This window comes from Mauremys reevesii, linkage group 10, assembly GCF_016161935.1.
Source record: "Mauremys reevesii isolate NIE-2019 linkage group 10, ASM1616193v1, whole genome shotgun sequence".
NCBI classification, from domain to species: Eukaryota; Metazoa; Chordata; order Testudines; family Geoemydidae; genus Mauremys; species Mauremys reevesii.
The window spans coordinates 62,271,394-62,559,751 of record NC_052632.1 but is presented as its reverse complement, the minus strand read 5'-3'; the positions used below and the strand labels follow the sequence as shown (position 1 = coordinate 62,559,751).

Here is a 288,358-nt window from a genome sequence, read left to right as displayed (position 1 = left end):
AAGGTCTCACCTCTTCTTTAAGAAAAAAGAAGTGGCCTTTTCCTTAAGATTGCACATTTTGCCATAGAGACCCTCCATTACCTTCAGTTACTCCTTGCTTTTTATTTATTCCTTCAGAAGCTTCAGGGAATGTCTACACTACAACAAAATACAGGCAGCTGACCTGTGTCAGCTGACTCAGGCTCATGGGGCTTCGGATGCAGTACAATTAAATTACAGTGTAGATGTTTGGACTCGGACTGGTGCCTGGGCTCTGGGATCCCTCAAGGGGGGAGGGTCTGCACTGTAGCACTTCAGTGTAGACACTACCTAGACTGATGGGAGGGTTTCCCTGTTGGTGTAGTTAATCCACCTCCCTGAGAAATGGTAGCTAGGTCAATGGAAGAATTCTTCTGTCGACCTAGCGCTGTCTACACTGGGGATTAGGTCATCCTACCCACACCACTTAGGGGTGTGGATTTTTTACACCCCTGAGCGACGTTGTTGGGTTGACCTAACTTTGTAGGGTTGACCACACCTATGACTGGATCTAGCTCCCGCTGGAGCGTATCAACACCCTTCACTCATCTGGCAGAGGGGAGATTAAATATTTACCAGTAATAGGCCACACCACCAGGTTTTGCTGGCAAGGCTCCTTTGAAAGCAGAGGTGGCCCAATGAGGAGCTGAATCCCTTTTACCTTCAGCCCTGTCTCCACATATTTGAAACGCTTTGTTTCTTTTTAAAGAGCATTATTTGAACAAGTAATGGTCATGAAAGTCTGGTCAACATTATTCTTGGAGACGTGTGGGAAGTTGGTCATCTCTGGTGCCTGTACATAACTTAGCCTGTAGCCAGCTTTATCTTCCAGCTAGAATGCTCCTTTAAAGCCATGGGAACCTTCGCAGGGATTCATGCAGATTTCCCCCCACTGTTTGATTCATAAATATTTGCATCCTTCAATTAAAAAAACAAACAAAATCAAAGTAAAATTTTGCTGTAACTGCAAAGTGCGATGTGATTTGGGTCAAAACCATGCAAACACACACGAAGCTTTGTACTACAAGTTTCCATAAAATAGCCCAGGGTTACTTGAGAATTAGGTCTATGGGCTTGTCAAATTTTTTTAAAACTTTCCATTACACTGGTAACATTGAAAAAGTTTGGCATAGCTCTACCTTTACTGTCTGGATTTAGATTTTCAAAAGCTAATAAAAAAACAAACAAACCCTGGCACTAGCCAGTTAATGAGAAAAAAACTGATGACTGACGAGAATCTGTCCTGAGGGTAGCCTTGGATGTAATCGAGAGACCTACATCTGGCTTAAAAATGACAGGAATAAAATAACTTCATGCAACAGAGGGCAGTGTTTGTTGTGCTAAAGGCATGTTAGCTGCCTGGTAGAGATCAATTTGCAATGCAGCATTACTTGTGGTTCTGAGTCTACTTCATACATACGAATGATAGGTAGCACTACCTGCTGATGTCTGCTCATGGAGGAAGAAGCAAGGTGGGTGAGATAATATCTTGCACTGGACCAACTTCTGTTGGTGAGAGAGTCTATTTATTGAAATAGTCCTTTTTATAAGGGATCACACTTACTACTGAAATGCAACAGGGCCGCCCAGAGGATTCCGGGGGCCGGGGGTCTTCGGCGGCGGGGGGCCCTTCCGTTCCGGGACCCGCCGCCGAAGTGCCCCGAAGACCCGCGGCGGGAGCCCCCCGCCGCCGAATTACCGCCGAAGCGGGACCCGCTGCTGAAGTGCAGCCCGGTCTTCGGCGGTAATTCGGCGGGGGGAGGGGGGGTCCCCGCCGCGGGTCTTCGGGGCACTTCGGCGGCGGGTCCCGGAACGGAAGGGCCCCCCCGCCGCCGAAGACCGGGCTGCGCTTCGGCGGCGGGTCCCGCTTCCCCCCCGCCCCGGCCCCAGCCTCTTACCCCCGGCTCCCTCCTCACCCGGAGCCTCAGCGCCTCGCCGAAACAGCCGCAGCGTGTGGCCGGCGGGGCCTGAGCTCCGTCCCGCTCAGAGCCGCGTGGTGAGGGGGCGGGGCTCAGGGGCCCCGGCGGAGACTCGGCGCTTGGTGCGCTGAGGCTCCAGGAGAGGGGCGGAGGCGGGAGCCTCCGCTGTTCTCTTGGGGGCCCCTGCGGAGCCCGGGGCCCGGGGCAAATTGTCCCCTTTGCCCCCCCCTCTGGGCGGCCCTGAAATGCAAGCATCTCTGGGCTGGAACTTGGCAATCACTCCACTGGCTCTAGCGACATGACATATGCTGGGAACTGGAAGTGAATAAGAATATGCTAGCTAACTGAGGTAAAAACAGTTCAATGGGTAAGTTTTATACTCTTGTTACCATATAGCCATTTTCCTCTTATGCCCCCATGTTATCCACAGCAATGCCATTTTCCATTAACATGTGATTTCAATTCAGGAGCATAGCAGGTGTGTTCTATCTGGACCATTCAGCACAGACCACCAGATAAATTATAGGCTGGGGAAATAGTGTTATCAACCAGTTAAGATACTCAGTCAAGAATGAGACCTTCTAGGCAAGTTGTTTTTATGATAATTCCATCAGAGCACAAAAGAGGAGAAAGTGCACAGAGATGATCCAGACTAGTAGCTGCAGGCAGGGTTGGCTCAAACAAGCATGGTGTTTAACCTATAAACTCATGCATCTAGCATGCTGATTTATGCATGATACTGTGATGTCATATTGAGTGATAGAAGCTTTTCAGGGCAACTGCCTAAATGAAGGTGTGGCATTTGGGTGGTTTAGTTTTCAGTGAAAAGAGCTGCCAGGTCCCCTGGCTTTGTACATTTATTATTTCAGATCTGAGAGAGAAACCCCAAGGAAAACCATAAAATATCCATTGAGAAAACAAAAATTGACAGGATAATCTCCCCCCGCCCACCTTCAGCAGTTAATATTTAGCCCCAGTTTTCAGCTAAAACATTAAAGAAAAAATATAAGACTGGAACTCTAGCAATAGTGAATAGTTCTTTAAGTGATTAGATTCAGACATGTCTTTAGAGGGAAGCCTGGGTTAGAGGAAGGTAGATCTGAACTCAAACGGAAGCTTGACTTGGCACTTCAGTTTAGTCATGAAGATTTTTGTTCATTTTTGTTTTGATGGAGACAAGATCATGTAGGCTCCACAGTGCATTACATACATGGATTAAACTAATTCAAAGGAAGGCAGTGGTGTAGTTCCCCTTTGGAGGGTGTGTCCTTTGTAATGCTGCCACATCCAGGCTAGCTTTCCGTGTTTACCTTTCCATAATAGCCTTCAACATTTGCAGTTGCACTCTTAGTAGTTAGCAGGAAGAGTTGTAACTGTGCAGCCACGTTAGCTCTTCAACTTCCCAGCTTTTTGCCTTGTGGGTGATTTATTTTCCTTGTTGGATTATCTTTAATTAAGCTAACTGTGATTTTCCACAAAAGGATCTAGCTGCCTCATTCCAATCACCCTGTAACTGCAAGGGATTCTTAACAATTTTCATTTGAATCATTGTCATATTTCAGGGGAAGCCAGAGGAAGGAGGTGCAACTAATCCCCTTGCTGAGAAGCTAATGCTGAAAACACATGAGAGCAGAAAAGTAACGGTGTGTGAGAGAGAACTGGTTGACATGGCTCCTAACACACATTTACAGTGGGGGTAGAGGGAGGTCACAATCCAAATGAAGGGGAGAGCTTGTTGAAAATCCACATCTGCAGGGTATAGGAGGTTTGGATACTGAAAGTCAACCTACTATCTTGTTCTGACTTCTCCCTCACACACGTATGGTTTTTGGTGGGAAGCCATGCCAGTATCTAGGCACATCATCTGGACACAACCTCCCACCAATTCTAAATACACCTGTTTGCAGCTATATCTGGTCAGAGAAACTCAGCTGGAACTGTATTCTGTTGGATTATGTGGTTCTGACAACATACAAACACTTTGTGAATGCTGGTCAATTTAGTCATAATTTAATTTCTGCAGAAAACCTGGAGAAAAAGAATTCCAACAATGTTGAAATGTCCTATATTGACATCTCAGAATTAAACATTTCAGTCTTTCATTTAAAAATATTTCACTTCACATTTTAAAATTTTGTATTATATTATAATCAATACAAAATAAAAATGAATGAAACATTTTAATAGTTTTGAAATGAGGTTTTGATCAACCTGAAACTAATTTTCATGGGGAATTTTCCTTCATGGAGAATTTTGAAATTTTCAGGTTTTGTGCCTATTTGGAACTACATCAAATTTCAAAATCTCATATCCTTTCTGAGGAGAGAACTTCTGTCCTCCACACAGCTCTATTTGCAGCACACAGAGCTTGGGAAGGACTCAGACTGCAAATTCAGATCCAGATCCACACATACTCAGAGTTTAATGATGTCTGAATCTGGGATTTTGGTTCACACTGTGAAGATACAAACCAGCTGTGAAATTTTGACATGAAACCAAACCTCCCTAAAGTTTGGGCATGTACAGTACACTGCAAAAGGAATGTTAATGGATGCCTGAACTTTGGCTCTAAGTAGCCCCATCTACACTTCCACCCAACCTATTTACCGGCTTTTCTCTGGCAGTCACTGTATTATCCAAGGGCCTCACAAATATTACCAAATTTTTCCTCAGCACCCTTGTGAGTTAGGCAAGTGGTGATCTCGAATCGGGCTTGTCAGCCAGAAGTGGATTCCACAGGCACCTAAGCAGAAGTCCTATGTGTACATATACCATGATGTAGTTTGAATTGAGGGTTGCCAAGAATTGAGGCACGGGGGAATTAAGTGAGTTGCCCAAGACCACACAGAAAGTCTGGGGCAGAGGTAGGAATTGGATCCAGTTCTGAATCCCAGTTTAGGGCCTTAAGCACAATACTCTTGTTCCTCCTCCAACTCCAGTCTGGGTATAGCAATTGCAGACTAGCACAGGCATTGGAAGCATGTAGGGTGCCCTACAGCAGGGGTTCTCAAACTGGGGGTCAGGACCTCTCAGGGGGGTTGTGAGGTTATTACATGGGGGGGGGGTTTGCTAGCTGTCAATCTCCACCCCAAACTCTGCTTTGCCTCCAGCATTTATAATGGTGTTAAATATACAAAAAATGTTTTTAATTTATAAGGGGGGGGTGTCGCACTCAGAGGCTTGCTATGTGAAAGGGGTCACCAGTACAAAAGTTTGAGAACCACTGCCCTACAGGAATACAACCATACAGTCATTCACTTCTCTGTCCTTTCCAACAACTCATCAACACCCCTGAATCATATGTTAAGCGGAGTCAGGTAATGCCTGACTCCTGCATCCAAACATGACCTAGAATCCATTGCACTAGTTGCATCAGTGCTTCAGGGGTGGTGCTGCACTAGTCAGCACAAGGACTCAGGGACCTGAGGTGAGAGATCAGAAACACTGTTAAAGAGGGAGCTAAGTCAGCAGAAACTCCATGACTGGAGAAGAAGTTGGAGGCTACCCTATTGTTGCATAACCAGTGCTATTCCAGGAGCAAAGTCTCTTAGATGTGGTGCCTCGGGAAGGGGAGGGGCACCTTCACCTATGCATCTCACCAACTCCTCCTACAGGCATCCAAAAAAAGACTGAAATACAAAAGGTCACAGAACCAGTTGTTTCACTAAAATGTAGTCTTCAAATCTGTCCCTCCTAAAATAATTACCAAGGGAGGAAAAGACCCTATACTTTGTCACTATTCTGAGATACTTTAATGGCATGTTGGGTGGGGGAAACAAAGATTCTTTGTGTTGGACAAAATGTGCCAAGTGCCAACTCAGATACACCAGGCATGAACTCAGCTCGCTCTATACACTTGTTAAAGAGCAGGATAAACGTATAATGTTGACATACGTGCCTGATGTTGAAAAATTGTAATTTTGTGCTTAAGTATATGGAAGAAATTATGTAAGAACAGGTCATTCTTTAAAAAGTAAAACAAAAACAAACTTAGCCGGGTAACGAAGCCAAGTGCAATGAGACCGTAGGTTGCCTGTCTCACAAGTGTTGGCTGGAAAAGGAAGATTTGTCTGTGGGATTAATGTAAAACACTTAATTTCCTGAAAGTTGGATAAATTTTCCATTCCTCCTCCTCCTGCTGCCTGAACTAGCTTAACATCCTTCTTTCCCTTTATTCTGACCTGTTTCAAATTGTACATCTCTGCTGGTGCACTCAATGAGTATATCTCCTTTGTAAGTCAGCCACTTTCATACACATTTATACTTTTACAAGACAATTCATCTCTAAAGCTTGTCCTTTGGCGCTAAGGTACATCAGACAATGGATAATTGTCATTGGCTTGAGAATCTTAAAAAAAAAAAAATGCACAGCCGTTTTGTAACTGATATCTACTACCAAATCCAAGAAAGCTATAGGAACACTGTAGAAGCAGTAGCTCTTCTGAAAGTTTGTTCAAAGTTGAAAACATTTTTTGTTCTTCCTGCACAAACTGGTTTTGATGTGGAACAATATGATAATGGAATATCCCCTCCCATGTTAGCTCATGGATTTAAGTGTTTAATTCATTTGTGCTTTGCAGTTGTGGTAACTGAATGAAAGCTTCATTTTGGCTGAGGACTTCATTCTTTTCCTCTCAGTTCAAATTGTTTTCTTCCAGAGTTTCAGTTCCTGAGACATGGGCAAAGTTCAGTGATGACAATATTAGGCACTCTCAGAATGCACGGGCCAACTCCATCAAGCTTCGTGAAGAAACAGAAAACACACTGGAGAATGTATCTGAGGAAATGTGGAAGCAATTTACTGATACCAACTTGGCCTTTACCAATCGCATTGCTGAAACAGCTGATACAAAGAACAAACTACAAACACACCTGGCTAAGGTAAGAAAATGACTGCGGAAGTAATAGGTATGATTCAGGACAGAAAGAACCAGAGTTTTCACTGGTGAGTTAAATACTCAACTAAAAGCACCTTTGTTGGCACATTACCAAATAGCTTTACTAATGTTCTCCAAATGGGATCACAAGTTGCATTTAAAGCCATAAGAAGAGCTGTTAGCATAGCAGCAAAATAAGATTTTACTGCACCTCAAAGCCATAATGCAAAACGTGCCTCAGGAGGTGCACTTACGATGCTGCTTGAAGCTGGAATGTCAGAGGAAGGAGGAGGAGTAAGAAGGTGACTTAAGTACTGCCTCTTTTTGCTAATTGACATTAATTAAAAAACACAAGCAAATGCAAGGTATTTTAGGACCTTAACGATTTCAAGGCCTTGGCAGAGTACATTTTTTGAATGGCTTTTGTTTGGTTAATCTTTTCCTTTGTTCTTTGTTAATGGTGCGTTAACCTTGGAGACAAATCAAACAGAAAGTACTAAAAATCCTACAAGCTGCAGCATGCCTCAATTTTGGAAGAAGGGGAAGATTTTAATACACCTCTACTTCGATATAACGCGACCCGATATAACACGAATTCGGATATAACGCGGGGGGAGGCTGCACACGCCAGTGGATCAAAGCAAGTTCAACATAACGCGGTTTCACGCAGTAAGATTTTTTGGCTCCTGAAGACAGTGTTATATCGGGGTAGAGCTGTCTTGTATGTTTATTTAAAGCAACAAGGGGAGAGCCCACACAGAACATTTATTTTAACTGAAGTATTTTTTAATTTTAATTAAGAATTTTCATTCATCTAGTTCAGGGAAAACTGAGAATTCTGTACAGGCAAAACCAGTGCCCACGTGGGCTTTTTAACTTTGTAGATTTCCTTCATTTTATACCTGGGACTAGTAGAACAAATGGAAGAAGATTATGGATGACAGACCAAGGTTAGCCCACTAACCACATACTTCCCTTATCCCAAAGACCTTTCTGCACCCATAATTCCCATTGCCTGGTGGCCTGTGTAATGACTGTGAGATCAACCCATTTCTATTTTCTTCTGCAAGTCAAGTCACCCTTGACTTGCAGAAGCTCGCCCAAGGCCTTTGTGCTATCTCATTTAGCTCCAGACTCTCCCAGCTCTTGCATTGACCTGAATTATTTAATCCTTCACTCTTCCATTAATAATTTAGCACCCCAAGTGAATAATTTAAGTGAGCAATAAATCCTCATTAAAAGAGACTTCTCCTTGAATTTTTGCAAAAGAAAAACCGATGATGGAATAGCTAGCAGAGAAGTTTCATTTGTCTGTGCAGGAATCTTTTTTGGTTGTTTTGTTGACAACTATAACAAAATCTGCATTATTGTTTAGGGTCAAGCTTTCAAGGGGCCTTAAGGGGTTTGTAAATTGTAGCTGCAAAAACACAAACTTGCAGCACATATGCCAAACAAACTGGGTAGAGACTTTCCTCAATTTTCTCACCCAAATCAAAAGCCGGCTTGAGGCCTTTCTAGGTTTTGGAGAATAAAAATATTACATTTCTCTTACTTGAAGACTGCCCTCTCATTTAATAGGATTATAAAATGCCACTGCAGTCTTCAGCGATTCATGCTCAAAGTTGTTTCATCCCCTTTGATATAAATATCTCCCACATCCTTAACCTAAGTTACACCTTGGGTATGCTCAAGAAAAACAGTCTACTGTTCTTTGGTGAATCAGACAATCTGACTTTTCAAACATACATTACACCTCTCTTCTTCACACTTATACAAACCATGGATGGTACTTAAATAGCCAGTTTTATATTTAAATTCCACCTTTGTTAGCTTTGCAGTAATTCTTTCACTGAAGTTCAAGAAGAGACCCGACAGTATTAGTTGCTTAGCTAAAACATGTAGAACAAAGTCAACAAGAGATATTCCCTCTGTACTGATAGATACATGTTGACTGGAATCTCGTTAAATTGTCTAGACTCACTGGGGTCCTTTCATCTGACTTCAGTTAGACTAGCTAGGTTCCCCATGAAAAGCTTCTTTTTCTTCCAAAGACAAGAAGTTTGCTTCAACGTGCATTTGGAAACAATAGGGCTTTTCCTGCCATCCCGTTTGCCTGAAGTCGTATAAATTATTAGTATTAAAGTAGAGTAAAGAGTATCCATAGGAGTATAAAGTGCCGTGTATGATATCAGCAATCTGAACAGGAAATATGTCCCATGGTGATAGGGATATTATCAAATAATCTCCTACATTTGAAATACACCTGAAACATTCAGTACAGTCTAGATAAAAAACTTAACACTGAAATGCTTTTTTAAAATCAAGTTTAGCTGTGATTTATGTCCCTGTAACAGTACAGTTCTTTTCAGTAACTTGCTATGTGAAATGGGAAGAAAGCAACATTCAGTTTACATACGGAAGTCATTATTTTGTATGTTCCATGTTGGTAAGCAAAGTCTGCAGAGCTCCTTAGAAAACTGCAGTTTTCTCTTTCTTTAAAGAATACCCCTGGTGTAAGTACTGCATTACCAGGAGTTGGTGAGATGTAGTGCTAATAATTAACGCGTACATAGCACCAATAGATTAGTCATCCCATAATCTCCCAGGCTTGCTGAAGGTAATTACAAGAGAATACAAGAGAAAAGTACATGTGCTTGGGATATATCAAAGAAAACTGGTAGTTGGTGCCAGATTTGGGTTCAAGGTTATGTTTCTGTTTTTCTTTAGCTTGACATTTTCATATGCTTATTTTGTTAAGCCACTCACAGTTTCAATGTATCTTTCCAATTTGTCATTACATATTTCAGGACAACACACCAGAGCTTCAGAGGGTCTCTGGCCTAGTGGTAATTCACTGCACTGCCATTTAAGAACTCTAGCTTTGATTCCTGACCCTAGTGCGTTGCTCCAAAGACAGCACTTATGGAAAGGGAAAGTGCCTGGGTCACTCAACAAGTCCTTTGGTAAAGATGGTTGATAGAATTTGATGGGGATCCCGTCCATGCTCTATGTCCTTAAGGATGGTAGCTTTGACAATAACAGATTGGTATATTTTAGCAGCAGCTAAGGCTAGCAGACGGCTTGAGAGTTCATGCCCCTTCTCCTGAACCCAGAGAATGTGTCATAGAACAATGACGTAAGAATTGGACCTAGGGGGTACCAGTCATTTGACAAGCTAACAAAGGGGGGCAGGCACTAAGCAACAGCTGCCAAAACCTATGAATGACCAAGCTTCATCATTGCCTTTGTTCTGACTTTGGTCTACGATTCTTCTGAAAAGCAGTTATTCATGATTCTGTTTAAATCTACTAGTCATTAGACAATGGGTCGCAGAGACCCCCCCATGTTAAAAACCTTTCTCCTTTCAGTTTGTTTTTGCATTCATTTCTCAAGAAATGAATACAACCATAAAGCCCTTTGCTTGTGTGCCAAATTATTTCCCCAGCTAAGCAGGCTACCGTTATGAAATGGGGAGGAGAGTGTTCTTTGAAAAGATTTGCTATCTTGGAACCAGTAAGAGTTATTTATTTAATGAGGCTTGGAACCCATTTCTAAATCCCAAATATTTTTCGTCTTTGCAAAATGTCAGAATCTCTTCCAGACAAACACAACCAATCTCTCAGTGTTTTTTCTAAAACCGCTACCTTGACAGAGGAAACGACCAAAAATTATCTGAAAGGGCCAATACCATGGGTGTGGGGATGATAATCCATGCAATTGATCTTCTGATGCATTGTTGCATTTGTGTTCTGTTTTGTATCACTTGTGTAAAAAAACAAACAAAAAAAAAGTCAGTGAAAATTCAGACCCATAAAGAATTTTAATCTCTCAACCCCTGGTTCATTGGGTGTGTTTTAAACACACAGTCCTGGATGAATAGCTTATATCTTACTCTGTGAACTTAACGTAATGCCTCTGAAAACTTACTTGGTTTCCTTTGGAATTAGGCTTGTAAAAACTGATCTAATTAGACGCATACAATCTTGGATTAATACATTCCACTGGCATAGGGCTGTCTGTAATTGATACTGTAGTGGTGACTATGTTGTGTGCTGTGATTAGTACATACAGTGTCTACCTTCAAAATGTTTCTACTGGTCTGAAAGCTTTTACTTGTTTGATATTCGTTAAATAATGGGGAATACCAGTTGAACTGATATTCTAAGACGTCTTCATTTCCAATGTCGGTGATTCCGTGTGATGTTTAGTTCCTGACTCATCCTGAGCAACCTGCAATGTCAGTGGCTAGAGCATGGCAGGTATGCTTAAGGTCACAAGACTGAGTCAAAGCCTCATACCTCCCTTGGCCAGGTACAGAGTCTCCCTGACAGGAGGACTTGGAGAGGAGAACAAGAGGGCCAATTCTTTTGCAATGCAAGTAGGCTATTAAATCCCGTAACAGGTTATTTTAATATGTAAAGAGGCCAGAATATGCAATAAAAACTCCACACCCCCCAGTGTCACAACAATTGCTTTTCTGCATACAAAAGCCAGGGCCGACATTAGGGGATTTTGTTGTCCAGTCACTCAGGTTTGTGAGATCCCCCAGTAATCTTTGCAGTCAGCTTTGGACTTAACTATCTTGAATAATTTTGGTCATCTGCAAACTTTGCCACTTCACTATTCCTCCCCTTTTCCAGATCATTAATGAATATGTTAAACAGCACAGGTCCCAATACAGATACTTGGGAGACCCCAATGTTTACCTTTCTCCATTGTGAAAACTGGCTATTTATTCCTGCTCTTTGTTTCTTACCTATTAACCAGTTACTGATAGATGAGAGGACCTTCCCTGTTATCCCATCACTACTTAATTTCCTTAAGAGCCTTTGGTGAGGACCCTGTCAAAGGCTTTCCAAAAATCCAATTACATTATATCACCTGGATCATCCTTGTTCACATGCTTGTTGACTCCCTCAAAGAATTCAAATAGATTGGTGAGGTATGACTTCCCATTACAAAGGCCATGTTGTCTCTTTCCCAACAAATTGTATTCATCTATGTGTCTGATAATTCTGTTCTTTACTATAGTTTTTACCAATTTTCCTACTGAAGTTAGGCTTACCAGCCTGTAATTGCCATGATCACCTCTGGGGCCCTTTTAAAAACCTGGCATTACATTAGCTACCTTTCAGTCATATGGTACAGAGGCTTGTTTCAATGATAGGTTACATACTACAGTTAGGAGTTCTGCAGTATGGGTGAATACCATCTGGTCCTGGTGACTTATTACCATTTAATTCATGAATTTGTTCTAAACCCTCTTCTACTGACACACCAATGTGGGGCATTAATGCAGATCTGTCCAAGTTAATAGCAGTTCTGCTACTGAACTCAGCAGCTGCAGACTGAGCCTTCTGACTCCTTCCAAAAGAATACTGAGTTTGTGTTTTTAAAATATAAAGTGTGGAGACAAACTGGGCTCCTCTAGTATTCCGTTTAGCTTCCCTGTTCTAGAATATCCTTTTCTACAAAAACCAGACCTGCGCACACTATTGCAAAGGAGACTTCATTTACTCTAGTTCCTTACACGCTAAAGGTACATTTAATGTATCTATGCAATGAAGATTTTTTCCTCCAGTTTTTCTTATGTCAAGCACAGCACCAAAAGTTTTGCCAGGAATTTGCCCAACAATGACAACATCTCCAACTCTGGCATCCATAAGGTAACAAACTACACAAGACTCAGGGTAATGACTACACAGTAACCCATCTGTATATGAAAGTATTTGGTCTCCTACCAGCACTGCTGGTGTGTTACCAGGCATGCCAGTCTCTTATCAAAGTTGAGTGCTCTGTACAATCTGTTCCCTATTAGGAAGTGAGAAAATGATCATGTAGTACAATTAAAAGATGGCCAATTAAATTGCACTCCTTCTCCTGTGGGACTTTTGTCATCGTCAACCCAGGTAGGATCACATCACGGGAGCGTAGCTACTAGCCCTCTTCATTCAGATGTAGCTCAGTTAAACTCAGCTGTTCCCAACAGACTTCACAAAGTTTATCTTAAATCAACTTCAAAACCCTTAAGGTTGCAACATCAAGGAACGCATCTAAGAAGTTATTATTGTGGGTTTTGGAAAACAGATTTTGTGGATTTGATACGGTTATATAAAGAGCACAAAGGGGGAAAAATCCCCACCAAATCTACTGGCACAGCCCTTGCCTCTTTGCTGCATTACATTAGAAACTGAAAGCACTTGATCCTGCTGAACTAGTCATCAGACACCACACAGGATGAAGATAATCCAGGCTGTATCATTTTACAGGATATATCAATTGTTCCACCACATTTTTGACTGTAAAAACTGAACTAATTTGCATTCAGTCAGAGGAACAAGAGAGGAATTTGCAGACATCTTGTCTTAGCAAAGATCAGCTTTGTACTTACCCTTTATGCTGTTGTAGACTTCACCTGGGACTCTCCCTCATCACTGACTTACTCTGGAAGTGAGCAATAGGTTCCCATCCATGGGATTTTCAGTGGGTGCCAACTAGCTGCTTCTTCCCAGTACTTCTTTTGGGGAAGCTGCCAGGTGAGGCTAACACACTCAGAGTCCAACAGGAGTCTTTCAGGAGCTGATTTGCATGGGGAAATAGTACAGACTCACTAAGTTGCTTTTTTACAGCATGGAACAGAAAACTATTAGGACAAGAAAAATGGTCCCTTGACAGCCAGTCAGTCTCCTTCTGGTTCATTGTGGAGCTTCTGCGTAGAACAGTCCCCTGACCCCCTCCAGCCTGGTTTTCTGTTACAGTTCTAAGACATTTTACAAATCATATAGTGGTAAGGGACCTGGCTCCTTCCTTACTCATGGGGGAATGGGGAGAGGCACAGGCCACTTTTCAAAGATGCTAAGGGGTGACTTGGACAGTCTATAAGCATCTACAGGGGGAACAGAAATTAGATAATAGAAGGCTCTTCAGCCTAGCAGACAAAGGTATAAGAAGAACCAATGGCTGGAAGTTGAAGCTAGACAAATTCAGACTAGAAATAAGGTGCAAATTTTTATCCACGGGAGTAGTTAACCAATGGATCAATTTACAAAGGGTCGTGGTGGATTCTCTATCCCTGGAAATTTTTAAATCAAAACTGGATCTTTTTCTAAACTATGTGTTCTTGTTCAACTACAGTCTTTGGACTGGAAGCAGGCATTAATTAAGAGAAGTCCAATGGCCTGGGCTAGACAGGATGTCAGGTTAGATGATCACATCTAGCAACTGTCGCAGGAAGTAGGTCTGTAGATGGGGTCTAAATGGCCTTTTTGGGGTTTTCAGCATAGATATCCCCTGAGAAAAAAATAAGATTATGTCCCTTAGCCTACTGGGTTCTCAAGCTGGGATCTGCACTGTCCAAGGACCGGAATTTGAAGCTAGTGAACTGAATAGCCCATGGAATATAGTACAGAACACTTGGGATGTAATTGTCACCATTCCTCTTTACAAGAGAGACTGTCCAGTTATAGCCTTAAGACCCCATGCCAGATTCCATATTTTAGAATTGGGGGAAAAAATACATCCACCCTTTTGCACCAGGAAAGAAAAGAAAAGTCTTATCATAGCGCCAGTCTTTCTGTAAAATGCTTGCATCTCTTTTCTCCAAGATCTACATTAACATGGATAATTACCTTGGTTTCACTCTCCCAGAAAACAACAATGGAGTAGGATGTTTGCATATGAGAGGTTCCAATAGTCACTGTGGGAAGCAGTCATATCAGACCACAAGTGACATGTTTACATAGTCCTGTTTTATACCATACCTAAGCAATTTATTATTTCAGTCGGCAAAGTACAAGACAGAACACTTGTAACATTTTCAGGAGTGTTTGTATTTCCAAAGGTAAAACACAGCCCCACCCTTCCTGCAACACTGACTTTCTGCCACTCATCTGTATGTGGATATAAAATATATTATAAAATCAGATACGATTAGTAAAACTATGAAAATATAAATAACTGCAGCTGGTAAGCCACATGCCTTAGCTACCAATTCAAGCTAGATTTTATGTCTCAGCCATACCTATTCATTGGTCAACTCACAACAAATTGTAACTCATGTGAGTAGATCCTTTGAGATCAGTGAGAACTTTTGTGACTCAAGGTCACAGTCCTCTATATTTTCTGATGGTAAAACACAGCATAGTGCACCAGTGACACTACAAAACTTGATACTGGAGAGTAAACTGCTTTTTTGATATGGACATTTTTACTTTATATGAGTGCAGAAAAGCATTTACAACTAGAAGAGTTGGTTTATTTCTCCCTGCTGCCAAATTGGTTTGATTTAAAAACAAACAAGTGCTGGTTTGTCAGACCACATTTTGGAGAACAATGGAGAGAAGAAATAAAAGGCAATTTCAAAAAGAGTAAACAGATTGTATTTTGGAAGAAGTCAAAAGGCTCCAGCCTATTTATTTAGATTGTGTCCATGACTGTTTCACCTGGGCCCGTCATGTCAAACAAAAACCATCACAATACAAAAACACAAAGTCAGCCACATAAGCAAGCTTAATAAATCATAACTTCAGTTTGATTCTGTGTATCTAGCCACTTCCCCTCCAACTTGTTTAAATAAGATATTCCATCACTCACCCCCCCAAGATCAAATAATTTATTTTTAGACAAAGCTGAAGGGCTTTTTTCCTTCCTTAGCAACAATAGAACATGCTTACGTGGTGGCTAGAAAGAAAAAACAAATACATTTTACATTCTTATGCCCCCATTCTTTATTGAGGGGATCAAAGGAGGTTGCACTGCTTCACTCCTGGTTCTAGATTTTACGATAGTTGTAAGGTGTCCCATGCTCTCCCTTGCAGTAAAAATCAGAATCTGGATACCTCCTTCGAAATATTTTCAGAGGTCAGCTGCTATAGATCTGTCCATTGAGGCTGATCTGAATGCTCATGAATTTAGTAACAAGGGCAGGGCCGGGCCTGACACCTCAGCACTTAGCTTACAATAGGCTTAGATAAAAACATATTAAAACTTGATGCGGGAGGAAAGAAGTGGCTGTGAAAATGTGTTGGACCTGCAGTCACATTGAAAGGCACATACAGTGGACAGTAAAAAGTTGGAGTGGCGGGGGCAGGTGTGGGACTCATCCTCCACAACAGGTTACACCGCTGACCCTGGGTTACACACATGGGGTATTTTCAGCTTTCATATCTCAGGCTCTTATAGCTTTCCACACCCATTCCTGATAGTTGAACAAAGAGTTAATTTTATTCTTTAATATTGGAACCTGTTTAAGAGTAAAAGTCTCAGATGATTAGTGAACTGTGACTAAGAAGGGATTGCAAAGGGGTGTGCTGGTACGATCAGCTCAAACTTGCCCAGAAAAACCTGTTTAAAGGAGGAAATATATATTTTTGTCCACAAATAGATACATATTAGGCCTGTGCCGACAAACACGTAGAGGTGAAAAATAAGTCACTTCATGCATTTCTCCTGAACGCTACTCTGTGGGGAAGAGCAGGGAACAAATGCTTAATCTCATGATATTGTAGGAATGACTCCTTCCCTTACTGGTGTGAGCAGAACCACCGTGGTTCCTGCGTGTGGGCAGAAGGAAGGGAATGGTTCATAGACAGGCCATGGAGGAGAATCCTGCCCTCCCAGCATGCCATGGGGCAGTACTCCATAGTAAAGCACTTCATGGCAGAGCATGGGGGACAGGGGAAGTTGGGAGCATGTCCAGAGGGACCACAATTGAGTGACACTGCCATAACTATAAGAGTCTGTTCAGTTTGGTAGGAATCGAAGTGATTTGATTTGCATTGTAACATGAAGTCTCCTCACACTCAGGGTATATGTACACTGCAATCTGAGGTGTGATTGCAGCCCAGGCAGACATACCAGTGCTAGAACAGCTAAAAAATAGTGTAAATGCAGCAGCGTCGGCTGTACAAGCACACCAGGGACCCTGCGTACAGACCTGCATTGCTGAAGACGGCACCCCTGTATCTAACCTGCTATTTTTAGCCATGCTACTGCGGGTATGTCTAGCTGAGCTGCAATAACATCTTGGATTCCAGAGTAGACAGAGCCATAGGGCTAACAGGCTAAAAATAGTTGTGTGGGAATCGTGGCTGTGGCAGAGATTCGGGTTAGCCACCCCAGCTCAAGTGCAGAGGGCTGAGTGAGCTTGAGCCCAGCTAGCGTGAGTGTATCTGCTTAGGTTGTGAAGGTCCCTCCCAGCTGCAGTGTAGGCACATTCAGAGGGACTTTGCTAAGCTGCTGTGTGAAGACAGATTGGATTGACCATCCACCATAAGTGAAACTTCGCTAATACTGTAATGGAGATGAAGACATTCTCTCTCACACACACGGCTGTGGTATTATTATGCAAGAAATCTGTGACTGGCATTACTGATGCTCTGCTACTGCTCAGTGGCTGGAGGGAAAATCCCTCCCTTACAACCACTGCAGAGCCCATCTGTGCCAAATCGGTTTACACAGGCTTGGCACAGGGACCAGAATTTGACCCAAGGGAATATTAATCTTCTGAATATGCAGTAGTAAAACCTTCCCTTACACTTAGCAAGGGCTGTATGGTAGGAAATACAGTGATGGACATAGTAAGTAAGTTACCTAGAAGGGAAGCATTTAGGGATGTAGTATTTTCAGACAGGGGAAATGGTCTTCTTCATCACTTTAGAACCAGAGTGAATTGGAGGTGCTGGAGGTAAGAGATTCAAATTAAAACTTTGTTAATGATTGCAAAGAACCTTTTTCCTGAGACCGAAGACAGTATACTTAATACATGTCTTTCCTAATGGTCCTACATTTTATAATTTGTCTTAAATTAGAAGATCAAAGTACATTTCTTTAGCTCTCTACCTACGGTTATCTCAAATTCATTGCCCGACCTGAGAAACCACAGTAATCTTACTACTTATATCTCAGATTCAACAGAATCTGAAGTAAACGATTATCAGAACTCTGTCTAAGGTTACTGATGACAGAGGACTGGCTAACTAATTTTATTAACATAACTAATTTGAGTAGCAACCTTTCCTCTAATTGTATTAACAGTACTTGTATAATATAGATTAAAATCTGGTTCTTAACAGTCCAGTTTGATTGCTTGAGAAATTTTTTCAAAATTAGCAAGAGCAAAAATTCCAAACTTCATGAAAAGAATGTCTGACTTTAATGTGTGTGTTTAGTGAACAACTGAAAAATAAAGTAAGATTAGTACAGTTTTAATCAACTAAATTTCTTACTTTTTTCCGCATTAATAACTCTTTTGGAGGACTACCTTTCTTACAGTCTTGTTTCCAATAGGCTGTTTTCCTTTGTTAAATTACTAAGATACAGCTTTTGTACCTCTTTCAATATAGCTAGAATAATGTTTTAAAAATTTAACATTAGTTTGAGCAGGGGGTCATATTCTTGAAAATGTAAAGAGTTATGTGGTCTGTATAAATATTTCTCCCAGTTAATTTCCCTGTTGACAGAGATTTTTTCCCTTTAAAGACTTACAATTTCTCAGCCTCATGTTAAGATACATATGAGTCTTATTTTGTTCTTTTAAATGTATTTATAACCTGACAGTCTTTTCTAGTCTATGCAAAAAATCAGTTGGCATAACTGAGATATAAATAAAACTATTAGGATTTCACAGGTGCTTTTTGGCATCCTTACAGATCAAAGATTGCTCTGCTATTGAACTCTGAAGATTGTTTACTGTGTTTACTTCAGCCCATTTAGTTTTATTGTGAAGCTTTGTAAGGAAAGGTTTGCAATGATCTATCAAGCTCACAGCACCACCCTCCTGTAAGGGGTCAGACTCACCCCTGCGGCGCCTCCTGCTGGTGACTCCAGGGAATTAGCTCGGTTTCCAGCACGGAGCGCCCTCTGCAGGCCAGTGATCCGCCTGTTCCCTGGCCCCGAGTCCCTCCCTGGACCCGGTGCCCTTTTACATGGGGTGCTGCCCCCTGGCAGTAACCCCTTTCTGTCAGGGTCTCCCCTCTCAGGGAACCCCCACCCTCTATCCCCACCTTACCTCAGTGTGTGGCCACTGCCAGTCATTGTCTAGCCCCACGTCCTGGGGCAGACTGCAGTATCAGCCTATTCATCACTGGCAAGGAGGGTTTGGACCTGCTGCTTTGGCCTACCCCTGGGCTGCCTCTGCAACCCCCAGTACCTGTTAGCCCTCTGCTAGGTGGCAGCCTGGGGTTTTCCAGGCTGGAGCTCCCCAGCTCCTCTGCCTTTCCCCAGCCCTGCTCCACTCAGGTACCCGGTCTAGCTCCCTGCAGCCAGGCCCATCTCCCTCTGAATGGGGGGGGAGGGGGGGGGAGAGAGAGAGAGAGTCTGCTTGGGCTTCTGGCTCATAGCCTCATATAGGGGCCAGCTGGGCCTGATTGGGGCGTGGCCCAGCTGCAGCCACTTCCCATTCAGCCCAGCTTAAAAGCTGCTTTCTCCAGCCACATCCCCCTCCCAGGGCTGTTTTTACCCCTTCAGGGCAGGAGCAGGGGTCCACCCTGCTACACCTCCACACACACAGTGTGCCTAATCACTTGTGTAATGCTGTACATGGAGGGGGAAAAAATCTTCCAGGCAGGCTCCATGTTGATCAGCTGATGCTCTAAAGTATGAAATTTGACTACCCCTGTCTTAGCATGCACAACATGTACAAATGTTACTACTCATACTTATTCAATCCTCTTTTCAATCCAGCTAAAATATTTGATTGCATGACCCGCCTGGCAAAGAATTCTATAGGCTGATGATACACTTTGTAGAGAAGTATTATAAATATTTGTTTTAAATGTACCTGCCTTTTCCTTTCTTTATGGACCTTGGGATGCTACCCCCTTCACTGCCTCTACCCCCACGCCCCCCATCAAAACAAAACTTAAAAAGGCAGAAGACAAAAGTGACCTGAAACTAAAAACAGATCAACCAACCAACCAACCCAAAACACTACCTCCAAGCAGTTTTTTTGACCCTGAAAAGAGAGGAGCCAGAGATATCGTGAAGTCTCCTAGGAACTTTTCTATTGCTAATTGATTTTACATAGAGGACAGCATTCAGGTCTCAGCAGCAGCATAAAACCTTAAGATAGATACAGTTGAAAAGATGTTGGGCCAAATTCATCCAGCTTTGACTTACTTGATTTAAATTCTGAGTTATACCAGGGATAAATTTAGTCAAAGATTATTACATATAATCATTAAACCTTGAAATATTATGCTCAGGTGTCGTAACACTAATTGTGAAGTCAACCATAATTACACTAATCACTCAGGGAAACGACATAACTAGCAAGAAATTACTTAAACATGAAATATGTACAACTAGAACATTAGATCAGACCATGAAACAAACAGAGGAAATTACCAAACACCGAGGCACAATGCTGCAGCTACGTTGTTATTACCTGACTGTACCTTAGTGTATTCAGCTCCTAGGCACTTAGCAAAAAACACAGAAACAAGGACATTCACAGCTAGGGACTGAGCATATTATTTTAAAAATATGTTGTGTGTAAGGTTATTCTGATCACACCATGAAGTATGAGTGAGATTTCAACAGCTCTTGTTCCCAGTAATATTGAATCCAGCCAGTAACAGCCACAGCCTTGATGAGGTGGAAGTGAACAGCAGTTTATATAAACCCTCAGGAATGCCACAGCACAAAATTCTGCTTATTTTCTGTAAGTGAAGGGTGTATGATGGGCAGCTGCTGAAGCCAATCTCTGGTTAGACTCTTTCAGGAACACATAATTTAGGATTTATTGTTTTTTCTTCCTGCCTTTGGAGGTCCTCCAGAAATGACGTGGACTGGTGCAACACTATCTGGTGATTCTCCCCACCAATCCTGTTATGCATTTTAGATTATTTGAATGATTTAATCCAATGTGTAGCCAGCATGTGTAATCAAAGGCTATTTGTATAGAGCTTCTGCCATGTGTTGGAGGTGATTACCCTAGGGCATTTTTCTTTGTGTGTTCTAGATGACAGTGTTTAAAAAAAAATAGAGGCCAGGAACACGGAATAAGCCTAAACCACATCTATTAGAAACATGAGCAGTCAAAGTTTAAAGATGGCTGCATGTCTTCAGTTTGTATTGTGAGTTCACAGGCAGGTTCAAATACTATTTTTTCAGTGGCAGTAATCAGTTTCCTTGACTGTGCATAATATGCTTTCACAATATTCTCAGCTCTGTGAGCAATACATCTGAACATTTACTGAAGCCATATGGTGTAAGGAGTGCTTTGTAGTTATTGCTTTTTGTGCTAATTCAAAGGGAAATTATAGCTGAACGCATAAAACTGTGAAAAATGTAAGTGATTTACTTGTATAATAAAACTCTCATAACTTCTTGAGTGTTTCTAGTGACAACTGCTCTATAAAGACAGCCACAATAAAAAGAAATGCTTCCCAAGTAGAGTCACATCTTACCCTTCTCAAATTTTAAAAGTTTGCTAACTGAAAGAATGCAAATTGCACAAGCCCCATGTAGCTTGAGTGAAGTCTAAACATGAAAAATGATTTTTCTGTACTTGTCACTGTATATTACTTGAGGGGAAAAACAAACATGCATTCATTCAATTTCCTATAAGAGAACAAGATAATCCCATGCCTTCCATGTTCTGAAGGGAGCAAATGCATGTTCATTGCCTGTGCAGAAGGCTGTGTGGCCTATGCAGATATGGTTATACAGTATGTTTCATTCACCCTATAGCAGTCACTCACAGCACCTCCAGTCCAATAATGTGACTCTAGAGAAAAGTATCAGTTATGGGGTCCTTGCTGCCAGGCAGAGAGATGGAAGAACTGCAGTAGCAGCAGTGTGCTGCTACAGAAAACTGTACAGAACTTGGAGGGAGGAGCATAGTTTGCAGGAGGTCCCAGGAAGTCAGTCTGTGTGCACATGGCTTTAATTTTAGCTGCAGTTGCAGCACCTCTGTAGCTTTTTTAATAAAGAGCCATTTTGGGTTTACAAGTGTCAAAGTTAGACTCAGGACTCACAGTTTGTCAGACCACTCTGTTTTATTAGCACAGCGCTCTGCTAATAACACCCAGATAATGTGAGCACCATGCAAGACACAAACTATCTTATTTATACAGAAAAAAGGGTGCGAACTTAACAAGATAACAAAGGAAGCAGAATCAGATAAGTTTACCTGGGCTAGGCATGCATGTCTTATTTCCTTACTAACTATTACCGATCTTCTGTTAATGTTTCGCCATTAGCACCATTGTTTATGCCTAATGTTTCTTTTCCTGGCACCTGTATTTCAACATTTCTTTAAGCATTTCTGCTTAAAGGTACATACAACATTTCTTTAATCCATTCTTATTTTTACAATATAATTCATTCTACTTTCACACAAGCATGGAGACATCTCCTGTTATTACCCAGAATATGGTACAAAAATCACCACAACTAACCTAGATACTACCCCTAAATAGGGCCCTATCAAATTTATGGCCATGAAAACTGCGTCACGGACCATGAAATCTGGTCTTTTGTATACTTTTACCCTATAATATACAGATGCCACAGGGGAGACCAGCATTTCTCAAACTGGGGATCCCAACCTAAATGGAGGTTGCAGGGCGGGGTCTTGCAACATTGTAGGGGGGCCGTGGTATTGCCACCCTTACTTCTGCACAGCCTTCAGAGCTGGGTTGCTGGAGAGTGGTGGCTGCTAGACGAGGGCCCAGCTCTGAAGGGAGCAGCCTAGAAATAAGGGTAGCAATACTATAGCATGCCAGCCTTATTTTTGTGCTGCTGCTGCTGGGGCAGTGATGCCTTCCGACCTGGACTCCCGGCCAGTAGCTGCCACCCTCTGGCTGCCCAGCTGTGAAGGCTAGTGCCACCAACAGCAGCAGCACAGAAATTAGGGTGGCAATACCCCAACCCCCCTACAATAACCTTATAACCCTCTTCCCCCCCACTACCCTCTTTTGGGTCATGACCCCTACAGTTACAACACCATGACATTTCAGAGTTAAATATCTTAAATCATGACATTTAGGATTTTTAAAATCCTATGACCGTGAAATTGACCAAAACGCAACATGAATTTGGTAGGGCCATACCCATAAGACAATGCTATCAAACTTCAGAACTACGTCTCCCTCCATGGCTTTCAGCTGATGTTGGAAGCCAATAGGAAATATGGCTGTGATCCAAGTGATATGGCTCCTCCTGTCTTGATGGGCCCTTGGGCTCTGTGTATCGCAATCATTCTCAATCTTTTTTCATTTGTGGACCCTACAACGTTTGCAGGTGTTGACCCCTTTGGATATCTTAGACAATCTGTGGACCTCCAGGAGTCCATAGACCACCAGGTGAGAACCACTGGTGTGTAGGAAACCTCCTGCCTCCTTCCACCATCACCAGCACATTCAGGGTGAGAAGTGGCGTGTAAGAATACTAATACAAATAAAAGAGTCACGGGTCTGACGCATACCAACACACACAGGGCTGAAAATGTTAACACCTGTACACAAAGGTACAAACTGCTCCTGCACACAAGTGGAGGTAGGGTAGAAATGGGGCCAGAGTGAGAATCTGGCCCTAATGTTCTCTTTGCTCATTGAAGGTGAAATTCAAGACAATGGGCTTTTCACAGGAGACTAAGAACACAGTTGTGGGATGGAGGCTGTCAAGCTTAGACATTTGTAAAACACGCACTGCCATATATTGGATCTGCTCAGCATTGTCCATAGTAGATAATAGTGGGCTCTGCTCTGTCCCTTCCACATCATAAAAAGCTCTGTGCTTTTAATAGAATACTTCACTCAAGCTGGAGGAGAGGGGGCAGGACCCAGTCACTATCACAGCCTACAGGTTACAGGAGATGCTTTGCTCTCTGGGACTGTGGCCAGTGGAACTGCATTGTTCACATTTGGGCATATCCCCACCACTTCCTTGCTTCTCCCACAACCTCCCATGTGCTCACCCAGACTAAGTCACCGCAGTGTACAAGGGGCCGCTGAGCCTGCCTGTTTCTTTTCCCTCACAAATACATTTCAAACTGCCTCTCCCCTCCAGGGAGTGGTGCCTAGTCTATCCTGGGCTGCTTCAATTGCTCAGTAAAGCAGGCAGGAACCACTTGCTCAGCTAACCTGAATCATCCCATCCACCTGCTCGAGAGACAAACAAGGGAGGGGCTGGTAGTCAGGTCTGGCTGAAAAGGTGCTATCGTGGCATGCCTCACTCAGAATGCACATGTCCTCCATTCCATTTTAAGCAGAAACCCAGGACCCACCCAGCGGGTAAAGAATTAGTTATGAATACATTTTTGCCTGACGTTTTATGTGCTGAGGAGACCTGGGCCAGATTTTTTATTTGCATTACACGCTTTTTTTTATTATTCAAAACTATTTGGAATGAATTGTAGTACTCACGAAAGTGAGATTAATATGCTAGACCAACATCACCCCACGTGTAGCACTGCTGGAGGCAAAGGAATTACACCCTAGTGAATTTGGCCCACTGGCACACAACCAGGCATAGCATGGAAAGAGCTACTGTAGAGACAGAAGCTGCAATACAAACACAGGAAAGGAGGAGCCTGATAAGGAACGGCTAACCTCTAGAAGTAGCACGTGTTTCTTTCCCTCAGATTCCTGTTACACCCATGCAGGCTGAAGTAATATTTTGGTTTGCATTAAAGGTAAATAGTGATTTTAGTTGCCTGAGTGAGGCATAGTAGTAAGAGGCTCTGTAAGATCTCACCCACAAACATCTGCTAAACCACTGGCAACATAGTTAGAAACCAGATCTTTTGCCAGGGTAGAAGGAGGGAGAGCTCCTTGTAATATTAAAAACAACCCTAGCAGCACTGAGCAAAGCTACAACAGGCAAAGGAGATTCTGCAGATGTTGGAAACTACTCAAGTTCTACTTTTTGAACAACAACAATAGATCAGAAACAAAACCTTTTGGACCTACTGTGTTTGCTATACGGGAAGAACAAGGATGTGGATTTTGTGCAGAATGAATCACAATCCATTTAACTTAATTAGGTCTCTTGCTCTGATTTCTATCCTGAGGGGGGGAAAATAAGCTATATGTAGCTGGTAGCACAGTATGTACAATATCTGTTTATATAACAATATAATCTTATCACTACGTTTTTCTTTTGCGGGATAGGTGGCTACAAAACTCATACTGTTAGTGGTGTAAGTATATACAAGATTACTTATATGGTGATTACTAAATTACAAAAGGAAATGCTAACATGAGCAGGAGAGGCGTGCTCCTCTTAGCTTCACTGCCTTTCAGTACAATCTGCGTTCTAGTCATAGAATCAGACTGGTTTGCTATAGGGAAAATCCTCCAACACTTTACAAGCAGACAAAACCTCCTTAGGGATCAAAGTGTCTGGGCAGCCACCTGCCATCCTGACAACAGCTATGCGTCCACATATATCGGTTCTTGTCTATTCCCAAACTTGCACCCAGTTTAAACTAAATCAGTTTAAAGAACAAACCTTCCGTGATAATGACTCTTAAGCTAAATCATGTAAATCACTCCAACTGAAGTAAGTAGCCACACATGGGGTTGCACTGATGTAACGACGTCAGTTTCTAAACTGTACAACTAATCAATACAACGTGTGTGTAGGTAAGGCCTATGTGGCTTATCTTAGTTTAGCTTGACCTGGCTTTGTCTGCTGTGAATATGAAAGTTTCACCAGTTTAACTGAAGGGTGTTTAAAACCCATTTGATTAAACTCATGCAAATCTCTGAGTGGCCACAGCAGTTTATATAACTTATATTGGTCTGTACTCAACCTGCATAAGCCAGCTGTAAGAGATATAGATGTCCAGGCAGGGGTTTGCACTTGTTTAACTGAACTAGTTTTTAAACAGACTTCAGTTAAACTGGTGGAACTGTTGTGGGAAGACAAGCCCTAGAGAAGGTAGGAGTTCTCTGAAATGTAGGGATCTCTATCTGCATTGAAAATTTCCTTTACATCCCCATAACATGCCTACTACCTCAGGAGAAATCCAGGCATTTTTCAGGGTTATCTAAGTCCTTATCAGCATCCCCATTTCCAAAGGTTATGAATGTGCTACAACTACCAGCCTTATTTGGTTCATCTCATGCTGTCAGATAATGGAGAGCACGGAGTGGCAACTGTCGGATACCAGACAGAGTCACCTCTGGCCATGCCTGGTCTCTCGGAGAGCACCCCACCTCTAGGCCTCAGGCCATCACCTTTCTTGGAATGGAATCCTATGATTCTCCCTGTGTAGTCCCGTGTGTACCAACTATGGCCACCCAAGCGGTCTGAGGTTCCTTGAAGCGAACAGTTTCAAACAGACAATTTAAAGTGACAGAACGACCAGTGCAGGTATAGGCTAGTGATTTTTATAATGGGGATTCTTCTCAGGTAAGTGTCTTTGTTAAAGATTGGATGTATAAATAACTGGCTTTGTATCAGTTCCCTTGTAACGTAATCTAAAGAGGACAAGATCAGATAAGTGGTACCCATGGCCATGTGGATTAATTTAGAGAGTAAAATTGGGCTAAGGGTTGCAAAAATCACTCACAGTTGGCAGTCTCAGCCAAAGAGAGGCAAGGATCTAAATGGGCTCTCAAGTTTACATATCTTCCCACCGCTAAAGACTGTCACCTCCAGGTCCAGGGTGAGGCAACCCAAAGAAGATTGTACTGTCAGTGCATGTGCTGTACTGGTTTTGTGGATAAAAAGGACTTCAGTTACTAGACACATTGATGCCTCAATACAGATTATAGAAGAAGTGTCAAGTAATGGGTTGATCACATTGGCTATGAAGAGTTAGGATCAGTGAAATTAATGCAGCATAATGCAGTGAATGGAACATGTTACCTTAAATATAATTGCATCTGCCACTGTACAGGCAAGACAAAACTTTGACTTTTCCCTGATGTTTTTCCTATTTTTATTATAGTTTAAATCAAAGAGCCTACAGGTTCTAGGGCATAGAGGATACTGTTATTGGAGGCAATCATGCTACTTTACAGTTTACAATTATGCTGCTCTAACTGCATTGGCATCTCCGCTTTGGGGCTACTTCCATTTGAAAAAGGTTGGCTCTACACAAAAGCTGCTTCTTTTTTTGCTCTGCTCAGAGAGGATTTTTCAAAAACTTCTGAATTCAGCTCCAGTGTCAAAGAGTGAATGTGATTCATGTGTTCTTGCACAAGGCATTGCTGAAACATTTGGAGTATGCAGTGGTATTCAAGGGGCCAAACTGTCCTAAGATTTTTGACACCATGACACGGGTAGAAATAAGGAAATCAGTGTAAGCTTGGAATGAAAATGGTAGCTTATCCATGTCTATGAGCACCCGTGCAACACTTCCACTGCTCAAGCTGCATCTTTTTGATGTGGGAGCAAATTGGAGAATGGAGCAAAAGGGAAATAGATTCCTGTAAATCTATAACCCATTACTCTAACAAAGTCCTCTTTGAAACTGGTGTTAGACAGTATGACATTATTAGAAATTGTTTCCCAGAAAAGCTCTCTGTTTTACTTCTGCACAATCAGGAGAGGGGTCAGGAGCCAGTCTAAGGAACTTACACTCCATTTTGCTTACAAAACTCCCAGTCTGCAATTGGAAAGACATGGCTTGTTTTCAAGTAGACTTATCTGAGTGCTCTGGTGTTGCTAGAAATGACTGCAAATAATTGATATAGCTTTCTGAGATGCAATTGTAGGGGCCTCCACTTGACGATTCTGCATGTGTGTGTTCTCATGTGTCCCTCAGAGGAAGGGACAGACACTATCTTCAGGACTAAACCAATGCAATATGGAACAAAGATACTTGGTTGCCTTAATTTAGAAGATTGATTACTGATTAACAACAAAGCGATGTCAGAAACTAGCCAGTTTTAATTAGAAGTTGCACATTTTAAAAATAAAACCAGAGTCTGATAACCTTGAACCGTTCACTAGCCTTGTCATTTCCAGCAGCAATTTCTGCTGTGGTAGAGGAGATCAGTTTCAAAAAGGTATCTGTGGATTCCAGCCCCCAGGCCTATAGACCTCATGTTGCTGAGGGGCTTATTTCCTGCTGATGGCCTGGGATTGAGACAGTGCACATTCCATGATCATATTGACTTTTCAAAGGTTTATAGTTGGTCCTGTAATCAGCGAGGCAATGTGACATCACACCTAGGAAAAACAAGGACAAAATAGAACCCAACATTCTATTTAACAGCTATAGAACATTTTTATCAATGTCCTGGAACAAAATAATTACTGGTAAAGTTTGCAGATGACACAAAAATCGGGAGAGTGGTAAGTAATTAAGAAATCAGTTTGCTGACACAAGCCGTGCGCAAGCAAACAATATGCATTTTAATATGGCTAAATGCAAATGTATACATCTAGGTACAAAGAATGTAGGCCATACTTACAGGATGGGGGACTCTATCCTAGGAAGCAGTGACTCTGAAAAAGATTTTTTTTGGAGGGGGGTCATAGTGGATAATCAGCTGCACTTGAGCTCCTGGTGAAGTGCTATGACCAAAAGGGCTAGTGCAGTCCTCCAGATACATAAGAAGGGGAATTTTGAGTAGGAGTAGAGAGATTATTTAACCTTTGTATTTGGCACTGGTGCATGTGCTGCTGGAATACGGTGTCCAGTTCTGGTGTCGACAGTTCAAGAAGGATGTTGATAATTGGAGAGGGTTCAGAGAAGAGCCACAAGAATGTTTAAAGGATTAGAAAACATGCCTTATAATGACTGACTATCTACTTAACTTAACAAAGAGAAGGTAAGGGATGACTTGATTACAGTCTATAGGTACCTGCATGGGCAGAAAATGATAATGGGCCTTTCAGTCTAGCAGAGAAAGGCATGCCATGATCCAAGGGCTGGAAGTTGAAGTGAGACATTCAGACCAGAAACCAGCAATACATTTTTTTTTATTGGCGAGGATATTTAAACATTGGACAATGTTCCCAGAAACCACGTTTCTAGGTTCCTAGGTTCCTCTTGTTCTGGGCTCAGAGCTCCCATTAATCGTGATCTTTACACAGAAAAGGGACAAACATACTTGCATAGGGATTCCTATCTTCTGTTCATTATCCCTTTGAGAACAGTGGAAAATATTCCCCTTAGCTCATGGAAGCTGATGTCCATATGTTGGGCTAATTTTGCTATTTCATATATAGCTCAACACAAATGCTTACATATAAACTGAAGTAGGAAAGGGTAACAGTGTAGAATTCCAAGTAAGTATATGGTGAGGCATATAAAAATGCTCTGTTTTATTCAGACACTTCAAGAAATCTTCCAGACAGAAAATACAATCATGTTGCTGGAGAGAGCTATAATGGCAAAGGAGTGCCCACTGAAAGTAGCTCAGACCCGTCTGGAGGGAAGAACAAGACGACCCAATGTAGAACTTTGCCGTGACATACCTCAATTTAAGTAAGTGCATGTCCTGGTTCACCCATTTCTCAGATGGTAGTTCTAGGGATGAATTTCAGATGGATTAACTCTGGGCTATTTCAATGAATGCAGTGCCCGCAAAGAGAGAAGTCTCACAATACTTCAAGATTAGAATGATGCTGGTTACATGATGATAATTAATTAAAATTGTAAGACCTAGAAGAAAGAGGTATAAATCCAGATCAAGTGTGTCCAAATTCAAACCATGGGCCCAAACTTGAGATTCTGAGCAGTGCAATTCCCACTGAAGTCCTCCTACCTTCAGTGTGTTGCAGGTGGCTGGCATCTCTTGAGATTCAATCCTGTATTTGATTTCTAAAAGCAGCAAAGAGTCTTGTGGCACCTTATAGACTAACAGACGTTTTGGAGCATGAGCTTTCATGGGTGAATACCCACTTCGTCAGATGCATGCAAGACTCTTTGTTGCTTTTACAGATCCAAACTAACACGGCTACCCCTCTGATATTTGATTTCTGTTTACTGAACTGTTTTGCAAGCCTATTCAATAGGTAATAGTAGGTTTTCTCTTCAACAATTGCGTAATTTAAAAATGTTACGTTTTAAATAACATTTATCCCTGGTGAGCCTGTATCTCTGTACCATACTAAAAAACTTATTACAAATGATTGATTGCTGGTCCCCATCTAAAACTTAGCTATACATAATAGCATGAGATCAGCTCTCAAAACCCTGAAGTAATTCTCCAATGCTTGTATACATTATCTAGTCACTTTAATGATCACCTTTTAAACAGATACTCTGCATATGCAGTTACTTTTGTGTACAGTGTTACCTGTGGTAATCGATTTGTGCAACCTAGGATGTTTCCACTCCTTCTCTAGAGGCTCATGAGGCAGTCCAACCTTTTCCATCTTCTCCTGCTCATATGGAGCATACCATCTGTGTGCAAAAAGTTTCCTGCTGAACTTCATCCAGTATGTAAAACCTTTAAATGTTACCTTCAGAACATGCAGTCCTGGTTTTCTCAAGTAATGGTGCGATACCAACACTAAGTATTTCTCCAGTAGATAGAGAGCACTTCAGACTCCAGCAGGAAGAATTTTGCAGATTTTTATTAAAAGCTGTGCAACAATGCCTGTTTGATTTTAGTCCAAAGGAACAAAACACAAATGGTATATGCAGCAGCTTCATAGACTCATAGACTTTAAGGTCAGAAGGGACCATTATGATAATCTAGTCTGATCTCCTGCACAATGCAGGCCACAGAATCTCACCCATCCACTTCTATAACAAACCCCTAACTTATGTCTGAGTTATTGAAGTCCTCAAATTGTGGTTTGAAGACGTCAAGTTGCAGAGAATCCTCCAGCAAGTGACCTGTGCCCCATGCTGCAGAGGAAGGCAAAAATGTAGGATAAGCGGATTAATAATACATGTAGTGGTTGGGCATAGGTGTTTAGTTATTTTTTTAAACACTGTATTGTGTCAGATCAAATAGCCTTTTTTCAAACTGGGATGTAGTAGTGAATCGTTCATTATACTATCACCTTCGCACTTTTCCCTTCAACTCACTGACCCATAAATTGTGGAATATAGTATATTTTTCCAACTGTACATGCCTCCTCAGGCATCGGTATGGATGGCTTTGAAATTCTTCTTAGCATGTCCACATATTAGGTGCCTTAATCTTTATGAAATTCACAAATCCAAGAGGGAGGTGGGGGAACTGCTTTGGCTCTAGAATTGGATATTACCTCAGCAACAGTTTCCTTTCTGCAGCTTCTGTCATATGAAACAAACTACACTTTTATTACATGTACAGATAAGCTGCAGTCTCATAGGATCAGCCACTGTTCTGTATTTCCCCTTACGAGAAAAACACGCGAGCATAAACATTCACCTCTAGCTCAAATCGTGCCTTTATTCAGAGGCCTTGAGTGATTGCCAAGATAGCCCACAGCTATGATAATGATCTGCCATTTACCATACCTAGATGATAGGATCTCACTGCTTGTGCTTGCCCTTCCCCAAGCTACTCTCCTGAAGGTCTCTTTCATCTCTCATCCACTCTTTGTGCCTTTTTTCTTTACTGCCTCCTTGTACTTGAAACCTTTTGATCTTCTGTAGCATTGAACCACCATCTTCTCCTTTAAATGATTCTTTAAACACACACCTTGAAAATTTGCTGATGAAAGACCACTACAGAAAAATATTTATCAACCCTCCCTCTTCCCCCCAAAACCCTGCATCACTAAGACTAACCTCCAACTGCGCTTTGTGTATCTGAACTTCATGGCTTGATTTCGAACGTAAGCTCTTTGAAGAGGGATCACTTCATCCTTTGGGCTCTCCACTGCATCAGACATGCTATTGATGCTCCAGAATTACAACGCTAGTTCCTGAGTCAACAAAGCACTCAAATCCTATTGAAGTCACTGGGATGTAAGCATGTGGTTAGCTGCTTTGCTGAACCAGGGCCAGACTGTGACAAATGAGCAAATGTCAGAGGACAAAATTCAGATGGGGGTCGAAGCCAGATTGTTTCAAAGCCCCATCAACTGGGTCACAGATTAAGAGCTTCACAATACTTGGCTTTTCAGACTCAGCTAAAGCAACTTAGTCCTGGTCTATACACAGATTTAGTACCAGTAAATAATAAAACTCTTATTTTAGTTAAGAGTGTGGATTTTTAAAAAAACCCAACAAAATACTTATACCAATACTATGCCTAGTGGATGCAGTTATGGTATGAAGGTGCCTTATTACAGTACAGTAACTCCTCACTTAAAGTCCTCCCGGTTAACGTTGTTTCATTGTTACGTTGCTGATCAATTAGGGAACATGCTCGTTTAAAGTTGTGCAATGCTCCACTATTATGTTGTTTGGCTGCCTGCTTTCTCCACAGCTGGCAGCCTCCCTATACCCTCCCTCCCCCTGCCAAGCACCTCCTGCCTGCCGGCAGACCCCGCAGATCAGCGCCTACCCCTCCTCCCCCTGCCCGTGGCAATCAGCTGGGCTGCGGCGTTTAGGAGGCAGGAGCAAGGACTTGGCACGCAGGCTCCCCCTCCCTCCCCACCTACCTCCTGCCCGGGGCAATCAGCTGGTTTGCCATCTCACTCCTCCCCCCTCCCCCAAACCCGTGGGCTGGAGGGAGTGGGCTGGAGGGAGGGGAGAGGAGCAAGGACTCAGTGCGCCTCCTCCATCCCTCCCCTGCCTCCTGCCCGTAGCAATCAGCTGGCTTGTAGTGTTCATAAGGGAGGGGAGGAAGGAGGAAGGAGTAAAGCGTGAAGGGTGTGAGGGAGGAGGGAGAGATGAGGCGGGGGGGAGGGGGGGGGGGGGGGGGGGGAGTGGTGTGGCCGGGGGGCTGGGCCTGACCTCAGCAAGCAAGTGCAGTTGCTGTTGCAGGAGAACACAAGAGGAGCAAGCTCACAATCATCATTCTCTCTCACTCTCTTCCACCACCCACAACCAAGCTTCATACTCAGCAGTGATGACTGTAGCATTAAATTATTTCTTAAAATTGTTTAAAAAACACAACACCTTATACTTGTATTAAATTGCTTGTTTAAAATGGATATAATGCCTTTTGTCTGGCAAAACAACATTTCCCTGGAACCTAACCTCCTCCCATTTACATTAATTCTTATGGGCAAATTGAATTTGCTTAACATCGTTTCACTTAAAGTCGCATTTTTCAGGAACATAACTACGACGTTAAGTTAGGAGTTACTGTATAGCTTTATTCCACTTTCGAATTACACAGTCATGTGCATATTGATGCCAATTCTCGTGCTCTTAGATTTTTTTTGGAGACATCAGAGATTGAGGAGTTGACCATCCATACGATACTTAATCCCGATTCCATGGATGAGAATCAGGATCATGGCAAGGTAAATGGAGAAGAGCATTGGAGCACGGATACAGCCCTGCTTGACACCAGTGTGCATGATGAATGATTCAGTCTCTGAGCCGTTGCACAGAATGGTGGCAGTCATCCTATCATGGAATAGTCTGGTGATGGAAATGGATTGCCTGAAGCCATACTGTGATTTGGGGAGCACTTCCTTGGCAAGAGGGAGAAGGTGGTTTAGTAGGATCCAGGCAAAGATCTTCCTTGCAATGGAGAGGACGGCAATATCTCTGTAGTTCCCGCACAAAGATTTGTCCCCTTTCTTGAATATTGTAACAATGTTGGCATTCTTAAAGTCAAGTGAAATTTCTTCGCAGGTCCAGATTTTGTCGAGGAGCTGGCAAAATTTGTGCTGGAGCATTGTTCCACCAGCTTTAAAAACCTCATCTGGGATGCTGTCGGGGCCTGGTGTCTTGTGATTTTTTTGTCTGGGTGATGGCATGCCCGACTTCCTCAGAAGATGGGGGATGAGCAAGGTGTTCCATTACTGAGTGTTGTGGTGTCTTTAGAGACTGTGGATTCACAGTTTAGTAGGCTCTCAAAGTGTTCCTTCCAGCATTGTTTAACAGCTGCATTGTCATTGAGGAGAGTGGAGCCATCCTGGGAATGTAAGAGGATTGGGCCTTTGGAGCTTGAAAGAAGCTTCTCAAGTCATCCTGGTCTATGAAACCCTGGATATCAGAGGACTTCTCTTGTTACCACTTATTTTTGATGTCATGTAGCCTCCTTTGGACTTTGGCTTTGAGCATGTGATAAGCCTCACATTTTTGTTGGTTAGAGGAATCATTTTGCCAGTTACAGAATGCAGTTCTAAACCCTTTTTGCAGATGCCTATCACAGCCTGGGTCTCTCTCTCAACATTGGGAAAACCAAGGTATGCTACCAGCCCCCACCTGCACAAACTACTCTTCATACTCCACAAATCACCATCAGCAGAGAACCCCTGGAGAATGTGGACCATTTTCCATATCTTGGCAGCCACTATCCCAAACAGCCATCACTGACACAGAAATTGAATACAGGATCTGCCGTGCCAGCACATCTTTTGGAAGACTACTCAAATGAGTCTTCAATGATAGGGATCTGTAAACAAGCATCAAGATCTTGTTTCACAAGGCAGTTGTCATCCCCTCCCTTCTCTATGGGTGTGAGACCTGGGTAAGCTACAGATGACATCTCAAGGGGTTTGAGGGTTCCAGCAGTGCTGCCTCAAGAGAATTCTCAGGATCAACTGGGAAGACCGACGCACTAACATCAGTGTTCTCTCTGCAGCCAACATCACCAAGGTAGAAATGCAGGTCATGAAACATCAACTCCGCTGGCCTGGCCACTGTGTACGTATGCCTGACACCCTCCTCCCGAAGCAAGTACTCTTCTCTCAGTTAAGTCAGGGAAGAAGGGCTCTCAGAGGGCAGTGGAAGTGCTTCAAAGACATACCGAAAATACATCTTAAAAAGGGAGTCAAGTATCAGAGAGGTAGCCATGTTAGTTTGGATCTGTAAAAAGCAACAAAGAGTCCTGTGGCACCTTATAGGCTAACAGACATATTGGAGCATACACTTTCGTGGGCTAAAACCCACTTCATCAGATGCATGGAGTGGAAAATACATTAGGCAGGTATAAATACACAGCACATGAAAAGATGGGAGTTGCCGTACCAAGTGTGGGGGGGTTCAGTACTAACGAGCCAATTCAATTAAGGTGGAAGAAGGCTATTCTCAACAGTTGACAAGAAGAGGTGAATACCAAGGGAGGAAAAAAATCACTTTTGTAGTGCTAATGAGGCCAATGTAATTAAAGTGGCCTATTTCAAACAGTGACAAAAAGGTGTGAGTATCAGCAGGGGGAAATTAGTTCTTGTAGTGACCCATCCACTCCCAGTCTTTATTCAGGCCTAAGTAGCTAGTCTAGTAGCTGTGTAGACAAACCCTGAGATCCTGTGAGAGGGGAGAGTCCCCGAGCCTGAACGTCTACACTGCAATTTTATAGCCTTGCATCACAAGTCAGCAACTTTATCTGTGACTTTATCCTCACGCACAATTACTTGAAATTTGGTGACAATATATACCTCCAGACCAGTGGCAACACCATATGCCCCCGCATGGCCCCACCATATGCCAACATTTTTATGGCTGACCTGGAACAACACTTCCTCAGCTCTCATCCACTCATGCCCCTTCTCTACCTACGCTACATTGATGACATCTTCATCATCTGGACCCATGGGAAGGAAACTCTGGAAGAATTCCACTACGATTTCAACAGCTTCCACCTCACCATCAACCTCAGCCTAGACCAATCTACACGGGAGGTCCACTTCCTAGACACCATGGTACGAATAAGGGATAGACGAATAATTCCACTTCCACAGTATAAGCTGTATAATGATACAACCGTGTCCACCCTTGGTGGGCAGTGACACTAACTATGCTCAGCATAGTTAGAGATGTAACTCAGTTGAGGAAGACTTTTAGCTTCTACCACAATTTGATTGTAATTATGCTGAAGTCATAATTACTGCATTTCAAACACAGTTACACGATCATAAAAGATTCATGAAAACCACAGCTGCGCTGGTTGGTGCTGATGAAATGAGCTGAGCAGAACATGACAAACTCAACCCAAACACCATTTCATTGTGGACACTAGAAAATGTTCAGCAACTTTGCAAAGGGTGTGCACGGGGCTTAGTATTCATATATTAAACTTTCAAAGCCTTTTTAGATTTTTCTGGGAGACATTTATGCAGCTAAAATGAAATCTGGCCTTCTAGTAATTCAATTCCTGGATGGCGGAAATACTGTAAAGAGATCAGATAGCCCACATAGTACTTTATTTTCAGCTTAATAAATATCTCTGGCAAAGACTGTCATTGTCAAATGTGCGCAGTTTATTGAGGACTGTTGCACCAGCCAGAATGATGACAGTTAATTGCATCACGCCAGGCATCGTGCAGTGAAGTTCCCAGAACTGGCTCAATCCTGTGAATCCACCAATCTCTGAGGCAGCCCTATGGTGGCACCAGGGCATGCACCCCTTCACGCGCTGATGGAGAGTTTGAGAGCATGGTGTGCTGGTGACATAGCCAGACAGCACTGCTGCTTTTAAATATAGTGAGTGATTGAAAGAAGGCCAGTCTCTATGAGATTATGACACAAAGTCAAACAATTTAATGCTCATGATTTGGTACTACTACTAATATGGAATGCCTCTAGCCACTACAAGTCTGCCTGTAAGTGGGCCCAGGTTTCTGATCTGTATAGCAATATGGGCTGTACACACACATTTGATAAATCCTGAACTTTGTCTCAGCACAATGGCATAAGCGAGTGTCATGGGGTGTATGTACCCCATGCTAGCCTAGCAACCAAAGGGCTGATACAGGCACACCAAGCACTGCTGATTGGAAGCTTGACAGCAGCTGGAGGAAAAAAGGGCTGGGAAGCAGAGGGGCGGGGTGGATACCAGACAAGTGAGCAGGCTGGAGAAAGGAGCTCCAGCCAGCAAGCTATTAAAGAGACGCCCCGAGACAAAAGCCCAGGCGGGGACAAACTGACTGACAGGCAGGAGAGCCTGCAGGATTTAGGGGCAGGTAGGAAGAAACTCGGGGGGACTGTCAGAGTCAAGCAGCCCTATCATGCTTATCTAGCTCGAGCATCCTGAACTGGAACCCAGGGGAGTAGGTGGGCCTGGGGTCCCATACCTGCCCCCTGACAGACGTGGGAGGGAAGAAAGGGTTTTCAGGCTCCTGGGCACCAGGAATAGACTGACAGCCCCGCTGGGCTGAGAGTGCAGGAGCTGTGCCGTGCTTGGCCAGAGCGGGGTGCTGTTGTACTGATGCCCCACCTCACAGCAGGACATGGACGTCATACAGGAGACAGCAAGACCTATTCATCGAAGAACACCTGGTTTGCTGTGACTGAACTCTGCTTACAGCCCAGGCTGATGAACTTGTCAAGGATCTCTGTGGTACATGACCTTGCCTGCACCGGGGGTTCTGATGGCCCAGCTCCGAGGTTCTGAACCTTGCTCTCCTGCCATGAAACATTCAGCCCCAGCGTGGGGACAGTGTCTTGAGACCTTGTAGCTGGGGCTGAAATTCTCTGAGTTCTCCACAAGCAAAGCAGAGTTCTCCATGTCTTGGTCAGTGAGCACTTCTTGACCAACCTGGATTCCGACAGGAGTAGTGGCAAGTTCTAATATCCAGCTGATGGCTCTACAGAATAGTACTGGGGTGTGAATGCATCCCTGTGGCACACCTGAGGTCATGTAGAAATGTAGCTGGGAACCAACGTGCACTCTCACAGTGGCACCTTTGTGAAGATCAGCAGATGTAGAATGCCAGCTCCTTTCACTGCAAGCCAACGTGCTGGTCAGTCAGCTGAATCAAAAGCTGTTTTGATTTCAATATATGCCACATGAAGCGGGGGAGGGAGGATGTTACATTCTCAGTGCAGCTCAGCCAGGAGCTGAAGGATAAAGATAGTGCCCATTGTCAACCGCCCAGCTGTGAAACCTGATTGCTGTGGACAACTATGTTTGTAAGGAGAGGCTGCATCCTGCTCAGCAAAGACCTTTCCAGGGCACAACAGCAATGAGATCAATCTGTAGTTGTCATACTGAATGTGAGATCTGTTGCCCTGGTACAGGGACATTATGAGGGCGCCTTTCTATTCTGGTGGTACTTTGCCTGATGCCCACGCTTTTAAGAACAGTTGAGGCAGGCCAATGCTCACTGGTTCAGAGGCATCTTTGAGTGACTCGATTGGAACACCCTTGGCTCCAGCAGCATATCCATTTAGTAGCTTTTGTTCGCCTTTTCACACAGAGGCTCAGTGTTCATCCCTGGGTCCACATCTGTGTGGGTTGCCAGGTCACGTAGCTCTGGAGAGCTGTCAGCAGGTCTGGATTCAGCATGCTTTCATAATGTGTTTTCCATCTATCCCGGACCTCATCCATCGATGAACAGGGAGAGCCATCTGGTTTCACGATGGGGATGTTAGAAGGCTGTTCATGGCTGCCAGCCAGGTGCGTGATAGCTCTGTAGGCAGGATGCAGACTGATGTACTTTAGGCAATCCTTGATTCTGTCAGCCAGGGATTTGATAGAGATCATCCTTTTATGTTCTTGGACATCTCCCTGCTTGCATGCATCTGTCACCCCGCCCCTCTTTTTTGCTACTATATCAGGCCTCCTCAGAAAGCTGAGGTTTCTTGCCTGATCGTCTGAAGCTGTTTATTTATCTACTAGGAAGTTGTGCTTCGTGTTTGGTGCAGAAGTAGAAAAGGAAATGGGAGAGCGTGAGGGGGGGGGGGGGCTAGATAATCTTAACATTCTTTAAACTTAAAGCCAAAACCACCCCCTGATAAAAACAAAACATCAACCAAGGAACAAGCTGCAGGAGTAAAAAGAGAATGCAAGCAGAAGTCCAGCAACAGAGTAGGGGCTATCCAGTTTATTGCACTCAATGCAGCATGTATGATTACCTGCCCTATGGGCAGGTGGTGTATGTGTGCATTCGGTGCAAGGAGCTCCTAGCCCTCAGAGACCATATAGGGGCTTCAGAGACCAGAGTGGCTGAACTGAAGGAGCTAAGGGAGACAGAGAGGTACATAGATGAGACTTTCCAGGACACAATAGAACAGTCCCACCCCTGCCTGGTCTGACAGCCTCTGTGCTGTTGAGGAGAATGAAAGTCTCAGGGAAGGAGAACATCCAACTGGAGCAGAGGGAAACCATCCCATAGTTGGGACCCTCCTTCCAGATGATGTTGTGGTATCCTCTTGAACTGAGGATCTCTCTCCAGGGGAGGGATCTCCAGTTATTAGGAAGAGACAGATAACAGTTATGGGGAGATTCAGTCATTAGAAACATAGATAGCTGGGTTTGCGATGACCAGGAGAACTGCATGGTGACTTGCCTGCCCTGCCTAGTGCGAAAGTTGCGGATCTCTTTAGACATCTAGATAGACTTATGTATAGTGCTAGGGAGGAGCTGGTGATTGTGGCATAGGGAAGGATAGGAGAGAGGTCCTGGAGGCCAAATTTATGCTGTTAGGTCAGAGATTGAAGTCCACGACCTCCATGGTAGCATTCTCTGAAATGCTTTCAGTTCCATGAGGAGGGCCAGTTAGACAGAACTGCAGGGTCTCAATGCGTGGATGAGACGATGGTGTAGGGAGGAGGGGTTTAGATTTAGTAGGAACTGGGGAAACTTTTGGGAAAGGGGTAGCCTATACAGGAAGGATTGGCTCCACCTAAACCAAAATGGAACCAGATTGCTGGCACTTAAAATTAAAAAGGTCATTGAGCAGTTTTTAAACTAAGGGCTCGGGGAAAGCTGACAGGTGCGTAGAGACATCCCTTAGGGGAGGATCTATTAATGGAGATTCTCTATGTCTTAGTAAGGAAGAGAGGATGGAAGATGATAAAATACAGGTAGGATCCGATGAGAAACAGTCAAATGAAAAAGAGGCCCATTCAATTACATCATGTAATGGCAGACAGCTAAAAAGTGACAAGTTTTAAAAGTGTTTGTATACAAATGCTAGAAGTCTAAATAATAAGATGAGTGAACTAGAGTGCCTTGTATTAAATGAGGATATTGATATAATAGGCATCACAGAAACTAGGTGGAATGAGGATAGTCAATGGGACACAGTAATATCAGGGTGCAAAATATATTGGAAGGACAGAACAGGTCATGCTAGTGGGGGAGTGGCACTATATGTGAAAGAAAGCATAGAATCAAATGAAGTAAAAAATCTTAAATGAACCAAACTGTCCCATAGAATCTCCATGGATAGTAATTCCATGCTCTAATAATAAGAATATAGCAGTAGGGATATATTACCGACCACTTGACCAGGATGGTGATAGTGACTATGAAATGCTCAGGGAGTTTAAAGAGGATATAGAAATAAAAAACTCAGTTATAATGGGGGATTTCAGCTATCCCCATATTGACCGAGTACATGTCACCTCAGGATGGATACAGAGATAAAGTCTCTTGACACCTTAAATGACTGCTTCTTGGAGCAGCTAGTCCTGGATCCCAAAGGAGGAGAGGCAATTCTTGATTTAGTCCTAAGTGGAGCACAGGATCTGGTCCAAGAGGTGAATATAGCTGGACCACTTGGTAATAGTAACCATAAAATAATTAAATTTAACATCCCTGTGGTGAGGAAAACACCACAGCGGCCCAACACTGTAGCATTTATTTTCAGAAAGGGGGACTACGCAAAAATGAGGAAGTTAGTGAAACCAAAATTAAAGGTACAGCGCTAAAAGAGAAATCCCTGCAAGTTGCACGGACACTTTTTAAAGACACCATAATAGAGGCTCAATTTAAATATATACCCCACATTAAAAAACACAGAACTAAAAAAGTGCCACTGTGGCTAAACAACAAAGTAAAAGAAGCAGTGAGAGACACAAAGGCATCCTTTAAAAAGAGGATATTAAATCCTAGTGAGGAAAATAGAAAGGAGCATAAACTCTGGCAAATGAAGTGTAAAAATATAATTAGGAAGGCCAAAAAAGAATTTGAAGAACAACTAGCCAAAGACTCAAAAAGTAATAGCAATTTTTTTTTAAGTACATCAGAAGCAGGAAGCCTGCTAAACAAGTAGTGGGGCCACTGGACGATTGAGATGCTAAAGGAGTGCTCAAGGATGATAAGGCCATTGTGGAGAAACTAAATGAATTCTTTGCATCAGACTTCACGGCTGAGGATGTGAGGGAGATTCCCAAACCTGAGCCATTTTTTTAAAGTGACAAATCTGAGAAACTGTCCCAGATTGAGGTGTCATTACAGGAGGTTTGGGAACAAATTGATAAACTAAATAGTAATAAGTCACCAGGACCAGATGGTATTCACCCAAGAGTTCTGAATGAACTCAAATGTGAAACTGCAGAACTTCTAACTGTAGTTTGTAACCTATCATTTAAAACAGCGTCTGTACCAAATGACTTGAGTATAGCTAATGTGACACCAATTTTTTAAAAAGGGCTCCAGAGGTGACACTACCAATTACAGGCTGGTAAACCTGACTTCAGTACTGGGTAAACTGGTTGAAATTATAGTAAAGAACAACATTGTCAGACACACAGATTAACATAATTTGTTGGGGAAAGAGTCAACATGGTTCTTGTAAAAGGGAAATCATGCCTCATCAATCTACTAGAATTCCTTGAAGGGGTCAACAGGTATGTGGACAAGATGGAATTCAGTGGATCGGGGGAGGGATAGCTCAGTGGTTTGAACATTGGCCTGCTAAACCCAGGGCTGTGAGCTCAATCCTTGAGGGGGCCATTTAGGGATCTGGGGCAAAAATCTTTCTGGGGATTGGTCCTGCTTTGAGCAGGGAGTTGGACTAGATGACCTTCTGAGGTCCCTTCCAACCCTGATATTCTATGATCTCCTGAGGTCCCTTCCAACACTGTTATTCTATGATATAGTGTACTTTGATTTTCAGAAAGCCTTTGACAAGGTCCCTCACCAAAGGCTCTTAAGCAAAGTAAGCTGTCATGGGATAAGAGGGAAGGTAACTCTCATGGATTGGTAACTGGTTAAAAGATAGGAAACAAAGGGTAGGAATACAGGGTTAGTTTTCAGCATGGAGAGAGGTGTCCCCCAGGGGTCTGTACTGGGACCAGTCCCATTCAATATATTCATAAGTGGTCTGGAAAAAGGGGTAAACAGTGAGGTGGCAAAATTTGCAGATGATACAAAACTACTCAAGATAGTTAAGTCCCAGGCAGACTGCGAAGAGCTACAAAAGGATCTTTCAAACCAGGTGACAGGGCAACAATATGGCAGATGAAATTCAATGTTGATAAATGAAAAGTAATGCACATTGGAAAACATAATCCCAACTATACATATGAAATGATGGGGTCTAAATTAGCTGTTATAACTCAAGAAAGATCTTGGAGTAATTGTTGATAGTTCTTTGAAAACATTCACTCAGTGTGCAGTGTCAGTCAAAAAAGCGAACAGAATGTTGGGAGTCATTAAGAAAGGGATAGATAATAAGACAGAAAATATCATATTGCCTATATATAAATCCATGGTACGCCCACACCTTGAATACTGCGTGCAGATATGGTTGCCCCATCTCAAAAAAGATATATTAGAATTGGAAAAGGTTCAGAAAAGGGCAACAAAAAGATTAGGGTATGGAATGGCTGCTGTATGAGGAGAGAATAATAAGACTAGGACTTTTCAGCTTGGAAAAGATGACTAAAGGTGGATATGATGGAGGTCTATAAAATTATGACTGGTGTGGAAAAAGTAAATCAAGAAGTGCTATTTACTCCTTCTCATAACACAAGAACTAGGGGCCACCAAAACCAGCAGGTTTAAAACAAACAAAAGGAAGTATTTTTTCACACAATGCACAGTCAACCTGTGGAACTCCTTGCCAGAGATGTTGTGAAGGCCAAGACTATAACAGGGTTCAAAAAAGAATTAGATAAGTTCATGGAGGATAGGTCCATCAATGACGATTAGCCAGGATGGGCAGGGATGGTGTCCCTAGCCTCTAGCAGAAGCTGGGAATGAGCAACAGGGGATGAATCACTTGATGATTACCTGTTCTGTTCATTCCCTCTAGGGCACCTGACATTGGCAACTGTCGGAAGACAGGATACTGGGCTAGATGGACCGATAGTCTGACCCAGCATGTCTGTTCTTATGTTCAATTGTCATGGGCTTTAAGAACTGAGAGAAATCAGGAAGCACTCGATAGTTCATGAGTCTGTTCTCTTGTCCAAGTCCAGTTTAGATAGAAGACGTTCCAACCCCCCCAGACTCAGGATATTTGCAGATAAATACCCAAATATTTAGATGCTTCCCCAAAGTATATCTGAGCTATCCGCACAGTCTGGGTCTGCAAGAGAGTTCCAGTGTTTTCCCCCCACACTTGAACAGGCTCAAACTATTGCTAAGGAATCAATTCTTATGGTATTTCATCAGTTCAGCTTCTGGCCTCAATCTGAATCCGTAGCAGTATGAACGCATAGGGAAAATATTCCTGACCCTCCATGAAAGGATCAGTAACAGGTTGTCAGTTTGAGGTACAACTGCAGGTTTGCACGTCATTTTACCCAGTCTTGCTCCCACTGCGTTTGTTCATACAATCATCTAAACCCAAGTCATGAAGTCCTTACGTGGGCAAAACTCTGAGTTAAACAGAGTTTTACTGGGCTAAAAATTATACAATCCATCTTGTGAACTCCCATCTAGCTAATGTAAAACCATTTACTGTCTATTTCCCCACTTGAAGCATTTATGCTCCTGGAATAATTTGTATTGGTTTTTAACTCTCATATGGTTAAAAACAAGGATAATTCAACCCCAAAGCTCAACTATTATAGCTAGAGGAAGAAAATACCCATTGAAACACCCTTTAAAAGCTGAAAATGTTATCAGAGTTTGCTGTTTATTTAGAAGGAAGTGGTAATATTGGCACTGGTTCTCTGACTCGGTGCGCTGCCAACAGTACAGCTGAAGGAATTAGATAAACTACTAATTAATAAAGGAAGGTTAGCTTTGCTGTGCATTTTACTGCAGCAACTGGGAATACTCTTATATGGTAAATTAAGGTGGACCCTGGGAAAACTGCTGTTTATTATTTTACAGAGTAAGAAAACAGAAATGTGCTTTGAGCAACTGACAGAATTGACTGACGTGGGGCCATCCTGTACTATCTTTAAAGCTGCACATGTTCAACAACATCCAGCCCAGAAATACACTAGAACAGTGGTTCTCAAACTAGGGATACCGCTTGTTCAGGGAAAGCCTCTGGTGGGTTGGGCTGGTTTGTTTACCTGCTGCGTCTGCAGGTTCGGCCGATCGCGGCTCCCACTGGCCGCGATTCGCCGCTCCAGGCCAATGGGGGCTGTGGGAAGGGCAGCCAGCACATCCCTTGGCCTGTGCAGCTTCCCGCAGCCCCCATTGGCCTAGAGTGGTGAACTGCGGTCAGTGGGAGCTGCGATTGCCCAAACCGGTGCATGCAGCAGGTAAACAAACCAGCCCGGACCGCCAGGGGCTTTTCCTGAACAAGCGGCGGACCTAGTTTGAGAACCATGGCACTAGAACACCAGCTAATAGGGGGTTAACACTGCAGTGACATCCCTGGAAATGCTGCATTGACAATGGGCAATGGGGGAGAGAGAAAGTTATTCTCACAAACTGTCTCAATGCAGGGCAGCCCAAGCTGCTGTTGAAGGGGCTCCCCTTCCTACCAGGTGCTAAGGAGCAGAGATGTTTTCACACTTGCTCAGTCCAACTCAACGCCTCTTTTTAACACTTAAATCCCCTAAGTCCTGCAGACAAATCCTGGCCATCCATCACCCTGAAGAACAGACCATGGAAAGGGTTTGTTAGGCATTTGGGTAACTTGTCTCCTTTTCCCTTTTCAGACTCGTCAATGAAGTGTTTACTATAGATGACACATTACAGACTCTGAAGCTGCGCCTGCGAGAGGCCCACGATACTCTTCAGCTACTGGTCCTTAACAAAGCAAGACTGGAGCATGACCTTTCTGTGAAGGCCAACTCCCTCTTCATTGACAGGAAGTGCATGGACATGCGCAAAACCTTCCCCAGCACCCCACGGCTCGTTGGCTACACTTGAAAGGGCCCGACTCTTCCTACATCCTTTCAGTATGTGACATAAAGGTTGCAAATTATGAAGGAAATACTTTTCATTTAGTTTTTTTTTTTTAAAAACACAACCCAATAGAAATAAACATACCAAAACCAAAAACGGTCATAGCGCGTTCCTTACAGCAACTCGTTCTCAGCTGCTGCAGTCAGTCTGTGTAGTAGGATGAGAAACCATTCAGACAGAAGCAGATCAACTTGAAAACAGTCCAAAAAATCTGTGTGTATTGGTGGTGAAAGGAGTGGATGGTTGCCAAATCTAGTGTTATAGTGATGCAAACATCTGTCAGTTGGGAACTAGAGTCAGATGTACCAAGCTTGATTCATACAGGTTGCAGAACAGCTAGAAGGCAATGACTCCAAGTCACTGCTCACCTAGGCTGGATTGAAATTTATTTTGGGGATTTTTTATGTCCTGGGTGTGATCATAGAATCATAGAATATTAGGGTTGGAAGGGACCTCAGGAGGTCATCTAGTCCAACCCCCTGCTCAAAGCAGGACCAATCCCCAGATTTTTACCCCAGTTCCCCAAATGGCCCCCTCAAGGATTGAACTCACAACCCTGGGTTTAGCAGGCCAATGCTCAAACCACTGAGCTATCCCTCCCCCCTACAGGCCATATTCTTTATGGAAATATGCTTATGATATAGATGTGGCATAACATATATACTTTATGCAAGATGGCTTGCATAAGATGTCATGGAAAGGTTATGATTTACTGAATGTGATTATCCAATTTGTATGCCTGTATCATTAGGAATATTAACCATGTATCTGTATTTCAAATGTGCTACTTCGGATGTCACCCAGAACTAGCCCTTCAGGTACAACAATGACAAAGCCAGACAAGGCTGATGGCCCATTAGCAAAGACAATGGACTGTAAAAAAGAGCTTAGTCTTCCTGTGGATGCACCAGACTGCCTGCAAGTAATGGCTGCTACAACCCTGCAGAGACATGGGTTTGAGTCCCCTGGTACTAGACCCCCTGCTAGTGTTTTTCCACTGGAAGACAAAGGGTTCCCACCATATACAAAAGCTATATAAGGCAGGGGAGTGACATCGTTGTGGCTCTCCTCTGCCTCCCCACCCAAAGAGACTCTGAAAAACACCTGGAAGCAAGAACTGAACTGGGGGAAGAAGAGTTGAACCCAGGCTGGAAGTGCATCTAGCTTCTTGGCTGAAGGCAGAGCAGCTGACTTTCAAGACTCTCTGTAATCTGCCTGTGACAATATTTAGGGTGAGAAATTACTATTTGTAGCCAATTTCTTTAGTTAATCAAGCTTACTTTGCATGTTTTGTTTTATTTGTTTAGTAATCTCTTTAACCACTTAAATCTGCCTTTTATAGGAAGAGGGTGAAATGTTATGAGCTTGCACTGTGCAGATTTTTCTATACAGTGTAAGACAGTATTATTTTGGATTTATCTCCCAAAAGGGGTGTGCACGTGAGTGCTGGGTGAATCCTCTCACAAACAGAGCTGACTTCAGTCTGTGTCTGCAGCTGGGTGTGGCCTTACTTGTGTATGTGCTGCAAGAGGCCGGAGGGCCTAATTCAGCAAAACAGGGAGAGGGAATCCAGGCAGGTGGAGTAGGAGAGGCTCAGTGAAACTCCAGTACATCAGGTGGCATCCCAGACAAGGGCATCCAACCCATCACACTGGGTTATATAGAAAGTCAGCCTAGATGATCACAATGGTTCCTTCTGGCCTGGGAATCTAAAATTGGTTTTCACCTCTAGGTGAAAACCAACAGACTCCATCTAAACCTAATTTTTAAAATTAAGTTTCTTGTTCAGGTGGATATGAAGAAAATATTTTACATATGAACTGAATGTGACTGATACAACGATATCTGTTTGCGTCTGCAGGTGGCATAAATATCCAGAAATATGAACTGTACATATTCAGCTCAGAATGTTAACTCCAAAACAAAACATATTAAATGTCAACATTGACTCTCTACTGCTGAACCTTTTGGGAACAAATAGCCAGGTAACCCAGGCTCTGAGCTAGGTTTTAGTCCTAATCCTCCTATCATTCACACAGAAAAACCTCTGACCTGGGTTTGGAAGCGCTGTAAACCAGGCTAGTTTACAAAGGTGGTGATATGGGTTGGAACCCAAGCTCTGCTTTAACTTGGGCTGGAACCCGCCCACTTGCAGTGAGAGTGCAGGGAAAATCACCCAAGTATTGATAGTCCTCCTGTGCCTTCCCACAGTTCCCCCTCCCCCAAAGTACAGACACGTTCTCCAGCGAGAGCCCTAGAGAATCTCAGCACAAAGAACCATCGGATACACCCGCAGACACGGGGAGTGCAGAAACAGTGAGGACACAGTAACATGGGGAGCACACTGCAGGGGGAATGCTCACAACCAGGCTAGGATAGCCTTGGTGCCAATCACCCAGATTAACTGTGTAGACACAATCTAAGGGTTTGTCTATACCAAACAGTTTGTGGCAAGCTAGGGTATGAATCTACTCTGCACGAGATTGCCATGCACCGTGTGCCTGCGTGGGCCCTCTCCACGCACTAAAAAGTTCCTGTGCGCTTTGATATACCCCACTTTGAAACAGGCTGTCATAAACAGATAGTTAAGGGTTAAGGTCTCTTTTACCTGTAAAGGGTTAACAAGCTCAGTGGACCTGGCTAACACCTGACCAGAGGACCAATCAGGGGACAAGATACTTTCAAACCTCGGTGAAGGAAAGCCTTTGTTTGTGTTCTTTTGTTTTGGGGGGTGTTCTCTCTTTGGATCTAAGAGGGGCCAGACATATATCCAGGCTCTCCAAGCTTCCTGAAATATTCTCTTCTATGCAATATAGTGAGTATTAGAAAGGCGAATTAGTCTTTTGATTAATTCCTGTATTTGCAAATGTGTGTTTGCTGGACCAATATTTTACCTCTTTGCTGTACTTGTATTTATGCTAGAGTCCCTCTAGTTTTTATAAGCTGGACCCTGTAAACTTCCATCCTGATTTTACAGAGATAGTTTTTTACTTTTTCTTTCTTTAATTAAAAGCTTTTCTTTTTAAGAACCTGTTTGATTTTTCCCTTGTTTGAGACCCCAGGGGATTAGTCTGACTCACCAGGGATAGGTGGGGGAAAGAAAGGAGGCGGGGGAGGTGAATCCCTCTTTGTTTAGATTCAAGGAGTTGAATCAAGGTAATCTCTCCCAACGACTAAGGGAGGGAGAAAGGTGGGGGAATGGTTTATTTCCCTTTGTGTTAAGATCCAAGGAGTTTGGATCTGTGTTCCCGGGGAAAAGTTTGGGGGAACAGAGAGTGTGCCAGACACTAAAACCTGGCTGGTGGCAGTGGTACCAGATCTAAGCTAGGATTTAAGCTTAGAAGGATCCATGCAGGTCCCCATCTTTTGGACGCTAAAGTTCAAAGTGGGGAACAAACCTATGACACAGGCATTTTAGCATGCAGCAGGACGACATTTAGCGTGCACCAAGCTAGTGCAGCGCAGATTAATAACCCAGCTTGTTGTGAACTAAGCATTCATATCGACAAGCCCTGAGTGAGCTTATCTTACTACTGCCCAAGCCTCCCAAGGGCCAAAAGCCACAACTGTCCTCTGCCAAGCTGCCCGTGCCTTCAGCATCCCTTTGCCAACTTTTCTATTGCAGTTTGTGTTCTCAGTATAGAATTCTGCAGCATGCTGAAAATTTAGGGGCAGTGTAACATGAATTTGTAAGATTGTAAGCTCTTTGGGGGCAGACACTGCCATTGCTGCTTAGCCATTTGTTTGATTTTATGTTTATGGAATTATTTTCTATTTAATTCAATAAAAGCCTTATATTTTTTAAATTCAGCTGAAGATGCCTTGATTTTTGCAGCAGGAAATTCTTAGGTATCTTACTCCCGTAGTTATCAAGTTTATGCACAGTTAATGGGACATTAAGTTTGTCTGAAGTATGACTAGCAGGGGATATAACTATCCACAGGTATCGAAAGAGTGTAAATGCCACGGTGTGAGAGGAATTAAGCTTATACAAATGGTTCTAACTACTAATAATGGTTGAATTTAAGAAAACATTTAGACTAAAAGGAAAACGTCCCAATTATGAGCCATCGAACTATGGGATAGTTCACCCAGGGAAATGGTGGAAGCCATAAATCATGAATGGCCTGTAGGGAACAATTCTCCTCTGGCAGGAGGGGTATTGGTGATGTTTTGGGCCACTGCTATGGTGATGGTCCTCAATATAAGCCTTGATTCCAGATCTTACAAACAAACAGCAATTGGTGGCTGTTAGAGGGAAACTTCAGAGACAGTTGTCTTGTGTCTAAAACTTTTTCTGAGGCTCAAACGCTGTTTCCATGTGGTGCATTTTAATATATATTACTGTGGTGCCTGGCGATCCCACTGTGCTAAGTACTGTACAGGCAGTCAGTCATCTCCAGTCGAGTACCCTATCCTCTAGGAAAGCACAGAATAAGACAGAGTTCCATCTCAATCTGTAAAGCATAATTTGACTGTTTCCGAAATGGCTTCCCTAGAAGTATAGGAGGAATGCCAAAAAGTAGTCATTTTCCTTTCCTGACTGAGACCCAGGTATAGCCCAGAATTTATATTCCACTATCTGGGCTACATTGAGATAGACTTGGACGGTGAGCAAGTTTTCAAGCCATGTGACAATGGTAAAGAAACACAGGAAGAGCTGGTTTCTTTAAACAAAGAACTTTGTCAGAGTAAGGAAAAAGCTACAGGTTCATTAGAGAACTTCTGCCTCAGACTTTCTCCACACCCTTCGCCAGTCTGGCTTCTTACTACAGCTTTAAAGACAGAGTATGCACCTCCCAGCAAGGAGGCTATAAGCCTACATTACCAGTGGCCACACTGGGTAGTTATTAGATTGTAAATGTCTTAGGGTAGATACTGTCTTGATCAGCACCAAGCTAACTTTGATACTAAATTATATAATTAGGGTTGTCTCTGCCCAGAAACACACTGCTATAGCCCCAGTTACTGGTGTGGAGACAGCAAGAGAAGGCCACAAAATCCTAATACACAGCCATGCAAAACCTATAGATCACCCTGATTGCAAATTTGGGTTCAATTTAAAGGATTTACATTACATAGATAATTGCTAGGAGTCCAGAATGGCAAGAGAACCTATCCTTTTATCTAATTATTAAGAATAGGGTGGTGTACTTTTTTCTGACAGCCTTAGAAAGGAGACTCCATAAGTACCATGTTTGTTTAGAACCAAAGGAACTGTAGCTTACGGATAAGGAGACAAAATTGTTTCTGGTGTAACTTCAATGATTGCAAACCAACTAGGAATTGTAATTATATTCCTCATTTGGAGCACTAATATTCTGGGCAACCACTGCAGAGACAGTATCTTTCCTTTGCAAAAAAATAAAAATAAAAATAGAACTATATATTCATTAAGGTGAGAACTGCTCCAAGAACGTGCAAGTCACAAGTTGGCCTAATCTAAACAGGTTTCCTGGTTATCTGGGCAGCTCTGGCACACACTTTTCTTCTTAGACTAAGGGAAGCTCTTTTCTTCTTCACCTATTACCTTGCAGCCTGATTGGTTTGGATGGAAATAGCTACATCAAAGAACACTCCACTGGAATAATTATGTCTTCTCTGGGGATTTCCCCCCCCCTTTTAGTTATTGAGTTTGTTCATGCCTCTTTACAGAGTAACCTGAGGAACAGGAGTTTTATGGCACAGTTGGACAGTAGTTCTCCATGAACATCCAAAATCCATTTTACTTTGTATCAAAGCCAGAGTTGGAAAACTACTGTATAAAACTGCTCTGCTCCTTATCCCCTGTATTGTATTCTAAGATATGGGCTTAGTCTAAGCACTGCAGTAAGTAACATGGTCTGCGAGTGGCAGGACTGAATCAGGAAGGAACTCTTGAAGTTTAATCCTGATTCTAACTCTAATGCGGCTTGTCTGAGGCCACAAAGTCCCCCTCAGTTTCTTCAAATAAAAAACAATTATCTGTGTCACGTAGCCATTGTGAGAATTCATGTCACTAAATCTCTCTTTGCACTCAAATAGGATGTTATATTTTCAAAGGTTCAAAATCTGAAAGAAAAACAAAACAAAACATACTTTACAGGTGAAGAGGGCAGGGCTGAATCATTGCGCACAGGCCTGGGAGCCAGGAGATTTGGGTCTGTTCCTGTTTCAGTGTCTGGCACACACACTGCAGGACTTTGTACCTTAGTTCCCCCATCTCTAAAATGAGGATAATACCTGCATTGCCATTGTGGAGTGAGCAGCGAGCAAGTCCAACAAGCTGATGCTAATCAGGGTTGCAGTGGCCTCCTGAGGATGATTTTCCCCTCATCCTTGGGAGAGGCTGCAACATCTCATTTTTGCTTGGATTGTGATTTGAGGATGGGGAACAGTTCTAGGTTCTTGCCCCTATCTGTAGCCAGATCTGGAAGAAGTTCTATTACCGGAGTCCTTACTAGTAGCCTGCTCTCTGGGCTACTAGTAGCATGTCACTGTATCCTATTGTGAAATGTTCCCTAGCACACCCCTACCCTAAGACTCCTGTTTCATTATGTCCTTGGGTCGGGGGGGAATGTGGAATTCTCATTGTGCTCCTCTCCTTGATTTGGGTGTCAGAAAGGGAAGTTGATTCTATGGACACTGCTTTCTCCCTGTGCTCTGAGGTTGAGGGGATCTCACTGCTTGCTTCTGTTGCTGCCCATCTTACTAGGGGATAAAAAAGTAGAATTTGGCGGCACTTGATTTAAAAAAAAAATTATACACACACACACACGTCTTGAAACTATTAAATGCTGATAGTATCTCATCCCATTTACCAAACATTGCCAGCTGACCACATGAAGGAGTAGACACTGTTTAGAATTTTTTCCCCATTTCAAGCCTTAAAATAAATTTAGGAAAATTGGAGGCTTCCCCAGTTCATACAACTACTAATGGCTAGAAATAGTTTCTCTCTCTCAAGCCAAGAACCCTTATTTTGAAACACATAGCAAACAAGGTGACATTCTGAAGAGAGATGAGCTCTGATCTCTGTCTCTGGAGAAGAGAGGAGGGGTGCTCTATATTTGTCTGAAAAGGTGCATGTCAATGAAAATAGAAGTAGGCCTGAATTAAACCCCTAGATTTGAACACTCTAGGGTGACCAGATGTCCTGATTTTATAGGGACAGTCCCAATATTCAGGGCTTTTCCTTATATAGGTGCCTATTACCCTCCCCATCCCCTGTCCCAATTTTTCACACTTGCTATCTGGTCAACCTAGAACACTCTGAACTGTGTATGTGTGTAGGGGAGGTGGATTTCAGACACTAGATCTAACCGTCATACTTTCAAATTCCTTTCTAATTAAAGCTAATCAAACTCCTCAGGGCTTCCACTTCAACAGTGATTTCTCTACGGCTCTGGTCTGCTTCTACATATGGCTGTCACCTGGTACCTCATCTGTGTTTAAATAACATTGTCCTTGTCTGAATGAGATTGTGAACGTCTAGCAGAAGGGACCGTCATATGCATTTGCTCTGCCCTGAGGGGGGCAGATGGTAACTTTCCTAGAGACCACCATCTTGGGGAGGGGGTGGGGGAAATCCCTTGAGTATCACTCCCCAGAATAGATTACAAAAACCTATCCAGAGCACTGTAAAAATGACAGCACTTTACAAAATCTTCCTCTTCCCCAGCAAACTTCGGTTGACTTGAAGACATTAGATGTTACCCTACCAGGACAATTCAGCCAACAAAATGCTCCTATCAATGTAGTTTGGAGATACAGCAAGTTTAGGAATGCAAGTATCTTCTTTGTAAAGTAAGGGAACAGGCAGGATATGTTCTCATCAGACTAACTGGGAGGAAAGAGAGAGACACTTCCATATGCTTAGACCACACGCCTGTACAAAAACAGGAATGCCTGGAGCATGTGTATCTAGATTTAGGTGAAAAACACAAGTCACTTTTTGCTTCATAAAAATGAATGTAGGGTATCATGAGCCAATGGATGGGGAAGGCAGGAAACCTTGGTTATATTCTCAGCTCTGCTATTGATTTTCTATGTGTTCTTCATAAGTTTCTTCACTTCTGTGTCTTACTTACCCCCTCTGTGAAATAGGATAATGATACTTCGCTACCTCTGTACACACTGAGATTGGTGGAGGGCAAGTGCTCCATGAAAGCAAAGTACTATTATGAAATATGCCAGAACGTGGGTCTGGGAGAACAAAGTCCTCTAACTCAGTCCACAGGAAAAATACCGCATGGGCAGCATCAACACTTCTCCTTCACTACCCCACACATTCCTCCACCCTGCGCTGGAGTGAGTCTCTAGCTATGACAGTGTCATGTTCAGTTTCCATTTTTACTCAGCCTGTGGTACTTCTTCCACAACTACCAAGAGCGGTGCCAATGAATTCCAGTTGCGATGTGGATACTAGTCTATGTAAAATAGATCCAGTTCCTAATGGACAACTAGATACTCATTCCTGGCTTCTGGAGAGGTTCTCAGAGACAATAAAATCAAAATAAAAACTGTGCGGCTTTTTAACTTTTTGAATCTCTGCTAATGAACCAAATTTTGCCCTCATTTACATACGTGAAACAACAGATTTCAATAAGTAGGCCCACCACATTTTCATGGCTGAAGAAGTTAAATGAACACCCAGAGCTGGTGCTCAGAAGATAAGATCTGTCTTATAACAAATTGGCTAACACAGGCAAGACTAAAACCTGCCCCTGCTTGTGTCAAACAATGAGATTATTTTAGTTTCAGGCAAGATATTTCCTTTCGATTATGTAACAACAGCTCGTAAAAGTGAATTGACTCAATATTAGCACACAGCATGAAAACAAAGGATTTAATAACTTCACTAATGATAGCCTCAGTGCTGGGCCACAGGGTGAGTAATTTGGGGTGAAGAGCACCATATTCTGACAAACATAGCAGCAGCTTGGCTTTTTTGTTATTTCGGGTTTGTCTAGTCAAACACTTGAGCTTGCAGCAAGCTAGGGTGTAAATCTACCCCACGCTAGCCTGATGCACATTCAGGCTTCACGTGGACCTGTCTGAAGCACACTAAAAGTTTCCTAGTGTGCTTTGATCCACCCTGCTTTGAAACAGAAGCAGATTAAAGTGCACTACAGAACTGTTAGCGCGCGCTAGCCAGATCCACGTGCACACTTAGTGTGTGGCCGGATACTGAGGGGTAGATTTATATAGACAAGCCCTTATTTAGCACCACAGAGGGAAAGCACGTCTAACAGTCACAATAAAGATGACTTCCTTGCCCCGAAGAGCTCACACCTGAAGCCCCAATCCTGCAAACCCGTAGGCACGTGACTAAGGTTACTCACATGATGAGCTGTCCCATTAGAACACTCATATGAGTAAAAGTAGGCATGTGCTGATAGCACTGGGCCTGAAGTTAAAATGAGAACCACAGGAGACAAAGTGCTAAGAAACGGTAGCGGTTTCACTGCTGCTGAATTACGTTCCCACAGCATGTAGGAACATGCATCCTGTTTTTTTCTTAGAGTCATAACAATAACTACTGCCTCCTGATTATGTGCATTGCCAGTTCAGATCTGTTCTCTGGCCTAAGGCCTGCTGAAAATCCTAATACATGCATTGCTTTCTGCTCTTAAGTTGTCACTTTGAATTTAGTCAGGAGAATAATGTACAAGTCAGAGCACAGAAAAAAAAATCATTTGGTGAACGGGGATTCCCTTAAAGTTATCTGGAATCCTCAGCTCAGATGAGTGTTCGATCCATGTTTGTCCATCACATACGTGATCTCCTTCAATCGCTTGTGATCTTATTTGTTAAAAAAAGACCAACTATAGTTCCCGCATTCCTAACCGACAAATAACCAGGTGGGTCGAAGCACTGGTTTGAACTTTGGATGTTCAATTAGGACTTATGAGCACTCCTGCAGCCTTTTACTTGCTGGCTGCAGGCAAGGAGATCAGTGCCGATAATGATATATCCTCACACCTAAGATTTCCAATGCCCATTCTTAAGCTTAGCAAACAAAGCAGACAAATACTACGTAACAAATAAGGATTGTGGTGGTGAAAAGAGGCATCCTCTGTAGCATTACTATCCAGGCAGTCTCTAAACTGAATGGAATCTCAAGATGAAAGTCAGCAACGGAACATGTTTAGACAACAAACAAGGGGGATTTCTGATGGGAACTCTCAATTATGAAACAAGTATTCATAACCAAATTCAGCATGTGAAAACCAATTTTTAAATGAATACAAGCAGCTGTGAAAATAGTCTATCAATGGGAATTTAGCCCTATAAGCCATGTGTGGTCAGGGTAGGTGATATAAAATTGTGGAGTATTATCAGAGGCAGTGGTTTCTTTGCCTAGTTCTCCAGAGTTCTGGTTTAAGAACACATTGAGCTGTTTGCTTAATGTTTTGTATCTAAATTGAGCTAGTGCAGTCTGTAGTAGAAGCAGGAAGCTCTATAGGCCAATTTGACTGAAAAGTGCTTCATGATTATGGACACTACAGCCATCCTACACCCCCTAAACCTCACTAGCAACCACAACCAGCCTGTAACCAACCCATGATGATGGAACTGTTTGCAGAATATGCCTTGTTTTGGTCTCCTGCAATAGGAATATACAATAAAGATACTTAGCAAACTTCAACAAATAACGAATACACCCATTAGAGTTGGGCCTGACACAGGACCCCAGATGCGATGGGAACACTTTGGGATGGTTCAAGACCTTGACCTGACTTTTGTGGCCCAGGCACATATAAGTAATGGCACTAATTAGGCAATGAGGCACAGGAAAAAAAAAAGTCTGACTTCATAATAAATGTGGGACTTTATGAATTGACAGTGTTACCATTTGGACTATCAGTGCAGGAGCTATCTTTCAGAGGCTTGTTAACCAGTTGTTACATGGGCTACAGGACTTTGCACATGCATATAGCGATATTACATCACCATTTTTGAAGCACTTGGCAAGACCACAAAAATCATGTGGTTATTGTATTGCAAAAACTCAACGTGAAGGTTTGACTGTTAAGGTGTCAAAATGCAAAATAGGATCAGCTAAAATCCCTTATCTTGGTCACTTGGTGGGGGGCCAAATTCATCCTAATCCCCTAAAGGTGGAATCTATTGTCAAGTGGTCTGTACCCCGAACTTAAAAGCAAATACAGTCCTTCATAGGATTGGCAAATTATCACAGGTTTGTAGAGGGGTTTAATGATAATTGTATCAGTGAGCACAGATGTTTGCAAGACAAATAAACCAGAAAAAGTCATTTGGTCTGAAACCTGTCAAAAGGAGTTTTGATAAAGTAAAAAAGATCCTGTCAGAAAAGCCAGTTCTGCAAGTCCTGATTTTAATAACGTGTTTGAGCTGTGCAGAGATGCAGCCAAATATTGGATGGGGCGGGGTGGGGACGAGGGTGGGATGGGTGGGCAAGGGGCGGTTGTAATGCAAACAAGGGAAAGCAACAAGAAACACCCTATTGCATTCTAAGTGAAAAACTAACCTCCAGTGAACAAAACTACTCTGGCAGAGTGAGAGTGCTATGCAATTGTGTGGGCAAACAGTTAAAACATAGACTCATAGACTAGACTAGAAGAGACATTCAGTATGATCAATCTGTCATTCAGACCTGGCGCTCCACACACAGGCCACCACTGCCACCCACCCACACCCAACCCAAACCTACCTATGTCCCAGTTGTGAACAGTCCTGCATTGTGATCTGCATGCCCCCCGCTGGGGTGGGGCTGGGGCAGAAGGTGGGGGGGGGGGGGGGCCCACCTGCCCTACTCCACCCCCCACTGGCCCAGCCCCCGGTGTGGTGTGTCCCCCACCACTGGGCTGGCAACAGGCTTCCCTGCCAACCCTATATTCAGCAAACAACACAACCACAACAGATCATGCATCCTATCATCTGCCCTGTATCCCCCCCTATCCCCCTGCTGCTCCCCTCAGCCCTGTCTCTCCTCTGTCTCCATCCTCCCCTCAGCCCAGCCAGCCAGCCAGGCCAGCAGCAGTGGCAGGGCAGGCAGGCAGTCACAGGCACAGCAGTCCTCAGCACCGCAGGCCACGCTCTCCCGGCAATGGTGGAATGGTGGGCGGGGCAGGTTACCAGCCTGCTCAGCCTGGGCCTCTGCTGGATACTTACTTTCCCACTTCCTGTCCCCTGTCCTTCCTTCGTGGGGGTGTCCTGGCTCTGCCCCTCCTCCTCCAAGTCTCAGAGGAGGGGATGGAGGCCCCTCACTACACAGTATGAGGACTCTGAGGGCAGTTTTTTTTCACAATGAATTCCCTGCACTTTTTTTCCTTCTGTGTGCAAAACAATGTGGATTATACCCTTGGTCTGATCAGTGCTTGGGAAATGGACTTCTCTGTGTAGTCAGCAGGTGTGCTTTCTGCAGGAGGATTAGCAGCACTGTGGACATGACACACACAAACGGGTGGGCAACCCCCCAGCTCAGCTGGTTACTGTGAGGTCATTATCCCACCCCTGCTGCCTGTCCAAACAACAGGCCTGGCCTTCCCCATACCTGCCTGTGTCAGCAAATAAAAAAAAAGGGAGGGGGGGAGGGGAAGTGATAATCAGGTTTGATGTTTTTAATGTAAAAAACTAGGGAAAAAATCCCACCTGCCTTTGTTTTTAAAGGGAAAACAAACATTATGTGGTCAACAGAAAATGTAGGGTGTTGAAAGATCACTCTCCATTGATGTGGTTACACAGAACCAACGGTACCAGTTATAGGCTGTTGCAGTGGTACACAGTGCTGCTGGAATACGAGATAAAGATTGTGCTTATCAAAGGGAGAGAAAACATGGTAGCAAAAGCCCTGTCCAGAAAAAAGTCCAGAACTGATCCCTATGTCTACATACTGCGGCTACACACACTAGGGGTATGTGATTTCTAAAGCACGCTAACATGCTGCTCATTCATTTGTCCGTGTAGACCCTGCTAGTGTGCACTCTAGTGAGCTTTAATATTGTGCTTTACTATGCTAAAATGCACTGGGGAACCTTTAGTGCACACCAGCAGGGGCTACACTGACCATTTAATCCAAAACACGTTAATCTGCTTTAGAAATGACACCCCAGACTGTGCATTACCCCACCATGTAGACAAGCCTTTAGAAAGCACATGAGAGAGTTACAGATCTATGCAAAATAAATTTGTGAATGCAACCCTGCCCTCCCCCGGGGCCTCAGAAATCCTTTTTGCTTTCACTTCTCCAGCTATGTTTTCTGTTGCTCCCCAGGGACTAGCTTCCTTGCTTAGAGCACTTGTCACTCTTAAAAGCAGGGTCTTGCACTGTTTTCTGTTTCTCTTCTTCTGCTGGGGGTTTTCCATGCTCCAATCCCCCTCTGGGAGTGCTGAGCTAATAGTTGTTAAACATCAGTGATTCTGCTAGTTGCAATCCCATTGTTCTATCAGGGTAGAGGTATTCCCCTTGGATGGCCCTGTCATCCCTTTGCAGACATACCTCCTCACTGAGCCAGGTGCTGGCCAACAAGTGGTGATCGAATTCATGACTGGCCCCAATCAGAAATGCTATTCATGAAGCACAAAGGAATTAATAAATTAACAGATATTCCCCCAGGGGTCATGCTTACCTTTCATCTAAGGCTTTCTAAGCACTTCACAAATATCTAGTACAACTCAACATCAGAATGAGCGAGGGCAGTGCAGATTTTTTTTTTTTATTAAAGGAATTTGTAAACTGAATCCATAGCAAAGCTGGAAACAGGCACCGGTGCTGATCTCTAACCTCTAGGTGACACTGCCTTTCGATGGGTCAGTTTTCTCCCTTTTCCCTACTATATATTGGGAAAGCAGAGATTAATTTCAGTGAATTTAAAATAAAGTGAAGTCAGTTTTGCCTCAGTACATTCAGCTAGCATATTCATAAAGATGTGGGGCTTACCACCTTCACGAATCCACCTAGAATTGTAACACTTGCACAAGTTTTCACTAGCAGGGTCACTCAAGTCCTCAGCAATGTAGGATTTAAGTTGTGCCTGATTTTGACAAATACACTAATGTTAAGTACATTATAATCTAAGCACTGTCCCACAGCCAACTATTTTTACAACCCATTCCTTTAACTTTAAATTGGGTAACAGAATCTGTCAGTGCCATGTGTACTGATTCAACTGTATGAGAATTGTTACTCTTGACTGCAATACAGTGCATCTGATCTCATTTAAAGCCACACAAACCAGAATGGGCTCATTGGTTGGCAGTCTTAGCAAACAGGCATGGAATCTGAACTAAATTTCTTCCCTTCCAATGTGTTTTTCAGGTCAAGAGTATAACACATTGGTGGGACAGCAAGGGGAAGGCTGCATTTAATGGGATATTCTTCTGTTCTGAACCCACAGCTACAGGAGAGGTTGACTTTATATCATTGCTTCCTGCTGTATAGCACTGATGTGCGCTATTACCAGGGCTGGCTCCAGGCACCAGTGCAGCAAGCAGGTGCCTGGGGCGGCCAATGAAGAGAGGCGGCAAGTTCGGCTCTTCAGCAGAGGGAAGGACCCATTGCTGAATTGCCGCCGAAGGATGAAGCGGCGCAGTGGAGCTGCTGCCAATTGCGATCGTGGCTTTTTTTTTTTCCCCCGCTGCTTGGGGCGGCAAAAACCCTGGAGCCGGCCCTGGCTATTACATTGAAAATATGTTGGCCCACCAGTAACATGGTGCCAACACACTCACTGTATGAATGATAACAAGGCTCAAAATATAGCCAAGAGTTTTAGAAAATATATATCCTCCTGCTTCAGACCATAAACCAACCTGTAACTAGTGGGCATTGGGAAGAAACCCACCCTCTGGTGAGGTTATTTGCCAGCTGGCTACTCTGTAGGTTTCCTTGCATGTTCCTCTGAAGTACTTTGTCAGCATGAGGGACTAGATACAGACTAGATGAACTACTTGTCTGATCCAGAATGGCAATTCCTATGATCTGAGCTAGCATAACAGTCAAGTCCTCCCATGCTAGGTAGGGTGAGATTTAATAGTGCCTGAATTCATTCTCTGGAACAATGGCTGCTGACTTTGTGCATATTTTACCTTTCACTGATAATAAAGATGCACTTAGGTGAGTTATCAACTTGTGTGGGAAGTTGATTAGATACTTTGGTCCCTTACCAGTGTCTGGGAAGGTAAATGGCTAGCAAAGAAGGCTGAAAGATCAATGATAAAAACAGAAGGAATCTGATAAAGGGACTGGTTTTTTTTTCAACTGGCAAATGCTGCATCCTAAACCTTTGCTATAAGAGGGAAACTCATTCCTTAAATAAAAAGGAATTGTAACACTTGCTGGATGCTGTGAGAGTAATTTACATGCCAAAAAGTTATTGGGAGGGAATAAAAACTGCTAAGACTGATTTACAAGAAACCTAAAAGCAATGAATTTATTTTTAATAATAAAATGTTGAGGTAGTTGATTGATTTTGTGCTCTGGGACCAGGTGGTCTTACTGGCATCTTTTCAGAACAGCATGCTTCTTGGTATAATGTCGCTCCAGAGATCTTTTTTTTTTTAAACAGAGAGAAGGTGGCTAAGGAGTGGAAAGATCTCCCTTCCCTCCCAACTCTGCCTTAGTGCCTTTAACCCATCTAACTTAGTTTGCAACTCTTACAGATGGTGAGAAACAAGTTATCTGGAATCTGAGTTTATGTAACAGTAAAAGACATCCCATTCTCAAAAGCTATGTAGCACTGAGATGGAATTTAAATGAATAACCTGGGACTGCTTTTTAAAAAATCTTAAGTTTAATATTGAAAAAAAACATTTTAATTAAAGTTAACTCAAGAGTCTTGGCATTGATATAAAAAATGTAGGGCTGACATCCCCCTAATGGAGAACATTTGGGTTAGCTGCAGTAACAAGAGTTCTGATATTTAACAGCCTATTTTTATTGCCTAGCAAAAAGCAGTGAAGTCATACACTGCAGATATTACATGTTTATTCCTTTGTTCTTTGCCATGGAATATTTTGGCTGCCATATAACTGCAAAGATCAGTAACTCTGTAAAGGCAAGGGAAATTTTCAGAGTCGATATAAGGGAACAAGAAAGATAACCCTCACGTTCAGTGGTATAATTTTTTCTTCACAATCGAGTCAAGGACAAGGACAGGCCATGAAATGAAAATGAAACAGCAATCCCCTGAAGGCCTGTAACTGTCATAGTGAGAGATTTGGAGGTCTCTCTGTGTTTCGTCTCTTGTCATATTTATCTTCTCTGTTTTTTAAGCTTTATATTAAAACATGGTCATTAGACAAGTTCATGGTTTCATTTTCTCTTGAAATGGTGCCAGGGGTAGAGAGATTAACAGCTTCTCAAGAAACCATTGTAAGTTCTGTCACCATCAATTTATTATCTGTCCCAGAAGAATGAACTGATCATTTAATTGTAATGAACTGGCTAGTGCATTTAACATACCACTAATCTTTGCCAGTGGGAATCAGAGCTGCTCAACTGCATGTCATATACCTTATAATACTAACACCTAAAGGCAAGTCTCCTTTCCTCAGGCATTAGTGGTTTGTACTATTGAAGCAAACAAACAAAGGTCCACGTTCTATCCTGTGAGATATGGCTGCATTTACAGCTGTTCTGTTGACTAATCTATGAAGAGCTACAGACATTTCAGTTTAAGAAGGAGCTATTGAAAGGCTGAGTACCACAACAGGGACTCAGAGTTGTGGAGGGGAGGCGAGGCAAAAAAAGGGTATGTGACAAAGTTCCTCCTCTACCTTGGTGGGTCCTGCGCTTATTGGCAGATTTGCTCACCTCACAGATTTATCCTGTGGGTCAGGAAACAGCCCAGAGACCTTCCCCTCTGGTAGAAACCACAGTCCAGGTCAATTCCTCCTGTGTTTGATCAGGAGTTGGGAGGTTTGTGGGGGAACCCGGGCCCACCCTCTACTCCAGGTTCCAGCCCAGGGCCTTGTGGACTGCAGCTGTCTAGAGTGTCTCCTAGTACAGTTGTATGACAGCTACAACTCCCTGGGCTACTTCCCCATGGCCTCCTCCCAACACCTTCTTTGTCCTCACCACTGGACCTTCCTCCTGATGTCTGATAACGCTTGTACTTCTCAGTCCTCCAGCAGTATGCCTACTCACTCTCAGATTCTTGCATACCTCTTGCTCCCAGCTCCTCACACACACACACTTCCTCTCCCCTGGCTCCCTTTGGCCTGACTAGAGTGAGCCCTTTTATAGCATCAGAGGGGCCTTAATTAGAGTCAGGTGCTTAACAGACTCACTGACTCTTAGAAGGTTAATTGGAGTCAGGTGTTCTCATTAGCTTGGAGCAGCCCCTGCTCTGGTCACTCAGGGAACAGAAAACTGCTTATCCAGTGGACAATATATCTCCCTTCTACTACTCTGCTGTTCTCGTACTCCCCGGCGTGTACTTCAGGAGGTGAAGGCCGCTTTACTGCCCGCTGCTCGGGCCTACCTCAACCGGGTCCTGTGAGAGGGCACGCCCCGCCCACCTTCCACCCCGGGCCCCGTGGACCTTTTTATTGGGCCTCTGCCCCGTGGACCCAATCGGCCCCCTCGCCCTTTGACTGCGAGCCGGCTGCCCGATCTGCAGCCGGTTCTGTTCCAGACCGCGCCAAGGAAACATCTGTACACTCTCGTGCTCCACACTCTTCACTACCTCACCCTCGCGTCCCGCCCCAATACAAAATGGCGGGAACTCCTGCCACCTCTCGAGGGTGAGGAGCCCCGGTGGGCCAGCTTATAGTCTGCCCTGGTCCCGAGGCCCACCGGGGATGTCAGTTGGCGGCTCCTTCATGGGGCCGTGAGCACGGGCGTGTACTTGGTGCGGTTTATCCCTGTCCCCAACACCTGCCCCTTTTGCGGCGTGAAGGAAACCCTGGTGCACATTTATTTGGAGTGCGCCAGGTTGCAGCCCCTGTTCCAGCTCCTCTTGGATCTCTTATTGCGTTTTTGGTTGCACTTTTCCGTTCACCTGTTTATCTATGCACTCCCCATCCGCGGCTCCACAAAGTCGCGGGATCTCCTTGTCAACCTCCTCTTGGCCCTGGCCAAACTAGCCATCTATAAAACCAGGGAGAGGAGGTTGGCCGACGGGATTTCCTGCGACTGTGGGGCCTATTTCCGCTCCTCTGTCCGTTCACGCATCCGGGCAGAGTTCCTCTGGGCGGCGTCCACTGGCTCCCTTGATGCCTTCAGAGAGCAGTGGGCGTTGTCCGGGGTTCTCTGCTCGGTGTCCCCATCAGGTTCCCTTTGTTTAGCCCTATGACCTCACTCCCAATCCTGTTTTTTTCATTTGTTGTCCCACGTAATTAGTTGGTATCACAGACCTGTGGATCCTCCCCTTAGGCTGGTGGGAGGTCCTTTAGCAGTGGGCGGCACTTCCTGGATACCAAATAGGACTACTCTGCTGTTCCCAGCTGGCCTGGGTCTATCACAGGTAATAAAACTCTAAAGAAAAATATAGATAAGCCAAACTGCTATTCTGCTATAAAATTACGGATGTAATTGAAAACATATTAGTAGAAAAACAATAAACCTAAATGTTTATTTCTGGGGCACTCTTTATTAATTTATACCCATATGAACACTTAAAACATGCTTAATCAAAATATAACTAGGCCTGAGAACAAACATTTTCTTTTTTTAAATTACAAATGGCCATTGTGGCCACACATATCAAACAGCTCCTCACTATCCTCCCAGGCACACCCTCTACTGAAATAAAACCCCTGCTAATTAAAAGCCATATTGTCCTATGCCTGAAAGTCAGTACAACTTGGGCTTGGTTAAATAAGGGCAAGCTCCAGAGAGGAGGTCCCTCCAATGAGAATGACAAGCCATCAAGCCCCACAAGTTTCAGTCAAGGGAACAGACAAGAAGAGTATTTCAAGAGTCTGGAATTACCTTAGAAGCAGAGTGATGTGTTATTGTCTTTTCTTAAAGAGAATCCATTGAGATAGTAGGTGGGGAATGAGAATGGTAATTAAATATGGATTCTAACTTTAATTACTGATTCAAATCCAATTCAGGTAAGTGGATACCAGAAATCAACATCTGATTACCTTTAAGATACCACAATTACCCAGAAATTCCCTATGAAATTAGTTGTACATTCTTAGCACACTAGTGCAGTATACAGATCTAAGACACCCTTGTTCACAAAGCCAAAAACGGAATGAGAGATGGATTTGTCTTCTCAGTCCTACAGGCAATCCCCTCCAGGTCACAAGTGAGGAATAACAACAGGGAGAGTGTAAGCCTCAATGTCTTACTGTATGCCTATGGCTATAATAAGGACCTGTGTTTCCAGTGCTATAAATCTGATATCTTTTGCCTCCACTAAATCCTTTAATACAGAAAAATTGTGACATTAGCGTGCAGATATCGAACTCTTTATGGCAATGAGGTCCCAGATAAGGTGACTATCAGTCTTGACTTATTCTCTTTACCTGAAAGAATTAGATTCCCGTTAAGTGCTAACTATAGTAAGCAACCACAACAGATCTGTCCATCTGTCCACCTGCCTCCGAACAGCTTGTTTGGCGTCAATGGTGCTGCAAAGAACAGTATCTCATCTATGTCCATGGCATCATATTTTAGTTGCATATTTCATCATCAATTAGAACATTTTGAACATAATATATATACACAACATAAAAGAACATACACAAGAAACCCACCGATCACCACATTTACTTCCACAGATCCAGTGACCACCCCAGACACATCAGGAAATTGGTTATCCACTGCCAGGCAACCAGATACCACAGAATATGTTTCAAGGAGAAAGTCCAGTGTACACACACCTTAATGCACTGAAAACTGCCTTCAGCAAACAAGGATACTCCATCAGAGAAGTAGATCGCATCATGGAATGCGTCACCAAATACCCTGAGAGAACTGGCTTCAATACAGAAGGAAATCTCCCGCCCCACCAACTGCACGCTCCTAGTTGTCACTTACCACCCCATGCTGGAACCCATACAGGGTATCATGAAACAATTACAAGACATACTTAATGGGGACCACACCCTGAAAGGCGCACAGAGGTGACCGACGTAGTGCAGACGATGTACGACGCAAAGTGGAGATGGGCGGGTCATGTAGTCCGCAGGCAAGACAATAGATGGATAACCCGCATCAGTGACTGGATCCCCAGAGACCACAAGCAACCACTGGGCAGACCGAAAATGTGCTAGGCTGATCTCATGACAAAACATTTTGGCCAGAAATGGAAAGATTCAGCATCTGCACTTTAAAGCATCCTTTTCCTTACAATTCATAGAACTCTTTGTTTTGAATGTGTCAGCCTCTCTCATTGAAATATAAATAAATCTTTGTATCAGAATTTAAATATCAATCAGTGGATTAATCATAGTCTCTGCCAACAAAATCATAGTCTCGCAACAAAACAGAATGGTGTGGTGTTGACTTGTGTCCATGGAGGGACGGATGAGGACAAGACAGACAGAGGTGACATCCTGAAAGAAGTATTTCCAAAACCGCCTCTTCTGGCCTTCAAACACCTCCCCCCCCACACACACACCTTATCATCAGAAACAAGCTCGACACAGACCAGGACACATCAACTCAAAATGGCACCAGACTGCCAAGACAACAGATGCAAAACCTGTAGAGATGTCTTATTCAACACCCCCAACACTCCTTTCAAGACCCAGGGGTCCTACTCCTGCACATGCCCATCACAACATTTGGCGAACTTCATCCAGTGCATCAAATGCCTCAAGAACAACTATGTGGGTGAAATCAGACAGACAATCTCTACATTCTCAACAAACTCACACAGCAAAATGATAAAAGACAAAAACACCTTATCACCCATGGGTGACACTTTTCACAAGACAATCACTCTATATCCAAGCCTAACAGCCCTTGTCCTCAAAGAAAAACTGCACAACACCTTCAAAAGGCAAGCTTCGGAACTTAAATTCATAACTCCGTATCATGGGGGTGCTCCACTCACGGCTAGGATGGCACCTCCTCCTGGTCACTCTGAGGAATAGCTCACCAGGTCAATGCCCCTTCCCACAGTTGCACTGTGTCTATCTGTCTCTCTGTCTGAAATCAAGACACAAGAAGTAATTCTTCCATTCTACTCAGCACTGATAAGTCCTCAACTGGAGTTCTGTGCTAGTTCTGGGCCCTACATTTTCAGGAACATGACTTAAGAGGAAAGTTTGAAAAAAGCGCGCGGCGGGGGATAGGAGGTTGTTTAGTCTGAAGAAGAGAAGATTGAGGATCATAACAGTCCTCGAGTGCATAAGAGGTTGCTATAAAGATGAGGGGGATAAATTGTTCTCCTTAATTACAGAGGACAGAACAAGAAATATTGGGTTTAAATTGTAGCAAGGGAGATTTAGGAAGTTTTTCTTAATATCTAATCTAAATACTTAGGCACTGGAACAAATTACCTAGGGAGGAATCTCCATCATCAGAGGTTTTTAAGAACAGGTTAGACAAACACCTGTCAGGGATGGTCTAGATAATACTTAGTCCTGCCTCCACTCCTCCATTTCTATGATTCTATCACAGACCAGAAAGAGCACCTATTCGCAAACCTTCTGTGTTGGAGGAAACTGACTTTACAGAACTCACAACTTGGTAAGCAAGGACAGAACTTTGTGGTTGTAACTTTTGCATTTCCATCATTCAAGACAATGGTTAAGAATAGAGCTGGCTGGGAAATGGAATTTCCTTCCCACTAAAAATTTTGTCCTGATTAAGGATGAGAGGACAAACACTCAACATTTTTCATGGGCAGCCAGGGCAGGCTGACAGGAAACCAGGCAGGAAGGCTGATTGGCCAGCCCGGCCTTCTCAGTTTCCACTGAAAATTTTGATGGAATCAAAATGTTGCTGCAGAACGTTTTGATGGAAAATGCCGAGTCGATTGTAAACAAGAAAATCTGTTTAACTGGAAAATTTCCCACCAGTTCCAGTTAAGAAACTTGTGATGGTTTTTCCTGCACACACATGAAGTAGAAGGGTTAATATGATGTGAAACTGAGAGGCTGGACCTCGAGACCACGACAAAGAACCCTGAGACACAACACTAGCAGGGGCTACCTAACAGATGCGGCAAAGGAAAATTGTCTTTCACTATCTTATTAGTATTCTTTCAGCACGTCAAAGTAATGGATAAAGTACTAAGTATTCAGTGCAATTCATTGCCACCGGATGTAATTAAAGCCAAAGGTGTAGCATTAACATATTGCAGTATATTCTTGTTATCCGTATAAATGTCCAATCTGTTTTCAAATCTTGCTAACAGATTTTGGAAGAGATTAAACCTCATGCTTCAGTGCTTAAACCAGCCTTTATTAGAGATTAGAAGGAGACAATGTGATTATCTCACATTAGCAAGATTTCTTGCCCTTTCCTCTGAAACATCTATTGCTGGCCATTGTCAGAGAGGATACTGGATACTGTAACCATGACCCGCTGTGTACACAGACCACAGGAAATCTAACAGGCTGCAGCCTCATGGCTCCTGATTGCCACCCTACCATGTACAAACCCAAGGGGCATTCCAGGAAATGTCCAGGCAATGGTGTGGATCTTCTGTAGCTGCCATGACCATTCCTGCTCTTGAACTCCTGGCTTTGACCTTGGCTTGATTTGGACCTTGCCCACTCACCCAGACCCTGAAACCTGACTGGGGGAGCATCGTCCACCATAGGAGTTTAAAAATCGTCCACAACAGAGGGCTTTTTATAACGGTTGTATATCGTTTAAATCTAATTAGCAATAGCGTCATAATCGATATAACATATCGTAATAGCACCACTCGGCACTCATGACCGTGGCCTCACATCCGCGCACTGACCGTGCACCACGGCCCGCCTGGACAGCATGCTCAACTGCGGGGCCACTTCAGGGCGCGCACAGGAAAAGGCGCCACAGGTTGATGACATTCATCTGCCAGGGTGACCTCTTCCTTCATATCCTGACACGATCACAGCTCATCAGCACGCACATCACAATATGCCAGCTGAGACAGCTGAAAGAGCCTGACAGTTGAGAATGGAAGCATGGAGGGACTAAGAGATAATGGATCTGATCGGATCTGGGAGCAGATATGGGGGAGAAAAATGAAGGAAACAAAGAGAAGAAAAAAGAAAAGAAAAAAAATGCTAAAGAAGAAAAAAGAAAAGGCCACAGCAGGGCAGAAGGGCAGTGCAGAGTGAAAGAAAAGGCAGGAAGAACAAAAAAACAGAAGAAGAAAAGAAAAGTGCAAAAAGAACTCAAGAAGGTCCGATGGAAAAGGAAAGCCCGCTATGATGAGCTGCATGAATTTTAGGGGCTGCGCTGACAAGTACCCCACCCCCTGAGATGAATTGATGAGGATGGGGATGGAATCTCTGAGGGAGGAGAGAGAGGAGAACGAATGCAGAGAAGAAGAGGAAGAAGAAGAGGAAGACAGAGAGCACACAGAGCCCAGCCCTGCCCCCGCCCAGCAGCAGTCCAGATCACCCTAGCGGAAGGAGCCCTGCTGTGAGCCCCTCAAGAGCACAAGCAACTATTCCAGAGAATGGAAGGGAGGCAAGAGTGTTTTTTTGCCAAGGAGCAAAGTTTTGTTTTTTTGCCCAGATTTTTTGGGATTTTTTCAGAGGAAGTTTAGTAACATGATAAAGGATTAGTTTATTGAGAGGAAGGAGATGAGACAGGGATTGAGGACAAAGGAGTAAGGGAAGAAGGTAGACCAGAGAAGTAGGCTGTTGCAGAAGGTTTGCAGAAGCCTAGTCACTTTAGCATCCACCAATGTAGGCATGGCCACCATGGTACATGGTACACCATGCCATGCATCCAGTGCCAGTATCAGGTCCAGCGACTGGTGGCATAGCAGCGTAGCAAGCATTTATCTGTTTCTGTTAGCATTCAATCAGTTATAGCATGCTAATACATCCTCAAAAATTAAAGTGCAAAAGCATTTGGGAAGTTAAGGGATTTTCTGGTAAAAAACTGCAGCAGCAAAGCAGGTTAAGCTTTTTTCTGGCAGGGTGGAGGGGAGGAGCTTGAAATGCCGATGGGACTTTTCTGAATGGGGACCAGGTTGGATGATCTCCCAAAGCGAGGGGAAGGTTTGGGAGCTGGGGAGGGGAAAGGGGGGTGGGGGGGGGTGGCGGTTATTAGCCAGGAGGGATGCGTGCACTGAGACTAGCTGTGGGAGACTGTGGACATAGCTGGCTTACTGATGCGACCTGTGTCTGAGATCTGCTGAGACCTGGATCTGAAGCCTGTGTCTTTAAGATGAAAAAGATGAAAATGTAACAAATATAAATAAGATGATGTGTGAAATAAAATTTCACTGTGTATGTAAGGTGTGATGTTTCTGTAAAATGTATCTCAATAATCATGTAAATCCATCATTCCTCATGCAATTTTTCAATCCCTCCTCCTCTCCAATCCAAGCTAGCACAGATAAGAGGGAAAAGAAAAGAAAAGATAGATGAGATGTTAGAATGGATGAGAGAGATGATGTTCTCGGATAATGAAAGAGCAATGAAAGGAATCATCTGAAAGAGTGGGGAGGATGTGGAGGTGGGAAAGAGGAGGACAGAGAGGAGGGAGAGGAGGGACGAGAGGACAGGGGAGACAGGGAGGACAGGGAGAGAGGAGACCAGGCGGCGGCAGAAGACCGCAGGAAAATCAGGTGTGGCGGTGGGAAGAAGCGGGGGCGGGATGCAATGCTGCTTCTGCTGCGTGATCAAACTCACGCAGGCATGCATCAGGCACGGCAGCAGGCTGCAGCAGCCACTGCAGCCCCCACACCACCCTCCCCCCCCACCCTGTTCCCCTCCCTCTCATTCCTCCTCCTCACCCGCGTGGGCTGCAAGGCACCCCCCCACACCCCCCCACCCCAACCCCCCCCCACCAGAAGGCCAGAAGGATTTTTTTTTTTTCTGAATTTCCTTCTCCTCCTTCTTCCCTCTCCCAGCACACTCCCTTTCCCCTCTTACTAATGAAAAAAAAAAATAAAGAAAAACTTAAATGAGAGTTTTTTTATTTATTAGTGACTTTATTAAGTAAAGTAAGGGGGAGGGAAAGGGGACAGGTAAGGGGTCAATCACAGGGGTCAACAAACACAACATCAACAACAGCAGTCACACTACTGTACCTGGCGTGCTCTGCTTTCAAAGCTGCTTGCTTGCGCTTGTCTGCCTGCTCTTCTTCTTCCTGGTCTCTCTTCTGGCCTGGTGTGCATCCAGGTGCCCCAGTGCAGCGCCCCAGCCCCCCCCCCCAGTCTCCCACCCTTACTCTCACAGAGATTAGCAGCAAACAGGCAAGCAGCAATAACATTTTGATTTGGGTTGGCTTGAGTCTTGAGAGTTGTGAGCGCCAGCAGTTTTAACGCCCAGTATGCATATTCCACCACCATTCTGCACTTGCTCAGCCTGTCACTTGCTCAGCCTGTAATTGAACAGATCCTGCTGTCTGGCTGCCTGTGCCATGGCCATATGGCATCATGAGCCATGGCAGGATGGGGGTAGGCTGGGTCCCGACAGGCACATCATCCATTTCAACTCTTATTTCTGGGTCTTCTTTGCTGCAGCCGCTTAAACAAGTCTGAAACACAGAGTAGTTCTGACAACCCCCCCCCGCCATCCCCCTCCCTGGCCATCCTGTTTGTTTGTTGTTTGATCCACCAGTGCACCAGCACACTTGTGCTTGCATGCTTATTAAAACTTTACGGTGCCCTGGTGCTGTGGGTGCGGTGGTGATATGGTGGATAGATAGGTTGGGGTTCCATCCCCCCCCCCCACAAGGAATCCCATTGCAGCAGCATCAACTCATCGCTCTCCACCTTCACAGTTCACGAGTAGCAACCGTGATGCTTAGTGAGTGATTGCTTCACAGCAGCCCATCACAGCAGCCCCCCCATTTTTTCCATTCCAAATTGATTCCGACTGCTGTCTGGCTGCTGCTGTTGCAAGCAGGGCCACGCCCTCGCGCCGCGCTTCTCGGCTTCTCTGCTGCTCATCTCTTGTATGGGGGGTGGGCAGGCAAGGGCAGGCAAGCACAAAGCAAAGTTTCATGAAAGTGTGCCCTTTCGCGATGTTGAGCCAGTGCCGCACACCCACCACAACACACCACACCCACCAGTCAGCAGTGCTTGTTTGGCCCCAAGCTTGTTGTTCAAAAAATGAATCTGCCCCCACCATATCAGGATCTCCAAAGCGCCAGGGCCGCGGTTTGAGAATAATTTTGTCATAATCTTGTGTCCACGCCCTCATCACTGTCATCTCCGCCGCCTCGCCGTCCGCCTCTGGGTGGTCCGGTCCTGGCATAGCATATAGAGAGCGCGAGTGTTTAAAACATCCACGGCAGTGCCATGCTGAGAGCAGTATGGGCCATGCTGTGCTGCTGTGCTGCTGCCGCTGCAAACAAAAAAAAAAAAAGCGGTTGGTTGGCTGCTGCTGTCAGAGGAGGGGAGGAGGAGGCTGGACCAGACCACCCCACAAAATGATTTTTGCCCATCAGGCACTGGATCTCAACCCGGAAATGCCAACCCCAAGGGCGGCGGGGGAACTATGGGATAGGGACGGATAGCTAGGCAGCTACACCACAGCACGCTCCAACAGAAATCCTAGCCTCGGACCATGGGCGCACACCCACCGAATGTGTGTGTTGTGTGGCGTGGCACACTTTTTTTTTATAAAATCTGTTTTACAAAACCGGTTTATGCAAATTCGGAATAGTCCCGTAGTGTAGACGTACCCTGGGACTCTAATCCTTGGTATCGACCCTGGCTTAGAACTTGACTGCAAACTCCTCTGCTATTCTCAGCCTCAGGATTCACCCTGCTCTCGCCCTTGGTCCCGAATGCTCTTGTCAAGATCCTGACACAAGACTTCTGAAGCCGATTAGGTACTTCCCAAACAGCAGCTGAGCTGAGTCTCTGGGACCCTTACAGCAGCCAGTGCTGCTTTCTAGGCTGCCAAGCCAGGACCTGACCATCTTGCTGGCTGAGGTAAGTGACAGCTTTGTCTGCCTCGCTGCATGGGGACCTTTCCTCTCCTCTCCTGCTTCTGTCAAAACAGAGCTGGGGAAACATGAGACTAGAGTGTGTTGGAGGCAGACAAAGAACGGAGCAACCCCCTCATGACGTGGCTGGATGAGGGGATGCTGCAGGCGGTAAGCTTCCTGTTCTGTACAAGTGCCCTTGACAGAATCTTAAGATACAGGCTGAGAGAGAGTGTGGAAGCAGAACCTGAAATACCCCTGAGAGGAAATGCTCTTGTTTAGAAATCCCACCATTCAGCACATTCACCAGCACAATTGATTTTTAAATTACTACACATTAGTAAAATTCACTGATTAACTGGACACAAATATGCACAATTCTAGTTCTCTCAATTTCTGGAAATAGGAGGTCAGGAGCGTTGTGTTATTTTCTTGGGGGAAGCAGAAAAAAGCTCTGGCAAACAGTGAAGAGGGGAGCAGCTTTGCTACAAGTTGTGACTGACAGGTCTGACTTTCTGACCAGCTTCCAGTACCAACAGAGAGGAGGGACAAACCATGGCTGGATTTCAAAACACTCCAAAAATAGGTGAAACTGAGATTTCCTGAAATAGCTTGGAACCCAGGGAGGGAGGGAGGCAACATGACCACCATCAGAGGTTGATTAAAATATTTTTAAGTCTTCTTTATTTGCTGAGTAAGCTTCTGTGCCTAAGCCCTCGCCTGAAAACTAGGTTTTTTCCCTGCTGCAGTTTCATTAGCAGCAGCTGAGTACAAATCTTAAAATAGCAACACACGCATGTTACATATTATAATACAAACTGAATTTTAACCTTAGACTGTTCCTGGTTTTATTGCACAACTTTCCTGTTTCATCATACATGCCACTGACATCAACATGTCTTTGTACTTGGTGGAAAAAAATAGCCTGAGCTGGCTACATTATCTACAACCAAAAGTATGTACTATATTATCTACAACTAAAGCAGCACCATGATCATTCAACAAAAAATTTCTTCTACAGAACAGGAAAAAATTCACAAGGAACAGGGAAAGGCCTTTCATTTCAGTATTCACATAACTACCTATCTATATTAGGTATTTAAAAGCAGAGCTGGAGTTACGAGTTAAAAATCACAAATCTAGCCATTAAAAAAAAAAGTTCTTGCTTTCCAAAGAAAGTGACTGTTTCCCTATTTCAAACTCTCCTGGCCTCACTTTCTAGAGCTGATGGAAAAAGAGCTTCATATTAGTTAGTCCCTCATATGGACTAAAATCAGAGTATACGATCAGCTAGCTAGCAGTGGCAGGGCCGGCCCACAGCATTTTGGCACCCGAGGTGGGGGAGCTCAAATGATGCCCCCATACCCCCTCGCTTGGGCCAAAACTTTGAAAGGTCTCAATTCTGCCTTCTTCCTGTTCTAATCCTCTCATGGTACTGCTCTGCTACCTACCCCAATAAAGGAGAACTAACAACTTAAAATGCCTTGTTCAAAAATTTTAAGTAACACTTAACTTTCAAACGCCTGAACAGCAAATGTAACTTTTCTTGTCTGCATAGTAAACACTGGCATTTTTATCTGTTTGAATAATCAAAATGGTGCTTTCTGTGCCTTCTTGGTTGCAAAGATTTGAACTGCTTCCTGCTGAAGGTCCACAGTCTGGGCCAACTTATGCTCTATTGAGATGGTTGCAAGGCCGACCAGCTTCTCCTGTGTCATTGTGGAGCGTAGATGTGTTTTTATTAACTTCAGCTTGGAGAAGCTGCGTTCTCCACTGGCAACTGTTACAGGAAGTATTAGAAGTATGCGCAGAGCAACAAAAGCATTTGGAAAGAGGGTGGTCACCTTATTTGTGCACATATATTCCAGAACAGCCTTTGGAGTTGATCCTGCTGAAATGTATCTTGAAAGGGCTTTCAGTTCATCACCTAAATCACTCGCATCAATATCACACGTCATCATGTGTCAACACTATCTCTAGTGCCCTGCATTGCTGGTGTAGGTCTTCTTCAGGGATAGTCAGGAGTTTTGGAATATCATACAACATCCCAAATATACTGCTGTGTTCCTTGAGCTGCATGAAACATTCTTCAACTGACTGTATTGCACAATCTAGCACCTGGTTAAAGAATTCAACATTGAATTGTTGTTTGGGGTTTCTTATGGGATTGTCCTGTGCCTCATAATCAAAATGTCTTTTTCTTTGGTGACTCTTGTATTCTTGAATGGGAGGGAAAATAGCTTCAGTGTGAAGTTCCTCTGCCAACTTCTGTGTACTCTTCAGAATGTTTTGAAATCCCTCATCTGACCGGTAAGACTGTAGGTCTGACTTTGCTTTGTCCAGTTGTTCCATTGCTCCAGATATATCAAGGTCAACACCATGAAGTCTCATCCTCCCTGATTGAGCTAACCTCGTTATCTCTAGCCTGCTTCTTGCTTATTTTATATACATATATACATATACATATACACATATATATATATATATATATATACATATACATACACACACACACACACACACCCCCCCCTGGAAATTTCCACTACATGCATCCGATGAAGTGGGTATTCACCCACAAAAGCTCATGCTCCAATACGTCTGTTAGTCTATAAGGTGCCACAGGACTCTTTGCTGCTTTTACAGATCCAGACTAACACGGCTACCCCTCTGATACTTGACACCATGAAGTCTCTTGCTTGCAACATTTATTTCAAACAATATGTTATGCCACTACACTAAGCCACACAGAAATTTGAAGTTATGTATGTTTCTGGTGATTCCATTTCCCCCGTCACTGTTCTACCACAAACGGTTCCTGTCATACCATTATCCTCCATAATGGCAACCATGGCATCATCTATCTTTCCAATTTGGTGTTTGATAGGCTTTATCGCCTCCAATCGACTTTCCCATCATGTGGCACTCAGTGGTTTCAGAGTCAGAGAGGATGTTCCTAGATGTTGCTTCAAAATTTGCCATCGATGAGTTGATGCAGAGAAAAATACATAGATGCTTTGAATTACATTAAAACATTCAACAGCCTCACTAGAAGCTGATGTTGCATCACTGACCACCACGTTCAGTGAATGAGAACTGCATGTTACAAAAAAAGCTTGAGGGTTTAACTCTCGGATCCGTGTCTGCACTCCTCTGTTCTTTCTTCTCATGTTGGCATCATTATCGTAGCCCTGACCTCTCATGTAGGCTATCACAATTCCCGTATCTTCCAGCTTTTTAAGAAGCACATTTGTCATACCAGCTCCTGTAGTATCATCAATGTCCATAAATTCTAGAAAATGCTCTCTGACAGTCACCACTGCAGGGACATTTTCACTAGGTTCTGTTGTTGTTACAAAACACATCATTAAAGTCATTTGTTCCATATGGCTGATGTCAGGTGTGCAGTCCAGAATAACAGAGTAATATCTTGCTGACTTCAGATCTGTTTGACTTTTGTTGCCAGTAACTGCATGATCTCATTTTGAATTGTTTTTCCAAGGTAGTGGTGTGTGTACATTTCTTGGGTGGTGACTCTTCTTAGATGCTCCTGGAGTACAGCATCAAACTCAGCCATCAGCTCCACAATTTTAAGGAAGTTTCCATTGTTTGGCACATACAGCTGATCTGAAGTGCCATGCAGTGCTAGGTTTTGGGTAGCAAGCATTCTCACCATGGCAATAAGCCTTTTCAGAACATTTTGCCAGTAGAGAGACTCTGATACAACCTTCTCTTGATGCTGATCATCTATGGTGGCCTTTAACCTTGGTTTCATCTCAAGCTCTTTCCACCTATGTAATGCTCTCTGGTGATTTGCTTCCTTCTCATGGCATGCCAGATTTCTAACCAGATTTTTCCAGTCCTTTGTTCCTGTAGAACCCAATGTGGCTGGAACATTAGACTGGAAGAGTTTGCAACAAAAACAGTATGCAGCATTCTGGGTTTTTGAGTACATAAGCCATGGCCTCTCCACTTTGTCACCATTGGGGATTTCACACCAGTAATGTGTTGGATGGAAACTTCTCTTTTCATTATCTTTGGTGAACATGAAGTTTTTCACTTGCTGTGGCCCATGCAATACAAGGAAGTCCCTTAGGCTATTGCTCAAGTGGGCCCACAGTCCTGGATCATCTAGACTTAAGGAACTAATCTCAGCAGCAGCTGTTTCTTGCGCCTCCACCATACTCTTCTCTGATCTACACTTTTCTTCAGGAATGTGCATGGTTACATCCATTTGAGATGGAGATATGGATGCTTCAGTAGCTGCCAGGTCACCTGCACTCTGACTAACTTGAAGATCAGGCATCTCCTCACCACTCACATCCTCACTGGGGCCAGAAGGCTCACCATGAACATTTGTGTCTATGTATCTCAGGAGAGCTCCTTCCTGCTTAGATAGAAAAGCTTCCTTTGCTTTCTTTCTTTTTCTGAATGCTGCCCCAGAGGGGAGTTTTCTTCTTTCACCCATGACTGCTGGTCTCTGCCAGCTATAGTGGCTCTCAACACTCAGTTGAAGGGGACAAATAAGCAGGCTGGTAGCAGGGCCTGATTGAGGGAAGATATCAGCATCTTAAGGGCCTAACTGGCTCCTACTACTTCAGTTGACTGCCTGTTCTCCTCAAGTGGGTTCAGGGAAGCAGCAGGAAACAGGAAGCTCCCTGAGAAGCTGGTGTTAATCAGTCCAGGCTCCTGGGGGTGTTAGAGAATTACATAAGAGGCTTCTCCTCCTCTCTCTCCCTGTAGCTCCTGCTGCTTTCTGTTATTCCCTCTCACCTTTTCTCCTGCCTGCCTGTTATGTCTCTTATGCCCTCCTTCCTCCAGCACAGCACTCCACCATCTCTGTGCATCTATAGCAGAGAGAATACATATGCACCAGCAGCAGACACAATTTTCTACACTCTGGGTCCTAGTGGCACCCACCCCACACACTCTGGCACCTGAGGCAGCTGCTTCAGTTCACCTCCTGGTAAGGCCAGCCCTGAGGCTGCAACCTGGAGACTGGAAAGGAAGTGTAGAGAATACTCAGTAAAAATAGAGAGGCTTGAAGCTATCAGTGTACCAAGAGACAGAGGCACACAGGGTTGCAGCAGAAGGTTGGGGAGAAGCTCAGGGTCTGAAACAGAAGAGTGGGGAATGAGGCATAGGCTCAGGGTCTACATAAGAGAGGCAAAGCGGAGAGCTTGGAGAGAGTTATTGGAGAGGCAGGAGAATGATTTTAATACTATAGATCAGGATAAATTGGGAAATTTAATATCTTGAATTATGGTTACCATCAAAATCCCATCCCTTTGCAGCCATTTCTGCCGACGTGTAGATCCCACTGAAGTCTATAGGGTAGATCCTGCTGCAGGTGTATAACATTCAGGGCAGTCTGAGTGAAATTTGGCTCATGTTATTACCATGTCTTCATGATGAACTGCAAGAATTGCAATGGATGTCAGAGATACTGAACAAACATATATGGATCTTTCCTATCATGTATCCTAGGAAGATACTGAAGTTCCTGTAGTTCAGTCTACAAAAGGAGAAACACACCCCATTTCTCTTGTGGACAGAAATGGAGAGGCATGACCTTGATGAGTAATTGTACAAGGAGAGATTCACTCAAAAGCAGGTTTTGATAAGGCTTTGTATCAAACTTCAGCCTGTATTTATAGAAGTCAGCCTTCCTGTATATGTACAGTATCAAGGCCAGATAGATAATCACAGCTAGTTGACATGACAGAGGTGATCTCTCCCCAATACTGGGAGGATGAGGAAATAATGCTGTGAGAAACCTAGTGTTTAGACTTAATTTTGACTTTAGAAATGAGATATGATACTATCATTCCAGGAAGAATGGCTCTTGTCATATCATATCATTTGTGAAGGTTGCAGAGGCCATTCAGAGGCGTAGCGAGCACCCTCCATATCCTCCGACCAGAGGGGGCCCCGCAAGGAAGGGGGCCCCTAAAAGTGGCAAAAAAAATGTTTCTGCATTGTAAGGGGCCCCGGACATATGTTCGGAGGGGGCCACGTTCTTTGTTGCTACGGCCCTGAGGCCATTCTTGTGAACACTGCTGAATGGAAACAAGTTTACAGACTATGAATGCTATAATGCCCTTCTAGGGGAGTACAGTGTCAGTGAATTGTCTCTCTGATTGCCCTCCTATGCATTGGTCCTCTTTTAATCAGCTTAATGCTTATGATTTATGTGACATCATGATTCACTATTAGTACTGATACAATTGTTTGTCCAGCACATAAAAAAGAAACTCCTTAATGATATTTGTGACCTGGGAAAAACAGATCTGGGATTTATTTGTTCCTGGTAGAGAGGTTTAAAATGTCTAACTCTTGGAGAATTCCTAATTGTTCCAAATGATTTATGTGAACTATATAATTACCAAAGCAAAGCAGGGTCATACTCAAACTTACCTGGGTTATTTCTTGCCAAGTAGCAGAATATTGTCTATTCCACAAGTGGGCTGCATTTTTCGCTTGTTTATAAATGTCAGGGTGTAAACAGAAAACAAAGTAGTAGCTTGTTCCCCTCTCAATTTCCAGAGTTCACTGAACAAGGAGCCTTTTACAAACTGGACATGGAAAAAAAAAAAGACACAAATCAAGTAATTAAAATGCCGATTTTACTATTTTCAGATCTCTCACATACAGAACATTCTTTAATGTTCGCAAAGCAAACACCCATCTATTTAAAAAAAATCCATCTGAGGTTTTGAACAAGCCTTAAGGAGTTTCTGGCTTTCCTATGCTTAACTGCCTTGTGTTTCAATACAATACCACCAAAATTAAATTTTACTTCACTTGTAAAGTCAAGTCTACTCATTGCATAATTTATATTTACCTCTTACTTGCCAAGTTTTTTTTTTCTATTCCTAAAAATAAAAACTTGTTTTGAAAGAAATATGAAAAAATTAAAGGGATTGTGCTGAGCCAAAGGCTCTGGTTTCTCTACCCTCACTGTACCATCTGGAAAGCATCTGGCAGGCACATCTATTGATAATTTAAAAAAGCTTTTTATCTACCCTTGTGACTTAAGAAAAATATTTAGCATGTACGAGCCCATAAAATTCATATTCATTATCGTTGGTTTCTAAAAACAACAACAACAACAACAACAAAACCCTCCCCAAACAACCCTTATACCTTGTCTGGAGAAAAGGACACGGCTGGTAATGTTGAAGTTTATGCTCTGTGGGGTGAGGGGTGGGAGAAAGGAGATTTACTCTGTCCTGCATTTGCACACTTTGCAGGTTTTTGATCTGATATGACCAGGTCTATTGCAAATGTGGCTGGATCCAAGAGCGAAGCTGGGCTTTATGCTGTGTCTAGTGAAGATCCTTTTGTAACTATGGTACAGTCACTGAAAAATGATATATGGAAAAAGTTTCAGATTGTGACTGTTGTTTAAACAAAAGTTGTCAGGCAGACCCGGGTTACACAAATATTGTAGCTCTGCAGATTTGTGGACTGCTTACTCTAACACCAATCAGACAGTTCCCCATGCAAGTCCTCTCCACTGTAGTTTTCCTTCGTTCTCTTCCTGAACTACCAGAAGCTGAGGCAAGTTCAGTAAGAGGTATATACTAATTTTTAATTTGTCCACAGTCTCCCGGAAACAGGACAAACAATATCTGAATTTCTCAAGTAAAAGAACATGCAGAGAAAACTAACAGTTCCCTTCCTCCCCAAACCAACCCACATTTTCTAGCCTCATTCATAAGTCTAGCATGCTTCACAAATCAACCTAAAAAGAAACAGATTCATCTCTCTTTCTCCACGAGGATCACCTTTAATTTCTAATTCAGTTTAACTAGTTCAGTGCTCAGTTGTGATATTTCCTATGACCAAAAATAACTAAGAAGCTAGAAATTAACATTTGTAAAATTGTTTGAGTTTCTTGGATGAAAGGAGCTACAGAAAGACAAAGACTTACTATTATCCCAAACCATGTAGTACTATTTTTAGAGGTAGCTGTTCTGTATGTCTTCTTCAGAACACAGAATTTCTGTTAGGACCCACCACCCTGCCCAAGATTCTTAGCTAGCGCTTGCTTGTCCCCTTCTCCTGCCATAATTCATTAGCAGTTTACATTGTTAGAAAAACTCTTTATATTGTAGTAGCATCTCGGAGTCTCAGTCATGGACCCAGGGCCTCATTCTGCCACTGTACAAACACATAAGACAGTTCCTGTCCCATAGAGCTTACAACCTAAGATGGGTTTTCTCTTGTTGCTGCCAATGAGAGAATAGCCCAAGCTGTAAAGTTCAGATCTGGATCCAAAACCTACCCAACGTTTGGACTGCTAAAATCAGAAGTTTAAGTTTGGGCCCATCCCTGCAGACAACAGATCACAGATACAGTTAATATCACAAAGGAAATTTCATTCAACTTCATGAATTTTGAGCATATGACAACTCCAAGTCTGGATACTTGTAACTTTCATACATGTTTCGGCCAATGTAGCCTAAGGATACTTAATTAAATATTGCTATCAATAATATAACATTTCCCCCATCCTCTAGAACTCAATCTTAGTAATAAATCCAGGACACACGGTTTTCTCCTGACATAATCTTGAGAATAGTTGGGTGAGCTTGTGTCCTTCCCCTCTTTCCCTCTCAATTTACCAAATTACTGTAAAATATATTTAAAGTAGGAGTAAGTCTCAAACCAAGAGTTTTGTCGACCTTCCAACTTTCCTGATCAGGTTACAATTCAAGATTAGCAACAACAAAGCTGCAGATCTGGACAGTCTCAAAGATGAACCTGTAGCTGAATACAGATATTGTAGCTCATGTCCTGGTTAACGAAGAATAATCTGAGTATAGGCAGCCAGAAAGAGCCCTGGCGGCGGCCTCCAAAGAAATAGCAGGACTTTAACGTCATGAGTCTGACGAGCCTGGCAGCTCTCCCTCTGCCACTGGAAGAACAACAAAGTACAAATTTCTCTCCCTGAAATTTAAAGCTCACTCAAGACAGACTGACAAGGAGAAAATTATGAGCTGTGTTGTCTCATGTGTATTTGTGTTGACTTCAAGATTAGATTACAAAAATAATCCCCCCAAAACCTCAGTACTAATTGAACAGCAAGGTTATTCGAGAGAAGATTAAATTGGAAAGAAATGAAAATATTTACAATGCTTCAAGCTTGCCCATTTTTAAACCTCCAAGATGTTGCTCCACTAGGAAAAGGATGTAAAGCAATTTTCTAATATCCTAGTTTCAGCAGTATTTCTCTATGTATGCTACGTACAAGATATCTGAATATGGGCATTTTGTACAAATTTCCCATTAACACAAGTTAAACATTGCAGGTAAAATAACTATAATTTACTTGGAAACTTGAAATTAAATAGGATATGAGCACCTAACGCCTTTAGGCTCTTTTGAGAACCCCTGTCATTGTAAAAGTGATTGTGCTACCCTGGCTGAAGTGCTTAATTACCACTCTGTGCATAACAAAACACCCACTCAAATTTAGTTCTCTGAATATTTGGCTTCAGAGATCGGCGTAGATCTGCTTTGTTGCAAGGACAATGTCATTACCCCAAATGACATTTCCTATATAATACAACCATAGTAAATCTTCCCCCTCCTCCTCCTCCTTCACCCCAGATGTGTAGGATCTGTGTGCAAGTTACCAAAACAGATTGACTTGGAAAATTGGTTCTGCTTTAAATGAAAGCAAATAATTGAAATATTTTTTGGCAGATAACTCATCTTGAGAGTTAGTTTCAATGCATTATAGAAGTTAAGACAGTGTTGCGAGTGAGTCAGACATTGAGGAAAGGTTTTTGGAATGTTTTCTTGGCTATCTTATGATCCATAACTGGCACACAAAAATCAGCCAGTATTACTTGCAGGTGGCTGTACGTGTTTCATAGGTGAAACTTGAGGGCCCCTGCTCTGTCTATGCACTCATGCATGTCCCCTGAGAACCTTCTGTACAGCTCAGCCAGTATATAGCCTGCATGGTATTCAGCACCAAAAGAAAAGGAGTGCCATGTAAGGAAAAAGCATTAAGAACTCTCCCAACTGGTGAGCAGCTTAAGTATAGGAACTGCAAAGTTCCCAATAAAGATACTCTCTGCTGGGATGCAAAAGAAAATCTTGCCCAGATTTTTACTTTTGACCCATAAAAAGTACATTTTGCTTTGTAAAGTTCCAGCCTGGTTCCACTGAAGTTAATGTGAGATTTATGAGTTACTTAAAGCAGAACTGAGCCCCACAGCAGTTTGTGGGAGCTGTCCATTAATGATACTACACGGGGTTTGGCAGTTCTGACTATCCTGCCACATGCTCTTGCCAACAGAAATTCCATTTTAGCCATTTAATCTCTCTCCTTATACATGACTATCATGTATTTTTTAAAAAATATTTTAATAGCAGCTTACACCAACTTTTCACCTTGCCTCGCCTCCTCATCTTTATTTTTTCCTAGAGGTAGCTTTTATTGAAGATTGACCTGGTTTGCTTTTCTATCCTCACAAATAATTCATTATCATGCACCGAATTTTTAAATTGGTTGACACAGATTAAGAAGATTATAGGGAAGGGAATACACCTGGTGCACAGAATGTGTTTACCATTAAACGCAAAGGTGTAACCAATTTGTAAAAGATTCTTTTCACCCCCATCTTTTTATTCCTTCTGTCTTTTTGTGTCTGATTATTAATACCAACTTCTAAAGGGACTTGAAATGGGCAACAGCCATGTTACTATATTACATCCAGAAGCGTGTGATCAACCCTTTGTTCAATTAACTTAACCAGACAAGGCACTGGTTTGGTAGAAAAGTTTATAGTACAGTCTAGACAAAGTCCGGAACGTCGGTTATATTCTGTTGGCTATGGAGAGTGAGACACAAAAACTAACTATAGAAAAGCCTTTCTTCTTTTTGTTTTACTCCAATAAATATAAAATGCTACAGATTTACATTAAGATAACATGTGCCACAGATTATATCAGATCTGCCACATCTTACTCATTGTGGATTAATTTTGAGAAAATTTTAAGGTATCCCACTCTTCTGATGAAGGATTTTACAGTGAGAAGTTTAAAATCTCACTCCATATTTTTGGATTGCTCTCGTTTAAATGGTCACAGATTGAGGGAGCCCTATTATATCTTCCAGTAAAACAATATCATTTACTGGCTAGACTGTTTTCAGAAGCTTTTAAATTATGAACTGCAAGACTGACCCAAATTTAGAAACTCATTTTCATCCAATTCTTACAAACTGAACTTTGAAAGAAAGTTCAAAAATACACTTCTCCCACATCAAATACCTATGTACAGTAAATATCTATGAGACCCTAGAATAGTCTGACTTTCCTTCCTCAACTCAAGAACACTTATGTTGTAGTCAAGGCATATATGGTCAATCAAAAGAATAAGTATGTGCTTAATTTTAAGTATGAAAAATCCCACTGGGAAGTTCATGGGGTTGGAAGTCAAGGCAATTACTCATGAGCTTATGAGTTAAGCAGATGTTTAACTGATTTGCTGGATCAGGGCCTTAGCATTATGGTGGTGGAGCAGCAGCAAGACCATAGTTCAGGTTGCATCATACACAGAGATGTGGAGTCCAATGGAATATGAACAGGTATGTTCTCAACAGGTAAAAAGGATGACCATAAAAGTGATTTGTAGTCCCCAGTTCTGGTGATGACTAACTTTCATGCAACTATTTACTTCATTGTTTTCAATAGAAAAGAATGAATGTCTTAGTTGTGTAAGCCTCCGTTTTTAAGATACCAAACTCCCTAGAACAACAGGTTCAAATCTCAGCAAAGTCCATTTAAAATGTACACTTCCATGCATACATTTATGCAGCACACTGTGCACCTTCGATCTCCTTTTCTCACCCCAGAAATGGTTACGTTTCAATGCTATATCATTCGTAAAATGGTTTAGAATCTTTGTGAAGAAAGACGCTACACAGTATAAAATATATCTAAAATAACATCTTAAAATATAACAAATATATAATAATATATAACAAATAGAAGCAAGATTAAAGACAGCAGGTTAGATTACAGTTTCATGAGACACTGCTATTCAGGTCCTATAAATATCTTGCTAAAGGATTCCAGCAAAGAGGAAAATTAAAGCCTCATTTGTAATATTTAAAATCATTAAAGGTGTTTTTAAAAAAATATTTTTACACATCTTAAGTAAAAAAAGACAAAATTCATTTTGATTTGATTTGCCATTTTTGTGTTGTCTCTGTGGGAGCTGAATAGAAAGGTGACTAAAAGTAATATTAATTTGGATAACTAGCTATATAACTTAATAGGCAATCTGGTAAACTGCAGCTATTAATACAATTCAGGATTTCAAAAGCAATTAGTGGTGGTTCTCCTCTGTGTCTGGTTTACACCCTCCAAAGCCAGAGTTCATTTATCCCATATGCTCAATGACTTCCCAGGAATTGCTTCTTTAACTCTCTTTAGACCGATCTTTTGCATGAGATTGACATACCAATCATAAACATCATAAATTGGTATAAAAATAAATTGTCCTCTGAGACCAAATTTCATCCTTTCCAACCCTACTTGGCTAGACTTGTCCTCTCCCTTAGTCTCTTCTCTGCTTCAGGTCTGGCACTCCCACAGGTTCCCAAGTCTTCTCTCTTTCCCTCTCTGGGTTGAGACACTGTCCTGCAGTCGTCTGCTCTCTGCAGCCTGCAGGAGCCTTCTAAGCTTCCTGTTTCCTGCTGCTGTCTTCAGGGGTCAGCAAACTGGCTCCCGGGCCATCAGGATAAGCCGCTGGTGGGCCCAGATGGTTTGTTTACCTCGAGCATCCACAGGCATGGAAGTAAACCTAAGTAAACAAAGTGTCCTGGCCCACCAGCTGCTTACCCTTGTTGGTGTCACTAGGCCTGAGTAAACCAAAGTTGTGACTTTGGGCCTGAAGTGAACCAAAGTTCTTACATGCTGTGAACTTTAACCAGCCTAAGCTGCTAAGAGACAGCAAGCAAAATGTGTAACTGTCAGCAGTCTCAGCTTGCAGATGCAGGGGAGGAGGGGGAGAGGGGGAGAAAAGTCTACATGCATCTGTGCTGTGAAGGCCATAGATAAGCTTGCGAATGGGAACTTTTCTTACACGCTGAAATGTAATGTTTAAAGTAACTGCTGTTGGGAAGGGAGGGGTGAGGGGGAAAACCGAACAAAAGGCTTACACAAACAAGGGGGGTATAAATGCTGGGACCCCGCCTGCGCACGGGTGTGCAGGATTTGAGAATGCTTTTCTCCCTGGCACCTTATTTGGGCTCAAATAAACGTGGTTTTGCTTCTCCACCCTGGTGTGTCAATTAGTGCTACGCACACCGGGCAACGAACCTGCTCTTGCTCCGCCTCGGGCTCTTTGAGCCGGCAACACCCTGATGGGCTGGGACAGCAACTGGTGGGGAAATTTTTTTGGAGGGGGCAGAAGCTGGGAGTCAGGGGAGTAACCCCTGTGACCACCCCCCACATGACCCCACCCCTAGCCTGGGACCCGCACCCTTTCCCCATCCCATCCCTTCCCACCTTAGCTGGGATGGGCCAGGGGAGGATGTCTCTGGCCTGGCTAGAGCTGCTCCGGCAGGCTGAGCGGCGCAGCTGCAGTCTGCTCCGGCAGGCCAGACCGGGCAGCGTGGCCTCAGCGTGATCTGGCGGCACAGCCACAGCCTGCTCTGGGGGGCGGGGCCAAGCGGCATGGCTGCTGCCTGCCAGCCCCAGAGCTGCAGCTGCTTCAGAGGCTGGGGGGAGAGCAGCGTGGCCAGAAGCGGAGAGACTCTGGCCCCGCCTTCCTGCCTTCTGGCTCTGCTGCCTCTCCTTGCCCCCTCTCTTGGAGGGAAGGGGCTGTGTCCCACCTCTCCCTCTCTATACCCGTTCATAAGCCGACCCCCTTCTCTGATGCTTCCTTTTCTTACTAAAAAAAATTCAGCTTATGAACGAGTATATACGGTACACTATAAATAGGCGCTAAACTGTCCTGAGGAATGACATACAAGTAATATTATTCTCAGCTCCCCATTCCTCCACCACATTTGCTAATCTGACCCACTTACTCCCTCATAAGATACACACGCCAGTCTGTCTCTCAAATCTTTTGGTAACTCCCCCACCCTCCATAGTGCTTGAAATGAACCTTTCCTCAAGTACTCCTTCATCCATCTTATACCTGCTGCTTGCCCATCACACCCTCGGCTGCGTTCTGCTTTTCACCCATATAGAAATGCACTCTCAAGCTGACCCCCATCTGACAGGAACTGTGGAAACAGCAATTAGGCAGGTGACATAGAAAGTGTCTGTAAAGGGATCTTGTGGTGATTCTGACAGCAGGGAGAGGAGGTAGATCAGGTGACAATGGTGGGAGGTTTTCAGCCAGTGGAATCTCTTCCTCCATCAGTATACTAACATTTTTCTATGGAGACTGACAGATATTGCAACCTCATGGTACCTCTCACGGCCAGGGCATAGGCAGCCCGGTCTAGTGGTTAGTGACCTGGTTCAGGAAAGCCACATTCAGGTTATCAGCCAGGAGCTAGTCAAACTAATCCAGGCAGGATCAGGCACTATTTGGGTCACCAGGAGTCAGGCTAAGATTAGGAGACTGGGAGTTAGGTAGGCCAGAGTCTCTAGTGTAGGTAAAGGCGGGCCTGTGCCTCTCTTTGTATTTAAATAGGAAATCCTGACCAACCAGATGTCTTGGTCTTCTTCCAGTCAGAGCCCAAGGGAGGCCTCTCTGGTGTAGCTTCAGGGCCTCCTTTTTGATCAGACATGGATTTTTGTCTGACAGGCCTCAATCCTGCTGAAGGGTTGGAAGGATTTTAGCTTGTTAGGGCCCCATAAGACTGATGGGTGACTCCTGATATATTTAAACACGTGCTAAACCTATTTATTGTTTTTATTATGTTTTCTCTGAGATATTTTTACCTTAAGGATATAAGTGCATGCTTAGAGAGAGCCGTATAGTAACTTGCTGGCAATACACTGTTCATAGCCCTCGGAGCGAGAGTAATGCAGAGGTGCAGGTTGTTAAGCAGACTGGCTTGCTGGGCTTATCACAGTGTATGGCAGGGAGCTGTGTGACCTTAACACCTCCTGGTCAGAAGAGAGTGGGACAAGAGTCCCTGCCCTGAGACTGGTCACAGCTGAAGACTGAGAACTGGAGAGGGGAATACAGCTCTGAAAGTGTCACAGAACCCACGTGCAAACCGTAAAAGCAGACGCTTTTGTTATGGTTAAATGACAAATGAGAAACAAGATACTAAGGTTTCTGTTTCTCTGACTGTTTCTCTGACTGCATTGTAGACTTTCAAGGCACCATGTGTGTGGTTTTTTTTTAAAGTAACAGCTAACTTAATTAGTGCCTTTCCTTTATAGGAACTCCTGTCATAAAGATGTTGACATCTGTCTCCTCTTTATTTTGAGTACTCCCCACCCACTCAATAATACTCCATGCTAGGTCTGCAGAGATATTAACGTCCCTCTTTGGAATCTCCAGACTGGTGGTTGCTAATTCCTTTTGTAGTTGGCACAGTAAGCACACTGAATAACTATTTTTAACAAAAACAAACAGACGTGCGAATTTAATCAGGATCTCCATACACGTCAATAGGGGACCCAGCAGCAGCAGCTTTCTTACAGTAGGAGGTCTGATTCCAAGCTGCCTACTATATCTTTGAGATCATAAATAAATTCTACCCACACAAGGCAAGCGCACTTAACACTGAGTGCTAACTCAAGACTGAGAGGAGAGATTAAAAATTGGCCTGTGGACATGTTACTTGCAGTATATGGTGACAAAAACAGTAGTATTTAATTTATATTTCTTTTGATTTTACAGCATCAGCGCACCATTGGCACCTAACTGAATTGAAGGTCACAATACCCAGTGTAAATTCTAACCAGACCTTAACCGAACAGCCAAATCCATCCTTTACACTTAGCTCATCACATGACCCCTCTTCTCTCCTCTCCTAACTTCCCTCAAGAAAGTGTCATCTTTGCAGCATGCCAGGAAGCAAGTTGGGCTCTGGAAAACCAAGGGGGAAAAAGACAAGTTGAGGATCCTACATAGGAACCCCACTGCCAGGTTCATGACTTAAGGAACCCCAGTGTTATTAGAAGTGAAACATATTTATATATGGAACAACAAGTGCATAGAGGAGAGTTTAGAAGATATATCTTTAGAGCTTGGAAGAATGTGACTGGAGTGTAGGTGCACTGGATCTCATGGGTATGCAGCCCTCGCCTGACAAGAATTACTCAACTTTGAAATGGAGGGATGAGCTATCCAGTATGGAAGTATTCAGAGCTGAGGCTTTTGGGCATTTGCAAAATGTGGGTGTGAACCCAAGTTCAGATTTCAAATACCTTGACGTATGGAAGTGTTTGGATCTGTGGGTTTAGCCCTTTGCATACAGTATTTTAGCAGAGAGTTCTCTGTTTAGTACCTTGAAAAAGATGAAATGACTACGGGTAGGGGCAAGACCAGCTGCAGGAAGAGCTCAGTGAATTCATGCTCCAAACGGCAGAACTACTATCATCAGTCAGTATGATAGCTATGCAATTGTCTGCAAATAACCTGTAGGTTACAGGGCTCAGGCTGAGATGTTGAGAGAGATACCAGTAGTTGCAGGAGTAATGTGGGCCATCCTTAGTTCTAATTAGGCTGAAAACACAATACTACAGAAACTGACAATGGTATCTAACAGGAAATAGAACATGTGCAAATCAAGTCCATCTATAGTTAATAATTGTAAAAATTATTCCCATAGCTAAGTATAAATTCGCACTTCACATAAAATGTTTAAAATGTTAAAAATTTAAGGCTCACCTGCTATAAAAAATGTCCTTTAAAAAAGCTACAGCAATAGTATATATAGTAATCTCTACAGTAAATCCAAAATACTACAGTTAAGATTATTATTGTAGTGAATTGAGCTATTACTGCAGAATACTGTAGGTTTGTTTTCTGTTTTAAATATACTCTATATAAATGTAATACAGGAAAAATAGATTTAATGATATTTTTCAATCGCTATTTGAAGGCTTTTGTTTAAGAATTTGTGTATGTGAGTAAATTTGTTTCGCTATACGTTGAGAACCTTTGTGTAGTTTAAAAGTCAAACTGCTTTCTACTGAGCAGTAATTATTTCTTATCCAGATATTTAGAAAAGTGCCCCTAGATTTACAAATAAGTTCCCCTCCTCCCACCCAGCTCCGTTTAGGTTAACCTGGGCCTCAAGAAAAAAAACAAACAAACATGATCAATCTTCATAGTGGCTGGCTGCACCTCAAACTCCCATGTGTTTCCCATGTGTCCTCGAAACCTACTGCACTTCCCTGTCCTAAATCACATCATGGTGCTTTGTGCTTTTAAAAAGCTGCCAAGTTGCATCATGTCTACACTGGTCTTCATCATAGAGATACATCAAACCCACCGTCACAACACATAGTGAAGATTTTCATTCCAGCAGACTGACCGCACATAGTTGTTTAGGCACTGTGCACTTGAATAAGTGGAGACAAAATTGTGTGCCTAGACAGATATGAAAAGCATTGTTCAGTGTATGATTGTGGGCAGTGCACAGTAAGCGTATTGTTTGTTTACTTCCCACACCAGAGATTTTATCCACTAGACATACCAAACAGCTTAGTTAGGCTAACACTGAACTGAACTATAAGAAAAAGCATGTTCAATTTATTTTTCATAGTTTGCAATTTCCCCCTTTGCCTCCCAGACTGTTCCTATGCTCTACCTTGTCCTGAAGCATCACTACTACACAACAGAGTGCAGTCTCTTATATGTTCACGTTTTATTTCAGCCGAGTAGGTACTTATAGAAACATTATGTACATAACAATATACATACTACATGAGCTGCACCTTTATTTACATACCACCTTATCCAAAGGTTCCCAAATGTTTTACAAGGTTATCCGTGGACGGTCTAATATCATATTATTTAATATATTATGTTTGCATAAAGTGCCTGAGAGTTTATGGCAGCACCTTGATCAAAACTCAAGTTTAGGGACAGTATTCTGCTTATCAATATCCTCTGTAGTTTCTATTCTTCACTTCCCTGTCCTAAATCACAACATGGTGCTTTGTGCTTTTAAACAGCTGCCAAGTTGCACTGCAAACATGGTTGCATTATAACGGTGCTGAAAGCCACTCCTATATATTTACATACAAAAAACCGCAGAGTGAAATAGTTATAATTTGCCACAATATAGGTTAAGCCATTTAGTAGACACCCTTTATTCCTCCACTCATGAGCACATGCATTACCATTGCTACAACTACTGTACACTACAGCCCCATACCCTGTCATCTTAACTCTGCCATTCGTTCACACTTCCGCATACACTCCCTTACTAGACTACTAGTAAAACAGGAAAAACATTGAGAGGAAAAAGTCTAAAAACTATTTTCCAGTGTGTGCCCTTTTGAGCACCTTAAGCAGACAAATTATTTGTGGCCATGCAGCACCTTTGGAAGTTGGGCTACCTTTATTTAAGTGCCTATTCAGGGATTGAGCTGTCTAATTTCAGGCAGGGCCGGCTCCAGGCACCAGCTGAGCAAGCAGGTGCTTGGGGCGGCCAAGGGGAAGGGGCGGCACATTTTGCTCTGCAGCAGCAATTTGGCGGTGGGTCCCTCTTGGAGGGAAGGACCTGTCGCCGAATTGCAGCCAAAGAAGAAAGCGGTGCGGTGGAAGTGCCGCCGATCACAATCACAGCCTTTTTTCCCCACTGCTTGGGGCAGCAAAAACCCTGGAGCCGGCCCTGATTGCAGGCACCCGAGTTGGAAAATGTTGGTGTAAGAAGGTAGATAGTGGAATCATGAGCAAAAATCAGCATGCAGTGATAAAAAACACATTGTTAAACAATCCAGGTTTTAATAGATAAATGCAAGGTACTGGATTATAGGAGATGTAATTGTGCAGATATTTTTAATAGTTTGTTGAATGCTGACAAGAAATTGATCTTCCTTAAGAATGAGTATGTTTCTTAGAAGCTAAATTGAGTGTTCTTCCTCTCCAGAGCCAAGTAGAAAGTGCTGGTGGTGACAACTTCCCTCCCAAACACATTTTCTTGAACTGACTGGTATAGAGGACTGTTTTGTGCTCTTGGTGGTGTATCGTGTCTGCCAAGGGATTTATACCTAATAATTTAGACAATTTGTGAATACAAAAAAACCCCCATATGCTTACATACCAGTAAAAGTTTAATTTACTGAGCCTGATTCAGCACTATTCCTGTAGTTTTTCACCAGTGTAACCTCGCATAACACTGAAGTAATAGGGATGAATCAGGCCTGTTTGCACCACAGTAAAAATCCCACCTTCAGCTAGAGCTGAGAGATTATGAGAGAGACATGATGGTATATAGCAGATCCAGCTACTCAGTTATAATACAAGAACTATTGCCAATAGAGAGAGACATCATTTCCTTAATGTGGGGTGTGCAGGCTAGTTGGGACTAGCTCACTTGGAGTCCTTGGAAAGAAGTTCTTGTAAGAGTGGGTGGGCCACAGTTATGAATAAGATAAGAAAGCACTTTCTATTTAAGTCAATTAAGATGATTCATTTTAAGTGGGATTCAGTCTCTGGAGCCTGTGAAAAGTCTCATGGTCAGTCTGTGGAGGGGCTTCTTCCCAGATGGTTTTGAATATGCAACAGATAAAACTTTCTGAAAAGGATTGGCAGAGGTGGGAGGGGACATTTACGTTTTAGCTAAATTCTTGTTGTCTCGGAGAATTTTTAGCTAAATTCTTGTTGCATACTACATACTAGTAGTTGTCTTGGAATTTATTTCCACCAGGAGTTGGCAAGTTTTGCCTTTACCACATGCTGGTCAAGTTTTGACACTGATCACAAAGGGAAATTATTTTGTACATCTGTCTTTAAAGCATTGAAGATTAAGAACTGCAGTTAAAAGTCCAGTTGAATTGGCAAACTGACAGATTTATTTTAGGCTTTATTGTGTTCAATTGCTAGCGCAGTTGCTTTTGGAGTGGTTTTCACTTCTGGCCTCCAACTTTGGACAATGTCACACTCCAAACAGAAAGATCCCCCTTTTGTTATTCTCCAAGGCGTTTGGTATCCAAATCACTCTTTTTTATTTGTGCTTGACAACAGCAATACAAGGTTAGTGGCAATGAAATCAGACAGAGGTACTAGAACAACAATTACCTCAGCTGTCTCTAAGAGATTCCCTGGGGGGTTTAGATACTGGAAAAACTACTGTTTAATAAATAAATGTCATTAACTTTGACTGGTTGTTGAACCAAAATTATGGGTGGATCTGCCTCTATTTCAAATATGTGTCTTCTTGATCTGTGGTTTTAAAGAGTGTTACTTTAAAAGGGCCATAAATGAAAAGTAAGTGTCTTGTGGTAACTGACTAGAATAATAAAGTGTAAATATATTCCTCCCCATCTCCCCAGTTGAAATGCTTTGTTAGGAATGCATTTCCAGAACTAAAAATAAACTCACCAACTTTTATTTAGGGAAAATTTCTAAACTGAGAAAAAGAAATAGCTTTTCAGAGTTAGAATTCACTTTGTATGGGAAGAGGGTGTGGGGGACTGGAACATTTAGAGCTGTATCATCTTGGGTGTCAGAACTAGTAGATTCTGGAATGTTTCCATAGGAAAACAACTTTGGATTTTGCAGTCTATAGTAATCAGAATAATATTTTAGAGACTAAACTTAGCATTGGGGTAATGACTAGTGATCAAAATGATTAGTTTAATAATATGATGCTAAAATTTTTAATTCCATCATAGTTTCCCCTCAGTGGAAAGAAGGCAATACAAATATTAAGGCAGACAATACAGTTCTATTTCCCTTTATAAGGATTATATCCTCAGATGCTTCAGTGAAGTATTAAACTTGTGGTGACTTCTATCACAGCACGCCAGCCAGCATCTTGTTGTAATTTGGTGTGTCTTTTCAATGGAGGGTGAAATAAGTAAGGATTTTGCTGCTTCAAAAACATCCTTTAAGTGGTTAAATTATCGGAGCTAAGGACCATCTCCTTTGATGCATCTTACACTACTATACAATATACAATACAATACATATTCAACTATCTGAATGAGAAGTTCAGAGAGTTTCCATTCAGAAATGTCAGAGTTCAGAGAGGAGACTGCAGTACCTCATGGGAGATATAGTCCAGCTAAAGGAGCTGAGCTCATAGGAGAGAATGGGTGGGAGGGAAGACACATTACAACTCCCAAGAGTCACAAAGGCATCTCAGGCAGATGCAGTTTAATGTTAATGACTTGAAAATAAATACTTGGTCAATATTTTGATTATAGGCAGCAGGTTTAAAACAAATAAAAGGAAGTTCTTTTTCACACAGCGCACAGTCAACTTGTGGAACTCCTTGCCTGAGGTTGTGAAGGCTAGGACTATAACAGCATTTAAAAGAGAACTGGATAAATTCACGGAGGTTAAGTCCATTAATGGCTATTAGCCAGGATGGGTAAGGAATGGTGTCCCTAGCCTCTATTTGTCAGAGGATGGAGATGGATGGCAGGAGAGAGATCACTTGATCATTACCTGTTAGGTTCACTCCCTCTGGGGCACCTGGCATTGGCCACTATCGGTAGACAGAATACTGGGCTAGATGGACCTTTGGTCTGACCCGGTACGGACGTTCTTATGGTCTTATATGTTTCTGACAGAAAATCAAAAGATTTGTGGGGGGGAAAAAAAAATCAATTCTCCCATGCAAAGTTTTATTTTGTGGAAACTACATTTTCCATCAAAAATCATTGACTGAAAATTCCCAGTCAGCTCTACTGAACAAAATCAACCAAAATTATGTTGGGTTTTAAGTATTACCGCATCTCTAACTAAAAACAAAATAGATTTCCTCTCACCCCTTGTGTGTCTTCGGTTGAATTAGGGATAATTTCCAAATGTCAACCGTTTGACCCACTATTCTTGCCCTACAAGAGGCAAATGAGCCTTGAAATACGTAGCCACTGCACTACACTCACCAGATCAGCCTGAGACTTGGTTTTCATTCCATGGAAGCCTCCAGACAGACTGCTTTAAAACTGACTTTCCCCCAGTGAAGTATTTAACAATGTGAGCGGCCTGTGAGTTGTGTTGACTATTGGTTTGGCATTCCCTGCACATACCTGTAGAACTTCACAGAGTTAAATATGCAATGCCACTAAAGGTGGAAGAGATTTTAAGATGGATAAGCAATGGGTGGGAGAGGGCACTTTCTAGAGGAGGTTTCTAAAGAGACAATTGAAGTGGTGTAGGATTCCAGAGAAGAAAATAAAAACAAGGAATGGAAACAAGTGCAGTGTAAGTGCCCGCACAACATACACTCACATCTTCAGCTTCTGGATCACATACCCTGCTTCTCTGTTCAAAGGCATCAGAAACATAAGCAGTTCACCTCAGAATATCCATTTACATTTTCCCTTTCAGTGTTTTATCACAAAAGAATAAAAGCCTTACTGTAAAACTGATAAGTGGCATCTCCAACGGTTTTGTGGTCCTTATCTGAAATTAAGCTACGTATAGTGGTATGAATAGTCTCTTATTTCATCCTGAAGTTCTGCTGTCCTCCTCCACTCGGTCTACATTGTTTTTCTGGATACTCCAGCCATCACCACTTAGAGAGGCTGGTTACATATTTTCTCTTCTAACGCTACCTCAGAAAGGTGTGCGCAATATGGTAGTCCACACCCACTTTCCTAGAGACATTTCTTGGCAGTCAAGTCCCCTCCCTCCCGCCCACGAGTTGGAATGTAAATTCTTAACTGGAGGCCTAATTCTCAGTCCTGTCAGGCAAGCTTGTAAAAGATACCTTCGGAACGTGCATTCCTGGTTTCTAGGTCTGTGCTACGATGTCATCACTTGGTGTTTCCCAGCACACGTGAACATAACTCCAGAGTCAGATCACCAGATATAGTCCTCATTCCAAAATATACAGGAGTCACTTAACAGTAAGATGCCAGAAATCTATTTCCTTCAGTGACACTGAACTGCATTTTTACATTATTAATCATCAAGATGCAAAGCTTTCCTTGCAGAATGCATGACACCAGACTCAGAATCTGGCACAACAATTTAATTATAATGACTTTATCCTATATTTCTCTCCTTAGCCTTATAGATTGCTTAGGCATTGGGATGTGAATACTAGTGCAGGACAAAAAACTGTTTTCCCATTCCATGAAATCTTTCAAGATTCTAAAAAGTCTTATTCCACATTTGGACAAAATGGAGACTGATGAAATGTTTTCCATGACAAATGAGAGAGACACCCATTCCAGACAAGAATGGTGGTTAGCCATTACAGAATTCGGCGTGCAACCCAGACCAGCGAGGGGTTGAGTCACAGCCTGCCCTGTAACCCTGGGTGCCTCAAATGCTTTGCTACTGTAACTCCTTGCCTGGGATGTTCAAAGTCAGCAACAAACACACAGGTCACACCCCAAGGGTCTGTGTATAATTTCAGTGCTGGTCCAACAACTGCAAGCTCAGCAGCCTGCCAGCAACATACTAGTCACACTCCTAGGTCTCTACCAGCTTTGGTTACTGCTTGCAAGGTGACTCCAACACCCTCCCAGTCCTGAATTTTGCCCAAACCAGGTGCTTTGTAATATCCAGTCCCTTCCTGGACAGTCCAGAGAAGTAATAAGATTTGTTTATTCCCCTAAAGACTCACAAGCACATCACAGCCTAGTAACTTAACTGGAGTAAATACACCCTTCTATTTAAACACTGCATTGAGCTGTTTGTAGTAAAAATAAAACAAATGTATTAACAACAGAGCAGAGGTTACGTGAAGCCAAGTAAAAGGAATAAAGTGAAAAAGACATCTAAAAGCTTAAAACAATCTAGCAAGGTACAGCCTTTGTTGAAGATGTTTTTTTCTCACCTATATTCAGTTCCCAGAGACTTCAATCCCCCCTTGGTTGAAGGACCCATCTTTCTCAGCCCAATCCCTACCACCCCCGGCTGAAGCGGGAGTCCGAGCCCTGCTGCCCGGAGCTGAAGCCAAAACCCTGCCAGGGGGGCTGAAGCCAGAGCCCTACCACCTGTAACTTAGCTTCACAGGGCCCCTGGCAATTGCCCTGCTTGCTACCCCGTAACACTAGCTTTGTGTTCATTTCCGTGGTTCATTGTTTATTTCCTGCATCCTGTCCATAACTTTCAATAAAAATACCCGGGCCAGAATCATAGCCTTAACCATTACTGATGGGCCTAGATTGAACCATCTCTAAACTTGGGGCATTCCCCTCTATCAATAAGAACTTGGATCAAGGTTTGACATACATCAGTGCCTTAGGAGCTAAAATATGTTCACTTTGAGTAGTGAGGTACCAGTGATTTTTATAGAATTTCTCACAAGATTACCCACGGGCAAGAGCTGAAATGACCTGACAAACACTCATGCTTCATTATAAGAATACCGTCCAGTTTCTGAACACATAGCATACATCCAACATGAATCTGCTCAATGAAGCATAGCTATTCATTTCATTTTACCGCAACAAGCTGAAACATGATTCCAAGTTCAAAAATTGAAGGTAACTTTACTATTGTATCCCTAATCAAGGCAGCATCTCTCTCTTACCTGTTGTTTTAAGACATGTTTAAAATTGTACCATTCACAATTTCAGTGCTTTGAGATAACAAGAAAACTGTTAATAGAAACTCAGACTACTAAATTAAGACCAGAACAAACAATCAAAAATCCCAAACTTACCTCACCACATTGGTCAGAACGCTTCTGCACAAAAACAGGATGCAAACCAGCTTTTGAAAAAACACCCTTATTTTTATGTTCTCCCCGTAAATGTAACAAAAATATGTGGAGATTTCTCCCCCTTTTCCAAAGGTAGCTAAAAAAAACAAGCTAAAAAAAACCCCCAAAAAACCAGTTTGGAACATCAACTGCTACTGAGAAGCACAGAATCCACAGTACCTGATCATGCACTCCAATGTTGACTTTTAAAACTGATTTGCAATTTTAATATATACATGCATTTTGTTAATGATTTGGGAATCTCAAAGAGTTTTATTGGTACAGATTTTTTTAAAGCACTTAAATTTATCCCCAATAAACCTTTTCCAGAAGATTTTATGATACATACAAAAATATAAAGAAAAATTCAAAAATACGTATTCAATTCAAATTCCTTGACAGTGTTTTTACTAACACCTCACATTATTAAAGCTGAAAAATTTTAAAAATCTAATTTAGTTTTCACCATTTATGCTGTGCACAAATAGCATATTATGGGATGCAATCCAGACCAGTGAGGGGTTGTGTCACCACCTGCCCTGCAATCTTGGCTGATTGGCAATGCTTTGCTGTTGTTGCTGCCAACCTGGGATGCTCACAAGCAGCCAAACAGCATGCAGCTGACACCCTGAGGGTCCGTATATAGCTGCAGTCCTGCTCCAGCAACTCTGACCCCAGCAGCCTGTCAGCAACACTCCAGTCACACTCTGGCTTTCACCAGCCTTGGTTACTACCTGCAGGGTGACCCCAGCACACTCCCAGTATTGAATTTTCCCCAGAACATGTGTTCTGCACTGTCCAGCCCGCTCCTGGGCAGTTCAGATAGAGGTTCGTTGCCCCATAAGAGATCAACATCCAACAGTTTGCTCCTTTAACTGGAGTTACTAAACAGTTCAGTTTTAACTACACTGGATTAGTTTTTGAGTAAAAAATAAAACAAGTTTATTTAACTAAAAAGAGATTTTAAGTGCATAAAAGTATAAGGCATAAGAAATGGTTACAAGAGAAATAAAGATAGAATGCTTTCTAGTGGCTAAAACTTAATAAACTAGAGTTGGTTCAAGCAGGGGTGCTGGAACAATCTGTATAGTGGGGGTGCTTAGAGACAAACTGTAAACCCTGTATATGATGGAAACCACCTCAAGCCAGGGGGTGCTGCAGCACCCTCAGCACCCCTAGTTCCAGCACTTATGGGTTCAAGGTAAAATTCTTACCACATGTTCCCAGCAACAGAGCTGAAAAAATTCTCCAGCCAGGATCCAACCCCCCCACAAGTCCAAGCACTGGTTCCTTTGTCTTCTCAGGTGAAAGAGAGAGAGACAAAGAAAGAGGCTATCGGGGGTGGGGGGGGGTGGAGGGAGTTTGCCCCTCACATTTATAGTCCAGTCCCACTTTGAAATGCATTTTCCTGAGGGTACCCCTAGATAAAGTTCCTTCCAACTGTGAGGACGGAGACAAGGAGTCTGACAGTGAAAGAGGTTCCATGCTGTTTGCTTAAATGCAGATCGATCTGTTCCTGCCCCACTTCGATGCCAAAGAATGGCCACTTGACTGGTGATAGCCAATCAGCTTTGATGTCACCTGGTTAGCGGCATCAGATTGTCCATTGTCTTTGAGAAACAGGTTTACCCCCTCCCTACACTTGTCTGGTAAACACACCTCAGTCATAGTTTCACCTTATGTTCATAACTCTTAATGCGCATTTCGTACATACATTACACAAGAATATTCATGATCAGTGTGTTACCTAAGAATATAAGAATGGCCATTCTGGGCCAGACCAATGGTCCATCTAGCCCAGTATTGTGTCTTCTGACTGTGGGCAATGCCAGATGCTTCAGAGGGAATGAACAGAACAGGCAATCATTGAATGATCCATCATCCCCTGTTGTCCACTCCTGGTTTCTGGCAGTCAGAGGCTAGGGATACTCAGAGTATGAGGTTGCATCCCTGACCATCTTGGCTAATAGCCATTGATGGACCTATCCTACATGAACTTAGCTAATTATTTCTGAACCCTGTTATAGCTTGGGCCTTCATTGTTATTAGTTGTCAAATGATACCTTACAAGGCATATTTTGTACAAAGATTATTACAATAGTGTATAGGGTGTGAATACTGGGGGCATTTGGTCACAATAGCTTTTGCACTTCGCTCAGCATGGCTAAGCTGTTTCACTTTCTGGATCTCATGTAGTAGTAGTTTTTAGCCCTGCAGGGGAAGGTTAAAATTTTAGTTTTTTAATTAAAAGAAAAAAACAAAAATGTTGGCTCTAAACTGATCAACATTGCTCCTTGAATCTGGTAATGGAGAAAAAAAATCAGATAGGGAAAAGCTGGCATGGACATCAGGAATTGAGGTGATTTAAACAGTTACTCTGGTGGCTGTTTTGGCCACATCATGGATGTACTCTGAGACTCAACCCCACTGATCTACCTGGTAGAATACACACATGAATATATTTTAATAATGTGTTTAATCTGAGTGTGTTCTTGTGTGCTTTTAATTCATCTTGTTTAGCTGCCCATTTCCTGTTTATTTTATATTTTACCTATATTTATGCCATTTTAAGTAATTCTTTTACTATCTCCTGCAAAGGAAAGATACCCCTATGGTTAAGACACTGGACTACATGATCTGCATTCTTTTAGCAGCTCTATCATGGATTTACTGTGTGACCTTCAGCAAGTCAGTTGGACCCTTTGTGCCTCAATTTACCCATCTGTAAATTAATACCTATCTCATGGATGCTGTGGAGCTAGATTCCTTTATGCTAAAAGTCTAATGTAAAATGTAACATTTAATTCATTAGATGGTAAATTATTTGGGGCAGCACCTAGCCCAATAGGTCTTGGTCCATGACTGAGGCTCTTAGGTACTGTGGTAATACAAATAAAATAATGATCCTCGGATAGCATTGTATTATATAATTCTGTGCATGTATTTCCTGCCTCTTCTCCTCTGCTTCCCCACTTCATGGCTGCCGCAAACAGCCCAGAATCATCCAGACAGTTTGCTGTTAGGACACTTGCCTTCAATATAAGAAATTAGGATAGGCTGTCCTAACAAGCAGTGAATTGGGTTTCTAAATCCCTTTGCACAGATTACAAGACTAAGCATGTTTAGAGTTTAAAGTTTGAGGCTCCCCACACTTAAATTTGTAACTGTGCTAGATACTTGCTAAACAGAACTGGAGCTATGATAGTGTTACATTGATTAGCTGATGGGGTATTAAAGGGATGCACCCTGTCTACACTAGAGTTGAAAAAAAAATGATAATACCATTACAGCTGTACCTGAGGCATATACCTATAAAATATGGTTATACAGTTTTCTAGTGTAGATGGGAAGAGTGGGGCTTTAAAGTTAAAACTTTTCAAGGCTGTTATTTTCTTGGGAACTACTATTTTGGACTTGCAGCCAAAAGTTCAAGTGGTTCCCATTAAATGGATGACTAATGATGAAACTGCTCCTCACAGACTCAGCTACTAAATTGTAGAACGCCCTCAGTAGGGCATTTCCCAGTTTTAAGTGCACACACACTCAAAGTGCACCATTTAGCAACATCAGCTGGAAGCCTGGGAAAATACAGCCTGTCTGGCACCAAAATTCTTAATTCAAAAACAACTCCAACCTGCTACGCCTCTGGGGATATTGACATTAACTAAAACCTTAAGTGTCATACACAAATGATGGGAAATGAATAGTAAAAAGAAAGTAGGATCTTCCAACTAAAGTCTGAGAAAAGCCAGACAATTTTAAGGCCCAGGCACAGCTCAACTGAGACAGATCAAGTGCTTGAACCTATTATAACTGATACCTCTAAGGGAGATAGAGGACTCCCTGCCACCATTTAATACAATACCACAGCATTATCACTGAAGGTGACAAATAGACTGTCACTTGCTGCTTGAGAGCACTGTGGTAAACATGCTACCTAGATTGGCCCCTTTCCCCTTTATAATGTCAGCCTGCAATTTATTCATTCTAAGGCCTATTGTAAACACTGATCTCCATCATCACAATGGGGGTTGGGGATACATGGAAGACCTAGCCATCTATCATTTCATATCATATATGCATTATGGCCAGATTCTGCCCTTGCATGTCCACAATGATGTCAAAGAGGACAGCAATCCAAAAATTTAAGAGGAAAATTTAGCATTAGAAGCTAAAAGTGTTAAAATACTCTCCAACGTCCGCAGCTTGTGTGGAACAGCAGGTTTTTCCAAAATACACTTAAAGTTTCCTACGTGCGGAACATCTAGTCCAAATGGCAACAAAGTCTCAAGAAACCGCACTCAAATCTAACAACTCACAGCCAACAGCCAACGTCATTGTGGCAATGCAGTGACAAAGACTGCTGTCTATCAAAGCATGGAACAGGCACCATAACGAGAAATCATGATTTCAGACTCTGTGCAGGAGCAATCTTCTTTTGGGAGGCTGGCAAAGTTGCGTTTGCTGTTTAGTACTTCTGGATATCCTCAAGCCATTCAAAGCACATATTTCTTGTTTACTTTGTTTTCCAGCTGACATCCAGGAATCCTAGCTGGGGTGGTTGTGCAACTCTAGGTCTAAATGAAACATGTAAATGCAATTACTGTTTGATGTGGCTGCCTCTTGAGAATACAAGCAAAGCTATAGAGAATACAGGGTTTCAAGTGACCAAATTCCACTGAGTTAGTGAGTCCAGTTAGTCTTGGCTGCCTTTCATATAGCGAAGTGCCTAGTGTCCATTGGTACCGGCTATTGCGGCATTAAAACCAACCAGCTCTGATGGTTACCATAACGTTGGGAAGATACCTCCTACTAGAATCCAGCTCTCTGGATCTCTGCCTACACTGTACATTTAAACTTAAGAAAAAAATACTTTTTTCATTTTCATTTAACCCTGGAAATAAGCCTGTGATGTGGTGCCAGTATTTTAACAAAGAGCACCCCAAAACATTTTTCTCTTTAGCTGGTCATAAAAATCATGTACCATAAGAACGTGTGTTTACAAAGAGGAGGGTAAGGAACTAGAAAATCTATTAATTGGTTTTCTCATTTAGACCACTGCTCTCATAACCAAGGAGAGAAGTAGCACCACTGAGCACTCCGGCTTATATTAAGGGCACTTCCTGTAAGTGTTATACTTTTGTTTCTAACAAAATACACTCAAATACATTCATAGCATAATGGCTCTTAATGTGCAGAATTGGAAGAACTCCCATTCCTCCACTGGCCCCCAATGCACTTCTGTTTCAAGTTGAAGGCCCTGATCTTCTAGGCCAAATGCCCATCAACACTAATGAACCCCTCTTAAAAAAAAATCCCAGCGTTGTTAAAACTGGTTCAGCTTCACCAGCTTTAGGAACATTGACAGCCCAGGAGTAGGTGGCTCTCCAGTGATTTAACACAGTGGTGATATGAGGTAGGCTAAAAACGCTGGTGGAAACAAGCAGCCCATCTACACTACGGCTCCCAAAGCTGCCTATAGTGGTGGAGCTCCAGTGTTAGCAACACAAACATTTTCCAAAAGTTTCCCTAGCGTAGACGGCGCCGAACCGTCGGAATCCAGTGGTATCAGAAACTGCAAACCTCTCCATGACCTCCCAAGAGAGCTGCTCTTCACTGGGAGGGTGCAGCTTATAAGCAGGGACTGTGGCACAGCTGGTGATAAAGCATTTTTTTGTCACGGAGGTCTAGCTATAAAACGAACTCCGAAAGGAACTGGTCACATTGGGGGCATGCTGGTAGACTCTCCTCTCTGAAAAAGCTTTCCTGCCCCAACTAGATTGACCGAGGTGCGGGGGAGGGAATTACAGGTATTATTTCAAGCACAGTCTCCTATACCAGAAAAGGGAGAAGAGGAGACTCCATGGAGTGCTCACCATGGAGTTGTAATTTACATGGAAAGTGCTTAGATACTATGGTGATGGATTCTTATAGAAAACTGTTAGACAAAGGTTCCATTTTCCATAATTTAATTATTAATACAAAATTAATTAATTAAGATTAATTCGACCATTTACCATTAATTAGCTTGTTTTACACGCTCCTCCCGGGCGCGATATGCTAAATCCATACACACTTCCGGGGACGAAATCGACAATGATCAGGGGCAGAGGCTACATGGTTCGCAAGAAATCCACTCAATCTGCAGATCAACCTACACAGGCTAGAGCCAGCCACCACTCTGACACCCACCACAGCAGCAGGAAATGGACAGTCTGACCAGCCCGGAGCGGGATGCCATGGACAAAGGGGAAGCGAGACACGTGGGAGGACAGGCTGATCTGCAAGCACCCTGCCCAGCGCCCCTCCCCCCCCTGCCACCCCCTCCCCCCCCCTCAACGCAAACCCGCCCAGGCCTCCCCAAACCCCTCACCCAAAACCAGCACTGCACCCCAGCAGAGTGCCCAGCTCCCAAAGCTCTCACCAAAGCTCTTCACACTCCTAAATTTTTCCACCTCCCCCCCTCCAGAATCCCCCCCCTTAACCCCTAACTTCTATATTAATACTAAAAAGTATTTTAAATTTTTTTTTTAATTTTTTTTTTTTTTTTTTTTTTTTTTTTTTTTTTTTTTTTTTTTTGGGGGGGGTGGGAGTTGGGTTTTTTTAGGAGGGGGGGGGAGGGGTAGGAGGGACACACACACACACAGCACAGCAGGCAGGCACAGCACACAGCAGCAGGTATGCAGCAGGGGGTGGGAGGTGGAGGTGGGGTTCCAGGTTCTGTGTGGTGGGGGGGGGTGGGGTTGTCGGGGGGGTGTTACGGGCCTGGGACAGCAGGGTCCTGTGCAGCAGATCTGTCAGTCAGCAGTCAGATCTATCTGGTCACATCATCTGTCCACACAGAATCCCCAAGACCCAGAGGGGCAAAAAGAAAAGGAGGAGGGATGGCAGGTCCGTTGAAACAAGGAGTCCCGGCAGGGGGAGCGGGAGAGGGAGAGAGCCTGTGTCATCTTTTCACTGCAGGGAGTCAGCTGCACCCCACGCAGCACCCACAGCCTCCCAGTTTCCCCCAACAACCCCTCAGTAAAAAAGTAATTAAAAAACACCTTTGTACAACAATATTTTTTGTTTTTTTTTTTTTTGGAGTGTTGGGGACGGGGTAAGCAGGGCTGCAGAGGAGAAGAGCAGAGGAGAGGTAAGTAAGTAACTAAAGAAACAGCAGTAACAGTCTGTAAAGAAAACAAACACAAAGTCACAGGTCTGCTGCTTGCTTGCTGTCACAGTGTACTGCTCTTTGTCGCTGTCGCCTGCGCCTGGCTAGGGCGGCTTCACGGCAGGCATTAGCGCTGGGTGGGGGGTCGAGGATCTCTATATAGGCATCTGCATCCCCAACAGTTATTTTGTGGTCGAAGGAAAAACCCTCCGAAACTAGGTTCCTCAAAACACCACAGTTAAACAAAACACATGAATGAATGAACCTTTGCTGGCCACATGTTGGTGTTGTTGTTGGTTGTCGTCCGGTCTGCCCCATTGCTGCAGCACCATGCAAAAGAAAAGTAGCCCGACTTCTCAGCAGGTGGAAGAGGAATAAGGAGAAGAGGAAGGAGTGTGAAAAGGCGCCATAACTCTCCATGCTCCATGTGCTGTGGTGTGTGTGCCTGCTGTCACTGACCAGAAAGAAAGAACAGATTTGAACGCGCAGCGGGCGGAGGGAGAGAGCATGATTGATTGGTTCAATGATGATGAAACCACAAACCCACATCGACCCCCCCCCCCCCAGGCATTGGGGGGCTCTACAGCATTCCAATGGGCAGGGGGGACGGGGGGGACTGGGGTGAGCTTCCCACAGCACACCTCGCTTCCAATCGGCGCGCTGTCTTAGTGGTGGACCACAAGTCGAATTAGTTAGTGTGTGTGTGTGGATACACAAATTCGACTTCGTAAGGTCGATTCCACAAATTCGACTTAAGTTGATTCGAACTACTCTTGTAGTGTAGACATACCCAAAGAGATATTGTGAATGGGGAGTGGCAAACTAATAGGGTGCATCCACACAGGGATAAAAAACCCAGAGCTGGCCTGGGTCAGCTGACTGGGGCTTGCAGGATTCTGGGGTGAAAAACTGGCAAAACCCCAGCAATTTTTAGCTCAGCAGCCTGTGCACATGAGCTCAAGTCAGCTGACCTGGGCCACTCGCAGCCATGCCACGGGTCTTTTATCTCTGTGTAGATGTACCCACAGGAGACTTTTAAAAGTTTCATTGTTTGGTATATTCCCAAGAATTGCTGGCATGGATGATCTAGCAATTTTCAGAGAGTAGGGGGGACTCCATCAGCAGTAGTGGAGTCATCTCAACCTTCTCTGCAATTTGGTGGCACAATTTTAAGAAGGTGCTCCCTGGAGCACTCTTCAACCTATCGCTTCAGTCCTGACAGATCTCACACAGCTTTTCCTGTGTTCCCTGCTCCAACTGCTCCACAGCATTTGTTTTGGACAAAATTACTTTAGCTCTTTCCACAATATACTAAAGAGTGGTGTATAACAAACAGCGATATCACTAACAAATGTGCTTACTGTCCCTTTCACCTGCAAGGTCTATGCTCTCTTCAGAAGTGGGCTGCCAATTTGTGTTCCGCACATTCAGATGTAGAAAATACTAGGCTCTCCCATGACTCTTTATTCATTGTGGGGTTTTTTAAAATCTAAAACAAGTGTTATTTAGACTGGAGGTATCGGTTCACTCTGTAAAAAGAAAACATGCTCGTTTCCCCCCAGGTCTTATGTGGAGTATATGCACTATGCATGTCACAAGGTTATTGAGCATCCATGACGGATTTATGTCTGAGGAATTCAAGTTTTCTTGGTAAACAAAATGGTCTGTTCCCATAGGAGCTGATGGGTCAAATTCATATAAGCTGGTGCAACTCTGGTATAAGCAACTTTAATTCTACTTCAGAGCTGTGCTTATGCCATGATGGAATTTAGTTACTGCACTGAAGAAGCTGCTACCTAATTTGCCCTTAACAGATTCAGAGACAAGTGTTATCTTGAAAGTATCTTTAAGCATTTGCCGCATTTGCCAATTAGACTCAGTCTGATATTGAGCTGGGACTCTAATGGCTTAAACCCCTATTGATTGAAGAGTTCAACTCATGACAGATTTACAACATTCAATCAGTTTATCCCACAAATCCAATTAGTAGAGCTCCCTAAGTGGTGGCTGGACTCAGTGGGTGAATAGTCTGCACATCACTGCATGCACGACTCAAACACAGACCCTTGCACATTACAGACAGCAGCTCTAACTGGGTGGGCCTAAAGGAGCCTCTCCTTGAGGGAACCCGCTGGAGCCATGTAAGCTATTCGCATCTGGAAGAGAGTCTTTGCATATCTTACATTTCATAAGCATCTCTAAATCACAGTGCAGCACAGAATTCTCTGTAAAGCCAAACCCAGTGGGTGTGCAGTTTTGCTTTCTTTGTCCTTCTGCCATTTCTAACTTTGGTTGACATTGTTTCCTTTGGGAATCTAGAAAAAACATGCAGTTCCCAGAGGCTCCAGTTGCAAAGGTGAACTTCCTGCTTGATGAAGTATGGAGCCAGATTCAAGCGGTCTATGAAAATGGTGTAAATCCAGAGGAATTCCTCTGATTTTCTCTACTGCTACTCCTGTTTTACGTCAGTTACTGAGAGCAGCATCTGCCTGTGGCTTTTTTTTTTTTTTTTAAAAATAACAAAGTCTAAATCATGTAGTAACTATTCATAACCAGTTAGAAGCCACCATCACTCAGCAGGAAAGCACACCGTGATTTTGTTTTTCTCAGATTATTTTATTAATCTTAGCAGATTGTTGCAATTTGTAACCTTAAACGTTTTCTTTTTTTGGCATAGCTGTTAAATTAAACTTCAAAGACTTTGTGGGGTTTTCCTTGCTGGCATGGGAACATTTCTTGTCTCAAAGCTGGAACCGGTGCTTAAAGAGTGCCTAGTTGAAAGAGGTCACAGATCTGGCAAATAAAATTTCTAAATCCTGGAGCTGGGTTGCGGAGGGACATGCTTTCATCCCTGTCTGAGGAAAAAACCCTCGAATTGGCTTCTTTCCCTGCTTCCCCATCTCTTGAAGTGTAAACACCCAGGGGCCCAGAAAGAGCCCAGTGACTCCCCTCCGTCCTTCCCACACTCCTGTCAACAGTGGGATGGTCTTCTGCTTCTTCTCCTCCCTGCAATCCTGGGCCTGGGAAGAGGGACCCCTGCTGCAGCCCACCCCTCAGCCTGGGAGAGGGGTATAGAAAACCCCAGGAGCTGCTGGAGGAGCAGAGGTAAGGCTGCGGGGGCAGAACTGATTTGGGGCTGAAGGGGCAGAAGGACAGATTTTAAGAGCCAGAATGAGTAGTGCTTTCTTTCATGAATAGTCCTATTGATTTCAATAGGTGATATTCAACTGAAGTAAGGTGTCAGAATCTGGTTCCATTTTAGTATCCCCATCTGTATTTTAGAAGCCAAATCGATAGAAGGGAAACCACTGGCGGCGTATGGATATTGAACATTTATTTTCAAATAAGCCATGCACAAAAGAAAAGCTAGGAGAGAAAAAAATAACCAAATCAACCAACCAAAAAACAAACAAAAAAAAACCCCACAAGGCTTGTTAGGCCAGACTTCAAAGGAATCAGCCTCTAAAACTGTTACAGAAACAATGACATATTACTTTTTAACTAATAAATACTGTCCTGCTATGTCTTCATTCAGGAGGTCAGACTAGGCCATCACAAGCTACCAAGGGTCATGGTGCATTCTCCATCACCGACAATTTTAAAATCACATTTGGCTGTTTTTCTAAAAGATCTGCTGTAGGAATGATTTGGGGATGTTGCATGACCTGTGTTATGCAGGTGGTCAGACTAGATGATCACAATCGTCCCTTCTGGCCTTGGAATCTGTGAATACTTCCAACCAACTAGAATTTCATAATACTGTTATGGTGGGGGTCACCAGGTGGTGCTGTTGTAACCCACACACCTTCTGGGTGTGGTGTTCTGTCCCATCTACAGGCACCGAGACCACTTAAAGAGAGAGAGAGAGAAAATGAGTCTGCTCTGCAGCATTAGCTAACAGCCAGACAGCTTTTAGCTCATGTGGTAGAGGCTCCTGCACTAAGCTCCAAAGATCCCAGGTTCAATCCCACCTGACAACAACCAGATTCTGTCGGTATTATACTATTACAGGTCTTATGTTCCTTTTCTTAGCGCACAAGCACCGTGCAGTTTTTTGAACAATGGACTGTGTTAACGTTGTGAATATGTTGTCTTAGAGCTGTGGCAAGCAGCAAGGGAGCTCATTCTTTGCTTTAATCATTCCACCTCAATTCTTGGGCCTGAGTTGCTCCCTGAGAACTGGGGATTGGGGCTTTGACTGAGGTTTCTGAAAGATGGCATTGAATGCATGTTGCTTAGAGCTGTCCTTGGACAGAGCAGGTCACAAAGTGGAAAAACTAACAAGAATATACCCAGAATCCACACCATTGATTTCCTCTCCAAACAGGAAACTGACCTGCAAGATTTCCCCCCCCCCCCCAACATCTGATACCCAGCTTACCCTTAATGCATGAAAAGGACAGAAGATGCCTTCTAAGTTGTAGTATTCTAAACAATGAGCCAGTTCAGAGATCTTCACTCTACCTTACTCAAGAATGACACCTATTAACCAAGTAAGAGGCTCTTAGTATTCAGCTTATTTGTATTCTACAGTTCTGTCCAACTATACCTAGGTCTGTCCTTTGATTATTCACACTGCTTTTCAATAAAAGAATAACATGACAATATCTGGCAAAATAAACAGCTGCAGGGTTTGTAGCTATTATTAAGGGCTATGAATTAATATCAAACTGTGCAATGGAAGTGTTTATACTTACAGCTAAATGCCTATTCTTTCACTTGTCTTTTCCAATCTAATTTTTTGCTGGACATCTCTGATCCACTGAAATCCTCTCTGAATTAAAGCCATATGAAACTGACCCAATGAGGCCCACCCATTGAGCTGTGCAGACTTGACTTTCACTTATTCTTTCTTCCTCAGAGTAGCTAAAAGCAGACAGCAATTCTGACAACATTTTGGTTTTGGAACTCCCAAAAAAAAACAAAAAACAAAAAAAAACCCTCCAAACCACTGCAGTTACCTGAGACATCTGCCTCACAGACAGTGACATACAACTCCTGGCGCCACGGATATTCATTTTGACTGCCTCCTCTTCTTCACCCACTCACTCTCATTAAGGAAAAGGAAAGTATGCAATTTAAAAGCTGTTACAGTGGAAGCTTTCAGAGGTGATGTGCCTTGGTAAGACACTCAATTAGTTGGTGTTACAATACTGCAGCAGACGAACCCACAGTTAGACCACAGATTACTGTTCTTCTACAATACCATTAAGAATGCTGGACCTACTCTAAACCGTAGTGTGAGTTAAGGGCAGCATTCTGATCCTACAAGTGAGTTGAATAGCACAGACTAATCTTAACTGTATGGAGGATCAGTGACTTATTCCTGCAGGATGCTTCAGAGGCCAATGGGAAGTATTCTGGAGTAGAATTTACTGCTGCTTTGAAAAGGCACAACATGCACCATCTCTAATACACAGGGCACTGGTATATGATGATATGGTGAACCACCACCTCTCATGCTCCCATCATGTTCTCCAGAACCTCAGCTTTCAGTTTTAAAAAGACAGTTTCTAGCAGTGGTGGTTCCAAAAAACTTCAAAAATATAAACCGAGTGTAACCAATGCAGAGATGTCAGAGTCAGTAGAGAGCCTGGAACAATAGCTCTGAGAGGTTTCACGGGAGAGGAAGAGTCACAAGAGGGTGACATTCAGAGATGCTATTTATTTCCTCCCCCCTACCCTACGTACACACAGACACACACAATCAACAAGTCAAACCCAAGGAGAACAGCAGAACCCCTGGGCACTTTTGAGCACCACAGAGGTGGCAGTCAAGTTGAAGGAGCCCTGAGGAGCTCAGTGAATGAGCATAATTGTATTTTGAACATCTGCATAATCTGCTGTGAGCAGTATCTGATTCTTGCAGCTCACCTGGGTGATATTTTTTTTGTGGGTCGAGCCTGGAAGCAGACCACCACCTTGCCCCTCTGCCCCACAATACATGATCCCAAACAGCATATGTACATTGTAGCAAACAAACTAACCTGCCAATCATGCCCCCCCTTGGGCAGATGCTCCATGAGGTGAAAGGCTGAATAAGATTTGGGTTTAACATATTTAAAAATGGTAATATGAGACCAACATAGATGACATGCTCTGCACTACCATGCATGATAGATGAGAGTGTCCAGTAGCTGACTGAATACATGGATTAAAAGTAAAAGTAGCACTCGTGTAATGTTCTCCCTGTCCTACAGCAATATGGGGGTTTGGGTTTATCTAAATGTATGGTCTAAGGCAGGCTTTGATTTCGTATTGAAAAGTGAGCTTATCCTAGTAAGTCACACCATTTTGAAAGACTTTGGGCTTGTCTATACTAGAAGTTATATTGGTCTAACGTATGTCATTCAGGGGTGTGAATAAGCCACCTCCCCTCCCCCAAGCGACAAATTACACCAACCTAAGCCCCGGTTTGGGCAGCAGTATGTTGGCGGGAGACCTACCCCCTCTTGCAGAGGTGGTTTTATTATGCCAGTGGGAAAGCTCTCCCTCATTGGCACAGTGCTGTATTGCTTCCAGTGTAGACTACCCCTCAGTGAAGGCACAATAGACTAGGTTAAGGACAGGCTCACCTTCCACACTAAATTTCAGGGTTCCCCAAATCCCTTGCCACAGTCTGGCACAGAAGAAGTTAAAGTGAACCAAACAAAGTAATCAATATATAACTATGGTGGAATGAATTTGCATTTGGCGAATATAGAAAGTTACACTTAACTTGCCACACTTTCAGCAAATTTAAGAGCAGCCTATGTCTCCTAGGAATGATCCTTCAGGCAAGATTTGTGTGGATCGAAAAATAAGAGGTCTAAAATTTTCTAGCATTTCCATATCTTGCTTTCCTCTTCTCCATGCCACAGAGATTTCTTCAGCTCTTCCTTCTGATAAGGGGTGTGCTCATCCAATCAAGGAACAGAAATAACAACATGGTATTTGTGACACTGTCAGCACAGATTAAATTTGGAATATTGAGCATCAAATACTCATAAGAAAACTGTTCACATGGTTAATGCACATAGTATAAAAATTCCTAACGTGTTTGGAATAAATTCAGATATTTTTGCCATCTAAATATACTGCATTCTGTTCATGGATTATATGAGCAAGAAAAACTAGATTTATTAAGTTATGTGCTGAAAGTTATTCACTCAGTTCTAACCAAAATATTAATATCAATGCACATATTTAAAGAGTTGGATAAAAACAATTTTTTTTAAAAAAAAGTCACTTTGGAGTGTCAGTGCAGACAAAGCTTCTAAAACTTGTGACTTGTGTGTGTCTGTATGAAGCAAGAAGTGAAAGAATATTTTAACATAAAACCTATGATCTTGGGGGCCATATCTCATCCCCAAATTAAGTTACACAGCCATGAAACACAAACAAACTGGCAGAACTTCCCCCAAAGCATTATTAGCAGACATGGCTAAAATACAATACTTATCTTGTGGGATTACTATTATCTGCAGAATGAGTTTGTTTCTTCCTGTTCAGATCATGTAATGTGACCCAAACTGAAAGCAGACGTTCCTGCTCCAGTCAGCTTTTAATAATCCTCAGCTTTGATTTCAATTCAAGTGTGTGACTTATTTTTTATCCAAGCAGGCTTTTCCAACTTCTTATGGAAAACTGCAAAATGGAAATGGTGAAATCCATAAAGGAGCACATTGGCAGGTCCTTCTGCTAGCAAGTCTAAAATGATTCCAGCAGATTGCATCTCTCTTGGAACGCAGAAAGTATCAGGCAGCACTGAAATCTTGAACATCCTCTAACACATGATTTCAATTAGGGGGATTAAGAGAAAAATGTACATAGCTATAACCTTAATGAACTGGGAAAATAGCATAATAAGATACTATATGGGATCCAATAGCATGGATTTATGCCCAGTCAGAGTCCTACTGACTTCAGCACGCCATGTGGGTGCAAAGGTCCATGCTAGTGGATCCTATTGCAAGATTAGGACCTGAAAGTCAGAATTGCCACCCCCAAGCATTCAAAAGTAACTAGTCAAGTCCCTAAGGATCATGAGATTGACTTGGAAAGACATCAGTGATATTTTTTTAAAAGTAAATTTAGGGTCATTTTTATTTGCCTTCTGGTTTGCCTTTAGGGTTTGGGTTTTCAAGCTTCTCTCCAGAACCATAAGGATCCGAAATTTAAAAAAAAAAAAAAAAAGAAAGCTGAGATTCTCACATAATCCCATGTCTCCGGGAACTGAACACACCGGAAGCCCTGAGGCTCATGATAAAATTAACAAGAAATGGCAAAATTTAGGTGTGTTTCTTCTCTGGACTCCATTAGCACAACATGACATTTTCTAAAACTGGAGACTCACTCACATCCAACACTGGTAGTGCATGAAGAAGAATGTTTGCATACAAGTAACTATTGGAACATGCAAATTCGTGACACAATATTAGTGCTATTGCAAGGTTTTACATGACTATAGGATTTATATATCCTGACTGCACTGTGTTATGCTATGCTGTTGCTCTTCAATGTATGAAGAGAGGTCTTCAAGCAGCACTCCTCAACACAAGACATCTCAAATACTAAATTAAGTCTGAACAATCAGCCACGAGGTACAGTTAGTATATGGGAAATACATGAAATGATGGTACTGCTACTGAAAGGGTGATAGTTCTGGTGCATACGATTTCTGCTATTTACCACTAGGAGAAACAAAAAGCGCATTCCAAAAGGACAAACTCAGATTCTTAAATAATGGGTCAAATTACTGGTGGAAACAGGTGCAAGTTGCAACTCCATGAAAATTGCTAGAGCTGCCCCATCTATAGGGTGTCTCAACTTCCTTGTAATCTAATCTGCAATACCTCCACTCCCAACTGCAACCAAGTATATCCTGGTTCCCAAGCAAAGATTAATAATTGAGCACAGAGCAGTTCAGCTCCCATGCTGCCACACCTCACACCTGGTAGAGCTGCAGACACTGTCAAAAGAAAAACCTGTTTCTCACCTGCCAGGCAGGTTTAGGGAGGGAGGAAAAGTGACTTAAAAGCTCTGCCCCTGAAACAAGATCAGTCAGTCCAGGTAATAATAGCATGTCTAGGGAACATGTGTTTTCAAGGCAGGAACAGAACTGCACAATTTAAGAATTGCTCAGTGTAAACCAGTTCCTTCATCCACAGCATACACCTTGTTGTACTGCTGTTTAGGCAGAACTGCGAGTCCAGTGTCATTAATTCCTACTAATCAAAAGATAGAGGAGAGAGCCTGAGACAGGCCCCTTTCTGCAGCAGCTAGTCACAAAAGGAATCTGCAAAACAGGCTTAGTGCTAAAGTCACGGCTGCCGTCCACCAGCGGGGAGGGGGAAGCTTGCAAAAACCAGAACTCAAATAAAGTGAGAACTTCCAACAGCTCAAGGTCAGCTATTGGAGCAACTAAGGTGCACACCCATCTGGCCTCCTCCAGTTCCCAAAATGCTCAACTCCCCCCCACCCCACACACAGCTTCTGTTTCAAATACCGCCCTTCAGGGGAATTAGCTGTGTGCTGCCCATTAGTCTTAAAAATGTATAAGACATCAAGAATAGCCTAAAATCAAGACCTAATCCAGGGACAGGCCTAATTATGGACAACTACTTTAGGATTTTTCAGTTGTCTAAAATGGGGAATTTTAATCGCATTTGCCCAGCAGTGAAGGGTTCCATCCACATCACAAAGCCTCAAACACCAAGGAAAACCCTCACCCTCTATAACAGGCTGCCATTGTGAGGGATAACAGCAAAAAGGAAGCCGGGAGCCAAATCCTGACTCATTTGGTGCTACTGTCAAAGTTGCACGTAGAGAAAGACAAAGCCCCCGTGGAGCCCTGCTTCATTAAGTGTGATTCATACAGAGGACAGGCAAACACTGTCAGATTGCCATTTCTCTTTTAAAAGAAACTAGGAAATCTCAAAACACTAAGAGAATGTTAAGATTGCACAGCTCAGTGCTCGAAGGTCACGCTGGCAAAGATACAGCAGCCCATGTAACTTTCATTCTGTCTCCCTGTGGTAACCTTTAATCAACACGGCATTGCTCAGATACAAATTGAGCAAACTCCTACAGCCTTGTCTGGTACCTCTTGAAGCAGGCACATTGTGTGAGGTATCTGTAGCACGGTTCCTACATTCACCATGGATAACATATATAAGTGGATTTCAGTATATAAGTGGATGGCATATACAGAGTAGTAACATAAGAGTAGATGCTATTCATGTGTAACTAAAGTTGTAGGGAAAATGAATAATTTGAGACATAGAATGTGCTCAGTAATTCAGAACTGTCAAAAGCCCAGGGGGTAGATAAACATATTCATTCAACCTTGACTTTGGTAGTTCAATTTTTGAGCGCTTAACTGTGCAAACTTCATGTACTTAAAGCAGAAAGATTTTTTGAAGTGAGTGAAAAAATAGTAAGTATTTCTGAGATTTAAGTACTAAATTGCAAACAAAGATCATGGACAGATACTCCAGACTATTTTGATTAGCATATTTTGTGGTTTGTAATAAATAAAAAAATAAAATAAAAATAAATAAGATAACAGCTCTAGCTGTCGTTGTTCCAAGTCATTCAACATGTGATTTTTGCAATCTGTTAATAACAGTATGTATAAGTCTATAGGTATAGGACAATAAGGGAAACTCAGAGCATTTAGTCCACTATACATGTATCATGTTGTGTAACTCTTGTCCTCCATTACCCCAACCCATCACTTTTGGGGGTGTTTTTTCTGTCAGGTTTACCTTGACTGCAAGCTTTTTGGGAGAGAAACCATATTTTATTGGCCTGGAAGATATACAGTTGTAGCACTATAAATACTTAATGTGCACAAACACATTAAGGTATTTACATATTTAAAGTTAGGTATCTGTAAATGGAGGTGCCAGCTGCTAGTATCCACATTTGAAAATGTAGAATTGTGGTTCTGAAATGGGCAACAGCTGGAGCTAACATCAGAAATAAGGCTGAATTTTCAAGTGGAGGTTATTTACATGACTGAAGAAGCTAGATATCCAGATAGGCAGACAGCAAATTATCTACAAAATTTTGGAGAGGAGGTAAATTATACAAAGGTGGCAAAGCTACAGCAGTAAATGGGTTCTCATGAACTATTTAACATGAGCTACTGAGATCTAGAGGAAAGGAGAATACAATCCCTGCCTGGAAAGTGTTGGACTGAAAAAGAAATTTGCAATATGCTTGTCAGCAAAAGTAGTCCAGTTCTTGGTGGCATTGAGAGGATATACAGAGCAGAGAGGAAACAATCCTCCCTCACATGGCTCTGCCTCTGGGATAATATGTTTGGTTTAGGGCCTCTGAATACTAGAAAGATTATGACAAATGGAAGGAAGTGAGAGAACAACAAGAACCTTTAGGGACTGGAGGGATTAATTTGTGAGGCTATGGGGAAAGGACTAAACATGCGAGGGTTGACTAAACATTGGCTGAACTGGGTGGATATCAGGAGGGTTAATATCATGATAACTGTATATATGAGTATTTTAAGGGTGTCAATAAGGTGGGGGAAATTATTTAAGGTGGTTACATGGGCATATAGGCAGTGAGAGAAAAGAGAAAAAAAATCTTCCTGACAACTAAGTCTAAGAGAACTAAAAACAGCCTCTCGAGGAGGAGAAAGGATTGTCCCATGGTTAGGGCACTAGTTTAATACTTGAGAGACCCACCCTGTTTCAATTCCCTGCTCTGCCACAGACTTCCTGAGGGAATTTGGCCAAGTCAGTTTGTCCTCTGTGCCTAAGTTCATCCTCTGAAAAATCAGGATACTAGTACTTGCCAACTTCATGGAGGCGTTGAGAGAATAATACACGAAAGACTGAGGCACTCAGATACTATGGTAATGGGGGTCGTATACGTACTTAGGGGCTTGTCTATCTTGGGAAGTTAGCCTGCACCAAGCTAGAGTGTGAACTTACAGGTCACTATCTACCCCCAGACCAACTCCCCATGTGGACGCTCTTACTGGGCACTGCAAGTGCCATCAGACAGTTTAGGATAGAAAGCTAAACAGCTCGATGGCACTTTTAATGCACAGCAAGAGTGTCCGCATGGGGAGTTAGTCTGGGATAGGTAGTGACCTAAATTCCCTCTAAGCTGCAAGGTCATGTAGCTGTCTATTAAGAGCTGTGCAGGCACTCAGGGCTACAGCAGGGAAAGATGCCTCTCCCTAAGCCCTGAATCTGCCATGGCGCCCCTCTCCTGGCCCCGACCCAACCCTGAACCTGACACAGCCAGGGGACAGGCTCCCAGCCCCCAGCCATGACCCAGCCCAGCCCCGGCCCTGACCCAGCCTGGCCTGAACCTGCTGCGTCCAGGGGAGATGTGCATCTCCCCCCAAGTCCAGGTACTGCTGTGGCAAGAGGGGGCTCGGGGGGAAGCCCCCCTGGGGAGCCCCACTGCCCCATAGCCCTGGGGAGCCCCTCATCCCTGGCCCCACCCCAGAGCCAGCACCCCCAGCCAGAGCCCTCACGCCCTTGTACCCCAACCCTCTGCCCCACATCATCTCCATATTGGTGCACATAACAAAATTAAATTCCACACATGGGTGGAAAAATTAGAGGGAACACTGGCAGTGACCTGTAATTAAACACCCTAGCTTGTTATGCACTAACTTCCCAGTGTAGACAAGCCCTAAGATAGAGTGGAAACCACTTGAAACTTCCAGAAGTGGACTGTACACAATACCAGGGAGGCTCAAATGACTCTGAGGGACTCCAAACTCTTCGGAACCTCAGGTTTTTTTTAGCTTTAATAGAAATTATTAATCCTTCTTTAAGTCACTCCTTCACACGTAGGGAAGGAAACAGCTTACTCCACAGTAAGAAAATTAGATAATGCCGTAGAAGAGGCATCAGCTTATGCACAAAACAAATCTTTTACCTGGGCTCCTTAGTCCAAGGCTTTTGGGGGATTTCTGTGTTTTCCCGTCACACACTCTAAAACTACCTACAGTTTCTTTCCACAACCCTCCAATGTCACAGTCCTTTGCAGCCACAAACAATTTTGGAATTGAGGTTACAGCAAAAAACCCTAAGGCTGCTTTGGTTGCCAAGGGCAAGGAGCTTGTGTACACATGGAGCTGCAGGTGCTGAGCGGACTTCTTCCTTTCTCTCATCTTTTGCCAAGCATTCGCCTCTGGGTGAGGCTGCTTCACAAAAAGGCCAGATATCCAGCTGCAGAGACCCTGACTGAGCAGGATAGAGGCAGCAGCAGGAGGAGGGGGAGGGGAGAGGAAGGAAGGAAGGAAGTGAAAGAGCCCCCTCCCCTCCATCAGTCCTTCTGGGTCCTAGAAGCCCCAACCTGTTGCCAATATTTCTTCCTTCAGCTAGTAGGGTGCAGAACATATTGTGACCCACTTCCTGGTCTTGCCTCAAGAGCTGAGGCAAGAAAAAGCAGGATTACTGGGATCATGGCATATGAGTTACACATAGATGAGACCTATCCAGTCACCAAGGCTATCATCCTGTCAGACCAGGATTACTGCTTACAGTCCATTTTCTAGTGCTTTACTCAGTCCAGGCAACATGGCTTCCATTATTTCCTTTGTGGGACTATTCTCAAGTACGAAGATATTTTATATTGCCTGAGTTCGTAGCCCTATGCTATTCAACATTTTTATCAACGACCTGGCAGAAAATATAAAATCATCACTGATAAAGTTTTCAGATGACACAAAAATTGGGGGAGTGGTAAATAATGAAGAGGACAGAGGTCACTGATTCTGTTCGGTCTGTATCGCTTGGTAAACTTGGCAAACAATATGCATATTAATACAGCTAAATGTAAATGTAGTAGGGTGACCAGATGTCTCGATTTTATAGGGACAGTCCCAATATTTGGAGTTTTTTTCTTCTATAGGCTCCTATTACCCCCTAACACCTATCCCAATTTTTCACACTTGCTGTCTGGTCAGCCTAAAATGTAGACACCTAGTAACAAAGAGTCTAGGCCATACTTATAGGATGGGGGACTCGATCCTGGGAAGCAGTGACTCTGAAAGGGATTTGGGGTCATGGTGTATAATCAACAGAACATGAACAGCAGCTGCCAGTGTGACCCTGTGGCCAAAACAACTAATGCGATCCTGGATTGCATGAACAGGGGAACCTCGAGTAGGTGTAGAGCGGTTATTTTACCTCTGTATTTGGCATTGGTGCATGTGCTGCTGGAATCCTGTGTCCACTTTTGGCACCCACAATTCAAGGAGGATGTTGATAAATTGGAGAGGGTTCAGAAGAGAACCATAAGAATGATTAAAGGACTAGAAAACGTCCCTTATCGTGATAGACTCAAAGAGCTCAATCTATTTAGCTTAAGAAAGAGAAGGTTAAGGGGTAACTTGATTAGAGTCTATAAGTATCTACATGGGGTACAAATATTTGATAATGTGCTCTTCAGTCTAACAGAGAAAGGTAGAACAAGATCCAATGGCTGGAAGCTGAAGCTAGACAAATTCAGACTAGAAATAAGGTGTACATTTTTAACAGTGGGAGTAATTAACCACTGAACAATTTACCAAGGATTATGCTGAATTCCCCATCACTGGTAATTTTAAAACCAAGATTGGATGTTTTTCTAAAATATATGCTCTAAGAATTACTGTGTGGAAGTTCTCTAGCCTGTGTTATATAGAAGTTCAGACTAGATGATCACAATGGTCCCTTCTGGTGTTGGATTCTATGAAGCATATTCAGACTGCCTGGGTTTTTAATGCGAACAAGTTTGATTGTGAACATGTTTTTACACCGTTCCGTTCCAGCCCCAGCTTAGGAGCTAAAGTCTCCAATAGGCTGACATTATTGGTTTTTTGTTTGCTCAGGTGTAACACCCGCATCTTGTCTGGCCTGCGTAAGTGTCAACATCAGGGGACCTAGTGTCCTACATGGGAAAACTAAACAAAACTGTGTCTTTCTGAACTGAAAATTCAGCTTTTAAAATATGCTAGTTGTGAATATAAACAATATGTTTTCAGGGGCCGGGAAGATAAAACTGCTCCAACAGTCACTCATTTTCACATGCAACCATACAGTGCTCAGTGGAGGAGGCAAAGAGTATAAATCCATGCTCAAGGTTCTGCATTAGTTAGGTTAGTGGCTACAATAACTGTCCTGGTACCAGGACAGTCACACAAGTTAAATCAGGGTTTGGTATCGAGAAATTCAAGACACTTCAGTTTGCACCATTCATTGTGTGTAGTGTGATACACACCCTAAATGGTCCTCCCTTTGCATCCGTCTGCTCCACTGTAAGGCTATTGTAGCCATGTGGCTTCTCAGCAGTAATTCGTCTCATGACAATGCCCATCTCTTCAGACAGTTTAAGAGACTTATTTACATATATAGTCAAACAAGAGCATCAATAAATGAACTTCTACAAACATGAAATACCTGCATTAGCTACAAAGGTTATTCACACAGTAGCTAGAACGCAGATCCACCCATCCTTGTTAAAACTGGCAGTTTGGGGAGGTGATTTAACTCCCTCCCTACCAGAATTGGCGGAGGCTCACGCAGGGGCTAATTTTCATGGATAAACAAGACTCCTGCCCTTGGCTTTGAAAATATTCCCGATGTTTTGGCTAACGTAAAAACATTTCCATCTTCTACTTCTCCAAGGCCATAGAGGTAAAGGAGGATCTTTTCCTACCACTGTGAATGATTTCCCTTCATGCAGGCTCTCATGCCACTGAGCAACTGTTACAGACCCCCGTGGTGTCTGCTTCTGGTGCCCTCTCTGAGAGTCAGCAAATGGGGGCAGACACCACTAACAAAGAGACAATGATTTATCACCATTCACCTATTACTTTCCAGTTCAAGTTTCCTTGCTGCTCTGGTCTTCTCCCACATCCATTTCACTGATCAGCCCCATCTCAATCAGACCTCATCCTTCTCTCCAGCTCCTGAGCTCATCTCACAGTTACCAGCTGGCTGGTTAACTCTGGGACTATCTTCTATGCTCTGCCTGCCTGGCCTTCCAAACTATCTGCCCACTTGTCTTCCGTTTCAACACCTAATTTTCTACCTACAAAGATTCGCTCCCTTAGCAGGTTCCCCTTTTTAAGGGTTACTAAATCATAGCCAGCCTGATGGCTTTCTGAGTACTGAGCCTTCTGGTTCACTAAAAGACGTTCACATTATCCAAACTGCGTAAGTGCTGACTAAGGCTATGTCTACACTGCGCTTTTGTTGGTAAAACTGTTGTCGGTCAGGAGTGCGAAAAAACCACAGCCCGACCAACAAAAGTTTTACTGACAAAAGCACTGGTGTGGACAGCGCTTTGTTGATGGGAGAGGCCCTCCTGCCAATACAGCTAATGCCGCTTGTTGGCGGTGGTTTTATTTTACTGGTGGGAGAGCTCTCTCCTGCCAGCAAAGAGCAGCTACGCAGGAGACTGTTGTGCCGCTGTAAGTTATGCGGTGTAACATAGCCTAAGAAACAAACAGTTAATTAGGTCAGTGATCTTCCATGTCACCCAGAGTGGATGGGAGAAAACTCTGCATTTAAAAATCTGGACAAACTACTTCAACACCCCTTCAGATTACAGATAGGTGGCAACCCGAGGAAAAGCAGAGAAACACAATTCAAACTAAAGAATGTTTCCAAATACCACGACTGGAAAACAAACTGTGGACCTCTCACTTTCTACTGTGTAGGCACTTGAACCAGTTCACTAACTATGTTTAAATATGATCAGTAGCCTCTTGGCACTTTAAGAAACTCCTGCTTTGACTGGCCCTACACAAACGATGTCAGTCTAACTTTTGGTTGCTGATGAAAGCAGACATTTTAAGGTTCTTGTTCATTTAAAGAACATGCTTTCTTTAAAAATGGATGGGAGGATAGCTAATCTGAATTTAGAAAGTGGCTTTATTGCTTAATAAGATTGACTATAAAAAGTACAATCAGTCAGATAGTAGCTGCATCTAGTGTTTTAAAAATAGAACCAAATTAATTGCTGGCATAAGCATGCTCAAGTCCTTAGATATTGGATATATTTGAAAAGGGGTCTACAGGACAGGACACTGGCTCAGTGTAGATTTTCAGACACCAGTGATGCGAGATCTAAAAGTGCCGTGACAGACTGTACAAAACACAAGACACGGTCCCTGACTTACAGAGCTAGCATGATAAAATAAGCAAAATAATGTAAATATATAAATGAACTTAGTGGCTAAAAGGAGGGTTTCTCTCCTAGCAGCATTTAAGTAAGATCTGTGCACTGTAAACCCTTTAAAAATATCTTTTGCTGCTGAATTAACATTGGTAGGCTTGGCAGGAAAAATATTTTCTTTGGTCTCAAATGTTACAGGAGGAGAGAACGCATGTAGCAGAGAAAAAGCAGAAAGACCTTGCCACTGGGAGTCTGGAAGCCAAAAGCCAGAAAGTAAGGTGAAAGAAGACAAAGAGGAAACGTGTGACAGACAAAGAAGTGCAAAAGGATCAGAGAAAGCAAAGGACTACCATGAGCCCACTTATTCATGTAACACTCAACGGTGTTTAGGCTTGCCTGCACCTAACCACCTGGATGGCATTTTCCATCGGGCACATTGCCTTTGGCCAAACCACTTCACATCTGTTTGCTATTCATTTTCCCCTGGCTCATGTATCCATTGAGAGTTTTTTCATACTAGAGGAATCCAACACACACACTTTCTCTCTGAAAAAATAAAAAGACACACAATGGAACTGGCTTTAACTCAAGAGCCAGGAAAAGCAGAGTGAAGATTCCTTCCTCAATTCACTCCCTTGGTGTCTGGTTATTGAAGGGCAGAGTCCTCTTTAAGAGCTATGAGATGAAAGAACTTGGCACCATTGGAAAAACTCAGGAGACAGTTTTAAGTTTAATGCTGCATTTCCTGTCTTTTGTGGGACTCAGCCAGACCCTTCAAGTTATACAAGAGACATATATAAGTACTAGGCTTTTCCATCCCTCAGCACACAGACACACCATAGCCTTTTACAGCCGGATTGTGTTTGTTAAAATCACCGACACCGGAATGTAAATATTGGACTTATCAGGTTGTTCGATCAAAGCTCTCTGCCTTTGTTTTATAGGCATCTGTCTCTAGAATAATTTGCCTTCTATGCAAATCATTTCTCATAAAAAGTCCTATTGATCTAGGGAACCATAATTAACATTTAGAAAGGGAGGGTGGGCTGTTTTGTTGAAACACGAAGTATTCTTTGTAATCCAGAATTTACACCATCTCTCCAATGTTTGTGGGTCAGTCCATAAAATACATTTTAATCACCTTAATCTTAATTCAAGTAATCCTGCATAGCAGTCAGAATACAGGCTGCTCAGTCCCTATTAGACATAAAAGCTTAAAATCCCTCCAGTGTGTATTCCTCAGCAAACAGACAGTCCTTGCTACTCCTAGAGACTCTTACTCTTCAACCTCTTCACAATTCCTATTGCTTGCTCCATATCTATTAATTCCTGGGAAAAAATTCCAGGAGGGATTAAAGGCAAATATATTAAAATAAGAACCATTAAAATGACTAGAAGACACCAGAGAGCATTCTAGGGGCTGAGGCAGAGGAAATCAGAAAATGTGGGTTCTAATTAGTGGTTCCTCTGACCTCTGTATGACAAATCACTTATTGACTGTGCCTCATTTCATTCCTCTCTCAAATGACCTCTCTTGGGTGTTGTGAGAACTGGTTTAAAGTCCTATCTATTGGCTGGAAATCACTATGTAAGCACAAACATTAATCAAATACAAAACTATACTAAATGCAACAGTGTGAGTGCCAAATGGTGCAGTCTAACATCAAGAGTTGAAAAGTATAAATGCACACCCTTAACTCTGCCCCCTGGAATATGTATGCATCAGTCTTTAAATTCATGATCACAGTTCCCAAGATAAAACTTTTCATTCACATGTCAAGAAAAAAAATTGTATTGTATTACTACAGTGGACATAGCAGTGCATTCTAGAGTTAAGGCTGAAATGCAATTCCTAGTAGAATTATCTTTTCCAACTGCTTGCAGTTTTCTCAACACAGATCCCTTTTGGGCTGTTATTTTTCATGCTTGTCATCCCGGAGGTGAATCAGTTTATCAAATGTTGTTTGTCATATATAAACAAAATGCATTTGCTCAGGTTTTGATGACGATAATCAGTAGTGCAGCATTATGGCTCAAGGGTAAGGCATTATGCACAGCCAGAAAGGGATATTTCTTGTGCCACTGTCAAATGTGTGATTATTTACTTGTCAAGTGTGTATTCACACTGTTAAGTATATTATTGCTCTTCAAGAAGCACCCACTCCCAGGCACCATAGGCTGGCCTCAAACCATTCATCTGCCTCACAGAGTGGCAAAAGGAACAGATACAACATGCAAGGGGGCTTGGAAGCCTTTTGCGAGCCAGTGAGACATCCTCCACTGGCCTCCACAATTCACTGAGGAAGCAGTAGGGAGAATTATGGGCACACCCTGTTTAATTATTTATAACATGTTTTGGGTGGAAGGCCCCACAGGAGTGCAAAGTATTACTAGAGCCTCTAATTGAAATAGCAGTTTTGTAAATACACATATCTAAGGAAATTCTTTTATGTTTATTGGGATCTCCAGCCCCCAGGACTATTGTGAGCGGGGTAAATTTGAGAAAGCCATTGATTTTGTAACTTTGAAAGGACAGTTGGATAAAGGCAGCTAAAACAGGAGTGCACTAATTACTAACTTTGCCTGTAATTTGAATCTTTGTTTAAAACAGATGTTGTGGGAGGCAAATGTCTGAAGGAAACCATCTGAAGCTGCTCGAGTCGCCCAAGTTTTTTTTTTTTTTTATAAAGCAAAGCAGCACTGTGCTAATGACAAGGGATTAGTTTTCAACTGCAACTTCTCTTCTGATTATAAAATTGAAACCTACAAGGATTCAGGTAAAAGTGCATCATGGACTCCCATTTTCTAAGTGTTTGGAACTAAAAATTGGAAGAGTCAAATAAAACTAGCTAATCCAGTAAGCAGTATGGCACTTGAGCAGAATGCTAGCTAGCTGTTCTGCTCAAGTCACTACTGCTGGTTGTACTGTGGTCTGATCACACCTCTAGGATTTATTTTAATTATATCCTTGCTGGGCACTGTGTGGCCAGTCAGACCATCTGAGTTCGAATGTGGTGCATAAACCCAAAGTATGCTGCATTAGCGCTAAGAATTTGTCAAAAGAGTGACCAGTGAAGTAGTTGCTTTGTGCTGCCGCTGATAAACCAGCAGAGTTGAGCTCTTTCGAGCACAAACCATTCATGATTTGGGATTGAGATTTTCGCATGCACAGAGTATAAATATTACTCTCTTTTTTTAATTTGCAGGAGGAAAAGGAGCTGCTGCTCACCTTTTAAAAAGTCTTCAGAAGCAGACAGATCTCAGATAACAAGCAGTTATAGCCTAACAGAAGAATTTGAAGATAAAGCTGGAAGACTTGTGCATGAAAATCTGCTGCTAGTTTATAAGGGAGAAAAGTGCCAGCCCCCTTTTGTTTTTTTAAATGATTGTTTTTGGAAAGTCTCAGAGTCATGTGATCATTGATTGCTGCTTTTTGACTTTCAGTGTTTAGGAGCCTGAGTCTTGTGGAAAAACTCAGCCCACTCTACTAGATTGCTATGAAACAGATCAAGTTTCTATGTCCCATTTAAACGTGTGGTAGGAGCCAATTAAGTGAGGAGGAAAGTCACAGACATAGGGAATTTTACAAAATACTGTGTGCATTAGGGCAAGTACAGAAAAAGCTTGATCTATCCAATTTTCAATTGATATTTTAGTTATTTTACAGATAAGGGAGTACCCATCACCTACATCCTCTGTTCCTTGAGTGGAATTAAGGAAATGTGTAATCTGACACTCCCAATAAAAGATTTAGTGTGTTTTTTAATAAAATCCACTTCACTCATCAAGCCAGGCTGACATTTTAAGGAGTTGTTCTGACCTGGACAGGTACACACCCAATTCTAAGCAGAAAATGGATAAGGGTAGGAGAATCCACTCAGATAAAATAAGAAAGCTGATTCCTACCTATGTGAGACCAATGCACCTTTCCTGGGGTTTAAATAGTTCAATAAGCATTTGCATATCTATGCATTTTCTAGTTTTGATGAGAATCAAAAGACACAGAGAGGCTCTTTGCATGGACTATTTGACTCAGCTGGAAATAGAATGCAAGTTTACACTTAGTCAAGATAAAATTATAAGGGCTATCAGACATGTATTGACTAGTTTGGGTCGAGAAGAAAATTCTTAAACAATACAGTTTTACAGATAACATGTTGTGACAGACTTTTAAATAGCATCTGCTGAAGCCTACAGTCCTGGCCATTGCCAAGAGATGGACCGATGTTCTGTTCAGGCACAGCAATTCCTATGAAAGATATCAGTAGCCTTATAAACTCTGGCATTTTCTAAACTGCTCTCTCTAATAAATGAATACTTATGAAGACAGCTGTAGCTATATTGAACTAGGAACCACTTCCAAAAACTTTATTCAGCTCCTTCCATGACATGCTACTTGTAAATATCTTACAAGCAAAATTAAAAACAAAACAAAAAAGAGCCCCCCCCCCCCCAAAAAAAACAACAATAGTTATGAATAGGTCCACATAGAGGAACAGACAAAGGGAACTTTCAACTACAACACTGGTAGTGCTTCTGGCAAAATAGCAGATGTGACCTAATTAAAAAAGGTGATTATAAGTTGGGTTATGATTATAGCATAGCACTCAGTCTAGCTGTGATTGGACTCTGATCACCAAATTGATTGGTCTCACAGCAGTAGGCCCTGTATAGCTTTGTCTTGTTACCTACAGAGAATTCACCAGTATTTTGATCAGATCTTTTAATTTTTTAAGCTTGGAATATAGAGATCTCTGCTCACTTCAAGAAACTCAGGATCATTTCTAATGCTTAAAGTAATGGAATATGCCCAGGTTGACCATCCGTCTCAAACTGGGAAGGATAGTCCCAAAATGCAGAGTTGAAGTCCCGGTCCAGGGCTCAATGATTTCGGAACAGCATTTGTCCCGGATTCCTGGCTGCATCACTCCATGGCCGCACAAGGATCAGGGGCTGCACCAGCCTCTTCCTGCTGGAGGAGGTAGGGGACTGAGGTGGCCTTAGCTCCCCCTTGCCAGAAGGCCCTGACCTCTGCTTCTCCTCTCTCTGCTGAGGCCCCGCCCTCTGGCCAGGCCGGAAGCTGGAGCCAGGCCATGGTAAAAGCCTGGGCTGCCATGGGGAGCCCCAGACCCTCCACCTGCCCTGGGTGCATGCTCTGGGACAGCAGGGACACAGGCCAGGGGCTGGTTTTAGGCCCCCCTGACCTCCCACCAAGGTCAGGTGGAGGGCTCAGGGCTCTCCACAGCAGCCCAGTCTCCATGGGTGGCTCTTATGGCCTGGCTCCATCTTCCAACCTGGCCAGAGAGCAGGGCTCCTGCATGTGTCCTGATTTTGCCTTTTGAAAAGGTGGTCACCCTAAATATGCATAAACTGGATACATGCATAAATCAGCTCCCCTCTTTCCCCCAGGTACAGGTTTGAGGTACTTTATGGTCAAGGGAAAGAACATTTCACCAAGAGAAATTTCACTGTAGATCATAAGCTCATCAACCCTTACAGACCACCAGCACATGCAGTGCTCACAAGTCTGCTAGCCTTTCTGATGAGTTCCAGGCTGAAAACCGCACTGCACTCCTGTGCTCAGAGGCCACCAAAGAGCAATTCTACCTCCCCAGCCTGAAAAAGAGCGAGGGAGCAACAGGATACAGCTCAACAAGATACAGAAACATGTTTGCTAAGCAGTACATTTCTTCAGAAGTGTGTTATTTTAATAACCAAAATTTGACACAAAGTTTAATGCCCTTTATTTGAACTCAGACCAAACATCTTTAATTACAGCCCTCCTTGGAGTTTGCTGCTATAAATAAATGGGAAAAGACAGGACTCATGTTAAAAAAAAACAACAACAACCAAAAAAAACACAGTGAGCTATAGCAGTGAGGACTACTTAGGTGATGGTTAGGACTGGACTCTTGTTTTAATGCAGTCATTAGGGAACTTGGGGCTGGGGTGGGAGGTGGAGGACTTCTCAGTGTTTGTCTGCTGAAAGAGCTGAAACTTATCACTGATCACACTAGAGTTTTAGAGATGCTAGGAACAAAAGCATAACCGCCTTCAAAAGCGTGATCAGAAACACACACACTTCCATCACTTCAGTGCAAAAGATGTAGCGTAAAAATAACTTACTGTAGGATGTTCTTCATTTAATCACATTAGCACCATGCTATTGTTGCATTAGGAAGCAGTTTCATCTTAAGACCTTTGCAAGGATCAGTAGCCTACAGTGTACCCCCAGTGGGAATTGACTCATGTTCAGTTACTTTCTTCCAAAAGCCAGTGAAGACTCCTGTGGCTAAAGTCAAATGCAAAGCAGATGGTTTCCTTACAGCTAGAGCACAAGCATACAGGAAGAAGGCTTCTTGCAACCAGAGTTTCTATGTGTCCTTCTATATCAGGGAGAGACTTCCGTCGCCAGGACACCAATACGTTTTTCCTCCTCTACTCTTACAGAATTCTCATTCTTGAGGGCATAAGCATGCCCAGCTATGTCCAACCCCAACTTCCTGAATCCCTCTGCAGTGCTGTGAGAGAGACACTGTTCATTTCTTGCTGTCAAATTAGGGTTTTAACCTTTTCTTTGCCAAACACTGCCAAATGATTCCTGATTTATGTCCTTAAAGGGGAAAAAACCATATTGGATAATTTTTGGTGCTTGCTCTCAGCCCAAACAAGGACTGCTCTGGAAAGTTTCTGTTCCGTTTTTTTGAGATATGCAAGTCCATATATATATGGAAAAATATTATATGTATTTTATTTCAACTACTCTGCATCAGTTTCTAGTAAACATTTCTACTTTGCCATGAATTTAGGCCAAAGTAAGGGCAAGTATCTTTGTCATGTTTGAAGACATGTGGTTTAAACATGTGTTATGAAATTGTGCAATTTTCTATTATTTTTTTAAATGCCGAGAGATGGAATGGGACAGCTGTTACTCTTGCTAACCAGGGAAAATGCCTATTACATGAAATAAATATCACTGGCAGCATTGGTGCATGATGTGTCTATATATGAACACATCTTGTACATTTAGTCTGAAATTACTTCTATTTTAGAGTATGGAAAACAGGCCAAAAAAAGTTACATTTGTCTATGAGAGAGAAAAAAGGACACCAGGGTCTTGTAACAGAATAAAAAGGCTCTGGACGCAACATACATGGAGAGATCTTCCAGTACCTACCTTGCATGGATTTCGGTGGGAGCTGGAGTATTCACCAGCATGATGGATCAGATCCTCAAAGGGATATGGTTTATTAAGCATAATTTGGGGAAGGAGGAAGAACTAAACAGACGTGTCCTATAACTGATTCTGGGTGGTGATGTAACATGCATCTTGCTGCCTTCGTTACAATTCAAGAAAAAGGCGTTTGCCAGAAAGTAACCATTGAAAGCTGAATGTGACCCCAAGTTTATCAGCCTTTCATGCTTCAATCTACCCAGGAAGTGCTGGACCTACAGTATTTTATATCTAATTTTTCCAACATGTTGGTTGAAACAGTATTTCTCTAAGGATAATGATTATCCTTATAGAAGAAGAAGTAGGGGTAGCTTTATATAGCAAGTCACCAGGCACAGATGGCGGTAATTCTTTGTGACAGGAAAGACCATCTACCTTCAGCATGTCTACATAACATTACTTACAAAAAGCTATAGTGAATCACACAGTTTCCTTCCATCCAGTCAAGCATTCTATTGTCACTCTTCTGGTCTTTCACGAAGAGCTCTAAGAAAAACATCTTCACAAAAGAAGAGCCTAAGAAGCAGCCAGAAGAGTTTCTACTAAGATTGTTATTTATACATCTGTGGATCTATGGTGCCTCCAAGGGACTATAAACTCATCTTCTATCTTAGATTACTCCCCCCATATACTGTAATGTAGTTCTAAAATGGTCACTGTTCTAATTTCAAATTCTTCTGGCAGATGGCAGACTGTTTTATTTACAGATTTACAAACATTGCCTATTGCACTGGCATGGGGACAACTTGCAGCAATTAAAAACAAAAATAAAATGTACTGAATTTAAAATACCTTGCAGCAGGGATGATATCAGCTAAATAAAGGCATGGCCAAAAAAGGTCAATTGTGCATTGATTCCTTATATTCACCCAAGGAAAACTTTGGTCTATTGCCATAGAGGAGTATTATTACACTCCTGAAAAAAGATTGCTTTACATAGTGTATTTATATTATACTTCACATTTGATTAGGGTGACCAGATAGCACGTGTGAAAAATTGGGATGGCGGTGGGGTGGAGGGAGGGGTAGGCACCTATATAAGACAAAGCCTCAAATATCGGGACTGTCCCTATAAAATCAGGACATCTGGTCACCCTGGATTGAGTGTGAGAATTTTATTCCTGTGGAGAGATTTCACTCTCTGAACATTAGGTGGCCATATTTTTTTCCACTTCTGGGACATATTCACTATACGTTACAGCTCAACATCAAGTAGGATTTTTGATTCCTTTTATATCCGAGTATGAAACTCTTTGCATTGAAGTATCCAAAACACAGTATTTGCATAGTGAGGCTTAGTCATCGTGCAGAGCACTATGAGTGAGCCTCAATGCCTGAAATGAACTATGCAAATATGAATGGGGCCAAGAGGACATGCCAGGGAGGAGTCAGAATGGCAAGGACCGAGATACTTAAGTGTAATTCATTGAATAATGTGCATAGCTGCCATTTTTAGTATCTGAAGTTACTGACTGTGACAATGCTGCCTGTGGGAGCCAGCTGAGGTCACTCTATTAGGGTGAACTGCAAACAAAACGGGGCAGACAAACCCCAAAAGCTGGTGGATATTCCAATACTTAGATTTACCAAGACAGCACAAAACAGCTTCTGTATTACCTCACTGGTTACTCAGAAGTTCAAACGATGCAGTTCTCTTAAAATGCCCAGCCTCAGGCCTTCATCCAGACACACGTTAGATATGATGATGATTACTGAAAATCTTATCTCATCATATAAAAGAAAAGGTTCTTCCAATCCCAAAGGATCAGCCACACACCCAGGTCCAATTATAACTTAGATTTTACCCAAAATACACGCTTATAGCCAATTCTTGTTAACTAAACTAAAATTTATTAAAAAAGAAAAGAGTGTTGGTTAAAAGATCAATATACATACAGACTTGAATTAAATTCTCGCGGTTCAGATACATTGCAGAGATGAGCTTGTAGTGGCCAAAGGTCCTTTTAGATATAGTCCATAGATTATAGTCTAATGTCCATATTCAGGGTGACTCCAGTCAGTGACTGGGGATTTCAATCCTTATAGCTTAAGGTTTCCCTCTCTTGAAACCCAAAGCAGATCTGAGATGAAGAAGGATTGTGTCCCAAGGTTTTTATACATTTCCAGCAGCCTTTTGGCCTGAGGAAACAATAGGCTTAACTTTCCTTCTCCCAAACATCATGGCAATTAGTACAGGGTAATTTATCCATTAAACAGTTCAGCTACAGGTTACCACAACCTTCAAAGAGACATATAGACAATAATACTATTTCCTTCAAGTGTCTTCCTAAATACTAATACTCCTTTTTTGATCTTTCAATCTAAGCTATAGCAATAGACAAGACTTGTTTGCTTACATCACAAGACCTGAGCAAACAGCTACCTTTCTACCTCTAACAATGCAGGCTTGCATTTCAAAGCTCCATTCATTTACACATCTTCCTAACCAGTCTCTAAAGTTCAGCCATGGGTCAGGTCAGTCTGTGAATTAATTAACTCTTTCTGGCCCTGTCACCTTTCAATGAGATATTATATTACACTCCTAACGTCACCCTGACTGCCCAGCAAATACTGATTTGACTGCTTAATAATTGCACTTAGACACAAAACAGGCATAAAATACATCCAGAGCCCTGAGAAAACAATATTCCGTTGAGTGTGTTTGCTAGTCTGCAGAACCCCATTGTTAAGAGAACTGTGAGTGGCAAAGCACCTCTCTGAGCAGCCCTCCAGGTGGCTCAGTGCTGTTCATGGCACTCGGCTGCACACCAACAGGATTGAGATGTATAGTGCATTTCAATTCAGCTTTCAAAATCCAGCAAGTTAAACGCTGCCACGGTGCTTTATACACAAAAGAAGTAGAATAGTTTATAATAATCACTTATACTTTATAGCTTGCAGTTGTTCAGCAGCTTTTTTATAGGCTCATAAAGCACTTTACAAACAAACAGAGTGGATTTCATAACATCCTTGGTGGCAGGTCAGCATTAATTCCATTTCACGGATGGGAGCTTATGTGATTTGCCATATGTCAAAAGGTGAGACAGCAGCGGAGTTAGAGGGAAAAAAAACAACAACCACCACCAAACCAGGAGACCCGACTCCCTCTTCTGCCCACTGGAATAATTTACCTCAGCAGCGGAGGGAATCAGTTTCCAAAAACCTTTGCAATGTTCCTGCACTAACGCCAAAAAAGGGGTGTGGTTGCTTCCTTAGCTGCCCAGCCTCACATAAAAAAAAAATGGTGGGTTTGAGTCATCAGTGAAAGTGCCCTTTTAACACGCTTTTTAACCTTCAGGGTTGATTAGAGGGCTGCACATGGCCCTTTTTGTCATTTTCCTTGAACACTTTAAGCACAAAAGGTGTGTTATATAGTATAGAATAAAAATAAATTGGGAATTGCCGTGAGATTTCCTGTTATTCACCTCTCTCAGATATATTTTAGAGTTCATCTACCATTAGTTCCTTATAAACCTACATACAAACTGATTATTTGCAGGAACAAAAGTGCTCTCTAGGTTTCTTGGATGATTTAGTCCTTGATGTCTTTTCTTGAATATTGATGGCCATTCCTTAAATAGGAGCAGAGGAATCACAAGACTATATAGATTTCCCACTCGTTGGCCTATACATATTGTCCCGCATAATGTTTTGACTGGGGGCAGAGGGGGAGTTTAGCGTGAGCTTTTAAGAAGCATAAACTTACAGCTGGGGTTTCAAAATCAGCAGCCTAACCTGGGCATTCCAGCTGCATTTTGTTCAGAGTGAGGAGCCTACATGTGTGCCAGCAAAGCATATGTTTCCTGAAAGCTGCCAGGAATGCAAAGCAGTGCTAGATGAGGCTGGACTGATCTCAGGATAAATGCAAGAAGCAATGAAGAAAAGGCCCCATCTGCGTGGCAGACAGACAATATTTGTCTGATAATCTGAACGCTTGCAACAGTTCTTTTAAGTGGTCCCAACCAACAGCGGTTCTAAGGAACACTTCAGCTCCAGTCAGTGCCGAAATACTGCTTGGCTGAATTAGCTGTAGAATTGTGTGTCGGTTTGACCCTCTTCCCCTAGTTCTAAAATCAAACATTTTCAGATTCGGAGTAAGGGCCCAGTCCTGGACCCAGCCAGTGGACAGCCTACTGAAAAAGACCAAAACACAACCCCACACACATTCTCCTGCAAATATTTTCATCCGCTTCTGCTAGAAAGACTTTATCCAGATTGTCACCTTAACTATTACACTCCCCTTCTCTTGGCTCCTACACATCCCACTTCCTTCCCCTTCACACAGATCATCTGCTTTGCCCCCCACCCATCACATCAGCATTTTTTTCCCCCCAACCGCCTCCCCTGACTTCCCTCAATCTTCCGCTTAACACTCAAGTCCATCCTTGCCTTCAAGACTCAACATAGCTTAGCTTCCTGTTCTCAGTTCTTTCCACTGTGCAGCGTGCTACCTTTGTGATCTCCAAGCTGACTGACCAGATGCTCCATTCACATCCTCTCATTCGGCTCCTAACCTTCTGCCCCGCAACCCCTTGTATCTGGAACAAGGTCCCTGACTGATCTCCCTCCTTCCTTCAAATCCATTCCTAAAGCACAAATTCCTCCATCCTGCCTATTAATCTGAATTCTGTGTCTGATCTGTAGTCTATCTTTATATGGGCACCTTTGGCAGAGGCTCAATCTACTTCATGTTCAGTACAACTCAAAACATGTTGTCAACACTCAAATAAATAACATGCAACTTACCAGTCAAAGGGTATTGCTGGAAGGATTTTTTTTTTTTTTTTTTTTTTGCATTTAGGCACAGGCCTGAATGTAACAACATCTAAATATTGTTAACTCCAAACATTCAAAAAATAATAATAATAAACCCCAAGACCCAGGTCTTTTAAAAAATCATAAGATTAGCATTAAAATCAAGAGATTTTTAATAACAAATTTGGAGTATTATCTTTCCTTCTGTTTTTTGAGCTTTTAGATTACATTCAAGTAATGTTTTCTACCTTTTCTCTGCAACTTTGGACGTTAAAAACATACTTTTTTAACAGAAGTGGGGATGCTCATGACTCCAGGAGCTGGGGCTTTAAGAAAAACACCTAATATTGCAAGACTTACAATAAAATTGCAAGTATTGGCGACACTTGTGTCTGCAGTCATGATAGTGCACTGACTTCTCAGTAGGAATAAAATCCTAAAAGTAAGCTCCTTAAACTTTGTTAACACTGTCAATTTGCGCCTTTTTTTTTTTTTTTGAGTTGCCTATATGTTCTCTAAAGACAGGTTGATTCTTGTTTATATTGTGCCCACCTAGTTTTATTTCTCACATCATCTGTGAAAATAATTTCCATTGTGAAACAACACTGGGCCAACTCCTGCCCACAGCTGTTTGTGGCAACTCCTAGTCAAGTCAATGGGATTTACAAACAGGTAGCTGAGGGCAGATTTTGGTCGAGTGATGTTGCAGTGTGTCATGCAGCACCCAATTCTCCCTTGGGTACTTATGTGCAGATTCCACTGACTTCAGTGGAGGTCAAACCTGTAGGGTCCCATTTTCCACGGTGCTATTTTCTGGAAGACAAGAGGATTAGCAAAATGCTGGAGTTTACATTGGATTTCAGTAGAAGTAGGCGCCTCAGTGCTGTGGTCTGCAAATAGGCAGCCTTATAAAGAGGCAACATTACATATGGATACAGTCATTGCACAATGCTATACAAAGCTAGTGCATTTTTAGAAAGTATGCAGTGTAAATAAGAATCTGTCCAATATACAACTTCTAGTCCTCTGACAACATACCTAGCCAAAATTCCTTGGAAATGACTAAATTACTGGCTTTCAAATATTTCTTTTAAGTGTGTGTATGTGTAGCTCTGGAACAGGCCTGCTATTCCTTGGAATTGAATTATTTAAATGTGAAAGCACAGGAATGATACTATATGGTAGAGCGGCAGGGTTGTTTCATGGTTAGCATTGACTGTACAGCTGCCTATGTATAAGAAGATTGATACAGCAGGAAAAATCTCTCTGTAAACAAGTCCAAAATTATCACCCACAGGTCCCATTTAATCTCCGATGATTCAATCCCATTATATACTTTAACATTACTAAGAGGTAACTACTATGATATTTATACCTACCTCTTATATGGCACTTTTCATCAGTAGGTCTCAAAGTGTTCTACAAACGGGGTCAGTAGCATTAGTCCTATTTTACAAATTGGGAAACTGAGGCACATGACAGTGAAGTAACTTGCCCAAGGTCACCCATCAGACCAGTGGCAAAGCTGGGAAGAGAACCCAGATCAAGTGCTAATTTATCTTTACAAACCATGAGATAAATGGAATTTTATTCATCTCCCACATTCTAGGCCCATGTTGCCATTTGAAATATGTCAATGATTGGCATATCTATCGGTGGTGCTAGCTGGCATATTTATCACTCACTGAATCTATTTGAGGGTGTCTGCATTTGCTGGGTGAAGATTGTGTTTTTGGCTGGCAAAGTCACTATTTGAACTGACAATATTTGTGAATTAACTAATACAAGTGGCTAGTTTGGAAAATTAATTTTTGGTAGAGCACTTTGACTCAGTTCTGGATTTTGTTAGCACAATTACAGCCCATCCCTGCAGTCCTTACTCCTAGAAAACACCCACTGATTTCAAACAATGGAAGTTTTGTATGGGTAAGTTCCACTATAGCTCTTATTAACAACCCGTGGACTGGTGGCCTGTTTTCACATTTCTAGTACATCGACTTTCTTGAAGCTGTTCTCTTCTGTATTTTGTTTGCAAAGCTGACAGAGGGGTGGGTTGCTACTGAAATTACTTTGGCAGCATGCAAACCAGTGTACAGGTTTATTTGCAGTGTATGAGGACCTTGACATACTGTACTTTAAAGGGCCGCACACTTTACTTTTATCAGTTTGTCTCTAATCTTTGCCAATTTCTTTTCCCTCTTTCCCCAAACAAAGGTAGGATTGTCAAATGTTAACACAACAGAATCTTAACATCTAGGTCCAATTATTCAGTGTATTTAATTTGTCATAATCTGCACAATCACTGAATGAAAAGGAAAAACAAACAAACAAAAAACCCAACTCATCCAGGAGCCAAAAAAGAATAGCCTGAAATACAGGCTCTCACACCTAATAGATGCTTTTATCTTTCTAAGTCATTCTCAGAAATACTGCCTCCAAAAAGCTGTGCTTCTAAGAATGAGATCATTGCACTAGCAAATAGCTTTGTCCGATCCAGTAATAACATTTCCAGAGGTAACGCTTTAGTTTGTCTTCGTGGTTTGTGTTACAATTTTTACTGGCTTTCTTAAATTACAGCATTAATACAAAAGGGGCACTTTGCACGAGAACACACAAGATCCATCCCTTTCATTTTAACATCACCTCTGTAGAGCTGCATGACAAGTAAAAGGAAAAGTAGCAGAACTATATTAATTGCTGCATTGCGTTAATCTATTTGGCTGGGGACAATACCTACCTGCTCTGATGTCCCTTTCTACAGATCCTGTAGGCATCCATGTCCTGTAGGGGGAGGGACTGGAATAGCAAGTAGCTTGTAGGTGCAGCAGAGCAGGAGGCAGTAGAATTGCAGCAAATATCAGCTTCCCTACTCCAACCTTTAATAGGCTTGCTAGCCTTTCTCACAGCCACACCCTTATTAGGCTCAGCAGATTCTCCCAAGCCTAAATGGGGTTTTCAGCCCCCTTGAATCTAAAGAGCTGGGACACTAATGATCCTATTTAAATTCATCAGTTTATTGGGGACAAAGTTACTAAATTTGGGGGGTGGAAAAGTTAGTAAGTTTGTCCACAAAGGCCACATTAAGGCTTGTAGATGTGCAGGGGCCAGGGAGACTCCTCACAGGACTCCGGGGGTTCATGGGGATCATGGCAAAGACCTTCCTAACACCTGCAGTAGGGGAGGGGAAGGCAAGTGACTGCTGCTGAGTCTCTTAAGGAACCAAATGACTGATGCACCCACTCAGGAGGAGTTGTGTGTCTCTGCAGCTCCCCTCACATGGACCCCTGAAGATCTGCAGGAAGGGAGGGAGGAAAAGAATGAAAGAGACAGACAATGAATAAGTCCAGTAAACATTGCAGCTTTTCAAAGCTGTGAGGGTGATGGTAGCACTGCTGTTGGCATTAGGTAGATTCTTACTGATTGCAGGAGCTTCTTGACAGAGTGGCAGAAGGCAGGAGAACCTTTAAAACTGGCCTTTTAATGGTTTAAAACTTGTATGCTCCCCCCCCACCCCCGCCCCGCCCCGCAATTGTACTGTGCCTGGAATACTAGTTATGGATTTTTCCATCCGAATTCCTCCAAGAACGCTTTGCTGCTCACACAATGCCTGTTACTTCCCTGTAATTACTGTCTCTCTAGTGTGTTAGATAAAATACCACAAAATAAATATTATTCTATTGATTGAAAATGAAGAGGCTTCTAAGTGAAACAAAAAACATTTGCACGTGGCCAGAGGCAGAATTAGTCTGTAAGGTAACTCCCTCTAACACTCTGTAGGGAGATACATGTATAGGAGGAGCCTAACCATCTTTGACAACTTTTTAAAATATAATTTTTCAGAAAAAGCAGGTTGGACTAGGTCCCATAAAGAGAGTATTCGCTCATTACTGTACGTCGGGGGATGGAGGAAGGTAAACATTTTTTAAAGGGAAACCATTAAAACTTACCATTAGGTCCAAAATTTGTCATTATTTACTCTTTGTCTAAATGATTGAGGGTGTGCCACTTTTTTAGGATGTAACTTAATTACCAGCACCTTGACTGTATGAAATGAACATTGAAAAAAGAAGAAGAGACAGAAAGACACAGAAATGAAAGGAAATGAGGAAGGACAGTAAGGCAGAGTCAGAGGGGTTACTAATTGCAAAGCCAATAACTTGAGCTGGGGACCTACAATAAAGTGTTTTCGGATGGGGCTTTTATGGTGTGCTTTGGGCTGCAATCCCCCTGGGGACTGGGAGAGTAAGTTTAGGCTCTCCCACTAAGGCAATCATTTTTTGACTCTACATTTCAGAAAGCGTCAAAGGAAAGCCACTTACAAAGTCATATTTAAATTAGTAACATCAGGCCTATAAATCTAAAAATCTCCATTATGCAAAATCATCCTAAAAAAAAAGACTTTGTGCCAGTATTTAAACCTAAGCCATCAGGTCAAACAATGAGAGCTTACTTGTAATAATATATTATGCATTTTTAAAGTTTGATTTTAAAAGGTTATTAAAAGACAGTCCAAGTTTATAAAAAACTGAAAGATGAAATAAGGATAAGACAATAGCTCTGATGAGGTCAACACTGGATGATAAAATCCTTTTTCAGCAGAGCAGTTATTTCGTTTAATGGCAGCTAAAACCCCCAAATTTAGTGTGTATTAATATAGGCCCATTGTTAATAAAAATAAACTGATGAATTTTTAGAATATGTTTAATTGAAGCAAATGTCTGTTTAGTTTAAAACATTGTTTTCTGAAATGTGGTCAAACAAACAAACAAAAAAACCACCCAACAACCCCACCTCCCTACACCCATCCTGCAACATGGAACTAAAAAAATGGAACTAAGCAGAAAGCAAAGTAAAACTATTCTATTTTTCTTGGTCAAGCTAAATTAAATTAAAGGAGGAAAAAAAGAACAAAAAGTGGTGAAATGCAAATGGAGTTTCTTATAGTCTATCAGTTTTAATAAATTAAGTTATTACTAATAAAATAATTTATTTTTACCTGAGTCTATTTGTAAGGAGCCAGCAAGTCCTCAAAAAATTAAACCCAGAAAAACAACAATAGTAACAAAAAGATACTTAGAGGCAGAGAGTATGACAACAACAGTGAAACACAAAGGAGAGTATTCTGGGAAAGGCTCCTATCAAAGGGAAGACTGAGGTGCAAGCTCAGTCATTGCTGTGGGTTTCAAAGAAGCAGTAGACTAACTTAAAAAAAAAAAAAAATTTTAAATAATAGTATTTAGTATTATATTTTTTTTTTTTTTTTTTTTTTTTTTTTTTTTTTTTTGTTGTGTACCTGTGTGTGATGGTATCCTATACATCAAAAAAAAGGGTTTTCTTTTATTTCTTTTCATACTAAACTTGCCCATTGTACAAGTAATTCAATAAATACACATGGGGACAGAAAAATAGGAGGAAAAGAGTTTTATGTAGATTTTTAGTAACAGGGTAATGTAATCAAGTACTAACTCCTCTCAGAAAGAAAATCCTGAAGTATTATTATCTATGGAAGAGAGAGAGAAGAACAAAAAAACAAAAAAGTAAGTAGATTTTTTAAAAGCAGAAAAATAATTACTAATTAACTTTTAATATTATAATTTCAGGTCCTAGTCTATCACTTATTTTTCATCAGTAATTGATGTGACACAAAAAAGCTTATGGCTTAAATTTTCCAATCTGGGTGCCTAATTAAGACTTCCATACCCATATTTATGTCCCAGTCCTGAAAGCATTTATGTCTGCCAAGGCAGTCACACCCAGTACATTTGTAAACCTTCATGTAAAACCAGTCATTTGGCTCATGAAAGAGGGTTGGGGGAGGATGCATCTCGCTCTCAGCCTCTGCACAGTGCATTAGAAGTTCAGACTCTCATGAGTAACAGGGGAAAATGCTTCCTTCAAATATGAATAAAGCATTTAGGTCTCAGAGTCAGGGCCAGCCCCGAGCCCAGCAGGCGCGTGGCGGGGGAGGCGGGGCGGTATTTGGTGGGCGGCTCTCCGCGCTGTGGCAGGTGCGGCCCGGCACGGAGGACGGGGACGGACCTGCGCCGGCAAGGCAACTCCTCTTCTCCCGCCCTCTTCCGCCCTGCCGAGCTCCCTCCCGCAGGCATGGCTGGCGCCGGTCCGGCTCCCGGCTCTGCCCGTGACCTGAGGGCCGCGGACCCGCGCGCGGACCGGGCGGGGCGGCGCGCGCGCGCGCGCTTGGGGCAGCCTACTTTCTAGAGCCACCCCTGCTCAGAGTTTATACCAGAAGGGATCATCGTGGTCATCTAGTCTGACTTCCCGCACATTGGAGGCCACAGAACCTCACCTACCCACCCACCTCTGTAATCATAGGTGCCAACTTCTCTTGGCACTGGTGGGTGCTCGTGCCCCCCCCACCCCGACTCCTCCCCCTCCCCTGCCCTGCCCCTTCCCGTCCATGACCCCCCATTCCAACCCCTTCCTCAAAGTCCCCACCCCAACTCTGCCCCCTCCCTGCCCCTATTGGATTCTTTCCCCAAATCCCTGCCCTGGCCCTGCTGCATTCCCGCTCCTCCCCCCTCCCTCCCACACTTGTTACGCTGTGAAACAGCTGTAGCTGTTTCACGGTGGGAAGCGCTGGGAGGAGAAGTGGGGATGGCACACTCAGGGGAGGAGGTGGAGGCAAGCTGGCATGGCGGGGCGGGGAGCTTGGCTGCTGGTGGGTGCAGAGCACCCACCAATTTTTCCCCATGGGTGCTCCAGCCCTGGAGCACCCACGGAGTTGGCGCCTATGCCTATAATAGACCCCTAATCTCTGACTGACTCACTGAAGTCCTCAGATTATGATCTAAAGACTGCAAGGTACAGAGAATCCATCTTTTACTCTAGTTCAAACCAGCAAGTAACCGATGCTGCAGAGGAAGGTGAAAAAACTCAGGGTCTCTGCCAATCTGACCTGAGGGAAAATTCCTTTCTGACCCCAAATATGGGGACCAGTTAGGCCCTGAGCATGTCTGGCTGGTGGATCTCGCTGACATCTGGGAAAGAATTCACTGTAGTGACTCAGAGCCCTCCCATCTAGTGTCCTGGCCATTTGGAGATATTTGCCTATTTGTAACTGCTAGTAGTAATCTCATTGTACCTTTGCTTTTTGAGGAAGCTGGAAGTAGAATGACTCATTCAGTACACTGTGTTATCAAACCAGCTGAAGGGACTTCAAGACATGCTATTAGAAATAAGATCTTCCAAAAGGGAGCTTTATACAGATGTCTTAAAACAGTAAGTTATGACTTAATGTGGATATATAGAATATGCTTTAAAGATTTTACAGACAGATGTGGAAGATTACACAGAAGTTAATTAACATACTGCTGTGGTGAAGCTTGTTAACTAATAGTGGCACAGTGACAATAAACAATTCTGATAATGAACCATGCCTCTCCCAAGAGACTGAGTGGGAAATTTTGGTAGATTGGATACAAGTATCTAAATTCACGACACTAGGGTTAAAACTGCTGCTCATGATAGAGGTGCTTTGGTATCTTCAATTACCACAAGTTCTCAGGATCTTGGTCTTAAATATCCTCTACAAGATGAATCTACCCTAACACCATGCTGTCTAAGATGACTCTTGTTCACTAGTGCAGTGGAAAAAACCACTGGCTGGTCTACACGGATGGAAATACAGTGGTGCTAGAGCAATAAGAGAAGAACTGCAGACATGTCTGTGTAGTCAAACCAAGAGAAAAAGTGTCAGTCACTACATCCTTCATCAACTACACTGGGTCCTTGCAGTCCTTGGGTTGATAAGCTCACCAGGGTCTCCAGTCCAGCCCAGGCCTGGAGAACTTGTGACCTGTGGTGGAACCACTGAACAAGTTATGTGTTCAGTGAGAAGCCTGAACTCATCTGGCAAGATATTAATATCTAGAAGCATCTAATTTCTAGCAAAAAAAAAAAAGAGTAAGTAAACTATAAGAAAACCAAAAATATATGGAAGTGAGAGAGCAAGAAAGAAATGGATTGTGCTTATTGGCAAGATTAAGCCATTTATCCTACAGTGAAGGGAAGAAAGAAAGAATTTACTGAGAAGTAATGGGTTTTTTGTGTGGAGGGGGGCATTAAACAGACTAACTTATCCTTTTTCTAGTCACAGTTCACAGCCAGAAATACTTCATTAAAACCACCATCCTTTTTTAAAAACACATTCTCTCTGAAATGCTTTGGTATGTATCAAAAGCATGGTTTAAATGACTTAATTTCCAGCTCTTCAGCCCAAGCAGTCAGCTGTTCATGCTTATGCTGGCAAGCACAGCCTTGAAATGAGGGACTGGTTTTTCTCCCTGTCCCCTTTCAAAATTCAGAGGCCCAGTCTCCACTGCTCTTATCCCACAGTTCCAGCTTTTCCCTTCTATTTACCTCTGCAGGCTGCTTCTTCAGGTGCAAGGGTATAAGCAACTACCTCTAGATCCACTAGCTAATGATATTCTTTACTCAGGCTAGCAACAATGCAGTTATTGAAAACATGTTTGTCCTCCCTATTGACAAAGGACGCAATCACTTCAGGTCTCTGCCAACTTCCTCCTACCTAGTAACTTGGAATACATGACTGTACAAAATCTGACGTTTTGAACACAGGGACTGTGTAGGAAGAGGCCAGTTCAGGACACTAGATTTTTTTGTGAATCACACTAAGTGACTCATGGGCAAACACATTCTAATTTATTTCGTAGCTAAAGCTAGTAACAAACCATAAGCGGAACACACACCGTGAGGGAGGATTCCCTGTGTCTGAACTGTAAGTTACTCCCAATGCCCTATATCAATGGCTTTCAGCCTTTCCGGAGTACTGTGCCCCTTGCAGGAGTCTGATTAGTCTTGCCTACCCTCGAGTTTCACCTCTCTTAAAACTCCTTGCTTACAAAATCAGACAAAAATACAAAAGTGCCACAGCCACTATTACTAAAAATTGCTTAATTTCTCATTTTTACCATGCAATTATAAATCAACTGGAATATAAATATCGTACTTACATTTCAATGTATAGCATATAGAGCAGTATAACAAATCATTGTCTGTATGAAATTTTAGTTTGTACTGACTTCTCTGGTGCTTTTTACATAGCCTGTTGTAAAACTAAGCAAATATCTAGATGAATTGATGTACCCCCTGGAAGACCTGTGTACCCCCAGGGGTACATATACCCCTGGTTGAGAGCCACTGCCCTGTATGTATAATGATCAAAGCAATTTCGGGGGCCCCTTCCATAAAAAAAAGTTGCAAAACTATAGAATATTATGTTCTTGTGGCGGCCCCTGCAGGGCCCAGGGCAAATTGCCCCACTCGTCCCCCGCCTCTGGGCGGCCCTGCCCCAACTTAGAGCAAGTCAGTAGGTTATATGCCAAACCAACTAAGCAATGCAAACTTAATTCCTTAATGCTTGCAGTAAATAACATGTTATCCTTTCCAGAGACCAACTTGATGCAGGGCTGCTCTTGGTCTAGATGGCCTTTTACTTTGTATCCCAAAGGAGCAGTATAGCCTGCCCTAATGTAGGTGACCCTCTTTCAATAAAAGTAATACCAAATACTCAGTACAGGAATCTGACATACCATCAGTTTGCAGGAAAAATGAAAGCATATAACAAATAGACCTAGGTTATATCAATCTGAATAGGAAAGCAGTTATCTCCAGTTTTGAGACTAGAGTTTTGGTTTAATACAAGAAAGGTGGCTCAAGCAATACCCCTAAATGCTCATATTATAATTTGTTGTATTAGTAACAGAATTTCCTAGTGTCATGCCTGTGACACTCAAGGATACTAATATTCAGACTTGTATGTCCGAAAGGATGGAAGTACCTTTTCCCATTCAGGTCCTACTTGGAAGCAGATACTGGAGCTCCTACTTGTTTTTAATCATATCTTGGTCCACCTTCACCAAAGGGGAAAGCAGAGAAGATGGAGTGGTGTATGGTGGTAAGTTAACACTTTTCCCTGTTGGACAGAGACCCAATGATCTTGATACCAAGATGGGATGTTAGAAGTAGGCATGCTATTCGAAGTACAGGAAGAATGACTTTAATACTGCCAACAGGATACTATGTTTAGTCTTATGCCCAAATATGTGTAGAAGCCAAGTTGCATGGAGAGGCAAGGGTAAGATATTGTACCTTATTGTTGAATATTGCAGATTTAAATAGACAAAAGAAGCCTTTCATGAGCATACATAATAAAGAAAACTCCAAAAACTGGTTGCGGCAACAGTACAGTCATCATTTTCAATGCTCCAAGTTAAGGGCTAGCTTTAGCCTGGATTTCACCTCTACTGGATTTGAACTTTCCTAGTGGATTCTCATTAACCTTCTCTGCTTAATGCGATGTAACCATTTAGAGAAGATTGAGGAGAAAGTGTTAATTGAACCATGGTAAAAAGTCTGTACTCCATGGATTCATTGTATGACACTCATGACATTTTGAATATACACTATGTCCATGAGATATCTTCAGATTTGCTTAAAAGTTTAGTTGTGACTCTTGTACAGCAACACTGGTATCTCTCCTTGTGCTGTTTGGCAGTTGGCATTACCTGGAGGGAAAAACAATTATTGAAAACATGGCAGAAAAGTAGTAGTCACCATGTTAATGGTATGGTTACAGGAGTCATCACCCCATCTACTAGGTGAAAGGTTCTGTGCATGAAAGGAAGCACTGGTGCTTACTGATGAAATCAAGAGATGGCACATCAGAAAACCTGGGTTCTGTACCCCCCTCTGCCACTGACTTGTGGTGATCTTAAGAGTCACTTGAGCAAACTATGCTTCACTGTCTCTAAACAGTCAACTGGAGATAACATTTCCCTACCAGTAATGTACTTGGAGATGCTCTGACTGAAGGAACTACAATGGCCAACAATTTAGTGGGACACTCGAATACATCCATCAGAATTAATACATTTCTTGGTGAAATGTCTGAGCCAAGGAACAAATCCTAAAAGCTGATAGAGAGGCTTGGCCCACTTTAACTGTGAATAGTACTGTTCAACATGGTTACAAAGCACCTAACATCCATATATTCCCACAAGCTTTACAAATCATAGAATCATAGACTATTAGGGTTGGAAGAGACTTCAGGAGGTCATCAAGTCCAATCCCCTACTCAAAGCAGGACCAATACCAACTAAATCATCCCAGCCAGGGCTTTGTCAAGCCACGCTTTAAAAACCTCTAAGGATGGATATTCCACCACCTCCTTAGGTAACCCATTCCAGTGCTTCACCACCCTCCTAGTGAAATAGTTTTTCCTAATATCCAACCTAGACCTCCCACACTGCAACTTCAGACCATTGCTTCTTGTTCTGTCATCTGCCACCACTTAGAAGAGTCTAGCTCTATCCTCTTTGAAACCCCCCTTCGGGTAGTTGAAGGCTGCTATCAAATCCCCCCTCACTCTTCTCTTCTGCAGACTAAATAAACCCAGTTCTCTCAGCCTCTTCTCGTACGTCATGTGCTGTAGCCCCCTAATCATTTTCACTGCCTTCCGCTGGACTCTCTCCAATTTGTCTACATCCCTTCTGTAGTGGGGGGACCAAAACTGATCGCAATACTGCAGGTGTGGCCTCATCTGTGCTGAATAGAGAGTAATAATCACTTCCCTCGATCTGCTGGCAGTGCTCCTACTAATACATCCCAATATGCCGTTGGCCTTTTTGGCAACAAGGGCACACTGCTGACTCATATCCAGCTTCACGTCCACTGTAATCCCCAGGTCCTTTTCTGCAGAACTGATGCTCAGCCAGTCGGTCCCCAGCCTGTAGCAATGCATGGGATTCTTCCTTCCGAAGTGCAGGACTCTGCACTTGTCCATGTTGAACCTCATCAGATTTCTTTTGGCCCAATCCTCCAATTTTTCTAGGTCACTCTAGACCTTAACCCTATCCTCAAGCGTATCTACCTCTCCCCCCATCTTAGTGTCATCTGCAAACTTGCTGAGGATGCAATTAATCCCATCATCCAGATCATTAATAAAGATGTTGAACCAAACCAGCCCCAGGACCTACCCTTGGGGCACTCCACTTGATACCGGCTGCCAACTAGACATTGAACCATTGACCACTACCCACTGAGCCTGACAATCTAGCCAGCTTTCTATCCACCATTAATTCTTATCTCATTTTTGAGAGGTAGGTGAACAATCCCAACTTGAAACGGAGACATGGAGAATAACTGTCTTCCCCAAAGGTTGCAGAGAAGTAACAGAGCTGGGGATAGCACACAGGCATTTTAATTTCCAGTCCCTTGCTCTAACCATTACAGGTGCTTCCTCTTTGTGGATGCTTTCAAGCACCGTCACAGTCAGACAGCAGGTAAATACTAAGTATTGCAGGAGCTGCTCCTTTGGGCAATAGTGCCAAAATATAATTTAAGGTATAAAAAGGTCACTAGGGTTGACATAATTGAGCAATCACTCATAGGTGATTGCTCAATGGATCAGTCACTATGATTTATTATGCTACTTGTTTGCTATAGATAAAACTGTAAACTCTACCCCAGGGAATTTTTTCCTAAAACGGAATATGGGCAATGCTTCAGGTTTTGAAGGAAAAAAACAAACAAAAAACAGTATCCACGTATGCAGCGTTGGTGGAGCTGCATTTGTCCCAGGATATGGGAGAGACAAAGGTGGGAAAAGTTATTGGACCAACTTTTGTTGGTGAGAGAGAGAGGAGCTTTCGAGGACCTGAAGAAGGGCTCTGTGTAACTCGAAAGCTTCTCTCTCTCACGAGCAAAAGTTGGTGCAATAAAAGATATTACCTCACCCGCCTCGTTTCTCAGAACCTGTGGACTCAGAAAAATAAAATTATATAGCTCCAGAGACATGAAGTAACAGAGTTCCGCTTTAACCTCACTGTGTGGGACCAGACTGCAACCCGACGTACACCCCATGTCAGTAGGGGGAGGAAGTCAGGGATAAATGAGCACAATGAAATAACACTGGTGCAAAACTGTCTTGTACAACGTGGCCTATAGTGTTGTACAAGACAGTTTTGCACCAGTGTTATTTCGGTTCGTTTTTCCCCCTTCCCTCGGCGACGGTAGCAACTGATACAACTTCAGCTCCTTCACTCAGGGCCCTCTGCTTGGGTAAGGTAGAGGCGAGAGGCTGAAGTCTCATTGGGTTACCTTGCAAGTTGTATCTTTGCTGTGCAGTTGCTCACCAACTGGTAGCGGATCCAGCACTCAGCAGTACCTGCCCCAGGGAGCTCAGCATTACTTCCTGCCCAGGACAGGTTTTACTTCCTGCTGGGCTGCCCCTGAGGCATGCCTTTGCATGCTGTTGCTCCACATGCCAGGGAAGGGCTTTCCCTCCTGCTGCAGCTTGCAGCTACTAGGAGACTCCCTTCTCATCTGCTGTAGCTCCAGCACCAAATCCCAACGGGGGTGGGGGAGGTGAAGAGCTTCAGTGCAGCCCCTTTCTGCTGTTCTTTCTCTTCCTCTGGGGAATCAATTGCTTGAAACTTAAGAGCACAGCCTCTCCCCTTCCTCTCTCGTCCCTCATTCCAGCTCCCCCTTCAGTTGCATACGTGACTGGAAGGGCATAAGGAGGGGGTGGCAGAGTGCACACTCGCAGGTGTTGGAGCTCAGCACAGGCATTCGTTCATCCATTTCACAGGGGGGGAAATACTACTTCCCCTCCCTTCTAATAACAGGTGTGTGGGGAGGCCCAGTCAGTCCAGCCGAGGACTGTGTTGGGGGAAGGCTTACTGCTGTCAACCCATTATGGCTTTGCTAGACTGGCAACCTCCCCTCCCCTCACCTTTTGCTGTAAAGATGGTGGGGAAATAATACACTTGGGTGGATGAGGCCCAAGCCCTCCCTTCATACGCAAAGATCCCACCTAGACGGAGATGAGGAGCAGAGCTCTGGAGAGGGTTGAGGGTGGGCTCCCCCAGCCTAACAAAAGGAGTCGTGCAAGGTGGGTGAGGTAATACTTTTTACTGAACCATTGTCTGTTGGTGACAGAGAAGCTTTTGAGCCACACAGAGCTCTTCCCAGGGCCTGGGAAAGGTACTCCCAGCAAAATGCAAGGTGAGATTGTGCATAAAGTACTTAGCGCATATTGTAAGGGACCATTCATAGAGTGGCCCATTAACACCTCTGCAGGCACAGGACAAAAGGAGAAGGGTTAGTGGGTTACAGTGTGTTGTAATAATCCATAAATCCAGTGTCTGCTCAGTCCATGATTTTTAGTGTTTAACATGCTCCACTATGCATTTTGCTGTGAGGCTAGCAGCCCCTCCGTGACCTGAAGAAAAGCTCTGTGTGGCTTGAAAGCTTATCTGTCTCACTAACAGAAGTGGGTCCCTAACCCTCACATCCCTTGTCTCGCTAGTGTCCTGGGACAGTCATGACTATAACTACACTGCATGCAAGGAGTAGTGTCAGTCTGCACAGCAGTTGAATCCTGTGTGTGTGAGTGGACCCTGCTACGGTGCAGGGCCCCAGGGGTATCTGTGTGGCCTTGATCCAGCACTGGGCCTCAATTTGGTCCATGAGCGCTTCTCAAACTTTCCAGAATACTGTACCCCTTTCAGGAGTCTGATTTGTCTTGCATACCCCAAAGTTTCACCTCACTTAAAAACTACTTGCTTACAAAAATCAGACAAAGCGATGAGTGTCACAGCACACTTACTGAAAAAGAGAAAGTGTTTTTACCAGGTAACTATAAATAAATGGATTGGAATATAAATACTTACATTTCAGTGTATAGTATACAGAGCAGTATAAACAAGTCACAGTATGAAATTTAAGCTTGTACTGACTTCCTAGTGCTTTTATGTAGCCTGTTGTAACACTAGGCAAATATCTAAATGAGTTGATGTACCCCCTGGAAGACCTCTGGATACCCGCAGGGGTATGCGTGCCCTGGCTTGAGAACCTCTCTGTTTAAACTGCAGAAACAAAGAGTAACTTATCTGCAAATCCCACAGCTTTTTTAAAGCGAAACCTAGGCCCGTGTGCGCGCTCTCCCTAATCGCATGGGTGATTATTGTAGCATCCTACCTTTCTCATCCCTCTTGGACAAAGCCAGTTTATTAAGCTGGCAATAATAAAAAAAAAAAAGGAGGGGAGGGAAAATCCTTCAAGTCTCAGTGGAGATCGAAATTTGAAAATCTGGTCCTCAGGAGCTGTCTGTGAGCCCCAATACAAAGAGTCTGGAAGCCAACCCTAACCCTTAACACACTGGAAAGGGAGATCTAACTATCTGTACGTGTTTGGAGATTGAAACAGGCGGGAAAAGTTTGTTCCAAGTCCCCCCCACTGCATTTCCAGGCAGTTGAGAGGCTCCTTTGAAAATTATTTTCTTTCCACACCCAGTTTGCTTCTGACATCATTCATCCAGGGAGGGAGGGCTGGAGAGAGCCAGAGTCAGACCTTCAAAACAACCCAGAGTCCCGCAGCATCTTCCCCTCGGATCTGCCTTACTCGCCACCGTCTCCCTGTTCAGATCTCTGGGCAACTCCTGAGGCCACAGTCAGCCCGTGAGTAGCCTCACTGGTTAGTGAGGGAGGGGTTGGTGGCGGTATTGCATTTTATTTGGAGATAAAGGTTTTGCAAGCAGTGCTGGCTGCCAGATGGGAATTAATGGAGGGGGAGAGGAAAGGGATCTCTACACTGCTGGAGGGAGAGGAATTGCTTTTCCAGCAAAGAAAGGGAGAGACCAAGAAAGCAGGGGTTTGTCTAGAATAAACAGTTCTAGAAATGGCACATCCACAAGTACTTTTTATTTAGGCTTTTGCTGCTGAGCTGGTCCTTCTAAAGTTGGCACTTAAAGAGGTGTTGCCCTTCTCCTGTGAAACTCTGCCAGGGGAGGGGGAGGGAGGGCTTGAAAACTATTCACTTCCCCGGAGAATGGGACAGCACTTCGGAAAGCTTTTAATTTCTCTGTCAAACTCTCTTGCTTTTGAAATTTTAGACTTAAAAAAAAATTGAGAGAGTCTTCATCGGAAGATATGGCTCAGCCTATCAAAATCCAGGAGGCACTTGGGGGAGGAGAGGGAGGGCAGGAGAAACTTGAAATTCACTTTATTGCAAGTAACTTAAAGCCTGGACAATACAATTGTAAACTTTTTCTGGGATAGTCTCTTTGTATGTGATTCACTGCGGAGTTTGCTATACTCCAGCAAGACCTCGGGCTGATCTTGACTACTGTGCCCCCCCTAGTGGAAGCACAAAATATTTAAACGTAATTCAGTACAGATTTTTGGCTTATGAAAGTCTTGCTGGTGTTAAATGTTTTTTCCTCTTGAACTAGACTATAGTTTTTAAAAGCCATCTGCCTTCCTACAGCTGCATGCTGGTGCCTCTTTCCAGATGTCCTGTCCTCTCTCCTTCAGAGGGACTAATTGTCAGATCCAGGCAAAGGGCCTTTAGTAATTTATGTTGCTTATAACCCTCCGTATTAAATTTTAGAGGTTGTCTTGTTTGGAGATATCTGCTCAGAATGTTCCAAACCCCTCCCCCGTTCAGCCAGGTAACACTCAGAAAGCTAATAACTCTCTGTTCATGCTGCCAACAAGACATTTTCACCTGCACGGAGGCAGGACCAAGTAAACCTAGACCAGTGATTCTCAACCAGGGGTATGCGTATCCCTAGGGGAACACAGAGGTCTTCCAGGGGGTACATCACCTCATCTAGATATTTGCCTAGTTTTACAATATACTATATAAAAAGCACTAGTGAATTCAGTAAAAACTACATACCCTCTCTTTATTAACAATCACCTAAACCAGACTGCACACACTACACATACAGTGCTCACCACTCCCAGTAAAACAGTGAACGTTTCTTGATGGCCAGTCAGAAAAATCAGGTCCATCTGGGGGACTCCAGTTTCTGCACAGTGTCACTGGCAGAGTGTTGAGGTCTGGCAGCTCTGATCTTTGGGGCTATGTCCTGGAGTTGGTTTATAATTGTTTATACTGTTCTATATACTATACAGTATACACTGAAGTGTAAGTAGAATATTTATATTCCAATTGATTTTATAATTATATGGTAAAAATGAAAAAGTAAGCCATTTTTCTGTAGTACTGTGCTGAGTCACTTTTGTATTTTTATGTCTGATTTTGTAAGCAAATAGTTTTTAAGTGAAGTGAGACTTGGGGGTACTCCAGGCAGATCAGACCCCTGAAAGGGGTCCAGTAGTCTGGAAAGGTTGAGAGCTACTCACCTTGACCATCCTTGACACATATTTGTCCAACCTGTTCTTAAAAGCCTACAAAGATGGGGATTTGACAACCTTCCTTGGAAGACTATTCTAGTCTTTATAACCTTTAGAGTTAGAAAGTTTCTCCTAATATCTAACCTAAATCTCCCTTGCTGCAAATTAACCCCATTACTTCTTCTCCTACTTTCAGTGGATGTAGAGAACTGATCACTGGCCTCTTTATAACAGCCCTTAACATATTTGAGGACTTATCAAGTCTCTTGAGATGTCTCACGCCTAAACATGTGCATTTTTTTAACCTTTCCTCATAAGTCAGATTTAGAAAAATCTTATTTTTCCGTTGCTATGCTCTGGACTCTCTCTAATTTGTCTACATAGTGCAGAGTAAAGAACAACTATCTACTGTGTCTTACATACAATACACCCCAGAAAGAGATTAGTCTTTCACACAATTGTATCATATTGTTGGCTCATATTCAATTTGTGATCCACCATTACCTGGACATCCTTTCCAGCAGTCCTACCACCTTGCCAGTTATTCCCCATTTTATAGCTATGAATTTGCCTTTTCTTTCTTTGCACTTGTCTCTCGAATTTCATCTTGTTGAATTCAGACCCAATTATCCACTTTGTCAAAGTTGTTTTGATTCTAATCCTGTGCTCCAAAGTTCTTGCAACCCCTCCCACCTTGGTGTCATCTGCAATTTTTAGAAGCATATTCTCCACTCCATTGTCCAAGTCATTAATTAAAATTTTGACTAGTACCAGACCCAGTACTAACCCCCTGAGGGACCCCACTAGATACACCCCTCTCAGTTTAACAGAAAACCATTGATAGCTACTATTTGAGTACGGTCTTTCAACCAGTTGTGCACCCACCTTATAGTAACTTCATTCTAGACTTCATTTCCCTTGCTGGCTTATGAGGATGGTATATGGGACTATCAAAACCTTACTAATAATTAAGACGTCACCTCTGCTGCATGCCCTAGGCCAGCAATCCTGTCAAGAAGGAAACTAGGTTGGTTTGGTATGATTTATTCTTGACAAATGTATGCTGGCTTTTTCTTATCACCTTATTATCCTCTAGGTGCTTACAGATTGATTGTTTAATAATTGGTTCCAGTATCTTTCCAGGTGTTGAAGTTGGTGAATTCATTAATATGCAGTTGACAGTAACTGCTTGTTAACAGAATGTATAGAAACTTCCCTCAAAAATTTGGATTGTGCATCTCTTAAATTTTACATGAATGCAGGTTTGAAAGAAGCTCCTCCTGCATTTTGTAGATGTCTGAGCATTCTGTTTATTTGCAGCCTGGGTTCTCTGAAGCATCTGATGAGGTAGATATGACTATTACTTCAGAGGATACCAGATACTCCTGTGGAATGGCTGTAAAAATACATGCCAGATCTTCCTAAATGGGACTAAAAAGCCACAACCTTATTTTCAATCTCGATCAACAATGAAAGCCAGCGTATTATACTTAGGGCTGCCCAGAGGATTCAGGGGGCCTAAGGCAAAGCAATTTTAGGGGCCCCTTCCATTAAAAAAAGTTGCAATACTATATTCTCATGGGGGCCCCTGTGGGGCCCGGGGCCAATTGCTCCACTTGAGCCCCCCTCCCCCCCGGGCAGCCCTGATTATACTCACTTTCAGGCTCATCAGCCCACATTAGTAGGGCAGCTATACAGAACAGGACTGATCATCTGCCTAATGAACGATCTGTTTGTTTGCCAAACAAAATATTTGTAATGCATCTTCTGGAACAGCCTGACCTCCAGCTTTGGCATCAGAGGTTCTGGTGTCCAGGCAGGCGCTGCAGTTAGAAAAAGGAAGACATTGTGGACTATCTTGGGCCAATAGCAGTCTAACATGACAAATGTCTTCAGAGATGGAATGTGGCATAAACATGTACAGTGTAGTAGATCCATGAATCTGAGTGGAGGAGCAAACCAGATACTAGTGTACTATCTTGGGACTTGTTTTGTGATTGCATTTTTAATGGCAATGTTTTCATGCCAAATGAAATGCCAAAGGAATGCAACAATTGTAGGTTTCTCCACCAGTCAAAAGGGGAATAGAAGCAATATGCATCTTTCAGATACATCTTAAATCCCTATAAACAGAAACTGACATCCTTGTGCAGTGGAAGGTAAAAATTTGGGACTAGAGAAGAACTTGGAATGAAGAGTTGCTGATGCCTTTTACATCACTTTGTGCACTTAATTCTAGTGTTGCTGTTTGGAATATCAAATTATTGAAGGAGAAATCACCATTCATGACTGCACAATGCTGGCTGCATGCCAAGTTGTGCTTATGAACTATTGTGCTAACTCAGCGGTTTTCAACTTTTTTCATTTGCAGACCCCTAAAAAATGTCAAATGTCAGCATGGACCCTTTTGGAAATCTTAGGCATAGTCTGCAGAAGCCCAGAGGCCACAGACCATAGGTTGAAAGCCACTGTGCTAACTGAACAATAACCCCTAAAATACTCCAGGTGAAGCATCAGAATGCCATATGTACACTTAGAGGATGATTAGTTTCTAGGTCATGTGTCTGTAGCATTTGAAATGCAACACTGGCTGTTAGTATTGTTTCAGTCAGAAACAGCAGAATGCTGGTAGAGAGAACACTGCTAGTGACATCCTTCCTCTGCAGGCCTAGGAGAGACTTGTTATAGGCAATAAAGCAGTATTGATTCACACTTTGGTAATGTAGTTATGCTGTCAGAAAAACCTTGGTGAAAGAGGCTGTGGTTCTACAGACACTCATGGCTCACCATTGAGGGCAATTGGATAATGCCAGGAGACCAAAACTCTGCAGTTAAACTCTTCATCTGCTGGTCAGATCACTGCTACTGTTGAAACCACAGCTGGCTCCATTAATTGAAAGGTGCCCCCACCAAAGACTGACAATTCTGCATATGCCTACATCAGCTTTACTTACTGCACTTTTTACTCCCCCTTGCTGTGTCAGGGACTCCTGCTTCACAGCTTCTTCTGTAGCCATCCCCTCATGCTTCCATACTCTTGTTTGTTGTCCCTACTGTGTAGAGCTGGCATGAGTCTGCCCTCACACCTGTTAGGATACAGAAGGTGCTCAGACACTAGAGCGATGGGGCACGCAGGGGCGGCTCTAGACATTTTGCTGCCCCAAGCACGGAAGGTCCGCTGAAGCCACGGGACCAGTGGACCCTCCACAGGGAAGCTGCCGAAGGCACCCTGCCGGTCGCCCTAGCGGCGACCGGCAGAGCGCCCCCCCGCGGCTTGCCGTCCCAGGCACCCGCTTGGAGCACGGGTGCCTGGAGCCGCCCCGGAGGCACGCATAGGTTCCAGAATGAACAAGTCCCTCCTTAAGAAACACTTCTGCTAGACTTCAGTCCACCACAGCTAACAGTGCTGTTTCCATATCCACTTAAAAATGGAGACTACACTGTCCACTGAGGACCTCTATTTGGTCAGCTTGGATAAATTGTTTTTGTTACTTACACTGAGGCTGGCATCAAGTCTTCATTTGTGCCTCAAATAGCACCCAGTACCTTGTTAAAAGCGGTGTTTAAATATCAGCTTTAAATTCACTGGTAATCTTCATGACACCATCTAATTGAAAAGGTGGTGGCACAGACTGGCAGCTGATGTTACTTTGGGGTTAGAAGATATGAAATATGGTTATTTGACATGGGACCTGTCTTTCTAGTTGCTACTGTGTCCTGTACTGCCTTGCTTCAAAAATACTGTAAGACCACTAAACTTTAAAAAAAAAATGGAAGGAAATGCAGCACTTTGCAGTAGAATCAGATTAATGTCTTTGGAGGAAAAGAGGAAAATTTAAGCCATCACAATAAGGAATTCCCACTGATGAAGTAATTTCATTCCTGCATAGTTTGTGGCTGCATTTTGGTAATTCAAGTGATGGAAAAATGCATGTTTTTAAATGAACACAATACTGTATTTGTAGCTGTATTGGTCAAAAAAAAGAGTCGGAATGGGAGAAAACCCGGCTCCTGTGGAGGTTCTAGCACGATGGGGTCCTACTCCATGACTAGGGTGCCTAGGTGCTATGTAACAGGGCACACAAGTTTAACTAGCTACGTCCAAGACTGAAAAATGTAATACTATTGCAGCTCACCAATGAGGAGCACTGAATCTGTACGTGGGGAAGCTTCCAGAGTGCCTGACAGCTGTAATAGGGATCTCTCTATCGTGGGCTAGGAACAAAGTTAAGAGATCCATGATTCAACATTATGGATAGAGTCAACAAGTCTATACCATGAAAAAGTCCTACTGAACTTAAGTGAAAACCTTTCTATTATGTTTGAAGTGAATATATCAATATATTATCTAGTAAAATAAATCCAGCAGGCTGAGCTGAGGTACAGTGGTATGTCTGTGGCAGGACACAGCAAAGAGATAGGCATATATCCAGAATTGTAGTCTGTAGGATGAAACAAGGTAGTCCCACCTAGTAGTAGGGAAAGCAAAGTGCTATCTGAACAGTTGCATCTTGGCTGACACAGTGTGCCCAGTTATACAGGGAGGAGGTAGTGAAGGAAGTAGGCTAGTTTATTCAGTATCATCCTAATTTAATCAATTAACAGTCCTCATGACAGCCACAAGTTTCACTATCAATTGCACCAGTTCAAAATCAAGATGAGAGAAATAATCACTAAGAATAAAACTGCTTGTTCTCAACTGAATTTTAATTCAAATCATATGCTGTGGTAACTCATGGCCCTGACAGGATCACTATGGAATGAAATATTAGCAGTTGAAGAATCTGCTATCTTCAGTTTATGGCCGATTATTTTGCAGGTAGTAGATGTATTTATCACCCTTGTTCTTGTAAAGTTTACAGCTAAACTGCCATTAGCTGAAAGCAAAATTATCTACAGAATTAGTGTCTGATCATAGCCAAAATCAAAACAGTTTGAAAATTTTATTACCATGAGCATAAAGCATTAGATAGCTATCATTATTATATATCATTGGCCAAAGTTGAAACAATATCTGTTTCTCTTCTACTGAATTAAATGCATTTTCTTAATTTGGGAAGAGACTTCTGCCTTTGTTTTTGGCTAATTAGGGGGAACCTCATAAGTGACACTAGCTGTTCTAGTGCATCTGGAATAAGAGTTTGAATAAACAGCAGTCTGTTTTCAGTAGAGGCCACTTGTTGAGCTGTACTCTTACAAATATACTAATATGTCTAGAATTAGGGCAAAAAAAAGTAGTTTGGTCTGCCTTTTCAGTAGTATTTTGGAGCGTTCACTGGGCCAGATTGACTCCAGATTTCTGTCAGCATAGATGCTGCTGGAGGGCCTGACAGAACAAAGTCTGACACTTTGCACTGGGGAGATTCTGAAAGAGGAGCCAGTCACACTGAAAAAAGTGGCTAAGCTCTGACTGGGAAGGAGTGGGGCCAGGACATGCATGGATTCCTTCACTCCCTTCATGAACTGGCACTCAGAAGGCTTTTCTGGAGCTTTTGGGGAGTTACAGGTACTCCCCAATTTCCCTGCTCCAACTTCAGTAAAAACTGGCCTCAAGTCTCTTGCTCCTCATTGTTAGAAAGATTCCAAAGAGTCCCACATATTTCTTTATGTGACCAAAGTGCAAGATGTGGAAGGGAATATTTAAAAATGGAGAAGACCCCTCCCCAAAAATATACATCTAAGACATTCTACAATTTCTTTGAGATGGTTGTTTTGGGTTAGTGATCAGTTTTAGGTACCACTAGTCATATTGATCACCCTCCTTTAGAAATTCAATTTTGAACTATATGATACTTTGTTTGCTCTTTATAGTAATCAGTGGGACTGTAGATCGAAGGAGTAGGAATAACATATGTGATTTCTTCCAAAGATAGGAAGGAATTTAAAGGCCTGTGGGTCACTGGGATACAAGAGAAGGATTTTAAAGCATGTGGGGGTAAACTGCTGGAATAACCTGACTGACCTGCCATGGAACTAAAGTGCCTAGTAGAACTTGTTCTGTCCTTGCAAGATAGGTTGTTTGTGCACTGAATAAATCTTTTTTTAGTAGTAGCAGTGATTTTGGACCTCATTACAGTTAAAACATCAGTTTTGCTCAATTTGATCATGAAGAGATTTCAATGTATGTGTGACCCAAGAACCCCTTTGTGCCAACTGGCAGAGGGCACAGAGGGTGTATAGAATTTTACAGGAGCCAGTAGCCCACTATTCATCATAATCACTGCAAAATGTGAATATGGATAATATTTTAAAAGGAGTTGTCTGTACAGGCAGTCCTCAGACTTACGACACAATTGGTTCCTGAAAATTGCATTGTAAGTCAAAACCTCTTAACTTGGAACCACAAACCACTCCACTGCGGGACCTAGTGTCAAAGTCAAAACCAATTGTTGTTAAGTTGAATCAGGGTGTCAATTAAGAAATGTCGTAAAGTCGAGGACTGCCTGTACTGAAAATTTTGTTAAGGCAGGTAACCAGGAGGTGACATGTCTCAGACAGGACGCTTCTCTCTCTCTCTCTCTCTGTCCGGTAGCATGTACTGGACATTGTATGTCTGACAGTCAATGCCTGTTGGCATACTGAGCCAAATGCTAATCAAGAGATTGTGAAATCTTGAAGAGGAAATTTACAGGGGGAAAGAAAAACTGCAGGAGGTGTATGAGTAAAGACAATGGATTGTTGGGAGTATGTTTGAGGTATGCTGAGGTACACCCTGGATCCTTCACTAAGGAGACAAGCTAATAGCGTGTTTGTCTTATGAATAGAGGGTCACCGCCAAGCCTGGCTGTAACACACTGGAAGGACTTTGGGGGAGCAATGTTCTGTAATCTTCTACTTACGATTACTTGAATCTCTACACTTTCTAAAACAAACTTACTTGTTTTCACTATAAACATATGTAAGTACTCTGCATTATGTGGAGCAGTGATCTGAGGTGAAACTGCAAGCTGGAGTGTAATGCTGCTTCAGTAGCAGCTAGGGTGACCAGATGTCCCGATTTTATAGGGGCAGTCCCGATATTTGGGGCTTTTTTATATGTGGGCTCCTATTACCCCCCACCCCGTGTTCTGATATTTCACAGTTTCTATCTGGTCACCCTAATAGCAGCAAATATGCGAATACTTCCACTGGACACTCTCAGAGGGGTCAGACACTCCAGGGATGCTCAGGGTTTAGATTGTGCTTATCTTTAACCTACAGGGGGGCTGCATAGGCCTACAGGGCAGTACTTGTGTTGCCAATGGAGTTGGGAAACTGACCCCTGGCAGGCACAGACAAGGACTTCTGCACACTAAGGGCAGGTGGTAGCAAGGTGCCTCACAACCCTGTGAACCCCCAGGAAGCACCACAGTACATACCAAAATAGTATAGAATCTCTCAGGACTGATGTGTCCTTTTCAGACTCGAAGCATTATAGTTCAACTCATTCCACAGGCACTCTTAAAAGTGCAAAAGTCACCAGTGTTTTGCAGAAGATTGGCACTGGCAAAAGTTACAGTCAGGCCACGTAAGGAACTGAGAACTACAGTACAATACACTAATTCTTATGCTACTGTGAAACTCTTGAACTATGATTATCTGGAGCAATAATCACGCAAACTGATCTTGTGCCATATGCTATGCCCTATTAAGACTAGCTCCCATTAGCTTCTTCAAAAAGGCATGTGACTGTTTTGAATCCAAAGGGAAGAGGCATGTGCTAGTATTGGTTGTGCTGAGCAACATTCTCTGATGAAGAGGCTAGAGAGGCTTTTTAAGACAGGACTCTAATGTGTCACAAGAGACTCCTTGCATAGGGAAGAGTCATCTTCCATACTCACTGCAATTGAAGGTGGCAAGCACCTCGCCGGAACAGGCCTAACACGACTAACGTCTCCTGACCTCGGGCTTCATTCCTTTGAATGTACTGTTACAAATATACATACAAATAATGAACGGTAATAGAGATTCAAGCTGCCTACCTAATATCCTTGCCAGATAGACACTAATATTTAGTACTGTAAAATTCTTGAGAGATTCAAGGTAGCTTAGCACTTGGAGTGACTAACATAGGATCCTTTTCAGATATTAGGTAAATAAAATAAAAAAATAAATAATTAGAAATATACCAATCTCCTAGAACTGGAAGGTCATTGAGTCCAGCCCCCTGCCTTCACTAGCAGGACTAGTTTTTGCCCCAGATCCCTAAGTGGCCTCCTCAAGGATTGAACTCACAACCCTGGGTTTAGCAGGCCAATGCTCAAACCACTGAGCTATCCCTCCCCACACCTGAGATGGATAAGCCATTTGGAGTTGTATCCTGGCTCATTTTCCTTGTGTAGATCTTCCTGCAGTGAATTGGTCTTTCCTGTATGAGATATTGTTTGACAATAAAGATCAAATAAGGCCCTGATTCTGATGGGGGTGGGGCTCAGAATGCTACTGGCACACTTTAAAAAAAAGTCACAGGCAAGTGATTTGAGGAAGTTGAGGAAATATCTGAGGTAAAGGATAAAAAGTTAGGGGATCCAGGTCCATGACTAGGGCTTCCAGGCACTACAGTAAGCAGAATATTCAAATGTCAAGAGGCTCTTGAGATACTGTGGGAAGAAAGACTAAGTTTTCAATATGTCCCTTTAAATGAAAGCTCTCTGGAGCAGTAGAATATTCTGTTCAACTAAGTAGTTCAAACTTCTGATGTGCTTTATTTTAATGTAAAAAAGTGGAGCCTGTCCTGCCCCAGGGGGCCATTGTATACACCACAACTTCCTTGACCCCCCCCCCAAAAAGCTCTAAATCAGAGCTTGTTTCTCCAACAGTTAAGAAGAAACCTCCCTAGATTTCCTCTTATCTCTACCTAATTGAGCTCTGACTTCCCAGTACCTTACGTGGCCACAGCACCACACGCCCCCGCACCACTAGTTTGAAGATAGGAAACTCAGGTTTAATGAAAAGGTTAAACTTGTAGCCCTGTAGTAAAGCTAGTTACAGGCTGATTTAAAGAGAGAAATCTGCAGACAACTCACTGCAGAGGGAGATTTTAGTTTGTTCTGTGTAAGGAGCATAAGCACAGTCTTCTGGCCAAACACAAACCTTCGGTAGTGGGCACCAGTGTATAGAAAGGACTAAAACTGGACACAGTACTCCAACTGAAGCCTCTGAGCAAGTGGGACTCCTGGGGCCATCTACACTTGAAGCTAGGGGTGTAATTCCCAGCTTGCACAGACATACCCATGCTAGCTCTCATCATCAAGCTAGCTCACTAAAAAACAGTAGCATAGCTGGAGTAGCATGGGCAGCGGCAGCATGGGCTAGTTGCCACAAGTACGCACCGACTAGGTCCAGGTGGAGTTGTACCCAGGGTGGCTAGCCTGGGCTGCCATTCACCACTGCCCGTGCTACTGCACTACTGTTTTTGAATGTGCTAGGTTGATGAGAGCTAGCATGAGTAGGTCTGCAAAGCTGGGAATCTGCTCCAAGCATAGACATAATCTTAGTGAAAACAATCAGAGGTGCTGGGTACTCTCAAGGACAGAGTGCCCACTGCTGTGGCACTCCCAGATTCAAGAGCAGTAATAAGTTTAGGACCTGGATTTATAGAGCATAGGATAAGTTGTCCTACATGCTTATACCATGTAGTACCACATGGTGAGATGCTTCCTTCCAAGACTCATCTCCCGCACAGACCTTACCTGAGAATCACCCTCACTTTAGCTCTGTTTTAGCACACTATCATCATAGTCCAGTCATTGCCACAACACTTCTAGCTGCAGACAAATGGCATTCAGTATCTCCCAGGGTAGTTTAACAAGCTGAAGGGATCACTACTGTGTGGTAAAAAGCTCTCACTACACCTAGATAATTTCTTGCATGGCCCCTATCACTGAGCACCCAGACAAGCAAGGATTGAGCCTACACACCCATATCAAGGCCAGAACACCAGGAGAAGAAAAGCCTTAGAGTCTGCTGCCTTAGACTATCAGCCTACCCTCTCCCCTTGCCTCAGCCCTCCCAGCTTAATGAGAAAGGGACTTAGGCACATCCAGCACTGCAACTCCTGGCTGCAGCCTAAATTACTCTTTGTTTTGTTATGCAGCCTCTCTGTTTTGTTGTGAACTCCGATCAGAGCTCCATTGAACTGCTTATCTAAAAAACAAACATTGATCACAGCAAACAGGAGCTATCTGTACCTGGCTGTGAACGATCAAATGAGTGACAGAGAAACAGCGTTGGAGGCAGGCTGTTTGCAATTAAGACCAAGGGTCCGTGAACATTTTGTGATTTTTCAATCCAGGAAGCTAAACTGTTGGCTCCAAAAATCCACTCTGTCTCTCTTCCCTGCTACCTGTGTTGGAGGCAGGCTGCTTGCAATTAAGAGTTAAGAACATTTTGTGATTTTTCAATCCAGGAAACTAACACACAGTGTTGGCTCCAAAAATCCACTCTCTCTCTTCCCCGCTCCCTGTCACAGTACACCACCCTCCACCCCCCTCTTTTGAAAAGCACGTTGTTGCCACTTGAATGCTGGGATAGCTGCCCATAATGCAGTACTCCCAACAGCACTGCAAATGAGAATGAAATCCAGATCCCCCTTTCAGGTGTGTGGAGTGCAATCACTAAACTACAATCACTTCAAATCAGTCAGGGTACAGGGTTCCATGGGTGTTTGACAGTTTTATGCACAGGGTTACAAAGTTAGTTCCAAATATGGTTGGCATGTGCACCACATTTAAACCATTCACTGTTCCCAAGTCCTCCAGTAAGTTCAATTCTCTGGGAACCAAGTAGGCATAAGGAAGATTATAGTAGTGGGGGCACTACATTGGCTCATAAACAGGAGCAGCAAACAGGGAAGTTTCTCAAGGGAGTTCTCCAGGCTAAGGAGGAGAGACTAAGTGACCCTCCCTCATCTGTTATTAACTTCCCACTACTCTAGTGAGACTACGATTGGAGCAGCAAGAAGGAACTCCCTTTCTTGTACTTTACTTCCTGGTTTTATACTGCTCAGGCTTCCCCTGCTGAGTGGGGCTTCAACATCAGTTAGATCTTATCAGCCCTGACTCTCTTCCAGCTGCAGCCTGGGTCAGGATTAATTGGCTCTTTTTGCCTAATCGGGCTTTGTATGGGAGTGGGGGGACACCCATCACATCCCCTCCCCACAAAAAGACAAAAACACCACCACCCCCAACCCAAAAAAACCCTTGTAAGTGTAGGAGATGTGCAGCCAGAAGTCCAGCAGAGTGGGGGCTATATAGGGCTGGGCTACACTAGAAAATTAGATCAACCCAGCTACATCACTCAGGTGTGGAAAATCCACACCCAAGCCACATAGTTAAGCCAACTTAAGTCCCCATGCTCCATGTGTCTCAAATCTCTGACTGCCAGAAACTGGGACTTGGTGACAGAGGCAGGAATCACTCAAAGTTGTCCTCTTCTGTTCATTACCTCTGAAGCATCTGACACTGGCTACTGTGAGAGACAAGATCCTGGCTTAGATGAACCATTTGTCTGACCCAGTATGGCCATTCTTATTAGTTGGTAAGGACATTTTTAATTTGTCAAATTAGGCTAATTGCAAAACTTCTGTAGAACATGAAACTATACTTTCTATAAAGAAGTGATGAGCAGGTTGTCACAAACCTAACAATAGCAGCTCACTTCTTTGACCAGAGAACTATTGATACAAGTACAGAATCCAGCTTGCAGTCTCTTGGAAATGTCTTTATATGTGTAATCGATACATTGTATTCATTTCCCTGACAACTTTACATATCCTCAGGGCTAATAGTTTGAAGAGTATTCAGAGGCTAACATGTTAAAATCTAGTTGCCTAAAGTAAATTTCCTAATTCAATAGTTAGTTAAACATATAACTAGAACTTGCCTCTTTGTTCTGTTCCCACCCCCTTTATCCCTACCCACCTGTGTAGTCCAAAGGGCTAACATCACCCCAGTGAAGGACTGTGTGGCAGGAGAAGGAGAATGCAGCAGGGCCCACTGACCCATCCTCCCAAATAGACACACTCTGCCTATGGGGGTAGGTATGATGCACGGAGTCCTTGCTGCAATTACTGAGTGGAGGTGGGACCCTATTGCCACTAAGTGGAGGACAGAGCCATTGAGGGCATACGTGCTTTGCCTTATGTAGATAATTCCAGTCAGGGTTAAATTAAGGTACTCATGGGTAAGGGTTACATAACTGAGGAAAAGAGTAGATACGAACTTTGGGGCAGGAATGTGTTTTAACAGGACCGCTCCTGGAATACTTAGAAATGGGTCAAGGGGCCAAATGCTTCTGTTACTCCAGTGTAAATCTAGCATTCTGGATTCACACCAGTGTACCAGGGAGAGAGGAGGGAGAATGGGACCAGAATTTCAGTCTTCACTAAATTCCTCCTAGTAATTCTGGATTTAATTTACAGTGTTACAAGTACTAATGAGTACAAATAACTACACAGTCAAATTTTTAATACCCTTGAAGGTTAAAGTAGAACCACTAACACTTCAATCCTTGGCTCGTTCAAAGTTATCATGGAAGCTGTCAAGGCTGATTCCCCACTCTGGCACTTCAGGTACAGAAGGTGGGGGCCCGCAAGGATTCTAACAATTAATACTGGCCACTCCAGGCTTGTATTAAATTCCCAAGGTTACAGCTTCTCTCTGACCTTGGATTGGTAGATGCTGCCACCACCCAAGTGCAAAAACCCCTTTGAGAGCCCAGGAAGGAGCACTTGGGAATGCCTTCCTGTGGGGTACCCTCAAGCCCTTTCATGCCCACCCTGCCACTCCAGGGAAGAGCTGAGAAAGAAAGAAAGAAAGGAGAAAAAAAAAGGAAGTCATCTGTTACTACCAGCTAATTAAACATACACACAAACCTCTTAAGACACAAAAATCCAATTCTGTTCTTAAAAAGGGTAAATTTTAATAATAAAAAAAGAAAATACATCTGGGAACTCAGGCTATTGCTAGATTTTAAAAGAGGAACTACAAGGATGAAGCACCAAGAATAGCTTTCTTGAGGTCCAGCTTAAAGGTTACAAGCAAAACAAAAGCACCTGGGGTTAGCACAGAGGAATCCACAAGCCACAATGAAATAAAAGGGATAAACCTAATCACATCTTCCTAGACATTTCCTGATCTACTTACATATCTGGGGTTTTAAAGGGGTAGTTTCTAGGTATGATAGTGATGATTTTTTCATACCTGGCTCAAGCTTCTTACAACATAGCTGCTGCCCTGTCCGCCTCTCCCCAGGAGAGAGAGACAGACAGACAAAAGGGGAGTCTTTTCAATTTTCAGTTCTAGCCTTCCCATTGGCTCTTTTTTGCCAGGTGCCCACTCATTTCCTTTTACCTATGCATCGCAGTGAGACTTTTTAACCTTTTACAGGTAGAGCAATTAGAGAACAGCTACTAAGAGGGATTTTATAGCTACTGTCTGGGTGGGTGTCCATAAAAGGGAGTCCCCCACCCCTTTCATTTATCACAGAAGCCCAACCACAGTTTATACTTGCTAGAATACTTTCAATCATCACAGCTGGCTAACGAACAACTTAAGTAAATAGTAGGCCTGTTTTTTCCACTGCCTGGAATCTGTTGTAGTTGCATACTTTGAAGGAGAAAATAACTGCAGAATGTGCTAGGCAGTGTCCCAAAGAATATCTGAGAGGCACTTCTATTTATTTGGTTTTATGATGCTTATTTTAATAGTCTAGCCTGTTTTAAAAGGCTGACACATTTATCCAAATGGAAAAACATCCAGAGTCTCCTATTTATCTGTCCCTCATCTCAAGGCACACACTCTATTTAGTCCCAAAATTGCACCCTGCAAATGTTAAATAGCTTCAAATAATGAAACTGAAGTTTGTTTTCACTAAAGGAATTAATATAACAGTATTAAGTTTCCTGAATTTTTTTTGTCTTGCACATTGTTCCACATTTAGGCCTCAGCAGGTTGACAAGTGCAAAGAAAGCTTTTGCTAGTTTGAAAAAATTATAATAATCCACTAACTGAACCAGCTTATTTTACTTTTCTAACTGAAGATCATTGGACATGGAAAACAAGTCCTGCATACTAGATTTTTATAAAAATGCAAGTTTCCAGTCTGTTCTTATAAACTGGTGAATTTTATACAAGTTTAGGGACAAAGGTACAATGAAAACATGAACTGGTTTCTATGTTACTTTGTCGTATGTCACAAGACACCATGAGATGTTGCACAAAAACTCTGAGTAAAATAAGTTCTTGTGATTAAGTCAAGAATCTTGTGATACATCACAAGGTAACAAACCTCTCATGCCAATGCATTTTTTTTCTTCTAACTTCAAAACACGTAGCCTTTACACTACTTGAAGTTTCTAAATATGGGACAGGCTTCTCTTGATTCAGTTTTGTGCTACTAATGATGTAGAAAATGCAGCTGAGGCTTGAAATCAAATTTTAACTCATGGACATTTGCTCTTCTTCCTGCACTCTAAGAAATCTCAAATGTGTGGGAAGTTCACCAGATGCTGAACAAGAAGTTAGGGTAAGCTCCTCTCCCCGTCTTACACCTAATTCACTCAGTTAGTCAAACTTATTCAATGTCCCTATGAAATTGGGATAATCACCTTGAATTGGAGATGCAAGGACATGATCTGCCTGCAGCCATAGAGTAGGAATACTCTAGGATTTTACGAGTCTAAACAAACTGCTTGGGGTTTAGAATCTGAAGCTCTGAAAAGACTGCACAGAGATGCTGTATCTGTGAATTTTGGATTCTGTATACTCTAAACACTCAGGGGGTGGTCTTGCTTTCTGCTAAGTACATAGCCCAGATGGAAATGATATGAAGAGCTAGTTTGTGATTAATGGGCAGAGGACAGGAGTTGAAGTTGCAGGGTAAAATTACTGTCACCTAAATGCAGTGAGCACTGGATGAAATAACTAGAACATCTTTCCTTGGTAAAGCTCTGTTGGTCACAGAAAATGAAGAATATACAAATAGTGGAAGAGTTTGACAAGCAAAGGGTGGGATGCTGAAGTTGCCTTCCAGAACTTGGGCTTTATTCAATGAAGGAGGTCAAGGTAGATATGTCCAAGCTTTGAACTTCAGTTAAAAAAAAAAAGCTTGCCGTATGAAGGGGGAGGAACAGCTGTTACAGAGGGAGAAAAAAATTTAAGTGATAAACATAGAGTTAAAATTGTATAGGTCTTAAAAGGGGGTTCCAAATAGGAGTAATGGAATTAAGATGAGAAATTTAGGCTGAATATCAGGAAACATCCTGACAGGGAGATGGGAGAAGTCTCTCAGTGGAAAGAGTTATACCAGGGATGACATCTAGACTGAAAAGCAGCGGTAATTCTTTTGCAGAGAAGTCCTGCATTAGCAGAGATGAACTCTCTTCTCCTTGCTATTCTAAACATCAAGCAAAATTCAGTTTTTCTTGTATCATCTTCCACTTAAATAATGCAAAACAAATCAGTAGGCTAAAGCTGCCTTATTTTCTTAGTAAGAGGAAGGGACTGGTATTGATCCTTATACTGCTGCTAACCTGGTATGCAGAGGCAAGCTATCCCCTCTCCAATAATGTGTTTGTTGAAAAACTGTCTGCTAGTTACAATACAAAACAGTTGGGAATCCTGGGTTCTCTTCCTAACTCTGTGATTGAGTTGCTGTGACACCTTATAGAAGGCACTAACATCTATGCGTATCTCAAATGATGCACACCCACTTCTTTAAAGCATATCAAGTGGTGATAATAAGTGTCTACCAATAGGGTGTAGAATGGAAAAAGCTAGTAAAAGCAAGGAGAAGTGAAAGCTGCATTTAATATTCCTCACTACAGTAGCAAGCTAAGGTAGCAGTTGAGAATATCTTCAGAATGAAACAGGGTTATCTAATTTCATGTATTAATTAGAATTTTTTTTGCTGTTAATATAATAAACGAGCTTCTGTTCTCAGCATGTGTTGTGTTCAGCAATTTATGTGAGTATAGCTATAAAAGCTTATTGTCTCAACAAATCTGGATAGGTTCAGTAGGATTTTAATAACAACTATCTATTTGTGTTGTGTCCATCTAAAATTAACATGTGCAGGCTTAAATCAAACAATGACACCCCCTGACCTGAGAGAGTCTAGTAAGCACTCTTCCAAATGACAGAATATTAAATTGTAACTCTGCTCAGGAACATCCTTTGACCAGTACAAACAACCTTGCCTGCAACCAAGAGCCTAAACATAGGAAACTCTTGAATGACAGTTTCCTTGCTAATCTTCCTGTAACAGGAGGCAGGGGTCATTCCAAGTCCCCAAAAGATAAGATGAGAAACTTTCTAGAACCAAATATCACATTGTGGCACCAGTGTCTAAATTTTGGTTTTGAACATCTCTGAACAGGAAAACTAGGATTTTAATGTAGTGTTAATTTTGGTGGATCTACAAAATAGCAGTGTAACAGGGTGCACTCACCTCATGCAAGCAGCCCCAGGTTGAGTGTGTGTGCCTGCAGTTTTTTCTGGTCTCCTCCACTCATAGTGCCCCTGTCAGCTGCTGCTCTACAGGCAGGTCTTTTGTGACTCAACCCTCCAGGCAAGTCACACACAGTCCCTCTGTGAAACTAAACAAACCCCTTCCAGGGCATACAGTCCAACTGGGCCCATCTCAATGCCCTCAGTAACGTGCTGTAGCCCTCCCCACTCTCAGTCCTTCAACAGTCCCACAGGGCCCATCACGGCAGCCCGCAGTTGAGGTCTGGCTAGCTTGAGAAGATTCCTGCCCAGGAGTGGAGCAGTGCCCCTAGGGCTTCCTCCCTGGAGACTCTTTGCCTTCACTTGAGTCCTCAGTGACCCCAGCTCTCCAGCTGAGCCACTCCTCTTGAACTCAGTTCATGAACCCCCATCCCTCCAGCTGAGGGAGTCTCAGTTCAGCCCCCTTCCCTGGATGTATCAATGTCCAACAGTCAGTCCCTTCCCTGGGTCTGTTTCAATCCCCATTTTCAGATCTTAGCCACTTCTCCAGTTGCTGTTGGGGAGACCCAGGCCCACCCACTACTCCAGGCCCCAATCCAGGGACCCTCTAAGTAGCAGACACATCCCTTGAAGTAACAACATTTCCCTGGGCCACTTCCCCATTACCCTTATCTTTCTAGAGTTCCAGCAGCCAGGAGAACTTTCCTTAACCCCCCTGTTCCCTGCCAACCAACTGACCTCAGACCGGCCCTGCAGCTTCTTTTATACAAGCTTGCTGGGCCCTGATTGGCTGCTTCCCTGCAGCCTCTCTCTGGTTGGTCTTGTAGGACTCTCCTCTACTGCCCTTTCCTGGGATGGGTGTGGTAGGACTGAGAGGCCTCCAGGCCTAATACACCCCATCACAAGCAGAATCTAGTTAATTTGTTCCACCATACAATGTCACTAAGTTGTTTGTTATCACAGTATTCCATTTTGAAATAGCAAGGAGAGAGCCAACATTGAATACAGTGCCAAATGCCATGCTGTAGCTAGGTAAGCTACAACGATAGGGGTTGATCTATTGCTGAAAGATCTGGGTACAATTGTGAACCTGAAGAGAACTCTTGGAAAAGTGTTGGTAGTGGTTGACAAGACAAAGTGGACAACTAGGATACAAAAAAAACTGGATAGGTTACTGTACTATCTGGACAAGTAAACAGTTAAGATAGAGAAGTGTCTGAATATTGATGGATGGAAGTTTTCTTATCTGAACTCTTCCTAGTGTTTAAGAACTACACAACTAAATCACTCGAGACAAAATCCAGTGATGAATGACCTGGCTTCCCCTGAGCTTTAAGTGGCTTCTGGAAGGAAACTTGCCATTGTTTATGTAAATGATACAAATTTAAGGCTGCATGTTACATGTCACGGGGTTTGAAGGATAGCGAAGCAGAAGTAGCTGCTTATAGGAGGGTGTCAGATAAAGAGCATGTAGCCTGTTTTCTCAACCTTTTTGTCACCTTTGAATTTCAAACCAGCATGTTTTGCTAAGAGTTAGTCTGTCTCAGACACACAGTAGGTAAATGGACATGTATCTGTGAAAGGGATGGAGAAGGATGAATTATGAGAGAAGCAATACAGGCTGAGGCCTGGTCTACACTACAAAGTTAAGTTACATAAGCTGCCCTCCATACACCTCATTGTTCATGTGTCTGTGCTTAAATTTGTCTCCCACTGACGTAAACACCCTGTTACAGAGATGCAGTAACACCTCCTCCTGAAGCAGCACTGAGCTGTGGTCGATGTACTGAGGTTGACGCAGCGTGAGTGTAGACACTGCATTACCTATATTGATCTTAACAGTCCACTAGCAGCTGTCCCATAATGCCTGGCACTGACAGCTCTCATCACACTGTGACCCTGGGCAGTGGAGTTCACAAGAGACCAGAAGTCCCCTCTCTCTCTGCCCCATTTTAAGCCCTGCAACTTTTAAAATGCCTTTTCCTGATTGCTCAGCTTGCCGAGCACATGTAGCAGCTCTTCATTGATGTGTGCAGCTGACCATGCCAGCTATATGCTCCAGACGCACTCTGGCTTGGAGTAGACAAGAAATATTGGATCCCGTGGGGAGACGAGGCTGTGTGGGCAAAGCTACAGACCAGTTGTAGAAATATGGACATCTACTGGCAAATTGCACAGGGGATGCAGGAGAAGGGATGTGACAGGAATCAGCAGCAATGGCACATGACAGGAAAGGAATGACAATGGGCATATCAGAAGACTGGGGAAGTCAATCCAGTGCTTTACAAAGAACTGCATGCCATACTTGGCAGAGACTCCTCTACCTCCCCACAGACCACTGTGGATATCTCTGAGGATCCAGTCACAGACCTATGACATGAACAGTGAGGTGGTGGTGAAGGACATGCAACCATGGGCTCCAGCTATGCCGTGTGCCAGGATCTGTTTGAGACACCACCACAGTCCAGTCACTCCTGGGGAACGATTCTCAGGTAAGTGGGTAAATGTATTTCCTACTACAGTTATGGTGCCCCTAACGTAGCAGGACCCAGTTATTGACCTTTCGTTAATGTACTCGTACTAGAAAAGGTAGCAGTACAAGGAGAAGTAGCGTTATCTGCTTTTCATTCCCCATAGAGTTAGGCAGGGGTGGGGGATGCAGACCATTTTGTTTATATACACAGGCATGTCCCTGGCATCCTCCTGAGAGATCTTGATGGGGGTACTCTGCAATCCTCTCGGGTAGGTTTCTAGGGGTGGCAGCCTTATTTCTTCCTAGGAGACTTTCCCAAACCAGTCACAGTACACAGACTAGCAGCATATGGGCCCAGGTGGCTTTAAGATGCCAGCAGCAGCTGTGCTCTCTCCACCTGTGTCACCTTCAGGGGAGATATCAGCTAAACTCACCACTGCCTGTGGGAAACAGTGCCAGTATTCAGTGCCATTGCCCTAAACTTAGTTTCATGCAACTGAGCAATTCCTTCCTCATTTCCCTCACCCTTGGCAGGCCATATTCACCCTGCCTGGTGTTGTGAGTGATGCTGTACTCAAGCACTTCAAAGCAGAAGTGTCAATAAGCATGTCTTGTTTAAAGCTTTAGGGGAGCATGGAAGGAGGCCTGAATCTTAACTTTCACTTTCTGTTGTGACTATACTGACAATGGTACCTCTGTGTGTTTTATCTGTAGCTGCTGCCACTGCAGCCTTGAGGGGTTCCAGATGAGGAGAAAGAAGAGGACTCTGGATGACATGTTCAAAGAGATTCTATTAGTCAGCGCCACATCAGACTGCGCAAAGGGCCTGGAGGTTGAATATTGCAGACAGCTTGGAGAAGGAAAGAGTGGATGCCCAGCAGGAAAGGAGACAGAGATGGACCAGGATATGATGAGGCTTCTCTGGCAGCTAACATGGATGCTGCAGACTCTTCTGGACCTATAGGTTGAACAATCAATCACGGGCTTGTCTCTCTTTGCAGTTCATGGAGAACTTCATTACAGCACCTTCCTGCTTCCTCAATATCCCATGTGGCTTCAGGGGTTGCACCCCTACCCTCACCAAGGGACATTAAGGACAGCCACAGCTCCACAAATGTTTGGGCTTATGTTTTCAGAGCTGTCCTGTACATAGGATGGACCAGGGCAACCGCCCCTGGACCTGCGCTTTGTGGGGCCCCACGCTTCGGGGGATGTAGGGTCCAGGGAAGCCTGGGGAGTTAGCAGGGGACCTGGCGCTAGCAGCAGCAAGCAACTCAGCCCGCTTCTGCTCTGCCCCACCCCTTCCCCCAAACCCCCAATGCTGAGCAATGCCAGGAGCCATCAGGGTGGGCTGGGGCCGGGTCGCTGGCTGCTGACAGTGCCAGGCCCCTCACTAATCCCCCAGGCTGCTCTGGACCCTGCATCTCCCTGAAGCATAGGGCCCCCCAAAGCACGGGGCCCAGGGCGGTTGTCCCAGTCCATCCTATGGACAAGACATCTCTGCTTGGACCCGTTATGGGCACCACCAAAAATTATACAAACCTGGTGCTCACGAGCACACTTGGTGAATATATGCAGCACCAATGCAAGAAGCCAAGTGTGCACATGCACAATGATATGCCAAATGCAGCAGCTTCACGCTGATATTACTTGCGGCCACAAAAATTTGAAGCGTAGCATGTAATGTTAAGCACAACTTGGCAACTCCATGCAGGGGCGGCTCTAGCAATTTCGCTGCCCCAAGCACGGCAGCACGCTGCGGGGGGCGCTCTGGCGGTCGCCGGTCCCGCGGCTCCGGTGGACCTCCTGCAGATGTGCCTGCAGAGGGTCCGCTGGTCCCACTGCTCCGGTGGAGCATCCGCAGGCACGCCTGCGGGAGGTCCACCGGAGCCACCTGCTGCCCTCCTGGCGACCGGCATAGTGTCCTCAGCGGCATGCCGCCCCAAGCATGCACTTGGCGTGCTGGGTCCTGGAGCCAGCCCTGACTCCATGTGAAATGACCATTCTGACCTAAGCACTTTTATCAGGTAAGTTATGTCCAGAGGGGTTTGGATAGCCAAGGCACGGCTTACTACAACAAAGTTCCTTGGAGAAAAATGGTGCATCCAGTATTCTGCACCAGCCTGCAGTTGAGTCAGCTGATATGGGCCAGCTGTGGATATGTCTACACTGCAGTGTAAGCCAAAGGTTCAAACTCAGGCTCAAGCCTAACCCCCCATTCCTTCTACACACAAAGCACATTAATTCAGGGTCCCAGGATCCCTTGGGCATGGAGGGTCCAAGCCCGAGTGAAGCTGGGACCCAGAGTTCAAGCTCTATTGCTTTACAGTGTAGACACAGCCTTGTGGGATTTGTGCTCTGGGTATCTACCAAAAGTATTCCACAATCCCATGAGCCAATTTTCTTTGTCCTCTAGACAGTCAAGTTTTCCCACACTGCCCCACATATAAAAGGCTAGAGCAGCCACATTTTGGGAGGATGCCAGGAAGTCTGGGCATATAAAGCAATATGGACCATGGAGCCACAGGTTGGGACCGAGTTCAACTGTTCCTAACCTGGGGTTACAAATTAGTGTAGCTCTCAAGCCCTGGGTTAACAAATCCAGGGTCTGCTAACTTGCATGCTGCTAACTCTGGGCTTACATTGCAGTGTAGACATACCCTGAGGATGTTTTTGAGATGAGTATTGTGCCTCTTGCCTTTGAGTGAAGAGAAATGGAAAGAGCTGATGGGAGAAGTGCACAAAGCTGAGAGGATCTTTTCCTCAAAGGTGGGGAGAGCTCCTCTGCATTTGTTTGAGCTGAGGTGCATCTCCAGGAAAAGTATCTGAAGACAGGCCACCTTAGGGCTGTGTATGAACCATGTTGGACTTCACTGGGCAGAGGGAAGGGCTGAGCAGAGAAAGCTAGCTTAAACAGCACAAAATCCCTCCAGAAGGCCCCTAGTGAATCCCATCTTCTATTCCCTGTCCATAGGTCCTATCCCTTCCTGACCCTCACTGTTTTCCTCTATTCCCCACTGCCTCAGAACTTCTCTCAGTGAAGGTCCAATCCTTCCTTTTTCCCTAGGTCATCCAGGGAAGGGGAGCTGAATCTGCCTACTGCTATGAGAGGGAGGCTGCCTGCAGAGGAGGTGGGAGGGAAAAATACCTCACTCATGATCCCAGTGCCGTAGAATGAGACATTGTCCAGGCTAAACTAGCTGTTTGCAGTGTTGAAGAAGAACTCAGCGTAGTTCAAAAGCTTGTCTGTCGGAGCAATAGAAGTTGGGTCAATAAAAGATATTACCTCACCCGCCTTGTCTCCGGTTAGAGATAGGACAGTTGGCTAGAGGAAGAGGAAGCTACCTGCCTCTTGAGTGAGTGATGTGTGAGAGAGTAGTGGCCTGATGCTTGGGGTGTTCCCTGTGCTGCTGGCTGGCCTCAGAAGGGAAACCAGCTGCCTGCTTCTGCCAGTGCCCATGTTCTATTGCACGTAGGTAGCACATACATCCCAACTGCTTCTGTTACTTTCAGGACAGGGATACCTCTGCTTTTCTCAGCCTTGAGGCAAAGGGGAGCAAGCTGTTCCTAGTAATGTCTGAGCCACACAGACCTCTTCATTCTCTTCCTTTCTGCCCTGCTAAAACATGATGGGGTGGCAGGTTTATTTCCACTGCTACTTCTGTATTGGGCTAGCACTTGAGGCATCTCCCTCTCTTCCCCAATATCGTAAAGGGCCAGTCTCCTTGGTTTGCAGCAATGCATTCTGGGGCATTCTTGAAGAAGGAAGTTGAGGAAGGGTTGTTTTTTTCAAACCTTAAAAAGACAGGCAGCCTTATATTGAAACACAGATGTTCTAATTTAGTCAATCATGCCTCAGTATGCTTCATTATGAAGGGCATGTTAGTCCAGAAATTATTTGTATTTCACCCAAACTTGCTGACCCTGGCACATTCTTAACCAATCACACCTGCAATTAAGAATCATAAAACTGAAGGTCTAGAAAGCTAATTGCATGAAAGACTTCAAGGATTCTGCAAGAGGGAAAATAAATTCCCCTCATTGTAGGCCTTTGTCATGCATGGCATCCCATCCCAAGTTTGGGCCTTATTAGCCTGGAGGTATGATCTCAGTTAATGAAGCTGTAGACTTCCTGGTGCCCCTTTACCAGCTCAAACCTGGAGAAAGCACTTTAGTACAGTTCTGATTTCAGACTTTCTTGGCTGGCTTCCAAACAGCAAATTGGGAGATTTGAATCTTTGTTAATTACTTGCATTTAGGTAGAAGTTCTGATGTAATAAAAAATGTAATTTATAAAATAGGTTAAGCTTGTCACTGCTGAAGAAGCTGCATTTTTCATTGACTTCTGTGTTTAATTGGATAGTTGACAACAGGTATTGGCTTTTGCATATTATCTTCTAGCTGCCACAAGGAGAGGACTCCCTGCTTGGCCATTGTTAAATTCTTAATGCCCCCAGGTGCAGAATTTGACAGCTGTACTTTCCTATCAATTAAATGTACCACACCAGCAGCGTTTTTAAATGTCTGATTCTTTGAGCACTGGGTCTTGTAAACATCTGTGTGGCCAGGCTAAATAATTTGACAGGTGACTAAAATCATTAGTAGTTTCATTATTTGCATCATAAGGGAGCTGTTGGCCAGTGGATAGAGCACAAAGGAGCTTAGATTCTACAGTGTTGCTAATCTACATGTGGTGATTTTTCTTCAAGCTCTGACTCCTGGATTCAAGTTATTAGGAGATTCCAAGCCAAATTTCATTGGTATAAAATCATTGTTTGTTAAAGAGTTATTTATTTATTTTTGAGGACCTGATTGGAGTGTTTTGAAAGCTTAAGGTTAGCAATACTGATTTAATACACAATGTCTAGTTCCTTGTGACCCATCCTGTGAAATAAGGAGGATGTTTATAACTTTCTAAAGTGTTTAAATCTATAGTTGAAAATCAGTAAATCAAAACTGTTAACTTAGTTAAGATTTTTTTTCCCCTAGGCTAGTAAAACTTGATTTTACAAGGCTGATTTTGATGTGATCAAATCTGGTTAGTTTGTGTAAGTTTGTACAGTAGGATAGGAGATATGAATTGAACTCAAAATTGCATCATAATGCTTTTTATACTGTAATACAACTTGCTTCTCTCCTAGTGTGGCAACTGACCTGTTGATACCTGATTAAGTTCTTGTTTAGGCACAATTTGTCCAGTAAATGAAATCTTAAGCTAGGGAGGGAGTGTGCTTTCCATTCAGTATGGAGCTTAGTGGTATAGATGGTTTCAAACTACTTTTACAAAAAAACCACAAGATTTATACTCTTCATTCACGGAAGAGTCTGGATGACATTAATAGGAACAAACACGACTAGTGTCTTCAGTCATATAATAGCATAGATTTGTTGGTGAAAATTAGCACACTCAAGGCTAGATGTGGAAAAGGCAAAGTTTAACTGTGAGTAATTAGACACGCATAAGCAGTAGAGTAGTTCCCTTTAATTTAGAATCCAGATTTAACTTTGCAATATTCCAGTAGGATTATGCCAACTATATATGAAAAAGACTATATGATCAGTCTTCCTTTTCTGAAAGAAAAAAAAACAAACTTTGGGTTCATGCGTCTTAAGATACTCCATAGTAGACTCAGCTCATTAGTCTGGAACATCTAGTTTTCATACAGTATGTCTATATGCTGTTAGCTTTTTGTTAAACTTTTGCAGAGTAGTTGTATTTTGGAAGAGGGGAATGCCAGTAGATCTATTGCTCTTTAAAAATGCTGTCAAAGTAGTCTTTTATTTAGTTAAACTCACTGTCTGCATTGCTGAGTGTACATGTAGTTCATGAGTCTAGCAGATAAGGCTGGAGTTGAGACACGCAGCAACTTGATTGTGGTAAGTTTGTAAAAATAGACTAACCATTTAAATTAAGGCTGTTATGTGAATCTGGTCACTTGAAAAAACTCTCCATAGTAAAGGAAATGGAGAAATATCCATTAACGTAAACATCTTCATTTCAATCATGTATATCAATACTCTCATAATGGTACAATAGCCTTATACTGAAATATAAAGAGCATGAAACAGAAAAATACACAACTGGACATAACTAAAATACACTCTCATTGGCAAGCATTCTTAAATAGTAAGAGGAAAAAGGTAAAGGATAGCAGGCAATAACACAAGTTTAAATATGTTAAAGACAATACTTGCCCCCCCCCCAAGTTTGGTGACTACCCATACCTCTTTCTTAGTGGTCCCTTTCTGATTGCTCTTGACATCAAGGGGGGAGGGGGCTGACTGGGCAATAAGATAAAGGTGGACTGGAAAAAGAATTAAGTGACTGACGGTAAACCGGCTACAATGAGTATGAGGAAAGCTACACTTTCCTGACTGTTACTTTTTCCTCCAATGGACAAAAGGCCTATAACAGTTTTTCCTCAAAAACAAAAAAACCCACCTTTTGGTATGGTTTAATATAATATAGTACACCATATTTCTTGATAAACCTAGCAAATAATTCCTGAACTGCTTAATCTTGTCCCAGTTTGATTGGCAACAGCATCCTTTTGAATCCAGTATTTCTTCCTTCTTGAAGATTTAGGGTGAAATCTTGACCCTATTGTAATCCTATTGCCAGGACTTCATCGTCTTCAGAGGGGCCAGGATCTCACCCTTGGTCTTTAAAACACTAACTTTCCTAAAAGTAAAGACAAGCTATCCTAAGCCTCATTTCATTGCTGGAGAGGCTCACAGTAAGAAATATATGTGCAGATAGGAAATTCTGTAGAACTGTTTGTCACCCAACAATGGTAGGACAATGCATCTGTCTGTAATTGACATGTTACAAAAAGCAACACTCCCATTCTCATAAAATACTTTGTTTTTTTTTTAAGTTGTAACTCATTGCAACAGGAAAGGACATAAAGAACTCTCTAACTAATCCCGTATATCCAGTGAAATTGTTGCATTATGCTAGTCTATACCAAAATTGACCAAAGCTACCAGTGAGCCTTCTATCTTTATAAAAGGGAGTGCTCTGACTTCCTGGCTCAAAATATAGAGAACAGTAACATTTTGGCAGGTACAGTATTGCCTTACTCTGAAAGTAATTAATAGTCACACCTTCCTATTCCATGTGCGATTGAGATCATATCTATGTTTAAGATGTCATGTCAGCTATTCAGTTTATCACTACATAATCTAATTATATAATTCCTTGTTTTTAAACAGCTTTATCTCACGCTAAACCTTCACGGAGCAACCATGTTGATTCTTCTGGCTTTCATTATTGTGTTTCACATAACTTCAGCAGCGCTGTTGTTCATCTCAACCATTGACAATGTAAGTTTCATTCCACCTAGAAATTCTAATTCAGAGCCATACGTTTCTCCATGTTATACTGACTCGAGCTTCAGATTATGCATTTTTTTAGCTGTGTATTCACAGAAAAAGCAGCTTCCCCAGTTTGTAATCTGGGCACACTCATAATTGAAATGCACCTTTTTATATAAAATGTGAATAAAAACATGTCCTGGTCCTAGAATCTAGCTGAACATTAAAAGTACAGTCAGATCAAAAATTAAACCAGCAGTTGCTCCTCAGGCCAACCCAAAATGTAACCAACTAGCATATTTAACCTAAACAATGCCCCTCTCTGCTGAAGTAACACCCTTTTTTATCAGATCCCTCTCTTCTCTTGGTTTTGTGTTATTTCATACGCTTAAGACTTGTTTTTGAGTTCTCCGAAGCATTTGACAGTGTTAGGATTTAGTACACTTGATCTAATTAACAGGGAAATTCCCGGTTTCTTGTACTTGCCCGTAAGACCTGAAACCTCCTGCTGCCACTGTGCCTGGAAGAGGCCATCCAAATCAATGCCACGGCGCTATGTTTCACAGAGCAGGATTCTGCAGCAGGGCAGGGGGATGTGACCCATGGGCCTGCAATTACATGGATCTACTGGCCAAGAACCCCATGTAGCAATCTACAAACACTATTGCTCGGAGGCTGAAATTGTGGCTTTGGGTATTGCTGAGTTTGGGGAGAGGTGAAGATTCTACTGCACTCCTGCCAATGTCACATACACAAAACCAATTAATTTATTATTTGTGTAGCGGGAGACTTTCAGCCTAATGAGCCTTCAGAAAGAAGCTTATTAATACATTTATGCAAGGCGCCTAAAACAGTACCATGGAAGACACACTAGAAATTGAAATAGATTACAGCTTCTGTGCTTGCTTGGAGTCAATTGAGCCACAAAGTTCAGAAATACTTTGGTGTTGCTTGGAAAGGTTAATTTTCCCATTACTGGCCTTTTGCTCTTACATTAAGCAATCTTGCTGTAGCAACATGTGTACATGTCTGGCCCTTCACCTGGATCTTTTCCTTTGCTGAACACCTTTTGTCCCACTGTTGCTACTGCAGTTACTTATCAGGGTACACTCTTGCTAAGGCAAATGTACACACAGGCTTTTAGGATACTGAAAACACAGCTTGTTTTTAACTAGCTCAGCAAAGCCTTCTTCCCCCCCCACCCTCCCCCCACACACATTAGCAGAAACTTCATTTGCAAAATGTTGACTGTTTCTTTGAGGTTGCCTGCAATAGCAGGGGACTGGACTCTGGCACAGGAGGTCCCTTCCAGTCCTATGTCCCTATCTTAAGAACTCAAGTTCCATCAGTTGTGTCCTTTATAAACACTTGTTAGGGAAATACTGACTGAAAAATGGGTTAGGCAATATGTTAACTTCAGTGCAAATATTATACACTAGTGTCCAAGCAAATGAAACCCAAGTAACCCTAGCTATACAGAAGCATGCATTCTTGATCATCTAGTTGCATGGTTTATAGTAAAAAATGAAACCTATAGGTTTGTAATCACCTTCTCAATATTTTTCTCATTGCCTGAATTGGTTTTGCACAGTGCTGAATATGATGACAAATAAAACTGTATAAGAATTGGGTGTCCAAAATGCTCTATTGAACTGAAACACTTGTTTGTGCCATCCTTAAACTGGCAGTTTAGTTCATCTTCAACAAAGGCCAAGAGTACAGATTAGTCTTCCTTGAATTAATATCCAGTATTTCAGGATACTATCCAGTCTGAACTCTCCTTGTAAAGTAACTAATTCCAGAACCACTTTCCAAACAACTTATAGCATTAAGTGATTAACAATCTCACAATTATTTCAGTAACCGACACTACTGTAGGTAATATTTAAATGGCACATTTTCCCAAGCCCAGCAGAATAAAGGCCTGGGTAGCTATTTTAACTGGTCTGGATTTCCTCAGGAAATACGCTTGGCTGGACAGCTTGCAGTATTTGTAGTGTTGCTATGTAAGAGGCATTCAGTCACTACAGTGTTGTTTTGTGCTAACAGACGGTACACCAACAATAGTAATATCACAAGTGGATCTTAATGAGTCACTAGTTGTTTCCAGTCTGATGTCATACAGTTGGATATTGTACCAAGAGTACAGATAAGGCAATACCAACTTTGCATGATGTTTGACATTAAATCAGTCAGTAAATTCATGCACAAGGTTCCAGCTTCCCAGGGCTGTAGTTTTACTTGCGTGCTTGCATTACAAGAGCATCTTATATCTCACATAACATAGGGCCCCATGTGAATGTACAAGGGAAGGCTTCACTTCTCCTCATTAAAAGAAGAGATACTGTCATTTCTGGCTGGTGATCTCCTACTTCAGGCTAGGAGTAGCAGATGCAGCCATCGGCTTTTGTTTTATAGTTCTGGTGGCTGTAGTTTTGTGCTGTGTGCACTCACCTACCTTAACCTCAATATACCCACCATGCTTTGCTATTACCTTGCAGAGATCAACCATGTGAGCATTCTGTGGCATAGACGGGTAGAAAGATTCATGCTCCCTTTCCCCACGTGGAGCTCTATTACTTTGTTAACCATAGCGATGGAGCATAGATTGATAGTATTCCAATAGTGCCTACTACCCCAGTGTTAGTCACTGGATATATTTACAGTAAGAGTTTCCACTGCTGTTCACCTGTTGATTGAGTTTTAAGCCATAGGGAGAAATACAAAATGTTGCAAACATACATGAGAGGTTATAGAAAAAGAAGCAATTTAAACATGTATGTAAATTCCAACTTCCTGATCCTCAGGGAGACACATTTGAAATTTAGAAAATGTGAACTCTGGGAGCAGGAGCTAGGAATCTGAGCTCTCTTTTTCTTGAGGGCAAGGGGACTTCTGACTAGCAGAAAACTGGTGCTTCTCCAGACGGTAATGTGCAAGTTCCTCACTTAAATGTAGGTACTTGGCATGAGTGGAGTTTTAAATTAGAACCATTTGTGATTTTTTTTTGTTTAAATCAGTCCTAAAATCACCTGAAACATTTGCCTGAGCAGCAGAAAGTCCCTCCAATATCTGGACAAAGTAACTGGATATTTAAGTTTCTTGCCCATTCCCTTCCCATTCTTCACAGAAGACTAAATTGTACTTTGCTATTGGAATTTAAGATTTACTTTTAATTTGAAAATGTGTAACCAGTTAATGCAGGAAACGTCGATTTATTGCAGAAGCTGTTTTTATTCATTTGTATCCTAGTGAGTAGCAATTGACTTTTGTGATCAGTTTCTTGGTGCTACATAAATGTATCTCCAGGCTGAAACCAGGTATATGCCACTTCCAAGTAATTTAAGTGGCTGAAGATGCTGCTGAGAATGCTGCTATTGTACACAGGTGCCCACTTGAATAGCTGTGAACAAGTGCACAGTACAGTTTTTTGGACACAGTTAACATATTTAAGCCAAACACTTTTTATAAGACAATTTTAAGAGGTTGTCTAACTTTCCTGGCCTGAATTTTTATACATTTCCTTTATATTGTTTTACAGGCCTGGTGGGTAGGAAAAGACTTTTCTACAGATGTCTGGAAAGTCTGTATCAATATCACCAACTGTACAGTCATTGATGAAAACAATTCAGGTGAGTTTCAGTACTTACTACTAAGATGTCAAACTAGAAGCTGCTTTTAAGGAGTATCATGTAAAGACACTATATAAAATGTTGCTATACCTATTTCTCTACCTCAGTTTCTCCACCTCCGTTTCTCCATCTATAAAACGTGGATGCTATTGCTTCCTCTCCATTCTACAAAGGAACTGAGAATTAATCTTCATAAAGTGCACTAGAGTATATTTGAAAGATCTGAGATAAAATACACACTATTTTCTGGCATCAAGAGTCCATAGCAAACTAGTGAGACTAAAACTAAACTCGGTTAAAAATTGTGGTCACATGTGACTGCAATGAAGGGCATTAAATGATAAAAATAAATTCCAGTTTTCAAATTCTAATTTAGAAGAACCTGCTAATAGTATTAATGGTAGTTACCAGAAATACTTTTGAGGAATCTAATTTAAAGATTAACAGAACACAATCCAAAATCTTAACTAAGGGAACACAATGTACAATATGGACTCGATATCCCATTTTAACATGAGTGTCTTCACTGGGAATAAGAGATGTACACCCCGACCCCGATATAACATGAATTAGAATATAACACGGTAAAGCAGTGCTCCAGGGTGGGGCTGTGCACTCTGGTGGATCAAAACAAGTTCGATATAATGCGGTTTCACCTATAATGTGGTAAGATTTTTTTTTTTTTTTTTTGGTTCCCAAGGACAGCATTATATTGGGGTAGAGGGGTATTTCAGTTATGAAACAACAGTAGTAACAATCGTATCCCACCCACTCATTCTTGGTCTATATCCAAGAGGTGAACAATTTAACCAGTATAATCATGGATGGCTAGACAATACAATGATTTTCTATCCACAAGTCCATTTAGTGAGGAGTTATGAAGATTATTGAGGTAATTTATGGCCTCCATCAGGGTATGGTTATAGTAAGCACCTCAAGTATTTAAACAAAACAAAACCAAAAGTCCCCACACTCTTTCCATTTCAGTTTATAGAGCAATTGATTTACAGGATTGTGAGACTAAACTGAGGAAAAGATTAACTGAAGTAGAGTTTTGCACTGAGATTTGAAAGCTGGTAGGTCCATGGTCACTTACCTCTTCTAGGTCTGCTGCAATGCTCTGCTCTGCATTCACGAGCCATCTCCCAGTGGCTGACAGTTTCACTGTGCTGGTGGAACACAGCTGGTACAGGAGAACATTAGTTATTAAAGACATTGTGTCCTGCTCCAAAATAAAGTCGGTTCTGTTGGAGGCTTTGCGTATCAAGACAAAGGGTGTCTATGCTTCAGTTGGAGGTGTGACTGCAGCATGTGTAGATGTATGTGAGCTGGGGTTCATCTAACTAGGTCAGGTATCAATAGCAGGGAGCTAGTTGCCTGAGTACATACCCAGGCTCCCTGGCAGGCTTGTACTTGGGCGGCTAGTCTGTGCTGCAGCACATGCTGCCAGAGCTTCGCTGCTGTTGGTACCTGAGCTAGTTAGATTAAATCTAGCTCAAGAATGTCTACATCTGCTGCAGTCATACCTCCAATTGCAGCACAGACCTACTCCTTCACCTTCAACTATACCCTGTTGTTATAGGGCCACAGTGTAGAAAGCAGAATAGTGACCCATTCACACTGGCCTGTTACAGTAGCCCATCTGCTTAGCATTGCACTGTCCACTCTTCCTTATTGAAGAAAAGGCAACCAGCGAAGCATTAGCACAGGAATCCTGAAACACCTGACCTCAGGTGCTGTCTAAATGACAGCACTGCTGGAATCCATGTTCCTGAATACTGTAGCTCACCCTTGCATTGCTATATCCTCTGACTTTTTACCTCTGTATAACCGATCAGAAGCGTCTGAGGGAAAGCAAGGGATGGAATTGGGAAGGTGTAGTGTGACAGACTGGGGAAGCTCCATTTGTGCCTTGTGGTTGCAGGGCTGTCGGATGCTGTTTAAAAAGCTGCCTTTAATGGGAGAGCAATAATAGATTCTAAGTCCAGAAGGGATCATTGGGATCAGAACGTTCCCCACGTAATTTCTACAGCAGATATTTTGGAAAAGTCAGTAAGAGGAAGGGTGAGTGGGGAATAGGAAGGTGGCACAGAGACAGTGGCTTAAACAAGAAGGGGAAAGCTGCAAGGAGGGTAGCCACCAAATCTCATTAAGAACAGACTATGGTTGGGAACAGGTAAGGGTTGGTGCTAGTAGTGAAAGCGGCTGGGGAGGAAGCTGCCATTATAATAAAACCTGCTTTATTTTCACAGAATATCAGTCTGTGCAGGCTGTTCAGGCCACCATGATCCTGTCTACTATTCTGTGTTGTGCTGCATTTCTGGTTTTCATCCTTCAACTCTTCCGCCTAAAGCAAGGAGAAAGATTTGTGTTAACTTCTACTATCCAGCTGCTGTCATGTGAGTAGTTCTTTGACATGTCTCACTTCAATAGCCCTTACATTAAAAGTAGGAAATAGGGTTCGGGATGGAGCCATGGTACAACACAAAGCAGAAGCAGAAAAATGTACATGATTGGTAAGTTTGTACAAACTTACCAAGTGCAGGACTAATTCTAAAAACTGACCAGTCAGTTTAGCCTCAAGCACAGGCTAAAATTTAGTATCGCTAACCAAACAGTTTGTTTAAAAAGCAGACTACTTCTATCCTTGCTCTGAGGTGTATGTTAGAATTTTTAAGGAAAACCCAGATAAAATTCTTAAATGTACTAACTTAGTGTGATTAGACCCAGGCCAGTTGGGAACAGCAGAGTAGCAGAAGGGAGATATACTGGCCCCTGGAGAAGCAGTTTTCTGTTCCCTGAGTGACCAGAGCAGGGGTTTCCCCAGGCTAATGAGAACACCTGACTCCAATTAACCTGCTAAGAGTCAGGTGAGACTGTTAAGCACCTAACTCTAAGGCCCCTCTGATGCTATAAAAGGGCTCACTCCAGTCAGGCCCAAGGGAGTCAGAGAAGAGGAAGTGTGTGTGAGAGAAACTGGGAGCAAGAGGTATGCAAGAAGCTGAGAGTGAGTAGGCATCCTGCTGGAGGACTGAGAAGTACAAGTGTTATCAGACACCAGGAGGAAGGTCTGGTGGTGAGGACAAAGATAGTGTTGGGAGGAGGCCACGGGGAAGTAGCCCAGGGAGTTGTAGCTGTCGCGCAACTGTACCAGGAGGCATTCTAGGCAGCTACAGTCCACAAGGCCCTGGGCTGGAAACTGGAGTAGAGGGTGGGCCCAGGTTTTTTTCCCCTCTTCTTCCCCCCCACCCCCAACTTCTGATCAAACACAGGAGGAATTGACCTGGACTGTGGCTTCTACCAGAGGGGAAGGTCTCTGGGCTGTTTCCTGACCCACAGGGTGAATTTGTGAGGCAAGCAAATCCACCAATAAGCACAGGACCCACCAAGGTAGAGGAGGAACTTTGTCACATTAGGAACATACTTGAATAACTTTGCAGGCAAATATGCATTTTTACTTTTCATGAAGTACAGATTTAGAACTTCCCATATGCCTGGAAACATCCTATTTCCCTTCAGACCAACATGGTACTTGACAGTTAGACAAATATGTTTCTTTTTTTGGGGTGGTGGGGGACGCTTAATTTTGAGAAGTTGAACTTCCTTTTGGACTGATCTGATTTTATTTAATTGCCAGCAAATTGAAAGGTTGGGAGAGGGGGAGGAAACTTAGTTTTGTCAAACATTTTAGTTAAACTAGAAATCTAACACTACATTTTAAATAAATTTCAAATGTTCTGACTTTTTTTTGACTTTTTTTTAAAAAAAAAAAAGTCAAAACATTCACATTTCAGTATCCCAGAATCTCCATTTTCTACCAAAAAAGTTTTGATTGGAAAAACTTCATCCAACTCTGACAGCACTTTAATAACATGACTCTTTAAACCTGGCTTAAGAAAAGGATTTGGAAGCCCTGAATTACTCCTAAATACAGTCATGAGGATGAAGAGTGATTGCGAAGAGCAGTATCTGGGCAGGGGACAAATAGAGTGGTTGAACTATACAGTGTGTGCCTGTATAACTGCTTTAAATCTTTTAAAGCATAATAAAGACATTATTGTAATGCTTTCTTTCTCTTTCAGGTCTCTGTGTTATGATTGCAGCCTCCATTTACACAAATAGGCATGAAGATCTGCACAAGAGTTCTGGATACGTGTTTTTTGATATTCATAGTGGCCAATATGGATATTCCTTCATCTTAGCCTGGATTGCATTTGCTTTTACCCTGATCAGTGGTATCATGTACCTAGTATTAAGGAAACGTAAATAAATGTCAGCAGCTAGTTATTTCTGTCATTGCAGTACAAAAGCAGAATTCCAATAACCATTTTGTATATAATCACTTGTGGTTTTGTAGTAAAGGTATTGTTTTTCTAAAAATGTACTGTGTTCTTAGTATGAAAGAGTATGGGGAAAAATGCAAGTTTCCTGGAACACTCTTCCAGCTGGGGTCAAGATTCTGAACAAGCCAAGACCAAATTAAATTTCCTTTGTATGTTTCACAACTTTAAATGGCTGCCACTAACCTAGGTATTAAGAGTTTGATCCTGCCCTCTAAATGGTTCACACCATGCATCTGGAAAAGTTACAGTACATGCTTATTACATTGTTAGCATTGTGCTACTAGAAATCAAGATCTATCTGTTTGGGGATAAGGGCGGGAAAAAGACACACAGTACATCACTTAAAAAATTACAGGAGTTCAAAGATATGCTCAGTGTCTATCATAGTAGAGAACCTGCATTCTTGCTGTTTATAACTCTGCCATACATGCTCTACAAGCTTTTTATTAAAACCCCTTGCTCTGAAAAAGTAAACCACTCTTTTTTTGGTATGCTGGAGTATGGATTTTATTTTCATAGTGTGTCCAGAGCATCCTCAAGCAGTACAAGTTACCCTTCAATTCATTGCACATTTCAGGTCTGGAAATGGTTCTGTTTGTCCATGCTGAAGTTAACTTACAAACAAAACAACCCTTAAATGCTCTTAACTCTACATTGTGCACAGTCTTAATCAACTCTTGATCTACTTTAAAATTTGCTTGCTTCTATTTCAGGCTTTTAAAATTATTTTTTAAGCCAATATGTGCCTTACTGATCGCACACATGGGTTTGGATGTACAAGTTAGCATGAAGTATTTACTTTCCTTGTCATTTGGTATGAAGTAAAGTGACTTCATGATGAAACAGGCATGTCATGCTAAAGTATTATTCAGGACTACCCATTAGGAAATCCTGGCAAAAGATGTACAGGTGGTATTTAACTTTGGTTGGGGATGTTTGAAGGAGCCTAAACACACCTGCTCAACACCAACAGATGGGGTCTTCCTAAGCCATTTAGCCCTGTTTACTTAAACTTCCTCAAAATGACTTAGGGATTTTTTTATATGGAAATAACAGATATAAACCTGTACTAGGCTATTAGACTTAAATGTTCTCTACTGTAAACTATATAGTTTTGGTTAACAGTGATATAAAGGTGGTGGTTTTTACTTGTTTAAAGTAGCATTTTACAGTTTGGCATACTTACTCATGGCCTTTTTATACCCAACACAGTTGGACAAACCCTAGAAAAGGAAACCTACTATGTTTTGAATAGGCCTGTAACTAGTTACACTTGAGTCAGATCAGCTAACACAAAGTAGCCTAGCTCTACTGAAGTCCAAACTACACCCTATAGATCAGTTAAATAATTGACCTATACAGCTTTAGTGAGATAACACTTGTTTGATTACTCACAAGGTAGGAATGGATGCAACTCAGTTCACTATCTAAAACATGGGAATTGGTCTTGCTCTGTTCCCCAAAGTGGTTGTGTTTATGTATTATTTGCAGGAGGCAGGAAAAAATGACTGGCTTAAAGAACAGGTAGCGTAAGAGGGAAACTAGATTTAAAGCAGTCCTAGTACTTTGCCTTTTTGTCCTTGTAACATGACCGTGCTAGTCTCTTATCTGCATTATTTCCCTTCTAAATGTGTCCTAACGTGTGAAGTTACCAACTAACACTCCTTTAATCTGTAAAATATTTGTCCCTAAATCTTTGTTCTGTTAAAGAAATAATTGGGTACCTAAAGATTAGAATTTCTGTATATAAACAGATGCACTATAAGGAAAGGGTTAAAGAAGACTTCACCCCAAGAATCTGATATCCTGGCTTTCATTTCATGTAATGAACAGTAAAATGATCTAATGAAATTATAAAGCAAATACTTGGACCAAAACTATGTAACTGACTTATGGCTAACAGTCCAATACTTGTATACAAATTCATACATTACAGTATAGATACTAACTGGGTACTTGACAGGTGATACTTCAGTTATTTACAGTAAATCATTTTGCCTGGGTCATTTTATATTTTGAATATTAAATATGTAAGATACAGCATGCATATATGTACATAAATGTATACACAATCATGCTTTCCTCATGAAAGCCCTAACACCCTAAAGCAAATAGCATATGCTGGAAGAGTACATACAGCCATCTGTAGATGCTGCCATCTTTGAGTTAGACCAATTGTGAATCTTTTGTACACAAAGAAAATGCCAAGAAAAGTTTGAACTTTATCTTGTGACAGGAAAACCATAGTTTTAGGATATTCTTTTTACCTACTCAGCCTTGAAAATATTCCACTTTCTTTGTTTTATATACTCTGAAATTGTACATGAAAATAAAGCAGAAACTACTACTGTACTGTAACAGCAAGTTTGATACATTTGATAGCCCTTACGTAGCCTAAAGTTTGGGATCCATTTAAACATTGTGTGAGTATTTCTGTGTAAATAAGTAAAAATTAATAGCTCTTTACTTTCCCTGTGAAATCCTCATTAAGACACTATAATTAAAAACAAGTTGGTGGTTCACAATGGGAGAAGTAGCAAGAAGTATTTAGTCAGATAAGGTAGCTTTTCCTTAGGTGACTGGAAGTAGCTAAACAGCGGGAACTTCAGGGTCTCACTGTGTGGCTATGAAGAGGGACCCTTTGATTAAAGTGGAGCCTGTTCCTTCAGCAAAGTAAAACCATATTGCTAGCATATAAATGTAAAGGTTTTGGCCAAGTGTTTAAACTAGAAGGTAAGGGAAAGATGACAGAAGCTGAAGAGCACATAACTTAAAGAAATTAGATCAAGGATGTAGGTAATACAAAGATCTGTATCCAGTGAAAGGAAGGACTCAAAACACAAACCAGGCCAGGAAAAGATCACAAGAAGTGTGAGAGCCATCAGTGAAGTATAAGGAGATAAATGAACAAGGCATCTGTTTAAAAAGTGAAAGTGAGGTCTACGTACAAATGCAAGAAGCTTAAAAGCAATATTAAAATGCCTGGCAATGGTAGAGGCCTTTCATATAATAAGTATTACTGAAACATGACATATCAATTAGGCTAGGACTTGACTATGAACTACCCAGAAAAGATAAGACTATACCAAAGAGGTGACTGAACAGCACATTATTTAAAAGATTCAGTTGAATCCACTGAGCAGCACTGAATGGAGAACACCACGTAGCTGACTATGGATGGATACAAAGCTTCTGCAGTCAGAATGTAAATATATTAGGAGGGCTACACTAATCGTTTCTGACTCAAAAGGATGAGCACACAATACTCAGAGGTCAAACTGCCAGCCAAGTCTAGGACAGTGACACTGCTGAGGGAACTTTGGATACCCATGTGCAAACTGATCTAATGGCACAACAGGACAAAGTTTTGTTTGAAGAAGCAACCATTTAAATTGTTTCTCTAAACAACTAGTTCTAAAAATACACAAGAGAAGAGGCTTTCTTCAATTCAGTCTTATACACAACAGAATAGCTACTGTTAGAATCAATCTGAGAACTATGTAACAGTGACCACAATATACCATAGTTAAGTTCAACTTCTTAAGGGGAAATAAGATTCCAGATATTGATACAGTAACTCTAAACGTTAGAAAGGGAGATTTCAATATGGAGAGGGCTAGTCAAAGGTACTAAAGTAAAATTATTGGACTATCTTGTGCTTTTCTTAAGTCAAATCCATACCACATCTAAGACGGTATGTACACTACTAAGCAAAAAAGAGACAGCCACACAAGAAATATATAATTAAAAGGTAAGATTGAAAAAGTTATTCAAGAAAAATAGATCTTTCAACTTTTGAAAATCAAATCCTAATGAAGCTAATAAACAGGAATACAAGTTACAGCAGGCCATACGGTAACTCAGAGGGAAGTTAGGAAGTATAAAATAGATTCTGAAGAGTAAACAGCTAACACTATAAAATAAACAAGGAATTATTTAAACACATCAGAAGCCAAGAGCCTGCAAAAGAATCAGTGCATCTGCTGGGTCAGCAGGGGTTAAAATTAAGGAAGATAAGGACCTAGCTGCAAAGCTAAATGTTATGGGTTGTTTTGTTTTGTGCCGGTCTTCACCACAGATGATGTTAGGGAATTACCTACCCAGAACTCCTCTTTGTTGGTTAATAAGGAGGACCTGGAACAAACTGATCCAGATTTTATGTATCCAAGAGTTGTGAAGGAGTTCATCTGTGAAATGACTGAGTTGTTAGCAAAGATATGTCATTAAAAACAACTTTTATGCCACAGGAGTGGTAAAGTAGTAAGTGTTGTGCTGTATTTTAAAAGGTCTCTGAGAGCGTTACCAGGGAATTGCGGAGCAATAAATCTTACATCTTTACCTAATCAACTAGTTAAAATGATGATAAAAAAAATTTCACAAGGAACACAATATTATGGTAAGATAGGGTCTAACCAGTATGGTTTCTGCAAAGGAAAATCATGCCTCACTAATCTGATAGAATTCTTTTAATGTGTCAATGTAGTATATAAAATAGAAACTACTGATAATGTAGACTTTCAAAAAGTATTTGACAAGGTCTCTCACAAGAGACTACTATATAGGTATGAGGTGACAAGCAAAGTATTGCAAGATAAAAACTGAAAACTGAACAGATGCAGAGAACACCCTCAGTGTAGCTAAAGCTCTGTCATTTTACCTGATCAGGCTGAAGTCATTCAGGAGCAATCCTAGGCTACTTCTTGTGTTGAAGACAGAATGAGGGATCAAGCAATGCCTACCCAAATACTGTTTTAATGGGTGCTTACTTGTATTAAATCTTGCTATTAGTTAGCAAGATTAGATCCACCCATGCAGTTTAAAGTCCACTTCACCAGGGAGTCAAGCAGCTTCTGCAGCTTCCCAGGAAAGCATACCAATCTCTGAAAACTGCAGGGCAGCTTCGCTGTGATCCGTCCACACTTCTACACAGTATTATTCCCTAGCCACAGTATTAGGAGCCAATGTCTGGTTTGGCAGAAATTCAAATAAATTGAGCATCCATCTCCAACTTACAAAATCATTGCTTTTAAGTCATTAGAAGTGGAATACATGCAAACAATCACTCAAAAGAAAATGACTTGTGGGCTGTTAGGTTGTTGAAGCAAGCTCCCCATCCCAGGGTGGGATGTGCTGCATCCATGAAGAGATACGAACACCAATTTTGGGAGAATTAGCTTTCATGTATGTGTTGTCTGAACTTGACAGGTAATTTATTACCAACCAACATTATAGTGTTCTCAGTCTGAGATAAGCATATGGAAGAACATATTACTGAAACCATAAGGCCTATCACCAGGGAAGAATACTATTGTTGGTTGGAATTATCTTGATGTTTGAGAATGGCAGACTTGCCTCTGGAAGGAAAGCCTTTCTTGCTTGAGAATCTAAAAATCACCCAGATAAAAGACTCTCTGTATAAGAAGGTAAGATGTGTTTCAATTTATTCTGAGTCCAACTTTCTCAAAAACTAAACATATGTAAGGACTTCTGTAAGGCCTTTGTGAGCCAGTCATACAAATAGGGGTAAACCTAAATAGTCTGACACCTCCAACGCATGCTAAATTCATTGCTGGATTTGACCATTGTTCTGGCGGGTTGTAAAAGTCCTTTTAATGCTGGTAGAATAATCTTGGAATTAGAAGGGGCTCCTAGAATATCAAAGTCAGAATGAGCAATAACATCAGTTTCTGTGGAAGTAATCTTTTCATTTAAGTAGAAGCCCATCTAGATACCATCTCATGAAATTTTATGGCATATTCAGACAGAGAGGGAGGATGTTGCAGCAATTCCACTGTCATCTGGTGATGTCTGGTCACCAGGCGTTAGATCAATGTCCTGAAATTCCACATCCCATAGATGGTTATTCGGATAAAATGTCTGGGACAATCAAAGGATAGCATTCTAGAGCACCGGATCTGGTGAATGGGGCTTCCCCTGAGGTCTTGGAGGGAATGACTCCTCTATAAAGGCTATTCTCAACCTCCATATAGTATCTCAAAGAAAGCTAGTAGACCCATCCAGACCAAGGAGGAAACTGCAAGACACCAGAAACAGGTTCTCTGTCATAGAACCTGCCATGATATAGGCATAGTCTGTGTCTGTTTGGACTATGTGGAGCATTGGTCTAAGGTCTGCTCTGAAACTGTTTTTTGTCAGGTGACTGGAACTGAGGTGGTAGAATAACTTGCCTGTCCCTATCTGACTAATCAGACCTCAGATCAGATGCAGCTGATAGTGGTGAAAGGTCTTGGCAACCTTAAAACTGAAAACGGGGAAGTAAACTTCCCTTGTGAGTCCATAGAGATTTAGGACAGGGAAATTGGAGAAATTTGAATATGCTATACAATCTTTTATCTCTCCCCACTTCACATTCCCCACGGGAGAAGCTACTGTCTTTCTTTTATCACTTATATCTTTCCCTTTTGGAGATACTTGAACTACACTATCTTCTGGATCAGTTACTATAGGCTGAACAAGCAGTGAACTTGTGCTACTGCTCCTACTGTTAGTTGGCACTGGAGTGGAGAAGCTATAGGATCCTAAGAAACGTAAAAAAATAAAAAAACTTTGAACAAAACAATATAATTAATCCTAGCTAGCTAACTATGACTAAAACTAGCTAATGATGCTGTCTTGCTTGAAGAGGTGGTTCTGGAGAGGTTCTAATCTAGTCTATCCACAACCCTGGCTAGAATGAACTGAAGTTTCCTGAGTGCCATGCTTTTATATAGGCACATCCTCAGAATGCTCAAGAACAGTGAGGGAAAAGGCAGGAGAGCACTCCAACAGGCACTGCTAGAAAATATTCCACCACTCAAGATGCACCAAGGGTGCAACCCAAGAGTGGGAATATGTAGAGGCCAAAGAACAGCAAATTATTGCAACAACATGATCTTTCAAGTTGCTGTGTTAGAATTTTGCCATCTTTTAAAATACCTGTAGGTATATATGAAAACTTTTGTTTAATATTGAAAGAATCAAACTTATTGGGTTTTTAAAATATTGTGAGTAACCTACATAACATGATTTAAACTGTACAAGAAAAAAATATGTTGCTTGTAGTTTATTATTAAATTTAAATTAATCCAGATATTGACTATATCTTTATATACTTGCTGTAATGGACACACTACAAATATCACCAAATTCATTTCAATATGCATATGTACATAAACAGAAAACCAACTGCCACCACACTGCCTTTGTAATTAATAATTTTCTAAACTAATATTCTAGAACCATCACTAACCTAAGTAATGGGTCACCTACCTCTTTGTGGCATTATCAAATGTCTGTCTGTACGAGTAATAACTACCATTGTACCGCACCTAAAGGCAAGTGAAGCCTCTTTAATACTAGAAGATACAATCAGGTGAAGTACTTATACAGCACTGGAAAACATTTATTTGAAACACTTTAATCAACTTCCCCAGAAGCTTAATTCTTGCCCCAAATGGGTGACAATGAAACAATTTCCTGGTGTTCCTTTACAATGCAGCATCTCTAAAAAGATCATGGTCCAGCTGATTGTCTCAGGTGACGGTAGTAATAATACAGGAACTATAGTGTTTAAATATCATCCCATTGTATACAGAGACTTTCATCCTTACAAGCATTTTTCAGAGGCTTCAGAATAATTTTTGTACTCTATGAGTACAAAAGTACAAGAACTAAAACCTTCTGAAAGCTTGTGCACCATTTAGTGAAGGAAATGGAACACAAAAAACCCACCACCTTCCACAAAAATACAAAAAGGGTGAGCAAAACACCACAAAACTCATGACATGAGAAATCGAACATCTCATGATCATCATCACAATTCACAGTTACCAAGTAGAAACTTTTATTCCTTTATGTCCCAAGTACATCCTACATGAAAGGAATGGGAGGGGAAGGATTGAGAAGGAAAATAACTAAACTAAACACAGAACTGAAATCAGTTTTATAAACAGAATTCTCAGTGTCAAGTTATTAGAAACAACTTACAAAATGCATAGAACAATGCTCAGAATATAAATAACTGATAGTTGGCATGATAGATAAGAAACGGAACTGAGTGAATACAGTCTGTGGTACAATTCATTCCTTGGCTCTGAGTTGTTTACAAGTAAAAATACAATATTTCGAACTGAAACAACCGTGTAACAGTTATTGAGGTAACTTATGAGTCTTCCAGAGAAATTAAAGTAATTGATTGTATATCACAAAACGGTCCATAACGTCCACATACATCTTTTGATTGTATAGAAAAGTAGTACTTCTTGGAGGCTGTAAATTGTGATAAAGAACAAGCCATTGGTAGGGGCAAAGCCTTTATTTCTCCTATTTTCTTCCAGTGTGGTGCAGTACTGTTATTGGAGTGTTCATGGTATATGAACAAGTGATAGCTCGCTACGGGAGCGCACTTGGGATCAATCTCAGTAACAGTCCATGAGAGTGCAATACCTTTTGGATTTTGCACCTGAGCCAGTTTTAGTTCAGGCTTCTGAGGTGGCACAGTGTCTCTGAATCCATCCTTGAGTTCTGGGTATGGAGGTATTCTTGGTAGTGGAGGAAGATGTGGAAACTGTTCAAGAACCTAGGGAGCATTTAAAAAAAAAAAAAGGTGAATAACTTAGCATTACTGTAATATTTCTGTAATATGAACAAATCAACCAGTGTGCGCTAACTTTTGATTCAGATTGTTTCCATTTTAGGAAACAGTTTCAAAAGTGTTAAGGAGCTCATTGTATCAGCTTTACCAAACAAGTTTTTTGTATTGTGGTAAATAATGCTGCATTAGTCTCATTTTAGGTATTCATTAGTTCAGTAGTTCTTAGAATGACTATGGATAAGAATACTAAATTCAAAACAAACAATAGTATTTTGTTAAATTGTTTTGTTTTCTGGTATGTCATGCTGCAATGCTTTATTTACTGAATTTATGTTACTTTACCACTTTTAAAAAAAAAATCCTTCCAAAGACTCCCTCTAAACTAGCCGTATTTTACAATCTCTAAGAGGTCAACAGACCAGAACGGTCACAGGAAATGATCTATTGCTGCTACATAAATGCTTACGTTTTGCTAACTGATTTTATTTTCCATAAATCCAATACTCTCCCACCGCCCTCCGCAAAAAGCAGAAGACACTACTAACAAACACTGTGTTAAGATTATTTTTGGTTGTCCCAAAATGAGTGCTGTAGAGGTCAACATTATATCTAATTGAATTGTGACTATGCAAATCTATCCAGTGTTCTGTTATCGCACTCTGATGAATTTTCCAAAAAATACCTAGAGATTCAGCCAGACAGCAGCACACCCACAGGACAGAAAGGTTTTAAAAAAGTAAACTTTACCAATATGAATAATACTATAGGTATCTTGATGAAGTTTAATTATTATTAGGGAATTTTGACAGCCAGATCAGATTGTTCTGTAGACTCATAGACTTTAAGGTCAGAAGGGACCATTATGATCATCCAGTCTGACCTCCTGCACAATGCAGGCCACAGAATCTCACCCACCCACTCCTGTAACAAACCCCTAACCTATGTCTGAGTTATTGAAGTCCTCAAATTGTGGTTTGAAGATATCATACAATCTAAAACGCTGAAAGAAAGAGCTTATGTTCCCATCTCACTGGCAATTACCAGGGCAGAAAGCTTGCACTCTATGTAGGTCTTCAAAAAAAAAAAAAAAAAGTTAAACTGACCAATCTTTAAAAACTGCTGCTTAGATTCGATCTCAGAAGAAATCCAAGTGCAGCTGTGAAGAGAGTCTGTCATAGCTATTTTAGAAAAGTCATTCTGGTTTCATAGCCTTTTGAACATCCAGAAGAACAGAATAATAAAAAGCAGGACTGACAACAGTGGTTCCACCCTCCTCACAGTACTATAGTTAGTTAAAAGAATCCCAAACCACAGAACTGCCTTTTCTGCCTGTACATTTTCCTTTTTGATAGTCAGTTACCCCTGAGGATATACAGTAGACAGTTCTGTATATCTATTAACAAAATATTTTAGGATGAGAACAATTCACTGCTCCTGGAAGCATCTGTATTATTCCACTAAAGATTTATAATCCTGACAGGTCACAAGATAGATCATAAAATCCTGTTACCACATTTGGTTTTATGCTTTTAGCACAAGACATGCAAAAATTTCTTGGGTGGATAGAAACAGATTTCTCTCTCACCCGGATGTTCCCTGGCATTAGTCAATCCCTTCCCTCCTACCATCAAGCTCTTCCAAGAATCACATTACCCCTTTTTCTTCCCCACGGTGCTTCCTTAGAAGGATCCTGGCCAATCTCTTTGAGGTGAAAAAGACAGAAAAATGATTGGAGTCTCCCCTTCACCATGTGCTGGCACCTTCTGCCGATACCACTCTCCCATGGCTCCCAGTTCTAACCCAACGGAAAGCTCTGCAAGTCATACAAGTCACTTTCTCAAAACCAGGGACATCATTTCAGAAAAATTCGAGGGAACAAAGCTGTGTCAGCATATACAATACTATATGTGACAATTGTGACACTGCACTCCATATTCTTCATAGTGATATTATGATAGGATTACGATGTATTTTATGCAAAATAAGTCATGGGAGGTGTCATTGGAAAAGTTATGATTTGCTGAATACGATTATCCTATTTGTATGCACGTATCATTTTTGTATCTGAAGTTATGAATATTGACTATGTATCTGTATTTCAAATGTAGCTACACCTGGGTAACGTCCACTAGACAAGATGCTTTCAGTCAAGACAGTGGGTGGGGAAGGATCTATTCAGGGCAATGGGCCATTAGGAAAAAACAATAGGCCTTAGGAGAAGCTTATCTCCCACCTGGGGAGCTTTCCTGAAAACGCTACAGACAGCCTCCAAGTAATGGCTGCTATGACTCTACAACAGTGGTTCCCAAACAGGGGTTTGTGAACCTGGGGGTTCGCGAAATGTTACAGGGAGTTCTCAGGAAAAAAATTCCCTAATGGCAGACAGAGCTATCCCTAGGGACCGTGGGCAGCACAGGGCCAGCAGCCCGGAGCGCCTGGACTTCCAAGAGCTAAGCAGATCAAAGGAAGCATGTCTATGACACTGAGGAGATATAAACTTCAAGACTCCTTATAAGAAATGGAAAGGGAGGTGGATATTTTTTGCTGTTTTTTAAATTAAATAGGCAGCCAGTATAGTTTTTAAAATTATGAAGAACAAGTTGAAGCTTTGTTGTAACATGCATTGTTTGCCTGGACTGCTCAAGACCTGAATGCTTGTGTAGGAGGAACTCTTTGAGTTGACTTCTTAAATGCCTTCATGCTGTTTCACATCTGATACTCCTTGATGAAACATAGGAGCCTTGTCTTATAACAGGCTTGTTCAAAGTGATACAAGCTACAAAAGTCAGATCTTGGAAGAGTGTTGCCATTTTCATAATATAATAAAAATACTGTATTGCTAAATAATAGTGTGTAATAAGCATGTCATAAAAACAAATTTTATATTTCTAAGATCATTGCTTTTATAATTTATACTCAGGTAAAGGAGAAAATCCCTGGAAATATTCATTTTTAGGAGGGGGTTCACGAGACTTGTCATTTTAGTGAAAGGGGTTCACAGGCTGTTAAAGTTTGGGAACCACTGATCTACAAGGACATGTGATTAGACCACATGTCTCTGGACTCCATCTTGGGATGTCAGTATTTTTCCACAGACTAGTCTGGGAACCAAGCTTTGGGAACAAAGGGTTCCTGCCATATGCAAAAGCTATATAAGGCGGGGAGTGACATCATCTGGTGTTTTTCACTCCCTACTCAAGAAGACTCCTAAAAACACCTGTGGAACAAAGTCTGAACTGAGGGAAGTGCTGGACCCAGGCTAAAGGGATTTCTAGCCTGTGAATGAAACACCTGGGGATTCCAAGTTGTAAAACAGGTGCAGCTTTCCCCGTAAGAATCTGCAGCCTGCTTGTATCATCTTAGGGTGAGAATCTGCTAGTCATATCCAATATATTAAGCTTAGTTTGCATTTTTTGTTTATTTGCTCAGTAATCTGCTTTGATCTGTTTGCTATCACTTAAAATCTATCTTTTGCAGATAATCAACTAGTTTTTGCTCTATCTAAACCAGTGAGTTGAAGTGAACTGTGTGGGAATCATAGCTCAGGGGAAAAAGCTGTACCCCAGTTCCAGGTGGCACCCTGGATGGAACCCATCCCATTTATTATATAATAGTCTAAAAAATCAGGGAGGAGACATAAAGAGAGCTATAATGGAGCATATAGACATATAAAAAGCTGGGTGGGAGGGGAGAAGAGGCAACTGCCACCGCTGTCCCATAACAAATGATGCTCCTGTCCAAGAAGGGAGAGCTCCATCCAGAGTTATATTTTCAGTCTCAGTGCTCAGAAGACATCCTCAAACTCTTCAACAGAACTGAACTAATATTATTTGTTTCAAGATCACTATATATATCAGAATATGCATAAACACAAAAAAAGACAGTACCCGTCCTGAAGAGCCTGTACTCTACAGAGCCAGGCTTCCTTTCATCCATAATGTGATGCTGCAGTTAGGGAGAGGCTCCAGCCTCTCACTTGTCATGCTTCTTGTCCAGCTGCTGTGTGGGTTGCCTATAGATATTAGATAGCTGTGTGTCTCAGCAGTGGATGGATGGGTGGGAGGCAGATGCTCAAATGTTATTAGGAGGTAAGAAGAAACAGATGTCCCTTGCTGATGACATTTTGATTTGTCTTTACAAAACTGAAGGTGCTGTGTAGTGTACCCTTTATAATGGCCTGCCCAGGGCTGGTATGCGGCAGTATGATATACCAGCTCCTCTCCCAAGTTTTTTATATATAATTTAAGAGACAAGTTAGCGGTTATGGTTGAAGAGAACCTTGAAAACGAGAAGCAACCAAAACAGAGACACCTATCTGTGTCTGGAATAACAGCTCCAAGAAATGTGAGGTGACCCATACATCTCAGTGGGATGTTAACTCACATGCCCAATCATGATTCTTTAAAGTAAGCATGCCATTGCTCATTAAGGCATGCAAGACAGAAGAATCGGGTGGGAGTACAGGCTGCAGATCTGCACTATCCACAGTGAATGATCTCTCTTTGTGGTACCATGAGTGGGTGATGTTCTAGAGATGCCATTGGTTTTTTGGTTTGTTTGTTTGTTTTTTGGTCCCCATTCAAAGAGGAACTAAGCACAAGAAGCATCGCAGAACCCAGCAGGGCACTTGAGCCCCACCATGGCTAAGCCAAGCCAAAGCAGCTTAGTAGAACCCAATGGAATATTCAAATACTTCCATATATGGACCCCAGAAACCACACATGATCATGTTTTGAACATTTGCACAATCGACTGTGAGCAGTGCCTCATTCTGGCAACTCACATGAGTGGAATTTATTTGTGGGTGGAATAGTAATAAAACATTCACATTTAGATACTTGACCGTTAAATTACTGCTCCCTCATGCTAGCACTCATTTTTAGACACTGGAGAAGGACAGAATACAGAAAGTCTTGGACCCCCGATGGGTGAAATTTTCAACCCCCTTTTCACTCACTCAATTTCAGAACGGTTCCCCACCCCCCCCAACTGAAATTTTCCTTGCTGGTCTTTGCCACACGATAGATATTCCACTGCAACATTTTCTACAATAATTTTTAGAAAAGGTCATTTTAGCATGTAGCAATGCCTATTTGATTGATGTTCTTCCTTCAATATTGCTTCTTCTAATAGTTAGATTTTTGTTAGAATCCCCACCATTTTAGGAGCCATTATTGTAGTAAAAGTATTTCATGGTCACTGAAGACTTTACTACTCTTTTTATAATACAATACTACCTCCTTGTGGCTCAAAGGAGTAAACTTACCCTTTGCGAAGGAATCTAGTTTAAAACAAAAAGTAATGATAGCGTCTTTCACCAAAAATGTCCTTTAAAAGTCTGTTTTAATTCCCATTAAGTTGTATATAAGAGATTCATGAAGAGCTAGTCAGTTGGAATTTGTAAACACTCCAAATTTAAAAAATAAAAATTGTAAAAAGATTAATAAAGAAAAAATTACCTGATGTGAGGCTTGTGCTGGTGGCTCAAGGTGATTTGATTTGGAGCTTGCTGCCTTTGAATTACTTTTGTTTGACACAGAATTTTGGTCTTCTTTTAACTTACCTGTAAACAAAATGCAAGTTTTAAATACTGTAATTTTCCAAATATTGAAAGTGAACTGGGTTAAAAACCTTATTTCACAGATTTGTGGTTTACATACTGAGGATTTCTCAGGGATTGTGCAAGGTTCTAGACCGGGGTAGGCAACCTATGGCATGTGTATCGAAGGTGGCACACGAGCTGATTTTCAGTGGCACTCACACTGCCTGGGTCCTGGCCACCGGTCCGGGGGGCTCTGCATTTTAATTTAATTTTAAATGAATCTTCTTAAACATTTTAAAAACTTTATTTACTTTACATATAACAATAGTTTAGTTAGAAAGAGACCTAAAAATGTTTAAAATGTATTATTGGCACGCGAAACTTTAAATTATAGTGAATAAATGAAGACTCAGCACACCACTTCTGAAAGGTTGCTGACCCCTATTCTAGATCGAGGACTGTGGAGAATGAAATCTCCATTTATCTACAAAATACACAAGCAGTAGCGTGTAAACTTGTTCACACTGTTAAAGTGCTTCAGCTGAATGTATACGGGCTATCAGTAAGTGAGAGTAAGGGGGATAGTTCAGTCTTCATTTCATTTAATTGTCCAACTTGATATTTTCATCTTGATCAAAACAGAAGTAGATAAGTTAATGGAGGATAGGTGTATCAATGGCTGTTAGCCAAGATGGTCATGGATGCAACCCCATGCTCTGGGTATCCCTTAACCTCTGATTGCTAGAAATTGGGAGGGAACGACAGGGACGGATCACTTGATAAATCCACCTGTTCTGTTCATTTCTTCTGAAGTATCTGGCACTGGCCACTGTCGGAAGACAAGATAGTGGGCTAGATGGACCATTGTTCCGATCCAGTATAGCCACTCTTATGCTCTTACTTCCTATTCACACTGGATGCAGACCACCAACTCAGTTAATAGAGTTTTAGCTGAACATCTCTAACTAAAATCTTACATTAAATACAACATCTTCATCCATTCCAAAATGATCTCTCACTTTCACATATTTTACAAACTACTACACAAATACCCACCACTAAAATGCAACATTATCTTGGTGGGATGCAAGAGCCTTTTAACGGCACAGGAACGTTAACATGGCAGTTTAGAAGATGAATATGAGAAGGAAAAAGAAACCAGTTAGCTGCAGGAAGAATTTAGGAAGTAGTAACTTATTTGTTCCAACTAGAATTTTTTCCAGGATACTGCCTAACATCCATTCCATTGCAAAAAAGCAGCATGTGATCTTAAATTATTACAAAGATTCTGATCCAGTTTTAAAATTCATACAAAACACAGAATCAACAGCAGCACAGTGCTTTTTAACTCCAGGATAGAGCATTAGTTCTGTACACACGGAGATGGAAGAAGGCAACCTACCAAGCCAGCCACTAATACTATTTCCTGCAGCACCCTGAGTTCTCCCATTCAGGTCTTGACCTAGAACAAATACTGCTTAGTTTACAAAAATTAATGAGATTACAAATCACCCCAAGGCAATATATCGTCAAGTAACAACTTTTACTGAAACCAAACTACTGGAGTTCAAATCCTGAAGTTGGACAATTATAGATGATTTGTAGCAAAGAGAATGTTATTTACCAGCAACTAAAGTTCTCTAAAACATATGACCCATGGAAGTCCATATTATGTCTCCCTTATCCTTTGTTACCACACTTCCTCTTCACCTAAACATAAAACACTCTGCACCTAATTGGGGTCTTCTCATTGCAGGAGAAGTGGCAGGCAAATAGCCAGCTCATTCTGTGGTGGGGAACAAGTCTTCACCCACAGATGGATGAGGAACAGGAGTCTCTCCTCATTATGGGGAATATTTAAGAAGGCAAATCAGGCTGTACTGTGACTTAGCGAAACACCAGTTAATGACTGGCATCTGCTTGCATCATTGAAGATAGGGACTAGGAACAGTTGCAGTAACAGGGTCTTATATCGTTACAGTTGGGACACTGGATCCATGGGTGAATAAGCATACATCCCTTAAAAAAACAAACTACTTTAGAACTGTTCTTGGATTGCAAGATACTCTACTACAGTGGAGATATGCAGAAGCAGTTCCCTTCAAGAGAAAGATTTTTCTTTTACGGAATAGGTCCCAATCTCACAACTCCACAAGATTATTTCTTTTAGGGTTAAAATAAATTACTAAATCAAATCATTCATACTTACACCTATTACATTTTAAGTTCTCATTTTCAGTATCTCTATAAAGAAAATTATTTTTTCCTTCACCTTTATCAAAATTGTGCTTTTCTTCTGTTAGATCAATCACTGCAGATTTTGTTTTTTCTTCAGCCAACTGTAAAAACAATGTCAATTCCAATTAAATTTTTCTACAATGGCTTAATTAGAAATGTGTATAAATACTTCTGTTAAAATTTATGAACCGTCAGGATGCAAACTTACTTGTAAATTAAACTACCAGAAATCCTCATTTTTATATAAAACTTCTTGTAGATGTGAAAAACAGAAATAAGTACAGTGTATAAATGTCAGTATCTGTAAGAACTCAGACATTAAAAAATATACTTGATAGATCACAGTAGATCAGTCAACAGTACGAGGACAAAAACTATAAAAGATGGATTTTATAAACATTAATGCATCTCAATAGTAATTATACAGGTCTTGGCTCTCTAAGAGCAAATCTACACATACAGTTTTCACTGGTTTCCTTCTAGGTAGATATACTTTAGGATAAGCTTTCAGATAGCCTGCCAATGCACAAGAGTGACAGTAAACTTCTTATTTCTAGGGTTGTCTGAAATAAAACCTTTTTTCCCTCTTGCTAAGGGAAGATGTAGAATTGTTTATTTTATGAAATATAGTAATTCAATTGTAAACTTAAGGAATCATTTAATGTAACTAAACAAGTGTTTGTATAGTGGTTTTATATAGATTTTAAACAATGAGGTCTTATATACACTATCTTCCCTTCCCCCCACTAATTCCTGCAGTTGTTCCCACTGGTGCAGTTCCACCATTGGTAGAAGTGTAGTGGGAAGAGAGCAGTTTTTCCACCACCATCTTGTCTAAATATTCCTGAGCAGGCTTATACTACATGGTAGTAGGAATGCCAGGTGCCCCATATATACGAATATTTGCAGTTTTGCTACCGCCAGTGAAGTCCCACTTTTCATTAACCAAAGCAGGGATTTTTAATTTTGGGGCGGGGGGGAGGGGACGGCACGTCAGGGAGCTTTGTGTGTAACTGACCATTAAACTGATTAAGAACAATCTGGACACAGACCATTTAAAAAAATGGATACAATTTGAACATGTTTTGTTGCTAAAGTCTAACCACAAGCGTTGCCTGCTTAAATTATATATATAAATTGGTTTATATAAAAATATTCTCTGATTTGAACTAAATAAGAAATGTGGTTCTGAAGAGCATTTTCAAACTATGTTACGTGAAAGACTGGGTGCAACATTTAATCTACATTTTGAAAAGTCAATGTTAAATGAAAAGCTTCAGTGATAAACTCACCCTAAAGTACTTCTCTACACAGTGGGGAAATGCACTTTAAGGAGGCGTGATTTCTAAAGTGCACTAATGTACTGATCATGAATTGATCCACATAGACCTGCTAGTGCACACTAAAGGTTCCCTAGTGTGCTTTAATGTGTTTCAAATGGCACTATGTTAAAGAGCATTAGGAAAGCTTTAGTGTGCAACAGCAGAATCTACACTGACCAATTAATGCGTACCACGTTAATGCACTTTAGAAATCACACACATATAATGCACTTTGCCACACCAGATAGAAAAGCTCTTAGTGTGTTGTAAGTAAATGAATACCAGATAAACGTATTAACCATTTGAACAGAAGTGTACAAATGACATGATTCAACCATACTAGTGTAAGAAAAAAATTCCAGGAAAAAATGGTTAAGGTGAAGTTAAGGTTGAGACTATATCTCAGTAATGTAAGAGTTACAGTACTTATGTTAATGTTTTTGAAGACTAAGTCCACAAGTCTGCTTTACACTTTAGAGACCACTCTTGTTGACCTTATCTTGGCAAATTATATGGTTTCCTAGCCCAAATTTTGCCTGCAAGATGAGAGACTTCTGTTGGGTCACCAGTCCCATAGGAACACAGCCTTCTGACAAAGTGTTTGGGATTGACCTTCACCTTGCTTATCAAAAGGGAACAAAACATGAAAATATTTAATACTTGTTACATAGCCTTGGAAGGATTAGATTTTTATCGGTAAATGTCAATTTCATCGTGTACACACAAAAAGATGAAAAAATATTTCCATTGATGATGATCAAAATTTATAGACAGGAAAAGAAAAATGCTGCTTGAAAATTTAGTATAGTTTGATTTAAAAAGATATTTACTTTGTATATGTTGACATGTGATGTTGACAATTTATGTTTTAATGGTGGTAAAGCTTTAACTTTTTGAATATCAGCATCTACTATTATTAAATTGTCAAATCCCCTCAATAAAAATTAAAAATAAAAAAAAGCTTTAAAAATAAACATCATCTGTCAGCATTGTAAACAGCATCTAATTCTGCCAAGTACACAGGAAGAGAGAAGGGTCTGCTTCCCCGATCTTTTCCTTCCTCAGCAGATCTCCTAGGAATTTCAAGAGTAGATATTCCATCGTGTGTGTGTGTGTGTGTGTGTGCGTGCGCGCGCGCGCAAGGTCCTTAGAAGAAAGCAAAGAGATGAGGGACATATTTTCCGTGCGTTCTATAATCCAGTCGATGTTAAGGGTTATCTTTTTTAAGAATGCCAAAAGTGACTGCTACAGTTTTATGTAGGGAATACTTTCTGCTTTTAAAAGGCGACTTGTACATAATTATTTTAATTGGAATTGCACTTTATTTTGTTTCCTTCTGAGTACGAAGATGGCCTAAAAAAGTTCTTATTTTTTCCACATTAGAAATATGCCTTGTCTTCCCTGATTTTGCTTAGAGATCTCACAGTATGCTTATGGTGAGCTCTTACTTGAGGGATGGCGGTGCTGAATTTTTCAAAAGTTATCCTTTACCTAAATTATTATTCACTGAAGTTGAATAGGTGTTTACAAAAAAACAAAAAGTTTTGAAACAGAGAGAAAAAAATCCCTTCTTCCTTTCATATGCTGAACTTCTCTATCTCTTGTGATCTCATCATTTCACCAGTTCTCCAGGCATTAGAGTCTTCCGGGGTAGACAAGAACTACAGAGAAGTAGAAGGCAGCACAAACTCAATATTGTTTTCATTGCAGTTCACCTTTAAAATGTGAAAATGAGGTAACAGCAATGTACACAACAGTCCCTCCTTCTACAAGGTGACAAAGAGGAACCAGAATGTGCTGTATCTGCACAGAATGGTAAATGGCCTGAAGTAACAAGCATCACCACAACCACATTTGAAAAACAAAACAAAAACAAAAAACAGGCTTTGTTTCATTATCTTATGTACAAACGATTAAATTTAACTTTAAGTTTTAGCAGACGAGCATGAGAAAAACTCTTAACCTACCTTGTTTTTGGACTGAGCTTTAGTGGAAATTTCTGCTTGTGTAGAAACTAATTTTTTTTGAATATCTGAAACAATTTTCACAAAAGATTAAAACAATTCAACTTTCAGTTAATACACCTGGTTGATGCAGGATACAAGAATGTCCATGTAATAAGTGGAATACCAGAAAATTACCAAATAGACTTGTAGGCATGCATGCAGTAATCAGCCATAAGTGAATGACACAGGGTCTCACTGAGAATGCCCAATATTACCCTCTCTATCCCAATGCAATAGTCTGGCAATCAAGTCAGACAGCCAAGGTTTCTTCTAGAGGGGCCCCTGAAGTCCAAAGACACCTCTGTAAAACTAGGGAGAAGCCTCTACAGCTGCGTATTTAGGAATGCTCACAGACAGTGGGCCAGCACAGATGCTAAACTCTTGTTTGACTGGATAGTGCCCTTAAAAAGTGCTAATTGCTAGTGAGAAAAAATTTCAAGAATGGTTAGTGAGATAGGTAAAGCAAATGGAAGTTTTAATCATAACTGATGGGTTGCTCTTACTCTTCTTAAACAGCAACCAAGGAAAATTGTATTTTGATATAATTAAAAAGAGAAAAAGCATTACTTGTAGGCTACTATGGTAGTTTAATCATATTCATCAAATCTGTTTTGATTAGGATGTATACATGCCAAGGTTAGTTTTGGATACCTGAATTGTTTGCAGTTGTTACTGTTGTTGAATTTCTGCTTTCCACAGAAATCAGTATAACTTCATCAGAGCTGATAAACAAAACAAAAAATTTATTCACCAAAATCAAAACTTTAGAGATGCATGAAAACAGGCCCCCCTCTCCTCAAATGTAAGCTACCAAGAACTAGCTACAGCACATTTAAAAGCCAAGAAGCTCAGATGGTTGATTTAACAAGAAATCAATTGTATTTTTCTGAACAAAATAAAACAAATGCATTTTATAGCACCATGGCTAGCTTTAAACTCCAAAATAATAGAATATGAATCATTCAAATAAAGAGCTCTCCAAATACCAGGACTCAGTATCTGATTAGGCAGACACTTTTTAAAATCCCTTCAGCTTTGCATTACAATGTACTGATCTGACCATTATTGTATCTCCATCACATAACAGCAGAAGGTAAAATACTTCAAAAATGTTCATGTTCTAAGATCCCATTTTCAAAAAACAACCCTGGTTGTTTCATCTTAGAAAACTAAGATTGGGAAGTCTATCGATTTCTTTATGGCAACAATCGCCCTAAACAAACCCACAATAGAATAAATGTGCACATGCACAGAGGTGTGGGTATCTGAAATTTGCTTATCAATTAGAAATTTCTATGTACACTTTGAACCTATAACCCTCAAGCCCCCCACATTAAAAAACAAACAAAAAAATCAAACACCTTATTATCCCAAGGTCCTGACCTATGACATATATTAAATATCCACTGTCTCAAATCCCAGAGTCCTTTGAATCCCCATTCTAGAATTCCCTTTGCTGTTTTAGCCAGGCATGAAAATGCTGTAATACGTTATTTATATCCATTTTTCATTTTGCCATAAAGCTGAAGTAGGAAAACAAAGCTAAATATAACGTCACATGTAAAAAATAAAAGCATAATTTATACATTCATACTGAAAATTTCATGAGCTGCACATTTCCGTGTGTTTTGAATTCCTGGAGGATTACTATCAACCTAAAAAAAAAAGTCCCACTTGTCTGAAAATGTTAGAACAAAAAGTATTTAAGATTACTATAACTGAAGGAATATGGAGAAAAACGTTTGTTTTTAAGGGGTTTACAACTAATAAAGTCAGGTTTACTGCTTTCCTTATATCATCAATTAGTTCCCTGTGTTCTTTGTGTTAATCTTTTATGTGGCACCAGAGGAAAGATACAGAGTTTTAAAAATAAAAATAGGATTGTAAAAGCACAAAGATCAATATGGGAACTCAGGAACATGTATAGTACCTAAAATTACTATTCATGTTTTTTTCAAATTTACTACGTTTCATGTTGACAGTGATGTCTGAACACTGGACACCAACAATATCATAAGTAGTTTTATGAAGTTCATATTAAGATCGATATTCACTATGAAACATTTCTTATATTACTACTTGGATGCAGATTATCTGTTTAATATTAAAAACAGTAAACAAAATATTACAAGAATATATTAATTCAATTTCATTTACCTGGTATTTTCAACTCCTGTGACTGGATCAATACAGAACAATCTCTGGGTCTTCCCCTCCTGCCTGGGAAAGGCATGCAGGATTGACCATCAATCAATCTGTAGCATGCTAAAGCCCTCTAAATTCTCTCTTGGAGATCAGTGGTTTGTTTCCCCCACCCAAAGTAAAGATAGTCACATTTTTTCCTTATCTCCTTAAATTATACAAACTTCCCTCCAGGAATCAAAATCCACTGGGGAGGGTGTGGGGGATTCTGTGCTGTACTGACCCAGTCATGGAAAGCAAATTAGCACGTAAGTGGAATTAAGGTTTGCAGTTTATAACCCCATTTATTATAGCACAAGCTTTGTGATCTGAAAAGCAATACCCCAGCTAGCACCCTGAGTGAGAAGGAAAAGAAAGACTAAGTAGTGAAGAACGAGGAAGCCTCAGGAATGCGGGAGAACTCCATTTCCCTTCACTCCCTTTGAAAGATGTCTAAGTACTGCTCCAATTACTTTGCAATTAAACGCTGCCTCAGCTGACAATTGAGCATTCAGATGGTGACACTTTCTAAAAGGTACGGAGAGAACACCACGATTCCTTTGCAAAATCATCCAATGAGTCTTCCCCTCTGTGCCTAGAAGACAGAACTGTTCTACTGTAATGGCATGATTTTATATAGCAAGGGACTCTGTATGCCCTGATGCAGGATTTATTTCATTTGCCAGAGACAAAATTTTGAAACATTTTAGATTGTTCAAACATGATGAAAAAGAGACTACTTTCCTGATGTTAACATCTCTAATTAACATGGTGCTTACAATTATGGCAGAAGCCAACAATCCATCTATAGTAGGGCTCCCAACTTTGGTAACAGTAAGACCTGAACAGGTGATAGCAACGATGGCATATTTTTAAAATGGCTACCAATGGAGACAGGTCCAAAAGGTTAATGGTATAGAGGGCCAATGATAACCTGCTAGGAATATGAAGGGGAGAAAAAATAATAATAAAAAAAGACTGCCCTAAGAATTCTAGTGGGGATGCTCTCACTATTTCCACCAATCTATGAAAGGCATTAAAGGCTCATGTTTGTTCCGCCATTAAAGGCTACAAGAGTCAGATATCAACAACTTTCTCGTGGAAGACATAGAAGGTAAATAAAATCTTAATTTAACACTTCTCTAAATCCCTGGTAGAAAGCTAGCAGAAACAGTCTGGCTGCACTTAGTTTGAGGGAGTTTATAAATAGTCCTTCTCTTCAGAATGCAGCCCCAACACTTACAGGCTGTAAACACAGCGCCCATCCATCCATTCAGACTTACACCAACTATTAAAAGATTATAAAGCTGAAAGTTACCACTATGATCATCTACTCAGACCTCCTGTGTAACAAAGGATATAGGACTTCCCTGCATTAATTCCTATTTGAACTAGAGCATATCTTGATTTGAAAATTGCCATTGATGCAGACTCCACCACAACCCTTGGTAAATTTTTGCAATCTGTTAATTACACTTACTGTTAAAAATCTGCATCTTATTTCCAATCTGAATTTGTTAAGCTTCAACTTGCAGCCATTACATTATGTTAGAACATTGTCTGCTAGATCACAGAGCCCATTATCAAATTTTTGTTCCCTGGGTAAACTTTTAAACTTGAAGTCAACCCTTAATGTTCTCAGTGATAACTTAAATAGATTGTGCTATGTGCATATTTCACTATAAAGCATGTTTTCCAATTCTTTCATCATTCTCGTGGCTCTTCTCTAATTTACCAACATCTTTCCTGAATCGATGACACCAGAGCTGAAAAAATATTCCACCAGCAGCTGCACCAGTATCAAATACAGAGGTAATATAGTCTCTGTACTCCTACTTGAGATTCTCCTGTTCATACATCCAAAGATCACATTAGCCCTTTTAGCCACTGCATTGTAGTGGGAGCATACATTCAGCTGATTATCCACCATGACCCAATTTATCACTTTGTGTCCCCCGGATTATAAAAGCTGCCAGCATAAAACTACTCTATCCCCAAAAAGGGAAGTTAGAGGTTGTTGATTACTCTGCATTACAGAGATACATTAGGTGGGGAAAAAAGTTCACTGTAGAAGTTCTTAGCATATAGGCCAAATTTCCTAAAGCTTTGCGCAAACTGTAATAAATGGAACAATTGAAGAGTATTAGCAGTTAAATCTTATACTGCTTGTAGAGTGAAAATCTAGCTAAGAGCACGATACATTTTCATAACCTATTTTTATGGCTGCTTAAAGGTATTTTTAACTGCATGTCTAGTTGTTGGATAAATGTCACTGGGCATAAAAAGCTATGAAATTGTAACCAAAACCAAAAAAAGGAGTATAAAGGGAAATAGACCATCTCACAGGTGCATAGGAGATGCTGACATTATTCTCCAACTGGATAATCCAAGTGTGTTTCAAACTGCAAACGGCAAAATGAAATGATTGATTGAGAAGTATTATGCCGTTAAACACAAACTATTATCTTTGTTAAGTTTGCCAAAATATAATAATATAATATAATTGTTTAAGTATGTCAAGGTGAAAAATTTAGGTGTATTAGTTTATGATTTACTCTAGCCTGCTGACCACAAAATAGATATTTGATGGTGACTGGATAGTGCGAGGTGAATGTCTAACCTCAACTCGTAGAAAGAAGTATATATTAAAAAAACCCAACAACATGAAACGATGACCAATTCAGAACTGTGCAAGCTACAGGCCTGGACCGGTAAGCGTATTAATCTGTTTCTGCTGATTAATCTTACGCACCTAATCTTTGATTATTAAAAACTGATTGAGCTTGGCTAGTTCATGTGTCACTGATTAATAATCTGAACTGAACCCATTCGGTAAGCGGCAACTTTGAAGCAATCTTTGTATTGCTTCAGAGGGCTAAGAAGCCGACTACATTTCCAGGGTAAAGTACATACAAGAATTAATCGTGTGTTATGGTAACTTCATTATTCAAGTTTTGACGGATTATGTTAATGCAATAATATAATCAATTGTTGATTCCGTTCCATATTACTGGAAATTTGTTAACCAAATTCCAATTATGATTTTGATTTGATAACTAAGGTTTAAACAACAGTTAAGATTTGTAATAGTTTTAGTTAGAAGTTTGTCTTTCGTAATGTCTTAAAATCCATAAAAATCACACCTAATTTTAGGAGATAAACCAGTTGTCTGATCACTTTGTGGCAGCCAGCTTCAAGTCTGCGGACGTGCAAACTCTTTCTATGTTTATTTGGACCAACAGATGACCCCCAAAAAAGTATTTTCTTGGCTTTCCAGTCCTAAGAACAAAGGTAACCCTTTAGTATCCAAATTATTTAGTATAATCTCAAACCAAGCCAATATGACATCCGTTATTCCCAGTCCTCATGATAACCCTTCTTCCTAAGTCAGGTGAAGACACTATAATGAGACAGACTTTGTTCTTCTCTGAGAGCCCAAGGGTGACAAGAAAGCTAAAGAGGACATGAACAAGGCTTAGCCCTCATACAGGGGTTTCCTAGGAAGGGCTTTACGGAGTACCGCAAATAAGCCTCTAAATGCCGTAAAAGTATAATTATGAGGAGACTCACAGGGAGCTTCTCTCTGGCTTTAGCAAATCTTCAAAAATCAATCCACATCCTACTTGTCCATGTTTTGATGAAGTACTGGCTTCAGGAAGCAAGGGATGGGCTATTCAGGAGAATCTGCCCCAGCGTCCAAACACCTCTGTCCTCTTATGCCTGAGCTATTTCCAATCATGTGCCACAGTGTTTCAAACTGCAGCGCTATGGCATAGGATATACAGCAAGAGCGAAGAAGGCTCACAGTACACAGAAAATGTGTCCTCTGTACTGGAAACACAGTACTCTGTGGCCTGGTCTACACTACGCGTTTAAACCGGTTTTGGAGCGTTAAACCGATTTAACGCCACACCCGTCCACACTAAGAGGCCCTTTATATCGATATAAAGGGCTCTTTAAACCGGTTTCTGTACTCCTCCCTAACGAGAGGAGTAGCGCTAATATCGGTATTACCATATCGGATTAGGGTTAGTGTGGCCGCAAATCGACGGTATTGGCCTCCGGGTGGTATCCCACAGTGCACCACTGACCACTCTGGAGAGCAATCTGAACTCGGATGCAGTGGCCAGGTAGACAGGAAAAGCCCCGCGAAATTTTGAATATCATTTCCTGTTTGCCCAGCATGGAGCTCCGATCAGAATGGGTGGCGATGCAGTCCGAAATCAAAATCCAAAAAGAGCTCCAGCATGGACCGTACGGATGTGATCGCTGTACGGGCAGGCAAATCTGTTCTATCAGAGCTCCGTTACAGAAGACGAAAGTCCAAAGCATTTTTAAAAAAATCTCCAGACAGACGCCATAGCAGGGACTCAGCACGCTGCTGCGTGACAAGCATAACGGAAAGCCAAAGAATCAAATGGACGCTCATGGAGGGAGGGAGGGAGGGGGGACTGAGAACTCAAGCTATCCCACAGTTCCTGCAGTCTCCGAAAAGCATTTACATTCTTGGCTGAGCTCCCAATACCAGTAGGGTCAAACACATTGTCCGTGGTGGTTCAGGGCATAGCTCATCAATTTACGCCCACCCCCTACCCCCAGAAGGAAAAGGGAAAAAAATTGTCTCAACTCTTTTAAATGTCACCCTATATGTACTGAATGCTGCCGGTAGATGCGATGCTGCGGCACTATACTGTAGCATCCTCGCCCCCCCTCCTTGGTGGGTGATGGTACAATATGGCTGATATCTGTCATCATCATCAGCCTTGTGGCAGATGGTATAGTGCAGAAGGACTGGTACCCATCCTCATCATCAGCCCATGAGTGCTCCTGACTGGCCTCCTGGTCATTCCCAGTAGACGGTACAGAATGGCTGGTAACCGTCTTCATCATAGCAACAGGGGGCTGAGCTCCATCAGCCCCCGCCCTTCATGTGTAAAGAACAGATTCTGTACTGCCTGGACTATCACAGCAGTAGGATGCTGGGCTCCTGTCCCCCACACCGCTTAATGTCCTGTCTGGACTATCATAGCAGCTGGAGGCTGCCTTCCCCTCATTTTATCTCAATAACAAGTCACTGTTTCTTATTCCTGCATTCTTTATTACTTCAGCACACAAATGGGGGGACACTGCAACGGTAGCCCAGGAAGGCTGGGGGAGGAGGGAAGCAACAGGTGGGGTTGTTGCAGGAGCACCCCCTGTGAACGGCATGCAGCTCATCATTCCTGCAGGATCTGACACAGAGCGGCTGTGCTCTCTGGTTCTCTGATACACTGGATCTCTAGTACACTTGCCCCATAGTCTAGGCAGGACTGATTCTATTTTTAGATACCATAAAGGAGGGATTGACTCGGGGAGTCATTCCCATTTTTGTCTTTTGCGCCCCGGCTGATCTCAGCCAGGGCACCTATGACAGCAGCAGAAGGTATAGCGCAGAAGGACTGGTAACCATCATCTCATTGCCAATTTACAATGGCATGGTAGACGGTACAGAACGGCTGATAACCATCTCTGCTATCATGCAAAAGCAAATGAATGCTGCTGTGTAGCGCTGCTGAATCGCCTCTGTCCGCGGCATCTAGTACACATACGGTGACAGTGACAAAAGGCAAAACAGGCTCCATGGTTGCCACGCTATGGCGTCTGCCAGGGCAATCCAGGGAAAAAGGGCGTGAAATGATTGTCTGCCATTGCTTTCCCAGAGGAAGGAGGGACTGACGACATTTACCCAGAACCACCTGCGACAATGATTTTTGCCCCATCAGGCACTGGGATCAACCCAGAATTCCAAGGGGCGGGGAGACTGCGGGAACTATGGGATAGCTACGGAATAGCTACCCACAGTGCAACGCTCCAGAAATCGACGCTAGCCTCGGACCGTGGACGCACACCACCGAATTAATGTGCTTAGTGTGGCCGCGTGCACTCGATTTTATACAATCTGTTTTATTAAACCGGTTTATGTAAATTCGGAATAATCCCATAGCGTAGACGTACCCTGTAATACAGGTGACCAGATAGCAAGTATGAAAAATTGTTGACTAAATATGACAAAGCCCTTAATATCGGGAAATCTGGATACCCTACTCTGTTATGCAGACATGGAGGTTTTCTTAAATTTTTATAGTCTCCAAATTCGTGCTGCTTGAGGAGACAAGGCAGCAAATATATGAGGCTAAATGTCTTCCAATTCCATGAGAGGCAGGAATCAACCTGGGAGCTCAAAGGGGGCAAGTGTAATATAAGTTGGCCATTAAGCCTGCCTGCCTGCTTGAGAGAGAGAGAAGGTAAAAACTCTGGGTATGTGCTATGGCAGATAAAAAATTAAATATTACTGTGACTGTAAGATATGATATGAGAATCCCAAAAGCTAGTGGGCAAAAGTCAAAATGTCAACCTACAAAACTATCCACACAATGTAAATACAATTTTCAGAAGCTTAACCAAAGTTTTTTAAAATTACATATTCAACTACTGAAGAGTAGGTGCATATGTTATATACATTCTACAACACAGAAATTCAAAATAAATTGTAATATGGTGCCATATATTAAAAAAAACCTGCCCAGAGCAGCAATTTTAAATATAAATTGTTATTTTCACAAGCAAAAAAGGCTAGAAACAAGTTAATATAGTAGTTTAGGTTCTTACTGAACTAACAGAACCTTATAGAAAGATTCATGACTAACAGAACATTTATAATCCCCCCTGGCATCATAGCTAGAGATTGCTGAATTTTAGAATAATTTGATTATTTCAGGACCTCTGACTCCTCCAAGCCCTTCATTATTTCCTGGCTTATACAGCTGGGCAAATGTTATATGAACAGATACTAATTTTGTGAATTTCAGAAAAAAATATTTCAAGTGTTTTTATTATTCTCCCAGCTCTAATTATGAAGAAAGATATGAACTGCTACATTAGCTTATTAGTTGTTCCTTCAACTATGTATATCATACATGAATTTCACACAGCAGATACGCCACAAAACACTCTGATAACTACACAGACAGTGTAGATAGATATGAAAATCAAGTAGCAGACCAGTAAAGAACAAAAATGTTGTGCATAGAAAATTAAAGTTTTGGATGTAGCATATATCTGCCCACGTCCAATGCACGTACATTAATTGCCATATATTAAAGACACCAATGTACTCAAATTATAGCAGAGATCGCAAAAGAAGAAAAAAATTCCATACAGATGCAAAGACTTTCTAGAACTACAAGCGCAGATAAACTCAAATGTAAGATATTTTAAGATTTTCAACTGGAACTTCACATCTATGTTTCAAGTCTTCCAGTTCAAAATGTCTGGTTAATTCTGTTACTATTACTACCCCTCTGGAAGAAGAGGCCCCACGCAAAGGGCTTTCCTAGTTACTGAAAACTAAAGTTTATATGGCAGACTTTTGGATTGGTGGACACAAGAAAAACAAGACAAAAGATTAATCTACCCTTCCTAAAGATATAACCCACTGTTCTTCAGTAATTCATCACAACCGGGAGGTGCAGGGCCACTTGGTGATGGGGGAGGGGATGCAGAGCTATACAGGGACAGCGGAGTGACTGGTTGGGGGCACAGAAACACATGGGGATGAGGAGTCTGAATGAGGGTGGAGGGACACATGTGGACAGGGGATGTAAGGACACATGGGGGTGCAGAAACACAGGGGGATGGGGCAGATGTGCCTGACTGAATGGGAGAGGCTAGGGATCAGCCAGGGTCTGCATGGGGAAACTTCCTAACACTCTCTCCCTGCCCCCCCCCCCCCCAAGAAAACCTGATCCATACTTTTTCCACCCATACCCAACAACCCTCCAAGTTCACACCCAGGCTCCTTTCCAGCAATTTACTTCCCTCTCCCTCAGCTCCTCTGTAACTCCCTCAAGCCTTTGCACTGCTTCTGAGGAGTGCGGGAAATAAGGTTCTGTATTGTAGTGTAAATGAATTACTCAGAGTTCTTTATTATGTCTAGTAAGCAATCTATTTGTCAAAAAACATTTCCCGAATCTTTTTTTTTAATCTGTATTGTTACAGACATACTTGCTGACAGGTATTTTGAAATAAATGACCAAAAATAACTGAAACTTGTGTGATTATATTGTGTTATTTTGACAAATAAAATATGCAGAATTTTAAAATACTGTGTGCAGAATTTTTACTATTTTTGGTGCAGAATTCCCCCAGGAGTATCCTTTTTGCATATAAGCAAGATCTTCACTATCCTGTTTTTCTTGGAAAAACTAGGTCTCCAGTCCATAAAGTTATTTGCTGACATGGAAATTAAGTATAGCGTGCGTCTTCGCTGGAAGGAGGATCGGGCCCTTGATAAGAAAACCACAGGAATCTATACTATTGACATCCATTAAACTAAGTCTACTCAGAATTTAGAGTCTTCAGTGAGAGAATGAGTCAAATATGTGAGATTGCCTTGACAAATTTAAGAATAGTAGAGCGCTTACTAGAAAAAAACCAAATATAACCTTTACCTTAAATTAGTAGTTAAAGCAGAACCCTCAAAGCTCTCATCTAATCTTTCTTTAAAATCTAAGGGCAGTACTATCGGTCTTCAATTGGAGAGTGAGAAGCGGATCCACTCTACACCAGAGATTTATAACAACAAACACTTATTCGGTTGATTTCACATTTTGCCTGCCATCATTCTGCAGCGTTTAGGAGCATACAAATGCACATTACCAACACTACAGAAAAAATCCACAAAAGACAGGCAAGCAGGATTGATCCCTAAGAGAATAAAAGTTGCTGTACCTCTCAAACTCATTCGTTATGGATATATGGACTGAAGGCACAGGCACAGCAATAATAAGGGCACATAGACAATAATTCAGTTTAATCTATATATGGACGACCCAATTACTAAACCAATCTAGCATCTTTAGGAAAGGTAAATTTTGAGGAAAAAAAGTAGATTATTTTCAAGTAAATGCTTTAAAACTATACATAATATGTGGGTTATATCTACTGAATTTTTGTGTGTGGTCATTATAGACACCTACCTTACATTCTCTTTTGCAACACATTCAGAAGTGGAACCAGTTTGTCTATGGGATGATGATAAATGTTTAACTGAAGAAACTGATTGTCCATTTATGTTATCAGGAAGTGGTGGAACAGCTTTGGTTCGATTAAGTATTGCATTTTGCGAGTTTGCACCTGGAAGATTTGCCTGAGAAAAAGAAAAGTCACAAGTCATGGCAAAGTCTGTTCGTGTCCACAACCAGTAGTGAGTTAGTCAGATGTCCTGGATTTCATGCACACCTTGTTTTCAGAGCAACAGATGTCATTTTTTGCCTCTGGGTTATTTGTGCCTTTTTAACCTCCCCCTCCTCTCCATAATTTACATTATATATGCCATTGTTAAACCAGGGCCTATCTTTACAATAACAAGAGATTAACATTCACAGATTCACTAGACACACAAATAGCTATTAAATGGTGCAAGAGACACTGAAATTAAAATTAAATAATAAATTAAACGTGACTGTCAAATATCTAAACCACACAAAACCTACCAATCCCTTCTTATTCTGTGAGAAATAGTTAGTTCCACTATTTCCAATTTTGAGCTAGTATGAATCTGAAACTGCCCTTGTAGACCAAAAATTGAGGGCATGCAGAGAGAGACACAAAAAAATAGAATGACAACCTTCTTCCTGAACACTTCCTGTTCCCTGCCATGGGGACTGGGTGATAACTGTCATCTTATTGTTGGATGATGTAACCTTTCATCACTCTCCAGACCCTGCCACTGTGTGTGTTAGTAGCTCACACAAGCAAAACACTCATTTCTTTCCCCAACCTAAACATTCTGTTGTCTTCAGAGCAAAAAACAAACATATTCTGGGCCTAAATTCTATTACACACATTGGTTCCTTTAGTTAACTGGAGAAAAAAAATCTAGGTCAAATGTAGTAGGGATATAAGCATGGAGTAGCAGCAGACAATTCATCTATCAGGAGAATGTCAGAAGTCAGGTTTTCAGTATCCATTACCTACCAGTTTTGCTATTTTCCTGCTAGACTCTCTTGTTGTGTAGTTACTTGTTTCTTACACCCACTGAATGTTAAGTCAGTACAAAACCACTACTTCACTGTTCATGCACTTTTCCAATTAACATTATGTTATTTGCATATCCAGGCTTATGCTATGTTTGAATAGCTGACCTCAGAAAGGTATAGCATCTAATAATAATTTGGTTTGAAAAAGTTATCTGCTGTAATCTTCAGTAATCACTCATAAGTACCTTACTTGTAAATTATGATTTCCCTCTCTGCCTGAAGAATGTAAAAAATGCCAGACTGTCACGTGGTGCAACTCACCACTGCGGTGCCTCCTCAGTGACACTTCCCTCTGGCGTGCTACACTCGATGCTCCCCTGCTTCTGGGGGGACCTGCAGTTTACTGTCCGGTCACTCCCTTCAGTGGCAAACTGCAGTCCACGGTCTAGCCACTTCCCATGTGGCTCCAGCACCCTCTTTGCCCTTGCATCAGGGCCTCAGTCTGCAGATCCTTGCAGCCTGCCAAGAGCTGCCTTTAGCTTTCTGCCTGTAGCACTGCTCTGTCCAGGGTGCTTGCTGCCCTCTGCCTGCATGGCAGCCAGTCCTCCTCCCTTCTCAAGCTCCAGGGAGTGACTGAAACTGCTCTGTTCTGCAGCCCTCCTTATATAGGCCAGCCCGGCCCTGATTGGCTGTTCTTATGAGCCCTTCTGTGATGCACGGCCTCTCTAGGGCTGCTTTTAACCCCTTTTCTGCCAGTGTGGGACAAATGTCCCATCACACAGACATAAAACCAGTTTTACAACACATTGGAATATTTACAATAAGGGTGAGATCTTATATTCAATGTATAAACAATTCTTACTTAAATTAGACTTTTGCATGTGGAAGAAATGTAGACTTGGACCCAGAGTTGGTTTCAGAAACCAGACCTTTTCCTTTTAAACAAGAACATTTTCCCTAAAAATGAATGTGATTTCCCAAAAGATGCATTATACAGACAATCAATATAAAGCAAAGGAAAAAAAGTGATATTTGCTATTCCCTTCTTCCCAAAGTTTAGCAAAAATCTTCAGCATGACACAAACTATTTAGCTAAGTGTTAAGATTTTACCACTAAGGAAGTTTTATTTGTATATAATATTTAATCAAAGTTACATTTTTCTAGAATACCATTGTGTAACAAAACAGTTTCTGAAACTTTTTCAGAAAAATACAACCGAGAAGCAGAGTAAGTTTATTTCTGCAATGAGACCTTGAAACCATGATTTTTAACATTTGTCATTGCATAAAGTATATAAATTTAGATAAAAAGCCACTTGTTTTATAAAAGAAAAAATAACTATGGCTCACGTACATTTGACTAGTCCTACAATCTTTACTCAGATCCTTGGGGCAAATCCTCATCTGTTTTAAACTGTCATAGCCCCACTGAAATCAATGAAGCTATGACAATTTATACTAGCTGAAAAGCTTGCACCCTTAACTTTAAAAGCCTGCTGAAGGATCTCAAGCCACCCCTGAAAACAATCTGAATTAGCATCCCAAGCAGGTTTACACAAAGCTTGGCACTAGTCTAAATCGTGCCAAAATCTTCAATTTTATGTCAAGAGATGTTGTCCACGAGGAAGCAAAAAGCCCCATACCTGATATTTTCTTAGGCTATCATTCTGGCAGTATCGTATCCAGATCTCCAAGTGAAATGCTTGTGTTTTATTAACTATACTATTGAGGGTCTAAAGTACTCAATCATCTATGGGAAGGGATGTCAGCTGATACCTCAGAGGCTGCTCCTCCTGTCAGAATGGAGGCTGCTGACCTCTGAGGCGATAAAGAAAAAAATAATTGTATTTTATTCTACTGAAAAACAAAACTTCTCAATGTAACAACTCAGTTGCAAGTAAATAAAATTCTTTTAACATTTTTTGAGTCCCAGTACCAGGTGTCTGTAGAAGTTTAGGTTTTTCTCTGAGTTGCTATTGTGTACCATAACACCAGTACAATACAATCTCCTCCAAATCTATTTCATTATGTTTTCATACTGCACGTGTTTAGTTTAAATTGTTTGTAACTGCCCATGAGCTCATGACTAATTGCTAATAGAATCCCTATATTGAAGTATTTCATATTGTACTATACCTTACTAGTGACCATTTTCGATAATATTTTCTTCTGAAATGCTATCACAGTATTAATACGTCTCTCAAGCTTTGACACTTTCTTCTACAAGGAAAGAAAAAAGAGCATCACTTTAAGTGTTATCCTGAAATAGTACACACATTTACATATTTCCTACTCTGCACATGTGATAAGCAGTAGCAAAACACCCCCAAACTGCAACTGAGATGTGTGCCATAAAATAAAAAGGTAACAAAACATACAGCCTCCAATTCACACTTTTTCTATGAACAGAAGTGTAATCTTCATTCCAGTGCAAGCAATTCCAATGCAAGTTACGCACACAATGTAGGTGCAATTCTGAAAATTTAAGACCTTCAGCAACAAATAAATTCATACCTTTAGGATACGCACAATGCAAAAAAAACTTACTAGAAATGTAATAGCTATTTCTTCATGTTTTTTTCGACATTGTGTTTGATCAACTCTTCCATTTAAACTTTCCAGTTTATGGTTAAAGACGTCATTGTTTAAAATATCCACACGCTTTTGAATCAAGTGTTTGACCTATAATGGAAAAAAAAAAAAGCTACATTTCAAATCTAGAAATCATTCATTGTTGAGGTAATGAAAATATACAAATTATTTTTTTAAACTAAGTTTTATTTTAAATTTTTTTTATAAATTAAACTGATCCACCAATGTTCTGTGAATTATAAAATGTAATTTGTAAAATGTAGTATTTTGTACTTTGGCATTTCCCCTCCCTTCTAGCTCACCCAGTCTAGTGCAAGTGCAAGGACAATCATGCCTTCTGAACCTTGAGATATGGTTTATACAAAATTAATGATTCTCAATGTGGTAATGGTAACCTATTGTAAATATTTCTCTAGTTCAGAGCTAGCCATGGTTATAGTTGAATCTTACATGGATCTAGAAGAACAGTTCTCAAATTATTTTTTTTTTGTAGGTGCAACAGACCATCATATTTGGGTCATAAAAGGATTTCCCCCCCTTCTTGTGGGTTGAGGATCAAAAGTGCTGAGGGGCGGCTGCTACTGCTGGGTAAAGAGAATTGATACTGCTCAGTGAGTGAAGCTTGTATTCCTGGGAAACAAGCCTTTCCCCCACAACTACACATTTTACATTATACTGTATTAGCTTAGATAAGGTCAGGTTTACACTAAAGAGGTTTGCTGGTATAGCTATTCTGGTAAACCTTCCTAGTGTAGAAGAGGTTTATAACAGCAAAAAAATGCCTTTGCTGATACAATTTACAGCTTTCACTAACAAAATATGTTATGCTGGCAAAACAACTGTTATGCCAGTATAATTGCGTACACACTAGTGTGTTGCTGATATAGAAATGTCGTTAAAAAAATGACACTGACATTATTATAGTGACAAAAAGTTTCTAATGTAGACTTGGCCTGAGTATGTTACCTGAATAAAGTTTGTGCAGAGACTAAGTCACTATATTTACGATGACAAATTAAACATTTGTTTTACTTGCTATTACCAAATTGTAAATTCATTATTAACAACCTAAACACATGCAGTAGTCACAACAGATAACTGACAATACAGCAGAAAGAAAGAAAGAAAGAAAGAAAGAAAGCAAGCATTAAAATAGGGTTAAAGCTGAGAGCATGCATCAGTAAGGAAGGGATAAAAAAACCCCTAAACTTCATAAAAATGTAAGAAAGCAATGAAGCTTGTCTAGCAAAAATCTGTTACTTACAAGCCGGTGCTGATACTAATTTTACGACTTAGTATCAGCACAGGCTTGTAAGTAACAGATTTTTAACCAGACAACCCAGAATCACTCTTTTTCTTTAAGATCAGTACTGAATCACTTTTGCTTTTCTTGCAGTCCTTCAATTCCTCCCTCCCTTTTCAAGGATTCTATTGTAATTGGTTTGGAAAGTTCCCTTAACAGTCTAGGATGAACTTCTTACTGTAAATGCTGATATTCTTAGCAGATCTTTATCAAACAGCCATTTTAGGCCAGAATCAGAGAAGCTTAACTTGAAGTCAATGGAACTGCTTTACTGAATTAGAGCTTTAATATCCTAACTTAACTGTCCAAACTCTAAATCTTCTTTTTGCAGTCATAAGAAAAAGGAATTCCATTTCTCAGTCATTAATTTTATCTCCCGTTTATTAAGAGGTCTACTTATTCCTTTAGCATTTATTTGTTCCTTGAAATGATTCTAATACAGTAACTCCTCACTTAAAGTCACCTCGGTTAATGTTGTTTCCTTGTTACATTGATGATCAATTAGGGAACATGCTTGTTTAAAGTTGTGCAATGCTCCCTTCTAACATCGTTTGGCAGCCGCCTGCTTTGTCCACTGCTTGCAGGAAAAGCAGCCTGTTGCAGCTAGCTGGTGGGGGCTTGGAACGAGGGTGGACCGGCAGCCCCCCATCAGCTCCCCAAGTTCCCTGTGCAGCATGCCCAACAGGCTAGCAATTGAAGCTATCCCTCCCAGCCCCCACTGCCAGGTGCTGCTCCTGCCCTCTGCCTTGGAGCTGCTCCCCCAGCCTCCTGCTTGTGGGGGGAGAGGGGGAGAGAAGGAAGAGGAACTAATGTCAGGGTGCCCCCCTCCCCCCTGCTCCTACACCCCGCTTACCCCTTCTTCTCCATATACAGCAGGGTGAAGACACTGACAGAGAGAGATAGAGAGAGCCTGGGGCAGCAGCTGCTGGTCTCAACTTCCTGATCCACTTAAAAAGACAATGCATTTAAGAGTGGGTCAGCTTACTTAATGGGCCAGTGTGCATTTCTCTCTCTCTCCCTCACACACAAAGTGTGTGTCTGTCTCTGTTTGCTATGCTATCTCCCCTCCCCTCCATTCCTGCTGTCTTGTAGAGTGAAAGGCTACATTGACAATGTGTTAACCTTTGAGGGCTCAGCCAATGCTAGTTCATCATTTAGCACAGGGGTTCTCAAACTGGGGGTTGGGACCCCTCTGAGGGTCATGAGGTTAATACATGGGGGGTCGTGAGCTGTCAGCCTATAATGGTGTTAAATATATGAAAAGGTATTTTTAATTTGGGGGGTGGGGTGGAGGGGGGGGTGTCACACACAGAGGCTTGCTATGTGAAAGGGGTCACCAGTACAAAAGTTTGAGAACCACTGATTTAGCAGCAAGGCATTCCCTAGGAAATATCCCACACTCTAACTTCACCACCTCAACCAAGCTTCACAATCATCATAGCTGTGAACAGAATTAAATTGTTTGTTTAAAATGTATACTGTGTGTATATCTAGATAATATATAGTTTTTTGTCTGGTGAAAAAAGTTTCCCTGGAACCTAACCCCTTCATTTACATTAATTCTTATGGGGAGATTGGATTCGCTTAACATTGTTTCACTTAAAGTCACATTTTTCAGGAACATAACTACAACGTTAAGTGGATAGTATTAACTTATTCTGCAATTTTGCTGCTGTGACCCAAGGACCTCTTAGTGCCAACTGGCAGGGGGCACAGGGTTTTCCTGGTATCTGCAGGGTCAGATATATGAATAACTGTTCACCAAAGGGTGGCATGTGATGTTTCTATTAAAAGCCAATAGCCCATTAGTCATTATAATCTTTCCGAAATGTACGTACGTATAATATTTAAGAAGTTATATATCTGTAATGTAAATTATGTTCTCAAGCATTTGGAGTTATGGCTCGGTACCAGGTGGTGACATGTCTCAGACACAGCCTTGTCATGCAGGAAGTAATAGTCATTACACTATATTTCATCTTCTAGCAGACCTATGTACAGCAACTAACAGACAATTTGTTTTGCAACAACTCAGGGTATGGCTACACTTGCCACTTCAAAGCGCTGCCATGGGAGTGCTCCCGCGGCAGTGCTTTGAAGTGCGAGCGTGGTCGCGGCGCCAGCGCTGGGAGAGCTCTCTCCCAGCGCTGCAGGTACTCCACCTCCCCGTGGGGATTAGCTTACAGCACTGGGAACCGCACTCCCAGCGCTGGGGCACTGTTTACACTGGTGCTTTACAGCGCTGTAACTTGCTGCGCTCAGGGGTGTGTTTTTTCACATCCCTGAGCGAGAAAGTTGCAGCGCTGTAAAGTGCCAGTGTAGCCAAGGCCTAAGCTTTCAGCTGAGTCCATTTTAAGTAGTGTCAAACATAGGTGGTTTAAAATGTTTTGATCAATTCACTAGATTCAGACAGGAAGTTTCCTGGAAGCCTTTTCAGTTTCAGTTTTCAAAGATTAATATGCGGTGTAACCATAAGCAATAAGGTATCTTTGCATTTTAATTTTCCAGTTACAATTATAACCAGAGTGGATTTGATTACTAGTCAGGAAGATTCAATTTAATCATGGTTTTCTACATAAAACTGCATTCTTGTTGGTTGTTATAACCTTAATAGATATTCTTCACAACTCAGAGATAAATGTAGGTTTCATTTTTAGAAGGTACACACTATACATTTTTAAACAGTGATTTATTTTGAAAACTTTTCAGGTTAGTTTTACAGCTATATCAGAAAATGAATGATTGTTTGGTTATTTCATTTACCAAAGGTAATTAAAGCAGATATTTATGAAGTCATTGGGAGGTGAACCATCTCCAATTCAACAGGTTAATCATTAATATTTGGAGGATTTTCTTGCCATGCTGCATTAGGAGGAGAACACTGATTTTTATCCACCCTGATTATAACAGTTAGAAACGAGAATTCCACTAGCTATGTCTCATGTCGTTTAGGCTTTTCAGTTATGTGGAGAAACAAATGTTACAGAAAGTTCAAGGTTTTCAAGCTTTTGCCATTAGAAGCAGCTTTCCTTGCTTTCACCATTATGTTACATCACATTAGCAAGGCAAAGTGCTCCTCAGTCAGTTTTACAGCCACAGCTTTGTTGCTTTCACAAATTAATTCATAAAAACCAACAACACTTTCATTCATATTCTCTCTGTTCTCAGGTTCATACCCAAAAATCTCAGGCAGTCTCTATTTTTCTTTTGTGTGTTCTGTACCATTCCTGAGAAGAGTTCAGTTACCCCCAGTCAGAAGAGAGGCAGAACACAACCATTTGAGGTCATATTTTCACATGTAACAGTCTAACCGTGTCTCCAGGAGGAAGAGAACACTATCCCATTTCCACTGAAACCAACGGCAGGTTCCAATAAACTTCAATGATGTAAGATTGTGTCCTGAAACCATATGGTATTTGAAACAGGACAACCCATGAAAATAGCTGGAGTTCAAACCAGAGTTTATGATTTTTATCTGTTTTCTTTGAATTTCATGAGACTGAAAGCGTCAGGTGAAAATCTGAAAAAAAAAGAATTGGGGTGAAATCTTGGTATCACTGAAGTCAATGGGAATTTTACCACTGACTTCGAAAGAACCATGATTTCACGGGGTATTTAATTGTCAAAATAAATGGCCTATCATGTTCTGTCTGAGCCACTTAAATTCAAGAGATGACTTTTTCTTGGTGGGAGTCTACAAAAGTTCAAAGTGAGCAACTTATTATATCTGAGGTTCTATGCTTTAAATCTCTAGCCCACCAAAACCTAGCAGCTAACACGGACACATTCAACTAAAACAGGAATGAAACAACTTGGATGAAACTTTCAGTTAGCAACTCTAATGGGAATGAAGTCACTACTCTGATCAATTCTGACCACAATTTATATCTTCTGGAAGATAGGACTGTGCCAATTTGTCTAAGCTATTTTAGCAAGTGAAAAAGGAAACACTATCTGAAGTGTTATCGGGTTACTCAAGAAGAAGTTGAGTAAACACTGAGTTTAAATGAATGTTACTTCATCTACTAAGACATGCAAACATTGAGTGTATTTATAAAGTAATCCATTTTGTTTGTCTTTATATAGCAAGGAATAATTGAAAATTTCCAGACTAATGGAGGACTCAATTTAGAATTACTAAAGTTTTTAGTTTCCGCAAACTAATCTGAATTCTGTTTAGAAAGACCATTATTCACAGCCATAAAATTTGGCTTAAGTAGTTCAGCACAGCTGACAATTATACTGAAATTAACAAACTACTTTCAACAGGACAATAACTAAAACATTTAATGCATGAAAGAGTTCATCTTTAAGCATATAAAATAAAGCAAGTTACCTTTCCCAAAATTTTTTCCTCTTTCTCTGACACTGTACAAATATTCTCTTTTTTGTTTTCATCAGCAGTTTTGAAGCGTTTACAGTGACTGTCTTCCTTGCTTTCTGAACATACCCTCTTCCTTTGAACATTGTCTTAGAGAAAAAAATGACAAACATTTACCTCACAAATTAGTTTTCTTAACATTGCTATGTGAAGAAACAAATTTATAATGAATGCCTTGGTAAAGTACAGTACCATTCAAAGCAGAGGCTAAATTTGTAAATGTGGTACTATTCCTTAATTACATTACACCATAGTTTGGTCTTGGCATCGAGCGGGAAGAAGAATCTTACCACTTTTTTGTGGGAATGAGGAGGAAACCATGAGCCCAAGTAAAATGGAAAAGGCAAGGTCACTGACAGGGTGCCAGCCAGCCACTTTTCCATAGCCAAGTGCTAATATCATTTTTAATTCTCAGGATGCCTTGCACTGGGACAACTGCCAGGAGCTGGCTACATCTCCCTTTCCCCAGTAGTGATAACATGCCGTCTGCTACTCCCTAGAGACATAAACAATTAAGAGAGAAGAATATGCTGCTCCTATTGCCATAGAAAAAAGATAGGGCCACTTCAGGTGACCAAAGGCTCTTTTCCCCTGCATTACCCTAGATAAGTGACAGACAGCCTGTTATCAACTATACTATCTCTACTTCTCAGACAGATGGTTCTTCTCCACAACAGCCACTGGACCTCCCTACACTTGCTTCTGCAAACCAGATTAATTAAGAAATGAGGTGTGGGGGGAGGGAAGGAAGAATTCTGAAGAGTTTCAGTGAGTAGAATAGTCGAGACTTATGAGAGTCTCTTCTTTAATTACCTGGAATTTAGAGATGGATCTTTGCAAAAAAAGCAAACATGATTCTGGGATGAATTAACAGGCATGTTGTGATCAAGACACAAGAAGTCATTCTTCCGCTCTACTCTGCACTGGTTAGGCCTCAACTGGAGTATTGTGTCCAGTTCTGGGCACCGCATTTCAAGAAAGATGTGGAGAAATTGGAGAGGGTCCAGAGAAGAGCAACAAGAATGATTAAAGGTCTTGAGAACATGGCCTATGAAGGAAGGCTGAAAGAACTGGGTTTGTTTAGTTTGGAAAAGAGAAGACTGAGAGGGGACATGATAGCAGTTTTTAGGTATCTAAAAGGGTGTCATAAGTAGGAGGGAGAAAACTTGTTCACCTTAGCCTCTAAGGATAGAACAAGAAGCAATGGGCTTAAACTGCAGCAAGTGAGGTTTAGGTTGGACATTAGGAAAAAGTTCCCAACTGTCAGGGTGGTTAAACACTGGAATAAATTGCCTAGGAAGGCTGTGGAAACTCCATCTCTGGAAATATTTAAGAGTAGGTTAGATAAATGTCTATCCGGGATGGTCTCAACAGTATTTGGTCCTGCTATGAGGGCAGGGGACTGGACTCGATGACTTCTCGAGGTCCCTTCCAGTCCTAGAATCTATGAATACCAGTTGGACGATTTACTTAAGAAAAAATGTTGTAACATTTTGATACATCCTCCTCTTTGCCTTTGTTTCATTCTTTTTCCCTCAGCCCAGTGTATTCATCTTGGATAGGGCAGGCCAACCTCATTTCATTGTTTTTTCCTTTCACTTACTGATGCCTGAGCCCGCTTTTCTCGAACAATTACCTGTCCTATATTAGACAACCTAGAATAACCACTTCAGCATGGACTTGCTCACTTTCCTATGTCTCTTGTTTTCTATTCTTGGTTGTCAGTAACCATTCAGTTCCATTCCTTCTCACCATTATCTTTCTTATATTTCTTTTTCCATTTATTTCCGCCTTCCACTTTTCATTGCTTAATTCACTCTGAGTTTCTCCTCTCTTCCACCCCCGTCTCCCCAAATCAATCTCCTTCCTCTACTGCATATCCTAAATCTGTTACATTTCTCCTCCTGTTTCAACACAGTGTATGAACACTTCAATGAAGCAGAGAAAAAAGTGGAAATACTGAATCTGGACTAGTAACGCTTAATCTATCCAAGATGCTTCAGCACTGCACACTGGCAGGTCAGACAGACTAAAACAGCACCAATAATGGTGAAAGAAGAGAGAATGTGTTCGTTCAAACACACACCCACACCCTAAAGAATTTTTATAACAAGATTTCTGTAAATTTAAAAGCGAAATATTAAGAAGTTATCTTGGAAACAGTCAAATTTATAAATCATTAGAAGAAGAGAGTGCTTACCAATACTATATCCAGGTGATGTATCCTGCAGCATAACAGCAGCTTCCACATCTGGTGAAATATTAGGACTACCATTTCCAAAGGATGTTTTATTCTCCAAACTATCAGCTATTCTATCTGTCCCAGACAGTGTGGGGGTAACTGAATTAGTAAGGTTATATTTGTGCTTCATATCATTTGAATCAGATATCACGTCTACCTTTTTTAATATGGGAATAACCTCTTCTATTGCACTATTTGTTTCTGTTGTGTCTATCTTTTCTAAAATAGGAATAATCTTGTTAGTTCTTTTTTCATCCCCAGAATCACTGTTAACTGGATCGTCTAAACAAGCACTCTCTTTTAACTGGTCATCAGGGAGGTTATTTGGTTTGGAATACAAATGCACTTCAACTGGCTTGGAGGTTGGTGTATTTAGTTCATTTTCATACCATTTATGCAGTATATCTTGCAAACACCCAGCATTTAGAAACTGTTTTGCATCAGAGTTTTTGTTACAAGATTTCTCATGAGGAGGCTCTTGGGATTCTTCTTGACAGTTTTGATCAAAATTTTTGTCATAAGAACATTGTTTTACTTCTTCATTTACTTTTGAGTTAACACTGAACCCCTGTATTGAGGCTGTTAATTTTTGAGGTAACATTTCACTTTTTTCAGGGAACGTATCTGGTTTTGATTCAGTTAGTGAGCTTCCTTTTACAGAATCATTACTTCTGCAGTTTATGTCCACCGTATTTAACTGAACATGGTGATCCTCAGTATGCAAGCCATTTAGACTCTTTCCTTGTCCTGAAAGGCTCTTCGTTTTACTCAGCATTTCCACTTGTTTTCGACTACTTGGAGTCATTGTTTTTCTTGCTCTCAAAGGCTTGTGGATGATTGTATTTGAACTCTCCATCTTTCATGCCTTAAAATAAGAAAATATTAAAAAATAAATAAAAATAAAACAAGACTCAATCCTCTACCCAATGTCAACCTGAAGCCACTGGAAGACTTCTGGCAGTTCCAGCAGTAAGCACAATAGCCACCTCTACAGTACTGTTCGTATTTGGCACAAAGGAGCTACCTTCTAGCTTTTTCAACATCTAAGTGAAATGAGAAGCTGGATGAAAAGCAGCAGGCTATATTTAAACCCAGGTAAGTCCACAGTGATGCTAATAGGAAGAGAGAAGTGTTTTGAAGAACGGGACTCTCTGCAATATCCCCCATTATGAAGGCCATCTGCCCCCAGATTTTTAAATCAGTCCATAAGATAGGATTTCTTTTGTACTCTTCAATGCTACTGGATGTCCAAACAGCAGTGTTGGCAACAAAAAAGTGTATTTCCTTCTATCTGTAAGTGGTTGGGAATTTTTATCCCATCCTATTGGATGCAGCCATAGCTATGTTGATCCATATAGTCAGAACCTCCAGGCTTAAATACTCAGTGCATGCCCTCCAACACAGACCTCTCTGAACAAGCTCTTATGTTTCACTCTCTAAACTGGCTGCCCGCAGAATGTAGTCTAGTTCAAAGTCTCTGACCTGATATTCAAAGCCATCCCCAAAATTGGCCGTAGCTATCCAAAATATCACTTCTCCCTCCATGACTATGGACCACCCAGGACAGCTACATTTCCCGGAGCAATGACACCGAGCCTTGTGAGCTTGAGACACAAAATTTCATGGGAATAACACCTTTCTAGACAATGGATTCAATTCCACAGATTACAGCCACCAAAGGTGTCATTTCATTTTATGAAGGAAACAACTAATTTCTTATATTCACTTTCCTTCAATAAGTTTTTCCACTCTTTCCTTCATCATGCTCGCTTGCACACAAACCTATAAATCCTTTCAAATAACTACTTTTCTCCTATGATTAGAAAGGGGAAAAAAAGACACACACACATATCACATCACAGCACCACACACACACACACACACACACACACCTCTACCTTGCTATTATATGCCACTCAATCTATAATGGTAGTATCACTTCAAACCCAGGTTTAAATCAATATCTTTAAACATTTTCAAAACCGTAACAAATTATATACTCTGTTTTCAGAATAAAAGTTTTTAGAAATTGATTCTAAGAGCCTACTCATTTCTTCTATGATTTTTTGTTGGGAAAAAAAAAGTTCTCAGACCTCCCACAACAAATGTGTACAAAGTCAGTAATTGACTTTTGTTATACAGAGCAGCTACAAAACATAGCAGTCCCCACGTTCAAAGAAAAGCTCAGTTTCCCTGTCCTATGCAATCAATAAGGCAATACCTGCCTCCAAACCTAGAAAGTCCTATGCTGATATCTATAGCCCATCAGATGACACATACCTTATCACCAACATCCACTTTTCTTCATGTCACTGAAAACATGCCAGCCAGTCTGCTGAAAATTAACAATTAGCTACTTAGACCACAGGCTGAGATGATCTTGATCATAATATGAAGTGAAGTTTAGAATCATACTGAGCCCAATTCCATTGTCCCTATTCTGTTGGTCTACAGCAGACTGGGAAAAATCCAGAATTTTGGATTGATTAGATGTGCCAAACACTACCAAGAAAAGAATTAAGGCACTAGAGGTTTAGATCCATACAGCAGTACAATAATTGTGGCTTGAGGGGGAAAAAAAGAAAGAAAAGCCTGTCTGCTCTGTGATAAAGTGACTATTTTTGGTACAAAAAACAATGTAGCACTCTCACTGACAAATCTGCAAGCGTATTTGAGACCAAAGAGAAACAACCATTACTGGTGTCAAGTATCAGAGGGGTAGCCGTGTTAGTCTGGTTCTGTAGAAGCAGCAAAAAATCCTGTGGCACCTTATAGACTAACAGACGTTTTGCAGCATGAGCTTTCGTGGGTGAATACCCACTTCTTCGGGCTTGCATCCGAAGAAGTGGGTATTCACCCACGAAAGCTCATGCTGCAAAACGTCTGTTAGTCTATAAGGTGCCACAGGATTCTTTGCTGAACCATTACTGGAGGTAGGAGGACAGTGACAGCAGTCATGATGTTGATCATGTTATCAAAGATCAATAATAGATTTTTTTTTTTTTTACAGATTTAAATTTACTTAGTAATTAAAGAGACCTCAGATAACTCAGCTTAACTGAGTTTATTAAACAATTGTTAGTCAGCAAATAACAGAAAGATATACTTTTCCAAGACGTATAGAACTGAGCATGCAGCCAATGACTGTTTGACTCCAATGCTGCCTGGTTGTTATAAGCATATTAAGCTGTAAGTAAATACTAGAGAGTTGTTCAGTTTCATTCTCATTATTTCCTCTTTTTTCCATACAGACATCTCTTATTTTTGGTATATTTATGGTTTTCAATTACATAATCAAACATCTGTTATTTACTTATGTCTTTTTGGCAGGTACATCATAGGCTGCTAACTTAAGGACTTGTTACTTCTTCTGGTTACTACATCACTAGAAGTATTAACAATTCTTGCAAAGGTTCCATCTTTCTGGTAATTCTAACAAGCTAATATTTTTCTTCTTAGCATAACTGCAGAGCATTATGGAGTCTGTCTCACAGACAACCTACAAGACAAGACTTTCACATCAGGCTTATAGACCAACAGTATCAGCCTTGTCACTTTAAATTTATTTATCGTTATACTTATTTAATTATGAGCAAAGAAACTATAAGTAAGGCATCCATGACTAAATTTCTAACATATTATTAAAGTCATATAAAGGTAGCAAATAAAGCATCATAGGACAACAATTAAGAGGAGCAATCATGGGATAGGAACTATTTGCACTAAGTTGTTGGTTCAATTTAGATTACTGATCAACAAGATATCAAACCCTGGCACACACTTTTAGCCCTGGTGTTGCTTAGAGCTACTATTCCAACCATCGGGTAGCAAAATCCATGAAAGTCATTATGTACTGTCTTCCTCTGGGTGTCTTCTTTGGGAAAGAACCCAGAATATTCACAGCTACTCACTGAAATGGGACCTCAATTATGGGGAGTGGCTGGAGAGGGGCTTTGACCTGGACTTGGGGTTTTCCCACTCTTTGGCACACCTCACAAGACCGGACATAAGTAGAAACATCCTTGCCCATTCCCTCCCAGTGGAACGACCTCCCCAAATGGTCTTTGGTCCTGTTCGCCCCAGCATGGCCACTAGAATGATCGTGGGCTAAGCTCAAGAGCTTTACCCGTTACTTAGTTGGAACTACCAACTGTGTCTGAGGATGCCAGTCTGTCTGGTGCCCACCAGAAAGAGTTTCCTTGTATAAAAGTCCTCTTTCTACAACAAACCAGGATCAATTAGAAGAGCTGCGAGGCGGTGGGCTGCTCCATGCTGCTGTCCAAGCTCCCTGGAGACTTTCATCTGCTTCCTGTTCAGCCTGGAACTGTTCCCTGGATGCTGGAGACATCAGTTCCTCACTGGATTGTGGACCTGGGCTTGGTCCCTCTGGAAGCGATACAGGTGATGAGGCTGTTTCCGTTGACTGTGAACCGCTCTCCGCTGGTGCACTATGTGTTTTTTCAGGCTCTAGCTGAGCATCTTGTGTAAGGTTATCTGCTGCTGCTGCCAGTGCAGGCTTGGTGGTGCTCTCTGGGGTTGAAGTTGTAGATGGGTTTGCAAGTGCTGGATTCAGTGCTGTCAATGGTTCTGGTACTGGTTGCTTCGCCAGTTCCGGTTCTGGGACTGGCTTTGGCTGGGTCTCTGGGACTGGATTCACTATGGCTGTTGCAGTTGTTGGCAAGGAATCCGGTTCCATCACCTCTGTCTGGGTCTCTGGTAACACAGACGGGGCCCTGGTGGAAGGCTCAAGAACAGGGATAGGTGTGAAAGCTTGCTTAGCCTGGCTGCGGGTGACCATTCCCACCCACTTGGATAGATTCACATGGTAGGCCAAATCTTCCCCCAGCAGCATGGGAATGGGATAATCATCATAGACTGCAAAAGTCCACATTCCTGCCCAGCCCTTGTACTGGTCAGGCAACTCAGCTGTAGGTAAGTTTAAAGATTTTGACATGAATGGTTGAATCGTCACTTGGGCCTCCAGGCTGATGAATTTGGGGTCCACTAAGGATTGGTGGATAGCTGACACCTGTGCTCCAGTGTCTCTCCATGCTGTAATCTTCTTCCCACCCACACTCTCAGTTTCCCTTCGCTCTTAGGGTACCTGGGAGACATCGAGGCCTGAGGACCTTGGGTGTGACTCTGGTGTAATGAACTGCACTCTGTTGGGGTTCTTGGGGCAGTTGGCTTTCACGTACCCCAGCTCATTACATTTAAAACATCGCCCAGCTGACTGGTCACTGGGGCGAGGTGGGTTGCTGGAGACTGGTGTGGTGGGACGATAAGGTGTCTGGGGTTTTCCTTGGGATGTAGGTGGGGCCTTGGGTTGCCCCCATTGATAGGGTTTTGTTTCGGGTTGCCCCTTCTGATATTCGCTCCAACTGCTACTAGTTTTTTTCTCTTCTGTGGAATCAAAAGGGTGGAGGACAATCTCCCCCGTCTTGATTACAGTTTTGGGCTTCCCATCTAGGATATACCTTTCTATTTCCTCAGGAATGCCCTCTAAGAACTGCTTCATTTTTATTAGGAAAGACAGATCTTCCAGAGATTTAACGCTTGCTCCTGATATCCAGGCATCCCAATTTTTTTCAATGTGGTAGGCGTGTCGGGAAAATGCCACGTCTGGTTTCTACTTTAGGGCTCTGAAGCGTCGATGGGCATGCTCGGGTGTTAGCACCATTCTGATCCTGGCCTTTTTTTTTTAAAAAAAGTTCATAACTGTTCATGTTTTCCTTAGGCATTTCAGCCGCCACCTCTGCCGCCATAACTTCCAATATCAGCACCGGGGAAGTTCCTTGTTTTGCACCATGATGTAGTCAATCTGACTGTGATGTAAACCATCAGGTGCATGCCACGTTGATCGTCTGGATGCTTTATGTGCTCCTAATGTGTTTGTAAGAACCAGATTGTTAGAGCTGGCAAACTCCAAAAGTCTCAGTCCTCTCTCATTGGTTACTGCATTACAGAAAGGGCCTCTATAACCTCGCCAATCTGCCTGTGCATCAGTACTCACTTTAGCATTCCAATCTCCTTATACAATCAGGATCTCTTTCTTGTGTACCTTACTGATGTCTTGGAGCGGATTGTAGAAGTCTTCAATTTGTTCATCGTCATAGTCTGTTGTAGGGGCATAGACTTGTACTACTGTGATATTGAACCGTACTGCCTTTAGACGGATGGAAATAAGCCTTATGGATATTGGATGGTATTCTCATACTGAATTCTTAGTATCTTTATGCACAAGAAATCCTTCGCCATTGACATGTTTGTCCTCTCTACCGTAAGAGAGTACATGGCCATCTTCCGTTTGCGCCTCTCCAAAGTTCTTCCATCTGATCTCAGAGATTCCCAGGAGGTGCCAGGTGTATGTTCCATTTCATCTGTGAGTTCTTTCAACCTCTCTATTTGTCTCAATGTCCTTACATTCCATGTGACTATGGTAATGTTATCTCTTCCATGGATCCTCTTTGTTGGGATTACACCAGTAGTATACTTGTTGCATCTGCCCTGATTGGAGACAGTTGGCGCAGTCATTATTAACCCGGGCTGCAACCAATCCAGGATAGACATGGTTGACTTGCACTATACACTGGTGTAAATCACGACAGACTGTTTAAAAGGGCCAGGTCCAAACTTATCCAGGCAGCTAGGGCCTTGATTATAAATATGATCCTGAAACGGACACCAAGGGTGCTATTACTGCTGAGGAAATATCTGTAGCCGGCCACAGCCCCAACCATGGCTTGGCCCTCATCCATGGTTTAGCCTTCCCCAAACAGCAACAGCTTCTGCTTTGGGGGAGGAGGGGCAGCCCATTCCCCGATATACTCCCCCGTTTTTGCTTTTTCAAATGCAGTCTGTGTAGACTTCCTGTCATGTCTAAAAGTGCAGTTTACACAGTTTCCTGTCTGAACCACAAACACCAGCGGAAGTCCTCACTGATGTGAGGGGCTTGCTTAAAGCTATATTACCAATTGTATTCATGCTTATGAATATGTAATCAATATGTAAGGAATGAGTGAGATAGTGTGAGTGTAAGAAACCAATCACAGGGCTTGAACCGAAATATTACCATGTAAGGATGATCGAGGTATATATGGGACTGTATATAAACCTATGGCAGTAGTGGCCAGAGAGAGATGTAACCCACGACATCAAGAACTCAGGACCAGACCAGAAGCAGTAGAGCACTCCTGCAGACCCAAAGGGGCTTCGGGGACTCTCGTCATCTAGTGGTTCAATCTCTAGGAAGCTGGAACCTGGCCAGTCTCAGTCACCTAAGATCGAAAGCAACATCTGCACCTGCAGCCTGTCACCAGTATGCATAGAATGTGTGCGCGAGTATAACTGTGCAAATAAGGAAAGCAAGCAATAAATCAGTCCTCAGTACTGCTTTAATTCAACCTTTGTTTGTGATTATTTCTTGGCCTGATTCCAGGGAACTGGCAACAGTATCTGCCTAAACTGTGTAGACATCATGGTTTTGAGGTTTCATCTGCAATATAGAGTGTGTGTCAAGAGCAAACGGACAAAAGATAACATTAGCAAATGGAAAATTAATGTAAGAATTTAAAAGCTTGTTCAGCCCTTTCAGTTATCATGTTACCTGTTCTTGGGATTAGCCAAGGAATGAGTCCACACAAAAAGGTGAACTTGAGGAGCGCTGTGGTTTGTTTATTGATGTGAGCTGAGCTTGTCTAATACAGCTATACTCTCACACTCATCACATTTATGCTGGCCGGCTGCAGGTGCGGGCATAGATGAATTTCGATTTTGCAGACGGCTGAGGCTGGCCAGGCGACAGCTGCCCAGAGATTGGCTGCGAGGCAACGAAAGTCCCTAAAGTCGCTTCGAATCCATGGGAGGGCTCTACTGCTTCCAGTCCGGTCCCGAGTTTAGTGTGCTGTTACATTTCCTTGTTGGTACACCTGACCTGGCCACCCGTCTCGAGGTTTATACCTTCACCAAGATAATACCATCATTCCATAAAAGGCGATATTTGCCTCTTTGCTTTGCCATTGGCTGTTACTCACACTATCTCACTCATTCCTTACATTAATTGATTACATATTCATAAGCATGAATACAAATTGATTATGTAGAGCAATGCAGCTTTAAGCAAGCATCTAACATCACTGGGAACTTTCCACTGCTTGTGGCTTTGTAACGGCATAACAGGAAACTGTGCAGACTATACTCAAAAGAGCAAATGGGGAGGTGTGAGGGGCGCACCAGCTATGGAGAATGGAGAGTCTCTTATTTACTAATCTGGTTTCTTCAAGCCCCTTTAATTCAACAAGCATGAAGTCCCCTCACCAGCAGTGGAAGACATGTTTAAAAATAAGGCTTTTTAAATGCTACTCTTTATTATTGGCTATCAATAATCCCTGACTGGAACTTGACAAGAAATAGCAACGTAACCCTTCTGCTGATTGTCATTAGCAGGAATAAGGGCCAGGTTCATGTGCTATCTAGAAGCTATGTTTTAAATAAAATACTTGGCTTGCGCCCCAACCTAAAAACCTTATTCTTTCTCAGGCATTAGGAACTTAAATTTAACCCCATCATCTTTGCAGCTATTCCTTCCTGCTCACAAGGACTCAGGAGTCCCTTGGAACATAAAACCACAAATATTTCTTTGTTTTGAAAAACAAACAAACATTTAAATAGTTAGCCAATTTCATGTATTTCCTAGAATTTCTTGTACTCATGCTAAAAGCTTTATTTCAAAAGTTGAACTATTGTAGCTTTCGTTCTTTTTATGTGTAGAATCTGTCAAAAACCAAGATATGCGGCCTTCCGTTGAGGCTTGCCAAATATGTGTGCTAGTTACAGTAACCACAAATGTGTCTACAGTCTACTGATATCTGAAATGTTAAGTACAAAACTTATATAAGAAAACGTGTGTAAAGGTAATATAAATATGAGCAAAACTGAGCTCAAAATTTGGAATGAAGTGAAGATATAATCACTGCAAGATTGTTCTCCAGATGGGTAATTTATTAATTTTGCTAATCTAACTTTCATTAATAAACTACTTAATTCTTGTTACCTAACATCTTATCAATAAACAAAACCCTCAGCAACTTAAAAGTAAAATTAGCAAAACCCAAATAGTATATAAAGGGGTATCGCTGACCCTACAATACCAGTTATTAGTTGCCTGGCTTATTGAGACAGCTCTTGAGTTTCTAATAATACTGTTAAATCAAACCACTACAGCCTTACCTCAGATCAGGGGTAGGCAAGTCTATGGCACATGTGCCAAAGGCGGCACACGAGCTGATTTTCAGTGGCACTCACACTGCCCGGGACCTGGCCACTGGTCCGGGGGGCTCTGCATTTTAGTTTAATTTTAAATGAAGCTTCTTAAACATTTGAAAAACCTTATTTACTTTACATACAACAATAGTTTAGTTATATATTATAGACTTATAGAAAGAGACCTTCTAAAAACATTAAAATGTATTACTGGCAAGCGAAATTTAAATTAGAGTGAATAAACGAAGACTCGGCACACCACTTCTGAAAGGTTGCCGACCCCTGCCTTAGATCTTAGTTCCTCTGTGCTGCTCACACATTGGGCATGGTACCCCAGGTTTTCTTAATACGAAACTATGGCACCTTACATTTTCCTATCTCCAGGTGGATTCAGGAAATAAATCAATGGGGACACAGCTCTTCTGTCTGGTAAATGATTGGTACAAACAAGAGTGCTTTCACCCAAAAATCTTTATTGAGTGTAAAGCACACACCTAAAATAGCAATGGTCTAGAACAACCTAGATATAGTTACCCAAAGTCCGAGATGTTATTGAATGGTCAGTGGCAGGTTTTTGGTGGCCAGCCTTCCTCCTAGCTGCTGAGGAGTTGGATGTCAGCCTCCTAGCTCATAGACAAGCTCTCCAAACTTCTCCAAAATTACCCACTCTGATTAATCTCTTCATAGGTTGCTCAAAACAAAGCTAATAACTCATAGTAACCCCTTGCTAACAATTTTCCTAACACCAGCAAGCAACTCCTAATCATAAAATCAGTAAAAACTCAGAATCAGGAACACCCAGCTCCAAGATCAGCCATCCACGCTTCCACCCATTCTCATGATTCTTTCAATTTTACTTTCCATCCTTACCAGAAAAACTGCAGCTATTTCATATGCTTATATAAACATCAAGTTATTTCTACCTACGTGGTATTCTCGCTTCCAGTTAGTGGTGGCTGAGTGCACAAAATGGCTGTGGTATTGTCAAATCAATTTCTCTTGCAACGGGCAGTCCAGTTCCTTCACTGATTATGGTCACTCACTACGTATGGTATTGCTTCCCAGGTGATGCCAGCTCATTAATAGCTTCTGTGGTGGTCTTCTGCCATATTTTTTTTTAGCCTTCCTTGCTCTTTTTCTTTCCTTGAGTGCCCAATTCAATGATTGCTTAGCATGTCTCCCATCCTCCATACAGTGTACATGTCCTGAGCACCTGAGTCTGCTTTCTTTAATAATATTCTCCAACATGTCCTGCTCTGTCAGCTTCCTTACTCTCATGTTATTTTGTTGTCTTTCCAGAAAATGTGTTGTATCTTTCTCAGCCATCTGTGATGGACAGCCTCCAATCTCTTTTTTTTTTTTTATTAGCCATGGTCATCGGCAAAGTGTCTACTCTGTACAGTAGCATGCTCAGGGATATTACATGGTGTAATCTGACCTTTAGTTTGGTGTGGAAACCTCTGTTTGACCAGATGTTGTTCATCCTTCCAAAAGTGGTATTTGCTTTTCTTAATCTTGTATGAATATCTTTATTGCAGCCACCTTCAAATGCCACCACACCCACAGAAAGAAGAACTCTGCTATCTTTGTGATTTCTTTTCCATGCATGTACCCCTTTGCATCTGTTGTCCAGTTTCTTATCTTAATTGTGGTTTTCTCTGCATATCTTGTCAGTCCAATTTTTGCTGTTTCCTGTTCTGCCTCTGATGTAAGGGCAGTCATTCCCTTCTACGTCATACTTGGTAAAGCAAAGCCTTCAGCAAAGTCAAGGTCATTTACTTCATCTCCACTAGCCCACTTTATACCATCCACTATCACTTGTTCCCCACTTCATCACCAACTCTATTTCTAATACAAAGAGGACTGGTGATAACACACAGCCTTGTCTAACTGCAGTCACAATGTCAAACCACTTACCCAGGCCTGTATCCAATCTTACTGTGCATCTACTTCCATCATATTAACTGCTTATTATGTTGATAAGCTTGTGCAGTATCCCATAGCTTCTAGCAAAATTCGACATGGTCTCTCTGTGGACACTATCAAATGTTTTCCTAAAATTGATGAAGTTGATTAAGATGGGTTTTTGCCAAACAGTAGTTTTTTTTATGATATGTTAAAGAGCCAATATGTATTCCAAATTGGATCTCCTGCATAGAACCAAGCCTGTTGTTCTCATAATATTCAATCCACTGCTTCTTCATTCTATTCAGCATAACAGTAGCCAATACTTTGCCCAGGGTTGAGATAGCAGTACAACACCTCTCCAGTTTGTGCACGAAGACCACCTTCTTTTTTGGCAATGCCACAATGATGCCATCTTTCCAATGTTGTACCACTTGTTCTTTCACCCATATTTTGTTAGAGTTTTGTTGACTACTCTATCAAAACTTCACCTTCTGCCTTTAATATCTCTGCTTGAATTCTGTCAACCCCAGTAGCTTCTCCTTGTTTGAAGACTTTGATGGCTGCTTTAATTTCATCATCAGGTGTTATTGGTTCCTCTTCTATTTCTAAATTAGAATCGGCATTTCCTTCAAATCTGTGCATGATCATTAGCTCTGAACAGTTTAAAAATGTTCTTTCCAGAGTCTGGCTTGTTCTTCATGCATTTTCAGCATCTGCCTCAGAATTTCTCATGGGCAACACCTACGATGGTCTGATTTTTCTGGAGAGGTCTTTCATTATTCTGTAGAGCTGCTTGAAGTCTCCTCACTTCTGTGCTGCTTCCCCTGCCTCTGCAGCTTCTCCTGAAAAAAAATAGTTACTCACCTTCTTGTAACTGTTGTTCTTCGAGATGTGCTGTTGATGTCCATTCCAACCAGGTGTGTGCACACTGCGTGCAGGCCAGCCAGAAGATTTCCCCTTAGCAGCGTCCGTAGGGTTGACCTGTGCGCCCCGTGGAAGTGGTGCCTTCATGGAGCCCAATATAGGGCCCTGTTGACACTCCACCCCCCTCAGTTCCTTCTTGCCAGCTACTCCGACAGAGGGGTAGGAAGGTGGCAATTGGAACGGACATAAACAACAAATCTCGAAGAACAATTACGAGACAGTGAGTAACCATTTTTCTTCAAGTGATTGTTCATGTCCATTTCAACCAGGTGACTAACAAGCCAAAGTTCAGGAGGTGGGGTCGGAGTCATGCACTGATTGGCGCACAGCTCGTCCAAAGGCCGCATTGTCTCTGGCCTGTTGTGTAATTGCATAGTGCATTGTGAACGTATGTATCAAGGACCACATAGCCACCCTGCAGATTTCCTGAGTAGGGAATCTGTGCCAGGAATGCCTCAGAGGAGGCCTGGGCCCTGGTGGAGTGAGTGGTAATTGACGGAGCGGGCACCTTCGCCAGGCAGTAACACTCCCAAATGCAGGATGTAATCCAAGATGAGATGCATTGAGAAAAGACAGGGAGGCCCTTCATTCTGTCTGCCACGGCCACGAAAAGTTGGATGGACTTCCAGAAAAGCTTAGTCCTCTCTATGTAGAAGGCTCGTGCCCTACGTACATCCAGCGAGTAAAGCCTGCGACCCCTATCGCAGGAGTGTGGCTTGGGGGAAAACACTGGGAGGAAGATGTCCTGGCTCATGTGGAATTTGAGACAACCTTAGGGAGAAAGGCTGGGTGAGGTCTGAGCTGGACCTTGTCCTTACCAGATGGAGAACCTTTTCCACTTGGCAAGGTACGTTGCCCTGGTGGAGGGCTTCCTACTGCCAAGGAGGACTTGCCTGACTTGATTGGAGCAGGACAGCTCCACGGTGTTTAGCCATGGAGCATCCAGGCCGTGAGGTGGAGCGACTCTAGGTTCGGGTGCCTGAGTCAGCCATGGTCCTGGCATGATCAGGTCTGGAACCAACGGTAGGGTGAGTGGTGCTGCCACGGACATTTCCAGGAGAAACATGAACCAGTGCTGGTGCGGCCACACCGGCGCTATCAGTATGATTCGGGCCCAGTCCCTGCAGATCTTGAAATGCACCTCGTGGACCAGCAGTATTGGTACGAATGTGTAGAGCAGGCGCCCCCCCCCTTCCGCACACAGGAGAAGGAAGACATCCGCGACGGACCCCGGGCTGTGATTCATGAAGGAGAAGAACAGTTGACATTTCCTGTTGCTGCGAGTGGAGAACAGGTCTATCTGGGAAGAGGCCCAGAGATGGAAGATCGAGCTCGCTATGTCTGGCCGGAGGGACCACTCGTGGCCATGAAAGGTCCGACTGAGACTGTCCGTCAGCTCCTTCTGCACTCCTGGGAGGTATGACACCTGCAGGTGTATCGAGTACTCTATGCAGAAGTCCCACAGCACGAGGGCTTCCCGGCACAGGGGAGAGGAGCGTGCACCCCTCTATTTGGTGATATAGAACATCGCCGAGGTGTTGTCCATGAGGACTGAAACGCACCTGCCTGCTATGTGGGTTTTGAAAGCCTGGTATGCCAGGCACACCGCTCTCAGCTCTCTGACATTGATATGCAGAACAAGGTCTGCCTGAGACCAGAGGCCTTGAGTCCTGAGGTCTCCTAGATGAGCTCCCCAGCCCAGATCCAAGGCATCTGTCACCAATGAGAGAGATAGTTGATGGCTGGCAAAAGGCACTCACACACAAATCACTTGTGGGTTGAGCCACCACAGAAGGGAGTTCAACACCGGGTGGGGCAGGGTTATGATGCTCTCCAGAGCGTCCCAGGCTGGCCGATAAACTGACACCAGGCAAGACTGGAGTGGGCGAAGTCTGAGTCTGGAGTGCTGTACCACATAGGTGCACGCAGCCATGTGCCCCAGCAGCTTCAGGCAGTTCCTTGCTATGGTCGTGGGGAACTGAGGCCCTGTATAATGTCCCTCATTGAGTGAAACCTGGTTTCTGGGAGGTTCGCCCCTGGCTTCAGTCGAGTCTAGGACTGTTCCTATGAACCCTATCCTCTGCACCAGGGACAGAGTGGATTTGGCCTCGTTGAGGAGATGACCTAGTTTGAGGAAGGTCCTTCTTATGAAGTCGACCTGATCCTCCACTTGGGCTCTGGAGTGGCCCTTGATCAGCCAGTCATCAAAGTAAAGGAAAACCTGTACCTGGCGCTTGCGCAGAAACGCCGCGATGACTGCCATGCATTTGGTGAACACTCGAGGAGCTGCTGACAGTCTGAAAGGGAGGATGGCAAACTAATAGTGGCCGCTGCTCAGCACAAATGTGAGGTAGCGTCTGTGATGTGGGACTATTGCAATGTGAAAATATGCATCCTTCAAGTCGAAGGCGGCGTACCAGTCTCCTGGATCCAGTGAGGGGATAACAGAAGTTAGCGAGACCATGAGGAACTTGAGTCTCTTTACAAACTTGCTGAGCAGCCGCAGGTCCAGGATGGGTCTGAGGTCCCCCTTGGCCTTCGATATTAGGAAATACCGGGAGTAGAACCCTTTGCCCCTTAGCTCCTGAGGAACCTCCTCCACTGCTCCCACTGAGAGAAGGGACTGCACTTCTTGAATTAGAAGCTGCTCATGAGAGGGGTCCCTGAAGATGGACGGGGAAGGGGGTTGGGTGGTGGGGAAGGGAGCACAGAATTGGATGGAATATCCCCTCTCTACCGTGTGGAGCACCCAGCGGTCCGAAGTAATTCAGGACCAGGCATGGTAGAAAGGGGATAGACAAGACAAGAAGGTAAGAGGGGAAGGATCGAAAGTCCGTACTGGTGAGCCATCCTTGATCACACCTTCAAAAGGGTGGCCAAGGCCCGGATGGAGGCTTGGGCTGGCCAGAGTTTTGCCCCGAGAAGGGATGTCTCCTCCTACTACTCCTGCTCCATCTATGTGGAGCATCCTGGTGGTTCTGTGGCCGGTAAGGCTGTGGGGCAGACTGAGGCCTAAAATGCCTGTGCTGGGTAGCTGATGTGTAGAGCCCTAGAGAGCACAGAGTAGTCCTAGAGTCCTTCAAACTGTGAAGTCTCTTATCAGTTTTTTCCAGAGAAGAGGGAGGACCCCTTGAAAGGGAGGTCCTGTATGGTCTGCTGGACCTCGTGGAGCAGTCCAAACTATAAAGAACAACTATTAACTAACTGAGAAACTATATACATGGTATGCTATCAGACCCTACTAAAATGTTGCTAGAGGAGCGAGTGAAGTTCCAGCTAACTGTCACTGGCGGTAAGAAGGAACTGAGGGGGTGGACGTCAGCAGGGCCCTATATTGGGCGCCATGAAGGCGCCACTCCTGGGAGCGCCCAAGCCGACCCTACGGACGCTGCTAAGTGAAAAATCTTCCAGCTGGCGTGCACGCGGCGCGCACACACCTGGCTGGAATGGACATGAACAACCACTCAAAGAAGAACCATGTTTATCTTGCCTGCATCTCTTCTTTGTCTTTTTCTCCATATACTGCATATGCCTCTAACACTTCTGCCCGCAACTTGCACTGTTCCTTTTTTACCTTCAGTGCTGCCCGTTCATCGATCACTGCCTATGTTCAGATGTAATCCAAGCACTCTTCAGAGGACCACTACTTCCTCTGCTATCTCCATAAATTTTTCTTCCAGTTTGGCCCTCTGTCTTCCACACTTTTATCAGCCCGGTCGTGTAAAACAATGGAACAGTTGCTAAATGCAATCTGATCTGCATTTCTTTGATTCTGAACTTATCTACAGCTATAACACTAAAAGATAATGTTCTGAGCTAACATTGCTTCTCTGATGACTGTGACACCCCACAAAAAAGATTCCATCTCTTAGATATACACCCAGTTGCATTCACTGGTGATGTCCTTGTAAGACTGTAAAACCTCTTGCTGGAAGAAACTGCTTCTTATCTTTAGAATGTTTGTACCACAGAGATTCATGAGCTGGTTGTCATTATCAGTTCAGATGCCTTCCGCTGCTGAGCCTATCACTCTTTCCCAGTCAACCGAGTTGTTGCCAATTTGTGCACTGAAGTCACAAATCATTAATTTGATGTCACGGTTAGGCATGTCATCCAAAACATTCTATGAGCAGGTGCAGCAAGTATCCTTTTCAGTGTCATCTACTGTGTTTGTTGATGCATAGACAAGGATTATTGTATATTTGAAAGGTCTTATTTGCAGCTGGCTGGTACTGTTTGGTCATTCACTGGCTCCCAAGTCAACACGGTCTTCACTGTAATGTTATTCAGAATAATTCCTATACCTATTTTGTGCATTCCTCCTCATTAATAAGATTGTAGAGCCATCAGACACCATCTTGCTACTCTGACCTTTTCATCTCACGGATGCAAAGTATTAGATGATATATTTTCAATTCTCACGTAACATGTGCCAACTTTCCTATACTATGCAAAGTACATATATTCCCCGTCCCTATTCTTGTTACAGACTTGGTCTTCAGGATTTGATGTCTCAAGATCTAGCTTTCATTGAGATCTGACTGCTTGGGTTTTGAGCTCTATCTGCAGCTACTCCCCTCAACTTTTGGTTTAACTGAACTGTTTCTGGTGCAGTAAGATTTTACATGAGTGAGTACCTAACCCAGATGCAGAACTCTCATCTTTTATCTGGGCTTGGGTCTGGTATTGTTGCTAACCATGGTAGCTCTTTAAAAAGTAAAATACAAATCATCCCAATTCAGAAAATGCAGAATGGGATGTTATCAAAAGACTGCCAACAAAAATAGTAGGTAAAAAACCTACAGTAGAATTTTATCTGTATAGTGTTAATATACACATTTATAATTTGCACATAAATTAACTTTTCCCTTCATTTCTCTAATATTCAGTGGAAGTCTGTGTGAGGTCTCAAACTATTAACAGTTTACTATCTTCAAAATAATGTGCTTAAATTTACTTGTATATTACAAAATATCAAAATTAAATTGTGCCATGATTGCCAAATTACTGAATTTTGAGAACAAGGAAGTAAACAAACATGTTTGTTTTCTAGGGTTTTCCAGTCAAAGTGCATTAAGAAGATTTTACTATGCCATTCTCTGAACCAGCCCTGACATTGAAAACGCCAACAGTACTCAGATACACAACATACAAAGAACTGGTACCCCCCGAAAGGCTAGTATTAATGAAGCACAATACAGAGGCTGGCCAAAACTGAAATCCTTGTCAAATCTGTAACAATGTAAAATGATATATAAGAATGTCCAATGGGCTGCCTTTATAATTTCATAGAAGTTGGGCATCCCTTTCTCAACCCAAGTTGTGGAGAATGCACTTGAGGAACAAACATCAATGGAAGTCTTTTTTAGTACATGCAACATAGATTTTTATTGCATTCTTATACCAAAAGACACAGAAGTCTCAGAAGCGGTCTATTCCTTGCATTCAACTGTGACGGTCTCTCTGGTGTTATCTGGACCGGTGATCTGCCATGTCACTCCAATCCAGAACTCTGGGAGCCAGCCTTACCCTGCTCTGCTGTGAGAACCCCCACTCTTGGGCCATTCATGCACAGCCTCTGGAATGTAAACTGCTCCTAACTACTTGCAACCAAATGATGCTAGCCAATATCTCCAGTCCCAGACAAACCCTAGGAACCTCCGTCTTGTAGTATCCAGTCATGCCCTCTGGACGCTGCAAACTTATATAAATTCATCAATTTAACAAAGAAATTGATATGTCCCAGGCTTGTTATCCCAAGGGGAGCCACTGACATACTTCAAACCAAATGCACGCCTTCAGGTAGAACAAACAAACAAAACAAAGATAGATTTTAAGTGATTATAAGTCAAAAAATAACATGTCAGATATGGTCAAATGAAATAAAAGCAAAATGCATTCTAAGCTGATCTTAACACTTTCAATGCCCTTATAAATGTAAGATGCTTCTCACCACAGGCTGGCTGGTTGCTCTTCAGCCAGGCTCTCCCCTTTGATCAGCGCTTCAGTTGCTTGGTGTCGTGTCTGTAGGTGTAGGTGGAAGAGAGAGGAAGAGCATGGCAAATGTCTCTTCCTTTTATCATGTATTTTCCTCTCTCTTGGCTCCTCCCCCCCCGACCCCTTTAGAGTCAGGTGAGCATTACTGAATCTCTCCGAGCAAGGTTGAGCAATTCCCCAGGTGAGTCATTGCATTGTAGCTCCCTTGCTGGACAATGGCTGTTGATAGGTTGTTTGACACCCCACCCAGGCATTAGTTACTTTTCTTGCTGTTGCCTCTGGGGAGCTAATATCTGGCTGATTCCCACAACTTACAGCACGTTTTAGTGACAACCAACCATACTACACAATGCTCATAACTTCATATGCATTAATGATATACCTATATGGGTAGAGAAATGACTTTCAACAGATCATAACCTTTCCCCGATACCTTACAAGGCATGCTTTATACACAAGATCACGATTACATGAAAATAAGGAATATGGGGATTACAGAATGCTCCCCCAAGGTATAGAATGTCACACCAACCTTACGAAAATCTGGACAACTATCCTGTAATGCTTTACAGAAAGGAGAGGTAGCATGTTTGGCAGATATGCCCAGAGCAGCAATAAGTGGGGCAATACAATCCGGATGTCTTACCCAAGAGGACTAATAGGAAAGTCAACTTGTCTATCTGGTTATGTAGGCAGAGCTAGGAGCATCATTTACGCCTCAAACTAAGTGTGATGACCAAGTTACAAGCCAACAACCACGTGACAACCTAGGACATCTGCGAAGTAGACAGGCAGTTTTCTAAAGTTAATGCATATTAGCCAGGTGGGTGGCCATAGACTGTATTAGGTGACAACTGGTTACAAACCCTAATGGAATGAGGTGCTCAACTCCCACTTAATTTCAATGGGGTTTTGGCACCTCAGAAAATCCCAGAGTAAGAAATTGTATCGCATTATCCTGAAGACATTCTTCCACATTTTGCTGTGACAAAAGTAATCTCATAAGAGGAATGTGGGGGAGAGGAAGGAAATATTATTCTAGCTCATGCCATTTTAATTCATGATGTAGTATAAACAGGTTATACCTATAAGAAAATCTAGATCATTGCTAGAATAAAAACAGTCATTTTTCAACATATTAGACAGCAAGTTTATTCTTCCTTGAAACTTAAGATCCATAGATTCCAAAGATCACCTAGTCTGACCTCCTGTATAACACTGGCCAAAGAACTTTCCAGAAATAATTCCTAGAGCAGTTTTTTTTAAAAAGCATTCAATATTTATTTAAAAATGGTCAGCGATGGAGAATCAACCACCACTCTTGGTAAACTGTTCCAATGGTTAATTACTCTTGTTACCCTGAAAATGGATGTAGGATTCCCCTAGAATATAACTAAATCTGTTCTCATTATGTATGGGTCTCATTATGTATGGGTCTCCAGGGTGGCTAAGGAAGTACTTGGAAGATATGGATATAACTTTCCGATAAACGACTGACACAAACAGTATTCCTTCCACAACATGGCACCTTTTTATTGGTGCAAACAACAATCCCTGACACAATAACCAAAAAACAAATCCCTTACAATAAATTAAAGAGCACCCCAAGTTGCAATAGTATACATTTGAGATTATCCTAGGTAGCTGCACCTCACTTCAGATAGCCAGTCTTTCACAGGTCACTGACAGCAGTTCTTATGTTCTTTAAGTCTTATATATGTAAATTCCTTCCACAATTAACACATTCATACAATTTTATTAATGCCCTCACACACACACTAACATTATACTATAACTATCACTTGAACTTCATCTGACAGACTTACTCCATTTACTGACTATGCTGCAATGTCTCTCCTGTGCTCTCTCTCTCTCTCTGTGCTACTGCACTCTCCAATTAGTGATGAAGCTGAGTTGGCAAAGTTCTGTGCAGGTGATCAGTCTCCACAGGACATTGATGGCAGCAGTTCTATCTTCTCAGCTCTCTGCTCAACTCCTGTGACAGGTCAAGACTCCCTCTGCTGCTGTTTTTCAGAGAGTGTTCTCTTCTTAACTGTCAGCTATCAACTGACACACTGACCTTTATACCATTTCTCAATTCTATTTTTAGACACATGATATCATCCTACTTGTTTACCTTATTGTGCTGTCAGTTCTATTTTTAGCCTACCACTGTTTACCTCACAGTGGCATGATCTACTAAATAACTGGTTGTTTCACACCTTTTCCTCACCAATTTGGTTTTCTTGCCAATTCTATATGTAGTGCTCTGTGACCTGCAGCTTCCATCTACTGATGGAATGACTCTTGCTGATTTAAAATGGAAACCAGTGATCTAGGGATTTTAAAATGGAGTTTCCCTGGTATCACGCTCACTGTCAATAATTTATGACTGATTTCCAGTCTGAATTTGTCTAGCTTCAACTTCCAGCCATTTGATTGTGATATAAGAATAGAAAAACTGAAGGTGTACTATGACTCATCGAGAGAGAGTGCTGTATTTTCTCATGGCTTTCTCACATCAATTCAGCAGGTCACACAAACACAGATCTAAAGAGAATGTTCCACCTTGAAGGAGTCAGATAATGTGGCTTCTATTTCCTAGTCTGCCAATTACTTGCTATTTAGACTTGGAAGTCTATATTAGTGACTTAACCTAATGTGTCCATGTTGGAATTATTAATATTTGAAATTAGGACTGTCAAGCAATTAAAAAAATTAATCATGATTAATCACACTGTTAATAATAGAATACCATTTATTTAAATATTTTGGATGTTTTCTACTTTTTCAAATATATGGATTTCAATTACAACACAGAATACAAAGTGTACAGTGCTCACTTTTTATTTTTGATTACAAGTGTTTGCACTGTAAAAAGACAAAAGAAATAGTATTTTTCCCATTCACCTAAGTATTGTAATGCAATCTCTTTATCATGGAAGTTGAACTTACAAATATAGAATTATGTACAAAAATACTGCATTCAAAAATATAAAAATGTAAAATTTTAAAGCTTGCAAGTCCACTCAGTCCTACTCCTTGTTCAGCCAATCGCTCAGACAAACAAGTTTGTTTACATTTACAGGAGATAATGCTGCCTCCTTCTTCTTTACAATGTCACCTAAAAGTGAGAACAGGTATTCTCATGGCACTGTTGTAGCCGGCGTTGCAAGATATTTACATGCCAGATAAGCATGCTTCAACCACCATTCCAGGGGACATGTGTCCATGTTGATGACAGGTTCTCCTTGAAAACCATCCAAAGCAGTGCGGACCAATGCATGTTCATTTTCATTATCTGAGTCAGATGCCACCAGCAGAAGGTTGATTTTCTTTTTTGGTGGGGCAGGTTCTATAGTTTCCGCAACAGTGTTGCTCTTTTAAAACTTCTGAAAGCATGTTCCCAACCTCTTCCCTCTCAGATTTTGGAAGGCACTTCAGATTTGTAAATCTTGGATAGAGTGCTGTAGCTATCTTTAGAAATCTCACATTGTTACCTTCTTTGCGTTTTATGAAATCTGCAGTGAAAGTGTTCTTAAAATGAACAACGTGTGCTGGGTCATCATTTTCAGTAAGTGTCTTTAAAAAAAAACCACAACACTTAGATAAAAGTGGTTTGGTCAGTATGGGGCATGAATGCCAAACAAAAAAGTATTAGTGTTTAGTGTTAATACAGAAGTGCCAACTTTGCACAAGTTTTCAGAAAAGAAAATATAACTACTATAACATGAAATATATGGCAGAATGTAGGTGAAACAGAGCAGATGACATACAATTTTCCCCCAAGGAGTTCAGTTACAAATTTAATTAACGCATTTTTTTTAAACGAGCGTCATCAGCATGGAAGCATGTCCGTTGGAATGGTGGCCGAAGCATGAAAGGGCATACAAATGTTTAGCATATCTGGCATGTAAATACCTTGCAATGCTCGCTATAAAAGTGCCATGCAAATGCCTGTTCTCACTTTCTGGTGACATTCTTTATAAGGAGCAGGCAGCATTATCGCCTGTTAATGTAAACTAACTTATTTGTCTTAGCTGAACAAGAAGTAGGACTGAAGTTTTACATTGTTGTGTTTTTTAGTGCAGTTATGTAACAACAACAAAAATCTACATTTGCAAGTTGCACTTTCAGGACGAACAGGTTGCACTATTGTACTTGTATGAGATGAATTGAAAAATACTATTTATTTTATCATTTTTACAGTGCAAATATTTGTAATCAAAATATACACTTTGATTTCAATTACAACACAGAATACAAGATATATATGAAAATGTAGAAAAACATCCAAAATATTTAATAAATTTCAATAGGTAGTCTCTTGTTTAACAGTGCGATTAAAACTGCGATTAATCGTGATTAATATTTTTTTATTTAATCGTGTGAGTTACCTGTGATTAATCAAAGCCCCTACTTGAAATTGATATTAATATGGGAATCCACCAAAAACTTATGTAACCATAAATTCCTTTGTTAAATCCAATTACTCTAAACATCCCCCAAAAGCCTAAATAATAAGCAATTTACTACATCCAAACAGTAATAAAACGTTTATAAGCCTTTGATCAAGATACTTAAACAGCTTAAATCCAGGGCTGCTTAGATCCATATTGACTGGCTCCCTGTCAAGTAGGTATTAGCAATGAACCCTTTAAGAATTTACTTTTTATACCCTTTAACAAATGATGTCATTGCCAATTACTGGCTTCAACTAAAAACCAATGTGAGACAATTAACCTTTATTTCTAATCTTAATCTAGGTAAAATTTACAACCTCCTTTCTTCCCAAGGCCTTTCCTCCCTATCTCTTCCCCTCCTTCTTGCTGACCAACAGAACAGTAGGAAAGTTTGCGCTTGTTTCTTTTAAGACAGTTTTTATATTTCTTGTTACTGCAGCTCTTTATTTTACTAGTTACTTTTTGAACCAACATCCTTCCCACACTGCAAGTAATACTACTTGTTACTCTCTCGGCTTTCTTTTACTTGCTGATTGTGGCTTGTAAGGAAAAGGCCCAAACAATAAGCAGACATTTTCTTAACCAAATTTAAGCTAACTTTAATTTCATAACTATCCTTACAGTCAGTTTCTCCATCTGTTAGGATATGGAATAATAATATCTACTCACTTCAGAAGAGTTTGTAAAGTACAGAGATTGGGGAGATGAAAGGCACTACAGGAATGCAAAGTATTTTTAAGAATAGAAACCAATGTACACCATTCTTACAAAATATTTGTTATGGTGATTGCATGGCAATTATTAAAACACTGCACAGGCTCTTTTGGAATAGGCTTACATGAGAGATTTTGTTATCTAACATTCCAAATTGTAGTCTAATCAACTTCAAGTGCTACACCTGCTGCTGAGCCCCTACTGTCAATTTTAGTCATTTAAAAACCACATTTTTAATTTCCTCACACCCTTGTTCTGTGGAAATCCTATGCATGCATGTTGACACATCTGTTAACTAACCAACTATCTATGGCAGTGCTTCTCAAGTCATGCTACCGCTTGTTCATGGAAAGCCCCTGGCAGTCTGGGCCAGTCTGTTTACCTGCCGCGTCCACAGATTCAGCCGATCGCGGTTCCCACTGGCCACAGTTCACCACTCCAGGGCAATGGGGGCTGCAGGAAGCGGCGTGGGCCAAGGGATGTGTTGGCCGCCCTTCCCACAGCCCCCATTGGCCTGTAGTGGCAAACTACAACTAACCCAGCGGGAGCCACGATCAGCCAAACCTGCAGACACGGCAGGTAAACAAACCAGCCCAAACAGCCAGGGACTTTCCCTTAACAAGCGGCGGACTGGCTTTGAGAAGCACTGATCTATGGGGATGGGGAGGGAAATCACTGAAACTAAGTATACCTAAAGTACTGTCAAAAGCAAAAATCTCCTCTAATCTTAGGTGCTACCTTTAACATTAAATCACTCCTGGGAGAATTCTGCACCACTGCACATGCACAGAATTTATGTCCCCCTCAAAAGACCCTCCCCAGTAGTATGTTTTGGGTGCCCAGGGCAGCCGGCAGAGAGGTAAATCACTGTAGGGTGGGGATGGGACTGGGGAAGACCTGGCTGGTGCCTCCTACTCTGTGCTGCGCTCAGCTGCTAGTCCTGGCTCGACTGGGGAGGATGGGACTTCCTCTTCCCCTGCACAGCATCCAGAGCCGGGTCAAACCACCCCCAGATTTCTCCCCCACAGACACACACTCACCCAGTGATTTCTACACCCATCACTCCTCAGCTGCAGAGGGAGGGATCAATGTACAGGGAGCTTCTCCCCCATCCGTCCAACCCCCGTGCATCCAGACTTTCATACCCAGACCCTCCTGCCAAGCCTCACCAACCCCATACCCAGAACCCCTCCCCCACGAGCCCCATTCACCCTGCACCTGGACCACCCCAACAAGCCACCCACACCCAGATCCCCACCCCACCAAGCCCCAACCAGCTGAACCTGGATCCGAACCCCACTGAGCCCTACTCCCCCAGCATCTGGCTCCCCCCACTGAGCTCCCCAGACCCCGCTGCTGAGCTCTATTCCACCCACACTCAGACCCCCCCGTTGAGTCCCAACCACCTTCACCTGGACCCCCTGCAGAGTCCCATTCCCATTGCTCTCAGACCCCACCCCCCACAAGCCCCTGTGCATCCACATCCCCCCCACTCCTCCGCACTCAGATTCTCCACTGAGTCACCCGCACCCAGACTGCCCCACACAGAACCCTCTCAACCCACACCTGGATTCTCCCCATACTTGGATCCCGCCTTGCTGAGCCTGCCTGCCCGCTCCTGGTGTACCTGGCACAGAGGGTCATGGCTCTGGGGTGTTTCTGGAACAGGCCCGGTCCTTGCGCTGTGTCAGGGTTGGGTGCAGCCTTACTGCTGAGTCCGTGTCCCGGGGGGGGCTACCATTAAGGTTTTGCATTAGAGAGCAAGTTGTCTTCACTGATGTAATAAAAATCAGTAACTTGTGAAATTGAAATTGAAAACTAGAAAAGTACTTATCAGATGCAGAGTAATCAAATCCCAGGATCATCTTTTTTTTTTCCAAGAAGTATTTTAAAAAAAGGAGAGACTCCTAGCCAAAAATTTTAAAAAATGGGGTTTGTTTGTTTACATATTATTCTGTATGTACCACCTCAAACTGCGTCAATCCAGTGTGAAAATTTAAACTATCTGAATTTTAATTTTTATGTTCTCTTTTGTCACATTTATTTCATTTCCAAAAAATAAAAGTTTAAACACTCTTGTCAAAATGAAAGCTTTGCTTTAACTCTAAGATCACTGCCACCATAATGGTTACAATAAATTTCTATCAATTTGAATAGATTTGTTCGGCAGTTAGAATTTACATGGAATTTACATTACTAACTTGTAGAAATGTGCGCTCTATTAATAAAAAAACCTGAATGAACGTAAAGGATCTACAAACTGTATACCAGAGGTTCTCAACTGTGAATAATGGACTACCAGTAGTTCACATTGCACTAGCCGTATTCCTTCATTCCTGCTTCCAAACTGAACGGATACAAGCAAAAAGCCTAAAAACTTAACCTTTCCATGTAAGCAATTAGAACACTTGTCACAGAAATGTGGTATAATCTTAAATAGGAAGAGAGGTGGTCCTCCACAATCTCTGTATTAAAATGCAAGCTACATTATGAAACAGTTTGATAACCGCTCTATACAAAGTGCATTGAATTGTAGTCACATGGAGTGGTGAAAGCTAGTCAACTGGTACATCTTGGGGAGGAGAAATGTTGTCTTCAGACAACAGGGCACACCAGTCCTCTTATAAAAAGTGCTATTGGATGTTTAACATCTATATCAATCAATGAACCTCTCAATTCAATGAGACTCTGGCATTAGACAATGATCTAAGATGGACACAGGAGTACAGGAGAGTTTCCATGCCACAGAACTATTTGAATGTGACCTGCTAAGTATTACAAAAATAAAATGGGGCTTGTACCTTACTTGCTTCCTTATGACCTAAAAAGAATGAAAATTTTATATTGTTCTTCAAAGATAAAAAGAAAACAGGAATATCAAGTTTAGTTTCCCACAATTTTAAGGAAGGACCTCGGGAAAACTCTGCAGATGATTGTAACTTCTAACCTGTTAATTTAAAGAGCAAGGAAGCTGAATCTTTAACACACACTATCATAACCACAGTACTAATTCATTGCTGAAGTTAATGACTATTATTATCCAGATCTGTGAGACCAACTGGAGTCATCAAAAATTGTAGATATTAGTTATATTAACCATTATGGGTTAACAAATTTTGTATCATTGAGAGAAAGTGTGTAACAATATACCCAGTTATGGACAGATAAAATACTAATTAGCACAACATGATGTCATTTGAAATAGGATACAAAACTGCTGTATGAGTCTCTGCTAAAGTTACATTATTGTTTGATTAAATTTCTGGATTTAAACACGTCTAATTATTAATGGACATTAAATGATTTATCGGAATATAAGGTTGAGAATGTTGAGACCAATATCTAAGGAAGAGATCATATCTGGCTCTCAGAATTTTTAGCAAATGTGACCTAAGACACCATGATTTTTCAGAATGACTACAACTGGATATTATTGGACACTTGAATGGGTCTATGACAGAAGTTATGTTTTTTTCAGCCAGGACTCTGGAGGAGGCACTATGGAAAAGCAATAGAAATCCCCATGGATAAAGACTAATTCCAAATGCCAAAACAATGCACCAGGACATCGTGTCTTGAGCTAAACACCAAGATGTTGCTGTGGTCACATCACTTCTGAGCCAAACACCCCAGAGAAAGATTGGAATCATAATTTTGGATGTGACTAATCCTTTCTCTCAAAGTTCTGCGTGGAGGAAGTCTGCCAAGGAGATCCAGAAATAACACAGCATAAAAAGATGTTTACAGAACTCTGAATTGATTTCTCTTTCTACAACCAATTACTGCCAAATGCCATCTTGAGCTAGGGAATACACTTCCATGCCGCTTTTGCCTGGTAAGTAGAGATGCTCATATATGTACTTTATTTTATTAAGCAACGGCTCAATTAACTGACGTTAAATGTTTTGCAGAAAGTAAGTCTGTGCTTTTCTATAGCAAAGACCGTTTTTTGTCAATATCTGCAACTTTGGGTTCCATGTGTGATGTGCCCAAGTGAGAGAGTAGAAAGGAATGTCTATGAAAATTATTACCTGAAAGAGGTAATTCTGAATAATAATATTTTAAATAATTAAACAGTCTATATTCCTGATTACAATTTTAGAATTTAGTTGACACAGTGCAACCAAACTTTATTAGTGTGAATGACAGGCTCCTGTCAGAGTTTATGTTGATAACATTCCCTTTTGTAAATATGTTAAAATGATTCAATAAGTTACCACTGTGTCCAATGATAAGAAGTATTGTGATAAGACGTCGATAAATTAAACTAATAAATCAATTCTCAATACAATTTCTGTATTTTCTTATATTCATTCTGCTATAAACACTATTATTTAAACCATCTTTATTTTCTGTTCTCTAACTTCTAGTAGGATCATAATATTTGCTTTTGTTTAATAAAATGTATACATTCATAAGAATTTTCAAGTCTGTACTTTAGCTAAGGCAACCAACTGAGGTCTTCAATAATAATGATACAGGTAGTTTATTTGTTACCTTACTTAACATTTGTTCAGTCCCACATCTACTCCTTTGGTTCTTACAAAAAACAAAACAAAACAAAAGGTTATAAAAGTCGCAAAAAACAAAAGCACCCTGCCCTTGTCAATTTTATTTTTTTACTCTTGTGACATCACCATTTCACTAGCTCTCCTGTATTCAGAGAATCTTTCTGGATATACAGGACCTGAGGCCTGGTAAAAGCTCTGCTGTGGAGGCCATTATACCAGAGCAAAGGTGACTGAAACTGTACATTTATTCCTGTTCCAGTACAGGAATAGCTACACCCGTATAAAGTACCTTTATATCAATGTAACTGTGTCCAGACTCGGAAGGGTTTTACTGCTTTAGCCATAGCTAGTACCTGGTACAACTTGCTAGCGTAGACAAGCACTTAATTTTGAATGTTAAATAAATACAAGCGGAATCCCTTCCCCTCACTCTCTCCCTTTTGGGGGAAGCAACTAAAATTCAGGCCTTTGCACCTCTGAAAACTGTGAAGTCCTGTGTCTCTAATCGTGGCAAGCCATCCATTCACCATTGTATGCATGGTGCCCCCCATCACAAGTACCTTCAAGTCACCTTGCACAATTTCACTCTCACAATTTCGAGTGGGGATGATTTGCAGGGCAGGAGGGAGCTCCAGTTGCACACAGGGCAGGAGGAAAACAGGGGGAAGAGATGTGCACGCTGCAGCCTGGGCATCACGCCGGGAGGGGGGGGTGCTCCCTCTAAACACGAGCTGGGCAGGATGGGCGCCCCCTTGAAACACCCCGTGCCCTCAGGGATCCACTCCCCTGGGGGCGGGGCACGACGCTTCGCAGCCAGGCTGCACCGTGGACTCGGAGGCCAGTGGCTGCCCGCGGGGGGCAGGGCCCGAGTCAGCCGGAAGCAGGGAAGGGGAGGAGCGGGAAGGGGGTTCAGACGCCCGAGAAGGTTTAAGCTCCCCCAGGGCCGGCGAGCGAGGCCCGTTGCGCGACCCACGCTGGGAAAGCCCAGGGCAGCTGCCTGGGCCGAGCGCTCTCTGGGGAGGGGCCGGGCGCCTTCCCGGGGCAGCCCCCGAGCAGGGCCGGGCTCTGCGCTCCGGGCAGCCTGATCGGCGCACTCACCGGGGACGCGGGGGCAGCAATGAGCCGCTCTCCGGAATCGCCGCACAACGCTGCACCGGACGGTCGCAGCAACACTTGACCGCCCCGCAGCGCGCGCGACCACACGGAAGGGCAGGATTACCCAGTGCGGGGCACGTCAGGGTGCGCCGCCGGCCAATCAGGGCCTAGCGACCGCCTGGAGCGGACCCCAGCGCCTCCGAGCCTGCGCCGAGCTCGTCCCGCTCGGGTAGCGGCCGGCCGGGACTCCCGCCGCCAGCGCGGGGAGAGAGGGTGCCACAGAGCTCAGCTCTTACCTCAGTGGAGAGAGAGGGCGGGAACTCCCTGCCAACTTTCCTGCAGTAAACAAACACCCCAACTTTCACACTAATCCCATTTCGAAACAAGCCAATCTCTAAGACCCCCCCCAAACACTCTATGTGACTGATCCCCACCCATGCAGGCTGGGACTGTGGTGGGGCCACTGTGCACCCCGACTCTCTTCCCTGCTTGCCTCGGCAGGGGCGGCTCTAGGTATTTTGCTGCCCCAAGCACGGCAGGCAGGCTGCCTTTGGTGGCTTGTCTGTGGGAGGTCCCCGGTCCCGCGGATTTGGCAGCACACCTGCGGGAGGTCCGCCAAAGCCGCGGGACCAGTGGACCCTCCACAGGCATGCCACCGAAGGCAGCCTGCCTGCCGCCCTCACGGCGACCGGCAGAGTAACCCCCATGGCTTGACGTCCCAGGCACGCGCTTGGCATGCTGGTGCCTGGAGCCACCCCTGTGTCTCGGCCTCTGCTTGCCCCCACTTGCTGGAGGCCGATCAAAGAAAAAACAAGCTGCAAACCAAAAATTAGCCAACAAGCAACTCACAAGCCCATTAAGCCAAAAACAAGCCCAATTTCTGTGGGTTTTTTCAACAAGTTTGGCATGTCTGCTCCCTGCACCTTTGCCTGGGAGAGCAGCTTTGGCGTGCCTCGTAGAGAGCAAGCTGCGGGCCCTGGGCCCTCCTTCCTGAGGGTTCAAGCTTCTCCCTGTGCTGAGGGGTTGTTATGTTGCTGTGTCCCTGCAAAATCTCACTTTATTCAACCATGCACCCGCTCCCCTGTAGGTCTCCCCATAATGCACCCGCTGAATATGTGTGGGGTGCAGATCAGGCCTGAAATAAGGTGCTGCAGTGTACTGGCCCACCAGAGTGCAGCGTTGGGCCCAGGATATGAGTGAAACGATGCGGATGAGGTAATAGCGTCTATTGGAAGGACCAACTTCCAGAGAGAGAGAGATGCTTTCAAGCTTACGTACAGCTCTGCTTCATGCCGTCCCATTCTTTCCCCAGATCTAAAGAAAAGCTCAAAAGCTTCTCTCTTTCAGCAACAGAAGTTGGTTCAATAAAAGATATTACCTCTTCCACCTTGTCTCTCAAAGTTATGGGCTCATTTAAAAATCGAAGGACAGGGCTTAGGTCCAAGAGTGATGTTTACAGTAGAACTTCAGAGTTATGAACTGACCAGTTAACCACACACCTCATTTCAAATTGGAAGTACACAATCAAGCAGCAGCAGAGACCAAAACAAACAAACAAACAAAAAAAAAGTACAGTACTGTGTTAAACGTAAACTACTAAAAAATAGAGGGAAAGTTTAAAAAATTTTTTTACGAAGTAAGAAAATTGTTTCAGTGCTTGTTTCATTCAAATTAAGATGGTTAAAAACAGCATTTTCTTCTGCGTAGTAAAATTTCAAAGCTGTTTTAAAAGTTCAAAGTCAATGTTCAGTTGTAAACTTTTGAAAGAACAACCAAAATGTTTTGTTCAGAGTTACAAACATTTCAGAGTTACAAACAACCTCCATTCCCGAGGCATTTGTAACGCTGAGATTCTACTGTATATAGGCAATGTTTTTGTTCTTATTGTTATTTTAAGTGCCTCCCTTTTCCTACCAGCAAAAAAGTGTCACAAATATAGAAGCCATTACGTTATCTGCAGTAGAAGTTCAATGCAAAGCTTAAAACTAGGGCTGTCAAGCGATTAAAAAAATGAATTGTTATTAATGGCACTGTTAAACAATAATAGAATACCATTTATTTAAATATTTTTGGATGTTTTCTACATTTTCAAATATATTGATTTCAAATACAATACAGAATACAAAGTGTACAGTGGTCACTTTATATTTATTTTTTATTAGAAATATTTGCACTGTAAAAACACAAGAAATAGTATTTTTCAATTCACCTAATACAAGTACTGTAGTGAAATGTATTTATCATGAAAGTTGGACTTACAAATGTAGAGTTATGTACAAAAAATAACTGCATTCAAAAATAAAACAATGTAAAACATTAGAGCCTACGAGTCTACTCAGTCCTACTTCAGCCAATTGCTCAAACTAGTTTGCTTACAATTTGCAGGAGATAATGCTGCCCGCTTCTTGTTTACAATGTCACCTGAAAGTGAGAACAGGCGTTCACATGGCACTGTTGTAGCCACATGCACTAAAGATGCATGCACTAAAGATTCATAGGCCCTTCATGCTTCAACCACCATTCCAGAGGACAGGCATCCATGCTGATGATAGGTTCTGCTCGATAACAATCTAAAGCAGTGCAGACCAATGCACGTTCATTTTCATTATCTGAGTCAGATGCCACCAACAGAAGGTTGATTTTCTTTTTTGGTGGTTCGGGTTCTGTAGTTGTAAGAGCAGGATTTTATATTGTCCTATGAGAAACTAGTTTGCTTACAATTTGCAGGAGACTAGAGAGCGGCCGGTCAGGGGCGGCTGATTCAGGGAATCGGCCAAATCGGCTTAAGGCCGGCCCTGCCGCTTCTTGTTTACAATGTCACCTGAAAGTGAGAACAGGCGTTCGCATGGCACTGTTGTAGCTGGCGTCACAAGATATTTACATGCCACATGCACTAAAGATTCATAGGCCCTTCATGCTTCAACCACCATTCCAGAGGACAGGCATCCATGCTGATGATAGGTTCTGCTCGATAACAATCTAAAGCAGTGCAGACCAATGCACGTTCATTTTCATTATCTGAGTCAGATGCCACCAACAGAAGGTTGATTTTCTTTTTTGGTGGTTCGGGTTCTGTAGTTGTAAGAGCAGGATTTTATATTGGCCTATGAGAATTAATGTCTGATTTGATTTTACCCTGTCAGACACCCTTTTTGAATTGCAAAAAGGAATGACAGACCAGAACAATCCTTATGACTGATTATGGTCACCCTTTTGTTTTAGGATAAGTTATAATGTCTATTATGGTTTTCCATAGGTATTACAAATTATGCACTCTAGTTAAATATACATTTCTTTGTTTTAAGATTTTAATAAGTAAGTGACAGGATCTTGTATTGTATCTATGTTAAGGAGATTAGGGGAATGTTGAGGGACTCAAATGGGAATTTACAACTATAAAGCTGGGGTGTTTTGCCATGGAACTCTGGGTTCAGTCCTGAAAAGCCTGTGGACAAGAGCCCAGCTCCAAACTCGTGCTCAATGTAAGTGGCCATTAGATTGACTCGAACTACAACTATAAACAACAACTGGCAGGAGTGTGTGTGTGCGTGTGTGTAACTAAAAAGCATATGCTAACTGTTGTATTTTCAATAAATGTTGTGTATTTGCCTTCTATAAAAGATCCTGTGTGCTTTGTATAGCATAACATAGTTTCCACATTGGAGTGTTGCTCTTTTAAGACTTCTGAAAGCATGCTCCACACCTCGTCCCTCTCAGAGTTTGGATGGCATTTCAAATTCTTAATGCTCGGGTCAAGTGCTGTAGCTATTTTTAGAAATCTCACGTTGGTACCTTCTTTGCATTTTGTCAAATCTGCTGTGAAAGTGTTCTTAAAATGAACATGTGTTGGGTCATCATCTGAGACCGCTATAACATGAAATATATGGCAGAATGCAGGTAAAACAAAACAGGAGGCATACAATTCTCACCCAAGGAGTTCAGTCACAAATTTAATTAACACATTTTTTTAATGAGCATAATTAGCATGGAAGCATGTCCTCTGGAATAGTGACTGAAGCATGAAGGAGCATATGAATGTTTAGCATGTCTGGCAAGTAAATACCTTGCAATGCCAGCTATAAAAATGCCATGCAAATGCCTATTCTCACTTTCAGGTGATGCTGTAAATAAGAAGCAGGCAACAGTATCTCCCGTAAATGTAAATAAACCTGTTTGTCTTCGCGATTGGCTGAACAAGAAGTAGCACTGAGTGGACTTTAAGGCGCTAAAATATATATACTTTTTGTGAAAGTAGAATGAATTATATTGTAAAAATAGAAAGGATTAAAGAAATGCTGTATGTACCTTTAAGCAGGGGCGGCTCTAGAGCCCAGCGGGGCAAGCACCCGCCTGGGGCGGCCCTTTCCCAGGGGGGCGGCAGGCTGGTCCGGTGGACCTGCCGCAGTCATGCCTGCGGGAGGTCCACCGGAGCCCGGGGACGACCGGACCTGCCGCAGGCATGACTGCGGACGGTTCGCTGGTCCCGCGGCTCGGCTGGACCTTCCGCAGGCATGACTGCGGCAGCTCAACCGGAGCCGCCGGAGCCGCGAACCGTCCGCAGCTGTGGGAGGTCCACAGCTCGGGGGCGCCTCCCGGGCATGATTGCTTGGGGCGGCCAAATTTGTAGAGCCGCCCCTGCCTTTAAGCAAAAGAGCTGAAATGTTAAAATACAGGTGTCAGGAAAAGAAACATTAAGACATAAACAATGAGTCTACTTAAGCTAATGGTGAAACGTTAGCCGGAGATAGGTAAAAGTTAGCAAGGAAATTAACTATGTATGTCTAGCCTCCGGTGAACTTGTCAGTTCTGCTCCCTTTGTTATTTTGTCAAGTTTGCTCCCTTTTTATCTGTATGAATTGAGGTAGTGTGGGTCTTGCATGGTGCTCACATTATCTGGGTGTCATTAGCAGACCGCTGTGCTAATAAACAGAGTGGTCTGACAAACTGTGAGTCCTGAGTCTGACTTTGACAATTTGTAAGTTACACTTTAACAATAAAGAGTGCACTACAGTACTTGTATGAGGTGAATTGAAAATTACTATATCTTTTGTTCATAATTTTTACAGTGCAAATATTTGTAATAAAATAATATTAAGTGAGCACTGTACACTTTGTATTCTGTGTTGTAATAGAAATCAATATATTTGAAAATGTAGGAAAACATCCAAAAATATTTAATACATTTCAGTTGGTATTCTATTGTTTAACAATGCGATTAATCACGATTTTTTTTTTGAGTTAATTGCGTGAGTTAACTGCAATTAATCAACAGCCTTACTTAAAACATAGTAGTCACTAAGGCTACGGCTACACCAGAGAGCTTACAGCTGCACCGCTGTAGCTGTTCCACTGTAAACTCTCTACTCTAGCTGCTCTAAGCCGACAGGAAAGAGTTCTCCCATTGGCTTAACTACTCCAGCCCTGGTGAGAGGTGGTAGCTATGTCAGCAGGAGAAGTTCTCCCACTGAAATAACACTGTCCACATCGACACTTATGTCAGTGTAACTTATGTCGTTCAGAGGGGTGGTTTATTCACATCCCTGAGCGACATAAGTTATGCCGTCATAAGCAGTAGTGTAGACATAGCCTAACTTGCACATGAGCAACAATTAGAGAAAGGCACAAAAACTATGCTTAAGGCCCCGTCTACACTACAAACTTAAATTGGTATTACTACATCATTCATGTGAAAAATCCACACTCTTGAGTGACACAGTTCTACCGACCTCACCCTCAGTGTAGACAGTACTATGTCAAGAGGAGTATAACATTTATACTAAGCATATTGTTAAGGTCTAGCCGAAAAGTAAATATCACTGAATGAAATTACGTACATATCAGAGGCGAAAGTGTAAATTCATACAGATTTAAATAATAAAAAAACCTGTTGCTATTCAGTAGATTTCACTCTCACTTCACCGCACTTACTGAGCCAAAACAATTTGCTGGTATTTGTCTTTGCTGTAGTAATATAAAAAGATAAGAACACAGCTGTAAATAATTAACTCCCTAAAGACTAGCTGAACAGCAGACTGAAGTATTGGAGAACAGCTTAACTTCTTACTTTTCAGAAAGTAAAATACATCTTTCCATCTTGTCACATGCCACTATCAGGGAGACTCAATCTGAGAGAATGGTTTGGATTGTTCCAGGGTTTTTTTGTTTTGTTTTGTTTTCTTCAAATTTAAGTTTTGTAGAGCAATACTAGCAAAATTAGCAGTACCAGACATTTATACACAATGGCCATAATTGTTGGTGTTATACCACCAGAACTGGTTTGAAAATTTCCCTGGCCATGTTGACAGTGAAAATCTATTTCTAATTATTTTGCTCATCCTGTGCATTTTACCTTTAACTATTTTAATCCTGAATGAACTGTTCTCCAAAGTGGGACTGAACAGCTGCAGAAGTGTGGGGTTTTGCCTGTTGTGTGTCTGAGTTAATGACTGTAGAAGAAAGAGAGAGCCTGGAGCACTGGGCCTGGTGCAATATCTGAGGCCTGAACCAGAGGGTGTGAACCAAAGTTAGGGCATGTATTAAAGTGGATGTTGACAAGTTCACTATATGACCTTGGCAAAATATTGCTACTGTGGCTAAAACACAGCCACTCCTAAAAAGCAACAGATACTGGGTATAGAACACACTCCAAAAGATTAGCCCAAGGACATCCTGGCCTAACACCAGATTAGAGGGTCTGCTAGAAGTAATGAATAGAGATGTTGTGGCCGAGACATCTGGAGCATGATACAATGGAAAGTAAAAAGCAGATGTCATTAAATATGTAAGATGGTATGAGAGTTGTTTGTCTCAGTCTGTAAATAATGGGTTGTCTCACCATAACTCTTTGTGCGGCCTTGGGGACAGCAGAAATTCCCGCTGCTGACTGAGCCATTCCTTGTCACAGGGCACTCAGGTGTTAGCATACCTGTAGCTCCTATGGAGAACTAGGAATGTGTCTTGAGGTCAATTAACCTGGCTTTGTGCCTTTGTCACTGAGCCATGCCTGTGGGATCAAACCAACTATCTGCACAGGGCAGGGACAGCATACGAAGAGACTAGCACACGTGCACCTAACTGACAACAGTGATGATTTGAGATTGTCGAATAACAGGCACTACAGAATACATACATTACCACCCTTGATGTAAGGTAAAGAGTTGTATCTTTTCTTCACTGTAACAGGTGGCATGAATAGTTTCATTCCCCAACTAAGTTCCCAAACCTCTGTCATTAAATAAGGTTTTCAGATAAAGACCCCTCTTTCTCAACAATACTCTCCCAGAACCATATTTTCTGATATAATTTATTTTAACGTACATACATTCTGAGTTTACCTGATTGGTGTGTGAAGGCATGAATGTTTAGAGCTGAGAGGACAATGTTCTTTAAGATAATATCTTTCAATGGGTCCTTTTCCCCCCATAATTATTCTTCCCTGTTGATTCCCCAGTAGGAAACATGTACAGTAAGAATCATCCCTCATCAATCTCCTGTGTTTATATATGTGTGTTACTGGGATGGTTTCCATGAATATCTGGAATTCTATAGACATGGAGGTGGCAAGGATTATTAGATACAGCTTAATGCATAGAATTCCTGAATAGTATTACATAGTGCCCAGAACAGGTTCAAGATCCACTCCCCCAACACCTGCCTAAGGCTCTGGGAGGGAGTTTGAGTGTAGTGGGTAGGGATTGGGCTCTGTGAGGGAGTTTGGATTCAGGAGGTGTGAGGGGTCGGGCTCTGGAAGGGAGTTTGGATTCAGGAGGGGTGAAGGGTCGGGCTCTGGAAGGGAGTTTGGGTGCGGGCTCTGGGCTTGGGAATGGGGTTGACGTGCAGGAGAGGGTGAGGGGTTCAGCACTCGGGTGGCTCCCAAAAGTTACCCGCACCTCCCTCTGGCCATAGACACCAACTTCTCCTGGTACCGGTGGGTGCTCACACCTCCCAGCCCCACCCCAACTCCACCCCTTCCCCACACCCATTCCAAACCCTCTCTGCCCCTATTGGATTCCTTCCCCAAATCCCAGCCCAGGCCCCGCATCTTCCTCGCCTCCCCCCCTGAGCATGCCGCCTTTCCACTCCTCCCTCCCTGAGCTTGGCAGCAAGTGCTGGGAGGAAAACTGGGCACGGCGTGCTCAGGGGAGGAGGCGAAGGCGGAAGTGAACTGGGGTGGCAGGGCGGGGCAGGTAGCTTGACTGCTGGTGAGTGCAGAGCACCCACCAGTTTTACCCCAGGAGTACTCCAGCCCCGGAGCACACACAGAGTCAGCACCTATGCCTCTGGCAGCAGCACCTAGGCAGGGGCTGGAGGGGTCTCTGGGCAGCAGCATGCCCCCGCAGCTCCCATTGGCCACAGTTGGCAGAGTCAGTGCTCGGGTTGGAGGCAGCACATGGAGACACCCCCCATCAGGGGCCACAGGTACATGCCAGCTGCTTCTGGAAGTGGAGCAAGCGGGCAGGAAGTCACCTCCTTAGCCCATTGCACTGCCAGTGGTGGCAGCAGGGGCCCTGGGCCCTTTTAAAAAGGCCCAGAGGCGGCAAGCGGGGCTGGGGTAGAGACCCAGCCCTGAACTTTGGTGGAGCCGGGCCCCCATGCTCTCATATTGGTGGAGCATGAGCACCACAGGCTCATACAACTCGCCACCCCTGAGGTTAAGGACCAGTATTCTGAGCCTTAGAATTCAGCATACTTTTTGTTAACATCATAAAGATTCTAAAAAAATAGTTAATATATAAATGAATCAAATAGACAAAAAGAAAAGGACTAAAGGGGTTAATATTTACTAACAGGTGCTAACATGCCTCGTAGGAGGCCCTGCTGCTTCTGTCACAAGGGAATTTGTGTAGGTCCCTTTGGGCATAAGATGCTTATAGGGTTAACAAGAGTTCAAGCTGGGGGACTGTGATGTTATTGACATGCACTGTGACCGTATAGATTATTGTTGCAACCAAGGTCCTATAGTTGCACCAAATCTTGTACAAAGGAGGTCAAGTAAGGTGTCTATAGAAAGGTTGTAATTTGCTAGTTATAATTATGCTGTCTGTATGTGCGTATCATTTTTGTATTTGAAGTTATGAATATTGTCTATGTACTTGTATCTCAATGTGTTTGATTCTAAGTAGGATCAGTGAAGCATTTGGTCAGCTTCTTGAGAAAGGACTATTCTGAGTAAGTGCCCGATCAAGAAACACTTAACTGACAATAGTCTTTGGGAGATGCCAATCCAATCTGAGTTTTCCTGGGAACATTCAAACTAACATGTAAACAATGGCATCAGCTTGCAAAAAGCTGAATCATTCATGGACATGTGACTTGCCCAGGTGGCTACAAACTCCATCTTGTTGCTGTGACTTTGCACAGAAGAGCAAAAGGGTTTCTGCCCAAAAGAGAGAGAATAGAAAAGGCGCTGGAAGCCCCTCCATTTTGTCTTCAGCTGCCTCAAGAGATGGCCTCTCCACCCCAAAGAGATGCCTGAAAGAAACTGGAACAAAGGACAGTAACTACGGGGGCGTGAGTGATTGCTGGACCCAGGCCCATAAACCACTATGTTGGTCTGAAAAGGATTGGGCCTAGACTAGGAAGGAGTCTAGTCTGTGAAAGAAGCTTATTGGAACATTTCTGGGGTTGAGATTGAATACAGTTTCCTACTGTATTAGGCTTAGACTTGAGTATTTTGTTTTATTTTGCTTGGTAACTTTCTTTGTTCTGTCTATTATTACTTGGAACCACTTAAATCCTACTTTTTATACTTAATAAAATCGCTTTTTCTTATTAATTAACCCAGAATAATTAATTAATACTTGGGGGAGCAAACAGCCCTACATAGCTCTCTATCAGTGTTATAGAGGGCAAACAATTTATGACTTTACCCTGTATAAGCCTTATACTGAGTAAAACGGATCCATTTGGGGTTCGTATCCCATTTGGAGCTGGGTGTCTTGGTGGTAGAGACAGGAGCACTTGCTAAGCCATTTTCAGTTAAGTCTGCAGCTTTGGGGGCGTGGGTCAGACCCTGGGTCTGTGTTGCAGCAGGTTAGCATATCTGGCTCAACAAGACAGGGTTCTGGAGACCTAAAGTGGCAGAAAAAATGGGCTCAGAGGTAGTCTCAGTGCATCAGGTGACAGTCCCAAGGGGGTCTGAAAGTGGTGCAGAGTATTTTAAGTGGGAACTTGCCTAGCCTGTACTCTATGATCTTCAACTGTAGGTTCCTGGGCAACTGTTAAGGTTTTGTATTTACCTCAGAGTCCCTAAATGGCCTAAGACCTGCCTCACTGAGAAACCCTCTCTTTTCCTATCCTGTACTATCGCAGTTAAGATCAGCAGATCCCTCACATTATAAAAGGAAGCTGTGGGAAGAGTATGCTCCATGGAGGGCAACTCAGCTGTGGAACTTGCTCTCCTCTCTCCCATTTAATCTGAAATAGCCCAAATTTGGTGACTTTCACAACATACAGGAGGATTATTTTTATATGAGCCTTTAGGGGAAAGATAGGGTCACTTACCTTCATTTTTTTCTTTTTGAACAGTTTAGGTATTACCAGTTTGCTTTTGGTTATCTACTTTATCTCACTTTAAGAATATTGGGAGTGCCTATTCATGAGGTGTTGGTACCCCAGAAATCAAAATATAATCAAAATATCAGTCAGAAGCACAGTACAATAAATACATTAACAGACTGAATGATAAGCACAGCAGTCAATCCTTTCAACTCTCCTCAGAGATACTCTCAAGAGTGTTTAAGCTATTGGTAAGGGCACCTGGAGTATGTGTTTGGCACCAGGACTGGATTAACCTTTTGTGGGCCTGGTACCAAACATATTTGTGGGCCCCCATGGGAGCAATGGAGCATGGCGTGGGGAGTTTGGTCTCCGGAGTGAGGGGCCAGTCAGGGGCATGGCATGGCAGGGACAGCCCTGCTCCACCAAAAGTGAGGGCACTATTTACAAACTGTGTGTCTGGCAACTCCTGGGCCCTGTGCTGCCAGCATGCCCTTCTTGTTGGGGGTGGGCCAATGCCCTGCCACACAGTCCCTCCACCCAACACCCACCCCCAACTCCCTATAGCCAGAACCTCCCTGGACCTTCTATGCCCATCACCCCTGCCCTGGTCCCCTCACAAGGGCATAGTGCCCTGCACAACACCACCCCTGCCAGGCACTCCCCTGCCCACAGCCCCACCACAGCTGCCCAGCACCCCACACAGAACCCCCACTCCCTAGTGCCCCAGCACACACAGATCTTCCTCGTCCCATCACAGCCCAGCACCCCCCCATACCGCCCCCCAGAGGTGCACTTCCCCACGCCTTGCCTCCCGGCCGCACTCACCAGCCCTGCTGTCAGGCAACTATGTCTGCCAGGCTGAGCCAGGGCAGGGAATCGCTCTGGCCTCTTGGGAGTGGCGTGATCAGCCATGCCATGGCCTGCCCCAGCTGAGCTCCCCCAGGACCCACTTGCCTGGAGGTACCCAGCCAAGCCCCTCACAGGTCATGTGAGTCAGTATAGGTGCCATAGGGAAATTGGACATAGATATTAACGGAGTGAAACTAAGTCAGACTGACCATTTCAAGTATCTTGGTGCCTAGGTCATGGAAGACTACAAGCTTGAACGTGAAGTACAGTCCAGACTGGAGAATGTTTGAAAAATATGGACTAACATCTCAGAGGTAGTGTATGAGACGTGAATGCTACTCAAACCAAAAGCCCAACTGTATAGAACAATGGTGCTCCCCTCAGTGCTGTATGGTGCAGAAGCCCGGGTGATAAAAAGAGGGCAGGTTCAATGCCTACAGGTGTTTGAGATGAGATTTCTTCGTGCCAGAGAAGTAACACAAAGAGACAGATTTTGAAATGAAGATATTAAGATGGAAGTCAAAGACTGGTGATGTGGCTGATGAAATCCAGGAAGTCTGACTTCACTGGTTTGGACACATGCAGACAATGAGTGAAGGGGGCCTGGTAAAGATAGCATGGCAGAAGAGGGTGGTAGGAAAGAGACCCTAGGAAGCTGAGGAAGCTATGGATGGAGTTGTATCAAAAAAGATGGTAAGCAGGTGTACCTTACTGCTGCCTCAGGCTGATGAAGATGGCAGTTGCTTGCACACAATCCAACCCCAGTTGATAGGATAAGGGGAAGAAGAAGAAGAGTGACATGTGACTCTTGTTTGAGAGGAAGGCACTTAGAAATTCTCAAACAAAAACTGCTGTAAATGCTGCTAACTTGAACATCTTGGATCAACAATTAAATTGTAAAGTGCCTAAACAATATTTTCCACTCTAAGATCTTTTTGCCCTGTTATTAGGACAACAACAACACAGAAGAATGACAGAGGAGCATTCTACAGTTATAATTTCCTGATTCTTTACTTAGTGGGTCTGGTGGTAAATACAGAGTTAGAACTATAAGGGAATATGTGTTTATATTTATCTTTGTAAAAAGGGTTATATTATGCACACAGTTTGCATCAGAAATTTGAGTCTGAAAAAATGACTAATATATCAGAAGTCTTCAGAAAATCCAGATTTAGCATGATAACAGAAAAATAAAAGCATGACTCAAGCATATACCAGGTTCCATTGGTTGAAGCATCAATGAAAGGCTAGAGTAAAAAGGACTGCAGATGGTTGACACAATTTTAAGTATCATGTCTTTTTACCCTGCTCAGAGTAGGCTTTCTTGAGATTGTGCTGTCACAGTCTCATGAAAGCCTACTCTGAGCAGGGTAAGTGGTGAATAGTTCTCACTCTGAATAGTTAGCAAAAAAGCATTCAATTTCTTTACCACTCCGCCACCCCCTTAAAGGAGACCTACAAATGAAAAGTGTGGACTTTATTTTTGCTTTTTGGTGGTGTGTAATAGAGCCAATAATCCTTTTTGTTTGTTTATTTACTTTAGAAAATCAGATCTTGTACAGGTTTGAAAGAGTAGGATGACTGGATAACAAGTAAATTGTCTTGTAATAGTGATGAGTGAAAGCTGAGCAATTGAGATATGACTGTTAGTGTTTTTAACATTATTTAACTTCAATGGCTAGCTAACATTTTTGGATAAATGAAGAACATAAGAACGGCCCTACTGGATCAGACCAAAGGTCCATCTAGCCCAGTATCCTGTCTTCCAACAGTGGCCAGTGCCGGGTGCCCCAGAGAGAATGAACAGAACAGGAAATCATTAAGTTATCCATCCCCTGTCGCTCATTCCCAGCTTCTGGCAAACAGGCTAGGGACACCATTCCTGCCCATCCTGGCTAATAGCCATTGGTGGACCTATCGTTCATGAATTTATCTAGTTCTTTTTTAACCCTGTTATGGTCTTGGCCTTCACAACATCCTCTGACAAGGAATTCCACAGGTTGACTGTGTGTTGTGTGAAAAAATATTTCCTTTAATTTGTATTAAACCTGCTGCCTATTAATTTCATTTGGTGACCCCTGGTTCTTGTGTTATGAGAAGTAGTAAAGAACACTTCCTTATCTACTTTCTCTACACCAATCATGATTTTATAGACCTCAATCATATCTCCCCTTAGCGGTCTCTTTTCCAAGCTGAAAAGTCCCAGTCTTATTGATCGCTCCTCATCCAGAAGCCATTCTATACCCCTAATCATTTTTGTTGCCCTTTTCTGAACCTTTTCCATTTCCAATATATCATTCTTGATATGGGACAACCACATCTGCACACAGTATTCAAGATGTGGGCGTACGATGGATTTACATAGAAGCAACATGATCTTTTCTGTCCTATTATCTATCCCTTTCTTAATTATTCCCAGCATTCTGTTCACTTTTTAGACTGCTGCTGTACATCAAGTGGCTGTTTTCAGAGAACTATACACAATGACTCCAAGATCTCTTTCTTGAGTGATAACAGCTAATTTAGACCCCATCATTTTATATGTATGGTTGAGATTATGCTTTCCAATGTACATAACTTTGCATTTATCAGCATTAAATTTCATCTGCCATTTTATTACCCAGTCATCCAGTTTTGAGAAATCCTTTTGTAGCGCTTCACAGTTGGCCTGGGTCTTAACTATCTTGGTGAAAGTTTTGACATCTTCATCTCTTCAGGGTGTTAGTTCTCACAATGTCCTCCAGAAAAATTAGAAAAGATCTGATTTTCCAAGATAACACCAGAAAAAAATGTAACAGACCAAGTCTAATTACAATCCCTACCTCCTTGGTAGATTACAGTTTGTATTCTAGTCACAGGTACAGACTTTTTCCTTCTAATATATTTGAATTTATCACTTTTTTTCCTGTTGAAGCAGCAAAGGTCAGTGACATTTATCTGCAAGAGTTTTCCAATCTGCTTGCTTAATTCACAATTTTAGTCCATATAAATATATGCATTTATCTATGTAGGTTTCTCTTCCACCTTTATTTCTATTCCTCCCTCATAAACAAGTTGTCTGCACATCAAATGCTGCTTCTTAACTTCCAGACTGATTCTGTGACCTATTTTTTCCTCTACTTTAGAGTTTTGGACCATTGCTGTTACTTATTGCCCAGATTATGGAGTAAGAGGTTAAAATCAACAGCATTATATGTAGCCTTAGAGCCTTATCAGGCACATATCAAAGTTAGAAATTTTGTTACTGTGAACTCAGGCCATCAAGTCCTACTTGCATTCTTTGAATAATCTTGCTTTAAACTAATACAAAGTTGGTTAATTAGACATGTCTAGGAAGTCTTGTAAATTTGTGTGTAAAAGGGTGGCTCAAAAATATGTAAGCAGTTGATTAAATAAACACTATCAGGAAAATGTAAACGTGGAAAGCATGGAGTATCAGTAGCACTTATTTCTAGAAATAGGAACAGGCATATTTAGAGGTGTAATAAATTATGTCCATGAATTCCAACATTTGATTTATGGAGACCAAGGGCCAGATTCACAAAGGTATTTAGGCTTCTAACTTCATTGGGACTAGGGCTTTGCTAGGAAGGGAAACTTGGAGGCTCTCTTTACAGGTTGGGAATCAATATTAGAATAGATCCGAGATAGATAGATATCTTAAACTTACCTGAGAGTAAGCTCTGGTGAGAGAGAGAGAGAGAGAGAGGATTTATAAAAACCAACAGCAACAGGAAATTTGCTTGTGGATTCTTAGGAGCCAGGGTCCAGACTCACCCTAAGTTGGCGATACTGTCCAAAAACTCAAAATATATAAGCAAGCTGTACTTTTAACCACCTTATTGCTAGACCTGCAGAACAAAGCATGTGACTGATTATTAATGTAACAGCCAGGCTTGTCTATCAAAGCTAATATAAAAATCATAAGTGAACAAGGAGGTCAGCAGTTGCCATGGACACTCCCATGTGTTATTCATAGTATTCTAATAGGAACTAATAGAACGCTTATCTTTGAATGATGCATTCTTTGCTCACATTCCTGGAGTACTTCGTGCCCTAACTCAATTCCAGTTTTATTCTTCAAATTTTGGTATGACAACTGTGAGCCTGTACTGGAAACAGAAACTGTGTTACTTGTTTGAACTACTACTACTACTACTACTGTTTTTTGTTGTTGTTGTTGTTGTTGTTTGTTTTTGTTTTCCCTCATCCCCTCTTTGAAGTATTTGTTTTAATTAAAAGTCCACGTCAGTTATTCGAGTTACAACTTCCAGAACTTGTTTCTCCCTCATCGGCACGCTTTTAGTTATGTACATTATAACCTAATAAACGAATGCCACTTTCATAGTATATTTATGTTTTACACAATGCTTAAATAACCTGTAGAACTCACTAGATAATATTGAAGAATTTTTTTTAATGATTCTGTGTTTATAAGGGAGATTTTCAAAAGCACTGAGGGGAAAGGCTGTAGGAGTTGTGTTATGGCAAGTTTCACAGCAAGGCTCTTTCATAGTCTTTCATGTTTTTTCATAGTACGCGAACAAATGTTTAGTCTTGAGAAGGCATAGTATGTATTATTTTATTGGTTATGCAAGCTTCTTGGTAGAGAGAGTTGTGTGAGCAACAAGAGAGCTTGCCCTCTACATTGATCTCTGATTGGAATCAATTCTTGGGAAAGTTGCTTCCTTGGAATGCATTGGTGTTGGGTTGAGGGCTTGGCTACACTTGCAGATGTGCAGCGCTGGGAGTTACAGCTGTCTTCGTACAGCTGTGTAGGGAAAGCGCTGGAGTGTGGCCACACTGACAGCTACCAGCACTGCAGTGTGGCCACATTTGCAGCATTTGCAGCGCTGTTGGGAGTGGTGCATTATGGGCAGCTATCTCACAGAGCACCTCGTCCCATTTTGGGGCCGTGGGTTGTGGGAAGGGGACGGAAGCGTGTGGGTCATTCCGCTTCCTGTCCCAACGCCCTGTGATGCATCGCTTCACATCCCAGCAGTCACTGTTTTTCCGTCCATGTTTGGCGCCATTGTGACTCTCCCAACGGTTTCTGTGCAGCGCAATTTCTGTGGGAAATGGAGCCCGAGCTGCTGAGGAATATGCTGATGAGTCTCGCCAGCACATCACGTTTGGCAGTTGAGCTATTCCTTCAGCTCCAAAGTGACAGTGAGGAGTCCGACGATGATGATATCGAGTCGCCTGACGCGTATGACACTAAATTTCTTGTGGCATTCACGGAAATGCTCAGCACCGTGGAATGCCGCTTTTGGGCTCAGGAAACAAGCACTGAGTGGTGGGATCACATCGTCATGGAAGTCTGGGATGACGAGCAGTGGCTGCAGAACTTTCGGATGAGAAAAGCCACTTTCATGGGACTGTGTGCTGAGCTCGCCCCCACCCTGCGGTGCAAGGACATGAGATTGAGAGCTGCCCTGCCAGTGGAGAAGTGCTAGTGCAATCTGGAATCTGGCAACTCCAGACAGCTACCGATAGGTCGGGAACCAGTTTGGAATGGGAAAGTCAACCGTTGGAATCGTGTTGATGCAAGTTTGCAGGGCCATTAATCGCATCCTGCTAAGAAGAACCATGACTGTGGGGAACATGCAGGACATTGTGGGTGGCTTTGCACAAATGGGTTTCCCTAACTGTGGAGGGGCGATAGATGGGACGCATATTCCTTTTGTGGCACCACCCCACCTAGCATCCGAGTACGTTAATCGGAAGGGGTATTTCTCTATGGTTCTCCAGGCGCTTGTGGATCACCGTGGGTGTTTCATTGACATTTACACAGGCTGGCCTGTAAAGGTGCATATTGCACGCATCTTTTGGAACAGTGGCCTGTTCAGGAAGATGCAGGCTGGGACTTTTTTCCCAGACCAGAAGATCACAGTAGGGGACGTCGAAATGCCCACTGTGCTCCTTGGAGACCCTGCTTAGCCGTTAATGGCTTGGCTCATGAAACCGTATACAGGGAAGCTTGACAGGAGCAAGGACCGGGTCAACTACAGGCTGAGCCGGTGCCGAATGACTGTGGAGTGTGCTTTTGGCCGTTTAAAAGGGCGCTGGCGATCTCTGTATGGGAAGCTAGACTTGGGGGAAAGCAGCGTCCCTGCAGTTATATCTGCGTGCTATACCCTCCATAATATTTGTGAAGGGAAGGGTGAAACATTCAGTCAGGCATGGACCGCTGTGTTTCAATGCCTGGAGGCTGAATTTGCACAGCCGGAGAGCAGAGCTACTAGAGAGGCCCAGCAAAGGGCTACAAGGATTAGAGATGCCTTGAGGGAGGAATTTGAGGCTGAAAGTCAACAGTAATGTTTGTTGCCTTGCATGGGAGTGAAGTGCAGTGGTTACAATGTTAGTAGGAATCTGTTTTTCCTAAAATGATTTGCAGTGCCTGTTTCTTTCCTGGGCTACGGTATCTTTCAATTTCTGCAATAATAAAGACTGTATCAAAGCCAAGAATTCATTTATTGAAAAGAAAATAACTTTATTGACAGACACACAACATTTTGGGAACCTAAAAGGGCAGGGGGGTGTTGGGAATATTTTGCTAGCTCGGCAAATGGTAGTGTGGGAAGCTTGAGATGTTTAGGTTTTTAGGTTGGGTTAATTAGGCTGTGAGTTTTGTTATGAGAAGTTGGCCTTGGCTAGCTTCTCTCAAGCAGGCAATAATAGGATAATAAATTAGAAAGCTGTCTAGGATGATGTTACCCTATGAAGTTATAGCAGTGCTTGTGTGTATTTTGTTAACCAATTAGCAATTGCTTGCTTGCCTGCTTCAAGAGTATAAAGATGTATGCTGGAGAGAAATAAATGACTCTGTTACCAATCATATTGACTGTTGAACATGTGTCCACGCCCGCATGAGGTGCACTGAGGTGCAACAAATGGTGACCCCGACGTGATTCGAATCGAATGGTGATAGTGTCGGTGGCCTGACCCAGGCGGAAGAGCCACGGCGGGGAGTGCTGGAGAAGGGCCAGCCCCCGGGCGTCCAAAGGAGAGGTGCATCTGAGCTCAGAGGTGAGCGGCTAATATGGGGACCGCTGCATCAGCGGAAGAAAAAACGGTGCATAAATATTTGATACGCATCGCGGAGCGGCAGGGAGAAAGGCTCCCCTTTTGATATGTTATCCCGCCTGCTGCGGTGGGGACAGAGAAGGGAACCTTTTGTTAAGCCGAGTACAATTTTTAATAGAGCTGTGTGGGAGCGGCTAGGCTCCAAGCTTTGGAAGTCGGTGGCTCAGGGCGATAAGGAAGCCTTTTCCCTGAGTCAAGTATGGAATAAGACAAAGAAGATAGTAAAAACTCTCGTGGCCGAGGCAGGAGTGCAGGCGGCCCTTTTTAAGCTTTTCCGCCCAACGCCCGAAATGCCTTCTGTGTTGTCGGTTGGAGCCAGGGAGTTTTTTGGTGGCAAGGACACGGTGATACCTTTGGCTTCCGACCTGGATAATGTTGCCCCTGTTATGGTTCCACTACCCTCCAATACGCCCGAGCCTATGAAAACAGCTTTGCCGTATGCACCCCCTCCCAAGCCATGCCGTGTCCACGGGACCTGGGGGTGTCACGAATGTGGGGAAATAAAGGAGGCTCGGGTGAGACACGTGCCATCACAAGTCTATCCCAATTTGACTACGCCTATTCAGTTTACCCAGTTTAATGTCTTTTATAAGAAAATGGAGTGCCAGGGTCAACAGCTGCAGGCCATTTATAATAAGTTAAATCAAATGCAAGGTTTTCCAGCTGGATCATTGTGGAAAGAGGGGGAGCAGGCAGAGGCTCGTGAGGAGGTGCTCTGCTGGAAGCAAGCCCTGGACGGGAAAGCTTTGGAGTGCATGGCACAGGCAGAGGCTCGTGAGCAGGCAGAGGCATGTGAGGAGGTGCTCCGCTGCAAGCGAGCCCTGGACGGGAAAACTTTGGAGTGCATGGCGCAGGCAGAGGCTCGTGCCGTGGCCCCGGAGGTCGTTTGGACCTACAAGCAAGTAAGTTGTTTTGGCAGCAGCCCGGAGAAGGCGTCCCACGCTGGCTGGTCTGAGCCGGGGACAGTGCTGGGAATACCGTTATGCTTCTCCGGTATGAGCAGCAACAGCTGGGTGTTCTGACACAGGATTTACAGTTTAAAAGAAGCCAAGCAGGGAAAGAAAAGGAACAGGATGATTTAATCGAAGAAAAGCTCATTCTTTTCTCGCCCCAGTCAAGGACACTAAGACTTGGCGAACAGCCCAGACTAAAGAGAGCTTGACTGGGCCCAAAAAAGCTAATGAAAGCTGCAAAATCCTGCCAGGCACTAACGGACTGTGTTAGCTGTTTCCTTTCACAGGTATGGAAGAGCTGCCCAAAGATCCTAGCAGCCCTGCCATTTTTGCAACCAGGAGACTGATTGCCTGGACCCATGATTTTATTGCACAAGACCCCTTCACATCAGGAGAATTTTCCTACTGATGATTGGCCTAATTATTTTTTAGTTCCATTGTGCTTTTAAACAGCAGGAAAAAAGGACAAGGTAACGTGCTGGCTAATTTCTCCCTTGTCCGCTGCAGCCCCCACGTCCTGATTATTTCCCCCATAGAAGCTGAACCACGACGGTGGTGAAAAAGAAGAAAAAACACTCACGTTGTTGATATTGCCACAGTCCAGAAATTCCTGACTAAAAGGACATTGAGAACTGACCCTGATGAAGAAACGAAGAATTGTACACTGGCAGGAAGAAATTTGGGACTCCTGCTAAAAAATGTGGTATTGATTGGATTTTGGGGTTTATTCTACAGGCTGCGCCCTGTGTTTTGGATAAAATTTTAGCATGTATTGTCCCCCCCAACTGGATTGTAAATGATATTACCCCCCCCCCCCCGTTACTAACCCCAATTTTTTAGAGCCTACTTGTTTTTTTGTTTTTAGAGTTTGAGAAAACTCGGCCAAAAGGTTTGTTGAGTATTCTCAAGGGGGGGGGGGAGTTTATGGTGTTATTAGGCATAAATTTAGGTAATTTGGGAGAATGGCTTTGAATTTATGTGACCCAAAGTACCTTTATGTAAAGTGCTTTTGTTAGCCTTATTAGATTTTGTTAATTTTGTGTTATGTGCTGATTATTGGTTGTTGTAGATTGCTTGATACTAGATGTAGCCTATATTTAAAATAGATAGGCTGATTGCAGATGTTGTAATTAAAGTTATATGCATAAAATGTAGCCCCCACGGTGGGAAAGTATAGATAATTGCTTGCAGTAGAGATTAGAAGGGTGGGGGCTAGTTAAGAAGTACACCCTCCTAGCTAAATTGATAGTGAAATAAGTTGGTGTTTATGTAAGGAACGGTTTAGCAAGAGGAAAAAAGGATCGGGCCCAGGTGGCGGGCAACAGACAACAAGCTTGGAAAACTGGTTGATAACCTTGAGGGTGTAGTTGATAGAAAAGGTAAATAATTACAAGCGAGTAATGTTAGGCAGAGTAAAAAGTTAACTCTGTGGTTGCTAAAGGGAATAATAGCTGAATTTTGTAAAAATGCTGAGAGAGAAAAGTTTTTGGTGTTTTGAAATTTTTGTAAATACATGTAGGCAAAGAAATTAGTTTGTAATTGTTTGGCTATGAATAATTTTGTTGCATTAGCTGAAGAATGTATGTAGTGTTATGTAATTGAGATTGTATTAGGTTTTATGGGCATATAAGTGGTGATTTTTTTTTTTTTAGTGTTTAAAGCAGAAGTTGATAGTAAGAAATTTTAAGTTGTGATTAGCTTTGGATTTTAGAGGTAAGCTAGGAAGCAATTGTATTATTGTAAATGATTTAATTGATGATGTAATTTTCCCTTTTTTGCCTGATAGTAATAAGGGTATTTGTATATTGTATGTAATGATTGCTTGCCCAGTAGGGGTAGATTTGCTTTTGCTTTTTAGATAATTATAGAAAATTGATGTTAGTTGTATAGTATTTAATGTACCATGCATTTATTTATAGAGTTTACATTTATGTTTTATGTTTTATGTTTGTGATATGTGTTTTCTGGCCAGAATTGTTGTGTTTTCTGCTGTGAACCCCCCCCCCCCCAGTGTCAGTTTGATCACCTGACACATGGGGGATGAATTGGTAATAGAAATTTGTCACAAGATGGTGTGCAATAGAGTATGGGGGAATCCTGCAGATTTTACACCATTTATTTGTTTTATTTTTGTTGATTTATGTTTGTTTTGTTTGATGTTGTTGGTGTTGTATGTTATGAATTGCATGGTTATAGGTGAGCTTTGTAGCATAAGATATATTATTTTTTTTGTTGTTGTTTGTTTGTTTTGCATGCCTTTTGCTATAAAGTTTGGTGTAGTTTATTGGATGTTTTTAATTTTTTTGTGTTTAAGAATAGGGGGGAGATGTCCGGTTGCATCTTCCCTATGCTGCTTTGGTGGAAAGTTACAGTTGCGTGGTTACGAGAATAGAGGGATGAGATAAAGTTGTTATGAGAAAGTAGGGAACTGCCAGAGCGAGGCAAATGCCAGGTGGCCTAACTGGGATCAGATAAGTTGCATGGGAAATGGGAATTCAGTAAGCAAGGTGGATTCCGGCGAAGTGGGTCCGGCCTTGGCTGCATCCTCGGGCGCAACAACAGACAGATTCGGAAGAGCCACACGGGACGCGCCCAGACGCCGAGGAGCCAGAGCCCCTGGAGGCTAATTGCTCGCTGGCCACGCCAGGACTTTTGCCCGCCTTTTTTGATTCTGTGTGATTGCATATTAATTGTTTTGTACCCTTTTGTTGCCCATAGGTTTGGAGACGTGCGCTTCGGGCAGTGCAGCATGGCCAGTTCCCCAATGTGCTCCACAAGCCTCCGTGACTTTGGCTCGGGCTCCTATTCCGTTGGACACGGAGATTATTTCTCGCCTGGTTTTGCCCTTTTGCTTGCTGTGGCGCTCCTTGTGAGGGGAGGTGCCACGTATGATCTTATACCCCCAGTAAATGCTTGGCTGATTTTGGCGCAGAGTGCCATAAATACTACGGCCTTTTGCTTGCCCCATGTTCCTGCAGTGGGAGCTGTTATGGAAACCTGCTTTGTGGGTGTTTGTACCGAATTGGAGGTGTTGCAGCGGCACACCTGGCTGTTTCACTGGCTGTTTCGTATTTCCAAGGATATACCTTATGAGGAGTTGTATGTTTTGGGGCCTGGAGCCTTTTCATATAAGCTAGATGCCAGTATGTTTTCCTTTCGTTTGGCTAATGTGACAGTTGCCGTTATTTGTTTGAATTTTGTTAATACTAAGCATGTAGCTATTAATTATAATAATGTGGAACTTACCTGTCGCCATAAGAGGAACGTGACCTTTGCTTATGCACATATGAAGTTGCCCCTGGGGTGGTTTTTGTTATGCGGCCGCACAGCCTTTACTTACATTCCAGCCAATAGTTCAGGTGGCCCCTGTGCTATTGGCCGTGTGGCCCCTTTGTTGTTTCCCCATCCCATAGTGAAGGGGCATCGCCAGCGGCGGGAGAGCATTTCCTTAAGTCCTACCTGCAAGGCAGATGTTACCTTGTTTTCAGAACAAGAGGCAGCAGCCCTTGCCTTTACCCTGGTGGGCCTCCCCGGTTTGGTGGTGCACAACTACCATGCCGTTGCACATCTTGCCTGCACTGTGGCAAAGGCTTTGAATTTAACCTCTACTGTTCTTGCCTTGTTAACTCAAGAGATGGGAGAAGTTCGCCGAGGAGTTTTGCAGAATCGCTTGGCCATTGATTATTTATTGCTGCGGCATGGTCATCCCTGTTCTGATTTTGTGGGTATGTGCTGCTTTAATATTACAGATGCGAGTGCGGCTATTGATGCTGATTTGGATCGTTTGCGCCATCTAGCGGAGGGCATCCGCCAGCAACAGGGAGATTTCTGGCTGTGGTCATGGCTGTCGTCGCTACGTGGCTGGGCTGCACATTTATTGCAAGGTTTTATGCTAGGGCTGCTGTGTATTTTCGCTGCTTGCCTTTTGTATTTTTGTTATTTGTGTGGCCGCCGTTGCTGTTGTGTGGCACGCACATTGGCAGAACCCTCCTGGCCCCTTGGGCCACTTGCGTTACCTGGAGGGGGGATGTGATAGGTGAGAGCAGGGCACTGCGGAAGATATTGTTACGGCTTAGTTAGATAGCTGGTGTTTTATTTGCCCTTTTGCTTTGGTTTGTGTGAATGTAGTATTGATATTGTGAGTTGGGATTGTTTTGCTATTGCTTTTTTTTTGTTTTGATTTTGAGTTAAGGGGGGAGGTGTTGGGAATATTTTGCTAGCTCGGCAAATGGTAGTGTGGGAAGCTTGAGATGTTTAGGTTTTTAGGTTGGGTTAATTAGGCTGTGAGTTTTGTTATGAGAAGTTGGCCTTGGCTAGCTTCTCTCAAGCAGGCAATAATAGGATAATAAATTAGAAAGCTGTCTAGGATGATGTTACCCTATGAAGTTATAGCAGTGCTTGTGTGTATTTTGTTAACCAATTAGCAATTGCTTGCTTGCCTGCTTCAAGAGTATAAAGATGTATGCTGGAGAGAAATAAATGACTCTGTTACCAATCATATTGACTGTTGAACATGTGTCCACGCCCGCATGAGGTGCACTGAGGTGCAACAGAGGGGTGGGTGGTGGACTGTACAGTCACAGGTTTGAATATGTCCTGTCTGGAGTGCTGTGCAATGAGTGCTGCACTTCAGGATGAAAATACTGCATGGTGATGGGGGTTGAGTGCAGAGGGTGATGGTCGTAGTTCTCAGGGCTGGTTGGTGAATGTACAGGTGTTGGGGGCAGCTGGTGGTGGTAAGAACCTGGATGCTGGGGAAGGGGGTTTGGAGCTGACATTGGGGCACAAGGGAAAGAGCTTTGGGATGCGGGGCGGGGCCGGCACGGTAGTGCTCTGCCTGCATGGCTACGAGTGACTGGATAGAGTCCACTTGGCGCGCCAGGATGCTTATCAGCTGCTTTGTGCTTTTCTTCTTAGCCGCTGCGTTTCTCTGGCGGATCCTGCTTTCCCTTTCCCTCCAGTCCTGCAGTTTTTTCCTCTAGTCCTGCTCTTTCTTTCTCTGGCAGACTGATCCATAACTGCTTTCAGCATGTCTTCTTTGCTTTTTCACGGCTTCTTCCTGAGGTTTTGTAGCCTCTGAGCAGTCGATGATACTGGCGGTTCAGTAGTCAAGGACACTTTTCAAAAGGCAAACATGGCAACAGTTAACAGAGGAAGCATTGTTTATAATCTCATCCAGACAGTTATTCCCACACAGTGAAGGAGTTTACAGTCTTCACTTTAGCATACTTTTCCCATACCAAACAGAGCGCACATAACCCACAGGAGCCACAAAATGGTGAGTAAGGGGGACTGATTGCTTCAGGGCTGTGCAGGGGTTTCTGTGTGTTGGGGACAGCAAACAGCTACAGGGGGCATCTGCACTGAACACTCTCACAACATTTTCCACAGGAGTTAATCCTGGAAGATATCTCGCTGCTGCGGGTCACCTGGGAAGAGCGGGAGGCTCTTCTACAGCAATGCGGATTCTGCCCTGGCCCCTGTGCAGCTTGCCTGTGTGCAGCAATGGTCCCCCCCACCCCTCGCTGCACAGTGGCGCGGACGCGTTAGCCTGACTGGGACAAGGACCACAGTGGCTCTCCCTATAAACTTGCGCAAGCGCATTGCCCACGCTCTGGCTGAAACTTTTGAAGAGATTACCGAGGCCGATTACCGCGACGTGATAGACCACGTCAATGGGCTATTTCACATCTAGCCATGCATGCATGCAGCCCTAACCCCCGCTCCTCTCCCGAAACATTTCCATCCTGAAAATAAAAGCCGCTTACTGGTAACCCACTCCTCTGCTTCTCCTTCACCAAGTACTGGCTGCTGCGACTGGCTACCTTCCTCCTGGCTTGAGAAGAGCTCCTGGCTGCATGCCTCCTGGGACTCCGGGGTGTCTCCCCCCCCCCAGTACCCTCACTCTTGGTTTCCTCCGCCCCTCCCCCTCCTCCTTCTCCTCCCCCCCGCTCTGAAGTGTCCATCCTTGTCATCGAATTGGCAGTGGGGTCACCCCCAAGTATCACGTCCAGCTCCTTGTAAAAACGGCAGGTCGTGGGAGCAGCGCTGGAGCGGTGGTTTCCCTCGTGGGCTTTGCAATAGGCACTCCGCAGCTCCTTCACTTTAACCCTGCACTGCACCGCATCCTGGTCATGGCCCTTTTCCAGCATGGCCTTTGATACCTGGCCAAAGGTATCGTAATTCCTACGGCTGGAGCGCAGCTGGGACTGCACAGCTTCCTCCCCCCAAACACTGATGAGATCCAGCAACTCACCATTGCTCCATTCTGGGGCTCGTTTGGCGCATGGAGGCATGGTCATCTGGAAAGATTCACTGATTGCACTCCACACCTGGCTGAGCAAACAGGAAGGGGATTTTTTAAATTTCCGAGGCATTTAAAAGGCGGGTCACCTGAGGCCAGGGCAGTAGAGTTTGAACTGATGAGCAGAGTGGCTGAACAGGTATTCTGGGGTACCTCCAAATACCTCTGGAGGCCAATAATAGCGCTTTTGGTGGCCACACTGGCGGAGCAGTGCTGCATCACCTGCGCTGCAATAGTTAAACCCGAGGCAGAGCAGGAGTACAGCCAGTGCTGCAGCCAGGGAGATGCAGCGCTGTATGTGCCTTGCAAGTGTGGACGGTGTGTAAGTTGCAGCGCTGTAAACCCACCACCAGCACTGCAACTCTCCAGTGTAGCCAAGCCCTTATTAGATTCCTAATGGGAGGGATTGCCTGTGTTCCAGGACTCGTGTTGATGTATAAATTATATTCTAACATTCTGTTAATGTAGTTTGTGTATTTTTTGGTTGCAAAGTCAAGCACTTGAAAGTAAGGAGATGCCAGATTTAAGATTCTGTCCAAACTTAAATTCACCCCCTTTTGAGTGTGCATTATGATACTGTCTAATTGGAAAAACAATATGATGAAGGGCCCCTGCCTCATTATGTGCACAGGTTGGATGCAAAAGGGGAATGGAATTAAGGTTGACTGTATTGGATGAGAATGCCAGACATTTGGGAGCGAGCAACTCAGGTTTGTTAATTCAAACTTTTATTTGAACCAAAAGCATACCTTGTGGTTATAGTTACTATTAAAATAAGAAATGACAGATATACAGGAAAAGATTACCATCTCCTGAGGCGTAGGTAGGTCACAATGGATTTTTCCTATAAACTTCATCTCTCTCTTTCAATCACATATTGTATGCACACAGATAACATATTTATTAGTTCTCTTCCACTCCCCGTTAAGCATTAGGAATATAAACTGTATTATGTTACTTATACAATACACATGCATGAACTTTAATTTGGAATAACTTGTTTGCTATCCTTGTTAATTTGATGCTCTCTTTTCTGATTGGTTTATAACCACTGATTGCATACTGTGCAGATTTTGGCTGGGTCACTTTGACCTGTTTCTCTGCATAACTGTCTAGTCCTTTTCCACTTGCCTTTTCCCCTAATTGCATTTGGCAGAACATATTATAGATATGTTATTACTCAATTTAAGTATATTTTGTTTTAAAAATCCCCCTCTGTCCTACACAGATATTATAAACAAGTTTACGTATTAACGAGGTCATTTAAGGCAGCATTTCACAAGCAAACTACACCAAAGCCAGAATTTACTGTTCAAACATATGCCTCAGACATGACTATTTTAGCATACATTACTACTTCCCACCTTGAAACTCTCAATTGATTGAGGGCTTCACTGTGTTGATTCAGGGAGTTGTGTTATGCAGTTTATTTAGCATCTGTGCTACTTTCTGTTTCAGTTGCCAATCTCCTAACATACATCACATTTTGCAACACATTATAAGAATTGTTATGATTAATATAGCTTGCACCAATAGTAATAATTTAAAGCTAAAAGCTATAATTGGGTGATTTCCAATAGTATTTAGTTCCCACCAATTAACTGCTTTTAGAACTTGGTTGATTTGCTTAGTAACCTGATGCAATTGCTCACTCATATATACAAGATGAACTGGAATTCATTACAAGAGAGACTAAATGCCAATCCAATTTTGCAATGAGTACTGTAAAATTACGAAGTGAACTCAGAACTTCACTTCCAAAATTTGGCTGACTATTAACCATTACAGAGTTAATACATTTAGGTATAGATGTAATGTCATCAATTTCAATTATTGTTTCAAATTCAGGGATAATACACCAATTGACCAATGGAAAACACTTTCCCTCCATAATTGTATTTTGTTTCCCACATAAAAGGCAATGAGTCTGACATCCATTCTAGGCACTTAGACATACAGGGCCCCTGTTCCTGGGGTTGTCCCAGTTCCTGGGGTCCCGTCTTGTTACTGTGATCAGTACTGCAGATTGGTTTTATAGTTCCAAAGGACATTACACCAGGAAACCCACTTTGCTCAAACCTCTATGCAGCAATCCAAAGCAGGGACAGCGGCAGCCATCTCAGTGACAGTGATATACTAATTTTGGCAGCTGTATGCTGACATAACTTGTGTTAACCAAAGGTTGTAGTGTAGACATTGTTACCCCAAAATCTCTGTTATAGAATAATAAGGAGGTGACATATAAATAACAGGTTCGACTCCTACCAGCATCTATTAACTGGGAGAGTTAGAAATCTGTGTGCCTCCCACCCGTGTTTCATTGAAATAAAGGATAGAGAAAATATAACCTTAAACAGAAAGAAAATTTATTAAGAGATAGCTACAACTGGGGGGGGGTAAGATCCAATAAGGGGATCACTACAAATACCAAAGAATAGATTCCACCAAGTGGCATAAAGCCCAGACTCTTAAACTGTCCCTTGGTTAAACTATTAAGTGCCCGAAAAACAATGACTGTCTCTCTTTCACTGCAGATGGAGGTGGCTGCCTCAATGTTGGACAGCCCCTGCGTCATTGCTGACAGTTCCTTAAATGCTCTCTGTGGTGCATGAACAGCCCGGGAGTGGGGGTTCTCACAGCAGATCAGGGTAAGGCTGGCTCCCAGAGTCAAGGATTGTAGTGACCTAGCAGATCACTTGTCCAGCTAACACCAGGGGAACATCCATCCACAAGAAAGAGAATATAAAAGGCCCTGGAAGCCCCTCCATTTTGTCTTCAGCTGGCTCAAGAGATGGCCTCTCCACCCCAAAGAGATGCCTGAAAGAAACTGGAACAAAGGACAGTAACTACGGGGGCGTGAGTGATTGCTGGACCCAGGCTATAAACCACAACGTTGGTCTGAAAAGGATCGGGCCCAGACTAGGAAGGAGTCTAGTCAGTGAAAGAAGCTTATTGGAACATTTCTGAGGGTGAGATTTAGCTGTATTCAGCTTAGACTTGCGTTTTTATTTTATTTTGCTTGGTAACTTACTTTGTTCTGTCTGTTATTACTTGGAACCACTAAAATCCTTCCTTTTATACTTAATAAAATCACTTTTTCTTATTAATTAACCCAGAGTAAGTAATTAATACTTGGGGGGAGCAAACAGCTGTGTATATCTCTCTATCAGTGTTATAGAGGGCAGACAATTTATGAGTTTACCCTGTATAAGCTTTATACTGAGTAAAACGGATTCATTTGAGGTTTAGGCTCCCAGAAAGACTGAATACTGGGTGCTGGGAAAGTCCATGTTAACTGAGAAGCCCCTGGGCTAAGTGAATCTTAGTTTCTGTGAACTGAAGGGGAGGGTCAACCTCTTGGTCTGTGCTGTAGTTGACTGGAGTGTCTAGCTCAGCAAGACGGGAGTGGAAAGAAGCCTTCTCTGGCAGGGGGGTTTGTTCTCAGTGGTATCCCAGCACATCTAGTGACAGTCTTGAGGGCCTTTCTGTGACCAAACCCGTCACAGGGGAAAGTATCTTCTGTTTTGAAATTTGAGGTAATCAGAGCTATACATTTAACTATAACTTCCTTAAGCCAAAGTCATTATACTTCAAATTACGGACACCGCAAAACCTAAAGTCCCTTAGTTCATGCATTAGAATACATTTGGATCTATCCTTATGGCAATGTGGAGCCCTATTAACTTCATTGGGATTGTGTGTAGGCACAGGGGTCCTCTTCAGGGATCCAGTTGCAGGATTGCAACCTTACAGAATTTCTGTTCGCCTCCCAATATATTCCCTCCCAAGATGCCTCCCAAGATGCAACAGCCTGGAAAATACTCAGTTATGCCTTTTGTTATTATTCTCCATCTTCTGGAGAAAAGGTGATGTTTAACAAGTGTACAATGTATTGATTTACACTTGCATTCATTAGCAATTTCTTTCTAAAAAAGACTATGTATCTTGGTAAACAGATTTCTCTCTCCAGGGGTGGTTTTTATTGGAGTTTATTTCTGTTGAGTGGTTAATTCAGATGCAAATTATATTTGACTAAATAGGAGGTATTTACATTGTTCATTCTCTCGCTTTATGTCTTCATTTTGTTCTGATATCAACCAACAGGTACATTACTATGTAGTATTTTCTTCTTTTTCCCTAGAGAAATCTATTCCAAAATAGCAGTGGAATTTATTCATGTATTTTTTATTGTCAAGTCTCTTAATGAATGCAAAGTTTAATAAAGCACTATGCAGTATTTTGACTTGGTATTCGCAAAGGAGCAAATATTTGCCAACTTTTACATTTTGCAGCAAGTTTAATTAAAAAGTGAAAAGTAAAATAAAGGTCACTGATTTGTGAAAGGTCACATTAAAAGGAAATGTAACTATAACCAAATGTGGCTTTAGGCCAGATTTAGCACCTGAAGCTCCTGTTGAATTTGTGGATGTACAGTTCCTCTGACAAAATTGGAAAATAGAAATGGCTTGATTATCACTTCATAATTACAACATGAATTTATTACAAGACACAACATTTTAAAAAAGGATTATTGAGGTCAATAGCTGTGCTAAATATATTTTGTCTATATGGATATATCCTCAAATTGAGAAAAAAATGTAGGAATCAAAGAAAAATATCTTATTCATATTAATATTGAACAGTCATTAACATGGCTCAAATGAGCATAAGAATAATAGTTTAGGGCCAGATTCAACTATCTTTAAAATACATCTACACTTATGCAGTGTGTACAGAGCAGACACTACATGCTCAGCTTGCCTAGCCAGACACTGCATGCTGAGATATATATAGCAGTTAGACAATGAGGCATGGGTTAGGTGAGTAGAGTGTGCCTCAACCCAAGGGTATATACCCTATGACTCTCTACACACCCGTGCAGTGTCTCCAATATCTAGCTACACTGATATTTTTAGCAGTGTAGTGTCCCACTGCCAGAGCCTTTCCCTGCTGCAGTGAAAAGCTCTTGCTGCTGGAGCCTTTCCCCACTGCCTCCCCCAGGCCAGAGCCTTTCACTGCAGCACATAGCTATAGACCTCAGTGACAAGCATGGATGCAGCCAGCCTTTCACCACAGCATGTAGCTATACATGTAGTGCCTGTTCTCTCCATGCCACCATAAGTATAGGCATGGTGTTATTCATGCAAAATGCACTCCACTACTGCCCTGAAGTCAATAGATTTCATATCGATATCAGTACTAAGATGCTGCTCAGTATGAGCATAGGCCGCAGAATCTGTCTTTAAGTAGATAGTAAAATTAGTCAGCTCTGAAGCAGAAAGAATGTTGAGTCAGTATTAGAACAGTTACCAAGATCAACAGAAGTATCCTATTTTTTATTTGATAATTAAAAAATTGTCCCCCCCACAGCAAAAAATGACTGGACTCTAACTGGGTGAAAAGGAAAACAGCCTCTTATCGTGCACCTACGAACTAATCGGACAGCACATTACATTTTTGACAATGAGGTCACAACTAGTCTTGTTAGAAAACGTTGCAAAAGGCTTTGGTTGAGATAAGATTGCAATAGACAGGAGGCTAGCCTGTCAGTTTAGTCTTCACTAACTAATAGCTTTTGTTAAAAATGTATTTCTAAGTATTCAAAATACTGTTTATAATTAAGGCTAAGATTTAGTCATAGGTGTGTTTGGTAAAAGTCATGGAGAGGTCACTGGCAATAAATAAAAATTCAAGCCTGTGACCTGTTCATGACTTTTACCAAAATACTCCTGACTAAATTTCCACTTCTGGGGTCCTGCTGATCTGGGGGGCCCTGCTTCAGTCCTGGGCGTTGACTGTGTTATGCTTATAAGAAGCACACAGGATCTTTTTCAGGGGAAAAGGCAATATGCCACATTTATTGAAAATACAACAATTAGCATATGCATTCAATCACACCACACGCACACACAAACACACACACACACATTGTCCCACCGGTCGATGTTCTAGTTACCAGTCCAGAGTCCGGATCAACCTAATGGCCAGCTAGGTTGATAACAAGTAGGGAGGAGCCGTGTTCCATCAGTCACGACACAATCCTCCGGGGAAGTCTTGGCAGGACGAAACCAAAGTTTCATGGGAAGGCACCCTGTTTATATAGTGATTTTCCTTCATTGGGACCAATGAGTTTTGCACCGTCATGCTGTAATCAATTGTTGTTTGACGAGTTCTTGTTTTCTTAAATTGTCCTCCTCATCCTTTATCTTCTTCTTTCATCAAGTTCCTCAGGGAGTTATCCCATGGCTGGTTTTGATCACTGCTATCTTGTCCCCATTGACAGGTGCCTGTCTGATCTTTAGAGTCGTCAATCTGCCCTCCTCTGACATTTCAATAGGGGCATGTTGCAGCCTCCTGGTGCCCTTGCATCTGCCTCCAGTTCCTCCCTAGACCATCTGGTTCAGCGATGGCCTTCACACTTATCTCTTAACACATACATTCCTCATTCACACACAAAACAAAATTAATTTACACAGAACATTTTGAACAGGAACATCAAGTTGCAATGCAAAAGAAAACTATCATGGCATTCTTTTACTTATTTTAAAATGCTAAACCTACAACAAATTGGTGACCCTCAAAGGTCTGTCACTGCCTCGAAATCAGCACAAACACAGATTCTGGCTGATGTATCTCTACCAATGGCCCATTAGGCCATTCCTTTCTGCTAGTCAAAAAGGGTGACTGGCAGGATATAATCAAATCATACACCAATACACTTAATACATGCTACATTATTATTCTTTATCCTTCATTCTAAATTATATAAAATACAAACATAAAATCCTACTACTACAACTTCCTCCTGGCCGCTGTCCCCAGGGACCGCTCTCCAGAAGGCCTCTGGGCACCCCGAGCTGCTGCTCCAGCTGCCCTGAGACAGTTGCTGCTCGGGTGGTCCCCATGGCACCCCCAGGACTGTTGTTTGGTGCTCCCCAGAGCCAGCCACACTGGCCAATGTTCTGGCAGTCCCTGGAGCCAGCTGCCTGGAGCTGCCCGAGCAGCAGCTGGTGCAGCTAGCCCCAGGGCAGCCCCTGGGACTGGTGCTCAGATGCTCCCTGGGCCCCCCAGGACTGCTGCCCAGGTAATCCTCAGGGCTGCCCCCAGGACCACTGTTTGGGCAGTCTGCAGACCAGCCGCACCGGCCACTGCTCAGGCAGCACCCGAGGCCAGCTGCTCAGGTGGCCC

The 288,358-nt window shown here is 42.3% G+C and overlaps 4 protein-coding genes and 1 long non-coding RNA gene across 15 annotated transcripts in view; 3 read left to right on the top strand and 2 right to left on the bottom strand.

Moving 5' to 3' along the window:
• TEKT5 (tektin 5) overlaps nt 1–44,826 on the top strand; it is a 55,325-nt gene extending 10,499 nt beyond the window's left edge. Inside the window, exons 5-7 of the mRNA XM_039492952.1 lie at nt 6,596–6,818; nt 29,053–29,207; nt 44,526–44,826. Coding sequence (XP_039348886.1) covers nt 6,596–6,818; nt 29,053–29,207; nt 44,526–44,739 — 592 coding nt within the window. The 3' untranslated portion in view covers nt 44,740–44,826. The remainder of the gene's footprint in view (nt 1–6,595; nt 6,819–29,052; nt 29,208–44,525) is intronic.
• On the bottom strand, nt 27,083–135,678 carry LOC120373901. 3 transcript variants are annotated; one of them, XR_005585794.1, is made up of 5 exons: nt 135,549–135,651; nt 78,896–79,112; nt 78,167–78,324; nt 77,020–77,165; nt 27,083–27,943 (listed from the first exon to the last, which is right to left on the bottom strand). It is a non-coding gene; the product is annotated as an uncharacterized LOC120373901 (long non-coding RNA). The 3 variants fall into 3 exon arrangements; XR_005585793.1 differs by lacking the exon at nt 78,896–79,112 and having other exon boundaries at nt 135,549–135,678; XR_005585796.1 differs by lacking the exons at nt 77,020–77,165; nt 78,896–79,112 and having other exon boundaries at nt 135,549–135,678.
• Nucleotides 135,679–148,174: 12,496 nt separating this feature from the next.
• On the top strand, nt 148,175–186,558 carry EMP2 (epithelial membrane protein 2). Of its 4 annotated transcripts, none has more exons than XM_039492958.1 (5): nt 148,175–148,311; nt 176,110–176,220; nt 179,753–179,843; nt 182,096–182,242; nt 183,926–186,558. In XM_039492958.1, exons 2-5 carry the CDS (start codon nt 176,143–176,145, stop codon nt 184,111–184,113), a joined length of 504 nt encoding a protein of 167 aa, XP_039348892.1. In that variant the 5' UTR covers nt 148,175–148,311; nt 176,110–176,142; the 3' UTR covers nt 184,114–186,558. The 4 variants fall into 4 exon arrangements, with proteins under 4 accessions (XP_039348892.1, XP_039348893.1, XP_039348890.1 ...); XM_039492959.1 differs by lacking the exon at nt 148,175–148,311 and adding an exon at nt 173,432–173,479; XM_039492956.1 differs by lacking the exon at nt 148,175–148,311 and adding an exon at nt 173,498–173,654.
• A 4,676-nt stretch (nt 186,559–191,234) lies between these two features.
• On the bottom strand, nt 191,235–255,621 carry ATF7IP2 (activating transcription factor 7 interacting protein 2). 5 transcript variants are annotated; one of them, XM_039491852.1, is made up of 13 exons: nt 255,482–255,621; nt 226,564–227,470; nt 224,319–224,452; nt 218,635–218,769; nt 218,224–218,307; nt 215,086–215,255; nt 206,045–206,107; nt 204,539–204,609; nt 203,849–203,913; nt 200,594–200,660; nt 199,724–199,783; nt 198,239–198,342; nt 191,235–192,764 (listed from the first exon to the last, which is right to left on the bottom strand). In XM_039491852.1, exons 2-13 carry the CDS (start codon nt 227,459–227,461, stop codon nt 192,348–192,350), a joined length of 2,268 nt encoding a protein of 755 aa, XP_039347786.1. In that variant the 5' UTR covers nt 227,462–227,470; nt 255,482–255,621; the 3' UTR covers nt 191,235–192,347. The 5 variants fall into 5 exon arrangements, with proteins under 5 accessions (XP_039347786.1, XP_039347787.1, XP_039347788.1 ...); XM_039491853.1 differs by lacking the exon at nt 255,482–255,621 and adding an exon at nt 246,522–246,736; XM_039491854.1 differs by lacking the exon at nt 199,724–199,783.
• LOC120373450 lies at nt 216,851–279,140 on the top strand. 2 transcript variants are annotated; one of them, XM_039491858.1, is made up of 4 exons: nt 216,851–216,913; nt 219,173–219,290; nt 253,351–253,707; nt 277,585–279,140. In XM_039491858.1, exon 4 carries the CDS (start codon nt 277,616–277,618, stop codon nt 278,897–278,899), a length of 1,284 nt encoding a protein of 427 aa, XP_039347792.1. In that variant the 5' UTR covers nt 216,851–216,913; nt 219,173–219,290; nt 253,351–253,707; nt 277,585–277,615; the 3' UTR covers nt 278,900–279,140. The 2 variants fall into 2 exon arrangements, 1 of the variants encoding a protein (XP_039347792.1); XR_005585544.1 differs by lacking the exons at nt 253,351–253,707; nt 277,585–279,140 and adding an exon at nt 223,151–223,317.
• Nucleotides 279,141–288,358: the final 9,218 nt, after the last annotated feature.

Bases quoted from the DNA above. Each gene is read 5' to 3' on its own strand.
- EMP2 (XM_039492958.1), top strand. From the start codon at position 176,143: ATGTTGATTCTTCTGGCTTTCATTATTGTGTTTCACATAACTTCAGCA. The intron at 176,221-179,752 runs GTAAGTTTCATT...ATTGTTTTACAG, and splicing joins TCATCTCAACCATTGACAAT to GCCTGGTGGGTAGGAAAAGA. The intron at 179,844-182,095 runs GTGAGTTTCAGT...TTATTTTCACAG, and splicing joins CATTGATGAAAACAATTCAG to AATATCAGTCTGTGCAGGCT.
- ATF7IP2 (XM_039491852.1), bottom strand. From the start codon at position 227,461: ATGGAGAGTTCAAATACAATCATCCACAAGCCTTTGAGAGCAAGAAAA. The intron at 206,108-215,085 runs GTAGGTGTCTAT...TGCCTTTCCCAG, and splicing joins GTTGCAAAAGAGAATGTAAG to GCAGGAGGGGAAGACCCAGA. The intron at 204,610-206,044 runs GTAAATGAAATT...TTTGTTTATCAG, and splicing joins ACAGGAGTTGAAAATACCAG to CTCTGATGAAGTTATACTGA.
- LOC120373450 (XM_039491858.1), top strand. From the start codon at position 277,616: ATGGCCAGTTCCCCAATGTGCTCCACAAGCCTCCGTGACTTTGGCTCG.